This window comes from Manacus candei, unplaced genomic scaffold (genome assembly GCF_025592945.1).
Source record: "Manacus candei isolate 608988 ecotype Guabito, Panama unplaced genomic scaffold, ASM2559294v1 h1tg000035l, whole genome shotgun sequence".
NCBI lineage: Eukaryota > Metazoa > Chordata > Aves > Passeriformes > Pipridae > Manacus > Manacus candei.
In genome coordinates, this window is record NW_026138083.1 from 7,650,185 (window position 1) to 7,858,321 (window position 208,137).

Sequence of the window (208,137 nt, forward strand, 5' to 3'; positions counted from 1 at the left end):
TCCGTTGGCTGCTGCTGTATGCTGTCGGAAAGAACCCTCTAAAACCAAGCTTTTGTCTATAAAAGTCCAAAGTAAATATTTCAGCAGTTTGTAGGTGTCTCCTAACAGGCAGGCAGGTTTTATCTATTCTTTTTGACCCTGTTTGAGCTGTGTGAGTACATTGCCTAAGCAAATCCTTGATGTCCGTGTAACATTAGCTGACTTGATGAAAGATTTGAAGAATCAAGCTGACCTGGATTTTGGGGCCTGATAGAAGGAAAACTCTCTGAAAGAAGTTAGTTACTTTTTTTTTAAGTTAGTTTTAGAGCCGAACATATATGACAATGAAATCTGGTAGTTTCCTGGATACATATTCCCAGCAGCATTGTTGTAAGCAAGGACAGGTATTGTGATGCACTCTTTTCTCTAAGATGTGAAAATGACCATTAGGATATCCTGTAAAGATTCTTCAACTTCTCCACATTGTGATTGGAGCCTGAAATTGCCACTCTGTGATAATGTGAGAGCTCTGAAGTGGCAAAGACTGTGTTAGAGACTGTTCTGAGCAAGCTTCAGCTTCTGGTAAACCTGCTTTCTGCAACCAGTTCCACAATAACTGTGTGTCAGGGGAAAAAAGTGAGGGCACTGCCACAACATGCTAAACTTGCGGAAATTCTTCCAAAGCATCCCACGTGGCATGGCTAAACCTTTTTTGGAGCGATATGTAAGTCTTTATCTGTAGGTCTCTTACTATGGTTTCTGAAGGCAATTTCAAGCCTGACGTGTTTCTTCTGTATTTATTAGTAACGTAAAATGGCACTTTGAATTTTTCTCTTCCTCTTAGGCTGGGGTGTATTCATGTGATCAGGAAGATGTCTGAAATATGAGTAATCAGGAAGATTTCTTGTTTTTATTTTGGCTTACTGCAGCCAAAGACTAAACCCATGTATTTATTCTTCTTCTACTTATTTCCCTCCTACCCCAGGTAAGTGAAAACATCCTGATATTATTCACCTGTTCCATTCCTCTAACAGGAAATATACACTGGAATGAATATTTCTATACAACTTTTTGCCAACTCAGTACATTCAGTGACTGATACATTTGTTTAGAAATAGAAATGACTGGGGCTGTAACTTTTCCAAACATTTCACAGCACTTTTGGAATATTGTGAAAGGGAGAAATTTTAGAAGCTGTCATTTTAATGTGGGGAAATGTTCACCATTGAACTTTAAAATTATGTAAGTGCATTGAAGGAACATTATTCATACCCAGTGCCCTTAAGAGGGTGCTTATTCACCACTGCATTTGTTTTGAACATCATCTGTTATGATAATGTGATTTTAAAATAATCTTCCCCTGCACTAGGTTAACACCTGACTGCAATGTATTTGGGCTAGTTATGGTTACTGACATCAATAGATACAAAGTATACAGCAATATTGCATTAAGAAGGCTTAGTTTTTATAATAGTCCTGTCAATTTATGAGAGTGCCATTTCTACGGAGCAGCAGGTGCAAAGCAGTTCCACACCTCTTAAAAGAAATAGCTTTTCCTTACACAGCTGGATTCTGGTTTGATTTGTTTTTTGGGGTTTTTTTTTTGGCTCTGCCTTTTGCTTTTCTGTGGCAGTCATCAGCTGTAATAAACTTCGATGCTTCTTCCTCTGCAGTTGTTTTCCTTTGAGTTAACTATTGCATAAAGTAGAAGACTCTGAAAGATAAATAACAGCTCTGGTAACCAAATTGGTCTATCGAATGTCTATTTTATTTTTTTTCTAAGACAAGTGTTCAGAAATTATTTTCTATTTTCTTGGAATGGTTCTTTCTGATAAGAAGTTCTGCCATGAAGCACTCCCTTGCAATCATCATGGCAGCTGGATGGACATGCCAATTAATGCTTGTTCTGAAAGAAAATAGGATTTGCCAGCAGATCTCCCGTAGTCCAGACTTAGACCTTGGCATCTCAGTTTTTCTTTCCACACAGAACACTGGAGAATGAGAGTGGTAGGTATAAACTTGGCACCACTGTAATTGGATTATGTCACATGCCACTAGCAGTGATTTCAAAGTAAATACATATGTAAATTTTCTAACACAAATGATCAAGAAGTTTATTTGTTTATTTTAGTCTGTTTGGAACTAAAGGAGAGCTGATTTCCACTCCCCCTTGTTCTACTGTCCTTTTAGATCTGGCATTTTTATGTGGACTTGGAAGGTTGCTTCACTGGAAACAGCTAAACTGTGTCACCAGAGCTGAGGTCTTCAGTGCCAGTTCCAGAAATGACCTGCTTTATTTTTAAAGCCTTCATTTTCCATCTATGATTAATTCCTTTCATCTGAGTCTGAAGGAGTCAGAACATCTCAGTGGCCTGTGCATAAACATTGATTGTGTATAGGCCACAGATTGAATAACCAGATAATCACCTTGCAGATTGAACTCTGTAGCAACATGGAATCTTAGGTGGAAGATATGCAGACTTCATATTGTGAATTTATAAAGGCATCACTGGTTAGCATTTTGTGGTCATAGAGTTGTAAGAGTAAAGGCACTTACTTTGTTACTTCTAGCCAGCAATGAAAGTTGATATTTTTTATTGATACTCCTTCATAATTGAAATTCAGTCTGTATATTTATTTCTTTGCCACATCTAATTTATTCCAGTAGTGTATAAGGGGAATTGGGTTTTTTAATGGCTTTCCATATCTTGTTAGCCTTTGTTTAATATTCATCTACACAGAGACCAGTGATATTAAGAAGTGCATATCTCTAGGATATGATTTAATTTTTGTATCACTAGACAGGATATAGGTTCTGATGCTGGAATAATTAGATTTTTTTTGAGATTATGAAACAGTGCTTTGCATCTTTATCACAAGGTAAAACCGAATCTCATGAAATAAGCACTCCCTGAGGTTAATTGAAGAAGACATTTAATTACTTTACCATAGTCCTGTAGGACTGCTGTGTCTTTTTTTAGACCTTGACCAGGTTTGTACATACTTGGTAACAAAACGTATGAGACCTACTCCTTTTTTTAATTTCAATAAAATTATCTGTTTTAATATATAAACCAAATTATTATATTTATTCTGAAGTGGCAAAGGGGATCTCTTAGTGCATTGCAAACTTCAGAAGAAGTGTTCTAAAGGCTTCAGCACAAAGAAACTTCTGCATTCTTCATCCTTGTATTTTCTTGCTAGGGCTGAGGAAGTCTTGGATCTTCAGGCATTCTGGGTATCCTTGTCTCAAGTCCTTACAGGAGCCACTGGGTGAAAGTAATGTCAGTCACAGGTTTTCTTGATGCACTGAGCTGACACCACTTACTTAACACCTGAGAAATTCCTCCAGTGGCTTACGAAGTTATTGCTGATGTGCTGTAGGAGGTATGTGAACATGAAAGAGCTTGCTTCGATGGGTGGCAGTGGAGACGACAGTTGTTTAGTGGGTTTATTTTATTATTGACTGTTTTAACTGCTTGCATTGAAATGTCCTCTATTGCTTGCACATCGAGATTTTAGAGAGACTGTTTCAGCCATAGAGATCCTGCTGCTCACAAGTTGATTCCTTTGTAAAAGAAGAATAGCCTGGCTGGGTCATATGGGCTCATGATCAATATGAAATGGTACAGGCAGAGGTGCTCCTGAAGAAAGCTGCCGTAATTGCCATTAGCAAGCATGATCTCCTATCTCAAGTCTAACAACTGCTAGATTATCTTCTACATATTTTAGCTGCTTTTATTGTTAAAAGTTGAAAATTGACTTAAATCAATGTCTGGAAAACTCTGGAGTGATACATGTAGCAGTGTAGGCAAATATAACCTTTGAAGACTGTTTATGGTGAAGAGTTCATCAATACAGAACATAAATACATAATGTAATGATACTAATAATGGAGTTGCTCAGACTCCATTGATTACAACTTCATTAAGTGAGATTACTCATTGTGATCTCGGCACTACAAATTAGGTTTTGGTAATTTGACCTATTCTTTATTTTAATTTAGTGAAGTAGAAAAATAAATTACTAGAGCAGAACACTTAATGTTAGAAAAATATTTTTCTTATATTTTGTGGAATGTTTATTTAGAACAACAAAAATTACCCTTATGTCTGTTTACTCAAGATAGGCAAGCTCATCTAAAATATTTTTAAATGTAATGTTTTTTACATTAAAAGCTTCAGGAGTCTTTATTTTTATTTACTTTTGATTCTTTAGTCATAAAAATATCTCTCCCAATCACGGTGTGGGTATTTTTTACAAAGTACATAACAAAAAATATTTTGATGTGATAAATTTCTTGATAATATTCCTTCTGCGTATGTCAGGGAGTTGCAATGCAATCTACTAATCTGCTCTGGAATTATTTCTGAGGAACTCTATGCTTATAGAGATCTGTTTGCACACAGAATCAGAGATGCCAGATCTCTTGTATCAGCAAATGCAAAAGTGGAATTTGCCAGCATTTTATATATATAAAATATATGTATATTCTATATAGAATATATATAGAATATAATAAATTACCTTCAGAATGAATGAAGGGCTTTTGCTTTACATACATACCAAAACTCAAGCAACATATTCCCAGTTTTTAAAAACTTTGTAGTTTGCAGTATAATCCAGAAATGTGGCCAGAATGTCAACATTAGTTAAACAATTCAGTTTATACTACAGTGGGTGGAATAAAGTCTGTGTCCACTTTACATGGGATTTTGTACTGAGTGGTTGTGAAGGAACGTTATAAACGTCATGTTTTGATGTTATGGCAGCTGGACCAGCACCTCATGGGGCTCAGCTTTCTAAAATATATGGATCTCTTATTGCAAATGATGGAGTTAATTTCCAGAGGGCCTCTGGGAACTGCACTGGGGTGATGCATGTGTGGCTTTTTCTTTTGTGTAATCCAAATGTTAACTTCTCTTATGTAGTTCAACTCCTTAAGGGCTTCATCTGATTGGGGTGTTTTGACATGACTCTGAAAGGTTTATTGTAATCATCTTTACAGTGAATTAAAACATGTTGATTAATAGGGTTACCATTAACTCTGAGCAGTGCTTAAAGTGGATCTTGATTCATGGCTTGATTCATGGAAGGCTATTGCACAATTTAGAGCTCAACATAATTCCCTCAAGTTTGAGTGCTAATTTTTAGGCTATTGTGTATCTCACACCACTTAGTAGCATTCCCTATCTCCTTTCCCTGTAAATAAAGAAATTTTGGGGATCACTCCAGCAAACAATTTACACAGGATTCTTCTCCTTCCAAATATTATGCACATTCCCTAATATAACATATATAAATGTAACATGAACTAGATTTTTAGTCTATTACCTGTATAGACAAAACTATCAATCTTCTATTATATAATTGGCTAAACTATACTCGTGACATTTGAAAGCTATAGGAAGAAAACATGGCACAAGGAATGATCTTGAATCTTCTTTTTTCATTCCTCACAGACTCAGTTATTAGATACACAGTCTTGAATAACTTGTAGGAATTTATTTTGTGTGTTTACCTCAACTTGTTTATATGTATCCGTCTGTTGCTATTTTCCCAGAGAGTAGTCAGAAAAGCCATCCTTTCTGAGTGAAAGTAGATCCAGTGTCAGTCATGTGCCCCCATTCTGAGCTGGTCTTTATTTATAGTATTCTCTCTGTTTTTTCATTATATGAACCCCCAGTGTGTCGGCTGCTGAGTATCAAACTGCTGAATTAATAGCAAAACTGTAGCAAAAAAAATACTATCGAAAAGGTGATAAACACCTCCACACAAATTACCCTCAGCACTAATCACTCGGGCTTGGTGAGAAACAGCACACTGAAATGTTTGTGAAATAACCTTACTGTGCCTTCAGCTTTTTTTTAAATAGTCCCCAAACCATGCATAAACATCAGACGCTGTGAAACAGACCTCCCTTGCTAACTGTTTGTAGCTCTAATTAACATAAATGTACACAGCTAGGGAATTTGAATGCCTGCTACTATTATTTGTATTGTTTATAAATACACGTTGTCAGACGTATATCAATAAACCTGTTTCTCATAGCAGATGAAAAGGCAGAAATGTTATACTATGACAGATGTGAAAGTTTTCACTATTATGACTGTTAATTTGTAACAATTAACTGAGCCATTAGATTTCAGGACAAATATATCACTTTTAGCAATAACTGATTGTGTGTCAGCTTACAAACACCAGAATGGAACTTATAGTCTCAAGATGATGCAGAATCTGTCAGCAAATTCATTATTTTTTCACAGATGCAACCCACCAAAAATATAGAGCAATGGTCTTTATTGTATCTTTGTCATTCCTTTTCCTCTTGCAGAAGTACATATTTCACAAGACTTCAGAGAAAGACCATCCTGGCATGTCTTTGAGTGTGTGGATAGGATACTTGCATGGTGTCAAAAGGATGTATGGAAGATGCTTGAATCTCCCTGCCTGGGGCTTGGCCTTGGTGACCAGGCAAAGCTGGCTTCCCTATGTTATAGTAGTGACAATGACTTTGCTTCTAGAGAAGTCTGAGCCAGACACGTTGTACCGAGAGCCATGGAATTTGCAGCATCTCCACTAAGAGCGCTGGCAGTCTGTCACCATACCTTTGTTTATGGTTTCTTTTGCATGTCCTGCAGGTTAGAGGTGGTTCTTTTTGTTTGGGCCCTCAGGTTCCACTCAGGGTTTGTCCATGTTTTGGACTCTGAAATTCTTACCGTCTATCTAGTCTCAGGAAGCTTGATATGAAATCAAGCATTGCATCACCTACAGTGAAACCCCCAAAGGCTACAGTAGCAAGTGAGGATGGACATGCTCAGCGAGTGATGTCTTTAATCATTTGAAGCTGATATAAAGAGCTGTCAAGAGGAGACCATTTTGAATCATTCTGTCATGATTTTTGTTGGTCCAGCAAAACCATAGGGCTCTATCTCTGCAAGCCACCTAGCAGTATTTGTTCACCTGCTTGCCTCTTGCTTACACAGCCATCTCCCAGAACACTTACAAACGCAGGAGACAGTCCCTGCAACAACTAAGCTAGAGAGAAATAGCAGAGTTCTCCTCTAACACCTGAAAAATCCACACAGGGAGAAAAAGCTACTAATCCAGACGCTATGCATCTGCCAGAATTGGAAGTCAAACATAGATTTCTTCTTTTTTGAGGTCAGGCTAATGTCTACTAAAAGATATTATTTCCTTTCTTTTTAGGTTATGTAATGGATTGCATCAACCTGCTCTTATTCTTTCTACCTTACATTATTGAGAGGTCATGAATTAATAGGAATATCCCTACAAAACCATTTATTATGGTTGAGATTTTAAATCGAGATATGGCTGTCAGCAAAATACATATTTTTTAACTTGAAAGCAAGTGGCTGCACCAGCCCCCAGCATTTCAAGGGACAACCTGTATTTGGCTGTTGCATAACAGGACTTCCGACTAAGGTCTAAAATGATGCTCGTGCTTTCCTTACAAGCTAATCAGAACTGCAGCAGACAATGCTTAAAAATGACATTTATTATGACGTTTTGCTAAACAGCAGATGTGGTTTTGCTCAAGCATGTAAATGTCAAGGAGCAGAGCACCTAGCAACCAGTTTGCAAAGATATTTTCAGCATGCAATGAAGGTTCACAGAGTCTGTTGGCAGACGTACTTTTCTTAGTGCTCAATAACTGTCCCACCTGCAGGCTTCAGTAGACAGGCTCTTCCTCGCCTCTTTTTAATTAGTTATTCACTTGAGAAAGTAATGTTGCAACAGGATAGATGTGCTACAACCATATGTTTTCTAGCTATCCCAGATCTCTGAAACCAGTCCAGAGACCTTTAATGCAGGAAGGGTTGTGGACTAACAACCTTTCATTATTAAATCCTTATATCATAAGAGAAAGCCTGATGACTATCCAGTCCATTCTTCTCTCCAAAGGCAGCATTTGTGTCACCCTTGACAAGAGTTTCTTTTGAAAAAAACTTCCTTTGATGGGAATCCTGCCTTTTCTCTGACCATTCAGTTAGAAGAACCATGGTTCTTTTTGATAAGGGAGACCTTTGGTTCTCCTTTTCTTCATAATTAACCTGAATTTTCCTTTATCTAGTCTTAAGCCTCATCATCCCATCTTCTACTTACCATGGGTTTGGAGAACATTAGATTAGAAGAACTGTTCTTGTGGTCTAATACCATAGTCTGCCTCCAACAGCAATCACAGAGGCCTGAGGAGTAAAAGGATAAGTGCATGTGATACTCTCATCTAACAGAAGCACGGTCAGATCCATTTTGGCACACAGGATTTTCTAAGCCTGTTTTACCTTCTCTACTTAGTAACTTGCAGTGAATTGTTCTTCCAAGTTCTCCATTTGATTCTTTCTCTCCCTGTGAAAGTTTTTGGTATTTTTGAATGCTTTTCCATCTTGTCCTCTTTCAGATGATTCTTCTTAGGCTGTAAATTCATTTCATTCTCTCACTGGTCATGTCTTCTAGACTTTTGATCATTTTCCTGTTGATCTATGCCTTTCTTACAGCATACTTATTCCACTGGCCATATTACATTAGCCCAACTTTCACCCGTGCTAATTATGTATCTTCTTTATGTCCCATTTATATCTTATTGATCTCATTACCAAGCTGTGTTTTCTGTGAAATGTGTTCTGTTATCGATGGCATAATCAGGATTTTTGCCTGTGGTTTAAACTGGATTTGTGACTTACTTTTGAAGATGCTTATATTCTTATTAACCTAAATGGGGGCAAAGGCACTCACTCTTTAAATGACTATGTTTGAGATCTGTAACCATGGAGAATATCTATACATCTCCCTTTGCATCTGAGACCCATTCTCATTCTTACTGAGATTGTTGTTAGTGAGCCCTGACAAAGCTTTTAGGAGTCTTAACTTATGCTGAAAATGACCTTTCCTTTTGGACTAGGCAAAAGAGTCTTTTTTTTTTTAGCCACAAATTCCAGACTGTCCCTGCAAGTTTGGAAGGGATTCTCTTCTCTTATGTAAAAAGAAGGGCTGGTGCTTCCCCACCCTGCTATCAAGTAAGTGGTGTGTTCCCCACAGATGGCATGTCCAACTACAAGTGTCTCTATATGATAGGGCACTGAAATGGCATCTTATATTGTGGCTAAAATAGGAGAGAGTAACCTATAAAAACCCACATCCTCTTTGCAATTTTATATATGTAATTGTGGGAAAGAACGCAGAGACCATGAATCCCCAGATGAGAGAATTATTATATGTATAACAATACTTAAATGTCCAACTCCTCCTCAGTTTCCAAAGTTCTATTGAGTAAATACCTGGTAGACTTCCAAATAGACCCTTGAAAATGTCTTTTAGATATGCCACAAGCAATGAGGGCTAATGCTAAAAGTCACACTGGCTCATGGGACACAGGCCAAATAGAGATTTAAAGGTGAAATTCAAATGACTGCAAGATTCAGAGGAAGATGTCATGGTTTGAAAATTACCCCCCTGGGAGCTGGGGGGCCTATAGGTGAGGTGATTGGATTCCAGGGCAGTCTCCCCTGGAGGGTCAATCACTGCTCGTTTTGTTCGCTCCTGTGAAAAATCATATATACACAACCGTTGGAAGTTGTTGGTAATCGGTCTGTCTGGCTGCTGCTGTGGCCTTCTGGTTACCTATCAGCCTGAAGGGCTTTTCCTGGACTGAATTGAGGGAGAAGCTTAAAGGGACTGATAGAAGCATGTAATATTATATATATAGTTGCTTTTAACTTGTACAGTGTAAAATAAGAGTATATACTTCCCTTTTCCCCTATAGAAACTTCTTACCTGAAAGTTTCTCTTTGGTGTTAAGATAAAATTGTGGGAAGGGGTGGGGGAAACCTGAAAACTGGATTTTGGATTTTTGTGATGGCTCAAATCACCACATTTTTGGTGCCATGACTCGGATGTTTGGATTGGCTGCAGGTAGAATCATGAGACTTGTTGAGATAACGAAGAGAAGTTTTCAGACATAACAGACTGTACTATTGTTGAGAGGGTAGAACTTAAGCTGTAATGTAAGTGCTTAATATAGAGTTAAGTTTGTGATAATGTGCTAATGTACAGTAGAAGGAGTTGTATTTCATTTTAGGTTACATGTTAATTGCAGAGTATTGGAATTGTTGTGATATATGATTTTTTGCAGCAATGAGGGGTGGAAGAAAGTCTAACTGAGTCCAAGGGAGCCCAAATCTGTGTGGAACTGCTTCCCCTTTCTCTAGAGGAGCTCTACTCCTTTTCGCAGGAGTATTGGGAAGCAACACAAGTGTGTTGCTCCCAGTAGTGCAATGATGGGAAGGATGGAGTGAGGTAGGTAATAGACAACAGAAAATGGTCTAAGTTCTGGGTGTTATGGTGTGCTCTGTCTTCATCACTGAGACTATGAGAGATGAGAATGAGTCACTGTCATTCATCAAAACCGAGTGTTTTTCAGGACTGGGAGAGTGTTCAGTATCTCCAAGGACAGGTATCTCCCTGAATATCTGTATGACTGAGAAAGCTTTGCTTCTGAGAGCAATGTAGTGAGGTGAAATCACTTAGAGCCAGGTGTCCTTGTTCTGTGTGGCTGCATAATTGTTAGTGGTTTGCTCCCTGTGCTGGTTTAAGGTGACATTTTTGTTTAGAGCTGTGTACAGGTTGTCCGGTCATATGTATCTTGGCATGTGGGGTTTTTTGTTGTTGTTTTTGTTTGTTTAAGAAGGATTGCATTTATGGAACAACGGCAAAAAATCCTGCTTCCTTTTCAACTCCCTTTCTCCCCTTGCCCAACTGAAATCAACAGTCAGGAAACTGGCAGTTTTGCGGGTCCCAGTCCTCAGCAAGTACCATATCCTGGCTCTCAAAGCTGCCCCAGCAGCTGAGAACCTGTCCCATTAGAAACTCTATCAGCACTCCTTTTAATTCAAATCTTATTAGCTTTCATTTGCAGAGAGGTCACCCTGACATGGCAAAGATATGAGCTGTTTTTCAGATGCTGTTCCTGCATAGCCGCTGAGTTGGCCAATGTATCTTTAATTTCCTTTTAGCATCCAACCCAAGAGAACATGCAATAAGCAATTTCCTCAAGCATAGTATCAGTAGAAAATTCATCTTGTTCTGAGCCAGCTACGTGATCTAAGCAGGGGATGGTATGAATTTTGTCTTTGATACTCTGAAACAGAAACTGGAATAGAAAATCATCCTCAGTACTTAGCTGTCTGTGCTTCCCCAGAAGGCATTTCAAGTGATACAACTCATTCCTTATCCTGACATTTTCTTAGAATTGTCTTCTACTGTAGCTATCAGTAGGTTGTTTACTAAGTACTGTGTAGTCTACCAAACCTGTGCAAATATTTTATTTCATGGTAAGGACAGTTCAGAAAACAAAACCAAAGCAGGTAGGTTGGTATTACATTTTGTGTCTTTGGAATCAGCTCCTTCATTATTAATTGACCTCCTTAGCTTCTAATTCTGATCTGCATAAAATCACACCTATTTTTCCAACACTTACTTCACCTATCACTAAATTTCAGTGGTTTTATCTGATTCTTATCTTTACCTCTGTTTTCTCAGTTGTTAGGATTGTTCAAATATCTGTGGTTTCAAAACCGTTTCTCACACTTGTTTCTTTCCATTGATCCTTTTTTAAGGGATGGAAAGCTGTATATGCATTATTTGTGATGTCTTGGATAGGTATTCAAGATTTCTCCCGAGCTAGATTTTTGAACGACCTCCCACTCCACCTACATAATTGTATTTCACAGTTACCATGGAATTTTTTTTGTCTGATACCTGTTACTATTGTATTGCCACACTCTGAGTCCAAATATAGGGCTTGCTTTACTGTAAAGAGTTTGCAGTAACTGCTACTGCAACTTAGCTTTGGATTTTACCTCCTTCATTCATTTCTTTCCCTTCAGGTTGGATCTTTGGGACTAAGATTGCTGCCCAGGTGAGTTCTTGACCCTCATATGTGTCAGGGATGGGAATGCAAGTCATTATGATAAAAAATTAATTCTTACTTTAGTTGAATCTGATTTCTGTTTTTGTAACTGACCAGTGTTCTGTATGTCAGGTCAGTCCCTCTCAGCTGGAATATTTCCATATGGAATGTGTCCATAATGTATAGGATTTTTGGGATAATGAGACTTCATATTAGATCACTGTACTCTTCTACCTCCCATCTTTCTCTTCCCCTATTGGATTCCCCTCTGGGGACAGTTGTTTGGGGATTTTTTGTTGTTTTGTCCTTGCTTGAGGACCCACCTACCTTTGAGTTAGGATGAGTTTCATCATCTTTTCTTGTTTTATACAAATGCACTTTCGTTTTCTTGATAATCAACCTTGAACATTAAAGTCTCCCTCCTTCATGACTCCCCCTGCTCTTGTCATATGCTAGTTCAGATAGAGCCTTGGGTTGCTGTTTTTTAGCAATTTTCTGAAGTCTTGTTTTTCTTCCCAAGGCATTTGGCATTTGCACTAATACAGTGGTTGTAAGTGTGTGTATATGTTGTAGTTTGTCCTTTTCCCTGATGATTTTTGATACAAGCTACATTTGATGGAAATAGCTGAGGAGCTGGACAGCTACAAAGAACATGCTGATGTATTTCCTGCAGAAAGGGAAACCAGCTCACAGTGGATAATTTTGTTCCTTCTTGATCTTCATTCAGGAACACAGGTCATGCTTGCCTATCTAGTGTTCATTGTCTTTTCCCCCGTATTCCATCACTTTCAGGGAACTTATTATTGTCACTTTCTTGAGACATCGTTAGAGTGTTCTCTTTGCTGCTTTCTTCATCCTTGCTCATTAAGAGCCTGACTTGCAGATCCTTCTCTTTTTGGAGAGGGTTTACACGCTGATTTACACATTCTGAAGATGTTCACCAAGCCCACTTATGCAAAGCCTTCATACAGAGAAAGGCGAGCTTAGAAATTATTCTTTAGTCACCTTTAATCTGAATTCAATGTGATTTATTGTCACCATGCTAGAATCAATGATGAATGCAGGGATGTACACTAACTTTTTCAGTTGCACTTGTCCTGTCCCTGGCTTCTACCAGAGGTTTCAGATGTGTTTTGATGTAAAATATGCATATTCATAAGTAGCTTTTTAATCTCAGGCTGGCAAGAGTTGACTTGGTCTTTTTTATTCCAGAAATTTTAAATGCAAATCTTCTCATTCATGGGAATTCTTAGTCCTCAACTGATATAAATTATTTTTTGAGTAATTTTATAGTGACTTGTAAAATGAAGTATCATCAAGCCATACATAGATATATCTTTACTTGTAGCAACTCTAAATGTGTTGTCTTAATTTTTCAACAATGAGTTTCTACTTAAGGGGTTTTTTTTTTACTTTTTTCTTCTTTCTGTGAAGCAATTGACTTGATTTTTTCATTTTTGTTGTATTCTGTGTACATTTCGCAGCCCAGAGGTAAAGTCACTTCCTTCTGTCATATGTCTTTGTAAACTTTTTGTGAGATTCTAATTATTTTTCATGATGGTCTCTGAATGTTGTATATGTTTTTTGAGAAGGGATACCTAAGTTAACCTAGAACTCAGGGTGGGGCAGGCAACTAACTTAGATATATTCCCTCGAGTTTTTATAGTTGGCTTTACATTTTCCTCTCTAACTGCTATCAAGCCAGTTTTATCCAAGTATCTTGGCTGCCCTTGTTTTTTCTGTTCTCTTATTATTTTGGAAATGTCTCCAACTGTTTTAGGAGGAGTTAATGACTTTTCTTCTTCAAAAGAGTATATGAATTCAGAAAATAAATGCAAAAAAAAAATCCAAACCCTGTCTTTGGACTAATTATTTCTGTAGCTGTGGCATCCCTTCAGGACAAAGGAGTACCTACCTGCCAGCAGGATCCTAATCACAGGGGAATGGGGGAGCAATAAGGGGGTTTGTGCTGTTGACAGTTTCCTTTAAACTCAGCTACTATTTTAAGCACAAATATAGAGTGTGTGAAGCACTCTGCTGGTACAAATGCTCTGAGCAGTGGAGTAATTATGTTTTTCTGCTCTTGCAACACAACCAGTTGTGAGCAAACTTGTAAAAGTTTGCTTTTATTCCCAAACAGGAGTACCACATTGCACATATTTTTTTTTTACTACTTCTGGTCTATAGTTCTTCCAAGACTTTTGCTATTAATATCAAACTGGGTAGAGTCTTACCTCTTTTTCTTCCAGAGTTTCTGGAGTTTACTTGGACCAGGACAAAGATACCAGAAGACATAAGTGCCACAGAAATTGTTCAGGAAGCTGAAAAGACGAGGCTTGGGAAGCTTTCAATCCTTTTTCCAATGACCCAAACTATGGACACTTAGTTCAGTTTTTTGACATTTGAGATTTGCACTTCTGCTTGATCTTGCCAGTCATCTTTGAATGTTTTTGCATCTTGTACAGAAAATGTTTTAAGAACATTTTGTAAAATGGTATTGAAAAATTATAAAATTCCAGATTTCATTAAGTCACTGATCAGTATTAAATCAATGACTAATAGTTAAACTTTGTTACAAAATGAACTGTAAGCTTCAGGCAATAATTTACTCATTATTTTGAATATGATAGACTCCGTTAATATGTAGCATACAGTGGTGGAGGGTATTGTTGATTCAAGATCAAAGCTGTCCAATATGAGCTGGCTGGAAACCTGTCACCCTGGTAAGAATCTGTGGGCAGGTTGAGCATTTCGTGCACATCATCATTGATCGTAATTGCCCAAAATTTTGGTGAAATGGTTGAGAGATTAGGAGGTGTGATGGAGAGAATGTACCTCTTTCAACACATCACTGAGTCAAAGCCTGCTCTAGCTGAGGCTGGCAGAATCATTGCCACCAAGTTTCTCTCATCTTTTCTCTTGCCATGTTGAGAAATGTTACAGAGAAGCTTGATCTCCAAGGGGTGGTCATTCTCCTCCTCCTCCCTGATGCGCAGGCATGGGATAGTCTCCACATACTCTTCTGAAATATTTATCTCATTCACCCTGCTCCCATTAGACACATCCAATATTTGCCTTGAATGTCACTACTTGCATTACTATTTTTATGTTATTTGCCTTCCCTGTTCTTGATATTTGCTAAGCTGCTTTTTTAGTAATGTTTTTCATAAGTCTGTGCTCTTGCTGTTCTTACCCTAAGTCTGTATATTATTTGCTGGTTTGCTGAACCGGAACAACCCTGTCTGACTGTAGAGAAGAAGATCTGTGCTGCAGATCTGTGTAGAGTAACAAAAGTGTGCTTCGGGAAAAAAAAAAATAATCTTGATTTTCAAACAAATTCAAATTTGTGGAGTCAACTGTCAAAGAAGACAAACTCAGTTATTTTAAAATGGGTCGTTTTCAGTCTTTATGTCACAAGCTTTGCTCTTCTGGGACATAAAGAAAGTATTTACCATGTAAGATTGTTGTGGGGAGTGTTTTCTCACTGCATGGAGCCCTGTTTGTAGGTGAACAGACAGGGTACTTCATACTTTCAAGAAAGGTTTGAAATTTTTTGTAGTCTACTGAAGTAAGGGCATGGGATTGTGTTTTATAGTGTGGGATGGATTGTTAACAGCTGCAGACCTGTTGATATGTGCTTCCAGTGATGCCTGTTTCTGTTTCCAAGGACAAGGATCCAAGTCAAGCTTCCTTTCAAGAGTGTGGGTCAGATCCTGGACTGATGGAAATGGCTGCATATCAATGGGGAAAACACCTCCACCTGACACAAGGATTTAGATTCAGGGGGTTTGTCACCATTTGGCATTGAAGTAGAGTTACAAGATATATTAAACTCACTGTCTCTCACGTCAAATGCTGGAGGTGGGTGATGCTGCGGGACACAACCTAATTCAAAAGCAGTTCAAGGGGTTTTTTTCTCTTTGGGGTTTGATGATGCTTTCAGAAATTCAGTGTCATAAGGCAAGATTGTTCTTACAACTGTAGTTCCTTAATTGCAGTTAAGATCATAGAATCATAGAATGCTTAGGTTTGGAAAGGACCTTAAAGGTTGTCAAGTTCCAATCCTTCTGCCATGGCCAGGGATGCCATCCACTAGACCAGGTTTCTCAGAGGCCAATCCAAAAACTAAAACCCTGTCCAAGAGAGCTGGCAAAAGGCAAACGTCAAAAGACTACTAAACAAGTGTGTAGCTGTACTGAGAGGTAAATGGAAAGAAACTAATCCATTTTCTAGTGAAAGCTGGGAGTTTGCTGCCTCAGTGCAAACCTTGCAGCGTTTCTGCACTGCATATGACTTTGTGATAGATATTTTTCTTTACTCACCCTATCTCTCTTCATGTTTAATCTTGTTTTGCATTAGATCAGTAAACACTTTTAAGAAGGATGGGATAACTTAGATGACCATTTTTGTTGTGATTTCATCTTAAAATGTCTAGATGTTTTCAGTGCAAAAACATCACAATAGTAAGTATAGTTTCATTGAATTCCAGTTCACATTCTCTGTTCAAACTTTGGAAAACAAATAGAACTGGAATTATTTTAGAGTTCTTGGTTCTTTTTCTATGTTAGAAGCGTTATGTTTGCTATTCCAGACCAGGCCAGAAATTGATCCACCCTGGTAAATTATCTCAACCAGTAGCTACTTGGAAAAAACTCAGGAAAACTGTATGTGAAACAATGTGTGCCTAAAATATCTTTCCATGTGTATTTATTTTTAGCTCTTGATAATCTGCTGAGCATTGTTTTCCATAACGTGTGACTATGGATGGGTCATCCTGATTAATATCCACCAGTGATGAATGAGTTTACTTTCTTCTTCAACCTATTTATAATTTGGCTTCCACAACATTCTGCTGTGCAGAGCTCTGGAATTAAATTAAGCATTGGATAGGGGAGAAAAGGATCTTGTTTGTTTTCAGCAGGCTGCCAAGTTATTTTGAGTACAAGCACAAGAAATATAAGTCTCTCAAATTATTTCACATTTGGTATGAACCTGCCACTTTTTTAACGCTGAAGTTACTCATATAGTTATAAAAGACTCCGAACTGGTGGTTGTTCAGTAGTATCACTAACTAGTGATACTTAAACCTAGGGCCTGCACCCATGCTTTAAATATTTTACTTACTTTTACTAATAATTTGACATTGTAAATGTGCCTATTCTTGTAAAGGAGAGTACTTTGTTTTGGTGACAGAGGGTTCCTGTGCTTTGTTGTGGAGTTCTCAAGGGAGATCTTTAGGACGATAAGTGTGTATCTGAGAATACTTGCACCAAACAGTAAAAAGCAATTGAGAATTTCTAACAAGTCACATCATCCGTTATATAAGCGTCAATGTTCAATTTTGCATCGTCTTTTCCTCTGCCAGTTTTGTCTTCTCTCCTCAGAAATAGCTGCTCTGGCTTAAAAAAAGAAAAACTGGGGAGGCAGAAGGTATCTCCTTTGAGTGCTGTCTGATAGATGGTTCTGTGTGTTTATCTCTAGGGAGTGGTGGCTGACGGTGGAAAACCATCATGTCTCAGGAAAAATTGCATGCAGTGGGTCACTGATGTATTCTTTGTGCACAGCCATTTGATTACAGTTGTTCCTGTAATAGAGTATAATAAGACAGAGAACCCAATTAACAGTCCACCAGGAGCGGTGATGATGGTCTTTGTATATTGCTGGGGTGAACTTATATCAGGATTTAGTTAGGCTACAGGCTACTGCATTTACAGAATATTTTCCCTTGGTGGCAAGAGATGCTGGCTTTGTTCCTTGAAGGAGAGGAAATGATATTAAAACAACAAAAAAAGTATGACTGAAGGTTGCTAGCAGCAGCAGAGGATGGATAGGCTCAATTCAGTTTAATTTTGTTTGACAATTTACTTGATAATTGCAGATATTTTTTCCTAAAACCCAAATGAGTCTATAGAAATAGAACAAGTATGCAACTAACTGAAAAAAGGAAAGCAAAAAAACCAAACCAAATGAAAAACTCCCTAGCAACTTGAGATGATTCAGTTCTGGTTTTTCTAGATACCCTTGAGGTCAGAATGTTCTAGTAAGAACAAAATATTATTTTCTATAAAGATATATATTTTTATATATTTCCCTGAATTCAAGTCTTGATACAATTAGCTCACAGAGATATTTACAATGTTTATCTCCTTCTTTGTAGATATTTTTCAGTCAAGGTTGTATTTGCTAAGCAGGAATTTATTCAGAGCATTGTCTTCCTCAAATAACTTATTTTGTTTCTAGAGAAAACAGACAGGTCTCAGCCCTATCTTAAAAAAATGCAGGTATTAAGGCTGTAAGTTGAAAGTCTAAGTTCTGGGGAAAAAAAGGGTGAATTCTGAAATGCAGCTTTATTTTGATAAAGCTGCTTTTGCAATTTTGAGTTTGAAAAAGTTGGAAACAACGAAAACAGTGTCTTATAATGGGAAATGTTGATGAACTGTAGTTGCAGTAACTACATATATGTGTACAGTCCCTTGTCAGAATAACAGTAATGCAATTAAAGAAAAAATCTACAGTGATCTCTTTTCATGGTGATAAAAGAATCCTTCTGGCTTCATGAATTATGCCCATGGAACCCATGCATGGATTAAAACACCAGAAATGGTAATCTTATCCTTTTCTCATTTTCATGACTTCTGTTTCCTACAGCAATGTCTGATGCAACTGCTTTCTGATCTCTGCCAAAGAGGCTCATTCCCTTTGCCGTACCCCGGAGTGTTCAGCATTGTTCAGTGTGAGCTTTAGTTATGATTATTTTTTTTTTTTGGCAGTCAATTTCCCTTTGTTAAATCCTGAGTGCTTTGGCACTCACAGTCGTTCTGGTGTAATTTATTCGTGTTCACTTGAATAAAAACCCTTGTTCACTTGGTTTCCCTCCATGGAAAGTTAAAAGGTGCTCTCACGAACATGCCCATTACCTTCTGGAATTATGTCCAATAAACTTCCTCTCCCACTGGGACCTCTGGTACAGCCACACCCAGGAGATATTTGTTTTCTTCAGTTTTATTGCTCTCTCGTAAAGCTACTCTGTTTCTGCAGGTAGTACTCTCATTTGGGCTGCAGAAATATTGCTTTTGTTGTCTTTTTTTTACTGAATATCTTTGAAAGCATAATATTTAGCAAAGATTTCTCATCCTCTCTAGCAATATGTAAGTTACTGCTATTGACGTGCAATGGAGCTTCTCTTGGTTTAGAGAGATTTATACACTTAAGTTGTTACAGAACTTTGTTAGATCTTCAACCTAAGGATCCAACCTGTGTTGGATCTGGTCTTTTTACACAAGCCTAAAAGTGAACCACATGTGTCCTTCCTGCGGGATTTGGCAGCTTTGCAGGTTCCCTCCAAAGCCTGTAACTTTGCACAAATACCATAAGCAGTTGCCTTGGTAACAAAACCTCTGAACCTTCATTTAATTTCAGGGGAGCAAAAGGTCGTATGCCCAGTCAGCAGAGTTCTGTCTCAGATACTAAGAATGGGGGGAGAGTTTGTAAGGCCAAAGGTATTTTTATTTTTAAATGTCAAGAAAATTGAAAATCCTGTGAGAAGCAAATAACAAATTTCCTTGTGGATGATAATTGCTGAAGCAAATGCTTTGCTTTCATAAGAGGAGTCAGTTTGCCAGGAAACTACCCTGGCTACACCTGTTGAATCCACATTGTTATCACAGGTGACATTATCAGAAGTGTGGCCAAGGGGACATGCCCTGGTGTTCCTTACAGCACATGGAAAAGACACACAGCCTCAGACATCACCAGCCCAGTGTCGTTCTGGGGAATTATGCTGAGACCAAGGAACAGTCACAAAAATTGGACCAGACTGTTTTAAACAATGCTACTCCACAAAATGTGCTAAACCTACCCCACAGTTCAGCAGGGAGAGGTGTAACCTCACCTCCATAAAGTGTTTTCCTGCCTTCTAGTGATTTTGTGTATCTGATAACAAGCGAGATTTTTAAATCCTGCTTGATTAAACACTGGGCTTAGAAGCTGGGCACACTGCTACTTCACAGAGCAAATAAGGAGACCTCTGTGCTGATGGCGTGATCAAATGGGCATCTCCTTCTTGTTCTGCCATGAAATCCTGGTTGCAACTGTCCCTGTAGGCAGAGAAGCAGCAACCAAATGTGGCAATGGCAAAGACAACTATTAGAGGTTGATCCACAGGGGCTGAGAGCCACCCAGCAGCACTGTGCAAAGAATGAAAAGCCCAGCTCTCTGCCATTCAATTTTAGGCATTTTTCTTAAGTTCTGCTCTAACCCATGTTGTTCTCAGAGGAGATCTAGTAAGAAGTTATTTGAAGGTCATAACTAAGATGTCTATGCACAGACAAACTAGTAAACATTGGAGGAGAAGTGGGAGAGTGCCTCACATGTCTCTTTTCAATCTGCTGACCCAGACTTCCCTGTCTAGCTGAACTAGAGCTCTTCAATTATAGTTCTCCAAAATCCAGAGAGTTTGTGTCTCCTTGCCCAGACAAGAGAAATTGGGAGTAACAGAGGAAAGGACAGACTGACTTGGAGCCATCTGTGTATCAGTGTACACATATTTCATTTGGCCATCAGCTTGATACCGACATAGCCCTTGACCCTTTGACTCTTGGTTCCTGGCTGTGTCTGTTTTTCTGCTTAACAAATGAAAGTGAGTGTGGTTACTGTTTAACCAGAAACTGTTCATCTGACATCATTTCTGATGAGACATTTCTTTCCCTTTATTTTTCTGTATAAACACAGATTTTGAAGAAGGAGACAACTTTAAACTACCTCAAGAGGAGGAGGTTAAGATATGAATAACGATTTGTGCTAAACGACGTCCTCAACAAATAGGATGTTTCTCACCACCTACTAGATCTGTCACCATTACATCATGGGTTGATGGAGTTTGTTGAATCTGGGAAGAAAATTTTATTCAAAAATATTTTGTTATGAAACTGACGGTTTCCTAGGCTATGTTATCCCTGAGGGCTAAATGGTGAGACGGGAAATGATTTTGATGAGACAGCAGCACAGAGGAACTGTTAGTGCAAACTCTTCTACAGGTGACTGCGTACGACTGCATATTCATTCTCCTGATACTGGCTCTTGACTCAACTGTGGCATTCAAAATAGAGAACTGGAAAATTCTGGAACAGAATGGCAACATGGTATAAACACTTAAGATACAGTACCAAGAGAATTGAAAGAAGTCAGCATGTTGTTGTGTTCCTCTTGTCTTGATTAGAAGAAGAGAGGATCAAATGTTCCTGTTTGCTCAGAGACCTGGTTTACTGCCCTACCAGCCGCTTTGCCATCCTTCCTTCTTGATATATTCATGACTGAAGGAGCAAATTTCTCCCACAGAGAGTGTGTACTCTGCTGTGCTCATGAGGATCAGGGAAAGCTCTGCTGGGTCTCAATTGTTCTGTACGTGGAAACAGAAAGCCTCTTGTAATTCCTTCTCTCATACCATGGCTGCAAGTTGTTCTGTGCAAATCCATTATATTCTTGACTGCCTTTGGAGCTCAGTACAATCCTGCCTGTCAGAGTAGGTTATGCCTTTTCCTCTACAACCTGTGTGATCACTCAGGAATGCCTGAGAATGTACAAAGCCCTTCCTGGTATGGACCACATGTGGCTTTGATGAACTTATTCTATTTGAATAAACTTGGGACTTGCTGTAGAAATGTGAAAACTGACATGCTGGATACTTTCACAAAGTCTTAGTAACCTCACTATGCCAACAAAGGAATGAAAAAGAGTCTCAGAGCAACTACTGGGCCCCCTTAACTAAGAAATGAAAAAGCTGTTTGTACAGAGCAGTGCTTTGCAAACCTGTGTAACCAGGTTGAGGTTAAGTGAGAAATATACAAGAAACATCTTCCTGGAGGTGATCATTATAAATAATTCCTTTGGTGCTCTTGTCAAAACAGTCCTATTAGGCAGCTATTGTACAGAAGGGTCACTTTCTGCCCCTTTAACACCTTGAACTATGGGCAGTGCTGCTGCGTTTGGGGCAGTAGAGACCTCTGTAAGGCTAGCTTGATGCCTTATCATTTTTATAAGTTATGTTTTGCAGGTTTTAGATACATGTATTGAATTTTGATTACCATTTTCCTTCATTTGGAAAAATTAGGTATATGGGAGTACAAACAGTATACCTGGCTCTCAAAAAGCAATATCATCTCTATTTTGGTTCAGAGTCACAAGGTTGTTTTTCCCCCTTCTCAATTTTTAGCAGGACAAACTTATATAGCACAAAATTATACTGAAAAAGTATTTTAATTCTCCTTGGAGTATCATGAAGAATTTACATTAACATATGTAGACAGAACTGGAAATAAGAATTATCCAGGAGCATTATCTTTTAATGACTGTTTCTGGTTTTGTCCTGAATTCATTTGCTTAGAATAATAGCTAAAGTCTTATGTGGTACATGGAGAAAGCTTCACTGATGGCTTGGTTAACAAAGGGATAAATAAGTTTGGTTTCATGGAAACTTTATTAGATGGATTTGTTCAGTTTCAAAACAATATTTTGTTTGTTTTTAGCTAGAAATACTTAAGCAGCATTGATGGATAACAAGTTGCCAATGAACTAAAATGAATCATTGGCAGAACAGATGAGTTCACGTGGAACAAAGAAGGAAGATCACTTAACAGTATTATCTCAGGGTATCTCAAGATAATCAGTTATTCATCTTCTAAAATATTCTTCTGCTTTTCAGAGCTGAAAATTTTCAAAGAGGGCAGCAATTTAGGCTGAACACTCATGGTAAAGGCAAGGAACAGAAACCTGTTTTTCTACAGCATGTATTGAAAAGTTTGTGTTGCTTATGAAATATATATACATTTGGTAACGCTGCATTTTTATTGGGGTTTAGTATATTTATAGTCATTTGTTTTCCTTTTCTCTCTGCAGGTAACTTTATGTCTAATGTATGAAATTTAGGTATTCTTTTAAAAGATTTTTGGGGTAAATACCAGATTTCAGAAACTACAAACTGAGCTTTTTCTTTTAATGCTTTTGAGTGCATTTAGGTGGTCTCACAAAACAAATGCTGTCTGTGTGTGCAGCTATAATAAGATCTTCAGTTAGGATTTTCATTGGTCAGATATATTATTTGATGTTCAGAAGAGGAGCTGCAAAGATTGATGTATTTCCATCTCTTTCATCTCACACATAAATCCATTTTTTATTATATGTCCAGCACAGTCCTCAGGTTATTTGATAATGCAGCTGCTGGTGTTTGCTCCATGAAACCAATTGTCTTCTGAAGGTAAGGGCCATGAGGCTCTGTGCTGGATTTTTTTTATACTGTCAGTTTTCCTGTGAAAAAAAGCAGCACACTGACACTCAGGTTCATAAATGTATGCTAGCCAGAGCTTTATGCTATACAGTCATTTGTAAAGAAAAAGTAAGAACAAAACAGACCAGGCAAAGCTCTCCACTAGTAGTGAGTACAGCTCATTCATGTAATGATACCACTTTGAAATGGATGCTTGCTGAAAAATTCATGCTGTGTAACTAGCTGCCATTTCCAAATGTCATAGAATTCTTTGTCCTTAGAGAGGGACAGCAAAGCCTAGATCAGGTTAACTGTAAACTTAATACAGCTTGCTCTCATGATATACTCAGGTTTAGAGTTGAGAGAGAGAATGGATTTTGAATTTGTTAATAGAAAACTGACTTACAATCTTGCAAATGGGTAAATTGTTTAATATACATTTGTATATTTTTCAACCCATGTCTTTTAGTAGGTCTTATTTTTCTCAATAGAGTAATTCACTGCAATAGTGTGGGTACTAAATTTCATCTATAATGTATTGACTTACTCTTTTGTGGCATGTCAAGAAATGAGCCAGATCTAAAAGAGGTGTGTTTAAAAAGTGTAACACAGATACCTTCCCATGATTAACATATTAAACAGAGATGTTCCACCTTCTCTTTGCCTTGACATTCTCAAAAAACTGTTAAGAAGTAACAGTGGCGTATATTTTTAGGTAGATATAAATACAGATGCATGCAATAACCTAATATACATCTTTACTGGTCTTTCTTAATGATTTATCAAATTCTAAGAGATTCCCAATGGCTACATAAGTCAAACTGAGTCATGTTTTCATCTTAGTTTATCAGTAGTAGGAGACAATATTATGTGTGGGCTTGGTCACTGTTTCTATTTCCTGAATAAAGGGTTTTATTAAATAAAAGGGCTTTCTGAGCTGTATTTCCCCTTGGGGAACTGCAGTAGAGGGGTGAAATGTTTCTAAATCCGTTTTGTGATCACTGCAAATTGCTGCCTGGCTGCATTGGACCTGCTTCCACAGACAACATTTGGAGCTAGTCCTTTGCTTCTCTTCATTTCTTCACCTTGTTGAGCCATTTCTGCCTATATTGAAAAAGAAATGAAAAATCCTAGTTTGCAGGAGGATTTTTTGGTTCTTATGTAGGCCTTATTTGGGGAAGAACTTTGTAAGTGGAAAACCTACCTGAAGATCTACCCAGCCCTTCTTGAGAAATTTCTCATAATATTGTTTGAAAAGAGACCCTTTTTGTTTGGAATAGACCAAATCTGATGTTTGGATTGGATAGCTTGTGTTGGAATAGATCTTCCATTTAGACTGAATGTACTTTAAAGAGCTATTTTATAGGCAATTGGGCCTTTTGTTTAAATAAAAAAAGACTCCAAATTGTGCGGTGGGCTTTGACTCCTATTGCCCCTGTCCTGCCCTTAGTCAGGTCTGCTCTGGCCAGCACAGTAAGAAGGGAGAGTTCCTGTGGAATGGCTTTTATTGTGAAGCATGGTGGGAATGTCTTCTCTGACCCAATGTGTGAAGTGGCCTCCCACACAAATATAATTTTGATAACATAAGGCTTATTTATAGCATGCTGCACTTTTTAGTCTTGCTCGGGATCAGGGTGCCAATTTGCAAGCATACAAAGCTTTTTTGTTTAAGTTGATACAGCAGACAAATGTATGGGAAAGGAAACAGGGAGTTAAAATGTCTTTTTCTCCCCATGGACTGAAAGTAAAATGCCGTTGTCCTGATTCCCAGCCTGTGTTTTGCCTTAAGACCTGCTCTTCTGGATTTGGTTCCCTTGAGATACCCCAGATGTCATAAATTTCAGGTATAACCAACTTTCTGCATATCTCCTCCATCCTTTCTTGAGGTGACCAAGGCACACAGGCTATAGGTTATTTGCTTTGTCTCCCATAGAGAGAAATGCACAAGCTTCCCCAAGTGCAAATAGTTCCAGCAACTCCCTAGATATTCCTTCCTGTCCAATATCAGTGTCACTGACTCTGTGGCTTTTCTGCTCATTCTCTAATTCTCTTTAATCATATGGGGCAGTGTGAGCCAGCACTCAGTTTTTTATTTCTTGTTAGCCTTTCCTGCTAGATTTGGATATTTTGAAGTTGTTCAGAGACCTCAAATGTTTTGATGACTCAGAGCAAGGCACGCAATTAAAGTGTAACAAACTTGTTCCTGTGACAGAGGACCTTTCAGTTTGCCCAGCCAGGAACTGTAACTCAAGCAGCACAACAAATTAATATCTCACTGATGGCTTCCCTGGTCTGGGGGCGTATTAACTAAAAGTTGTTGTGCACATCAACAGGAAAACAAGCACACTCTCTTTGAACAGCAGAGAGCTTGCAGAGTTGATGCTGGAGGCTGGTAATTGAAACATAAACACTCAAGTGCAGTCATCTACTCCTGGGAGGAATGTGTATAAGAAGGGAAAGTCAAGTAGCCTTACCCTAACCTAAGGACACTTTAGATGAGATTGGGAATGCTGCAAGAAGCAGTAGAAATGGTACTGCTCAGCATCCTCCCTAAGACAGGAACAGGGCCCAAGGAAAATATTGGTGTTATTTCTTTCCCAAGTAAAGGGAGAGATGACCCTGTATTTAGGGTTTGACAAGATTTGGTTGAACCCAGTATTGACATCTGTGAATTCTCATTCTTGGGATGGTTCAGTAGCTGTGGTGCTATGGAGATAAAAGATGCCTTCTAGATGTTCAGCTCCAAGATAAAGTAGCTCTTTCAACGTCTCTGATTTTTGGGAAAGAACTGCCAGTTCTGGAAGAGATTTGTGCCAAGTTCAAGGATCAAAATGTTTGACTGTTTTCTCGTTGTGGAGAGTTCATTGGTATCAGTACTGATAACTGCCCGTTAGAGAGCAGGGAGTCCGTGAGCCCCAAGGAGCAGTTCTTTTTGGGATCCTTCTGTGCGTTTCCTGTGGTTCCTCAGTATTCTGTCCAGTTTACCTTTCTGTTTCATGGGCTTAATGGGAATGATTTACTTTAGAAATAATGCATGTTGTTATATAGAGGTGAAACATTTCCCCCCTCCCCAACCCCAAACTTCTTTGATCTTTCAATTTTGTGATGAATTTTTTTTTAATTTTTAATTACGTCTGGCCAGCTGTAACCAAAACTAGAGTTCAACTTCTTTCCTCCCCCATTAGACTCTCTACTTTCCTGACTTGGGGGTTTTGTTTTGATGATGCTGTCAAGAGAGTTAAAATGTGGTGTAGCTGATCACAGGTGTCAGGCAGCTGTTATGTGAGTGGGTAACACAAGGACGATTTCCAACTTACTGTAAATAACTGAAAGCTGACAATTTTGCTACTGTTTGGCCCTTGAAAAACTGCTGCCTTCAGACTCTTAATACTGTCTGACAAAAAGGATTGCAAGCACATTCTCCCCCATTAGTGGATGATGAATAAGGTGTCAGGTGAGTTTGTTTACTTGTAAAGCAAAATGAAGGAAAGCAACCCTATAAAAGGAGACTATCTTTCAAGTGGAAGACAGTTGTTGAAGGTGTACCAAGGTGTTATTAATTATTTGCAAAATATTATTTATGCGATCTAGATTTCTGGAAAAAAAAATCTATGAACAATTTCTTTTGTTTATATGGTTTATATTTTGTTTAGATATCGTCCCTCCACCACAAGGCCTACTGTATCTCTACTATAAACAAACATTATGGAATTCACTGTGTCTCAGTCTGTAGAAATTATTTGGTTGTAGGAAAAACTCAAGGAAATATTAAATATGGTGCAGGGAGTGCTTGCTAATGCATGAATTATCTTCTTCCGAAGCTAGATTTATACAACTTTCATATAAGAATTGGAGTTGACCTATCTTTTCATGCAGAAAATGAAACCTTGAGCTCTCTGTAGATTAAACCTATAACGGGTTATATGGTCTGGCTGGTCTGCTATATTATACTATTTTCAAAGCCCAGTCTAGTATTTTAAAATGTGGTCTAATTAAAAGTACAGCCCTACTAGAATAAATATAAAATATGGTTCCCCCCCTCCTTCCAGAAGCTTTTTGTTTTCTTTGGGCACAACAACAGCCTTAATTGTCTACTTTGGTAATTATGTTGAGTTATGTTTTATTTAATGTTAAAAACATTTATTGAATTCTCCCTGAGCTGCATGTGTATCCCTGCATAAGAAATAGATGTTTGTACAAGAACTTAAATTATTTTTGGGCTGCCTGATTGGATCACTGCAATTTTATTAGACCCATTGTATACACAGAGAGATCAGTCTCACTTTCACTGGATGCTGTTTTTAATGCAGTCCAGCAATGAGCATCAGCAACGAGCACATCTGAGAACATTTATTATTACCAGGATAGTTTCAGAGAGCTGTGACTGACAGTTTGGTTGCTGAGTTGATTCCCTGGAGCATTTATATGTTGCCATCCCTTAGCCCAGCCTTGGCGCTGAACCAGGATAGTATTACTATTTCATGAGATAAACCTCTGATAACAAAACATCTCGAATATAGATAAAGTGGCAGAGAAATGAGAGAAGCAGTCTAGGTCAGATCCTCAGCCATCATAAACTGGCCCCACTGGGCCTTGGAGTTGTGCTGTATTTTGACACTGTTCCTTTGAGAGCTTCCCATTGGACAGGTGTAGATGAGGAAAACAATTTTCTGAAACTGTATGCTGCAGATAAAAAAAACTCAAACAAACAAAGAAGAAAAGAGAAAAAACAGCAAAGGCTTCCCCCTGCTTATTTTTAGGCCAGATGCCTGAGAAATTGTCCTGATTTTGGCTGGGGTTTTTCTTTGCAGTGGCTGGTGTGAGGCTGCGTTTTGGATTTGTGCTGAACACAGGGTTGATAATATAGAGATGGTTTTGTTATTGCTGAACAGAGCTTATACACTGCCAAGGCCTTTTCTGCTTCTTGTACTGTGACACTGGTGAGGGGATTGGAGGTGCATGGGGAACTGGGAGGAGACATAGCCAGGACAGCTGAATCCAACTGACCAAAGGGATATCGCATACCATATGACATCATGCTCAGCATATAAAGCTGGGGGAAGAAGGAGAAAGGGAGGTTTGGAGTGATGGTGTTTGTCTTCCCAAGTAACCATTATGTGTGATGAGGCCCTGCTCTTCTGGAGATGGCTGAACACCTGCCTGACCCTGGAAGCAGTCAATTGATTCATTGTTTTGCTTTGCTTGCATGAACAGCTTTTGTTTTCTCCATTAAACTCTATCTCAACCCATGAGTTTTCTAGCTGTTATCCTTTGGATTCAATTCCCCATCCCACCGGTGTGGGAGTGAGTGAGCAGCTATGTGGTACTTGGTTGCTGTCTGGGGTTAAACCATAACAGAAGTCAAGCTGGTTGCTGCTCTTCCCAGATGGAAAATTGCTGTTTGGTGTGGGAAACAGATGTGACTGTACCTCATCTCCTTGATTCTCTCTGAAGCAGCCCTCTAAGGCTCTGTGTCTCTCTCCCAGCCCTTCCTCTTTTCTCTTGCTCTTCAATTCCTGTGACAGAAATATCCTAGCACAGCCAGGCCTCTACAACCTTTCATCACATGATGAGAGGAAATCTAGTTCCAAAGCTGACTGCTTACATAAACTCAGAAATGGCTTTGGGGTCCATTCCAATACTAAAAAAGTACAGCAGGCCCAGTTGAGACAATATATCTAAATCCGTGATGATCCCTACACATCACGGACAGCTCTCCCACTTTCTTGGATCCATTGGCTCCATATGCTTTCCTTTCATAACAGATGTACTTTCATTTATCTTTGAATCAATAATGTGAGCTCAAAAGACAGTAGGAATGATAGGGAGCTGCTTCAGAATATTTGTTCCTTAACTAGGCACTTGTGAAATTTTTATTAGTTGTAGGTACAGTTGAACAGATATCAAAATTTTCTAGCATCCAGGAGATCAATTGTACTTCATTGTGCCAGCACTGAGCTTTACCTGTGCTCATCCAGGCAAAAAGTGAACAAAACCTGCTCTACTTGTCGCTGGAAACTAACTTTAACAGAAACAGCTCTATCCTATCAGAGCACCATTGATAAAGGGCTATGCAGACTAAACCTTATCAAGAAAAATATAATTATTGTAAATATTAATCCATTTCATTCAGAAGCAAGAACCTCTGGTGCTTCGTAACCTTTAGAATAAAATTATTTAAATCTCATGGTGCAGGCTGCACTGGAAGCCAATTTCCAAGCAGACTTTAGCAGTGAAAGAGGCACTCATTTTCCTGCTTTTAATTTAGAGGTTGGGTAACTATAAGAGAAGCAGAAAATGTACCATATTTTACCTTCAATTTTTTTATCCTTTATAATTAAAATACTGCTGGCCGTAGCATATGTTTTCACAACTGCCAAGTAGGCAAAAATGGGATTTTCAGAATTGATTAGATGGACAAGTCATGTTGAAAGGTATATGGGCATATTGCACTGAGAATAAAGTAGGGGCTGAACTTGTACTCAAAATCAAAAGGAGCAAGGCTTTTACTTATATTTGTGCAAAAGAAAATCCTTCTTAATAATATATTCAGTCTTCAAGTCTCTCACAGATCTGGGTGGGTTTTTTCCTTCTACATTGTGGTTTTAAATCTATTTTTCCACAGGAAGACTCCTGTGTTAAAAAAGGGATGCACATTAATTAAGACTGCATCCAGCAAGGGCCTTGGATATGAGAAGTTGGCCTAGCAGCCTTCTGACATGTTCAGTGAAACCCATGTCGTGTAAGGGGTGTGGGGAGATCTTAATGCTTAACAAGGAGCTTTAATTCTAACCCAAATAAGATAATAAGATTTAAAAAGAGGTAGCATGAATTGTGAATCTGTTCCAGAATAAAAATAAAAGAAAAAAAAGCTCTTTTATGGTACTCTTCCTTGGTGGCTACTTTTATTCTGTTGTGGTGAATGCCCTTTTCCTTGCTACCCTACTTAGTTATGTGCATTTTACCTTTACTGACATACCTGCAGGTTTAGGATGAAAACAGTTTGCAGCTGATTAAGGATGGCATGCCTGGTACTTTCTTGCTAATCTCTCTTATTGTGCCCTTCATAAAAATGGCAGTCATGGTATAAATTCTAGTTTAAATCAATGCCTGCAAGTGCAAATCTCTGAAGAGATCTGGAGAAATCTGCTGTGTGCAAGGACTCAAATTGTGTGGCATCAAACATTAAAAGGCTACTGAAATTGTTCACCTTTTTTTCCTTCACACAATGCTTTGAACTTTCTTTTCTAGCATTCCACATGTCATTAACCATTCTCACATGGTGCCTTAATGGTGGTAGGGGCTAAGAGGTGACTGACATGGTCGTTGCTCAGAGCCGTCAGTGGTCCTAGCTCTCACCCAGGAACGTCTTGGACTGTGTCTTGAGCTCTGGAATCAGCTTCCTTCCTTATTCATGGGACCTCTTCTGAGAAAGGTTTCAAAATCAGTGGTAAATTTAGTCTGTTTTGAGATCCTAAACCCAGGTTTAAACACTGAGGGTCAGCATCCTGTCCCATCCCCCTAGATGCTTTTCTTGCTGATTAACATCACAACACGGTGTTTTTAAAGCCTACTCTTTTTTTCTGAACTACCAGAGTGGGAAAGACAAATAAGGAAACTACGACTGAAAGATCACTTAGAAATGAGAAAATAGTGTGTCTCAAGTTAAAAGACTTTACCTGCCCACTGCATCTGTTCCATCTCTGCAGAAGTATGTGCTCTGGTTTCTAAATTAAAATTATTCTCACGAACTATTTCAGAATGTAGACAGCATTTCTGCTTTCACTGATATCTTTGGTCCTCTGGAAAGACAAGCTGCTTGTGAACCTCAATGCATTAGGGACATTGATTCCAGAAAGTACGTGAAATTGTAGCTTTTTTCATGATTGAGAAAAACAAACTGAGAGACAGAAACTCTTTATTTAATGTTTACAACTTTTAGAAATTTTATTGTGGTTTTATAAGGTACATGGCAGAATTTAGTTGTAACTGTGTTAGCTCCATTGTGCAAATACCAAGCCAAATTGCAAACATCTTTAGTCTCCTTTCATTATGTCCTTGGATAAAAGCATCACAGATGCTATCTCAGCCCCAGGAAGAGCCAAGGAATACTGTGTCATTAGCATCTTCAGATATGCCTAAATGCCCTGTTTCTTAGTTTCAGACAGCTGCTTCTGAAACATGTTCTAAAAGCTCTTCAACTACAAAAAGCAGGGAGTGTATCAGGGCAGAGGTAGAGCTTGGGGATCCCTGTAATCTTAAGTAACAAATTAACAAAGTATTAACAGATTACAGTCTACAGCTACACTGGATGAAAGGTATCCTAGGAAGAAACACCTGAGTTTTGGTGTTTGGCTTTTCCCATGGAACAGCATGAGGGAGGGATGACTGTTAGAAGAGGGGCAAAGTATTTCGAAATGGATACTTGCAGATACTCCAGGAAAAATTGGGTCTGAATGGGCTCTTATAAAGTTTTTGTGAGATAGGCAGAGATTCTCTTCGAGAAGAAACTCTGTTCTCCTGAGGACTTTTGTGTGTTTTTCACAAAAAAAAAAAAAAAAAAAAAAGGCCGCTTTCAACTACCATCTTTGAGAAAGCAAACTTGGATTGTACATGCACTGATTTCCTCCTGTAAAAATACAGTCAGAAAGGATGTATCTAACAGCCATCATCTTTTCACAGCTCTGCAGCTGGGAGGACTACCATTTTTCTGTCACTTCACAAAAAAAGCTGTGGTTTCTTTCTGTTTTACGGCAACTTTTGGAAGCCAGGAGCAAATAAGGGTTGAAGAAATAACACAGGCTTATGAGCAGTAAATTTGCAGCTTTATACCTAAGGCAGCTAGTGCCAAATTCTTTTCACATAAGCAGTCCTGCTGGGGAACACCAGATCTGTGTGAAAGCACACTCCAGGGCATAGTCTGCTTTAGAAGTGTTTACTACCAAATAAAAACAGTGCAGAATTGCAATCTCTTCTGCCTCCATTACATCAGTGACATTTCTGTTGACCTCAGCAGAATTTGTAAAGTCTGATGAAGCTGAAGCAGCACCTTTTCTTTTCCTGGAATTAGGTGATTTAGTTCATTTTAAGGGATGGGAGCATCCCCCACCTCAACATTTTCATAGTGCAACAAAGTTTGAATGGAATTCAAGTCACTTCTCAGGAATTTGTGTGATGAATCCAGCAGGTGGATTGAACCTTACTGTGGCTCCATGGAACTGCATGATAAATCAACAACTGTTCACGAGTTGGATTTTTGTTTGCAGAAGCTTAAGGGCATGCTGTGATGGCGCTGCATTCCAGCCTCTCCAGATGTACAGAGACTGCACTAGATATTATTTAGAGCAGATGTTTGGTGCTTTGCAAGATGCTATGTCAAATATTAGAATCAATAGATTTGGAGATGAGCTTTTAGGCTACTGGGTAGCTGTACCAGAGAGAGAAGCTGTTACAGGGAAGCTGCCTGGATGGAGGCAGACAAGGAGGCCATGTGTTTGCAATGACAGATGGATACATCTCGTTCACACATTTGCTCAGCTTTTTAATCTCCCATGGCAGTTTCTTGCAATGGTGGGCTCTGCAAATATTTTAGCCCAATCTGTTCTCTGTGTTTCTTTTTTCAGACCATTTTTCTTTTTTAAATTGTCTTTGGTTTATCAGTCTTTCACTTCTTTGTCTCCTCCACCTTCTTCTGCATTCCCATTGCCCTCCCTTCTTGCTTTTCCCTTCTCTCAGTCTCATACACTCTTTCTTCAGGCCCCTTTTTTTGCCACCCTTTTTTTTACTTCTATGTCTACATTTTCCTGGGCAGCATGCAAGGGTCAACTGGTAGGGTGTAATCATTCTGGCCACACCTAAATGTGAAAGGGGCTGAAGCTCCTTGAGACCTTAAAACAATTTTATCCTTCAGCCCCTTGGCTCTGAGAAAGGAGAAGAACCAGCATGTTTCCTCCTGCGGTAACTGATCCAGGCAGTGTTGTGCAGGCTGGTTCAGAAGAGGAGCTGCAGCTCAGTTCTTTGTCAGGTAGGCACTGAAACCTCCATCCCTTCCCAATGGGGCCCTAAAGGTATAACTAGGACCTGACTTGTCAAATTTGGATCAAGGCCTCACCCAGGAGCACTCAAGTCTCCTGTTCTGTTTTGTAGAGAAGGTCAGGTCAAGACATACCAAGTATTTTGGGATTTTTGCCCTTAGTCGTCCTTGGTCTAAGTAGTCAAAACTGGTAAAGCTTAGTACAAAAGGTACAGGTGTTATTCTGCCAGAGGCATATGTACTACAGAACATACCTTAGGAATGAAGGGCTTGTACATTGTGTTGGAAACTGTTCCTGCCTTTGGGGAGTTTCTGTAGTCTGACAAAGATCAGCTGCCATGTCTGGCATTTTCTCAAACCACAGAACTTGGTTATTATCTATCATGGGCTTGTAATTTATCCATTAGCTACCAAGCCCTGCTGATAGACTTTTCAGAAATCTGTCACCCCTTGATAAAATGCTTCGTCTCAGTCTTTGCCTTTCTTCACACAGCAGATGTTTCAATTGTAATTGGGAAACCCGAAGTTTACCAGATTTTTTACCTATGCACAAGGGAAAATAAAACTCTTATGCAAATTATTTCACGTGTATGTTACTTTGTGGAAAAAAAAAGTCTATGATCCCTGCCTTTTTATTTTCTTTTATTTTAAAAGAAGCCAGGGTACAAAGAATTGTGAGTGTTCTACCAGGTTAGCAATTCCAACCCCTTCTTGCTGAATGCACCATATCACAGCTTTTCCCATAAGCTTTAGCAACCTACATCTTAAAACCTATTTCCCTTCTGTAAGACGTCACTCCTTCAATGCTTTTCTTTTAGTGCTTAATCTTTTAGCTTTCGGTGTAGTCATGCCTGAATGTGGATTATTAATATCTGTTTGTTCTTATAACAATAATGCAACTGGTCTTAAATGTCCCTTCTTTGTCAGTGCTTTCTCCTAGACGTGTGATTCTGTAATTGTGTTTTTCCAGAGTAGCTCTATCCTTTTTCTTCTGTGGTTGATTGGTTAGTTGAAAAAACACAGCTGGACTTTGTAAACTTTGGGCTGACTCGTGGTTCCCATGACTGTCTTCATTGTTGTTTTTTTTTCCTTTTATATCTGCAGCAATCTCAATCTTTCTTGAATTTGAGTGAACAACATTTCTTATGTTATTCCACATATTCCCAGTGCAACTCATCAAATTCTTGACTACAGAGAAACACTCTTTTTGTCAGAAATGTTAGGTAACTAGTAACTACTAAGGACTATCAGCAGAAAGATAACTAATAAATACTTCAATTTCAGATGCTCTTTCACCTTAATCTTGCAACAAACACTGAATTTAAGATGCAATTTAAGATACTATTCCTTCAGATATGTGTGAGTCATTCCTGTGATGTTATATTTATGCCTTCTTTCCAGAAGTCATTCTCCCTCCTTGCATTTGCTTGACTTTACTTTGTACTCTCAATAAAAGACATTCAGATCTGACATCTATGCCAAATTCTCAGAGGTCAAGAAAGCTGCAATAAGCCCATATGTCTGTAGCCGCAAAGCTATCCTTCTCCTGCTGTTGTGAGTGCCAGCTCACATCCCTCTCCTGTTTTGATTTCCTGGTGACCTTTTTTTTCAGTGCTCAGCCCCGTTGAGACTCTCACGAGGGATGCTACAGAAACGAATGGAATTACTTCCTGAGCAGAGAAATGCCAGACCTTAAACAGGCAGCTGGAGAGGCCAGGGGATAAATGAGAATGCTCTGCTCTTGAAAAGGAAAAGCTTATTTCTCTGCCAAAAAGTCAGAATCCCTGTAGACTCCAGTCAGTTGCTTCTGGAGGGAGCAAATGTGGGCCTTTGTATTTCCTCATAATCTTTTATGCAAGCATTTCAATACTGAGTTCCTGATTAAATTAGATATCCCTAATTTATACAAATGTTCCCAAAACCACATGGGTTTTCGTTTTTAAATCTTATTGTCAACCTCATCATGGATATGTGGGTACTTCTCTTAAGATGACTAATATATTAATAGCAACCAATGTTCAGTTTTAAGGTTATTAACAGACTACTTAATTATCCCTCCAGGCTATAATGGGTACACTCAGCCCATGTCCATACAGCAGTGTCAAGCTGTGATAGTCTCCTGTTAACCACAGGTGATTCAATGTGTGATACTGGTCCATTTACAGTGGGCTACTTCAGGAAGAAATGATACTTGCAAGGCAGCAGGAGTGGAAATGAGATGTTAAGCAGTGGCTGGCATTTTCTGGATTGGATGGAAGAGAAGACAAAACCCCTAAAAAACCAAAATAAAAATATCCCTGTACCTATCATGAAGGAGGGGCTGTTTTCTAGCTGTACCCATCAGGGAATCTTTTTCAGTAAAGAAGGGAGAGAAGTAGGACTGTTGTACCAGGACATCAGCGGTGTTTCTTAGGTGAGCAGCACACCCACACTGCCATGTACCTTGGGCTGAGAGAACAGCATACAGCTCTTTCTGCTCCCTCTAAGGGGTTTAGAAGGTGATTTATAGATACTTTCATGAGAGCCAGCATAAGGGAGGTTCACTGATTTTTATCTAAACTGATTCAGTTAAACCATTGAAACTTTTATTTCTTTATTCCCCAGCATGTATTCAAGGCCTTTTGTAGATTAAAGACAATAGCTACCATTAGTGCTAAGCTGCTTTCTTCCCTAGAGCTCAAGTGTTTTGCAAGGGTGAGTGTTATTAATCTGATTGAACAGTTTCATGTGCTCAGTTACAAAGTCTTGAGGCAACTGTTGGAGAATCTGGTGAATGAATCTCAGGTTGTATGAGCTCAGAGAGTGGGGAAAGTTTCCTTGACCCACTTCTGTGAGGCCCTGTCTTGCTCCTCAGAGCTGGAAGATGATTGTGTGCATGTATACTGGATTGAGAGAGTATATAAGGGAGAGTGTAAAGGAAATAAAGGCAGTTTAATATCAGTTCTTGCACTTTTAGAAATTAATTCTGGGGAGTATTGAAAGTGAAAATAACTACTCTTTCCGTTGACTGACTTGTTTTCCTCTACTGAACAGCACTCTATCTTTGCCCTGAAACTGTTTAAAAGGAATTAGAATGTATCTCTCCCCAAACTCAGTGTTGCTGAGTGCTACAATCGTCTCATTCCTAGGATAAAATCTGTTGAACGGAAGCATTGCTGGTCATAGAGCTGTTCTGACCTCTTGATGTTGATCTGAACTCAGGAAAATGTGAAGGTCTTTGCTCCTGACATAACGATGTTCATTTGTGGAAACAGACAAATACAAATCAACTTGCCATATCAGTAAAGCAGACACTACCATCCAAGCCTCCGAGTACGTTTTATTAAAGGGTTTGTCTTGGAAAGGCAGACAAAGTCTAGCAATGGAACTGAGGATGTAGCTGTTAAGATAGCAAATGTGGAGGGATTTCTCGTTCTTATTCAAGGGACTGAATGTTCTCACTAGTTGTCTTGAAACTGTAAATGTGTAAAGATCATGATTTATCTGGTGCTTGAGGTCCTCAGCTGAGAGTGAGGAGTTTTAGGTTCTAGTCTCTTTTCCAAGACCTTGCTGTATTTCTTAACTAGTGACTCCTGAATGTGAAGTACATAATCAGTCTCTTTGCCCAGTCTATGCTTTAGGTGATTACAGGGAGGGGATTTTAGGATTTCATTTCTGGACTTGGTCAAACTTTACCTCCTTGAAGGTTTAAATCTTCTCTAGCATATGGTACTGCTGCACATCAGGTCACAAGCCTCAAACACAGTACTTAAGATTTGGTTACTGGAGTCAGAATGAGATTATGGAAGTTTTCAAATTGAATTGGGGACATATTTTGCTAAGGTTGCTTCAAAATGGAGGTTTGAGGACTTGTATCATTTCTGTGCTTTTGAAAACTTTACTCAGGTTTAGAGATAATACAAATGTTCATGCTCTTTTACTCATGCTGTTAGACTTTTTATCATCAGCTTTCACAGACAGTTCAAGTAAAGAAAAAGAATTGAAAATAACTTTTCAACATGTTTTTCAAATTCCACAGGCCAGTGAGTCAGCCCAGTGGTGCAGTGAATTGGTAAAAAGCCCTGGCTTTACAGCTGTCATGTGACACATGAACATGAGCTATAACCAACTGTGCTGCCCCTGATGGAAACATTTGTGGGAGTGATTCGCGGAAGGGAGAGGGATGTCAGAGGGGGCTGGTGTTGTTTTATAAATGCTTCTGAGTAGGCCAAGGCTTTCAGTTGGAGTAACTGAGCATCTGGTTATGGACTGCATTTATTTCTATAGTAGTAAACAGAAGATCTGAGGCAAAAGTAGAACAAAATCTTGTACTGTATAGATTTGCTGACATGTTGTGCACATTTTGAGCAATGTGGCTGGTGGCACCTCAGTGAAACCTGTGTTTCACCAGCTGTTACAGCATTATCCATACAGTAAAGAGCTCAGAAGAGAGGCACTGAAAGATTTAGAGCAATGCCACCTAGTGATAAAATATAATCTCCTGAAATACATAAGTTTTAGTTTTGTAGGCTTTAAGTTCTTTATTTATTTACTCTTTGGCAATTCCACTTGTTAGCATTAAACTTAGACATAAAAAATGTCCTTGAGGCATAGTTAAGAGATTTTGCTCAGCACCAACTTGGATTTACAGGTATGGCTCATACCCCACTGAGAGTAGTGGGAAGGGCTGATCAGGAGGAGCCCTCTCGCCTCACTTCTCTTCTCCTGTCTTCTATCAGTTAGTGGCTGAATTCTGATACGACTACTTAGCAGGAGGGAGTGCATCTGAAGGAGTGCATTTTTATCCTTTTGTGCTCGATCATGAATCATTTTTCCCCCCCAACAGCTGCTTAAATAAGGTGACCATCTGTTCCATATTTAAAAAAAAAATCATTTATTCAGTGTTGTGCAGTCTATATCAGATGAATATAGGAATGTACTTTGTCCCACATTTCAGCAGTAATCACACAGAGGAGTCTATACGAAGATACAATGATGTGATTTGATAAGATCCATGATTGTTGCAAAGCAAATAGAACATTGCTGGCTTTTCTTTTCCTTTTCCAGTGTTCATTTTTTTGTGTTTTTTTTTTTTTTTTCATATTTCTTTTTATTTTTGTATTTTCTGGTCATACAAACTCAGTATCTACAATGCATTACTGTGACCCTTTAATAGTTAAAATTATTTGGACTGTTCTATATTACATACTTCCATAAGAAGACAGAATAGATGTATTTCCCACTGAGATTATTTTTGTCTTGTGATGCCCTTCATGATGTTGGTGATCCTGCTGCTGCTTAATTTCTTCATGCAAGGTATCAACACCTTTCAAAGGGATGGCTCCTGAGATAACCTCAACAGGATGTGACTAAAAGAACCTGCCAAAACAAATCTTTGGGCAAAACAGCAATGCACAGTTGGGGATTGATTTGCCTTTTCTCTTTGATTTTTTAAAATAGGGGCCCATGGCTCTGCCAAAACCAGTGTCATATATAATAGAAAAGATACATGTAAAGATTTTTTCCTTTCCCATCTAAATTCCTTTGTCTTAAATTTGACACTGTTGCAAATGAAGTGTCACCCTCTCCTCCTTTTGTGGTATTATTGTACTCTCTTCTCTGAACTGAAATTTAAATGGAAAATTTGCTGAATCCCAAGTCCTCCCTTTGGATACTGATGCAACTCTGCTTCTATCAGGATGTAAGGGATGCAAAGAACTAAAAATATAGGGGGAAGTCTCTTGAAAGGCCCCCCACCTTGAAGCCAGCATGGTAATTCTGATGGAAAATAAGTTTTTACTCCTTAAAATCTAATTGTGTACCAAAGTCAAAACAAAACCAAAATGAGACCCAAACTAACCCCCAAAATAAACTAGACTTCAGTTTTGCCATACCAAGATATTTATTGAAAACCTGAATTCTCATCTGCTCCTAGCGGCTTCTTTGTTTTCTACAAGTGACATAAAGATGTAGTCAAACATCAGGTTTTTGCAGTAGTTGAGAAATGAGCTCTTGAGCACAGCCTGCACATGTTTTTGTGATGTTCATTATAGTTATCTCTCAGCAGAAGTAGCAACAGGTAATGCATTTCTTTATGAAGAGAATATGAGAGGAGTTTAGGGGACAAGTGATATGTTTTTCCTAATTATTTATTTGCTCATATTTTTTTCCTTTTTTCTTATATTGTCAGAATTGACTTTTGCAATTATGAATGTATAGTTACTTTTTGGTGATTTTTTTAGGAAGCCCATGATACTGCTTAGTGTGACAATATGCATATATACACGCTTCTTAATAATTTGGAAAAGGACAGCACTTAGAGAAAAGAAGGTGGAGGGAATAGATGTGTTTGTTTTCATGCCAAAAATCCAGACAAAATTATTTCTGCCAGGGGAGAATTACAAAGGACAAGACAGGCTTTGTCATCCATCTCCCACTGAATTTCAACAGGCTTTGTACGGCCTGCCTTTTAGATAATCCTCCATTTTTCTTTACAAAAAGTTGTTTATTGTTGCCCTTTACAGCACAAACACTTCTGAACCTCAAAGTAGAATGAGGTTTCTTTGTGCAAACAGTCTTAGTAATCATTATCTGAGGTATGTGTGAGATGAAGGGAAAAATTCAAGTTTTCATTTCTCCCTATGCCTTTCCCATTGCTGACCTGTCTCTTCTGTGCCAAGTGTGGCCTCCACCAAACATCTTTTTGTGGCACAGCTGGTGACAGAGGGTTGAGCTAGTGGGTGGTGGCAGCCTAATCTTAATCCTGTCATGTTGAGGTGGCTCTCTGGCTCTCCCATTTCCCAAACCAGTATCTGCAGAAGACTGACTGTAGCATCCTCTGAGCTTTGTTCCCCAGTTTTCAGCCTATGCCTGCATCCCAGCTCCAGTGTCTCCCTACCAGGAGTGTGAGAACATCACTGTTAGCAAGGAAAAGGTTTTTAGGCAGGGCCTGGGAATGAGACAGCCAAATATGACAAAACTGAAAAGGTAGCTATGCAGAGATCCTGAAGGAAATGACCCTTAACAGGAGTAAATATCTATTAACTTATAACTGATATTCTGGTGTGATGCTTTAAACTCTTTTGGGGTTTTCTTTTAATTCATGACTATGTGATGGAAAAGTTGCTGGTCTGCAGCCTTTTTCAGAATGGGAGGTGAACTGTAGGGGTGGGAAATTGGTACAAGAAAGAGCACAGACAAACTCACTTCAGTCGTGTACTGAGCACCATAACTCTGGTAATACTTGGCAGCTGAACTATGAGAAAGGTGATCAAAGCAGCCCAGAAGAGATGGCGGAGATCATTTACTTGTCTTTTCCTGTACTTTTCTATGGGATGCAAAGCTTTAATTTACAATAGAATACACAGAAATTTTGTAAGCAGGTTTCACCAAAAGGATATTTATAAAATGAAGTCTTGATATGTTTATTTTCCTATCAGCAAGGGGAACAAAGTTAGAAGTGGAAGAGTTTAATTTATCTTTTGTAAACTTGGTATTTCAAAGATAAACTTGAAAGGAACGTGCATTTATCTGGATATATGGTGCCATATCTCTAATTTATGGAAGCAAACTAATGTCTGTCTGTGGAGAGCTTTCCGCTCAGATAGGAACAGCTTCTTGTTTTATTTTCAGTCTTGCCTTTATAAATTATTTTCTTATGATCATATGTCTTGGTTTTTCTTTAAGCTCAAGTGCTAAAAAAAAATATGGATTTTCTACTGAGTTGTTTTGCTCTTGTTTGGAAGGAAAGCCTAAAATTTTAATACACAGAAATTAAAAAAAATCTGTAAACATATCTTTGTTTCAAACTGATGGTTTCTAACTGCTATGATAAAAAAATATCAAACATTCTGTGAGGAGTATAATATGAAATCTAAAATGAAAAGGACAACAGTAAATACATGATTTTTCAGCATTTTTTAATTACAAATCAAACACCTGTTTTTTACCCCAAAAAGTTGTCATGGAACTGTTAACACCACATATGCATTATGACTGCAATAAACTGCATTTTTGTCTGTCCCATGTTTCAGCCAAATGTTCACTACAAGTGGTCCCCCACCTGTATGTAGTGACCCATTCCTCTCTATCAAAGAGATGAACAGTTACAAGGACTCAGAAAGTTAATTGAACTGCAATTTCTAGAAGCGTTCTCTTCCCCATCTTCCCTCAGCCTTTCTGTAATTAATTTGAAACACAGTTGGGAGCTTCCCGAGGCAAACACTTAGATTTGTTAGTAATTCAGGAAACTTTCATCACCAACGTGGGTGGATTTCTCGGAGACAAATTTCTGGATGTTTTGATGTTTTGTTTTTGAGTTCTACTTTTCAGTCTTTCCTCTGATGCAGGATCTCTGTCCCTAACTTCACATACCCAGTCATTTTCCTTTGGCCCAGTCATGGTCGACAGACATCTTTGTACCTTGGCTTTCTTCCCTTAAGTCTGCTGCTGTTGTTGGGTTTTGGTTTCGTTTTGGTTTTTTTACACTAGTATTTCCAGGTCTTGTTTAGAAGCTTTCTTTCACCCTATAAGAGAAATAACTATGAGAAATAGCTATGGTAACTCATACATCCACCTTTTTATCATTGTGCTCAAATGGTCCAGATGTGTGTTTTATTAAAATCCTCTTTAAGACAGTCATGGCTGGTTGCCAAATCAGCCCAAAGTGGACCAATAGTGGCTGTGCTCTCTCTGAACTCATTTACTGTGGTTTCAGCTTTTCTTTCCTCATACCTGTGCTACTCAGTACCAAAACAAACCAGTTTAAAGCTTGCTCTTATACACTGTCATAAGATGATCCACAGCAAGGCTGGCAGACAGATATACCTTTAGAGTACTTCTGGAATCCTTCTGAAGTGACTTTGATCCTGTAGCTGAAGTAGGACAACTTAGCAGTGAGTTGGTTGGCTCAACTTCCCTAACAGTTCCTGATAGCATTTCACTCTATTCTTTTCATTTTATACATTCAACTACACATGTTCTCCTGTGCTCTTGATGTGTGGAGAATGTAAGTTCTTTATTCTTCTATAGTCTCTTGTTCTTGCTTTTATTCAAATAAGTCTGGTCATTCCCTGTCCTTCTAAACAAGTTTCCCAAACAATACTGCTTCACTTTCTTTCAACTGTGGGCTTTTAAAATACGCATCGAGTTCTTACCATTTGAAATCTCACGCCTTTTTAATTCCATTTCTGTGGCTCAAAATGTAGGTATTGTCTTTGAGCCTGCTTCTAAGTCCACTTAAGGCATGCATGCTCACTTCACAGCTTCAGAAAGATAGGTTTAAGAGAGACTCAGACTTGTGCCAAAGGATGCTCATGTGCTTTGCTCTCTCACAACATGAAATTTAACTATTGCAATATTCTGTTTCCAGCTCTTCAGAACGCTACGGCTCGTGTAATTGCTGGGATGAAAGCAATGTAAATCTTGTACTTGGGACTGACTTCCAAAGCAAGGAAGTGAGTTCTTACAATTTCCTCTGACACACTGGTCTCTTGGCACGGTACCATCCTGTGCAGTCCTCAGAAAAAGAAACATCTCCTGTAAAAGTTAGTACTTTATTGACCTCATAATGAGCACCAATTACTTGTTGTAAAATAACTGTAGTAATTTAATGGTTGCTTAAAAATGTAGCCAGCAATCCATTTGGGAACTGGAATTGTTAAACTAATTTTATATCATTTATTTAAGCACTGTTGTAGTTTTTGACTGGTAAAGCTAGTATTGTTGTTTATTTGTCTTTTGTTAGATAAGCCAAAATTATATGAGTAACCTTGGTCTCTTTTACTGGGCTGACTGATGAAGTTGAAAAAAACGCAGGTTTTTTCGATCCATCATGTTTATGACATTGTTTGTGTCTGGGAGACCCTTAATATCCTGTGACATGTCAGTGAATAAATAGGATACAAAATCAAAATGGCCTTTATGACACAGACTAAAAACTGATTGAATGCTAGGTCCTTAAGTATAATTAAAAACTGGGAATCATTGCTGGAGTTGATTTGATTCTGGAGAAGTTCCAAAGGACTGGGGCCAAAAAATGATCTCTGTAAGATCTTGCTAATCCAGTACATCAATGTAAACTCATTACTGATAAAGTTTGTAGGTTGAAGAAGGAAGACATAAACTATAAAAGAGAGGAGTGCTGGGTGATCTGGATTGTTTGGAGAGCTCCATGGATGTAAATGACATGAATTGTGGTCAAGTACAGTAATATACATCTAGGGACAAAGTTCTTTGGCCATGCAGGGTACAATAACCTGTCCTAGAGAGCAGCAAACCTGAAGAGGGCTCACAGGCAATGAGAGGTGTGTGAGTCAGCATGGACACTCTGCTGCACATCAGGGAGACTGAATGAAATCCTTGGCTGGTGAAACACTGGGTTCCCAGTAAGAATAGAAATGTGATGTAACATCCATTTAACACTGGCCTGACCTCTGCTGAAAAAATACCTGATGCAGCTACAGTTCACAATTCAAGGAGTAAAAAGATTTAATGGGAAAGGTTGAAGGGACAGAAAATATGCCTCACAGAAAGAGACTCAGGGAGTGCTATCCTATATCTTTATAATCACAACATTAAAGCTATCAGCTGGGGATAATAATAGTTCAGTAGTTCCATGAACAAATTCACAATAAAAACAAAACCTAGAAGTCAATGCAGGACCAACTGGTGTTCTAGAGAGAGGTAGAGTTATAGCGTCTTGCAAACGGCTCTAAGCAATCATTGTAACATTTCCCCAGTGGCCGTAATAGATCAGTCTTGATTTTTAACTCAAGATTGGTACATTAAGGAAAAAAAAGGACTACAGACCAGATGCAAGAACTAATACACATAAGCCCTTCAGCTTTCATAAAGCACTGGGTTAGATATCCCAATGGTCCTGTCTGGTCTTAAACTTCCATAGTCATCAACAAAACGACCATTTTTTTTTAAGTGGCCTCTTTGGGTGGAGTTTTCTCTTCTTAATGTTATTCAGATTGGACTTTTTCACCCAGTCTTTTCTAACCTAATCTTTTTCTTTTTATTATTTTTTTAACATCATATAGACAGAGCCATCAAAGCTTATCATGGTGAGGTTTATAAGCTAGAGCCAGTTGGTGCTATCTCCTTGGCAATGTCTCTTTAGTGGTAGCAGCTTGCAGAGCAGTACTGTCAGACGGCAGTCGGGGCTGTCAGAATGTGCACAGCAAATGACTTAGTCACACCCCTCACCCAGGCTTGTGATATGGTCCCAATTTCTGAATGTGTGCAGGATTTTCCTTGCTGGGTTTCTCCATTGCCTTTGTTATTGATGTTCCTCTTTCTATGGACTAGCAACAAAATGGAAAGAGTGTGTCAACCAAGGGAAAACCTCTGGGTGAAGAAAGGCTTACACACACACATACATACATAAATATATATATATATATATGTATATTTACAGATCAGAATTTAAAGTAGAGAAAAAGCCTTTCCCTGATTCTGTTTTATTTTCCTTTAGTTTCTGATCCCAAGGAACACCTGTAGATGGAACCCAGTAGGGCCTTCATTGGCTGTCAAGCAGTTGCCATCAGGTATTACTGGTCCAAGGGTGTCACAGGCCTCAAGTTACCTGGAAATGCACCATGCAGCAGAATGGGAAGGATACTGTAAGGAGAAGTGTTGCTGAGTATTGATGAAAACAAACAGCTTGGCTTAAAGAAATAACATATAAAGTTGTTTTTAATAGCTGTCTGTGCTTAGAACACGCATCTAAAAGCTGGTTTTTATCGACATAATCTCTTAATGAGGCTGCAAAGCTGTTTTCCTTCTCTACTGTGCTATTTCTCATGTTTTACCTTTCCCTCGTGTTTGATTTTTTTTCCAACATCAATCATTCATTTACAGCCCTTCTGTTGATGTAAATGGGCTTTGGATCAGGCTCCAAGTTACCATTTCCCTTCTGTTTGAATAGGGATTTTCTTTCATCCAGAGGAAGAAAATCGATAATTTGCATGACAAACCAATGCTCATTGGGATTCACAATCATGCCATCAGCTTTTCTGTCATTTTCTAAAGCATTTTAGGATAATGGAAGAAGAGTCTCACTTGTGACTTCTGCTGTTTTCCTTTGTTCTCCTCAACTGATTTAGGGTCTGTACTCCCTTTCAGCGTTTGCAGGACAGATTACAGTAAATCTATCTTTCTGTTTGCTTTAAAGGCAGTACTAACTTTCCATGCATTCTGTGCCCTGAGTCTTTCCCAGGGGATCATTCAGGGATCCATCAAAGGATTAACCTTTGGCACGACAAATTAACAGATGTATCTGTAGAAACAAACTAAACTATACCTTGCAGTAAACTTGTATAACCTGTACCATTCCTTTCCACTTGGAGTTTTGCAGATGGCAGGTTATCTACAGAACTGAGCTCCCATCCTTTTTAGGTGCTGCTACCTCTGCAATCCCATCAGTGCACAGAACACTCACAATCCTTGGCTGTCTCAACACAGGGAATGCCCAGGTGCTTTCCTGCCAGTCTTCCCCTGCAAACTCATGTTTGGGGATTGCTCAGGGAGCCTGGACTGCTGTGTGATCCTGTGCAGGCTGGCAGAGCAGGCTGGAGGTCAGTGCAGAGTGGGGAGCCCTGGGCCTGATGCTTTCCCCTGACTTTGTCCTAGGACTGCTTGATCACCTCCCCGTGCTTTGACTTTTGCAAAAAGAGGAATGGGGACCGGTTGCTGATGGCCCTGTGCGCAGCTGGTGTAGGGTTCTGGCTAGAGAGGGCCTTGAGGGGGAAACTCACTGACACTTGTGTTAGCTGAGCTGGAGAGGGTTTGGTGCAAGTGTTTCATTCTCCTGTCCCTACAGCCACCTGTGTAACATTTCCTTCTCTGGGGGTTCTGGCATCACTCAGCAGTCTCCTCTCCTCGCTCCAGCCCCACGGGAAGAGCTGGAGGGGTTGGGGCAGGTCCAGGGCTAGGCTGGAGCTATGGGGGGGGCGAGAGGAGGGGGAGCTATGGGGGGAGCTAGTGCGCGGCGTGCGGTGTAATTGTGGGGGCGCGGCTCTGGCGGGGGAGGACCGAGGCAGGTGGGTGTGAGGTGTGGGTGGGGTGTCGGGGAGACAAGAAGGGGTGTAGCGAGCGCTGTGGGCTGTGCGGGGGAGGGGGAACAGGGCGATCCTCCCCGCTCGTGATTGGCAGCGCAGCGTGTTCCCCCCTCCACCCATCCTTCCGCGGCTGGTGCTGCCCTTCGGCCGCCGCGGAGCGCGGGGCGCGGAGGGCCGGGCTCTCAGCGCTCACACATCGCACCGCCGCTCCCCTCCTGCCTTCCGCCGCTCTCGTTTGTTTTAATTTTAATATTTTTTTTTCTTCCCTCCTCCTTTTCCCCTCCCATCCTTTTGGGCGCTTCCCCGCTTGCCCGCCCGCCCCGGCGGGCTGCCCTCCGCGGGCGCGCAGCGCGGGGCCATGCCGGCGGGGCCGCCGGTGCTGCGGGCTGCCCTCCTCCTCATCCTCGTCCTCCTGCTCTTCCTCGGCGCACCCCCGGCCCGCGGAGCCGTGTACACCAACCATTTCTTGGTGGAGCTGCGCGGCGGGGGCCAGGCAGAGGCCGATCGGGTGGCGGCGGAGCATGGCTTCGGCGGGGTGCGCAAGGTAAGCCCCCCGCGCAGGGGCGGGGCGGCGCGGTGCCCTTCGCGTTGGGATGTCCTCTCGTGGCCATCGCCGGCGCGGTGCTGTCCGCTGCTCACCTGCGGGAAGGGACGGAGCGGGGCGCGTCCGGCTGTCCTCGCGTTAATGCCCGCTTCCCGAGGGGGTTCGAGGAGTAGTGGGTACCAAGCGCTCCTCGGCGGCGGCGCAAGAAGGGTGGCTGTCTTGGACTGGAGAGCAGAGGAGTTTCCCCACATGGTCGACTTACTATGTAAACATCCTGCCATTGAGGAGCTCCCTATCCTGAGGGGCTGGGGCTGCCGCCCAGGGCTTCCTGAGCGTGGCAGGAACTGTTCGGAGAACCTGAGAAAAAAATTAAAGCATGATATCCATGGAGAAGCTTGCACAGAATTTAAATGGAAGATTTCGTAGGGGGGTTGACACTCAAGTTTGCGAGGCTAGTGGCTTCTTAATATCCCTATTATTCTCCTCGGGAAATAGGATGACCTTAGGCTGAAGAAGCTGCTTGGTATTAAGCATGATAAGCAATCAGTGCTTCTCACTATTGAATGTAAGTTGGGAAACTTCGGGTGCCATTGGAGGTTGTTTTCACTCCTGAGGTCCCAGGAAATCAAAGGTAGCCAGAGTGTCAGGGAGTCCTCTCCTGGCTCCTACAAATAGCTCTGCTACAAATCTTTCCCATTCAGATAATAATTAGACCTCTGAGTATGCTAGGGTACAGTCAGACCTGGGGTGAAGACAAGGGTAGAGGCTGATGGAGTGCCCTGGTCAATATAATTCCTGGCAGACTCGGCTTGGAGGAGCACGGAAGGAAAGCGGGCTGTGAGCATTCCTCCTGCTGCTCTTGTTTAGATTTTTTCTTTCCCTAGCAGTTATGCAATGAGAGCCTGATCCTACTTCCAAGGAAATGAATGAGAATAGCATCTGAACTTGGATGAGTGAAATGATTGAAAACCTCGATTTAAAAATAAAAATCAAAAAAGCCTATCAAGTGAGACTCCCTCCCTCGGGTTTGCCTTGTTTCAACTCCAGTGGGAGCTTGTTAGAGAAATGAGGACAAGATCATTGTTGCTGTGTCCACAGCCAACTCCTGCTGCTGATAAGATGCTTTTGTTTTGGGCTCAGAGAGCCTTGTCCTGATAGTGACAGAGCTGGGCTGCTGTTGCCTTTGGGAAAAGATTCATTGTGAGGAGCAGGTTTTGTTACATGAAATTTATATACAGCTTTTCAGTCAACAGTTTTCCCTTTTTATTTCCTCCCTGTTTGTACCCCCTCCTGGGGATATCTGACTGATAAGGCCTTATGAGGAGGGAACGGTACTTTTCTGCGTAGTTCAATTTCTTATGACTTTTGGTAGATGCTATCAGATGATCCTGTGATCTGCATAGGAAAGAGACAGGGGGAGAGAGGATTTTGTAGGATGGAGAAATGCAGCTTCTGGGCTGTCAGAATCCTCTCCCCTCCATCATGCCTCTCCCCAGGATGCCTCGGGCACATTAGGAGACATGTAGCTTCATCATGGAAATCAGCCTTGTAGCTCATCTCAACAGAGAGCTGGAGGGAAGTCCCTTGGGTGTGTGAGAGGAAAGTACCTGCTTTCCAGGACACGCTGGGGGGGTGGAGGTTGGCTGTTTCCCGTGGACACAGGTGGCTCTAGGAAAGAAGCCCTGCAGAGCCATGGCATGCCATGTGTGTGCCTGTGGAGTGGGGCAGCAGGTGGTTGCAGTGGCTTCTGTACCCGGCACATGCTGTCCCAAGAGATTTCTGGGTTATGTCATCCCAGTCCCTGAAAAGCTAGAAAGCCTCCCACCCCCTCCTACACAAATGTGAAAGGAAATAGCACCCTCCTATCTGCAAGGTAGTAATTTTAGGGAAGAGGAAAAGTTGGTGGGGTTTGACATTTTGCTGGCTGTGTCGGAGGATAATTCATGAGAGGCTGACAGCAATCTCTGTTCTGCAGGGGAAACCCATAACGGGGCTTGGGTGGCGGTACTTGGCTGGGAATAAAAGCTTGTGCCATCTACTCCAGTGGCTCTTCAGCTATGGAGAGCTATCTTTTGCTATCATCAGGCTTGTCTGGCATCTCTGCTTACAGTCTGCAGACTCAGCTTTAATGGCAATAACGTTGGTGCAGAAAGTTGAATGTGGCCATGTGTGTGTAGAGAGGCAGAGCTGTTAGTGGCAAACTCTCTGGGGAAAGTACCACATGGAGATATGCTGTCTAATGAAATATTAAAAAAAATACCAGAAAAAACCTCAAATTATACCACAAGGAGATGTGATCTTTTGATACTTCAATGACACATGCTGTTTGGATGATATAATGATTTTTTTATGTAAAACAAATCCAGTTACCTTTGCCCATACTGGAGAAAAGCCATTGTCTGAAAATAATCACCTTTATTTCAGTGCAGGGATTTTCCCAGTAGGAGCACAAGGGCAGATTCGGCCTTTTTTTCTATGTGTGAATTTAAGATGTGTATGAGAAGGATTTCTTTTATACCTGCTATGTATCACAGACCCCTTTTAACATGACTTTATGGGAGCTGATTTTTAAATTACATATTTTTAGTGCACGTTTTTTTCCCCGGTAACAACCAATCTCTGAGCAAGTGCATATTACATTTACTTAATAGCAGATTTCTGCAGAAATACATGAGAAAACATTGCCTTGAAGATTCTTGTTATGAACTATGTGATGTGCTTTTTAATTGATTTTTTTGGCCATGCTTCCTACCATCATTCTGAAACCACTACAAAACTTTAGGTGAGCTAAATGTCTACCTTAAATTCAATGCTTGATGAAGAAGGGCTTGGTGCTTTACATAAACAGGTGCTTATGTTTAGATCTGTGATTCTAATGTGAGTTAGAGTGTCAAAAACACTAGTTAGTTTCTCTTTAACCTTCCCTGAATGCATCCTGAATTCATACCTCTTTGTAACTCTGATTTTGCTCTTTGATTTTTATTTTTTTTAATGTCTGCAATTTGTCAATCTGTTTGTACCTACCAAAATCGATTCTCTGTATTTCTGGTGAAATACTGTGATAAAGCATATTCTTCTCTTAAAATGCTTAGCCTTATTATCTCTGAGCTTTCAGGAGTCATGAGGATGCCCCCCTAGTATTGTGAGAACTGCAAAAGAAACAAGTTTTTTAGCTTTGTTTGGTGTGTTTTCCCTTTTTGTCTGCCTCCTGGCATCGTTACCGCCAGAATACATTTCTTAATGCAGGCTGAAAAAAGCTTCTTTCTGACCTTGCCTGGCAATTCTTAATTAATTTCTAACAAGGAGAGTTGGAAGAAGCATTTAGAAATGCTCCTATTTTGGAGATCAGAGTTTAGGCATCTCTTTCCATTTCATCAGCAGCACTGAGACAATCCACAAAATGCCACAATAGCTAAACAGCTAAATGTTCTGCTTCTGGTAGCATTGAGGTGAAGGGTTTTAAACAATTAGGATTCAATGGCTTCAGATTTTAAAATAAGGACCAAACCAGATTTCAAAGCATGGGGATTTTTATGTTCCCCAAAGCTGATCTGGTTTTTATCTTGATGTATAACCTGATCCCTTTTCCCTCTAAATTTTGGAAGAGCCCACTTCTCTGCATCCAGGCTGGGAGCCTGTGTGGTGGGAGTCGATGTGATATAGAAGGCAAGACCAAGAGGCAGAATAATGACTTTGCAGCCTTAGGAGCTCTTTGCAGGGATCCTGAAAACTTCATCCTGGTATTTATGCACTAAAGCCTTGAAAATCCCCTCCTGTGCAGATCAGCCTGTAAATCTGGAAGTGTTTGCCTAGCTTGGCTATCTAAGGTGCCAGACTATGCTTCTGCATGCCCAGGAATCAGTGTGACAGACAGATGGGATTCTGTGCATGTGGAAAATGCTGGCTGTGGATGTGGGCCTGTTTGTGTTTATAGATGTGTGTATATTATATACATATGTATGTTTCTTGTTCCTTTTCCCTAAATACCCTTGCTTGGAGCAAAGAAGAGTAGAGAAAGGTGAATTCTTAGCCAAGCTCCTGACTGACCCAGTGTGCACAGGTACTAACCAGCCCACTTGCGCATATAGGTGGTGGTCCATACTTCACAGATAAACATGCCTGTGTTACCTTCACGTGTGCTGCTGTCCTAAGTGCTTGTGCAGGTGTTAGTTGTGGCCAGATGAAGGCAGCACAGAGAGTGCAGGAATGCTGAAGCAATGAAGCATCCCGTGCAAAGAGGAGGCAGATTGCTCAGGCCTCCCCACATGAGACCGGCTGGAGTCCAAGGACTTAAGATCAAGCCTCAGACTGCAGTGTTTCTGTGCATTAATACATGTTTAATAATTTATTAGCTTTGTGTTTTATGCTGGTGTAGAAGAAAGTATGTTTGCTTGCAAAAGCATTTCTTTATTACAGAAGCAGAAAAACCTGGTAGACATTGAAGGTACAATGTAAATTTTCTGAGGAACCCAAGAGCTTTAATTTCCTAGATTTCACAGTTGCAATTTTGTATTACTAATACAAAAAAAATGTAAATTACATGCAAATGCTAATTGTGCAGCACTGAGATTTCAAGAGGCATAGCAGCTCACCATAGCAGCAAAAGCTGCAGTTTGCGTGCTAGAGAGAGTCTTAGCTGATGTATTTAAATAAGGGGAAGAAGCAATTAAGTAGCATGAAAAGTTTTATCCTGCTGTGGGCAGGCATGCTGCTGAGTGGTGATGTAGAGCTCCCTTTTCCAGAAAAGCCTTAGAAGAAAGTAACTGGAGAGATACAGAGAGAGCTGCTATCTGCATCTGGAGGGAGCCTTGTCAGCTCCTCACAGGTGGAGTCCAGACATGTCACTGGGCACAGGCTGAAAAGGCCTGTTTGCTCGTATTTACACTCAAAGACAAATATTAGTGAAATTAAAAAAGAGTTTTGCTGTGCTAGAAGTGAATTTGCCTCATATATGGAAATACTGTATTACTTCAAAATGTTGCTTTTTTTGGTTAGAGTTTTTTGATTTTATTCTATTTTGCGTTCTCCCTTGGATGCAGCAAGAGCCCCAGGAGCAAACACTGTAACTGGCTAACTCAGAACCAAAAAAAAAAAAAAAAAAAAAAAAAAAAAAAAAAAAATCTCCTGTTACTTAAATGTAATCACTTAAACATATGAAAGCTGGAACTGTCAAGAAGAAGAAGATGGTAAACCACAGGCTCAAGTACATCCCTAACCTAGTTTCTGTAGAGCTCCTTCTCTACCAGAGACTCAAACCGACTGTTTGTTGGCGGTGAGTGTTCTGTTTGAGCTTTAAAATAATTACCTTGACACATTTTCAAAGCATTTAGTATTTGAGTGTAAAACAAGAAGGTCAGACTCCCCTACCAGAGATCCCTGCTGTAATTGCTCTATTACTGTTTTGAATATGTGGTGTAGTTGTTTCTTGGCAAAACATGCACATTAAACCTTACCTTTCTAGATTTTTGTTTTGTTTCCTGAACTACAGCTCAGTAAACTCAAAGATATGAAATTTTAGCTGTTTATAAAGCTGCCTGCATTTATAATTTTGTTTATTCCATATTGCTTGAACCCACTGGCAAAATAGAACATGTGGTAGAGACCCAGGAACTGCATCACAAGTAATTCTTTTTTCACTTGTTTTTTGTTTGTTTGGTTTTTTTTTCCTGATGCTCAGACCAACTGGGGACGTGCAGTTATTTGTTTTCGTTTACGTTATGTTTAGTTTTGCCAGTGTCAGGGAGAAAACACACAAAGAATGTGTGATCCCAGCACAGCAGAACTGAATATGGTGTGCACTATCCCATCTCCTGCCATCCAGCCCTGAGTGCCTGCCCGATGAAAACTTGTTGTGGTGTGCTATGAAGGCACCTGGGACACCTTTCTGCTCCAAGAAGTAACTCCAGGTCTGAGAGGCTTAAGCAGCTGAGGCATCTGTGCTGGAAGTGGGGATACTGTGGGGTGCCATCTCCTGCCTTCCCAACCTTGCAGAAGCTGCTGGAGCAGAAACAGCTTATCCAGGCTCCTCCTGACCAGAAGCTGCCTGCATGCCACCAGGCCAACAGTTCCAGGACAATATGGCATCAAAGACACTGGAAGTGGCCAGTAGCCCCCTGAGTACTTTCCTAGAGCCCCTGCTCTGGAGGGTGCTTGTGAGGTGGGGGAACCACCAAGCAGAGCAGCTGCAAGTTCTTTGCTGATACTTGGTGAGAGCAAACAGCCTGTTGCCCTGTACTGTGTGTCTTAACCCTGGTGATGCTCCTTTCCCTGGTTTTGTTAAACCTCCTCAAAGTATTGCATGGAGTGACATCAGCTCCCCGGGTTGTTTCTATCCTTTGTGCACTTCTGTGTAAAAGAGTTATGATGGTGTGTGGAGATTGCTGTGTCACGCAATTGAGGTTCAGGATTTGCACCACGAGAGACAGGATTCATATATAGGAAACAAATCTCTGGCTTTGCTTCACTTCAGGTGAAGCCAATTCCTTAGTTATTTCAGACCTGTGCAGTGGAATTTATAGTCAAAGATGTTACTTCAGTATCACCACTAAATAAACAAAGATCATTAGAATAGTCCTGCTGTAAGTCTAGGGTCTCCTTCCTTCTGCCCAGATAGCTTTCTTGCAGATGACTTTCAGGCTGTTTCTGGGGTCTACAACATGCAGATATATTAATTGCCTGTATATGTTTGAACTTTGGGATCCCATATGCTGTGGGTCTGTGTATGGTCCTCCTTAAAGCCCTGAGTAGGCTTTTCAGGTGCTGAAAGCAGTTTGAGGGCCATTTCTGAAAGGCATTATGGATATCTGTAGCTGTTAACCTACCCAGAGTTGAATTTTCCCCCTGATCTTTGGCTGCAGAGCTGTGCGGCAAAAGGATAACTGTTTATGCAATAGTACCCTGCCTTGAAGACTTGGTTTTTGGTATCAGGCCAGATATACAGATCCCATTGTCATGCTGATGACCAGACCCAGATGGCTTAGGTTGCTGAATGAGGGAGAGCAATTTGTTTCTAGTTGGGGAGTTCAAATCCAGATTAAAGCTCTAGACCAAAATAAATTGTCAGTTCACTCCCAGCTGGAAGTGCTTCCATCTGAGATCCTGTGGTATCCTTGGCATTTTTTTATTAGCAGGCAAATGGTCGCAGGGACTGACTACACTGCTAGAGCTTGGCTTCTTCAGAAAAGGACAGAGGTGTTAGAATTTGTGTTATCTTTTTGAAAATCCAACTATTGTGTGGAAGTGGAAGATAGCCTTCTAGCCTTCTCACAAAATAGGACAGATGACAAGATGTAACACCCTACCCACCCTCGGAAAACTTTTACTGCTGTAACTATACTGATGTAGTTAAAATGGGAAAACAAACCCGATTGCAGTGCTGTTACTATCAGTGTAGGAGTTCATGTTCAACTCATTCCAAGACAGAACAATATTAGCAGAAAACTAGATCTTTTAACAGTAAGACCTCGTTGATTTAAAAAAATCTCCCCAAACCAATCCAACAACAGCAACAGAAAAAAAGAGCATCAAACGTCCTGGAATAGTTATACTGGTAGTACTTTACAGTGTAGCTAAGTAGAAGTTTGCATGTGATCCTTTCCCTCATCCATCTGTGGAATTATTCAATTAAAATTAATACATAGAGTTCAAGTTTCAAATGCTTGTAATAAAGTATTTGCAAAGTAGTTGCTGAAGCTATGTAGAATTTATTTGGTAGATAGTTTCAATTAGTAAGTTCTGAGAAATGTCCAGGCTCATGGAAAATTCTGTGAGCTGGAAATCAAGCCAAAGTGCTAAAATGAATGATAAATTCTGCCAGTTCGTATTAAAATATTATAGCCTGGAAACCCTCCTATGTAGTTCCAGTCCATAGCATGGGTGGGTAGTTCTGCGAGAGCTGTAGTGACAAATTCAGGGCTGTTGTTAATGGATGTAAAATTTACCTTTGTCCTGCAATGCTATTCCAGGCGTCAGAAACCCTGTTCTTTTTTTTTTTTCTTTCAACTTTTTCAGATAATTAAATGGGTCAGGTCTCTACAGGATGCTGGCTGCTTGGTGGCTATAAATATTGCAGTGAGCAGCCCAGAGCTTCCATCCATCCCTGGCCTCTGGTGGGAGGAAGCTGAAATGCTCAACTATTTGTCAAAGACAGTCTGGTGTGTTGCTCTTGTAAATCAAGGCGAGCTCTACATTTAACTCTCATAAGTTTATTGAAAAAACAAACCATGTGATACTGAAATGGAGATTTAATTTCAGTTCAGCCTATGCTGTGGGACAGAAAGCACTGTCCCAGAGAGAGCTGAATTCGGTGTGTGCTGTGTGAAATCCTGCGTGGCCACAACAGACAGTTTATCATACAGTGTGAAATGTGTTTTGGTCATGGATTTATGATAGGAGCTCAAAAGTGTAATTCAGCTGAACGCTGGCTGTGTTCAGCAAATAGCAGGAGCTTGGACCTAAAAAGGAAATTATGAGCTTGCCCAGTCTTACCATTTATACACCAGGATTGTAAACAAATTGGGTAGTGAAAGCTCCAGTTTACCCTCTCAAGGAGTGAACAGGGACATAGTGTTCTTTGTCATGTATTACCTACCTTCTCAAACAAAACTTCTGTGTATATGTTACATTCTTAACCACTTTGTCCACAGAAAGCAAATGGAAATAGTGACCTCAGTGTTTACATCAAACCACTCAGCATGTCCCAGATACTCCTGACTGAACTAGATTATTTGCTTACCTGATGAGTAAGATGGGAATATGTCAGAGCTGCTTTCTCCTATAGAACCAAACTGTGAAAACCTGAAACCTAACAAATAAATATTTAAATTTTATTTTATAAGTAGAGAAACTGATACTGTTTCGGATGGTTGTTGGATATCAAACTAGAGCCAAACAGGTGAATCTCTTCCTTGTATGGGTAGTAAAAGAGGTGAAGTATAGCCTCCCCTTGCCCAGTGACAGAGGATCCTTCTTTCTGCGTACTCATTCTTTGTTAGATGCCAGTGAAATGAAGGAGTGTGACTCTGAAATCTGCTCTGTGGGTGAGCACTGTCTTTGTCACCTACTGTGCAACACCAAGTGCAGCAGAAGCTTCTGTTTAAGGTTTTTCACTGCAGCCAAGATACGGTGAATTAGCTATAACCATGACTGGTGGATTCCCATCAGTCCCATGAGGACCTTATGCTTCCCTGTATCAATTAATTTTAGAACTCTTTCAACTGAATTTAGCTATTTAGAAGTTACTCCCAACTGGTTGTAAAGTAGAACTGTCTGTTTAGAATTTGGGTGAAGAAGTGTCAAAAATCAGGACTGGAACACATTTGCAGGTTTGGAGGAATCGGTTAACATTGGTGGAATGATGGCTGTGGATCAGGATCCCATCTGAAATTTTCTCTTTGCAGCATTTCCACCCGTTAATTTTTACATTACTGTTTAAACCCCCAAACTTCACAGGCAAATGTACTTTTCATCTCTTAGCTGTAAAACCATTCAATTTCTCCTACAGTTAAGATATAGTTCAGAGTAAAACCTGGTGTAAGTAATGGCAGAATTTGCCTCTGACCTGGTCTTGTAATAGTGGGGATTAATGTCTGTGACTTCCTCTTAACAGAGTCAAGAAACTTCACAAAAATGAGGAAAACAGCATCATCCCAACATGTCCTCTTTTTCTTGGCTCTGCTGGAAGTGTTTTTCTTAAAGCTTCCTTCCCCTGCTCTTCTCAAGCCTACTATTTTATGTTGTATAAAAAAACCCTGGAGAAACAGTGTGACCCTCCCGTCCTTTAATGTCACAGTTTTGCTTCCAATTGTTACCCATCAGCTTCTTTCCCATAAAGCACATATTTTCCTCCAGGAACTGGCTGCTTCTCTGATAACTGGAAGACTTGTTCAGCGTGATGTAATGGCAGAAACTCCCTGTGAAGCACTTTCTGTCAATTGGCTACTGCTTGGCAGCCTAGCATTAAACAGATATGGAGAGAAAAGGAAAGGATAAGGGTTTTGAGTTGCAAGAGAGCTCAAATCTTCTCTGAGTCTTGGTAAGGGCTAGAATCTTTGCATTAGAGTAATTCACCTTTTCTGTGCCTTCTTGAGTAGCTCTTGTCAGTGAACAACTAATTCTGGTCTGAGCTGCTCTTATAGCACTACTTCATTAGAGTTTGAGTTCCTGACTTTGCTTTTAGGGGCCACATGAGCTGGGCACTTGCACACGTATTTATATTCTACACACTTTGTTATGTGGATGTAGATTTAAAAATAATGCTGACATGCCTTGCAGAAATTCATGTCCTGTCCCTTCTCCATCCGTGAGATATGAGTACCAGTAATTTGTTTCTGGGGCACACTGCATCTTAATTTTTTTTTTTTTTTTAAACAACAGACTTTATCCCATAGCTTTTATCTCAGTGTTTTTGGAGCTCATGCGATACCAGCTTCCTGTGTGACAGTAGTGGTCAACCTGTTTGGTTACGTGTTTAAAAGGAGAGATGGGTTGTAAACCAGGCGTGAGGCAAAGTGGCTCTTGTTAGCAGTGCTAATTGCTGTCAGCAGTATTGATCCGGCTCAGTTAGAAGTATACCATGGTCATTCAAATTTGCAGACTCTAACTGAATCAAGCTGTTTCTTATAGTATGAGTTTTCCTTAAGGCAGCTGTACTGATATGAAGAAGAGATTTCCACCATATATTAATTAAATATATTAAAGTATTTACCAAATATTTGATGCTGAAGAAGTACCTGATTGCACACAGATATATATATAATGGGTATATTTGTAGATATACCCATTAATATGTGTTTACAATGGCACTTGACGTTTTATGGTTATAGTTTTAGAGCACAGTCTATAGTGCTGTACAAACATAAATTAAATGAATCCTATTAATAAATAGAATAAATAAGTACTTATTATAGTGTGCCATTTTACATGGGATGGGACTGAAACAAGAATATTACAGCCCTAGTTGCCTGAGATTCTCCTAATATTAGGAGATACTGGAGTTACCCAGCATCTCTGAAGATGCTGAAACTCACGTTGTGTGAGTTTTAGTCCTGACTGTCCTATAGCAGAGTGCTACCATATGAAGCAACAGTAAGAGGGAAATAGCAAAGAAAACAATCCTGGATTGAATGAACTTGGCAAGAAAGTTATTTGAGGCATGAAAACGTTTACAGAATATTATCACTGAGAGATGCTTTGAAAACACAGCAGAACATCAAAAGAGTGACAGGATACCCTGAGGAGCCCCATTGCACCAAGCAGGAGACAGGCACTTACAGCAAAAGTTTTATTCACCTTTGGTAATAAAATGTGGAACTGGCAAAGCCTCTTTTGGGTAACCATCCTTTTTCCTCCCTTTATTCTTGAAGCATTAGCTGCCACAGACTAAATGAATTATAGTTAATTAACTGGATGAAGTACTGACCGACTTTCTGTGCCTCTGAAGAATGTCTGGAGTCTGATTTCTCTTTGTCTTTTTTTTTCTCCCCTGTTTTTGTTTGTTTGCTTTTTTTGGTTTTTTTTTGGAGGGGGGTGTGGTTGTGGTGATGTTTTTGTTTCAACCGGATGGCAAAATTCTCCCAAATTGTGGAAAAAATTCATTTTCTGTTACACATACCTATCTTAAAGAAATTTAATTGATTCAACTTCTGATGGAATCATATTTACTTCATTATTATAAGTGATGTGTATATTTATCTGTGTGGTTGTGGTTTATCTGTGTCTGTTTGTTTGTGGGGTTGGTATGGAGCCATGTAGTGGAATGAAGGATGCTGTCTCCTTTTCCTTATGGCTAAAAATGACAACGTAACTGATAGATGCTCACAGTGACTTTTCTGGCTGCTGGACTCCGGGATTATTCCTGGTGCCCAGGGCTTGAGTAAGGTGGTCTTCTTTCAGGATACTCAACATTTATATAAGAGGACATAATGATGATTGCTCAGCCTTCATTTCAGGCTGCCAGCCAAACAGTAATAATCACCTACTCCAGGTAGTGACAGTCTGGATTAACCCAGGCAGCCCAATGTAAATGCTGGTGTATAAGCAACAACATTCTCCTTGAAATCTGGGGAGTACCCTGCTTTCATGGTGCATGTGGTAGGATCAATAAGGGGGCTTACAGTTACTAGGGAGTAACAGATAAAACTCTCTGAACTGCACAGATCCATTCACATAAACTAGAATAACTCTCTTAAAAGCCTCAAATGGCTTCTCTAGTTCACTGATAAAACTATCAGCAAATCCACAGTCCTGTCACTGATGACTTATATGACTGTTATGGGCTTGCAGGATGGAGCTCTTCAGTGGCAAACTTAAGTGATACAAATACAGTCAAATGTTACACCTGTGTGATTCGTTCAATTGCAGATCAAATTCCAAATACTGCTAACTTGTAATCAGACCAATGGAGCGGCGTTTTGTAATTGCTTGGAAGCACTGGGTGTGATAATGTAACAACGAAACTGATGAGAAAATGAGAACTAACTATTTAACATCAGAATTGATCTACCTGAACGTGAACAGCTGTACCTTTCTTACAGACTCTGGTGTCAAAGAGCTGCTCCGGAGGCTTAGCTCTGCTTGTATTTTAACATGGCCACCTAAAATAGGTCAAATGAATCATGCTTTGAATGTGCCACTTTTTTTTTTTTTTTTCCCATGAATTCAGATGGATTCCACATGGACAGACTGGTTATGTAAGGATTATAGCAGTCCACAACCGGTTCTGTTTCTTCCATTTACTACTGTGTATTTCCTAAACTCCTCATGTCCAGCTGTTGGGAAGACTGTTTAACCTTGTGGTTGCTGCATGCGAGAGGGACTAGCCAAAAGGCTTTGTTTTATCCTTTTGGATAAAATAAAATCCAAAGGCATACGTTCTACAAAGTCTTTGGAAATCGCTTTTGACTTTATTCTGTTTCTAGAGGAAAAGACATTTTGCTATGGGGGTGAGGGAACCTTTCAGAAACCATTGGAAACTACTTCTGTTTTTTTGAGAAAGACTTAAAAGAACTTTTTAAGCAAGGTTACTGTTTTCTTATAGGATAACCAATACCCTAATTAACAGTAACAGGTGGCCTTGTTATCATGTGTGTTACCATATTTCTGGATTTTATGACTTCTGGATCTCTCTACTTGGTCATGGCCCTTCTTTACTACCACCACCTCTTGCTGATTCCTTTATGAGGTGGTTGGATATTTATATGAAACAGAGCTGAAAACATATCTAAGTGTCTAAGTCAGGCACTTCTGAATTATTTTGTAGGAGAATGCTTCACTGTCTTAATCAGTTGATTTCACAAAGATCATCTGATGATATTTTAATATGAAATGTACATTTTGGGTAATGGCTAACACATCCACCTGCCAGATTTGCCAAGAGAAGCAGCTCAGGTTTTGGTGGAGGCAGCTGAATAACACACGGGTACCATGAGAAATGAGCCAGGGAGACTGAGCCGTGACATGTCGTGACACTCAGACCGGGGCCTGACTATGCCAGCTGTTTAGAGCTTGTGCAGATCCCTGGCTCCACCTGATATCTTTATGCTGAGCTTTCGGAGTAATTATAGGACACTAATGAGAAAGTGTGAAATCCTTGCCTGGGGCTGTGGGGACATGGTGGACTGGATTTCATGTTGGGCGAGCTCTGGCACAGCTTTAGTCCTCTGTGCTATTTCACATTTCTCCACCAATGTTTGAATTAATCCTTTCTTGTTTATGCTTCGTTTTGTGTTATTTTGGTGCCTGGGGCTGCCTGTGTTTCAGGCTGACTCTTCTCTTACATGGCCTTCGTCACTATAGTGAGTGAGTGCTTTTGACTTCAGACTTGGCTCCCATCTGTGTATTCAAAAGTAAAACGATTTCTAATGCTAATTGGGGTGAGGGAAAATGAGAGAAAGAGACTTTAAAAATTCATATTGAATATTTATAAGCATCCTCAGTGCATTTGGTAAAACTCAGATGAAGAGGTTTCTAAAAGGTTTCTAATTTCTGCTCCAAGGCACTTTCTTGTGTTGCAGTGACAACTGAAGGAGTGGGGCCTGTGGGGCCTGTGAAAGCTCCAAATACATTTACTTGTACGAGGTTTAGGTCATATTTTCCATTGGTGTAATTAGTGATCAGTAATGGGATGAAAGAGCTCACCTATGCTGATTTTATGGCTCCTTTTAAAGTCAGGAGTGATGCTTGGGCAGTGCTTGGACTCTGCAGGGGAGAGATGTTTTGCGTTACACTTTTTAAAAAAAAAAACAACTAAATTTTTATTTTAAATTATTTTGGGGATGAGTATTGTGAGGTTTTTTTCCTCAGAGCAGACAAAGAGTTTCTTTAGCATCAGTGTTTGTTTGACCCATCGCATCCATGTCCGCACATTCATACTAAGAAAGGCAAGGAGCCCTGAGGAAAGTCTTTGTCAGCCTGGCTGGATGAGGGCTTTCCATGAACCCCATTCACTGATAGATCCATTTATGCTGATTTTGATGATCAAAGAAGGTGACTCTGAGGTAACTTGCTATAAGTTACCCTTCGCCTGTATTTATAAATGAGTTTATTCAAAAGAAAGTTGTTACAGACATTGGTAACTTGGGAGAGGAACCTTAATAAAAGGTTCAAGTAAGCTGGTTTTAGAATATTATGTTTTTGGGGAGAAATCGTTGGAAATGATGCACAAAAACTGGCACTGTGCTGTAGAGATGTTACATTATGTAAAACAGGCCTGGAAAGACGGGGCAGAGATCATCCCCATTAAAATAGGAGGGGGCAATCCAAGCTGCTCTTAAGCTTTTTGTGGGCACTACAATTTGCTTGTGAGATGTATGTAGATAGAGCCCTGAAGCGAGTCAGTAAAATTTAATGTTAAAGATAAGCCTGGGAACCAAGGTACCTCTTTATTTTCATATTGTATTTGTCACTTCTTAAAACTAGTGCCAGGCTGTGAATGCTGGACCTCTCACTGAGAGCCAGGTAAAATACTGATGCCACTGGCAACTTTATTCAGCTTAGTTTTCCCTTTTAAGCATTTATTGCTGCTTCACAATACTTTTGCAATAGATGGGCTTTTCTGACCAGGTGATGCTGATTGTTTTATAGTTGTTTTCAGTGTTAGCTCTGCCCAAGGTGGCCCTAGTGCTGCAGTTTTAGAATAAAGAACAGTGTCTGAATTTAGTCTTTCTATGGTGTCTTTTCTTTAAATCCCTGCACCACTTTGCAGCTGATATTGTCCTTTGCTTCGTGACAGGCAAAACTACGTCTGGTGCCACTGTGTATATTGTCCAAGGCAAAACCAAGAAAGAAGGACCGTTTGATTTTCTCTGTCAAGTAGACAAGATGGGATGGGAGCCATGTGTGTGCTGCCCCATCCTAGATCAGGTGCTTGTGAGGAACAGGCTACCTTATACCTGATTTTTTCTTTGTGGAGCAGATCAGATCAGTAATTGAGGGCTCAGCAGTGGACTGTAATTTTTGTTCCACTTCCTTCTCCCTGTCAGTATTAGGGAATGGCCTCCCAGAAGCATTGCCCGAGCCTGGCAGGGGAGAATTGTAGCTGCCTGTTCACAGCCCTTTTCCCAGGAGGGGCATCAAGGGAAACACAAAGGAGTTTCTCGCTTCTTTTCCTTGCTGGGGAGAGACTGTCATAGGTAAGGAGAAGAGTACAGAAAGGCTGGGAACCATGAATTTAACTTACTTATTTTTATTTCAACAATAATTACACCTGGACTACTGTGGTGGAGCAGTAGTCTGAGAACAGCTAAGTAATACTTCAGTCAGAGGTATTGGTGCTAAGACTGTGCACAATATGAAGCGTTTCCTGCTTCTTTCTCTCATTTTAATAGAATCATAGAATCGTTAAGATTGAAAAAGACCTTTGAGATTATCAAGTCCATTTTTCTTTCACATAAGCCTCTTCCATTGAAAGAGTTTTTCTTTCCTCCATTTAGTTGAACACTGAATTTTTAAAACGCATTTTCTGGTCCATGTCCTTTCAGGAAGGAGGTTAAACAGATTTCATCTTTACTTCAGAAAGTCTTATTAATAACCATAGGGAGGCTGCAGATCTGAAGAAAAGGAGGAATCAGGTGTATATATGAGGTTTTGCTCTACTTGCTATGTTGTATTTGTGATTCTGGTTTTGCTTGTGTGTATTTTTCCGCAGTAATTCTATACAAATACTGAAAGTGACAAAGTGCCTGTATATGCTGAGAGTCTTGCTTTGTACTGGACTGTGTTTGTACATCAAGGCAATAGTAGACCCTTTTCTAATTCTAAATAATCCTCCTCCCTTGAATATTCAAGTGCTTTCCAGTAATTAGTTATCTTACTTAATTGCTAATTTTTCTCTGAGGGCAGGAAGCGTTGCTTCTGTCTCACAGAAAGAATCTGAGCCACCAGGCTGAGTGCATTGTTGTTCCATGGTACATGCTGAGCCTGCTGCTGCCAGAATAGGAATTTTACTCAGATGCAATTCTAGCTTTACAACGAGAACATTACAGAGTAGCTACTGCTGGTGACACTTCGGAGACTTCATGTACAGGAGCCCTTCTGCTTTCATTTCACTTCGTTACACGCACTGCTCATTTTGCTATTTGTCCTTTTGCTGTAGCACCAAATCAGAGGAGACCTCCCAGGGAAGTTAATAGTGGGAATGTAAACCCTGCTGGGAGCTACCTGCGTCCTGCAGTTTGGTTGCTGCTGAGGAGTTACTACCTTGGTAGCAGGAGTTCATCAGAACTGGAGGCTTCAGTCATTGCTTGCGGTATTCACAGAGCTCAGTGCAAAATCCCCATCAAAGCCTGTGACATTTTTAGGCCTCTGACTTCCCCCATGTGTACATTCATTAATTTTAAGGATTTACTGCAGTGTTGAGATTCTTCCTGCAAATTGCTTGGCTTCTCCTACTAAATATTCACAATCCATGGTGTTTGATCGTGTCATCTTTCAGGTATTGCCTCACTGAGCTGCCTTCCTGTGTGTCCCCACCAGCTTCATTGATCCAGCATGAAAACCACATGAACTGTAAAATATCTGAGTTCCTCAAAGATTACTGGGATAACTGTGGAAAGAGTGAAATAGTCAAACTTATTCATGACTTTGTCCATAAATCTGGTCATCGTTGTACTAAGTGCAATTGCAAGTCAGACTTGAATACATTAGCTTTAAAAGTTTGCTATGTAATATATTGCTTCATTCTGAGAGGCACTGGAAACTAACCCTATACAGAAGATGAACAGCAGATACGTGTTATATATTTCCAAATTGCTGAGACTGTTCCTTAATGTTAGAACATCAAGATCAATATTTGACTGAATTTCATTTGAATGGTTGATGCTGGGATAAAAAGAAAGGAAATAGTCTGGCTTCACTGAGAGAATTAGAGGGGTAATTGGGCCACAGCTTGCGATGGATAGTAATGGTTTGCACGCCAAGATGGATTTCAAGCTGTTACTGATCTGACTATTTAGATGGTGGGTTTCCGTTTTTTTGGTTTTTTTCCTCTTGTATGTTTTTGAGGCATAATGTATCCAATGTGGGGGAAGGGCCAAACTCTGGATTATGGAAATACCTGATTACCCAGTTAGTAAAGATGTCAGATACAAGCTTAAATGTAAATCTGCTTTTTAAAACAATTACCTAAACCCAGAGAGAATTTGAACATTCAGAGCTGTGACTCTGAGGGTATATATGAAGCGGCCACTGCTGTAAGCTTTCATAGCCTTCTTTCTCCTTCTGCCTCAGCTTTTGTGTTCTTCACATATGTATGCAGCTGATGCAAAATATTCTGATTATTTGCCCAGAAAAGGTCTCCATCTCCAGCTGGCTATGCAGATCAGCTCCAAGGAACCACAATGATTTTGATGAAATCTTCTTAACCTTTTACATACACTTAAAAAGGGATCTTTTTATCATAACAGAATACATTAATTTTATTTTTTTTTAAGTTACTTTGCACTGATGTGGTATGTATCATACACAATGGAATTTTAAATGTGAAAATGAAATGCTTTGATTTCAATGATAGTAGATGTTTCAATTAACATAAACAAGGACCTTTTAGGAAAAAAAAAACACAAAATCAAAAACCCCAACTCGCATACTCATGGTTGAAATGTGACCAGATTTTAAATTTTCAGAATTCACTATCTTCCATTTTCACACTGCTTCACACGTTTGCAGAACTGCACCAGATATAATGATACATTGACTGAAACAGGAGACCATTTTGGAGAAGGAAATTTAGATTTGTGTATGCACCTGAATGCAGGAACAGAATCTGTTTTATGACAGCAGGATCCTGCTACCCTTATTCAGCCCAGGTTTTCACAATGATTATTCTGTCTAGACATCAGCCTCAGCACTTCAATAAAGAACTTTGAACTCCTTCTAAGATGTTTACGTTATCATGAAGTATAGATAATAAAAAGGAGAGAAACGGGCTATTACAGCTGTTCTGGAATATCTCTTTTAAGTAGTTATTTTAAATACAGGGTGGTCAAACCTTTGAAGTTGAAATGTTCACAACATCAACATATAATATACCTTTCCAACCGTTTTTTTTCAACTTTTACAAGGAGAAAAATTTTTACATTTTTACTTAGCTTAAAAATGCACAGTTACTTGCTTCAATTTAAACATTCAACCAGAATGTCCCTACTGAGTTGGAATGGGGAAAGAGCTGTAGAATTTGAGATGCAAGTTGAGCTTCCTAATTGACTGCTGGAAGTGGGGTGCTGTTCTCCTAACACCATGTCTTTTAGCCTTCTCAAAGCTAAATGTCTACTACCCTTCCAGTCTTTCTCTGCCAATTCTGAGGAGAGAGGGGAATTTCATAATGGCCATACACCTTACATCCTCAGCACCTGCCTTCAGTGGGGCTGGGAAGTCCTCAGGAGGTGTTTTCTTGCTGCCCAAAAGTCTCGGACATTAAAACTGCACCAGACTGTTCCCACGTGGACACTGAGCTCTCTGTTTTCTTAGTATGCTTTTTATGTTCCATTTCGTGGCATTCAGAAGAAATTCCAAGTATCATATTTTTCTTTGCTTTCTGCCTTATTTGTTGCAGTGTCAGTTTGGGTGCATTATAACAGCTCAGCAAAGGATGCTCTGTGTAATTTCAGATCATTTGCAGTTCATTTTGTTCTTTTATTCTGGTTTTTTTTTCAGAAAATAGGGAATACATCCTGCTGTGATTAGGCTTGCATGTCAGGAATATTGGCACTGTTGATCTTAAACATAAGGTGAAAATAATACTGAGTGTAGACAAGTGAAGTTACACATTGTAAACCTGTAGCAAACAACTTCAGTGCTGCTGGGCACACTTTTCAGAATAACTTAGGAGTGACATTCCTAGAAGGATTTGGGCTCTTTGGCATAGCTCTTTGCAAGTCTTATTATAGATGCCTGAGTCACTTCACAGGTAGTTTTTTTGTCATCCTTACTAACCGCCAGATAGCTCCATGATGTTTTTTTTTTGTTTTTCTCTCTCTTCTTCAGCTCCCTTTTTTAGAATCTGGATACTTCTTTTATCACAATGGCATTCCTAAAGCCAGGAGTAGACGCAGTCTTCAACACAAACTTCGTCTGGAAAAGGACTCCAGGGTAAGTGTTTCCTCATTATATGCAGCTATCATGTTTTCTTTGTGACACAGACCATTTTTTTATGAGATTGGGGTGATGATCAAATTTGTGTTTATGGCTACATTTTTTTCTCCATGCTCATATCAAGCTTGATGGCTGCTGTATGCCCACACCTCCCAAACACCCTCAGCTTTTATTTTTATTTCACTGCTACAAATAGTCCTGTATTCTCTGAGTTGTATCCTCTCTCCAGTAAGACTCAGTGATCTCATAGTCCCCAGGACAACTCTGTGCACCGTGTACTGTGTGGAGAAGCCAGCCAGGGTACATCTCCTGGTTGTCCCCTCCACACATCCTGCTATCCACAGATTATCCATCCTTGGAGTAAATGTTGGCACTTTGCAATGACACTGGAACTTTTTCTCAGGGAATGATGTGCACACCAATTGCTAAAAGACTGTACGCTGTCAAACTTCAGTAGCTCCTTAAGAGGCTCTTGATTGCAGTCTGCAAACAATGTGCTCAGTTTTCAGAAGCATAAACCCCTCAGACAGGAGAAAGAGGCCCCTTTTGTGGAAGGCTATGAGCTGGCAAATTCTTTTTCTTTTATGCAGAGTTTGTACACCAGTTTAATACTGGGCTGGAGTCGGGCCAGGTAGCACAACAAGTATATTTACTGCCCAGAGAAAGTGGATAAGCCTGAGGAATGATATGATGACAGCAAATAGATTATTTTTTAATCCTTCAATAGGATTTAAACTCTCTGCACTGTGAGCAAAAAAGAAGGGGGAACAATTTCATTCCAGACAGAATTCGACTGCCAGTTATTATGTGGTTTTTGGAGCACCTGTGACAATGAAAAACTTGAGTAGGAAGAGACGGAAAATAAGCTAAATAAGATCACGATTGTTGTTGTGACACCAGAGCAAGCAAGGTCTGATGAATTCCCAGCTTCCTGCTTCTGCAGAAATTTCAGGTGGTTCTGGGCCCAGGTCCAGCTGGGATGCCCATGTCTGGTCTCTCCTGAGGCTGAGGGCCATGTAAGTGAAGCACACAGGTTCCAGGTGCTGTCTGCCCCATCACTTTGTCCTGAGATGCTGATAGCTGAGTGTTGGCAGGTTCTTAGGGGGTGCTGCTGGTCTTCCAGTTCTCTAGGGTACCTTTTCCTGGCCCTCTTCTCCAAAGCTGGTACCAGGTACAGATGAGGGGGTTTTGAGGACCCATTCAACCTGCCTTGAATAGAAATTCTTGGGCTTCCGTCATTTTATTTACTAAGCAGAGATCAGAAAGGAAACCACTGAGGAAAGTCTACAGTTGGTAGATACCAAAGCAAATGTCCTGAGAGAGGTATTTCATTTCCTTGAACCACCCAATCTTGTAAAATCATTTCAGAAAAAGCACACAACTGAGTACATTGAAAACTAGTGGCTGAGTACAGTCATTGTGCAGGTGACTCTGTACTTGAAATAAATAGTTCTGTAAGCCTCTGAAAATTTTATAAACACCTGTAATATTTGTATGAATCCACCAATTCTGTCTGCAGCCTGATATTACATGTCTGAGCACTCCTGTACTAATTCCAGACTGGCTCTTGCAATGATTACCTCTAGACTGTGTCTGCTATTAAAAACAGCTTAAATGAGTCTGTCTTCTTGTTCAGAGATGTTCTCTTTTATAGTCATCTGATATTTGCAGTCTCTAGACTCCTGGTTGGCTTCTGTCACATGCAGTGAAATCTCATTTTTGCTGTTAATCTCCACCTCATCCTGGTGCTGCATACCAATGGCTTAGCTCCCTTTGGCTTCTTCCTTTGATCTCAGGGAATAAAGCCCTCTGTTTAAATAACTGAGAATATCTCCTCTGTGAGAAAAAGGATGACCCTGGTGTATTCTGACTTTGTGGGTTACTGTGGAGGATGTAAGGGGGATAAGACAACATTTCATTTTCCACATGTAACATGACATTTTCTCATCTAGCCCTCCTGCTTACTCTGTCCTGTCTTTGAGATCTTATGATACCATATAGACCAGTTGCTTTATGTAATACAGTTTGAGAGCAATTAAAATCATTACTCTTATCTCCCTTTTTCTTTTATATGTGGAGTTTGGAGAAGTCATTAAAATTCCTGTTGTATCTGAGTATAAGTGGAAACATGAGTTGTGTTGACAGTACTTAATTTCAAACTCCAGAAATAATTTCTAAATTTAATGGCAGCTTTCTAGACCATTTACAATCAATTTTACTTAGCAACAAATGTCAGCACTGTCATGGTTAATATGTTAACACATGAAGCCAAGAATAAAATGTTCCTGTTGTCAGGCTATCTAGGAAAAAAACTTCCACCACAGGGCTGTACAAATCAGGAACTGTTATGGTAAATGCTGTAGTTGCTTGGCCCTACCCAAATGTTGTGAGAAAGTGGGCTGCACCTATTCTGTATACTTTTCACTTTTAAGGACATTACAATTCCTAGTTAATTTTAATTATTAGCTGAAAAACAGCACAGATGTTCACTCAATTAATTAATGTTCTTTAATCAAGCAAGTCCCTTAAGGAACCATGTCAGTTTTTCAAGAGTCTGGGGAGATAGATGACAGAGAACTGTGTAAACAGGTTACTGCATCATTTCCATGCTCTGCATGTCTTTTGAAATGCTCAAAAATGCTTTGTTGTGTAAAATTTGCTGCATGTTTTGACCAAAATAATTTGGAGACACACTAAACACATACAGAAGTTGTGTGATAAACATCATTGCTGTCAAGGGGGTGGAAATGGAACATCATTAAGATTCCTTCCTAGAGATCCAGCAAGAGCTAATCTTTGTTCTGAAGAACAGTCTCAAATACAATGGTTTTCACATTATTCAATACATTTGTGTTGCTGAAGCCTGAAGCAGTCCTGGTAGCAGGTGAAGGCACCTGTAATGGTACCACATGGTGTATTGTGCTACTGAACTGTTCAAGAAAAAAGTGTAGGCATGTGAAGCACCTTGGCTTTTTCTGTTAGTACTGTCCTGTCACGATGGCAAATGCCACAGTGAATTGAACTGCTTCAAATGGAGACTGTTTAGTTATTTGAATTACATTCGCTGACATACAGAGAACCTTCCAGGACTTGCTCATGAATGACTCTTTTGCATCAGTTGCAAAGTTTCATGATTTCCAGGTGCATTTCTATTTTGCCATTTTAGCTTATGTACCTTTGGTGCCAAATAAATTCGGGGGAGGGTTCCCTTTAAGATTTTTACATATTTAAGCTGGAGTTCTTAATAAGCTAACACATAACAACAAGATCTCCAACATCCTCCATGTGAAATTGCATTTTTGTCTGCCTTTATCTGTTAATTGCTTCAGCAGAAATGTCTCAGACCAAAAGGTCAGCTGTTGGAGTTGTTTGGCCTTGGGAGATTTCACTTAAGGAGCTGCTGTACTTTGTCCTTGCCATGACCTGTGGGCACAGACAGCTGGGAGCAGGTGACAATAGGGGCAGGGGCTTCGGGTGACATAAAGCCCTGAGGAGCCAGAGTAGGATGGGACCAGACATCAATGTGAAGGTGAAGGGAGAGTAAGTGGGACAGGCTGAAACAAGAGCCCAGAGGCAGAGAGAAGGTTGACTTATTTGGGCATGGAGGAGCCTATATACTGAGTGGGACATGGAGCAGCACAGGGATGGGCTGGAGAGACTGGAAACAGGGCGTTCAAACGTGCTGCCTCCTGAGTGTAGGTCACAACACAACCTGAGAGCAAAGTGATCTTTAGAGTCTACCCTGTGAGCAAGGGGAAATACAGCTTCTGCAAGAGCAAACTCAGTTTTTAATAATGAAAGACAGTGGTATGTTTCATCATGTGATTGCCATGGAAAAGTAAATCAGAAATATAGAGACACTCCATATCGTCTTGTTTGTTCGTACAGTAGAGGCAGGATGGGAAGCAGAAACACTTCCTACTCCACTGTAGCTAAAAGAAAAGAAATCCACAGGATTTGCTACATTTTGATTTTCAAAACTGACTTACATTCTGACCTTCTGTGTTATTAATGCAGCTGTGGCCTCAGCTGTATTATTAACAAACATCTTGAAAACTGGCCACGTAAGTAAAAGGAAAGAAAAAATGCATGGTGGTTATGTTACCTTTCAGAGTAATACTTTTTGTATTGCTGTTGGTGGGTATTTTCTGTTAGTAAATAGTCTTCCACTGAAGGAGCAAGAGTTGAAACATAGTTTGTTCTCTCGAAGATTATTTTGCTTTCTTTCAAGTTTTAGATAAAACCATTTTCTTCCCACACAGTCTCTCTTGTCAGACAGCTGCCAAGATTATCCTACTCAAGAAAGAGGCTTTAATATACAGAGAAGAGCTGAGTCCCATTACTTATATCTGTATGTGAGTGCATCTGTGTTGGTGTTGGGGGAATAAATACATATGTGGAGGAGGGAAGGTGAAATGAAAATCTTCCAGTGAGAGTGAGTGAGTTTGGCACTTAGATGATGACTTCTTTGGCAATAAACATCCCAGTGATGGCAGTTGTTACGCTGCAGAAAGAGAGACTTGGCTGATATCTGTGCTGATACAGGAGTCTGGGGAGGTGGATACAGACTTCTTCCAGGGCTAGTTTGTAGGTGACCATGATTAACAGTATTTATAAACTGCTTGTCTCATAGGACAAGGAAGAAAAGGGGACTGTAAATACAGAGGATCTAAGCTTTTAATTGAATAAATCAAAATCTCCCATATCCTTCGTCACCCGAGATCCTTCACATGCTCCCTTAACACGGCTGGCTTGTTTGTGATGGGACCGTTGCAACCTGTGAAGGCAGAACTGTCCTCTGATGCCAGGCAAGGGGCAACCAAGTGCTGCCAGAGCTTGATAGTTCATCCATGGTCACCTTTAACAGAAAGAGGAATGGATGGCAGCTTGAGAAGAAGGAACACAGCTGCTTAACAAGCAGCAGCCCTTAGTGATGGCAGAGCAATGTAAATCAACTTTCAGTGCCTTTTTCAGCAGCAGTAATGACAGGCTTGAGCTGGGTTAAAGGTGGAAACTTTTGCCTCACTCCCTTAGATGCAGCATAGATTGCCAAAGCGAAAATCTTCCTGATAAGATCAGGAAAACTCAATTTTCCTCAGTTCTTCAGCCAGTGTAGAGTGCAGTGACCTGGGGATACAAGGGATAGGAGCTGTCAGAGCTTTTCTTGCAGCTTTGATCAGACCTCTGTAATTGCTCTGGATGTGTAACTTGTTTCTCTAGCCTTCTGTTACTGGAGACAGGCAACATTCTGTCCCTGGAGCATAGCAATAAGAGCTATTTACAGTTACTTTTATTAAAATGGCAATATTTGTCATTTTTACTCCTTCCCATGCTTCACGTAATGATTTCTCAACTTCCTGACCAGTGCTGGTGACTTTCATTCCCCGGTAAGTTTCTGATCAAAGGTTGGAAGGTATATCAGGGTGCTTCCTCCCTCTGAGAAGAACACTGGTTTGGTTTGCTCCTGAAAGCAAAGGTGCAGCAGGAAAAAAAAGGGCCAGTGCCCTGTTGTAATCATGCTGTTGGCTTCCTTTGTGAGTAGAGGACTTAGTTTCTGTGCAGTTCACCACAGCAGTGACCCCAGAGTCATACAAATCTTCCAACCACTGTAGAGATAAACACAAATGAATGTAATGCCGAAGACTTACCACTCTCAACTCTTCAGGGAGGCTTCAGTTCTCTGCCAGGCAGGGAGTTACGGATGTGTTCTTTAGGATAAAGAGACAGGGGAGAATGGCAGGACAAAAAGCCCTTCATGTTTTCATCTCTTTTTTGTAAATTGCAGATGGTAGAGGTGACTGACTTCCCAGTGAAGTCTATTTAGCATTTTGCTGTAATATCTGCTGTCATGGGCTGGCATGCTGGTAGGATTATGCTCAGGAAAAGTTTGGAGCTGCCATCAATTTTATGAGACTATAGGGCAGCATTACATGAGCATTGGTGTTATCCTTTTGGTAGGAAATGGAACATTAGGTAATAAAAGCTCTGCTTAAGTACCTGTAATAAGTATTGAACAGCCAGGGAAAACTCATTAGGGGAAATGTCTTCTTTGCAATGCTGGAAAAAAACCCCAACCACCCTCAAACCTACACACTGTTCATTGAAGCTGCATTGGCAACCTGTTTACCAAATAGGAACTGAAGAAATTTTTGTCATCAGTCATCCTGAAAAAATGAAGCATGTTGTGCAGAAAACAGACAGTGACTTCCACAAATGGATCCTTGGGTTATTGTTTCTGGTTTAGGTTGTCTTATGCTTTATCCAGTGTATTTGAGGAAGGGTTTCCAAGAGTCTCTTCCAGTTCACAGAGGGAGGCCTCTTCTTGTACTACTAACTTTTTCAGGTTGATACCATCTTGAACTGTATTTGTTTTGCTTTCCCATACAGCTTTGGACCCTTTTTGAAGATTTTGTGTTTCTAATTCATAATGGAGCCAGTTGGCAAGCATTGAAAGGAAAAAAAAGATTATTTTCTTGAGGAAACTCTAACAGCTGTATATCATCTGATAATTGATCTGGTGTATGTCTAATTGCTGAGAGAATTTAATGTTTTAATTTTTTTTTCTTAGTGATATTTAGACCCTTTGCAGATATTGGTGGGTGGTTCTTGAAATGTGCAAGTTCATGAGCACTATTATCTGATAAGATGAAAGAAGCAGCAGAGATTACAGCACAGTGTTAAATAAAAGGTCACTTAGAGTTCAGTTCGTGGGACGGTGGAATTCAAGCTGTGTTTCAGACCTAGAAAGAGAAAGGGTCCTACTGCCAGAAAGGCAGAGATAAGTAATTGTCGGAAACATGCTTCATAGTTATATGAACTGTGTCATTCCAAACAAGAAATCAATAGGGCTGCAAAGAGGAGATTTAAGTGTCTGGTAAGTGAGGAAAAATATTTTCCCACTACTTCGCCATTCTTGCACTGAAGACAGAAGTAAGGGGTTGTTGCTGTGCCTCCGGAGTGCAGAGGATAAACTAGTCCTTAGGTCATGAAATTGTTTGTTTCTGTGATAATGTTGAAAGAAATATGTCAGAAATTCAATGAGTTTGGTTCATGAGTCCAGTATACACATAGCATGGCTGTTGTCACTGCAGATAGTGATTGCTGAATTACCTGTGATTGCTTTTAGAAAACTGAATCTGAGGGAGTCCTATTTCTTGTTGTCCCTGGCCTTTGTAGACTCTGCACCTGCCCAGCAAAGGTTGATGGAGTCTAACTCCTCATGGAAAGCCTGCCCAGCTGTGTTTTGTTTAATTGACCAACAGGGGCTCCAGCTGTAAAGTACTTAGCTGCTCTTTAATTGAGATATCACAATTATTATGTAACAGTCAGTTTCTGTAATACGAATAAAAAGAACTCTCTTTTTGTGATAATAAAAAAATAAAGAGGCCTAGAGTTACTCAGATATTTAAGCTGTCACTTAAGTTGACGCGGTAGTCCGCTTCACTGCAGTGTGAGTGTGTTAAGCATGTGCTGAAGAATTTCAGTTTCTGAGTTTAAATTCCTCATACTAAGTGTGGCATTGCTGGCTTGTATTTGGACTGCATAGGTGTATTGTATTTGTGATGTACAATACAGTTTTGAAGTAAAATATCACAACACTATTAAGTATGCAACATTAAATATTTCAAATAATTTGCTCCTGGAGCAAATGCAAGTATATCCAGCACAATGTAAAAGCTCAGCTTAATTGATCTATTATTTCTATTTGTTGCTAGAAAGACAGGAAGAAAAAACCCCAAGCCATCAACATCAATGTTAAAGAATGTTGGAAATCTTTCATAGCTGTATTATATCAAAAAGCACCATTAGCTGCACACAATAAAATAACAGACTATCAAAACAGCACCAAACTCCAACATACAATGCCTTTTATAAAAATACTGTATAACTGAAATTACAGTGTAAGGTAAAACTATTTCTATTAGAAAAAAATATAAATGAATGTACTGCTGGCTACTGATAAGCAAAGGCAGTGCTGTGCAGATTCTTGCAGAATTTTCCAAAACCAAAAGTAGTGATGGCACTGGAGTCCTGGTGCGACTGGTGGCTGGGGAGTCCACATATTCACTGGTTTTAAGACAAGGTTAGGCAGTGATCACGGCTGAGTTGGATGTGGCCGATTCCTCCCTGCAGCCTTGGGATGGCTCAGGTGACCTCTTGAAGTTGCTTCCTGTCACATACTGCATCATTTTCGTACTGCTGAACGTGACACTTGGGGAAAGGTGGGGTAAGGCAGTAGAATGAGCTTTATCCCTCAAAACCACTTGTTACCACGTGGAAGTTCAGTACTTTTACAAAAACCTGTTGTGACAGCTGACCACATTCAGCCTCTGCTCTGGTGCCTGTGAATTGGCATTAGTTAAGTTTTCTGCTTTATTGTTGATGTCTGTTCTTTTGACTACAGCATCACTTCAGTCTCCCTCTGCCTTTTCCTGTCTCCCTGTTGTTTCCTGCCTGATGAATAGAGTCTCGGTTTTGTGGAGCAGACCTTGATTTTGTTATTTGTCTGTGCAATTTCCAGCCTTGGATCTTCAGAGGGGTCTGTTTAATATTATATTACAATCAGTGGCAGTGCAGAGAGTACATGGTTTGGGGGTTTTTGTTAGTAGGATGTAGAGAAGAATGGACAGTGTAGGCCAGTGGCTTTGAATTAACATGGAACCCAGTGTGATGCAGAAGTTTACTTTGGTTTGAGACTAGTTTGGTTTGGTTTTGAAAAAGGAATGCAGTACTTTGATGAGCTAACAGTCACTGGAGGTCATGAGTGTCTCAGCATTCACTGAATCCAGGAATCCACAGGAGTAGTGTTGATGATAATCATGCCTTTCTGCCTTGGGAAGCCTGAACCAGCTGCAACCCGTGTTGGTGAAAAGAAGGGAAGCCCTCTCTGGGCTGTCACTGGATCCTTGGTGGCCCTTTCCCTTTCTTTTGCCAGGGCTTAGTTCAGGACAGCTGGGGTTGACTTGGAAGAGTCAGTTATGACCTGGGAGCACTTCTGCTTGATGAGGGCAAAATACGTGGGGGTTCAAAAGTGACCAAGTCAACAACATTAGAGCTATGACAGAATTCAGACTGCCAAGTGCAAGTTCATAGAATCATAGAATCAGCTGGGTTGGAAGGGACCTCCGAGATCATCAAGTCCAACCCTTGATCCACTACCGCTGCGGTTACTAGGCCATGGCACTCAGTGCCACATCCAGTCTCTTTAAAAATCTCCAGGGATGGAGAATCCACTACTTCCCTGGGCAGCCCATTCCAATGTCTGATCACCCTTTCTGTAAAGAAGTTCTTTCTAATATCTAACCTAAACCTCCCCTGGCACAACTTGAGACCATGCCCTCTTGTCTTGCTGATCATTGCCTGGGAAAAGAGACCAACCGCCACCTGGCTACAACCTCCTTTCAGGTAGTTGTAGAGAGTGATGAGGTTGAGTTGATGAGAGTGATGAGCCTCCTCTTCTCCAGGCTGAACAGCCCCAGCTCCCTCAGCCTCTCCTCATAGGACTTGTGCTTGAGTCCCTTCACCAGCCTAGTTGCCCTTCTCTGGACCTGCTCCAGGACCTCAGTATCCTTCCTTCGTCTTCAAAGTTACCTTCACTTTCAGTTTAGAAAATGTGTGTCTTCAGATGTACTTTATTCTTTCCAGTACAAGTAAATTTTATGCTAGAAAAGCTTCCTCAGGAACAATGCAAGACATTTTGGAGTTTTCTTTTGGCAAATCTCAAAGCCTAACAGAAAATATAGAGACTGGAAAACTGCCTTTGCATTAAACCCTTTTGAAAGACTGCAAATACATTGTTTGACATATAACAGAAGATTATAGAATTAGTTAATATATTGTACCTGATAGTATATGATGCCCATGTATTTTAGACTGTGAGATGGTAGCTCTAGAGTGAAACAAAATAAATTTATGACAGTTTATTTCTCTTCTTTCTTGTCTTCAGAAAATCAACTGTTAAAACAGTTGACTGGGTTTCTTATGTGTTCAGTGAGATGACCAGAACCCTTTATCGTATATGACATTGACAGTAAATAAATGGGGGTACAGTTAAATCAATAACAACATAAGACTGGAATATTTTTTAGTGTAGTTTTGGGGGCTATCAGAACATGCTGTACAAGGGCTTGTGTTACAGGGCTGTGACTTTAAAAGCCCCATCACCTTTTTGCTGAGAGACTTGAGCTAAAAGAATTGGTGCAACGGCATATGCTACTATATCACACAATAAGTATGTTATGTATTGCATCCATTCAACATACTCTACTGTTTAAAATTTGATGAGTGTTTTCTTTTCTGAACAGCATTTTGGTCTATTGGTTTATTGCAGCCTTTTCCAAAACACGGTTGCTACAAGCGTTCTGTGTTTCCAGATCTTCATAGTGTGTATGCATTATCTTAAGTATAATATTAAGGGTTGGGGGTTTTTTTGCCACCAACTCAATAGCCCAGAAGTCAACAAAGAGTTTTAAATACATCTGAGAAATCATTGCTTGTATGCTTATGTGTTCTGTGAATAGAAAAAGGCGTTTACAAAGTTGTTTGCAGTATTTAGAGACACAGTGGAAATAAATTAAAGGTTTAGATTGAAGTTATCTCTGAGGAGTTGGCTGCAGTAATTGTTTGACGCTGCATTGGAACATGGCTTTTTAGCCAAATGGGTGCCTCTTAATATCTGAGAATAGCCAATGGTAATTAAAATGCTAATACGTTTGTCATGGTTTAGTGAAGTTGAATAAATATTTCTTGGACTTTTGAACTTCCATATTGAGGGAGAGAACAGAACTGGGTAGAACGAAGCACTGTGAAATACCTAAACATCTCCATGGTACATAATTTTCCTAATTAATTGTAGAGTGTAAGTCCCATACATTTATAAATGGACTGTGGTCAATATTACAATTTTGTTTATAAGAAGTGATAGCTGAATGGCCATATTTCTGTGAAGATACAGCTTTATGTTGTATTTTGATAGCCATCCACTGTCTGAGTGCTGGTTAGAAATACACTGTTATTATGTGTAGGTTTAATATTTCTTAAATGTAAATAGTCTGTCTTCATCCTTTTTATCTTTCTTGATACAGAGGAGTACATGTAAGGGATTCATGAGCCTTGCAGATGTGAAGTCTTCACAGAAGAACCAGACCTGGCAGATCAAAATATTATTGTTATGCTCCTGGTCTCACAGCAGTATCACTAAACTGGACTCTAGGTTATGTAACACTGCAGTGCTGTGTTCCACATTAATACCTGGTTCTCTTCTTCTTTGCCAGCTCCTCACACTCCTATCCCTTTTCTTTGGAGGAAGTCCACATGCACTGGATGTATCCTCATCAAGAACCTGAAAAATAGAATAAGCCACTGGGGCATGGAGATGCCCTGTGTTTTGTCTTGGAGTCTGAGAGATCGATTACATTTGTTGCCATCTAACTTGGCTTTGTCATCCAGCAAATGTGATAAATTCAATGCTGAGCCCATCTTCTGTGTTAGGCTGCTGCTTTCCCTGGCACTCAGCCAACCTTGCCCTGCAGAGCTTCTGAATCACTCTTGTCCTCCCTGTGGTTCCACCAAAGTCAGGGCTATTGCGTCTGGAGGCATTTTTCTCCTGGCAAAACAAGGAGGAGCTGTCAGCTCCAGCTACTCTGGGCTTTGGAAAAAACACAGTCTAGTCAGTGACTACACAGTGACTTAAAAATGTGAGATTCCTCATAGGTACCATTATAACTACTCTATTTCTACCTCCAGACAAGCTGAATCTTGTAAAACCTTCATGCATCTACTGGGTCTGCTACCATGGGGCAACAAAGATCTCTGGCAGAGTTTGGGCAAAAATGCTAATTCTCTTAGGTCAGGATATAACTGACCTAATTGTACAGTGCTTGCTCTGTTTTTCTTTCTCAACTGTGATGGTCTCCTGGGAAAACATTCACTGGAATATGTTTTATTTGTTTTGGAACATGAGGTTTTCTTGGAATAATTCCCTTGATTGCTATTGGACTGTTTATTTCCTGAAAAGAGGAAGGGAATCACCCATGTCAACCTTAATTTCCTTGTTTCCAGTTCTAACCATATACATGTCCCATAAATCTCAAGGGTCCTTCCCCAAGTTGTGCAGGGCATGTTATAAGAAAAACTTATGAAAATTTTTTCATTGGACAAACAACAACTAACTAAAATTACTATTTTCCCAAAGAAAAAATATTTTTAAGACTTCAACCCATTATATTTCTGATAATGAATCACAAATAAATAGAATCTACATTTTCATGTTTGATATACTTAATCACAAAAAAATATTTTATAGCATCAAATAATTTTATTTAGGAAAAAAGCGTTTAGCATTTTCAGTTGAAACCTTATAAATTTTGTTTCATGGTCATTTTTGACTGTTTTCTTCAGTGTCATTGTTTCTTTCCAAGTGAACATCCTATTTCTGGATCTCCATAGGTCTGACTCCAGTTTCCACAATGTGAAAAATACGTTTCTTGCAAGGAAAAATAGCTAGTGGAAGACAGCCTCTGAAACAAGGATCTGATGATCAGCCAGGACTCCAGCCTTCTCCTGCTCATAGAAATGGGTATCTAACTGCTCACTTCACTGCTCTTCTTAATTGACTCTAAATGGCTAAGAACAAACTTAAAAGGCAGCAGTGCCACTGTGAGGATTAGAGCTTCTCACAAACAAATCCAGGGGAGCTCCACTCACCCTGCCTTGTTTAAAAGCATTAAAGGAGGCTGAGGTTTTCCTCTGTAAGAGCAGACTTAACATCTTGAACTCTGTTCTGAGGAGGTGATGGGAGCTGAGTCCTCCAAAGGAGGAAGCAGTTTACCCACAGAATATAATTCATTGAAAACTGAAAAAAAACCCCAGTAGTTCACTTGAGATATACAGAAGGTAAGATATAAATAGTATTTTTTTAATTACTTCCTGTAAACTAGCTGGAGAAAAACCTGGAAAAGGCGTTACAAAAATAGAAACGATTGGATTTGGGTAGTCGTCTTTAAGGATGAAAACTTTGTATGCGGTGAGCAACTTGCCATAGCAAGAAAATGCTTTTTGTTTCATTTCAGCGTTACCATATGCAGTCTCAGTGGAATTTGTAGTCTAATGATGAATTGTTTTCACTTTCATGTGTCAGTGAGGTTTTGAAGAAAGTTGGAATGTATGAAAGAAATGCAAATTCCAGATGGACAGGTATGAAAAAGGACATTGCTTTTAGGAGTATGAGTCAATCTGACATCTGCTGGTGTCATGCCATTCATGAACATTTTTGCATAAGGAGAGGATGTATTTCTGAAAGGACAGCTGTTTACATGAGGATGTTGTTTGTCAGAAAAATCTATTCATCGTGGTTTCCTTACTAGCACTGCACTTGAGAAGTGTGTGCAAGGTGAATTACCTACCTGACTTGCAAACACTGAATAATTTAGTGTGAGCCAGAAAGTCAAATAAATCTTCCCAAATACTTTCTGCCTGCCTACAAAATAGAAAACAGTGAGAAAGGGACTGCTTTGATGACTTCATACCTGCAGATCTGCCACTGAAATGATCTGTCTGTTCATCTGAAATAATGTCTGGTCTTTTACAGTATTTAATAAATTAAATATTTAACTAGAGGTTTCAAAGCGTGTTTCAAATATGGATTATGTGTGTTTCACAAGTGCTGGAAATGAAGGGAGGAAGAGGATTTTAAATTTTCCAAAAGGTCAAATGGCAAAGCAGAGCAAAAGTGGAAGTAGATCTGAGATGGCCAATTTACCGTCTGGATGAAAAAAAAAAAAAGAGGTTGGATTATAGTCATTTGTAGTCTTTATAACACCTGGGCAATAAGAAAACTGAGATGAGAACAGTGGGGAAAAAATAAAACCCCAGAGATTAGCACAGATCCTCTGAAGCCCAGAAGACTTAGACAAAGGACAGTAACCTTAAACTGTAATTACTGTTGTCGTTTAGTGTTTCCTCATGCATGATCTGGAGGCTCAGGGGAAATTACTGTGCTAGAGGCTATCTAAGCATAAAATAATAGCAGAATTGTATGGAGTCATTTGCCCTGGGTATAATCCAGTACTAGTGGTCCTGCCTTTGCTCCTGTCCTTGCTTCCCCATGGCTCATTCCAGCTTTCCCCAGGTGCTTCTTCATCCTGGGTAACAGCAGCAGCAGATGGAGAAAACTTCTCTGGCGTTAATAGAGATTTGAGGGAGAAGACTTTGTGCTCAGGAGACTGTAACCTAAGTAACATTTTTTATTTTACTGTTTCATTCTTTGCTGTCCAGTGAACAACTCACTTTTTATATAAACTTTGCACAAGTTATTTGAGTGAACATGTTTCAGTTTATGTATCTAAAATACACAGATGCAGTGTTTCTCAGAAGGTAAAATCCAACAGCCTCTTGCCTTTGTATTTTCAGATGAAAAGAAGCAGGAAGTTGAGGAATTGTGTGTCTTTGTACTTCCTTAGACCAACTTTTTAGACTATACTACTGACCCCAAACTTGTGTTGATCAACTGGGGAAGGTACATCTCTTATTTGTCAGAGAGGTGTATCAGTGATTTCTTAGCAATTAGGGTTGTGTAGGTGTTGCAGGTTTTTATTTTAATATTTGCTCATGGAAACCGGAGCTCTCCTGGGTGTCTGACATTTAGCTCCTTGCAGTTCTCCTGCCCCAGCTACCAGGAGCATCAAGTAGAACACAAGGACACGACATCTTAGCTCCGATCCCAAACTGCAGCAACGCCTCCAGGCCAGGGTTTTGTTATCTTTGAGTGCGTTACACTCAGATGGAGATGGGAAGTAAAATGATAAACAGTTTTTATCCTTTTTGTGAGGTGATTTCAAACCTGTTTTAATATGTTTTGCCTGATTGAAACAGCAGCTGCCTACTCAGCCTGACTAGAGGAGCTAGTGATCTTAATGAAAAACATGATGAATAATTTGCTTGAAGTTTATGTGTGTTTTTTTTGTCAAATCCTGGGTTAAATTGAGAGGGGACATATGAGGGGGGAATAGGAGAGAACTTTATTCAGCTCTGCCTTTGTTTTTTCTTGTGAAGATTAACAGGAAAAGTGGGGTTTTTTTCTTTTCAGCTCTATTTTCCATAAGGACCTCAAATAAGTTTTTCTGAACAACACAGTACATTTCAAGGACTCTGTTTTCATAACAGATCTCAAGAAAGACAAAATAAACATCTGCTTTCTTCATCATTGACCAAACCATGACCTCAGTTACACACTCATGTAAGGTGTGAGGAGCTTATGCTTTCATCCTCTCTGCACTAGGAGGTCTCTAGGTCATGTCCATGTGCCCTTGCTGCTTGAAGTGCCTGAATGTACCAATTTTCAAAGCTCTGCATGCTGCTCTGTCTTGGTAGGGTGCACCTCTTCTGGGCATCCCTGATTACTCCTTCCCCCTCAATATCTTAGTGTCTTTTCCTCACCTAGTAGGTTGTATATTTTGATTTGCTTACTTCTTCAGAAACAGGTGTTCTCCCCTGAAGCAAAGAATAATAATTTGTCCTCACAAGTTCAGCAAGTTCAAACTGGAATTCAACTGGAGGGAGGCTTTTAGCAGTGTTTTTCCTCACAGGGATGGTAGTAAACACAAGAGACAGATGTTTCTCCAATTTGCAGCAGTGAAAATCTGAAGTAATTTCACTGAAATGAACGCAGTAAGTCTGTATTTACCATTGGGCCAGAGGAGGTAGGACCTGGGTCTTTGCATTTCTGGAAAATTGAATCTCAGCCAAGAAGCTTAATACCAAACATACACTGTTGTTCCACTATGGTGGTTCACCTGATTTTTTCTCTGTGGTGTTCCTGAGTTAAGCATTCTGCTTCTTCCATTCTTACTGTTTGTTCTTCTGACACCATTCACACTTTTTTTGTTGCAGGGATAGCTGGTGTTAGGATAGGGAATATGATTGCATTTTAAAAAAGTTCTTTCTAAGCTAGAACATTTCCCTGATTTCATTTGCAATTCAGTCCAGAGTGGCGTGTGGCGATATGAAACAAGAGGGAATAACTTAAACAGAGTTGAACCTTCCTGGAAGAAAAGTGAGGAATGATGAGATGCCCTACATAGTAAAGAGTCTTGCCCGAGACATGCAAGACTATCCCAATCTAGGCATCTGTTTGAACTGCCATAAAATCAATCCTTCTGCTGTAGTAGATTTTCCTAAATCTCCCTTTTTTTACTCTGGGAAGTTCTGGTAATCTCAAGGCACTTCTTCAGAGCTTGCTGTAACACGGGTTAACTCTGGCTTTTTGGAAATATGAGGAGCCCCTAAATGTGCACACTGCAGGCACTGTTAGAGTCAACCAGAGATTCATCACTTCTCATACCAAAGAAATACAGTTTCATGAGGAAAGCTCTTCTGTTACATTTTTGCTCTGTGGAAACCGTAACATGAATTGGGTCTCAAAGTTTGGACACAAAGAGTGATTTTCATGTAATTTGTGCATAATTTTTGATTGCCTGCTGTGAGAATCCTGAGCAAATTATTTCCTTCCATGATTTGCTAAACATTTGTCTCAATGGAAATAAACTAGAAAGGGAAAGAAGTGTATGATGAGGATAGCCGTTTATAGGAATCTATGGAAATCTTCAGTGACAGACTAAACCCTAAATATGCTTTTGCTTTTCTCAGTCCCTTTGGGTACAGGCTCCTTTCAATGCGTGTGAATAGAGAAGTCCCTATTAATATTAATGCAAGTTATGTATGTGCACTGGGAGCAAAATATACCCCAAAGTCTAATTATTTTATGCTAATAACTGAACTGAAAAGATACTTCCTCGTTCCTAGCCAAAAAAAGCAGCAATAGTTCAAAGAATTTGCAACAGGATGATCATTTTATAACTGCATTTAAACCAGCCTGTGCTCTGATCCAGTGGGAACTAGGGAAAATTCTGGTACCAAAATCCCTGCCTAGTGCACATGCAGCTGCAATTAATAATGAGTTTTGTAGTCTTCAGGGCCCACTTTACATTGCTTTAGGCAGTGGATAAATAGAGGGGCTTGTGACAAATCTGAACCACTCAGATGACTTGTTCCCTTGAAATCGAGGCAGAAATCCCTTCGTTTCTAAGACTTTTGAAAAGAATTTTAATTGTGCAGACATGCTTTGCAGAGAGGCTTGGCCAGCAACCAGTGGGACAGGCTGCTGGAAAACATGGGCAGGGATGTAAAAAGCCTCTCTACTAATGGAGGTGCAGAGAAAACCGATAGAGAATACTTAGACCACACTTCCATGCCTTAGAATCACAGAATGGTTTGAGTTGAAAGGGACCTCAAAGATCATCTAGTTCCAACACCCACTAGGCCAGGATGCTCAAAGTCCCATCCAGCCTGGCCTTGAACACTTCCAGGGATGGGGGATGCCGTGTTTCTGTGTTGTCACAGAGAACAGTGTCATCTAGGATAAACTGAGCATGTTAGTACTTGTCTCTGTTTCACGGGTTTTTCCTTCTCTGTGTGCTCTGTTTTGCTGGGACCAGCTCTATGCATCTCTCCCTGCATTGTTGACCCCACCACTGCTCTGTGTTGTCTCCTGCCTACAGTCTCATACCAGATGTGATTCCTTTGCCAAATCGCTCATGACCTGGTGCCCCTGTTGTCAAGAAAAGAGCTGCAGGCTTTGCCTGGGGAAATGTGTGTTCAGTACGTTGCCCAAGCCAAGCGCTGGGCAGCTCAGGAGTTCAGGGGCAGAAGGATGCTTTTTTGCCACATGATAACAGCCAGATTCTGGGATGAGGTGGGGAAAGTGTCCTGATGTGGGTATCTCTGCCCTGGCTGTGCTCTCTGCCATGGTGCTGGGCACCAGGCGAGCTCTGCAACTGCACTCTGCAGGCTCCAAGACTGGAATTGGAAGATAACATTTGAAGATTAAAATTAAGGATTCTGACGTATAGCATTGTCTTGACAAGGATCAAGTTCAGTCCTTTAAAAGTATCAAATTAAAAAGTGATTTGGACAAAGGCCAAAATAATAGGACATCAGCTATTTCTTTCCTTTTCGCAAACCAATCTCTTATTCCCCTTTTTTAATACAGAAATTTTTCTCTAGAAATGACTCTGTTTTGATGCTTCCTGTGTGGCAGATGGCCTGTCCCTGGCAGTTCTACTCTGGTAACCCAGTACTGTACAGCAGTGACACATAACCCTCTGCTGATTTTATTAACATATTTTGTGATGGGGATCCATAAACATCTGAATCAAAGAACTGAAAAAGCATAATTGCAACCTGCACAGCCTGGTCAATATAAATCATCAGTTACTTCCAACTGGGCTGAGAAAGGCAACCATGGGAGCAAGCTCCAGTGTCTTTTCTGTTCATTGTATTTATGGTAATAGAATAAAGAAGTAGCTGTGCTATAAACAGCTACTCCGCTGTTGGGTGCATGAGCAAGTATGTGAATGTGAGCAGCAGCATAATTGCAGTTTTCCCTCTGTCATAAGATTGGCTTCTGTTTTGTGTCTGGCTTCTAGTTATGAAATTTCCTGAGAGAAGACATTGTACAGCCCATGTAATTCCCACTAGACAGCACTTTAGGAAGGTCAGTGGCTCGCAATTCTGTATTCTCATCTCCACTGTGATAGCAACAGAGCTCTGAAGGTGTTAAAAATGGACAAGAAAGGCTCGCTAATATATCACTACCACTCATGTGAACATTGAACTTTTAAGTATTACAGGTGTGAAATATTAGAATAAGCTTAGATTCTTTTGGCAGTTGTTGCTATATCACTCCAGGCAGGCAGCTTTGTAAAAGCAGGCTTTGCTTTTTATTAAAGCTAAATGGGCCTTCTGCAGATGTCATTACCACCTGGCTGGGAGGTGTTGACAGCAGTGAGCAGTAATCCATGCTAGGAACCTATCGGCGTGGTGCAGTGGGGATCTGAGTCAGACTGCAGGAGCTGCTGGAGGAAGAGTATGTGGCTGTTTGTGGTGTCCTCCTCTCCTTATGCAGAGGTGCTCCCTTCCACATTGGCCAAAGCAGATGCCTTTTTGGGAGGTGTTCTCCCCAGTTTCAAACTGCACCATTTGCTTGCAGAGCAGAAGAAACAGGGAAAGGAAAAATTGTATTGAGCAATGACAGTGCAGAAGAGGTTACAAAAGAGAAGATTTGTGTTCTGTAGGGCGCTCACAGCGTTGCAGCCAGGAAAAAGAGATCAAAAGGCACTTATGACTTTCCTGAAACCAGTTTAGAGAAAGCCTAGATTCTGCCTGATGAAGCCAACATTTTCTTCACTGTCACCCCATGACTCCAGGTTTTGAGGACCCAGAGCCAGTTTTAAATAACTCTTTTAATTCAGAATTTCTTAATTTATATTAGATTGATTTTCAACTTGGTTCATGCACTGCCTGTAGGACAGCAGCACTGACATTAGTCTGAGTACCTTTCTTCCTAGACCTATGATACAATTTTTATTCTGAGAAACTGTTCTTTAGCTGAGATTCTGGCAACAATTTTGTGTGAAAATATTTCACTGCCACTGGATCCAGTGGTGTCCATCTGCTCAGAAGGAGCAGAGGTAGCTGAAATAAACTTTTATTTTAAGTCCCACAGCATGAGGGGAGTCCCAAACAGCTCCTGCCATGGTTACCATGACTGAAAACTGTCTTAGGCTTGGGGGGCAGCTCCATAAATATGTTTGGTTTCTTGACTCAGAAGGTATTTAGAAAAAGAGTACAAGTAGAGAGCAAAATAAATTACATGAAGGACATGGCAACTCTTCAATGCGTGTGACATTATGGTGTATTTACTGTAACACACAAAGGGGATAATCCATGCCAGTAATTCCATGAGCAAAAATGCATGTTATATTTTTCCAAGCAGATGTTTCAAGGCGAGTGATGAGCTATTAGGTGACATTTGAGTGGGAAGGAGGCTGTGGGGAATGAAATGGAAGTATGATGAGTTACAGCACAGGACAGAAGGCAGTTTTTAAGTGCAGAATCACTTTGGAGATCAGGGAGTCTATTTTCAGCATATGCTGCAGACTTAGTTTAAAGTCTCATCCTCTGCTGACTCAGTTTCCTAAATGATGATGCAGACCTACATAGGTGTTTTGTGAAGCACTTCCAGTGTGTCCATACAGAGTACGCTTAATGTCTGTAGAGCAAATTGGCATCTTGGGAAAGAAAATATATGAAGTTAGAGGTAAAGCTGCTACAAATGATGCTTTATGACTTCAAATGTGTTTGAGCATTAGCACAAATATTCATGCATTTACAAGAAGTCTCTTCCATGTCAGAGCAAGTCAAGGTACACTTCAATAAAAAGTTTAGTTGTCAGTTGAGTCTTCCCTTAGAAACCAAACTGTGCAGATTTTTCTCCAAGTGATATTTTCTCATGGTCCTCACTTATCTGGAGACTAGCTTTGTGAAATAAATTAGCTTAAAATCAACAGAGTTAGAGGAATCTTTAGCCTGTGAGCACTCCTGTTCTCTTGGGATGTATCAGATATTCATCGCTTGTGTGGAAGCAGCAACTGTACTAATGGAATCTTTTAAAAGGAGGCTTTATAAAGAATGGACTATGTAGTACATATCTCCTTGTAGGACCAGTGAGCTGTTGTGAAGTAGGAGGGAAGTCCTTTGCTGGCCAACTGCCCAGGGGTATAAAAAACAGTCAAAAATGTTACAGAGAGAATAATCAAATCAGAAGATTCAGCGTCATGTGAGCACCTTTCTTCTTTGTGCTGCACAGATATAGCCAAAAGGTTTGCAATCTTAAAGATGAGCTGGGCCTGATTTTCATTTAAACTAAAACCCTTCTATACCACAGAGAGGCTATGAATGTAACTTAGACCTACTTTGATTGTCACCTCAAAGGTTGATGATGGCCTTTGTTATAAGAGAAAATCGCTTCATGAGAAGACTTACTATTGAGAAAGAAGAGGGCAAGGGTTTTTTTCCAACCATGGTGATTTAGGAAAGGCCTGCAGCATGTGGCAGAGGGATGTAAGAGAAGGGAAAACTGACTTGCAGAAACTAATTTTGCAGCTAAGAAGGGAGGATCTGCAGTTGATAATGCCCTACATGCATGAGGCCCAATTTTCTGTCACCAGGCATGCTGTTGTTTATATCCACAATGAGGGGTGGTTATTCTGATTGATTTGGAGAGGCTGATCATTTCTGTGACCCATGTGACTGGTGAGACAGCAAAGTGCAAAATTTACCCACAGGCTGCTGCTATGGTGTCCTTGTGGTTTGCAGGCTCCCGAGATCTACTGGAGAGATGTGGTTATAGCCCATTTCCAGGGAATTTAGTTCTTACAGAGATTCTTGATTTTGTAACTAACTGTTCTTTTTTTCTGCTGTCTTGCAATAAGATGTTGTCTCTTCTGTCGTTATATAGAATAAGAAGCAGGTTTTCATTCCTTTGGAAGTATCTTAAGATTTCAGAAATGCTCCTCCTCTCATGTTGGCTCATCTAAGCAGTGAAAAAAATTGGAAACAGAGTTCCTAGAATAGCCAGTACCTGTGATAGTGTAGATCCTAACATGTCCCTCATGCCAAACTGAGGAGAGAACAGAAGTGTGAAGCTTGTTCTTGAGACAGTGCACTGCATATCAAGATATCCAGGGCTTTTTCTCTGTCTTGGTCTTTCCCCTTAATAAATTCTATCCTAAAGCAAAAAAATGTTGTCAAAGAGGGCATGATCCTGTGAAAATTTCTGGTTTTATCCAATTGGCATTTTTTCCACTGCAGCCCATCCATGCTCAGCATTCATTTTACGTTGCAGTCTGAACAGCTCACTTGCATTTCAAAGTAGAAGCTAGAGGAGGTATTGATTGCTTAGCTGAGCAGGTTGAATATGATCTGCAGCCTCCTCTTACACATTGATTCCTTGTCTCTTTACTCACTGCTTCCTGAATGTCACTGAACTGTGAGAGGCCTGCTAAATGGACAAAAATATTGATTTCTTTTCCCCTTCTTTTATTTTTTGAAAGCTCCTTATTTACCAAGCACTGAAATAATATGAGGAAAACAAAAGGTCACGAAATAAGGCAGAAGCAAGTCAGTTCTTTCATATTCTTTTAAAAACATATAAACCTGGTTGAATCCGGAGTCCTTTAAATTGTGTTTCCATCAAGAAAGTTTAATGCTTGAGTGGAACCTTTGAGCTTAAGCTGTTCAGCTTCATATTTTACTATTGTCTGATTGATGATGAACTTCTGGGGCTGTTTCCTTAATGGCCATACCTCTGGTCTTATGATTTTCCATGAATTTTTGCAGAGAAGTTAATGAGCAGTCCCAGCTATGCTAGGATTTCCTGTGGAATGCAATCAGTAAGTCTTTTGTTAGAGTTTATGATGCATTGTTTGTCCCTGTTCTGTTCACCTGGAAGTGTGATATTTTGCAATACCAAGTCCAGAGAGATAGAGAAATAGTTCAAAGAACACAAGGTGAAGTCAAGTAAAAATGAGAAGACATGCCAAGAAGGATGACTGGAGACAGCATAAGTGTCCAGAGACTTTAGGTTCTGCTGCTGGTCTGTGTAAGCTTAGAAGTGTTTGGGCAGGCAAATGGGGCTGGTTAGAGAAAGTGAAAAATTAGAAGTGGTCCAGAACATTCAAGTGTAATAAGCAAAAAACCCCAGCAGGTCCTTGATATCCAGTGACTCCGTTGCAACTAGTAACAAAACTAAAAAGTAACAACAATGTAGAGGGATGGCTAAAAACAATGATAAAGGGATCTATTTTAAGGGGACATTACTTTTCCTAGAAACCAAAGCAATTCTCATACAGTCTCTGTTTGTCGTTATGAAAATAGCCATTTAAAAGCATATAAACCAAGAGTTATGCAAGTATTTTATGGAAAGAGATTTTTAAATTGAAAAAAAGAATTTCTTCCTCTGTGCTTTGATTAGAAGTGGTGGGGAAGGTTGGGTTGATAAACTTTGAAGTTTCTAAGGGCTTGTGCTTTAACAGCTGCTACGTCTCTGCTGTAGTGGCTCTAAACTGCACCGGCCGAGGAGTGGCAAGATATCCTCGGGCAAGAGTCCCTGTGCAGAACACTCCCCAGGGATTAATGGGTACGGTAGAAGAGGCACTTGAAAGCTCTTATGAATAATCCTCCAGAAACACATATGTTTAGCAAATCATTGCTAGGTGTGGAGAGATCCATGAGAGCCTTTGAAAGTCATTAGCTTGCTTAAGAGGAGCAGTTGTCATTTGATTAGTAAGTATTGGATGGTCAGCGACACTCACAAGGCCCCTGACATCTGTGCTCATTCTTTCTAGGCCATGAAACAGGCTCAGAAAGATTGAACTCAAGTAGATGGATCCAACCATGTCACAACAAAAGGCATCAATTTTCTGTGTTGCATTGGCTGGATGGAGTTGAGCAACTTCACCACCTCAGGTTATAGAAGTGAGCTGTCTCCTTTGCCATTTCAAAGTGCTTCAGTTTTGCTTGGTTTATCTGACTTTAGTTACAGTTCAAGTAGTTCTGTACTTTATTTTTGCTAGTGAGGAGCTTCAATGTTTTTCCTTTCATTTTGTGGTGGAGAGTCACACAAAACTCAGTTACTTTGTGGCTTTAACAAAAATGTAGAATGTGAGATAGGTGATACTCTCTGACATTGTATTTCCCTAATATGTACATCTTTTCTGAGGATGGAGTGAATAGTAAAATTAAATGCCTTTTTGTTTACTTAGGAAGAAATCAGAGATGAAAAAGACACGCTCATTAACTCTTCATGAGGTTTAGAAGCAGGGGGATGTCATTTTTGGATAATACCCCAAAAAGCTGCTGTATGCACCTGCTATCCCATTCTCATTACTTTTTAAAGAGTTGGCTGTGCATATGACTGGCTCACTTTAACTTCTTTGCCTCTCTCTTTTGTTGCCACCATGTTTCTTTGGATATCAGAAATTAATGATATCAAAAGTCAGGACAGGTTTCTGCTACCTGAAGGTGGTTTCTTTGATGATGTCTTTGTGCATCTGGACACACTGTTTCAAACCACCTTCAAGGGATGTTGGTCTTCAGTTCAATTTTTGGGGCCTAAGTCTAACCACCAGCCTGACTTCTCCAAAAATACAGGCTATGGGTTTCTAACTTCTTACTTCACTTTCAGGAACAGACCTGTGTTGATCCTGAGACTTTAGAGAATAAAGAACTGTGACTTCCTTTGTTTGATCAACTCATGGCTATATGTTTGGGGTTTTTTTTAAGAAGACAGACATGCCTACTAGATGTCATCAGTTGGGACTGCCTTCTTCCTCTGGAATTTGGCCCAAATTCTCCTGTTCTGAAGTTCTTGATTTCTGAGGTTGGGGTTGTGTGTACTGTTCCACTTTTGTACTTTTGTACACCCACTGGTATAATTTAGTAAATCTGTCATTTATGTTCAGTATAACAGAGTCATTTAACTGCAGGAGCTCACCAGTACAATTAACCCTGTTCCATCAAAATGAGGAGCTGATTATCTTGGCATTCATGGGAGCAGGGAGCACAGTTACAGTGCTGTGGTTTCTGGCCCTCCCAGAGCAGTATTGCAGTCAATTGATTATTTTGCTAATTTGTTCTGCATTGGTATCCTGCTGGTTTATTATCCTCCGAGTGACTTCATGCACCATGCATAAGTACAAGTATATTAAAAATCAATACTTGAACCTTTTTTTTCTTGTAAAGATCTTATCATCCATGGGCTACATACTTACTACACAGCTAGTAACTTTTTCATGATTTAGTCCTATGCTAATAAAGTAGATGCTCGGATTCTGATCTCTACTTCATCCTCTATCCTAATGAAAAAGGAATAATTAATTAAGAATGAAATAAACAAAAGGCTGTTACTGTAGATAAATAAGCCTAATTTTGAGATGGTAAAATTCATGGTATTTTAGTAAGAAAATCTTGTTGCTTCACTAGGCTCTAATAAGTATCATGCTTCACGGGCTTGAATCATTTAGAGACTGTTATCAGAAACCTGAGTCTTATGAATGCTGTTTTTCCTGCTCCAGTTAGAGAAACAAGTATTTAAAAGATGTCATGAGGTTATATGGTGCATGGGATTGAGGGCTGGATTCCAGGTCTGAACTCCATACAAGTAGGTGGGATTATGACTGTTACAAGGAGTGAATCTTTTCCAATACTTTTCTAGTGTTGGACATGCAGAGGTGTTGTCTCTTGTATGTGTTGCTGAAGCATTTTACCTCCAATGTGGTACTTAAATGCATTTTGGTTACTGATGTCATGGGGAGGCCTACGTTTCTTTAAGAAGAAAAACAAGAAATAGAAGCAGAATCAGATGCATCCCTCTCCTGATCTAGACTAGATATGAAAGCATGAGTTCTCAGCTCTGGAAAAAATATTGCTTTTCTAATATAGATACCCAGTTGGTGAGAAGACTGGGATTTTACTGAGTCAGCTGTCTGCAGCAGTAAATGAGCAGTTTTCTGCTCAGATCATTGGATTTGCATTATCATTTTCCAGGTTTGTTCTTTGGGGATTTTTTTTCTGGAATGTATGGATGTTACATGCTCTTGGGATTATTGCTTTCTGTACACATCTTCATGAGGAGAAGTGTAAGTTCTTACCTCGTGCTGGCCAAGATCTTCCTACAAGGCAACTGAATGAGGCAATTTGATGTGAGAAACTACCAGGACCTTACCCAAACCTTTCAATTTATTTCATGACAAAAATGCTTAATTTTTTCTGGATTTGATTGTATGATTTGGATTTGATTTGTCATTTGCAAATGTGATGAAAACCCCCTTGTTTCTATGGTGGAAAAAGAGGACCCGTAATTTCTGAGGCTGTTATATCTGTGGATGGTAACATCCTATATGCCCTTTCTCTGACTGAAACATTCAGAAAACAGCCTGCTGAGTTGTTTCAGTTCAGAGAAGGTTATACCTCTTTGAGGGATATATTTCCTTGTCTGAGGAACTTATAGTATAATGTAATATAATAGAAAAGTAAATTATATTTTGTTGTGAAGATGGAACAAATCAGACAAATGAGATGATCCTGAAGAGGGAAACCAGCCCATGCTATTTCTGCAAATTGCTCCCCCTCTTTCCTCCAGGTTGTCTTAAAGACAAGTCAGGGTTCCGCAACACTGCTTTTTAATTAGTAGAAATCCTTTTGTACTAAACCCTAATTCAGTGCCTTAATGCAGCAGGTCCTGCAGAGCCAGCAGACTCGTGTGGGAGCACGAATACATGAAATCTTTTTCCCTGGCATCCCTCTGAATGAAGGCTGGCTTCTGTTCCTAGTTATCTTCTGTGGTGACAGCTCGAGGTTTGCAGTGGCAAGCAGGGAGGCAGGGGTGGGAAGGGAGGGAGGGAGGCATAATGACAAGTGATTGCTCTGTTGTCTCCATGGCATCACTGAGCCTTATCTTAGAGGTATCAAGCACTTTCTTTGCTCTGTACAGCTACCTGGCGCCACTAAGTACACAAAGTGTGGCTCCTGCTTCGTCACTTAGTCACTCTTCCAAACTTATTTTATGTTAGTTTTTTTCTTTACTTTCAATCTGCTACACTTTTAATGAACTTTTATATGTGAACACACATACAAAAGAAAGCACTTACCAATTCAATATTTTACTGTTTGCTATCTTTAGTTAAGAAGTTATAATTCATACAAGTAGATTGTTAGAAAGGTTTGACTTTTCAGGGCACAGTGTGCCCCTTCCTGCTCTCTATGAATTGGTATTAGGTTTTTGGGGTTATAATGAAGCAATACAGCTCTGAGGAAAATAGCTTTCAGCCCCCGTCAGTTAGATCCCAGTTTAATCTCTACCTTAGACACCTCACTGAGCACTGTCTTTTGAGGCTCCTGCTTTAATTAATGGAGACAGAAAGACACGTCCAAGAATGACTCAACTGACCTAAGATCTGATTTAGCCTTTGGATGAATTTCTCCTCTGTTGATTTTGACTGACACTGTATATATGAGTTGCTGTGGCACAGTAATGTAACTCCTGGGTACGCATTTTTAATCTGAAATGCCAAAGCCACAGAGGTAGAAAAGGTTCTCCGAGTTATTAGATTTATTTAATAACCATGCATTCTTTTCAAGAACATGCCTAAGGAAATGTTAGGGGGCTTACTGCCTTCTTACTGCACCTCAAGGTGTACTCAGTTTATGGTTTTAAGCACTCCTCTTTGATCAAGAAGGCTTTTTGTTTTTTAAATTAAATGCTGGGACTCTTCATGCTACCTTGTTTTCAGATGTTAGGCTGAAGAGTACAAAATGAGTATGCCAAACTTGACAGCACTTTTGCAAGGTCTGTATGTTAGTACATGTTACAACTCCAATTACAACCATTCAGTAGTCTCCTCTAGAAATGCTCTTTTGCATGGGTACAAGTAAGGTGAGTATGGCATTTGAAGCTCCTGTCTCCAAAGATATTTGTGTGTCTGACTTTTTTTCTACAGTGCTTGCTTAAATGTTTTATGGATTTGCTGTGCATAAAGCAAATGATTTCTAAAAAAACTATGGCTACTTGTGTTTCATAATCTGTATTTTTGTATCTTACAAAAGAGCCAGTTTGATCAGTTTAGTGGCTTTCTTGCCATGTAGTTTTTCTTGCCAGTGTATTTATTTATCACTTTTATATTGCAAGGATAATCCCTGAAAGAAGGTCACTTTCAAGGCACATTTTTGAGAACCTCAGGAGTATGATGAAAGTGCACACCACCAGATTTTTTTCTCCTAGCAAACCTCTTTGGCAGGAAAGGCTATCTAATGCTTTGATAATGCCCTGGAGAAAAATTTTTAAAAAGTAAAAATGCGGTTGAGACCTGCATCCTCATTTTACCAAATGTCTGCAGCTTGGAACTGTGGCATATTTGGAATTAGTTAAATAATTTTAGGTTCTGGCAATGAAAAATAAAAGTATGGCAAGAAAATTGATGATGATAATGATGCCTGGATAGGGGCTTGCTCTTACACTGATTGTTTGGTGTCTAAAACATGCTCATGTTGTAGCTTTCCTTCAGATAAGACACTCTGAGTGTCCCTTTCCCTCATAGCTGGCAGTAGTCCTGAAGTTCTCTACCTCTTTGTGAATTTTGACTGAAATCAATCGCCAGTTCAGAAGTTGCAAAGGAATGACACAGACACAAATAGCGTGATTTCATAACCCTTATCTCTCATGAAAGAAAGATTAAAAAAGCTTCATGGTCAAGAATGTTGAGCTAAAGATGTAAAAATTAACTCTTCCAGGTGAGGAAAGCTGTGCAACAGGAGGGCTTCAGCAGAAGGAAGAGAGGATATAGAGATATCAATGACATTGACATCAACATGAACGACCCTTTATTTACAAAGCAATGGTACCTGGTAAGTTTTGAAAGAAAATCACACTGATCATACCTAAATAATTGTCATTCAAGCCAATCTGTGCTGCTGCAATGTTTTACAAGAGTTCTTTCCACCTACACCACGAGAACTTGGGAATGGATCCAAGCCTCTGTTGTGTTGTTTTTAATTGTACCCCTTTTATACTGGGAAGACCCAGCATGTTTTAAGAGCTAAATTTCATTTCAGTCAATGGAAAGGTCCTTAGAAGGCTTGAAAGAGAACTGTATGGATGTCCTGTGGGCATTCCTGGTGTGCTGATGTGATCCCTAAAACTGCATATGAATCATATCTTTGATCTGATGCCAGGTAAAATATTGTTATGGATAGAACAAAAAGTTCTGGTATCTTGGCTAGCAAAAGTTTAGGGTTTTATTTTCTTATGGAAATTTGAATATTAATTGATTTTCTTCTGTCAGACTCAGAACAGCTGAAAAATGATGAATTTTGTCATCATTTGTCATCAAGCTAATGTCAAAAGAAATTAATATTTTTCTAAATTGTTTCATTTTTAATGTGTCATATTTTATAGAGAGAAGTCTTTAGTCTTAAAGGATAAATCATATTTTTATGTGAAAGTAAAGAAATTTCTATGAGTATTAAAATGATTTTTCTATTTAAAAAGTTGATAAAGTAATTCTGGTCGGTTTTAATGTTGCAATCTATTTATGATACTTAAAAAATGCAGTACTGCCTCATTAACTTTAGAATGGTCTTTTTGCTTAAGAGCAATGTTTCTTATTCTCTTTTCTCTTAATCCATTTCTTACGTTTTATGAATCCATCCAGTATAGCTGTGGGTTTTTTTCGTAAGGCAAGAGTTTTCAGATGCATGGGGGCACATTAGCATGGATGGGATTTCATCCTTGATGAGTTGATAAAATAATGTGTGGATTTTTTTTCTGGTACTTCATCAAAATATTGCAGTGATAAAAAATAACAAAAATTTAGGAAGCTATGTAGTAGATCCTTGCTTTCAAGAGAAAAGGATTTCCTGCTCGTAAGTAAGTTCTCTGTAAAATCCATTGGTGTAACTTTTTTCTGGATTGACCCACTGGCTTGACATGCTTAAGCAGAAAAGTCTTTTTTGGAGTCCAAAAGATTCAGTCTTTAACCAAATCTTATAAACCACAAAAAATTGGATTTACCCAGTATTGGTTTTTTTAGGGTTTTTTACAGTTACATTGTTGCAGTAGATATGATTATGTACAGATGTGCACCCCAAAACAAATGGGATATATTTTCCGTACCAAAGGTACATGCAAAGACATAAAGAAAAATTCCGTTGCTGTGGGAATATGTCAGTCAAGTAAAAAAAGCTATTTTTCTTTTTCACTGATGTTATTAGATTAACACTGGTCAAGCAGATGGGACGCCTGGACTTGACCTTAATGTAGCTGAAGCATGGGAGCTGGGATACACAGGGAAGGGAGTAACCATAGGAATTATGGATGATGGTAAGTGAAGACTGAGTGCTAATTTAATATTTTTAAGTAGCTTTTTTTCATGTAGTCAAAGTCAAAAAAAATATTAAAAAGTAATACTAGATTGCTTATAGTGGTGAGACTATTAGCCTCCATAAAGACTTTGAGATCTTCAGGGAAAATATGATATAGAAAGACTTCACTAGGGATACCGAGGCATGGATATCCAAATATTAAAAGTAGTTTGCAATATCACTCAGATATCTTCCAGGGCAAACTGTAATGGCCCTTGAGCCAAAGTAAAAACTCCCCTTAACTTCTGTAGGCACTGACTAGGGGATGTAATTGCTCTGCAAAAAATACTTAGGAAAATGTTTTCTGGGTTACATTATTCTCAAAGTCATACTTGACAGCTGAAATAATTAAACACTTTCATGCTGAATGTCAATGAAGATCTGCATACTAAATATATTACTAATTTGAGGCTAAGTTCAGGAAAGATGAACATAAAAGTTACAGTTGAAGTTATAGTTGTTCTACTTATGGGTTCCTTGCTGAAGTACAGGAATTCTGTGCAGTCTCTCAACACTTTTCTTTGGAATAAATTTTGAATATTTTCCTTTTATGAAGAAAGAATGATATTAAAAATAAATAACTAAAATATTTGAATCCACGTATGTTTTCTAGGGTCAACTGAGATCTGTCCTCACTTACTTCTGTTCCTCGTTTGCTTACTCCTAAGACAAGGTTTTTGTGGAAATAAGAAAGTAAACTGGATACTAGGAAGAAATTCTTTATTGTGTGGGTGGTGAGATACTGGAACAGGTTACCCAGGGAGGTTGTGGGTGCCCCAACCCTGGAAGTGTTCAAGGCTAGGTTGGATAAGGCCTTGAGCAACCTGGTCTGTATATTGATGAAAGATCAATCTCGTGGGAGAGATGATCTCTAATGTGTCACAATTTCATTGATCCCAGAGAGGCGGGACTTGGCTTTCAGATTATGACTGTGATGGGAATGATGGCAAACTATTCAAGCTTCAGGTCAAATTAAGCCGAATGCCCATCAGATACAGCTTTTAGAGAAAGCTTTGCCTTATAATTTGTTTCCAGTAACTCCAGAAAAGACGGCCTGAATAACAGGATTCTTCACTGAGGCTTTTGTTGCTCATTTACCATTTGGATCAGTAAGGTACAAGGGTCTCTTCATAGAAATCTAGTGCTAAGGACACTACAAAATTGGAGATAATCTCTCATCAGAATAACCATGATGATATGGCATTCTCATTGCAAATAGAATAGAGCTTATAATGGTGTTGTGGTTGGAGAGACACAACAGAGAAATAATGAAAATGTAATATGGGATTGCTGGCCATTTCTTTGTATGTTTTAACTGGATATGTAATAGCTCAGGTTATCCCATTTGAATGTAGATCTGCTGCTTCTGTTATACCTTCCACTAGGATTTGTACATTTGCCATTAGAATGAGTATATTCCACACCAGTGCCCTGTTACAGTCTTTGCCATGATCATTTTCCTATGGTTGCAAGGGAATCTTGTCCTGAAATCATCTGAAAATTTTTTTTGAAAGTTGTAACCGTTGGTTTCTGTTCTGTCATTGTCTTATTGCAGGAATTGATTATCTGCATCCAGATCTTGCATCAAATTACGTAAGTAAACGCTGACCTTTTCTGTAAAGTGTGGATTTTCTTATTATTATAGTCCCTCTGCTACAAAATTTTAAATAGTGAGTAGACCAGCAGTGTACAGCTGAACTTCTGATCTTACAATGATGAATTTCCCATTGAAAGAAGCAGACTGAAAATGGGACTACCTATGCAAGGAATGGCAAGGTGACAAGGCTCTTTGTGAGGAATGACAGTGCTACATCACATTGCATGAGCTACAGCTTGCAATATTGGATTTGGGACAGAATGAGTAACCTGTGAATTGGCTCTAAATCCTACTATTAAGATGCAGAATGCTGCTGTCACTTGGAGGGCCATGGAGCTGTGGGATGTGGCAAGGCTTTTAAAAGCCTACAGGAACAGTTTAATTCCTTACTAACAGGTGTTTTGATCCAGTGCTTCAAAGCACACGCAGGGCAGATTGTGTGTTCTCAGCACATACTGTGCCAGTTTATTGTTCCTCAAGCCTCAGATTTCATACCTTTGGACTAGAGATTTTCATATTTCTTAACTCTTCCAGGCTCTCTCCAACCCCCTGTTGATGCTGGCACTCCTATCTCCAGGTGCCTACAAGGGCTCCCAGCACCCATGGGCTGCTCTGGCACTGTGCTTGTGCCAATTCCTTGGGTCATGGGCAACAAGAGGCTCCTTGCCAGGGGAGTTGGAGTGTCTCTGCTTGAGGTCTTGCTTTTCTCCTACAGTCAGTGTCTTCCTGAGGGAAGCCCAGGCTGCTTCAGCTGAGCAATGCAGTTTAGTTTGCAATTGCAACTAAATGAAAAAAAAGAACAAAGACAGCTGGAGATTTTGATACAAATATGAGCCATTCAGATAGAACAGCTCCAAAATCAGAAAGGCTGTTATTTTTACATACTTGCAGATTGGAAACTAATACACAGAATGAAAACCTATTTGTTGTTGCAAGTAGCAAAGCACATTTGGTAGATAATAAATGGCTATAGAAGGTGTTTGTGTTGCACAAGGATTCCGGAAAACAACTGACCACAGAGTGCAGATTAGCCAGTTTCACTCCTTATGAACTGGCTTAATAACTTGATGATAGCTAATTAAACCCTATGCCCCGACTGCAAAATTCTCTCCCAAGAGAAATAATTCAGTAGGATGTTCCCAGAAGGATGTTCCCATAAAGTGATAGAAATAAAGAAGATTGTAAAAGACAGCCTTTTTCTTTGCAAGAATTGTGCTCTGTATATGTTCTAGAATGTGATGTGGGCACAGCACATGCTCTACACTCACTTTTCAGCAGCAGGCATAGACAGAGAATGTGGGAATATTATTTTTCCAAAAATCATATTTCTAATAAACAAGCAAAAAGTCTGTACAGCGTATGTAATGTAACAGTTCTGTTGTTAACAGTGGATTTAGGATTATGCCCAGAAACCAAGAATAGATTTCGCTGTAATACAGTATTTTCTCTTTAAATTCCAAAAATATTTTCTGTTTGATGGATTCAATTTGTCAGGCTTGGCAGAAATGTATTGTTTTTAGAGTGGCATTAGTGAGTGTTCTGGAAATGAATGGAAAATGACACAGAGAATGACTGTGCACAGACATGATGGTAGAAATCATGAAATAATGGAGCTAGAGAGAAATCTGAGGATTGAGAAAAGAGATATTGGGTTGCAAATTGAAGAAGAAAAGCTGTCTGGGCATGGGGACAGCAAACTTTTAATGGCAGTCATGAAAGACTTGTGAGGAGACTGACCTTGAGATGAGAATCTGAAACGGTTTGTGTAGGATTGACTTTGTCCAAGCAAGGAGAGGTTCTGTAGTGGAGCAGTGATCAGGCTGTGGAGGGATACAAGAAGATTGTCTGGCCAATACAAGTTGCAGAATTAGGCAACAAGGATAAGACAGTCATTAAAGGAGCAGCAGAAACTCCGCATGAAAGATCACAGTCTTAAAGGAGATAACACCCCAATGCTTTTAATACAGAAATACAAAAATACGAGCTGTCACATGAAATCTCTGGTTCCAGGCTGTCACAGCACTGTGTCTGAGAGGTGGCTGAAAGTTGACTCCTTCTCCTGCTGCTAAAACCTGCCAGCCCCTCCCTCACCCAAGCACAGCACAGCAGTTGTGGGGTTTGGTTCACCTGTGCTTTGCCTCTCGCCAAGAGGCTGCACAGGCCTCCTTGAATCCCAGGATATCCTGCTCTGGCAGCATCTGCTGTCTCTCAGAGGCCACAGGGCCCTTTTTTCCCAGTAGGCAGTAATTTGGGCATGAACTGAAGACAAGGACTTAAATTCAGCTGAAGGAAGCATCAGTTTAGATGTAAAAATGGAATGAAACCAGTCTCTTAAGGAACGAGCTGTTACCTCGCTTCTGGCTGGCACAATTGCAATCACTTTTGTATGACTCCTGTACCACATGTTTGCTGTTTCACAACATCTGCACTTCTCTGAAGTTATATTGTTTATTTTTTTAGGAAATTAAAAGCTTGTAACTTATATTATCAAGTGTGTAAGTGCCTGCGTACCCTGGTAATGTCTGTACATCTTGCTTGGAAAATCGGGAGCAATTAGAGAGTCTCTCAAAAGTGGTGGTTTTGGCAGTTGAGCATTTTCAAGTATAAAAACTTGGCATTGGTTAGTCAGTTTAATTTGGCTTTTACAATTTTGACTTTTGGGGTTTCTTCCATGAATAGTTTAATGGGGGTTAGCACTTAGATGAAATGGAGTGTCAGGGAAGGAAAAGGTCTTTCTGAAGAAAAAGCCAATTTGTATTTTTTCCTAAAACTGCTGAACCTGTCATATGGAGTGCACTTCTATCCGTATTTTTCTTTGCAGTTTTTGAGCTTTACTGCTTGAATCATCCATTTCTGGTTTTAATGCACTTTATATACATGGAAAGGAATGTGCCTGCTCACAGTCAGGATGCACTGCTCTTCCAGCACCACCTCCCAGCTTGCTGCAGTATATCTACTTGCTTTTCTGGGATATGGGGGCTATGGCAAAGCTGGAATTTTCCATTCTGCACTGTGAATGCAGAGAGACTCGTTGTCAAACAATCTATATTTTCTTCCAAGCCTTGGAAACCCTGCAGAGGTTCAACCTTCAGGAAATTATTTTTTTCCCCATAAAGAGAGTCCTTCATTATGAACTGTTAATTAGAAAGCTGGAGCCTAATGTACTCTATGGTTTTCTTTCAACTCAGAATGTACATATAAAGCCAGCAATTTTCAGGGCTGACTTCTCCAAGATACAGCATCTGAGTGAGAAAGAAAGTGAAGTTACAAGGGCTGCATATGAGGTATGTCTAATAAAAGAAGAAAACAGCAGCCGTGGGGGATGGACATTACAAATTTCAGTACATTGTTTTAAAGAAAAAACCTAAGAGAGCAAACAGAGATTTTTTTCATGTTTACAGAAACATAAGCTGAGCTCTCTCTCATATCAGTTTGTACTGTGGTATTTTATACTTAGCCACTGTCTGCTGGTGAAGGTCAGTGTAGCAGCATTATCCCACTTAGAGCAGCAGGGAGCTGATCATCTCCTGTAAGTGGGTTTGTCCCTGATTAGCAGTAGTGAGGAAAATCAGGATCCCACCAAGAGACTCGGGCCAGGAGTAGAAAATTGCCGGTTTCAGTGTCTGAACTCTGCCTGAAGCTGAAAGCCTGTTTCAAAAAACCTAGGGAGGGAAAGAGAACAAACACTGTAGGAAAACCAGAGGCAACCGTGTGAGTAGGTAACGTTTTCACAAAGTATCAGTAAATGTAGGATGAGAATCATGCAGCAATTCTTAGTAATAGATAGTAATTGAAGATACTCAAATAAGAAAGAAGATTTTGAAATCTGTGAAGTTACACAGATGTAACATTCACAAACTAGTGCGCAGTCATCTGAGCAGCTCTTCATTGCTGGCCTTACCCAAACTTCCTGTCTTTTCTTCTCTGTACCATGGATCATTATGGTGCAACCTTATCTTCCAAGGTCACTGCCAACTGTCATTCAAGCCATCCATGGGAAAGGCCCTATGAGGGAAGACTTTTTGGATTTACCCCAGGGTTAATTGATGTTTTCTGTAATCTACCATTTCTTGTTCAGATGTGAACAGCAGATGGTCTTACCTGTCTTCTCTTTACATTTTGTTGACATCTCCAAACACTCCATACACTTCGTTGAGCCTCTCTCTCACAGGTTTTGGTAAATTGTCACCAGCTAATATGATAACAGCTCCCCCTAGCTTGCTGAGAGGCAAGTGAGAGCATATTTTTGGAATAATTATCACATAAGCAGTGAAGCAGGGAAATGTTCTACTTCTGTTGCGAGCGGCATTTGCCATTGTTTGCTAGAGGAACAAAAACATCGTTGAATAATCTTTTCAGCCACAAAAGAAATAAGAAATAGTACAGGCAATAAATTATATGCTGCAATATGTGCAGCAAAGCATAGTGACAGCACAAAGGATCTTCTTTCTTTTAGAAAATCTGTTTTTCCTTCATTAGCATGAATTTCTGAGTATGCTTTGGACTCCCTGCATGCCACCAAAAGGACCAGCAAACTGTTCATTGCCTGATCACAGTGATTCACCAGAACAAACCATCAATATCTCTACTAAAATCACTGGGACCTAGTTGTGGGGTTTTGTGAGTTGACAGAGCTCCACTGACATCTATTGAACCATGTGCTGCTTTGACCCTGATGATCACCCCAAAATCCCAGCTGATGTAATTGCCTGAGTCAAACAGAGTTCACGTGTAAATGGTGGGGAGAAAAATGTTACCCTTCCAAATCTAATATTTGTTGGAAATACTCTGAAGACCTTGAAAAGCTCCCAGTGTCTCTGCATGGTCATTAATGTCAACCCAGGGGATCCACAGGGATCGCAGAGCCAAACCATAGCAGAGTCAGGGAATGATTCCACTTGTCTTCATGAGACCCCATTCCTACAGTAGGATTTTCAAAAGACCCTGAGACACTTACACTGCCATTTCCTACTGCATTTCAAAGGCTTATTGAGCACATGCACTAGACACTAAATTTCAATAAACCCTTACTGCTAATAAATCAAATGTATTTATTTTATGGGCAAACTGTGTGCTGCCCATCGTTGCTAGTGCCTAGTTTTAATTGTAATGTTGAAATAGCACTTATTATCAAAAAATAAAGAACAGAATAAACTTGTTTCAGGTTTTTCAGCACATCACTAATTAGATTTTGGGTTGGCTGGTTTCATTTGTGTTTTTTGGTGTTGCTTTGGAGTTGAGTTTTTGCTAACTGGTCTCTAAAATAAAAACACTTTATAACAATTAAAAATTATCAACCAAAACCTGGGATAAATTCATAATACGTCCTGCTAGCACTAAAAATGCAGTAAGAACACTGATGGATGGATGCTGTTGCAAGCAGATTGTGGCAGAAATTTCATGAAGAAATTGCTGAGACAGAATGAAGGAGAGATGATTTGTGTCACAGAGCTGTGTTTGCAGCTGAAAACTGGATTTCTCTCACTGAAAGATGTTATGCAATGGCTCTGCTAGAGCCCATTTTGAGAGATCTGGACTCTGAATGCTTGACAAGTTCTGGGGCTTGGTGCTTAGCACGATCCATGCTGGAGCTGCCACGGCTCCACTGATGTGGGCCTCTCCAGAAGGATCGACTGATTTACAGTGGCCGTAAAATATCCTCAAAACACAGCTCCTTTGGATTAAGAAGATACTAACACATTGTAAGTGTATTTGCCTGAGATTATTTTCAGAGCACTGAATGCTGGCAAAAAGTTTCCAGCTTTATTATATATTAGAACCACCTGAAAGGGATAATCTTCAAGTTAAATGCACTCCTGATGTGTAAGCAACATGAGATGGTTCCAAAGACACTCCTTTTGCAAACTAACAACCACTCATTGTCCACAGCATTTATTTTTCTCTGTAATCAATGTACTTAATTAATCAGCTGCACACTGAGAAAGTGCAAGGTGGCTAATTGCTTTAATCATTAAGCACTGGTATTAATTTTCACTTAAGGCATCATCTGTGGAAAGTAAATTAAGATTGTTGAAATGAGAAATGCACAGGGATGGAAGAGAGTAGTGGATATTTCTACATCAGTTCTGGCTGATGCTTTTGCAACTGGCTTGTGCTTCTCTCCAGGGTCTCTCCAAGTAAGTCTTTTGGAAATATTTTCTTCTTTTATTTAGGCAGGAAAAGCAGAGGAAAGATGTTGGTCTTCACTGTTTGCCGTGGAGGGAGCTGGCGTTGCTTCGATTGTTTGTTTGTTTGTTTTTTTTCTAATTGTCTGCCTTTCTGCAGACCAATTAGCTTTTGGAACTGGCCAGAAATCTTCCATTAGAACAGCAGTTTTGCTAGTAAAGATGAGTGGTTTATAAAATTAAAGAGTCCACTGGAAAATTGAAGTGAAATATTTTTGTTTTGGATCAGTTCAACCTAATTTTAAATGTTTGACTTCTAGAACATGCTGAAATAAAACAGCAGCAAAAAAATCCCACTCTGATGCATGGTCCACTTGGGAGAACAAGGTCAGACACACAGTCCCCTGGAGGCAATGCACACCATGGAATTTTAAAACCAAGTTCAGCAAATTGAAGGAAAGAGCTTTTATTTCCCCAAAGTGAAAATAATACATTTTGGGTTGAAAATGCTAAAAAAAAGGGAAGATTTTTCCATTTGAAAGCTCTTATTTTCTGTTTTTCTAAGAATAGTTATTTTAACTTCTCATAGTATGTGGAAATCTATGAATGTCCATCAGTATTCAAATGGAACTTAATTAAAATTTATACTGTAGTTACATTTTGGCTACCGAGATATCACCAGGGAAGTCTAAATTGGTGCATGTGGGGAATTGTAGTCCCTCAGAAAGCTTCATCAAAATCTGATGAGTGTTAGAGAGAGATTTTTGGGCCCAGTGATGATTTAGGCAAGGAGAGTTGCAAACCCACTGTTACCTAGTGGGCATGCAACTGGTTTTACAAGGAGAGTTTTGGCCAAGCCCTCTGGATAAGCCAAACTTGCAAAGCAAAAGAGGAGAGGAGAGCAGGGATGCTCAAGGAGTCCCCTTTCTCCTGCGAAACCATAATGACCTAAATACAGTAGATAAAGATGCAGATGATCTGCAATACTTTAAACATCTATCTTTCACTGAACTTGTAAATTAATTAGGTTAATTTGAAATTAATGTAATCTTTTCTGTCCTGGCACTTCATCTTGGCATGGTTGTTTGCTTTGCATTGTTTGATTTTAGTTGTAATTATTTTCTCCATATTAATACTTTACTTCTTGGTAGCTATGTAGGTAGTTAAGATATTTTTAAACACCTACCCTATTTCGGATTGCTCTGATTTAAATATAATTTTCTTAATTTCTGTTGCATTCCCAACAGAAGCAATAAGCATAAGAAACATCTCTTACCAGGGAACAAAATGGCAGCGCACAATGTCTAATAAAATTTTGGCCACACTGAAGTCACTGATAGTTTTTCTGTACAGTTCAGAGAAATCTGAAATTTGGCAGATACTACAAGTAACAGGTTTGTAATATTTCTTCTGCTGTGTATTCCTTTTTTTTTTTTTTAATCATCACAGTAAGAGGCATCAGCTTCAATAGAGCAAATAATGATACCAAGAGCTGTGGAAACATGACTACCTGGGATAACATGTTTTGCTGTAGAACAGGAGCTTGTATGCAATGAAATTTTGGCTGCTTCCAGTACTATGTAGCTACTGTTTGGTGAAATTTAAATGGATGTGGTAGCGCAGACCGCAGTCACATGTCCCCTCTGTTTTCCTTACTTGTAAGCATTGATGTAGATTGGGGATTGTTGGAAATGTTTTGCAGGCAGGTTGTGTTCTGAATTTTATTAAATGAGGTGAATCTCTCTTTGAATATGTACCGAGGAGAGCACAAAGATTGTGCTGTGTTCAGGGACTTCATAATTTCAATGCTGGCACATGTTTTTTAGAATTGCTTCTTATGAGAAACTAAATCACTTTAATTCAGTGGCACTTAACTCAGTTGCAGAATTAGTCAACCATGATACCCTGTCTGACTGATGTAATTATGAACTTTTCTGTCAGTCAGCTAATGATACCTAGGATATTTCTTGAATTTACACATTGAGTAAATTATTGTAAAAACATTCACTGTGATTAAATATACTAATCTTTAGGAGAAAAATCTGGAATGATCATGTACTATTTAAAAGCATAAATACCTGCAGAATATACTATCTGTGGATTTCCATGAGAACATTCTGAAGATCCCACCTTCTCTTCCTGTAATTTTGGATTTAGCTGTCCATTGGTTTGGCTGATTCCACATGGAATAAGCAATGCAAACTTTTTAATTAATGCAAAGGCATATAAATTGGTGCATTAAAATCCCTGAGAGCCCAGCATGTCTTAACAGATATTCACATAATTAATACTCCCCTGGCATGCTCACAAACCATGCTAATGAGGTCAGCGTGCATCTGGAATAAAGCAGAATAGATCCTCAAGACCTTTTAACTCTGAGGCTTATAAATCAACCTGTGTTTGGTTTCTGTGACAGAAGAAATGTAGATAATAAGTTTGCATTATGTTTTTGAGTCTCTTCTCTGAAATTTTCACCTCCTTTTGGTTCACCTAAAATGTCACTTTTGTGTCCATTCATCTTCTTCAATATTTATGCAATTTAGGTGGAACACGAGCTGTGCAGTTATTAAGTTTCTTCTCTTGTTAGCTGAGAAACCTTTCACAAGAAGGAAAACATTCAACTGCTTTTCTGTCTCATCTGTTCTCACTTCTAGTTCCTATGCATCACCAGATTAGTTCTCCCTGTCCTCCCCTCTCCATAACCACTGCAAACCAGGTCTCTCTGTTGTAGCTAAACTCCCAAACCACCTAAGCCACGTTGATTTGCAAAGCCACAGTTTGTCAGTTCCATAACAAAGACTGGTGTTACCTCTGAAGGTGGTCACCCTTAACAACCTGCCAGGTTTGTTTTATGAATGCCATTACAACCACGGGCCCAGCATTCCTGCACTTAGCTGTGAGCATTGCTGACAACTGATCAGTTTTAACGAATCTGTGATGCCAATACCTGCTAACGACACACCACAGCAGAGTGTTGGCTCTCCCAGCCCAAGTGACTACTCTTTGCCCAGACTATGTCATGCTAAATGACTGGGCTTGAATGACTGCTGAGTTTGTATTGCAGGCTCTGAGCTATTGATTTTCTTACAATAATGGAAAAAAATTCTCCCTTATCCCCAACATGCCACTTAAGAGACCTTTATGCTGTGATCTGAATCTTGCTGTGCTTGGTGGGAGAGCCCATGGCAGATATTGGTAGATGTTAGATTGGGATCATTGACAGAAGCAGGAGTTTTTAGCTCCCCTTCTCTTCCCACTCATCGCTCCAAGAGGCTGTAAGTGCTGGCTGCCATCAAAACTCTGCAAAGACAACCTTTACTGCAGCTCAGCACCCAGCACATATTTGATGTACTGACAGACTTGTCAGCTATTTCTTATAGGAATATAACTAAGAATAATGGACCTGAACCTTATTTCTCTGCTGCCAGCTTTATAACTCTATTACTCTCTCAACTTCAGTAGGTCACACCAATACATAATCAGAGTATCTGAAAGGGGAGAAAAAATCCATGTATTGGAAAGGGAATGCGGGCCAGGTTTTTATTAAAAACAGAACACTAAAGCTAGGTGAAATTAGTGTTCACAGTATTTTTCAGTGAAAGTCATTGCACAGTTTGTATTTCCTACTATGGTAAAATAATCCAGTGGCCCATAAATCTCTAGCCACTCATATGCCAGTTTCCCCTCCCCCCCTTAATTAAAGAAATCAAGGAGTTCATTCCATAATCTGAAGCTTTAAAGCTTTAAACTTACTGCTTGCCTTGAAAATATTTTAACAGTTACTACTTGCTTAATTTATTTGTGTTTTACTAATTTTATTGTTTTAGCCAAATAACTCCCTGTAAACATATCTCCTGGTATTTTGTGGTTACAGCTTAGGGATTCTTCTGCATCTCCTCTGAAAATTAAGGATTGTTTGGCTGAGCAGAAATAGGTTTCAGTGTTCTGTAGGTTAACTTGCCTTCAGAGCTTTGGCTCTGAGTAATTAACAACTGGCGATGTGCTTCAGGTTTTCTCCACATCAACCTGAAAACTGTGGAGCAGCCTAAGAATGCCAAGAGGTGAATCATGAAGCAGTGTCTCTATTATAAACACAAGTTCATTTGGCTGCTTGCTTTTTAATAAAGTGTCATGCCGCCCTCAGTTTCTTACCTGTTTCCCTACATCAGATAAAGATGCAGGGGAGAGGAAATGAAAGGTTTTTCAATAAGCTAGTTTTATTTGTAAAAATTGATTAGAAAAAAAATTCTCCACCTCTTAAAAATTCTGCCCAACCTAAATTTTCTCTGAGTCTTTGTGATTCCTTTTTATTTTTGGTCCTCTTTAACTATATACCTCTGAGCCAAGCGTTAGCAAACAACCACAGGTTTAGATGGCATTTAGCTGGATGCATTTGGACTCTCATTTTGTTCACTGGAAAAACATTCAACAATCCTGGTACCTAAGAATGGAATTGCTAATTTCTTCTGTTCTTTGGAGCTGGAAAATGTTTGTGCTTAGTGTGCTATACAGCACTGCTGTACTGCCCATCTGCTTTATCCCCATGTGAAATAAAAAGCGTGTTTAGCTGCAACCTTTCTTTTTGAAGATGCTTATGTGCTGAAGAGCACCAGCCAGCAGTGTAACTCGTGTTGGTTCTGTGAATTTGTCTGCAGGGGAAGTAGGAAGGAAATTAGTGGGGAAAAGGTAAAATAAGTGATTCCGTGACATTGCAGTGTGAAGTGGTATTGTAGAAGGATCATCAGTTACTTGACAAAGAAATCTGTTTAATGTAGAAAAGAAAACAATTCGAGATTATCTTAGTGAAACTATTTTTCTTCATAACTAACTGTAGCTTTAAATGCTACCTTAATGAAGATAAATGTTAATGTGAGACTCCATGTTTTTTCCAACTACCTTTTTTGTTTGTTTGTTTTTAAAACTAAGCAGTGAAAAACTTTCAGCCTTGCAAAATAAGTTAGATCAGAGATGGGACAGCCAACATGTCTTCCTATAAATTCAGAAGCTGGATTATTAGAATTCTTACTGCTTGTTATCTCAACTATTTTTACTGGTCTAAATAATAAGTAATCACCTCTTTGTTGTTTGCAGTCAATTTATCGTCTTTTGTCTGTAATTCTACTAGTTTTGGCCTAATCCCAGATGCTTGGTGAGTGTTGAAGGAATTGAAGGAAGAACTTTTTCAGTGATAACTACAAAACGAAATCGCCATTGTGGTCTGCTCTGTACTTGTTCGTTCTGTGGGCAAGCAGAGCCTCTAGTGAATACCTGAAACTGGAATACCAGAAGGGCTTATGGGCACTTCAGGTATTATTCTGGGCCAAGCACACTATTCCATCCATTTCAAGTGATGCTCTGATGTATTATTCGATGGCTGTTTTGAAAAGGAGAATAGCAGACAAGTGTGCTGCTGTCTTATTCATTATTCAAGATCTGGCTGGTGTTGTCTGGCTCAGTATTTTTACTTGTAGGATGTACCTGTACGAACTGTAATTTTTGTTTCTGGAGAGAGATGGCAAAACTCACCAACTGTGAATTTGCTCTTGAAGGTTAATATTTTCGAACACAACTTTGTATATATTCTCTGTGTTGACAAGGTCTTGAATACAGCTCTGAATTTGCTGAATAGTAATATAGGACATATCCATTAGTTCATGTAGAGGCACAATTTACGAAATTGCAGATTTTTTTCTTTTTCATTTCCATTTAAAACCCCCCACAAACCAAACCAGAATATAACAGTGTGCTTCCCATGGCAGAGAGGAGAGGGCTTACTGTATGACAGGTGACTGAGCAGCAGTGCCTCTGTTTTTCATTAATGACCTTTAAGGCTTATAGCACCTCTCCTAGGCTAAATATCATGTTGACTCCTTTTTCGCCTCCTGGTGAGCATATTCCATTTTCTTAAGGTTGTGTGTACAAAACTGAATTTCATTTTTCCACCACATGACATTGGGAGTTATTTTAATACAGTTTCTCCGAGATGTTCTATGTTGTAATTTGAGCCCGGGGGTTTGCTCACTCTTTGGAACAGTAAAGAAATCAAACAAGCGAAAGGTATCTTCTACCTGAGATCTCTAAAGATTTGTAGTTGCCTAAGAGGGTAAGACCAGATGTCATCTCTGTTAAAAATGTTTCTCTTCTTTGAAAAGATACAAATCTCTGGGCTAAATTCGCCAGTGCTTTAACGTCATGAGTAGAATCAGACTGTGACCAGTGGGATGTGTGTCTTTAATTGTATCCTGGATTAAGTAGCATGTGGGCATAGATATATTCCTCGAGTTACAGAGAAAAAGAGAAGTATATGTGAATTACGCTACAGAGGCCTGTAAAGTCATATAAAAATTTATGGGCTTGCTGCATTATTCAAGGTATATAATTTTATTACAGAGCTGAGCAACACATGGGACAACTGATTTACTGTTATAGTCATATTTTACAAAATGAATGTTTTCCACAGAAGATTTTACTGCATATATTTTAAAAAGTACAGGGCAATTTTTGGAAAATTCTGGTCTAATCTTGTTTTTAAGGAAAGCAGAATTTTATACACAGGCAAAAGTTTAATCATTTGTGCCATGGTATACAAGCTGTTACTTAATAAATGATTGAAAGGGTCTCATCATGTGATCCAGTACTCTTCTGTTAGCATTTTATTTGGCATAGAGGCTAGAAAGCAGAAATAGAGATATGCCTTAAAAAGCAATACCATTCCTCTCTGTAATAGCTTTTTTTATTATGTAATAGGTGTTTTTCGTAAGTAATTGTGTATATATGGTGACTGATAAACATCAGGTTCAAATCACTTTGCAACAATGAGCTGGTTTTAATTGAACACCAGGGATAGGACTCATCTTGTTCTAACACTGAGTCCTTAATGACTAAGCTAAGACTAGATGCCAGTCTGTGGTCGGTGTCCAAGATTGGTGGCTTGAGTCCTCCCTGGAGGAAAAGATCTGGCAACTACCTTAGATATTGAAAACCAAGTGAAAGACACTTCAAGTCCAAGAGAAGGAACTGCCAGTAGGTTAGTTTGGCATTAAAACTGGACACTGAATCACCTGAGTGGAAAAGCAAAGTGTTTTCATTTCAGTGTGTTGTTGCAGATTCTCATCTGCACTGCTTTTGATTGCAACCTCCCAGGGTCCTACCCTGATTAATTCTCCATGTTAGCGATAAATTCTCTCTTGCTGCCTGCTGGGGACTCCAGCCTGTGGAGGAGAATGGCAGACCACAGATTTTAATAATTCACTTCCCAAAACACAAGATGAAATATTTTAGCTATCCACCGAAGCAGTTTCCTTTTTGGTGCAGTGTTGAAACTGATTTAATTTCTCACTTATGGTTAAAAAATAAAATAAAAAATTAACAAAGGCTGAGACATATATTTGTGGATTTGATCTTTAAATTAGGAACTTAAAGCAGCCCATTTGTACTTGTCTCTGATGTTTCATTACCCATTTTACTGCTTTCATAGTGTGGGTGGAATATTCCTCACTGTCTTTTCTCAAAGACCATAATGAAGATAAATTGTGCAGTCAGTAGTTGTTTTCTTTCAAGAATTCTTCTTAATTTTGCCCTTTGTGGATGGTTCCTGCAACATTAGGTATCTTTTTCCTTTGAGTGCAGTAATCCAAAATGAAGCGAATGAGAGGATGTGGGAGATGCTGCACAACTTTGTTCATAGCCTGCCTGAAGTCACCTTTCCATAAGCTGGTATTGGGTTACATGGGATATACAGCAGGGCTGCAATCTGCTGTAGGGTGTCTGAATCATTCAGGCTGGAATCCCTTTGTCTGTCACTACTATGGCACAGCTAGAAGGGCTTTCCATCCATAATTTTTGTACAAGGGAATTCTAGAGTCAGGAGTGGTTGGATAGCAAGTGCGAGGTGCTCACATGTCTGGTGATGTCCTGAAAACTCAGCCTCACCAGACCCCCTTTGGTCTTAGGCTACGTAAGTAAGACTGCATTTTTTCCAGATGGGAAAATAAAACACAGCTGACCTGTGACTGAGTTTAAATTTTCATTTGTACAATATTTTTAGAATGAAGGCAGTTCTGAGTGAATATGAAGCTGGCAATATATTGAAATAATTACATTTAGTACTGAGTTAGGTCATACCTAAAAGATATGATCAGAAATCACTGGAACTAAGCTTTGTTATTTGCAGTCTGAATAGTTTCCAGGCCTTGTCTATTCCAAGGAAGTAATGCAAGAAAATTTCTTTAATTTGTGATTGAAATGCATTTCTCTCCAAAGGTTGCCAGGGTAGGCTCTATGACAGAGTAGGTTTTATCTGCTAATTAAATTACTCAGAGAGAGTCACCATTTCTCTTTTGACTTTACCATAGGATGTGGTTCTCCAGTTTGTCCTACTGGAATAGATACTGTATTAGTAATAAAGACTAAGACTGGATCTTCTGTTGACAAGCTCATTTCTTTTAAATGCCATGGTGTTATTGTTTACTTTGGCTGAACCCCCGGTGTCCACGAAGACTCTGCCCAACCACCCCTCCAGAGGGAGAAAGGAGGAGGGAAGGGGGGAAAGGAAAAAAAAACTCGCAAAACTGAGGCTGCTGAGAAAGGCGGTTTTATATTTACACAGAAAAGAAAAAGAGAACTATAAGCACTATACACATAGGGAAAACTAACAATAAAGACTACTTCCCCATGAAAGGTGTTTTCCTCCTCCGAATACTGCCGTCTATCCCGTGCAACTGTCCCGGAAGAGAAGAAGGAAGTTGTTTCCTTCTCGTCTCTTTATATCTGAGCTGCCGTAACATGGTATGGAATAGCTTATTGGTAAAATATATATCAGGTGACCTATCCTAGTTCCGTTTCCCTCCCAGGAAGGGTTACAAACCCACTACAATCTCCACCCCTTATTCCATACCATTTTACATCACACTACGTCCCATATTCTCCTATATCCCATGCTTATACAGGTCTTGTCTTCTACGGTTGTCTTATCGTTGAGCACTAGCATCAGCTTAGTTTGGGTCTTTATTGTCTGGTGACTTATTTCCTGCAGCATACAACTCAGAATATGAATTAGTTTTTTCCCAAGGTTAAATCTCCTTGAGGCACACACTGGGTTTCTCATTATCCACCAAGTATATCCTGGTCCTTGAGCAAAAACAATCCCACAAATGGGTTTGCCTTTGCTCAAGGGAGGGTTAACCCAAACTGCTTTACCTAACATACCTCTGAAGTGAATTACTGGGACTTTATCTCCATCCACAGTGTGAAGGGACTCTGACTGGGCAGGGCCAGCTTGATTGATGGAGCATCTAGTGTTGACTTTGCTACATGCTGATCCCAATTCTTGAAAGTCCCCCTACCCAATGCCTTCAGAGTAGTTTTCAACAGTCCATTACACTGCTCAACTTTTCCAGCTGCTCGTGCATGATATGGGATGTGATATACTCATTCAATGCCATGCTCCCTTGCCGAGGTGGTAACTAAACTGTTTTTGAAATGAGTCCCATTGTCTGACTCAATGCGCTCTGGGGTGCCGTGTCGCCACAGTACTTGCTTTTCAAGACCCAGAATGGTATTTTGGGCAGTTGCATGAGGCACTGGATAAGTCTCTAACCATCCAGTGGTTGCTTCCACCATGGTGAGCACATAGTGTTTACCTTGGCGAGTCTGTGGCATTGTGGTATAATCAACCTGCCAGGCCTCCCAATATCTATACTCATCCCAACCTACATGGGCATCTACATGGCGGACTCTCACAGTCAGCTTCTCAACTCGAGTGGCAATGTCTTGCCACAAATCAGCAGCCCAGATGGGTTTTACTCTACACATCCAATTAGTCTTCTTCCATCAATCCAATCACCTCTACAGAGCATTGGCTATCATCCACAAGTCAGTGCAGAGGCAAAGCCTTGGCCATTTCTCTCATTCAGCAATGTCCAGGGCCAATTGAACATCTTTCAGTTCTGTGAATTGACACCTTCTCCTTCAGTAGCTTCTGCCACTTGTCGGGTGGGACTCCAGACAGCTGCTTTCCACTTCCAGTTCTTCCCTACAATACGGCAAGAACCATAAGTGAAGAGGGCATAATGTGTTTCTCCTTCAGGTAACTGATTGTATGGTGGAGCTTCCTCAGCCCGATCCACTTGTTCTTCTTCCTCCTCATCTGCCAGACTGAAGTTTCCACCTTCAGGCCAATCTCTAGAATTCCAGGGCGATTCGAGTTTCCGATTCAGGCACATGGTATAATCAAAGCAATCCACTTACTCCATGTAGCATCAGCAGCATGATGTGTAGAGGGCACTTTTCCCTTGAACATCCAGCTCAGCACCGGTAGTCGGGGTGCCAGGAGAAGCTGTGCTTCTGTGCCAATCACCTCTGAGGCTGCTTGTATTCCTTCATAAGCCACTAGGATTTCCTTCTCCATGGGGGTGTAGTTGGCTTCAGATCCTCTGTAGCTTTGGCTCCAGAAACCAAGTGGTCGGCCTCGCGTCTCACTAGGCAGCTTTTGCCAGAGGCTCCAGGAGGGACCATTATCCCCGACTGCAGAATAAAGTACATTTTTCACGTTTGGTTCTGTCCTGACTGGTCCAAGGGCCACGGCATGTGCAATCTCCTGCTTAATCTGTTTAAAGGCTTGCTGTTGTTCAGGACCCCATTGGAAATCATTCTTCTTACAGGTCACTGAGTAAAGAGGGCTCACAATTTGGCTGTACTCAGGAATATGCATCCTCCAAAAACCTATGGCCCCTAGGAAAACTTGTGTTTCCTTCTTGTTAGTCGGTGGAGCCATCACTATGATCTTATTGATGACTTCTGTTGGAATCCGACAATGTCCGTCTTGCCATTTCACCCCTAGGAATTGAATCTCTTTGTCAGGGCCCTTGACCTTACTCTTTTTGATGGCAAAACCAGCTTTGAGAAGAATCTGGATGATTTCCTTTCCTTTTTCAAAAGCTTCCTCTGCTGTGTCCCCCCATACAATAATGTCATAAATGTATTGTATGTGTTCTGGAGCCTCACCCTTCTCTAGTGTAGCCTGAATCAGTCCATGGCAGCTGATGGGACTGTGTTTCCACCCCTGGAGCAGTGGGTTCCAGGTGTACTGCACTCCCCTTCACATAAAAGCAAACTGTGGCCCACACTCTGCTGCTAAGGGGATGGAGAAGAACGCATTTGCAATATCAGTGGTGGCGTACCACTTCATTGTCTTGGACTCCAGTTCGTACTGGAGCTCCAAAATGTCTGGTGCAGCGGCACTCAATGGCGGGGTAACTTCATTCAAGCCACGATAGTCCACAGTTAGTCTCCATCCTCCATCAGATTTATGTACAGGCCAGATGGGGCTATTGAAGGGTGAGTGGGTCTTGCTGACCACCCCTTGGCTCTCCAGCTCTCGGATCATCTTATGGATGGGAATTGCAGAATCTCGGTTCGTTCGGTATTGTCATCTATGTACTGTTGTAGTGACCATTGGCACTTGTTGATCTCTGATGTGCAACAATCCCACAATGGAAGGATCTTCTGGGAGGCCAGGCAGGGTAGATAATTGTTTAAATTTCTCTGTAACCACTGTAGCTACACCAAAAGCCCATCGATACCCCTTTGGATCTTTGAAGTATCCTCTTCTGAGGTAATCAATGCCAAGGATGCAAGGGGCCTCTGGACCAGTCGCAATGGGATGCTTTTCCCATTTGTCCCCCATTAAACTCACTTCAGCCTCTAGCACTGATAATTCTTGACATCCTCCTGTCACTCCAGAAATCCAGATGGGCTCTGTGCTTTTATGCCTTGATGGCATCAAGGTGCACTGTGCACCAGTGTCTACTAAAGCTCGATATCTGCAGATCCGACGTGCCAGGCCATTGAATCTGCGCAGTCCAGTAAACCCTATCGTCCCTTTCCTTCTCCTGGCTGAAGGCAGGGCCCCTCTATTGTTCCTGATCAGAGTATTCACTGTCTGACCTTTGCATTGCCCAATCAGAGGTCCCCTCATCAGGATCACAGGAATTTATCTCAGTCTTTTTGTGTCTCAAAGGTTGCTGATTTCTTTCCAGGGCCTCTGCATCAACTGCATGGGCGACTTTCTTACTAGCTTTCTTCCCTCTTAATTCTCGTAGCCGGGCTTCTCGTCTCTTTATATCTGAGCTGATGTAACTTAGTGTGGAATAGCTTATTGGTAAAATATACATCAAGTGACCTATCCTAGTTCCATTTCCCTCCCAGGGAGGGTTACAACCCCCCCCCGACATGGATGAAGCCTGGCCCCTTGCACAAGTCCTTTTCACTGCCTGGATGCTGTAGAATCCAGACTTCCTCTGTTGCATTAAGATGGGATACCCAGGCACACTGGTGAGGCCCAAAGTCTTCTAGCTCAGGATCCTGCCTCCAGCAGCAGCCAGTGCTGGATGCTTGGGGAGCAGCATGATCACCCAGTCAGAGGCTGTGCCTCCCTAGCTTTTGGCATTCTGGTTTATGGACTCCTGGAGAAGGAGAAATTGCAGCCTAATGCTCCATCCACATTTACCTAACCAAATTTTATTTCATTCAGGCTTTTAACCTCTGTGTTGCTGGGCAGCAGTGAATTTTGTAACTCATTACATGTTCTGTAGGAAACTACTTATTTTGTGCTGCTTCTAAGTCTCCCCTCTGGTAATTTCAATAGATTCCTATTAGCCTTAGTATTATGAGGAGTAGTCAATAATAACTCCCTGTCCACCTTCTCTGTACTCTAATGATTTATAGACAACTGTCAAATTCCCCTTTTTTCCCTGGCTGAAAAGTCGTGTTCTGTTTACTCTTAGCTCATGCAAACCTATGCCATTCAAAGTGCTGTATAAGCAGTTGTGATAATTAAAAGAGGTAAATTAATCAGACACCTGGACACATAGAAGGACTGAAGATTTGTGGCTCTAGCTGACAAGATTGGAAGGCATCTTCAGGCTGAAAATCAAGGTCTTAGTGAAAGATAGGGAGGGATCAAGAAGGATCTCAAAAAGGGATTCAGCTGTGAGCTGGAGGAGAGCATCAAGCCATGTGAGAGCCATTCTGTTCCATCAAAATGCTGAAAAATATTTGTTGTCTGTGCTGAATATAAGCAACCAGGCTTTCTGAAATGAGCATCCAAAAAACCCAGCTCTACAGTAACTTAAAAGATACTTAGTTTTACCCTACAAGTATCAAGGACAATGCTGTCCCTTGTTCATTCTTTTTGGGGGTTAGGGATTTTGAATCTAAACCCCAAACACTTGGGTGCTACCAATGGACTGTCTATTCCTGTACCACAGGAACTGAGAATCAGCTGAAGGGGAATGTTTTTAGGAGCAAAGCTATTCATACACGAGTCTCAAATTATCTTCAACAGCATGCTCAGCCAAATCTTAAAAGGAATACAAGTACACATTAATTAAGAATTAACATAATTCTGTTCCTTGAGTATGGTGATTATTAAAATGTAAACTCAGTGAACATACACTTGAGAGGGAGCTGCCAAATATTTTTAAAGCCTAATTTTCAGTCACCCTTTATTTATTTTTTGATTAAGAGAGAAGAAAGAAGATGGCACTTGACTTTCTGAAACTTTCCATTTACTTCTTAGATATAGCATCAAAAAGCTCCTGAGTGTCCTTAGCTGCTGATAGGGCAAATCAGGAATGATTTAGATTTACATGGAAAGCACAGACATGGGATGACATTTTGAAAAGCACCCAAAAGGCACATTTGTGAAGCTGTTCACAAGCTAAAGGACCAAGAAAATATGCAAGGGGATTTTCAGGCGTATGTGCTGACCATTAATGCAGCTTTCACAGTTGAACTTTGAGAAATTTACATTCTTAGGCATTGAAATGCTTTTAGAAATCTGGCTGTTGTAGTACCACAAATGAGTTTTTAAAAAATAATTCTATTTCAGAAGACCTATGTGTCTGGTCACTTCCAACACTGTCTGGAAAATACGATTAAACCTTTGCTTTGCCACACCAAGGTTAACACCTGAATACTCTTGTAAGTGTTGATGAAAAGTACCTCAGCAGTGACCTGAGCTCTCACACCACCCTACAATTAGCCACACTGTTTTGAAATACCAGTGGTCTGCAGGAGGCTTGGCTCTCCAGAAAGCATCTTTTCCCAGACTTGCTGGTGTGGGAAATGGGAAGTGGCACAACAGGGACTGGTTTCTGTTCAGATGCGTCTTGCAGAATGAAGAGAATGAAGTTTGCCGATGATTGTCAGCTTCCCCTTCAGTTTGTGTTTCACTTTCCCCTGTGTGTCTGGTTTTCATCTGACTTTCTGAACTTCTTTGTGTTTTGCAGAATGCCAAAGCCAGCTACGACTTCAGCAGTAATGACCCCTACCCCTACCCCCGCTACACAGATGACTGGTTTAACAGGTAAGTGGATTTTAGGCAGGCTTGCCCTTCACTTTGGTTTGCTTAAGAAATTCTGAGTATTTGATGACATTTGTGAAATGGCTGTTTTCTGCTAAATTCAGCGGTCACCAGAACAGACACTGCAGTCTCACTATTGCTTGAAAATTAGAGGTTACTTATGACTTCATTTTTTTAGGTAACCTCTAAATAGCACTGAACAGCCATTTTATAGTTTATAAATGAAGTTGTTGCTTCAGAAGAGTGTATTTTTAGATTGTTTGAATAGGTGAAAGCTACATACCTTTTTGTCAGCTGTCCTAGGACATTCCAGTAAACCAAACTGTATAAACTGGTTTCCCATCAACTGTGTCTGAGGAAGTATTACTGCCAGCTAATTTTAAAGGCAAGTAAGCTGGAGAGACTAAAGATTTTTTTGGGGGGGGAAAAGTCTTTTCATCTCATTGTAGGCTAAGAAGGTAGAAAAGCAGCATGGTACAGAACGACCAGTTTAAAAACAATTAGATTTTAAGTTCTGAATCATGTATTTTCACCTTGATTTAAGGGCAACGTACAAGAGTAACATTTTTCTAGCTACTGGAGAAGTTCAAGTCCACATACAGTGACTGGAAAGCTGCTCTGTTTTGTTTATAAACTTGGAATCAACAGTGCAGCTGTGCTTGTTGTGTTAATTGTCCTGAATACATAGTGAATGCCCAAGACCCATTCCTTCTTCAATATGTTCTGAACTTGGCTCTGAACTTAGCCAGTTTTCAGCAGGAGAAGGACTGGTCCTCAAGGTATGGTGTAAATAAGAATGGCCCAAAAGAGAAGACTTCAGATTTTAGAAAGTGTGACTTTTTTGGTTTCCCTAAACTTTTTTTCTTTCCCACATGGCATAGAAACATGTGACAGATTTTACAAAACATGTGTATCCCAAGTTCTGCATTTGTCCCATGGAAAAGCCCTTTCTGACAGCTCCTAGCAAGACATTAGTAGAGTCAAGGGTGCAGAGTCCAAGGTACTCCCACAAGGTGTGATTATAACCTGGTGATCTCAGCATACAGCACCTCTGGATCTGCCCTGAGGTCTCAGCAGGTTCCAACTTGGATTTTCAAAAAATTGTTTCAGGACTTTTTCAATGAAATTTCCAAATGTCTTCTAGGCAGATGTTGCCAGTATTTATGTAACAGCGGTGCTGAGGATTTGAAAACTTTTCAAGGTTTCAGGGCTCAGTCTTAGTGCTTATCAAAAAAATATTTCAGGCCTATTTGTTGTGGTTGGGATGACTGACTGGTCTTTGAGTTTTGGAGGGGGTTTTTTGTTTTTATTTCTTAAGAAGTCAATTGTAGTTCTGTCAGAGTGCCACAACGAAGAAGTACCTGTGCTTCCACCTCAAACAGAGGCCTCCTGGAATGGATCAAACAGATTTAGCAGCTGTGATGTCCTTCTTTGTAGTCCTGTCATTTTTCAGCTAAAGCAAGATCCCAAAGAGATTTCTCCTTCATTTTGGGGAAGGACATCTAACATTTTTAAAGTAGTATGAATCCAATTGGTGAAAGGAAAGTCAGAGAAGAACTAGGGCTCTAATTTGTGAAGGTCTACTGCCTTTCTGGCTTTATTTATGCAAAGGATCATTATAGGAGAAAGATATCACTTAGCTCTGGAGAGGAGGAAAATTAAATTTAGTTTTAGTGGGTAATGGTGGCTTCTGTCGTTTTCAATGTGGAACTGCATACAACTGTGTTCTGCCAAGCCCCATTAACACTGATTGTGCTGCTGTCAAGTATTTTATAGTGGGGTCCAGTCTGCAGTCCTCGCCTGTTCTTCAAAGTGGCCCTGGAGGGAGAGTTACCTCCTAAAGCCTCTTCAAACAGACCTCAGGCATCCTGAATGTGGCAGAGGTCATGGTCTCTGGTCCTAGGTGCCTCTGGCTAATTTCAGACACTTAAGTGAAAAAGTAAATGGTCACTTTTGACCCAGTCTGTGGTAATTAAGAACATAATTCTGGTTTTCATAGAACTGCAATACTTTCTTCTGTATCTGGAGGGAATGGGGAGCTCAAGTCAGCAAGTCAGGAGGAGGAGAGCAATGGAGAAATTGCTCTGCGGATGTACTTTACTATTCTTTTGAGAAAAAAAAATTGGTACCTAGAGTGTATAGTATTCTTTGCCAGTGAACCTCTGTGATGATGGGACTCCCTACCCCTGGTAGTGTTCAAGGCCAGGTTGGATGGGACCCCGAGGAGCCTGATATAGTGGGTGGCATCTCTGCTTGTGGCAGGGAGATTGGAACTAGATGATCTTTAAGGTCATTTCCAACCCAAACCATTCTGTGATTCTGTGAACCTTGAGTTTTCTTTCATGAGACGGGGAATTTTCTGCCTTGCAAGGTAAATCGTGGGAGCAACACATGCAGTAAAGCATCCATTTCCTGCCTTCACAATATAAGAAAGCTTTAAGATGAAAGATTTCTTGTTTTCTCCAGATTAAGATGCAAACCAACACACTGTATTCAGCTGTTCAGGAGTAGTTGTGACTGTTTTTCTCTGCATATTTCTTTGCTTATACAGTTAATTGAGTTGATGTATTCCTATATAAGCTATTACCATGACTTCTGACTTCTGAATTGTTGTTACTGGTAGGTTACAACTGTCTGCTCTGACAGTCTGTCCATATGTGTAGCTCTACAAGTGCATCTGGATAGGGAGTGATTACACAGAAAAGCTATTCAGAGAAACCTGCAATAAAGGCTCCATTTTGCTCTGTTTGCAGTCAGTGATGCACCTCCCATTGAATTTAATGCATACAGGAGAATCAGACTCAAAACAGGATAGCATGATATCCCTTTTTCCTTGAAGAATGCGTTTCTCTGTGAGCAATTCAAGTGATTTGTGGAACAAGAAGCAGAGGACTGATCACCCAGGGGCTTTTGTGAGGTGCCAGCTGCATGTGCAAAGTGTCATTAGACTTTAATTAAAAATGGGAGGTTTTGCATGGAGTATTTCATTAATCACAGCTGCTCTGCTTGTAAGCACAGATTCCCCTTCCACTTGGTGCTTTTTAAGGCTGCTGGAAGCACTTTGGCCTTTCCGTCTAACAGCCAGTGGCCTATGAAACCAAGCTAGGTGGATTTTAGAAGGGCAGAGTGTGGTGCCTCAGAGAGGGAATTGTAGTCAGGCAGTTCAGCTGCTGCTACAGGCAGAGGCATATGGGTGGCTGGGCAGCCAAGGGATTTATTTCCATGCTTACTGTACTCACTGCTTGGCTGTGTTCAGACCCACAGCTTGGGGACCAAGCCAGGAGAGGGGACACTGGGACAGAGCTGTGTTTGAGCCTGAGGAGCAGTGAAAAAACCGGAATTAAGCCCTGTTCCCAAAAACAGAGGCAGCCCCACAACACTCAAAGTGATTTTTAGGAACCACTTTGGGAACTACCTGTGATTTTGAACACCCTCTCTTCCTGAACCACATTCAGTACCTTGGCATTTTCCACGTTGTACAGTGTGGAGGTACCAATAGGGATCAGTGATAGCTTGGCCTTTCTGTACAGCCCTCTGATTTCTTGTTGTGAGCATGCAGAAGGCACAGCTTGGGCTCCCCATCTCAGAGCACTGAGATTACAAATAACTGATCCAAATAACCAGTAATTATTTCCACTCCTGTGGCCTTTGTATATTCTCTCACTCAGATAAGAGTTAGCAGGGCTAAATATATTCACTATCTTGGAGATCCCATATTCTTCAGAGGTAAAAATGTCGTTTACTAGTTAAGGATCCAAAGCAAAGTAGAGGAACACTTTCCCTTCTGCAAACACTCAAATGCTTAGAGGCTGATAATGTCATGTGAATAAAAAGGGGATGTCATTTGCTTCACAAAAGTGTCCCTGTGAGCTCTGCATATTTAACTGCTGCCCAGTGCAAGCAGCTAAAATGATCAAGATACTCAGATGGTCCCAGCTCTTGAGACTGCAGCTCTGCAGCTGAAGTTAGGATGGATAGGTCCTGTCCTTTGCTGTCTGCAGAAGCATTTCAGAGCAGATAAAAAAGGACCTCAATGAAAATATGTGCCACCTCTGACACTTTCAAAAAACACATTGATAGAAGGGCACACACAATAGCATTAGCAGTAGGTTTTAGAAACAAAAGTAGTTTTTAAAGACAAAACAGAGTGAAATTTTCATGACTTGTATGGGTACCTTACTTAAATGCAGAAGGCAAAACTGTTTTTCAGTTGAATCCCCTTCTCCCATCTTATTTTTTCATGAATGTTCATGCAAAATGTTTTCATTTATATAACATTTATGGAAAACTTTCTCCACGTACTAACATATGACTTGCTCGTCTTGCTAATATGTGGTTTACTTTCGAAGTAACTTGTTCAAAAGTGAAAATATTCTTCATTGTCTTCTATCCCCTTGTTTCAACCATGAGAATAATAGGGAAGAAGTCAACACTGTAGAGAAAGGGTGTGATTTGTGCTCATGACATGGATCACTTCATAGAAACCACAATGGGTTTATCAATGATACATGAACAGCAAATAGTGCTAAGTTGGAAAAGTCTGCTATTTGCCATTAATAATTCAACCAAATGCATTTCCACTCATTCATATGTGGTTATTTTTTTTTCTCTAGTTAGCAGCATGATATTGAAACCCCGAGCTGCTGGAACAGACCTGCTTGCAGTCTCCATCATAAGGGCCACAGTGATAGGGAGGCCAGGCGAGGGAGAGGACCTTTTTGTAAAACCTTTTCACAAGAGAAGTCCTAATACAGTTTTTCTATCTGTGAGAGAAAGAGCTCACCTGCCAACGTCACTGATTTTTTGCACCCCAGCATCAGTCAAGCCAATTTTTAACAAAGCCATTTATTCTACTCTGTGGCTTATAGCTACCCCACAGGTGACTAGATAATGAATGCCTAGCACAGTGTGTTTTTTTCACACTTCCTTGAACAAGGGCATGAGGAAAAACATGCTTGATTGCTGAAAGAAATTTGTGCAGCAGCTGAATAACAAATGTATGTTACTGTTCTCACTGCCCCCTTTGAAAAAGCGACATACATGAGATCTTCAGTCTTTTGTCATCATTCACTGTGTACGTTCAAGACTGGTCATTTGCTTTCATGGAAGTACCTTTAAAAATATATTCTTCCAAGTACTGCATGAAATGTTGTTGCTTCTCACCCCTTTACTAATTTTACTCTCACCTTTGCTAGAGGTGCTTAAAGGGAAAGAGAGAGAAAAAAGATGATTAAAACTTAATTCTGCTGCCTCCCAGCGTGGTCCATCTGATAGTCAGAATAGCCTTTACAATACAGCACTGTTAATTGCTTGAATCCTTAACTTGCTATAGGAGCAATGCCAATTTTAATGCACAGAATAGAATGCATGAGCAGTAGGATGGATTCATATTGATTCAACATCTTAAACTTAAAAAAAGCCTGGCAGCAGCACAGGTTTCAACAGTTTTCCTGCTGTGCTATTTTTTTAAAACTAGGTTGTGTTGTCCATGTTTATCTTGTCTGCAGTTTAATTTCTGTGATGAATTAGGAGAAAGGAAAATGCAGTTTGCCTTCCTGCAGGACTGTCTGAGAGTCCCTGCCTGTTAAAGGGTCTCTGTTAAGGGCTGCAAAGCACTTCAGAGACACCAGGTGTTTTTGAAATGCTATATGTCAGCCCAAACCTAGACCTCTGTGTCAGAGCAGAGACATTTCCCATTTGAGCAGAAAGAAGTAGCACCATGAGCTGACAGCTGGAGCACCTTGACAGCTCCTCCGGGAATTAGGCACTGGGGTAGAGGCATGCATGTGCTCTCAGGTCTGACAGCTTTGGGCCTGGTCAGCCAGGCCACAGCTCTGCTGTTGAGAAGTGCAGTGACCATTTTGGCTCTCTTCTGCTATTCCAGCTTGGTATTGCACCCACCTCTTCCCTTAGCATTTCTTTTGTGGGCAGGGATGTGCTCCTTGCACATGTTCAAATAGCAAAAAGTCAATCAGCCTTTGTTCTGCAGGGTTGAAAGTAATGAGTGTCATGCTGTCAAGCCACAAAAATAAAGGAATTAATATTGATCTTATGTTTACACTGTTCTGTCAGGGGCCTGTTTCCTAATGACTAATATTTGGTAATGAGGCAGAACCTCTCTGACAGAGTTAAAAAGAAATGGTCTGAATAACTTTGCAACAAAATGCAGTGTTAGTATGCAGAGGGGAAGTTGGATACCTCCTGCTTCAGGAAGGAATGAGGTCATCCAGGTATCCAAGTACAGCACTCAACAGTTTGCCATGGAATGGTTTTCCTCTGCAGCACTGAGAGCTGACTGAGGAAAAACAAGCTCTTGATGATCCAGCTCAATTCAGCACATGCATTAGCTGGGATTCATGTGGGTCTCTCTGTCTTCCCTTTCACAGCCATGGGACAAGGTGTGCAGGAGAGGTGTCTGCTGCTGCCAACAACAACATCTGCGGCGTGGGAGTCGCCTACAACTCTAAGGTTGCAGGTATGGTAGCAATTTGAGGGATAAATGGTCACTGTGCCTCAGGCAGAACTTCTCCTGCAGAGCCAGGGAGCATTGCCCAGGACAGGACTACGGGTTGGCACCGGGCCATGTATTTATTACTTTTCACAGAAGCTGAGGAGAGGAATTTCTCCATGGCTTTGCCTTTTCAATCAAAGGCCTCTTTAATAGCCTCTTTAATAACTTTGCAAAGGAACAGCTCTGCTCCTTCATATGCCAGTTCCTGTTCATGCGCTGATTTTCAGTGCTTCTTCCCTGCGTAGCTGCAGAATCATTTCTGGCAAATCTCATTTTGCAGAAGGTAAAGTATAAATTCCTGCTACACTCAGAAACTATTTGAAAAGGCAAATCTCATGCTGGTCTTACTCTTTAGGCTCTCACAGGGCAGGGCCTGCAGAGCTGTAAATCTCTTTGGTCGTTGGTTTCCGCTGTTTTAACAGTGATGCAAAATGGTAGGAGCAGATGCAGAGGATGAACTGGGTAGTACCCAGCATTCACACTTCGTGTGTGTTGGGTGTTTTTACTTCTAACGGGCTCTTTTCAGTCAGATAGACTGAACACAGTGCTTGGAGTGAGTTAGGCTCTTGGACACCATGTGTTTAGTTTAGTTTAAACTGAAGAAATCCAGTTTTCCTACAGTTCCATGTTGAGAAACGAGCCACAGCAAGCAGAAATAGATGCTTATGAATTTCACTTAAATTCCCCTGATCCACACCAGGACACCAGTGTGGATGCAGCTGTTGCTTCCTGGGGATGGTTCACAACATGTGTGCATGGACAGCTCTACTCTGCTTGGCCAGTCCCTGTTTCACTGCAGTGTCAGAAGAATCTGGGGAAGGCTACATTTTGTCTGTCACCTACACAATCAAAAGCTGAATCTCCACTGTAGAAGGGCACCAAGCAATGTTTGCTGAGCTGTTACCCAAGAAGTATCACTGAGAGTTAGTAACTGGCCAGCCGTGTCTCGTGCATGTCTCCTTTCTTCAGTAATGGTAACATTCCCTTCAGGGATGGACATTCCACAAAATTTGCATTCTGGCAATAGCTACTGTTAGAGGAATGTGAATTGGTGCATGGGATTTTGGCTGGACCTTGTCTGGGTTATTCATCTAACTCTACAACTTCAAGATGGATGCTTAAAAATAAAGAAGTGAAGACTTTTTCTGGTGACCAACAGCCTACAAATAATCTTCTCTACTTCCCCACTTCATAGCAAAATCCCCACAGGATTTTGGAAGTGCCAGCCAACCTTCCCTGCCTGAGAACAGTGTGCACCTGTAGCACCACCGTGTGGTACATGGGGATGTGGAAGTCCATGCAAGTTGAGAGTCTGCTGCTGTCATGGTTCAGGGTCCATGTTTGCAAGTGGAACTGGAAGTTGGTAGCCAAGGATCTGGAGTGTCACTTGTTTTTCTTCTTGTACCTCTTTTTTGCTCTGAAGATGGCTTGGCTTTTCCTGTTGTTTCCTTATCTCCCCAGGGTCAATAATTAATTCTGTGGTTTCAGTGCAGATCTGCATTTTACAAGTACATGAAGGGATTTCTCAATCATTGAATTTGACTTCGTCATTTCTAGCTTGAAATAGTAGATCAGGAATATGCAGCTTTGGTCTGGTTTCTATTTGAATATTATACCACTTTTTTCCAGCCTCATATTTGGCATATGGGGTTTATACTGAACATAGTAAAACCACTGGTTCCTGAATCAGGGTCCTCACGACCATTCACTCTGTTTGGCTCTGTGCTACTGATTTCTGTCCCATCTGTGTCCTAAACCACTGGGAAAAACTGAACTTCCACTCAGGGCTACAAATGAAAGTTGGAATGAATCCCTGGTTACTCAGGTCTCACCCAGAGGCCACCGGCCGGTTGGCTCTCAGTGAATCTGTCCTATGTGTGGGGCATGATGGATGTAAGGGCTTGCGCTGCTGTCTGTCACACTCTGGCTTGCTTATAGCCAACGCTTTGAGGTTTTATGAAGTTGACATGTCCTAAGATTGTATCATTTAAACTCTTAACTCCTACTGCAGTGTAGGTTAAAGGAAGCAGGTTTTAGTTTGCTTTTTTCCTCCAAATACTGACCATATTTTGCTATTGCATCTGCATGTTGACACAATGGTATTTTTCCAGGAAATTGCGGTGTAGTGTGTTTCTCTCCTCTGATTAAATTCTGGAGAGCCACCAAAATAAATAGAAAAATTACTTGAAAAACTAATGACCTGTCAACACAAAACTGAGCATTAATTCGATGAGGGTGGCCTTAGTCTTTTTCCCTAGTTGTTACAAAATACTACTTTACATACCATTAATATTATTTAAATGCTACACATTTCTGAGACTGCTGAATACGAGTATTTTTTAAGTGTTCTCCAATAGTAGATGGAAAATACTGTGTAATGAGAAAGCTAACAATAAAGTACTTTCTCTTTCTGGGCCACGCTGCCTTGCTGTGGCTGGGTGTTCAATACTGACATCCTGCTGGGTAAGCACACCCTGGTGAAATGGGAATGGTGAGTGTGGAATTACTGAGTGATTGAAATTGCCAGTGAATTAAAATACTTGTATTACCAGGGACCTTCTGCAGGTGCTGAGATTTTATCCTGTGCTGGGTAATGCATAATTCATGTTTATGTTGATTAAATCTACAGGTATTCGAATGCTTGACCAGCCATTTATGACAGACATTATTGAGGCTTCCTCCATCAGTCATATGCCTCAAGTCATAGATATATATAGTGCCAGCTGGGGGCCAACTGATAATGGGAAGACTGTGGATGGACCTAGAGAGCTAACACTGCAAGCCATGGCAGATGGTGTGAACAAGGTAACAGTCTTATTAATAATCTGGGTACTGGGGCAGAATGGTGTGTACGGGCTCACACTGAAACCAGTGACTTGGGAACACAGTGCAGTTGTGTAAATTATTCCAACCTTCAGCATATTCCATTGTTAATTGGAATATGCTGCAATTGCAATATGCTACTCTCTGCAATATTTTGGTAATATTTTGGCATTGCTTTTATTGTATAGTCTCAGTATACTGTGTTTATCTCTAGTCTGCTTACATATGCTTTTCATATGCCAACACAGTCAACAAGGAAGAACTTGATCCTGTAAATATTCCCCATGTTGAAACATGCCAGCTGTGCTGATGCCACATGGTCTGTTTTGGTGTGTTACCAATTTAATTATTGTTTTGGATTTAGAATGTCTTTCAGGTCACTCATATAAGGTCATTATTATAGCTTGATTCAACTGCAGCTGTTTAGATGTTCACGGAGTAGTATCATTTCCCAGTAGCAGGAGCCTCCTTGTTTATTCCCACCTTTCCACCTTCTTCTAGGAGCAGTCTGTGGTCTTTGTAAAAGACATTCAATATTGTCCTGTAATCTCTTTAGCCTGTACACTATTAGAAGGTTGGGAACATGGGTGCCAGAACTCAAAAAAAAAGCAAATCAGCCCAAAACAAACCAACCAACCTAGCATGGCTTTGTCTGCATCTCTTCAGTGTCATGCAGCCAGATCAACCACAGCTGCTCCTGGTAATGTAGGGAATGAGCCTCCTCCCCTTGGTTGATTATAGATGGCTTTCCATATTGACAAGATCTGAAATTCCCCAGAACATCTGGGGTGGTTTTGTGTGGGAGCTCCACAATTACTCAGTTTTCCATCCAAACTATTTCGTCCTCTTAGTCGTGCCAGTTTCTCCCACTCTTCATCACCACCTTGTTATGAGCAGCACATTCAGTTTACCCTGTTTTGTAACATGATAATTAAATCTACTGCTGTGGTAAGTAGTGAAGCTTCTAAAGCTTTCTCAAATCCTGAACCCCAAATGTTTTGCCTATAACAGATTGATTATAGTTATCCTCATGCTCCTGCCATAAAATTAGCAATATACTGCAATAACACAGGAAGACTTATCACAAATTCCTCCTGAGTCTGCTCAGTTTTATAGTATAAACTCTACAAACCTCTGATGAGTTCAGAGTCCCTCTGAAGTCATCTTACACAAGCTGTGTTTCTTCTTGTAACCTTCTTTCGTTTATCTAGTGTTTCTGTAAAGATGCCCTTATATACTTTGGTCTTGAGGAGGATCTTTCTTAGGTATGTGGCAGTTTTAGCAACACCTTAATGTCTTAGTTACTTGGTCTTTCTTCCACTAATGTTGGTTGGAGCAGACATAAATACTGAAAATAGAAAAATTCCCATATAATTTTTGTGTTGATCTCTTCCCATGCAGAACTTGTCTAAAAGTAGCAGAAAAGGCACAAATAATCCTGGCAGAGGAATGCAAACTGAACTGGATAGAGTTATTTTACCCTCCAAGAGAAGCAGATTTTAAATTGTAGTCATGGGGGTTTTTATAGTTTGGTGTGTAAAAGATCTTTCAATTAACTTGCTGTCGTGTTACCTTATGCTTTAGTTTGTGGAGTTACACTGGAATTAACCTCTTGGAATGTTACATATTGGAGAAGGGATTTTTCTCTTCTGTTTTATTGCCTGGTTGTAGTCCCATACCTGGAGTGCTGGGCATATTACTTTTTTAATTGCCTTGCCCTCAGGAGTGTCTGTGATTCCCTTCAAGAAATAATTTGCAATATTAATATCAGAAGGAGCCCTAAGGTCACTTGGGTTGAAGGCTTGGGAAGGAGAGGGAACAGTGACAGTGAGCTGTGCTCTGGCATGACTTGCTCTCATACCTTATCAGAGACATAAAATCAACAGGAGAGCCTGCATTAAGAAAGCAGTTCTGTCAGCCATTGCAGAATTAGGAGGAATGGTACTGGATTCTACCCAAGAAAAATGCTGTTTTCCAGGGAAAATTACACTTCATCTTGTAGTGGCAGTAACCCAGCGAACTCCTGGCAATACCTGCACAAAAGAAGAGACAGCCCCACCCCAAATAACTCACTTTGCGTTGTGATCATAGCTCTAACTACCCTTATTTTGTTCATTACATTTCCTGTCATAGAGTGATTTTTTTGGGAATGGTTTGTTCTGATCTCCTTTTGTGGAGTGCCAGATTTTCTAGAGATACCTCAAGCTGTCAGTGGATGCTGGGTAATCTCCGCGGTGCTTTGAAAAACACACTACAGACTTCCCTGCGTGCAAACGAAGACTAACAAGCCTTTGATATAATATTCTTTTGCCTAGTTTAGGTCTATAATATATGCATCAAATTCTCTATTGACTGTACAAATGTAAATCTAATTTATGATCATTTTTCAAAGTAACCCTCCTGCTTATTAAAAAGGATCTTTTATAAACAGAGACAAATAAATGTAGGAATTCTTCTTATCAGCCTAGAGCTGATTCTCACCAGAGTGATGGTTCACGAATTAATGATGAAGCTGAAATATTGGCAGGGAGGAAGCAACATGCTGAGAATAAAAATATGTTCTTAAACTAAAAGCAATGCTTCCAAATGTCCTAGAAGGCAATGTAAGATCTCTTTCATGGAGCAAGATTAATATCCTTGCTGCTAATGCAAAACTAAAAATCAGTAAGTAGCAATGATACAAAATTCTCACAGGGAAGATGCAGTTAACTGAGCTGACAAACACAGATAACATTTACCTTGTTGCCACCACACTTGGGTGAAACTCACTGAAAAGAGTTTAATCCTTCCCCCAAGCTCCATTGCACTGTCATGTCCTTTAGATGTCCTCCTTCCAGAGCTGCTGAGATGTGGGGGTAACTGGTCAACTGATAACAACAAGATGATGAAAACTGCAGAAACTGTGGAACTTCTTGTTAATAAGTCTGTTTTTGTGGCTTGAAGCCAGGCAGTCATAACTATGTGGACTAAGGCTGACATATCTTTTATATCTGATTTATCTTCTTCTAGTTGAAGATGTCCCTGCTTATTGTAAGGTGGGTTAGACTAGTTGACCTTTAAGGTCTCTACCAACCCAAACTATTATCTGATTCTATTTTCTTACGTTTCCGCTTCCATTACCTGTTCTTGGCATGTGTTAAGCTCATCCTTGCCTTCTGTCTTAATCATGCCTTCCCTTCAGTGCCCTGTTTGCGTGGAAGGTAAATAGCATGAATAGAGGCAGCACTAAAATAGAATAATTAGGGAGAGCAAAATCTGTCCATCACACTGGCAACTCCTTTATGGGCTCTTAATAACTGCATTTCTAAGGCTGAACACAAAAGGGATGGTGTGTGCATGAACTTGGTGTCAGCATAACACATGTAATCAGAAGGTCTTGGGAAAGGGACTCAAGCTGCTTTTTGTTAATAAGACACAATCGAGTTTTTGAGTGCAGTCTTCCTTCACTGTGCTATCTCATGGTTTTAGTTCAGGGACAAGAGTCAGCAGCTTGACTGAATCCCTGAGTAGTGGTAGTTGCACTACAAAGACGAATGAGCTCACAGCTGAATTGAGGTGCTTGAGAACAGGGATTAAAAGAGCTTCTTACACACAAACGTCCACAAGAGTTTGACAATTACTGGCACTGGTCTGATACAGATGAACACCCTCACCTAATGCACATTTCAGCTGCTAGAAAAGATGTATTTGAGATGTAATCGGAAAGGACCTAATACCTAATACAATATGTTTAAAGTTGTAGTTTTTAAATACTAGGTTGAAACTTGTGAGTACCCAGTACCTGCCTAATGAGGGGGCCTTGCACTCATTGTATGTATAGTTTGACTGGAGAAAGCAATACTGTGTAGTTTACATATCCCTTGTCTGAGCTGTGCTTACCCGCTTTGGGGCAGGACATCTTCGAGAGGGAGGTAGGGATGGTAGATGGAAATCCTGTGATAGCACATCTCTCTTAAATAGAGACTTTTTGATTGTTGGTACTTTGCATCCAGAATTGTATCAGCAGTCATCTTAAACAGGAAAAGGCTACTTAGGTCAAGAAGTAATTCCACTCATGTTTTATGGTACATCCTGTCTTTAATTGCAGTGTGTCCAGTAAACATTTCTTACTTGCCATTTTGCGAGTCCAGCTCTTTCCAACTTCAGTTATTGGAATTTAGGGCAATAAAAAGAAGTAATGAGCTAAGCTGGTTTCTATCTATTGAATTTTTATGATGTAGGCTTTTATATTACTAGGTTGTGAGGGATTGCTCACGGACAGAATTAATTCCTTGAGACTTCACTGGCTTAGCCAGAATATATAAGACATGATCCATTCGTGCTTGTGCTGGTGAAAACATTATTGCTTCCATAATATGATTCTACCTAAGAAAATGCTGCCCAAGTACAAATTGCCAGGAGAACAGTATTTCAAATTTATAGTCTCATCATGGCTTTGTAATTGGGCTGACCAATGAAAGAAGAAAGGACATTGTTAAAAGTAAAGGGAAATATTTCTTATTTGCCTCCCTCTAAGGGCACAGACATTTTGTATTTTATTGTACTCTAAAATATGCTGAAGATGGCACGTTAATGAAGTACATGCAGTTAGATATCTCTAACATCGTTTTATTTGCTCAACAGCCAAATGAGGACATGGAAATTAGTTTATGATCTGGCGACCATCTGATTACTCCATTTCTGAGTGAGCCCAACAAGCTTCTTTATAACTTGGGAGCCCTTTACCATTATATTGCCATTGTGTCTGAAATATGCATTATAATTCCATGCCTTGTCTTATTTATGTAAGATAAAGTCAAACCTTATTAAAACCCCACATGAGTATGTTGTGTCTTCTTTGAATTCTGAACCCAGTTCATCTGACAAGGATGTTTTCAGGCTTTTGTAAAACAGCATGACCAGCTTTTCCAGCCTGGTGACAGGATACGTGACTTATGACTGAGTACATGACCCAGGTTTGGAGATCAGTCTGCAGCAGTTTGCTCTCCTGCTACAGCTCAAGGAATGGATATGTGCCTCTTAGGACAGGTTGGGGGCAAATCTCATCCCCCACTGACATCTGTTGTGATACTGGCATCCTCAGGGATGCCTTGGTCAGCTGAGGACCTTGGCTGTTGCGGGTTTGGGCTTTGTATGGGCCTGTGACAGGGTTAAATATTGCCCTTCACAAAAACTCAAATGACTGTCACATAAACAGCAGAATGCTGCTGCATCAATAGGTTGGGCCAATGTGGCAATATTTGTAAGCTCCAAATATAAATATTTTCTTCATTGACATGTTTTCTACTGTTTTCTAAGGTGGCAAGACAATAATGTAGCCTCTACAAAAATGTAGATTTTGCTGTCTCACTCTGACTCCAGGAGTGTTTTTTTTGCCTAATCTCTGTGCCACAACTCAGCAGACATGCTTTAGTCTCCCAGCAAGGCTGATTCTATAATTTGGGAACCTTTGTACAGTGCTGGCAGAGGCACAGGTGAAGCTGTGAGGACAGAGTTCACCACACCACTTGGGAGCACTTGGGTGGGGGAACCAGCTTTGTCACTGGTAGAAAGTAAATTGGGTGTTTAGTCTACTTCTCAAGGACCGTTTAGCCCAGAAATACTAAGAGGATGAGGTGGATTTTTTTCAAATATTATTGATACCAGAATTAGGCCTGTGGAATTGTTGGACTAGAGTAAATACATTATTACTTGTGGTATGCAGCCCAGCATCCAACAAAAAAGAATGGCTAATTAAAAGGCTTTGCCTCAGCATTTTTAAAGTTCCCTCCTCATTTCTCTGCTAGACTGAAACCCAGTTGAAACCTAATGCTTCCCCTCTTCACCAAAAGTGTAATTTTCCATTCATTTCTCTTGGCCAAGAGAAGTCCATCCAATTTCAACAACAATTTAGATGTAGAAAATGGCTCAAGCATTATTTTTAGCCAAAGGAGGTATTGACAATTACACAATTAATTAAGGGTTGGTGGATGTGAGTTCAGTACTCTTCTGTGATGAAGTCTAAAATAAGTTACATAAAGCCTTTTGTTAGGGTTTACGAATTATAGGCTTAGGCTTTTTGAGAATCTCATTTGCAGCAGTCTTTTGGACTTGGGTGATTATTACTTGACCCAAATAGTTTCAGAAATCTGTTAGGAGGAACTGCAGCCAGTTATTGAAGACAGCAAAATGTGAAAGGGACAAAAACAGGAGAAGCATGACTGAAACATGGTTCTAAGTGACAGTTATCCTCTGCATAGCAGCCAAGCGTTGAGCTGAGTTCTTGCTCCTGCCAAAACAACCTCTCCTCCTCCACTGAATGCCAGAAGGTTAGACAGGACAGCCCAGAAGGGACACAGCCTTCAGCAGTGGTGAATTTGAGGAGGATAACCCAGCTGCTATTTCTTCAGAGCTGAACTCTATGACTTGTGGCTGTGCTAGGCAGACCAGGCATCCTGGGCTTTTCTGGGGACACAGTTCAGCAGCTCTGGGTTTCAGAAGGGACTGGATATGGGAGAAGTGCTAAGGCATTCAGCTCAGCTGTCACCCTGGACCTGTGTGGTGGCAAACTTTGGCTATCCAAATATGTTTCCTGCTTAAAACTCTGGTAGACAGAGGTGAAGTTGAGATTGCTTGGCTGGTCTCAGGCAGATTTTGCTTTAGGTTTTGACAGTGCCCAAGAAATCAGTATAGGAAAGGAGCAAAGGGATCCAGGAAGTCACAGGCTACCAAATTGCTCTGGGCAAATCAGCCTAGCAGCTGGAGGAGCCAGGAGAGCGAGGGCTCGTGTCAGGGATGCAGGAACATGCAGGCAGGCTCCAGAAAAAACTGGGAGTGTAAAAAATGAGCAGCAGTTCAGGGATACCAAGGACTCGCTGACTCCAGCTGGCTCCAGTAGTCAGACTGATGGTGCACAGGAGGTGTGGGGAGACCAAGGCAGAGCAAGATCTCTGTGTCATCTCCTGGAAGTCTTGGGACCCCCATATAATGCTCCCCGTCAGGTCATGACAGCAGGAAAATGGTCCCACAGCTCTTGCAGTCTGTCCTTGTCTTGGTGTGTCCCAGCCTGGGGACACGATGGCGATTTGTGTTGCCTGCCTGGGCTGCAAACTACACTTTCTGCAATAATGAGCAATCTGTACTGAAGGATGCAGTTTTTGATTGCAAAACATGTAAGGATTTTCAAATAATTCAGTCATGAAGAGAAGGGAATGCTCTTTTCAGAGGAAAATACAGTCAAAATTAACAGGGGATGGAAACTAACTGAGTCCTATTCCTAAGTCAGTAGAACCCATGACAAATATATGAAGAAGCTGTAGAATTTTTTGCTTTTCCTAGAAAACCAGCCTATCTCTTACCATAGCAGGCAAAATGGTAATAAATTGCTATTAAATTATATAGAAGGTGCCGAAACACTTTTGTTTTTTTAGGAGGAAGAATCACAAAATAGCTATCCTATGCCATGCAAAAAGAAAGATGCTTATAAAATAATATGTGCTTTGAATTTGTTACAGAAAGCAGTTTTCAGTTTTTTAATTTTTCATGTTTTTTTCAAATGTGCTCCATCTGCATTTGCTTCCATAGAAGTAGTCCATAAACATCAGCAAACCATTTGGACATCCTTATCCTGAAATGTCACTGCACCTAAAAAAATACCTCCTCACAGTCAGGTGCTGCTCTTTTTCCTTCTTATCCTGCTCCCACCTGCCTGCTGGTGTCCTGATTCTGTCTTTCCCTGGTACTTGGCTTTTCAGGGCAGGAGTCTGTTCTTTATTTTATTGTTTGAAAACTGTTAATCATGATCTGTGAATGAAGGATTAGGCCAAAGCCAAAGGGCACAAGAAACATGCTGTAGGAGCCATTGCAGAGCCCATGTCATGTTAGAGACCTGGCTGTTATTCACGTGGGAGCTTGCCAGCCTTGCCGGGAAAGTTTAGGGAAGCTGGAGGAGATTTATTTGTCAAATACCACCCATTTTTCTCTGGAAAGTGTGATCCAGCAGTTAAAACTTTGGGAAACACTGTCTCAGGCACTAGCCCAGCAAGCATGATGAATGAACACCAGTAATAAGGGGGAAAAAATAGTTCAAGATATGCCTCAAGTTACATAAAGTGAAATAGACTGTAGTCCCCTGCCAGCTCACTTTTGCAAGGCAGTTCAGTAAAGCAGTCTTTCTGGATGTCTTAGGGATATTGTTTGCTGGTAGCGCAACAACCCACAAGGGACACTGGAAATAGAAAACCTGCTGTTTTCTTGAAGAGAGCTTCTCAGGAGCTGTCTGTGAGTTACTAAGCATGCAGCGTTGCCCAAGATTTAATTCTGGTTTAGCCTGAATTGAGAGGTGGGCCTCTCTGGGGCTAAATGCACCAAGATTAATTTTCAGCTCTGAGTGAGATACACCTTCAGGTGTCTCAGAACAGCGAGTACCAGGCTGTGCATCACTTTTGAGGGAAATGAGCAGATTTCCACAGGATTCTGAAGGAAAGATACTCTAAAATGTACCTTACTGTCTTGCTGGTGTTCTCTCTCCTTCATGACTGTTACTTCAGGATCCCCCTGGTGTTTATAGTCTATGTTACTACTGTCTTCTCCAGTCCTATTTTTGGTCCAAATGTACAGCAGCCTGAGTGACACGTCTGAAGTTTTTTAGGTTCACATAAGGTTGAGATGCAAATAGAAGCTTTCAGTTTGCTTTAAATATGACACTTAGTTGACCCAAATGGGTTTCATTTATTTTGCATAGAATGATTTGGGTTGAAAGGGACCGTGAAGGCCATCTAGTTTCAACCCCTTGCCCTGTCTGGGAGCAGGGATGCCACCCTCTAGATCAGGACTAGATCAGTTTAGACTGCTACCATCCAGAGAACTGAAAAGTCACTTCCCCTGAAGCCATATATTTCTGCCTGAGGACACTGTGCAAACTGTCTCGCTACTGCAGGTCTGGCTGTGGGACATACAAGCAGTATCACTGCAAATAAGGCACTTGGGCTGCTAACAGTTTATTCTAGTAGTGTTTGCTCCTATTTTCAGTCCTGGCTAGGAAGGAAAGGCGATTGAAATTAGAGTATTAAGAAGTGAATTATGGGTTTTAACACTAAGCTGCACTTGTGCATGTGTCTGTCATGAAAGTGATGTCTTGAGGCCATTCTCAAGTTACAGTAATTTTGTGCATAAAACCTGCCCCAGAGTTTCAGTTCCTCTGTGACTTCTCCCTGTTCCACACTGGCAATCTGCTACACCCTTTTTCTGCCATTTCACCACAAATCCCATCCATGGGGTAAAATACTCGGCAGCACAGAACAATCCTGCTGAGCAGAGCTAAGTCTGTTTCTCTGTGCTGGACACTGCAGAGGTTAACTTTTTGTTAGCAACTTGGATGAATTTATCACATGAAACTGAAGTGGTTTGCTCCATAGAAAAGCAGTGGAAGGAAAAGGTTATTTAAGAACGGATCTATACATGCCAAATTCTTACTCCTGCCACCAGCAGCTACCTGCCTTCTGCACTGGACTGCTGCTTGTTTTTTTGGGACAGAGGCTGTCCAAAGCAGGAAGATGATTGCAAAGTGGTGTGGTGGTGTACATGGGCATGGTTGTGGCAAGCTTGGGATGTAGCCTCTGAAGACAGTTCAAAGGCTGGGTTTGGGCCCTGTAGGTTAATGCCAGTCAGAGCACAAGGTGGGATATGGAAAAAGTCAAAGGGAAAAAAAAGGCATAACTGGTCTTGTTATGCTGATTTTTTTTCTTTTTTAATAAATTGCTGGAAGGATTTTGTTCCTAAAGGATATATTTTTGCAACAGTATCATCCTCCCTTGAAGCTCAAATGACTGATCTCAGGTCTTCGTGGGAGTTCTTAGATGGATTTCATTGAGCTTTTTCATAGTCATTATCTTTATTATAAAAATCTGTGTCCTGAGATGTTATATATCCCAGTGGCAGCAAACCTGCTGCGCAATTCAGTGGATTATAATGCAACTTATTAACGTGCTTGAAATAATGAGGTTGCTCTGTTCAGTGGGGTGCGATAAAAAATAGAAGCTGCTGCTGGGAACTCAGATTTGATTTAAAATCCTGAGAGAAAAGGTTCCCTATTAAAATACTGTTGCAGGTTACTAAGCTTATATATTCTTTAGCTTCCATTCCATGCTGGGCAATCAGGAGGCCAGAAGAAATTTTTTAATCTTCTGCCCAGTGCATATAAACAGCATGTTAAATTCAGGCCTTGCACCCTTGTGGTGCTCTTGGAAGTAAACGTTGGATTATATTGGACTAAACACAGAGAGAAATGGTGGCTGTGCTGGAATCAGTGGGAGATCTGAGCTTTGGGTTCAATAGCCCTGATCTTTCCCCATGTGTTGGGGTTCTCAGGTCTGACTCTTCCAGACAGCTTCTACCTCTTTCTGAGAATGAGATTAGAGGCAGCTGAGTTGATCCCTTCCCACCTGCTGCCTATTTGGAAGTTCTGGAGAGGATACAGATTTCTTTCCTTTAACTAATGGGAAGCCTTTATAGCTGCCCTTCAGCTTCAGTCTCTCCCGTCCATCTCAGTGTAATTGCTGGACCATCTTTAGATTATTTATATGGTCTTGTAACTTTATTTGCTCCTTAAAAGTAGAAGCTGGTTTGTCAGAAAAAACAGCTTTGGGGGAGGGGAAATCTATTGAGAGAAAAAGGTGCCAGTAGAGCTTTTTAGCCATTGCCTGAACCTAATTGGATCTTACAAACCCAGCCTGTGAGATGACCTGTATCCCTTTTAAAGAAACACTTTCCTCATAGCACTTAGACCTTGACATAAATGCTAATGAATCTATAAAATGTCTTAGTGCCTGGCACAGAAGCCTTCAGGGCATGAAGCAAACCAGGAGATAAATGGAAGTACTCTGTGTACACAAGGCTGCAGAACTGGCTGTGGCTGCCAGTTACCTGGATTTAATAACCTGCATAAATCCGTGTATTTTCAGCTTAGGGTTGATGTATATTTTCATTGGGCCAGTTTTCTCCTTTACAGACACACAGCTTTACAATGACATGTGCAGTTTAGTGTAGCTTGGCAGTTTGACTCAAGAGGGTCGATTTTCCCCTTTCACAGGGCCGAGGTGGCAAAGGTAGCATCTATGTCTGGGCCTCTGGAGATGGGGGCAGCTATGACGACTGTAACTGCGATGGTTATGCCTCAAGCATGTGGACAATCTCCATCAACTCTGCCATAAATGATGGAAGGACAGCTCTGTACGATGAAAGCTGCTCTTCAACCTTGGCCTCCACCTTTAGTAATGGCAGGAAGAGAAATCCAGAGGCTGGTGTGGTGAGTCCCGATACTACTGTGCCGTTGCTGCTGTCTCTGTGCACTCCCGTGACCTATTACAACTCTGTGTGCTTTGGAGCAGCAGATGGTTCTTTGTTGAGATGCATGTTTTGTCATCTGCATTATATGATGGTGCCAAAACTGTCAGCTGAAGAGAGGTGGGATTAATACTGAGAACAGCAATGATCTTCCATCTCTTAGACCTTCAAAGGAAAGTCGGTGCTTTCCTTTGTTCGAAACCAGATTTAGAAGTTCAATTCTCCTCTTCCCAGAGGACAGTGTGACAAAAGGTCTCTGTAAAAATCTAAATTGAAAGTGTTAACATCTGAGATCATGTTTACTTGTACTGGCAGACTTCTGCTGTACAAGCAGCACAGAACAGAAAGACATTTAGTCACTCTAGAGGACATATGGGGGTTCAGATCACCCAGAGCCTCCCATTGAGCAGTGCCCCCTGCAGGGCCATACCTACAGCTGGAAGACAGGCAGTTTCTGTTCCAGTGTATTTGGGATTCTCTTCCACCATAGTGGTCAGTGCTCTTCAGCACCTTCAGACTAGCCAAGACATAGTCCAGTTCACAGGGTGGAAAATTCAGGTGGTGTAACTTAAGGTTAGTTTTTGCCAAAAGCTGTTATACATTTTCCATGGCCCTGTCTCAAACCCCAGAGACATATTATACAATCCTAAATGCCCATATGTGGTAGCAGACAGAGAATTATTGGTTTCTGTCTTGATATCAGCTCTGTGTCACCTTTCTAATTGTTGCCATAAAATGTATTTCTAAGGTTTTCTTCTAGTCTCTTCTAGTGTCTAATCTGCATAGAAAACAGCAGCCTGGTACTACTGTTGGTTCTGGAGTTGCACAAGTGTTAGAAAGCTCAATACTGTTAACAATTCTAGTTTCAAATCCTTCTGATCAACACAAAGGAATTTAAGGCCTCTGGTTAAAATCTGTTTTGTAAGAAATAAATGCCATCTGTATGAATTCATGAGTGATAATGAACATTGGTTTACTACCTCATGACTTGCTCTTGCATTCACACCCTCTGTAACCATGTCTCACTGTGGTTTGAAATCGATACACTGTTCTAAAGAAAAAAAGGGATTGTGGGCTCAAACACACAGTCTAAAGAGCAAGGGCACAAACACTGCTTTCTGCATTTTTCTGAGTCTGTAGCTGCAAGGAATGTGGAATAGCTGGTTTCATTAATTACATCTAATGTCATTGCAGGCTACGACGGATTTGTATGGCAACTGCACCCTGCGCCACTCGGGCACATCTGCAGCTGCCCCCGAAGCAGCCGGAGTGTTCGCCCTGGCCCTGGAGGCAAAGTACGCTGTTGGAAAATTCCTTGGGAGCTCTAGGGAAGAGAGGGCCTGTGGTTTGTTTAATGGTGTTCATCATTTCACTTGGCTGGCTGTGGCGCAGGGCTGGAATGAGCGGGGCTGGAATGAGCGGCTCACGAGCTGCCTGTTGCAGTAGTGATGTGTGTGGTGACTTACAGATGGAGCAACAGTCTTGCCAAAGCTGTATGGCAGATACATTTTGGCTGGCTGGCTCTCTCTCTGTGTCCTTGTCATCCACTGCTTCCAGGGACTTGTCTTCTCTTGCACTGTTTGGAGATTATTTCGTTTCTCCACATGTCCTGTGTGAAATGCCCAGCCCACAAAACATAAGAACGAGCCTATAGTATCAGACAGGAGTTCATCTGGTACTGTCTGCAATGAGAGATTCTTAGGGAGGGGACAACCAACAGGGATTAAGAGTGATCTTTCAACAAGAGCTTTGGTGGTTTGGAGAGAAAGCAGTCAGACTATCCTGTTTAATAGCCACAGGCAGACTGGTCTTCTGTAAATTTGCCTAACTCTTTTCCAAGTTGTCTGTATTTGGCACCTGTGTCATCAAGTGACAGTCAGTTCCACGATATTTTTTGGCAGTAGTGGTGGTGAATGTTTTTTTTTGTTTTCTCAACCCATCGCTGCTTCTATGTTACCTAATTGCTCTGTTATGTGAAGGAATAAATATCCATTGTCAGTTTACCATCTCCATGCTATTCACAAAACTGGAGCCCTCTCATATATTTCAGAATAATTATCTTCTTCCCCATTGATTAAGAAAAGTGTTCCTTACAATAACTTATGCCATCCTTTTACTTTGTGTTAAATTATTTCATGAAGTGAGGCAACATTTGCTCAGTTTTGCAGCTTCAGTTGCTGTGACCGTGGCATGAAGTGAGCACTGTGTACATAGTTTCCTTCAACAGAGCAAAATAATGAAGATTTGGCAGAGGAGGCCAAGTTTACACCATTAACAGAGCAATGATTGTTATGCTTAGAGCATGACTTGGGCCAAATCTCATTTTTCAATTTTATACTCATAAAACACATGTCAAGTGTTTAACTTTGGATGATCATTCCTCCTATTATCAAACTCATTCAGTGGGACAGCCACTATGTAATAAATTAATATAGCCATAAAAATATAAAGGTTTAATGAATTTTCTGACCACTGCATGTTTAAACTGGACTGGAACCTAAATATCCCAGTAATGATTATTATTCCTTTTCATATGAGTTATCCCTAAAGACTGGAATTACTCTGCCAACTTATCATGAATAGGAATTAGACTGCCCTTGGCTGGTACTAGAGTTTGCTGAGAAGGCAGCAGGGGAGAGAAGGAGCTGTCATTGTCTCCTATCTCCTTCCAGTCTGGCTCTGTTAAATGGTACTGTACAGAACTACCCTGGATGAGCTGCACTAGCCTTCCTGGGAATGGCTGACAATCTCCCATGCAAACTGTTCTTGCCTGCAATATGTCTGTCAGCTCATACACGACACACGTCTGACACGTCTCTCAAACCAGACCAATCTTTGAAATGGAAAGTACAGCTTTAAGATATGTAGCAAGCTCTTAAAAGATTTCAATAAGAATGATGAAAGTGATATCTGCTTTTCAGCTCTCTTGTGTCACCTTGGGGAAATGAGAGTAATTGGCTATTCTGGTGTACATTCAACACGCACACATGCTTATTACTTGGGGCACAGAAAACTGAAAAGCAGATCCTTTTAGGTTGATGGTTTGAATCAGACATATTGTGATGTTGAAAGAGTTCATCATAAACCAACTGGAATAGCTTTAGTTATGTAGAATTAGAATGTCAGTTCTAAAGCTTCCAGAATAATAACTTATAAGTGCCCTTCCTGTCATAATCACTGAACATCCAGGAAGACAAGAGCTGCTGATGAAAAATGACCATTGAATATAGGCAAATGTTACTTGACTGCATCCATCCATGCTAGTATATCATGGGTGACAAACCTCTGCCATCCCTTATAATGCAAACCTTCAGCCACCCACAGCCTACATACCTATATTCACAGAACCCTGATACTACTAGCACCTGGATCATTAGAGCTTATCAGTTTCATCAGACTGGGTCTCCTCAGGGTGAATCTTGGAAGCTCCATGGGAAAAGCAGGAGTAGCAAGCAAGACAAAGAGGGCAAGATTTAAGAGGAAGGTTAGGTGAAATTTTCTCATCATCTTTTTATATTTCTGTCAGAATCTGGTATAAAATCCTACTCATTTTATTAGGTTAAAAATTGAATGGTGGATCTATAATGTACAGTTAAAACCAGTTATTTTTAAGAAGTGAGACAATCAGAAATGATTTTGCAATTTTGGGAAACATATTTTGGAGAAGTACTATACAATTAAAACCTATTCTTGTTCCCACTGAAATCAACAGCAGCTTTGTTATTGATATGTGTATAGATACCATTTCAATGTTATTCATAGAAGCAAATTTACGAAGTGGCTTACTCAAACACACAGTCTTTCCCTGATATCTGCTTGGAAATACTGTACTGTGTGTTTTCCATGTTCTTCCACAGCTTGGATCTGACATGGAGGGACATGCAGCATCTGACAGTGCTCACCTCCAAGAGGAACCAGCTCCACGACGAGGTTCATCGGTGGCGTAGGAACGGCGTTGGGCTGGAGTTCAACCATTTGTTTGGTTATGGTGTCCTGGATGCAGGAGCAATGGTCAAGATGGCAAAAGACTGGAAGACTGTCCCAGAGAGATTCCATTGTGTCGGGGGGTCAATACAGGAACCTGAGTAAGTGAATAGTCTGGTGTACGTGTTTGGCTTCTTCCAGGCATTTAGGAGACCGCACGTGTGCAATTACATTGGCAAAGACATAGCCTGAGGAAGCCTAATGTTACCAGTAATAAATTGAGAAAACATTTTTTCATCAACAGTAGTTGATAAAACTACATGATCTTTCAGTTCCTGGTTTGCTTTAGGAGTACATTCTACAGCACATCTGTATCCTTGTTGCTAGTGCCAGTAGTGTAATAGCAACATCCATTTCTCCTGGGTGCTCACAGGTATGTTTGTGCTAAAGTTTCTGTGAATAAAGAGCCTGTCCCCGAGTGAAAATCTGGGAGGTTGCCACTGTAAATTACATAAACTGCTGCCACATGAAATATCTGTCAGCCAGGTCATATCTCATTGTGACATTTCCCAGCAGACAGTTTTATGTCCAGAAGACTGAAACAATCATCTACAGGTACCAGTGATTCAGTTTGAACACTACAGCATTTAATTGTGCCTAGTTTATGCTCTCCAAGTCTCTAATTGCAGGCTAGATAGTCAGATTATTTTCTGATTTACCTTCATGTACTAAAGTGACTGATTCAACAAGTGAATGAATTAATACTAATTGACTACAACAGCTGTAGTTTAAGTAATTGAAATACTAACCTAATAATGGCCAGTTTATGTCTATACCATTTGAAATTGGACTTTTCAGTGCTGTTTTTGAAGGCATCATTATTCTACTGGGAAAAAGAAAACAAACCAGTATGCCACCTTGGCACATAGCTCAGCCAGGCAAAGAGTGAGTTTGACCCCAACTTTCCAGATGGGTTTGTATTTGCATGATCCAAGATTCTGCAGCTGAGTTTTAATTTATCTGGCCTATGCATGCTCACAGGTTAAAAAAAAAAAAAAGTAAGAGAGCTAATTTTGAGCTATCTCTAGTTTATTAATAATTAAATGCAGACAAATAATCTCATTTATCTTAGTGCAGCTCCATTTATTGAAATGGGGATCATCCTAGAGGAGGAGAGAACATTTCTTTCTGTGGGCTGTCTGGGTGCCCCCTCCCTCCCACTACTTGCCTGAGAAATCTATATGTTAATAGCACTGCAGTAATATTTATGTCCCCTAGTGAAAATGTCACTGACAGGAGATAATAAGCATCACAAAGTACAACATTTACATTTTTAGGATTTCATTATGAAAAAAGCTCAGCATCTACGGAAATTCCTTGGAAATGAAAACTACACTGCACCGCTGCCATGGATAATTGGGTTATTTTTTTAGTTTGGTCTTGCTGGATTAATATTTTCTATATATGCTCTATATGTTTATTTAAGTATGGATATTTGTATACACGAAATACATGTTCAATGTAGATGTATGTAGGTGAGTAGCTGATACAGAGGTGTTTTAGACAAAAGGCCGGGAAATAATTGACAGCCTAGAATAACACAGTGTGCTGTAAGCAATCAGTATATAAAGTAAAAACACTTGTTAGCAATAGGAACTTTTCCTGATGAGGGATCTGGCTGGTTTAGGGAAACACAAAGATTGATTTAGGACATCATAGTCCATTAGCTGAGGAACAGGAGCACATGCAAGTGTGATTCTGGAAGGAGGTTAGCTCCCCTATACATCTCTAACTGGGTACTACACCATGTAAAAGTGAATACATTTTATGTATATATATATTTATAAGTTGGGCAGTGGCACACTGTGAGGCTGTGGAAAATCCACCTTCTCTTCCGCTCCTTTGTGCAGGCTTTTTCCACCACCCCCGGTTCTTTTTGTTTCTTTGGGAAAATTCACCTGGACTACAGTAATTAGTCTAGCGAAGCAGAGAGTGTTGGATCCTAATTAATAGGAAAGGAGGAAACAGAGCAAGCCTTTTCTCCTGTGTTTCAGAGAACTGAGATAACTTTTGCACTGCAGCACTTGAGAAGGTGCAGAGAAAAGCTGTCTGCAGCTGTCAGGCTGATTGCAGAGAGATGAAGTGGGACCACACCGCTCTTCTTTCTTTGGGTTTTGTTGTTGATGGGTAGAAAAGACTCACACTGTGGTGTTCCTCCTCATTTACTGGAGGAGATAAAACTTATCACAGCTCTGGGAACAAAGCAGTGTTTCACAGAGCTTTGTCCACTGTGTGAGAAGACTGTGAGACAACATGAATTTAGATGGAGTTGAGATTGATGCTTCCCAGGCAGAGAAACTTGAAGCACATGGCAACTGTGAAATTATGATCCTTCACCTCTGGCTGCATATAGTGCGTTTTTCTTGTGCTTTGGCACACAAAGTAAATACCTCAAGGGTGTTATAATTAGATGCTCAAAGATTTTTGCCGTACAATACTTATGTTATACCAGCTTCTGCTCCAGGGCATCCATAATAGTCAGAACAACACAGATTTTTCAGTTTTAGGTAAGTGTTTAAATGCCCTGAGGACTTGAATCTGAATGACTTTTTACTCTGCAAGTACTCCCAAGAAGGCTCTCTATGAAAGGGGGACAGAGACTGGCCTGAGCCAATTAGTGATGTACTAAGCCATAATACCTGGAGTTCCTCTCAAGAAGGAAAGAATTCCTGGAAGCAAGGCTTGAATGAAATGCTTTCACTGGTCTCTAAAGAATGCAGTATTTTATTAGCAGAGGGAAAAAGCTGGTGCTCATTTCTTTTGAAAAGAAGGTGTTCTTTACTGGTCAACACCCTTCCAAAAGGCTCTGGAAGACAATGGTAATGACAAGGTAACCAGAGTCTTTTGTGACTTAGTCTCACTTTTAATGATTGCAGTAATTCTTGTCTTTCAGTTATTTCCTTTAGACAGAGAACATCATCACACTGCTCACAAAACACTGATGGTAAAGACACAGAGCATTTTTACATCTCCTATGTATTTTGCCAGCCAGTTTCTGGAGGTTGTGGGTAATTGCCAGTTGCATCCTGACCCCAAAGGGTTTAGAAGGCACTTGATCGCCCCAGCTCCTGGGCCAGACAGCACTTTGTCAACTCAGTAAACACATGTGACTACTTTCCCTGCTGTATGTGCTCTCGTACAGGAGCCATTCTGAGATGGAAGTCTTAATTGAAAAGTATTTTTCAAATGAGCTGATGCCGGGATCCCTTGTTTGTGCTGGTTTCCAAAGCAGAACAAGGATGTAGGCTTTAATGTGACTGCACTGAAATTCTGTGTCACTGGCTCCTTCAGCGCCAGACAGCCATTTGCTGCTGTCATTTAAGAGACTGTCTGACATGACTGACTGCTCCTGGTTCTTCTACTGAATATACACATTGTTATGCAATTACTCAATATAGGAGTGTTAAGTAAAGCCATTTATTTAACCTTAATAGTTCTTAAAGAGCAGTAGGTCCTTCTCAATTGTGTTGCTTCTCTCTTTATGTAGGTGTACATTTTGTATTTATTTTCAAATTAAGGTTTTGGTATCATTTTCTAAAGAGAGAATGTTTCCTTTCTGGCTAAGTTTGCAACTATTATTTCCTTACTTTTCCATGTATTAATAAGAAAAGTATTATGGGGTTTTCCTTTGAGGCGCCAGTAATTTTAGCATAAGCCATTTTATGCCGTGTATGTCCTTTTAATTTGCTTAATTGTCCTTTTGACCCACAGAAAGATACCACCAAGTGGCAAGCTGGTTCTCACGTTGACAACTGATGCATGTGAGGGGAAGGAAAACTTCGTGAGATACCTTGAGCACGTCCAGGCAGTTATAACTGTGAATTCTACCCGGCGGGGAGACCTCAACATCAACATGACCTCACCCATGGGAACAAAGTCCATCTTGCTTAGCCGGCGGCCCAGGGATGACGACTCCAAGGTGGGTTTTGACAAATGGCCTTTCATGACCACACACACTTGGGGGGAAGACCCCCGAGGCACCTGGGCTCTGGAGATCGGGTTTGTGGGCAGCCAGCCCCAGAGGGGTGCGCTGAAGGAGTGGACACTGATGCTGCATGGGACTCAGAGCGCACCGTACATAGACCAAATAGTAAAAGATTATCAGTCCAAACTGGCCATGTCCAAGAAGGAAGAGCTGGAAGAAGAATTGGATGAAGCAGTGGAGAGAAGCCTGAAGAGTATACTGAGCAAGAACTAGTGCTGTTCTGCATGATGGTGTCTTTCCTTCCCCAGACCCCTCTACTCACCTTTCTACTATCCAAACCTCTGTGTTAGACATATTACAATGATCGTCTCTGTAGCCAAATTATCACCCTTTCTTGATTTTAAAGTCTTATATCTCGTCAATAACTACTTTATTTGCCACTGAAGCAATCCGTTTTTTACTCTAAACCACAAATGTACTGTCTCCCAACGGATACTGTGTACAGTTTGTGACTGTAAATGATTTTTTCTTTTGTGTCATACAAATAGGTAATAACCTGCAAAGAAATTGACGGCTTTTATGTTCATATTTTTGTGGTAAACGTTGTTTGTATTTAAAAAAAAATAATGAATTTTAACATTGGCAGTTGGTGGTAATGGGCACATTTTTAAAAATTACTGTGAGAGAGGGAATCACAAAGAGGTTGTCTGGATAGGTCTTTAAATGTCTAACAGCTCCTTCAGCATCACTGATATCCATGGGACTTTCCCCATTGGGTTCAACCAAAGTAGCACTAGACCCTACAAAAAGAAATAATCCAGAGATGAGGAAAATTCACCAGTCCAACTTGCAGAAATCCAATTATTTTGTTTTCTCTAATAATACACTTGTACGACATACATGCTAACACTTCAGCCACAGGATGGGTCAACATGCCATAAGGAAGGCGAAGTGATGCCAAAGCCAGGTGATGGGGGGGAAAATGCTTTGCAAACTGGGTCAGGGCATTCTAGAAGCACAAGTTACAGTTTTGGTGGAGGTTCTTCATTTGGTTGGTTGGTTGGTTTTTTTGGTGGGTGTGGTTTTTTTGGTTTTTTTCTTTTTTAACTTTGGCAATTTGAATCAATTTACCATCTTTCAGCTGAACAAGCACATAGGGATGAGCTGTAGGATTTCTGGCAACTTGTGTGCAGAAGTGCATGTGGTGGTCTCTCTACTGAGATATACTCCAGCAGCATAAGATGAGGCTGTGTCAGCATTACCAACCACAGACCCCTATTTTCTGGGGTTTACAATGTGGCTGCCAATAAATTGCTGTGGGAGAAATGTGAAGCATGCAGTTTCAGTCCCAATGCAATATTTAATTCAAATTTCATTTTTAAAAAATATTTATTGGTTTTATGTTAGACATATTTTTCTCTTTAAATATATCTGTATAAGTTATTAATGCGTAGCGCAAAGTTTGCCTTCTTGGGAGATAAAATATAGTGTGTTTGGGAAGATTTGTTGGCAGTCGTCGCTCTTTCCTGTTTGAAGAGTCCCACCTTGACTTTTTATACAGGAGTTAAAGTCAGTCTCTCTCGCCCTCAGAGTATTACTGCAAAATGTAACATCCTCCTTGGTGGGAATTACTCATGGTAGCAACCACTACATGTTTCCAAGTGTGAGACCCCAAATTTAGTATTTGAATAATAAAGAGTCTTGATTCTGCAAATATTTAGGCACTTACGATAAAGGCCCCCAGTGGACCTACTCAAGTAGGTAAGTTTAAGCAGGCATTTCAGATCTTTGCCGGACCCAAGATCTACTTTGTAGCAGTGACAGGTTTTAGAATTTTATTATGTATTTTTAATATGCAGAGTATTAATTTAAAATGTTTTAATAAGAGTTGTCCTGATAGAAACTCATTCAGTAAGTAAATATTTATCTAACAAAACATAACCCAAAGGTTTTTGGGTGGACACATTCCACTTAGGAATGTATAATCTGTGCTGTTAATTTGAGTGAATATCCATCTTTTATTTTTCCATAAGAGGTCTGTTCTTTCCTTTACAAATCCAAATGAAAAATAAACAGCTCAACCTACTAAAAGTCTCTGTGAATTACACTCTAAAGGCAAGCCAAGGAGCCTTGCACTACTCACAGGTTCCTCATTGTGTGCAACAGTCCCAAAGGAAGAATTTACCATATAAATATATATATTTATGCATATACCTGCTTGACTAATTGCATATGACACACCTGTGGCATCTCTCTCTCTCTGTATATATATATATTACATACAATATGTATATTCAGAGTATGTTACATATATTTGCTTAAAAATATATATAGAATTACATATGGTATGTAATGTATAATACATATATATACACATCACAACCTTTTGTGTGTATGTGATCAAAGAAAGAGGTTACTGAAAGATTTTTAAGGACTTCTAAAATGTGGAAAAAGTTTTGGAGTAAGAAAAGTCCATGTGGTATTCTTAAATGAACATGTACCTGACTTTCCATTGCATTAATGTAATTTTCCAGTTCTCTGTTCAATTATTAAATATCTTATAAAGCAGCAAAATAACTAGATGGTTGTTCATATTTTCATAATGCTGACATAATTTATTAAGTGAACGATCATGATAATGAGAGATATACAGAAATGGTGAGTTTTGATATAAGTATATATAAAAAACTATGTGTATATACAATACAAAGATCTACTTCAAATTCTTTAGGATTTTTGCTTCAAGGGATCACTGAAAAATATGTCCAGTTAAGACTGGGTTTTTACGGTATTGCTGATGAAAAATAAAGTTAATTTGTTAGTATTTATAATAAAGGAGAAAATAAAGCTCATGATGCAAAATAGGTGAACACTGTTTAACTAAAGTGATGATGTTTTATAATATGAGTAAAATAAAGAGCTGTTGTAAACTGGCAGGTCCTATCATCGTTGCCTATCTGAAGGTACATGGGAGATAATGCTGCTCTAAGTGGGATGACTTCCTTCTCCTCTGCTTTTTACACTGATAAAAAATACAGAAAAAATAAAGATGATCCTCCAAAAGAGTTGATAGCAACAAGTGAAGAGTAAGGAGCTTTATGTTAACTCTGATAATCTAGGAAGATTCAGGTTGCAGGCTGGGAAGAGCTGTGGGTGTTAGTGGTTCAAATCTGTTAGCTCCAAGGGCAGCTCTGCAGAGGCAGCAGCAGTGCAGGAGCTGAACACGTTTGGGAAGAGGATGCTCAGGAATAGAAACAATGACAGTTTTGCACTGCAGTCCATAAGCAACTCTGGCCCTAAAGAAATGCTACAGCAAGTTGATTTTTTTTCTTCCTCTGCTGTTTAGAGCACACTAAAAGCCCTGTTTTCCTCCCTGTCTCCCACCCAGACTTTTTGGGTACTTTTCAGCTCATGTGTTCCCATGGCAGAAGGTGCATTTCATTTTATAATTTCTTACCGTATCTGCAGCAATAGATGATTACAGGAAACCTCCTGATCTAGCTCTGGGTGCCTCAGAGGCAAGAATGTGCCTGTAATAATTTGAGTTTCATCCCAGTCTCTGGTGAATAGATGCTCACAAGTATTTCACCATTAGACTTTAGCATTTAAATGCTTCATTGAGAATCTGCATTTAATGCAGAGGTTAGCCCATAAATCATGAGATTTCCAATACCTTTATATATATTTCATACATATATATATATACAGTATGTCTATATTGTGTGTGTGTATATATATATATTCTATACCTTCGGCATGGTCATTCTGAACCAGAGTTCAGTTCTGAACTACTAATGGATTTCCATATAATTTTCATGCAAATCTACAGAAAGGTGCCCATCATCTGCAGCCTTATGGGGCAACTACCATGTCTGTGAAAGGCAGGTCAGAGATTGTAGCAGAATTTAGCCCTCAGCTCTTCCTGGTCCTTGACCTCTAGTGATGTTGGTGTGTGTGATGCAGCTCAGCACCATCTTGGTTCATGTTTTGCAGCTCAGGTTGCTGCCAGGCAGTGCAAGTATGTGACTCCTACAGCAACAGGTGCCATCAAACCAAGTTTAGGACCAGTTCTTACATTGCACAGCTGCTGAGCAAGGGTTACAGGCATCAGAAACCAGGTCTGTGTCATCAGCAAAGAGCAGTGACACCAGAACACAAAAGAGATGAAGGTGGTGAGGATATTCACACACAGGACACATAGCCCAGACTCTCTTGACTTGTTGCCTCATTTTCATTGACTGAGGCTTTTTTTTTGTATTCTGAGTATTGTGTACACTGTTTTGCAGTGCAATCAGATGGACTGGGAGAGGGGGAAGAATATCCAATTCTGTCTAAGTACTTCCTGAATCTGTTTACACCCTGTTTTGTGACAGATTAAACAAACTGCCTATTGCTGCAGTTGAGGTGGGGTTTTTTGGTTGTTTTGGGTGGGGTTTTTTTGTTTGTTTCCCTTGCAGTAGTCAAACCCTGCTTTCAGCAGCAGTTATTCTGAGCAGTTACTCCCAGCTCACCAGAGCACAGCCTGCATATGCATTGATAAATTCCTTCTCTGCAGTTATTTACGCTGTTAATAAATTAAACTGAAAAGCAACACACTCTAGTAAGACATGTCTGGCATAAACTCCCACAGCATTTCAATAAAACAGCACCGACAAAATATCCTGAATAACTTTGTGACTGTGAGGGTCAGCTGTCCCTGTTTCTAAGAAGAAGGTGCCACTTTACCACAGAAAACAGTCACAGCAGATGAGATGCTACACTTGTGCTGGAACCCATGGATGAAAAAACTCAACATACTATTGAAGGAAAGTCTTGAGTGCTGTGAGAAGGATCCTGCAGCTCAGGCTTGTCAGCTCAAATGGCTTTTAGTCCCTTCCTTCACAGCTGCTAGGAGTTAACAGCCAGAAGGAAAAGGCACAAAAATGGTGAAAGCTGAAACAAAAACTTTGAGAACTGGGATGGGAAAAGAATGTGTAGAGCCTAATGTAGTAAAGCACTTCAGTAAGTACTGGTGGGATCATTTGTGTGCCTGGAGTCAAGCTGATGCCTAAATGGTGCATGAGCACATTAAGTAGAGCTCAGTATTTGCACACACACAAGTGAAGGGTTTCTTTTCCCTGGTTTTGATTTGGTTTTTTAGTTTAGGAGGTTATTTTTCCTGAGTTGAAGGTTTCTGGAAGCTGCAAGAGTCTCTTGCAAGTGTTGCTTATTCCAGCAATCCTATGGAACTCCATGGGACTGCAAGAGACTGGGTTGTGACAGGATCCTGTGGCAGTATTGAACTCTACAAGTCCAAGGAAATACTTTACAAGTAAATATCAAAACACACAGTCTTTGGCTGCAGTCCACTCGAAAGCTCGTTGGCAACCACAAATACCTTAGTTGAGTTGGTGAAGGACAAATAATGCCTTTAGTAGCTTTTATAAGGGTGATCTCCCACTTCAGTGGAATTTCAAGTTTTATTCTGAGATCTCCAGTAAGAGCTTATTTCAAACACAAAGAGTTCTTCTTTAGATCCAAAATGAAAGGTCTGCCAAGCTCATTGCTATTTAGAGACTGTAACTGGGAGAGATTTGCAATTATTATTGCAATTGCAATTATTTAACAGGTATCCAGCCCTTCTCCTGGAAAACTCCTGCACACCTCAGGTGATGTTTACGAGTAGGGACTAACAGTCAATGGTAAAGGCAACACAAACCCACAGTGGGTATCTTCGGTAGAAGGCAAAACTTTTATTAAATGAACCAGATGTCACAAGTTAACGTTTGCAGCTGTGTCAGAGATGGGGAATTGTATGGTGGTTATAGGAGCAGTAGAGGAATATGCAAATTTGTCCCGGATACTGTGGAAAGCCAGGCAGCTCTGTCATAATAGTTACTTGCAGTGTGTCCTAATCATGAAAATCAGTTGCATAGGATGTACCCTGGAGCGTGCTAATGGTCATTGCACCAAAGGTGAGCCTACATCAGACAGAATTGTCATCAAGGTTTCAATCTGTTCCATACCAAACAGCAAAAATCTCACTACTGTATCATTCGGTCAGGAAAAAAAAACAAACATTCATATAATAACTATGCCAGACAAGTTGACTATCAAGGGGTTGTGTGTCACTTAAGAGCCTTTGTCTCCTGGTTTCTTCTTGCTTGTCTTCTCTATCATTGTCTCAACAATCATCGCTGTCTCTTCATATGTTTGAATTCTGTCATCTGAAAACTTCTCGATGGACTCTACCACCTCCACCTTCTCGTAGCTCATAGAGCCAGGCAAGGCTGCTTCCCTGAACAAAAGGCCTTGCTTGTCTTCTCGCTCATAATCTGTCTCTCGAAGGAGTCCTGGCTCGGTTGGGCTTATCAGACCAGGGGAAGGAACTGTCTCAGGCTCAGAGATGTCCGGATACTTTGTGATTTGCTCGATTTTTCCTCTTGTTTTTTTGCCCCATTCAAGCACCTCTTCTCTCTCTTCCTCTCTCTGTTTATCTGGGATTTCAAACCCTTCTCTCCTTTCACAGATATCTGCTTTCTCTTTTTCTGATGGTTCGGCAGGTTCTGGCAGCTCCGGTATGGGCTCCACCTCCCCACCATTCATCACCTTCCCGTTGCCAGTGGAAACTGTGATCCCTCCTGCAGCAGGGATAGAGGGGGCCAAGATGCATGGTTCTTCATAGCCTTCCTCCCCTGTCACCAGCACGTAACGCCCTTTGGGAGGGGCTTCAGGCTTAGCCTCTGGTTTCTTGTGGACTCTTATTTTCTCTCTCACAATGTTACACAATTTATCAAAGGCTTTACTTATCTGGGCTCCGTCAGGTACATCCTCTGGGCCCATTTCTTTTTCATCAAATTCTGAACCTTCCTGCCCAGGTTCACACCTGACTGAGCCTTCATGTCTGTACTCCATCTGATCTTGGTCAAAACCTTCCAGAGTTCTTTCATACATTCTTTCAGGTGAGTGACTGTCAGTTTTATCTTTTGACATCAGCTCCTTTTTCCTGGCAATTTTCTTTGTCAGTGCTTTTTGTCTGGGCTTTACACTGGCAATGTCTTGCATGGCTTGGGTGATATCTAGAGAAAAATCAAAACAAAGCAGACAACAGTGCTCAAAGACGGTCGCTGCAAATGCTAGAGCTGCTTCTCACCCTCACTGCTGCAGGTGGAGAGCCTTTGTGTCTAAGAGGCGCTAAAAGTGAGCCAGACACCTCCACTCATGGCAATTTGGGGTATTGGCAGATTCTGAGAGGCATGTCAGGAGGGAGTAGCCAGCAGCTGGTGGGCACAGAGCTGGGAATTACAGTAACACGGAGACAGACAGGTATTAACATGCTTTCCCTAAGGCAGCTGTTTTGTCCCATGTCACAGGTACAGTAAAACACATGAAATGCCCTGCTTACCACACAAGGAAGAAGCAGAGGTGTTGCTAGAAACAGGCCAAATCCTTAGCAGGTATGAAACAGCACTTTGCAGGATGGTAGTTATCTACAACTGCTGAGGATTTGGCCTCAGGCATTGTGGACCCATTTCATATAAAACTGCCACAGTTCACACAGCGGTTAGAAAAATTGCAGCTGCACTCCAGAAAAAAACCGTCATTTGATGTTTTGTCTCCATTCTCAAGGCAGTGTGTTATTAGTAACACCCCAGTGAGCCTTGGATTTAAGTCATACCAAACGTTAGTGCCTACTGCACCTTTCTATAAATCAAGTTCTCTCTTTGTCAAGAGCAGTCTTGCTTGTTTAGTCCCTGACCGTTTCCTTGTCACCAGGTTTACAAGGATCATAATTCTAACAAGTCATTATAAAACATGGAAGGAAAACAGATTCCAAAAAGAGTCCTCTGCCTGCCTGTGGCACTCAGCATGCCTTGGTGCTCTTTGCACGCCACTAAAGTGCAAACAAACAGTTCACAAGTCAGCACAAAACCTGCAGCTCTTTCCATAGTTTCAGGTGCCTTTTGACTTTACTCTCTCGATTGCCCTAAGTAGTAAATTACAGAAATTAGCAAAGAAACACTTTTGCTTGTGGTTTTGGCCTTTGACAGCTTGTCCCAAAGCCAGCTGAGGTAAGCTGAAATGGTTGCATTTACTTAGCAAGCCTGGAGTTAGGCTGTCACAGCTGGTGGGTCATATGGAAGACAAATGGACAAACTTAAAATACAATGGTGCTGCTTGTGACAGACACAGGAAGACATCACAGGTTTACCTCTTCCCCTCGAAACTTGGGGCTGGGCAGGTCTGTAGATCTGTGTGAAGAGTGTGACTGGAGTTCCTGCTATAGCAGAATTTAACCTGTGGAGAAGACACACATGAATCAGATCTCTCCCCATAATTTTCAGTGAAAGCAAGTGAAATTGTGCAAATCGAAGTACAGAGGTTAAAGACGTATTTCTGAAAAATCAACATAGCCATAGCACCTTCAGCAGAGTGAGGCTGGCCACCCAGAGGAGAAAGGGGATGCTCCATAAGGTAAAGTACAACAGTAATTATAACCTATAGCAACAGCTTTGTAATTTAACATGGTATTTTGAAAAGATGGGAAGATTTTAGATGGGCAAACAGTCAATCCAAGACTACCAGACATCAGCCATAAATTCATTTTTACCATGCTGACTGGTAAAATAGAAAATTTGGTAGCCCTTACAAAGCAACTTGCATATGCCTGACTCAAGAAGAGTGAGATAAAAATGGAGCAGTCTTCCTTGGAAAACATTTGAGGAGTCAGCAGTATTAAGGGTTAAAAAATTAAAACAAAGAGACTGGCCTATTGCAAACCAGGTACTATATCTTTGGCCTTTTCTGTCTGCTGTGCCAGAATTTGAGATATTTTGGCCTATCAGAGGATATACACCTGTGTCAATATGCAAGAGATGCCCATTTTGATTTTTGGTGCTTAGAATTACCCTGTTGAGATACTTCTATCCAGAACTCAGTGTCCAAAATGAGACCCTGAAAATGGATGAAATTAGTCAGTGTCCCTCCCCTGCATCTTCAGGACAACCTGGAGCAGCAGTTTGGGTGCTCAGGGGTCTGGCTCTGCTGCTGAAAACCCAGCTCCTTTTCTCATGTGCAGCCGATGGTTGGCGTTAGAGGGAGGCAGAGTTCCTCCATAGGTTTAAACACAACCCAAATCCCAGCCAATTTCTCATATTCTCCCCTTTTTACCCTTTGCCTGATGAATGGCTTTGCTGTGAAAGGGTGCTTTGCTTTACAGGATATTTGCCCTGTCTGCACCCTCCAGAATCAACATGCCTGTAACACCCAGCAAGTGTTACCAACACTTGGGCTGAGTAGAGGGTGTTCAAATTGTTTTTGTGTGCTCCTGACCTCTGGGCACTGATGCCAGGACAGCATGTGGAAAGCAGAATGAATGGACAAGAGAAGCTCCAAATGTCTCTGACCATTTCCTTGGAAGAAGCTTGATGAGATTTTGCATCTATTTAGATTTCTGTCCCCAGACATCTACCAGTCAAAGGTGTGAAAAGGCCATAGCTTTGGGTGGATCACATGTCCTTAAACATACACTTTTCAAAAGAAATGAAAGAGATCACTGGCCCCTTTGGGAGTGTTCAGAAATCCAGCCTTACCGGCTGTCCTCGTTCTCGATGATCCGCTTGTACCGCTCCAGCTCGTTCTCCAGGGACTGCTGGTAGATCACCAGCTGGCGGCAGTCGGTCGTGTACTTCTCCAAGATCCTCTCAGCCTCCTCTATTCCCTTCCTAAGGTTTTCAATCTGCTCATTGTAAAGCTGAATTTCATCATCATAACTCTCCTGGGTGTTTTTAATTGCTTGCTCCAGCATGGTTGTCTGGTGAATAAAATTGGTGGGTGAAAGAAGCAGCTTTGAAACATTCACCATCCCCATACTTTAAAGGTAATTAAAGGCAAGTCATGTTTTATTACAATGTGATATTGCACTGCTGAAACACAGCAGCAATTTCACTACATTTGTTCAGTGACTCAAAAACAAGACCTCCTCCTGCTGCCTCCTTTTCTGTCCCAAGGTTTCTGTTCCACAATAAGCATGATGAGATCAGCACGGACTAGAGAATAGCTGTGTGATGTCTCCCTCCTCATGCACACGAGGCTGGCTGATGCCTCACTGTGTGACCTGCAGTACCCCGTGCCCTTCCTTGGCAGAGCAGGCAGTGTCTTACCGGGACAGCAAAAGTGCTTAGCCGGGAAGATGTTCCAAGGAAAAACCTATTCTTCCTTCGCTGTGGTCCGCAGACCAAGCAAATAAGACCAAAGGTCTTATTTTAAATAAACAGATCGTCTTTTGAATTCAGTTCCCCAGCTTTTTTACTTTGGCGATAAAACCAACAAGCACATCAGCCAGGAGGTGGCGATAGGCACCTTCCAAAATCAAGGAGCAAGAGTTACAGGTGGGATATTTCACGTTGAAATTCTGCTCTCACTTTCTTCTGCTATTTTCAGCTATTTATTACAGTTCTTTTATCACTTTTGCCCCCCCCCCCCCCCCCCCATTTCAAAGAGCTTTTAAAGAGATGTACTCACAAAAAGCTAATGGGGCAATAAGTGACTAATGGGTTCTTTAATAACAGATTTATTTCTATTTGTTTCAGGCAAAGGGTTTTTTAAAATCCTTTTAAGAGCCTAAATTTAGGAGCTAGGTCCCTTGGCATTAGTTTTGTTCTACTGCAGAGTACAAGCGGACAAAGTCCCTTTACAGTTCAGTGCTCACAAGGTGGGGTCCACAACCACTCAGCAACAGAGCTCTCAGGTCCAGAAAGAGGAAAGCAAAGGACCTTGATGACATCTCAGTCATCAGATCCAGCCTTCACCATGACAAGCAACACTGTCACTGACCTCCACTCATAAAGGTATTTCACTCTTTTAATCTCAAGGCACAAGAATGAATCAGTTAATAAACTCTTTCTAAACAGGATGTGATGATTTGATTTTGAAAGCTGGACGATTAATTCCCCAAAGGGTGCCGGAAGGATGATTTTCTCCTGTTTTTTTCTATATTGATTTATAATCTCACTTATCTCTATATTGATTCTTGCCCTTCCCAGAGCACATGTGACCTTTCCACCAGAGCATCAGACATGAGGAAGAGACTAAGGAAAAGACCTGGGGGTAGCACTGTCCACACCAACTCTAAGGAAAGAAGTTATGCTCAGGAAGTTAGGAGCTGCTGCTATGGCTGTCCAAAGGAGTCCAAAATCCCACAAAAAAAGATGTTTTATGCCAGTATTTCACTCCTCTCACCCGGATGGACAACTAGTCAAAGTCTTGGCCAGATATTTTCTGCAAGTCAGGAACTGGCAAAAAGCAGATGATTATGGTCCAAGCACAGGAGAGGCGCAGATCCTTTCTTAGTGCTTAGAGTGACAAGGATAACTGCAGGATGCCAAATGTAGCTCAACAACTATCTCAGTTTTGATTACCAAATCTGTCCAGTCCTCTCACAGCAAGCTTATCATTGGATGGGGCAGTGATAGAAAGGATTGGGCAGAGCCTTGAAGATCCCCCACGGATTTATGGAGCCAATTTCCAGCCAGAGTTCAGCAAGTGAGAGTCACTAGAGCCCTTGGGACTTTTCCATCCACACTTCCTGCTGGCTCTGTCCTACAGGAATCTAGTTGCACTGGAGAAACATTCTCTCACCAGCAACTCTGATAACCAAAGACAGCTTCATTGCACCTATGCTACCCTACAGCCCTCCCTGGCCATCTTAAACTTGACAATTTGGACCACTGAGAGAATGAGAATGAAACAGCTGAAGGAAAACATGGAAATCTGAAAGGAAAACACACTTCCAGGTCAACCGAGTTCACAAGACCCTGTTAGAGGCCACTCAGACTTTACCATGTGACCATAAAAAGAACAATTCATGAGCATCATGGTTGTGTTTATAGTCAGTGATGGCAGTACCTCTGTCTGCAGCTTGTATTTCTGGGCCTGTAGCTGGCAGAGGATGCTCTTGTATTCCTCCAGCTGGCTCTGCAGAACAGGGATCCTCCTCTCTGCTATCACTTTTTCCTGGTTAGAAGAAAATAACGTGTGTACAGGAAAGTATGTTTCACTCTTTTAAAAAGAGCCAAAAGAAATTCCACTACTGGAAATAAACTGTAAAGACAAACAGAAAATTACAAAAGATAGATAAAAAGATAGGTATTGAACCTCGAGTCAACTTTTGTGGCACGGCTTTAAGAATAAAGATGTCACATGGCAGGGCTGTAACAGTACAGCTTACGTTGAAATTAGACCCTGTAGATACAGCTCTTCACACTTTCTTCCAACTAATACGTGTTCTTGGCATAGCCAGTCATATTGGTGTGAATCACCGAATTTTCATCTAGTCTGTATCAATTTATTTGATTTACAAGTTTTCACCACCTCTCACCCCTTCAGGGCAAGATTTACTTTCTCTTCAAATATTCATTTATCCTGCAGCTCCTCCTCAGAGAGGAAGCACAACTACATCAACTGCCTTAGAACTGCACTTTTTGGGGGCTAATACATATGCTGGAGTGCACCTGACCAGATGCAATCTCTCTTTCCAGATCGATAGAGTTTTTCAAAGCTACAGGTAATTTTTTTCTCTCATATTCAGTACTTATGCATAGTTGTGACAGTTTTCACTTAACCTTGGAATGGGAGTTAAAGGATCTAGGACACTTTAGGAGTAAACTTCATCTCTTTCTTACTTTGAGTAGTATTTACCAACTGCAATACTTGCCTCACATATGCCAGTGGTTATGGGGGACACGCGAGGGGTTGTCTGGATGATCTGCTGCAAAACATTGACATAGGTCTGGATTTCCATGAGGTTCTGTGGTGAAGTAAAAACCATTTTCATCAGAAAATGCCACAGTAAGGTGCTCCCCCTCTAGGGATTATTTCTAGATATTTACTTCTTTCAGCATATAAAGGTCCAGTTCATGTTCAGATCTGATTTTGCAGCGTGATTTTAGACCTGATTTTGAGGGCATGAGTGCTAACAGTTTCATCATGCTGAGGATACATTACTGGCATTTTAGCTAAGTGACTATACAGTTCATAGTCTTTTTAAAGATTCCATGAGTTCTGATTTCACAGGAGATTTTCAAAATGAGAACCACAAATACCTTTGCACATGGTCTGAAAAAGTGAGTCTCTTCTTTCAAAAGCAGCAAAGATGGGGCAGTGGCCTGATCTCAAGCCTCACAGCATTCCCAGGAAAAGGAGGCTGCACTGGAATCATACAGCCACAGGCTTATGCCTGTTGATTAACTGGGATGCTCTCGCCTAGAAAATTGGGTGATGAAAGCAACAGCTTTCTTAGTGTGAAATATAAGACAGCTTGTCCAGCACTTTGGGTTGAACCATGATAGCAGGTTAACAAATTCAAGACATTGCTGCAGCTGTGGGCACTGGACCCTGAGGGAGTTTGTTTGGATACTGGCAACCATCCAGCTGTTGTGCCCACTGAAAATAAAAGGTTCTACATGTACCCACCAAAGCACAACTAGGATTTGCTTTAATTTGCCACCATTTGATCCCAGAGAAAGGCAAGGCTTCACATCTATCTCTAGAAGGAAGAGTGAAGAAAGATGGCAAATTCAGCCAGTTACCTTCTTGTATCTGTCCTTTGTGGCATTAATATCATCCTGCAGGAACTGGGACTCTATCTGCAGCTCCAGGTTGCACAGCAGTGCTTCATCAGCTTCCTACAATGCAGAGACACGTGTCATGGTCAGCACATGTGGCTGGAGTGCCAAAATCACAGCAGCCATGTAGGCATAATGCAAGCCATCAGCCTGTATGGAATAGTGAAACCTACTGGGAGATACAGAAGTATCATGAAAACAGCAATAAAGAGGCATCTTATTCACAATGTTCTGCACAAATATGATTAATGATACAGTTTGGTGCTGGCACTGTCAAAATATGTTTACCATATGCTTTTATGAATGCTGGAAGCCAAGTGGTAGACACTATGAAATACCAGTTTGATGCTAAAAGCTTGGAATGGTGCATAAGTGTTAAACAAATGACATCAGCAGACTAAGGCATTGATTCCTCTAGTATTTATGACAAGATCTGAGGTATCCTGATGCCTTTTTAATATTCCCAGTAAATAAATCCTTATAAAATCCCATGATGGTCCAAAGTATTTGCACTCTGTTTGGTGTGTTGTCAAGTGCCACAAATACACAAATTTGGAGCCATTTCTGGAAATAAAATGACAGATGACCAGGTCTAGAAAAGAATCATCTTGCTGCAGAAGTTTCTAATACATTGGGATTTGCAAGGACAAAAGTTCATAATATCTAATTAATTCAGAGCACAAGCTGTATGACTACCAATCACAATCTCAGAGATGAGTGGCACTGGTATTTAAACCCAGTGACATCTCCATTTCTGTTTAAAGGCCTAATTTAGATTTTTCCTGTCATGTTATTTAATACAAATCCTTGAATACAGAGTAATTTCCATGATACTTGGCAATATATTTTACAAATATGTAAGTGCGAATAATAAGTTTTATTTTCCTACTTAATGCATGAATTCTTGGTTAGGTTTATCATGAGCTAAGATTGTAAAATATCACTTTTGAGGAAGTATCTTAAAAGTTGTCAGCTGGATCTTCCCTGCAACTCCAAAAAACTTTTAAGTTCCTCAACCAGTTCGCAATTTGCTTCAAGAAAGTCTTGATTTACGCATTTAACTCAAAGTGGAAAAAATAATAATAACATAAAAAGAATTTAAAGGTGTGTTTCAAATTGCCTATGTGCCATTACTAGCTGTAAAAATATCTTAGCGAGTGGATCAGGGGTTGCAAGTAAACCACTGAGATCTGTGAGTGCAGCATATGACTGGTAGCAGGGGATTTTTCTTTTTTGCACGTGCACAGCACGAGCTATTCCAAAAATGTGTCGATGCTAGCTGTCCCATTGTGCTGCTGAGCCTCCCGGGCAGAGAACTCTCCAGCCGGCTCTGCTTTGTGAGCCAGTGGCTAATTCAGACACATCCAGCCCAGCACATTCGGAGCCAGCCATCAGGAATGCCCGATGCTTTTCTGCACTCCTCTGCCTTCCTATTGAGAGGCAGATCAGTAGGACAATGGCCATGCTGGGAGGTTTGGGGGGGGAGCCAATAAAAGCCCCCAGATGATACCGATAAGCAAATATTTCTGCATGTGATAAACAAAAGCCGCGTTTGACTTTCCAAATGGGAAAAATACTTTAAGAGGGAAAAATATTTTTGCTCTTATTCTGCACTTTCAGAGAGCCCAGCTTCACTGATGAAGCTGCATGTCAGAACAGTGCAGCGGCTACATGTTTTCTTCTGAATTTTGCAGTTTGCTATTCACTCAACTTCTGAAAAACCATTCTGCTTTAGATGTTGATTCCAGAACACTGATCCATGTGCTGAAGCAGCATTTTCATTTATCTTGGGAGAGAAATCCCTTGGATCTCTCCAGAATGAGTGTTTGCTATTTTTCCAACCTGATTCTCCATCTGTTGGATAAAGCATAGGTTTACACCTGCACATGCATATTTCAGGCTACATCTTGGGCACTGTAGAGAAAACCACCACTTGGTGCTCCAGTGCAAGGAGTTGTTGCAACAGGGGCAGCCCAGGAAAATCCTAGGATAGAACCCCCACCCCGTCTCTCAAGATTTTTTGAACTGTACCTGGGACTTGAATCAATTCACTTTTCTTTAGCCACAGATTAGCTGAGAGGAACTGTGAAGACCTACCAGCTACACCAACCTTTAACAAAGGATTTGCCTCCACAAATACTTTTAAGGGCTTGCCGGGTTTCCAAGAGCCCTGTTAGTACACTGGAAAATAGCACCAATGCTATTGGACATTAGGACGTCTAGAGCTCACTGTAGATAGAAATGATAAAATGCACTTTGTCTTTTTTTAATATAAAACATGCATATCATTGATATGACAGTGCTCAAACAGAACAGCTCCTGTCATTTATAGTGAGGAAATAAAATAATAGCCTCTATTTAATCCACTTGTAATTGTTTCCCAATGCAGAAAATGAAAGGTAATCTGTGAAAAATAGAACTGTGAAAAGACATAATACTACTTTCTTCACTCAGATGACAGCTAGCAACAAGAAAGGATGAATCAGGCTTTCTCAGTTTCACAGACCTGGTCTGGAAACTTCCAAAAGAAGTTAGCCAACTTTTATCTTTTCTCTGAGCATCACTATTATTATATTTAATTATATGATGTTATTGTTATTACTATTATTTCTTTTCCATGGTATTAGTTCAAAAAAGTACAGTTTTTACCTAAGGGGAAGCTGAGGATCTGTCTAAGGAAGGGCTGATCATATCCTGCAAGGAACTGAGGAGTTTTGAGACACACCAGATTTCAAAACCTGGACTCAATCAGCAATTTTTCACGCCATGATATCAGTACTAAAAGTATTTTAATACAGCAGCTGAATTTTAAAAGGTTTTTAGCAACAAACACATTTTCTCCAGTCACATTTTGGACTCTCAGATATGTGTATTGGCTGCACAGTATGACTAATAAATGGACTTTTCCTACCTGTGTTCATTCAGAGAGATTATTTTCCAAGTGAAAGCATGTTAAAAGAATTAAGAAGAGCTATTAAAGGCACCTAAAAATATTCCAGATCTTCAGCAAAGGTGAATTTGTGACACTTATGTCAGCTACAGGTCCTGAAATGAGTGCAAGGGCTAGTTGCTGATGCTCTAAAAGGAGTGTTAAACAGTAGATCCTCCCAGTCTTCGGTCTCACTGAAAAATTAATGAAGTCCTGAGCACAGCTGAGTCTGTGGGCGGCACATGCTACAGGACCAAAATCAGCAGGACTGTGCAAAGTAGGAATTACACAGTGCCTACACACACATCGAGGTTCTGACACTTGCACAAGACCTGGGGAGGGGGATGAAAGGGAAGGAGAACTTTTCATCAGGGCGTAATGACAAGAAATGTCTTGCTCTGACATTTTATCTTCCCACTGCTTCTTGAAAGCAGCTTGCTGTAGTAAATGCAGCCGAAGGAAAAAAATTATAGAGACCTTTCCCTTGCCATTTTCTCAGGCTTACCTTATTAAGGCGCTCAAGGGTTTCTTTTAACCTCTGCTGATATTCACGTTCATTTCTATACCTGCAAATAGAGAAAAGGAGATAAAAGTCAGTGGTTCATCCTTCTGTGAACTGCATTTTCATCTGCACTGTCATGCACAAGATATACTTCTCACTAAAGGAGGATATGAACCTTGAAGAGACCCAAAAGATTTATTTATACATTAGCATTAATTGTTTTTTAGTCCTGGATGCTGAGACTCATTTCAGAACTGATTAACTGCTTGTCTTCTATTAACATTACAGAATACAATGAAAAGTCACACATTTGCTATCACGTTTTTACTTGGAACTCCCAAGAACAGATTATTTACAATAAAAGCATATTCCATTGGCATTGGACTACAGTGACAGCCGTTCATCAGTGGTTACTACATGAGGATTTGCTACACTGGCACATTAGCATTTCATTACATTGTCTCTGGTTTTCTGTCCTACCTGCTGTTGTTCAATAAGCATTTTCATGACAGACACATTAAACACAAAGGTTGCAATTTCATATGTTGACTGTGTATGAATAATGTTGCATTAGGATGCTTTGATGCAACAAGCTTTGTGTCCTCTTTAATGACAATTCGTATTTTAGTTTAGTCAAAATCACATGTGAGCCTTAGTAAGGACAGCATTTATCCTCTATTCTTATGCATTTACAAAATGTCCACAAGTGCATGTTCCTGTGCTGAGTGAACCTTGGATGTATATTGTGTTTATCTTTGGTTTGAGGAAACAGCACATACTCTTTAAGAATTAGGGTTCTGTCTTTGTATGTTAGATAGAATTATCTTTTAGTAAGTCCTTTTGGTCCCAGAGTACAAATCTTCCTAATTGTTGATTATTGTTGTTTATTCCTCTCCTAAATAATCTGCATATAAAATGTTTAGTAATAAATGTGGTTTAATGAGATTCCATAAAAAAAAAGACCAAACCAAACGAAAAAAACCCACATCATTAAAAACACAACAACAAAATAAAATATAATCACCCAGAAGCGTCTTTATAGTACAAGGCAATGAACCTTTGCCATCAGTACTGAACAAGTGTTTCATCAAACTCCAACAACTGCCACTGACAAAGTACAGAAATACAGCCTATTCCTGTTTATCCCTTTACTTTCCCTAAAACAATAGAGATGCAGAGTTATAAAAAGCTGTCATTTTCTTACTTGCTACCAGAAACCCTCAGAGTGGGTGACAAGTGATCTTTGGTGGTGACTCTCACTCATTTGCAGTACAAGCAGCGGTCATCAACACAAGCGCGAACCACGGTTGAAATTCAGAATTGAACATAAGCCCTCGTCTCTCTTCTGAAATCATTGATTTGGCCCAGATGTGCCGTTGGTATCTAAAGGATTTGTTTGTGTCAACAGGGAACTTGACAGGTCCTGGACTGAACACGGCAAGGATCAAATTTAAATGATGGTGTCAACCTTGGTTCCTTTTGTCTCCCAAAGGTTGAACAACCAATGTTATCATCATCTCTTTCAACATGTACTGGAAAGCTGAAGGGATGATGTCACTCATGAACTGACTAGGACCACAAAGGAAGAACTTGGCAGAACAAAGAAATAGACTTGGTGCTTTGGTTTCCCAACTTTCCCTTCTTCTGAAATCCCATAATATTAGCAGGGGGTGCTGGTCTGTTTTCAATTCTTACCATGAGCAGCAAAGAAACACATGAAAATGCTGAGGTTTCATTTCATTATCACTCCTACAAATTGCTGATAAATCTAAAACAATGTCTTTTTTTGCCAAATAGTATTAACACCAAGTTCACTTCCCAGGATACAACAAGAATATGCAGTGAGACTGCCTTTGTTTCTGTTGCTTGACAAGTAGCTCATCTCCAACCAGTTTTCTATTTATCTCATGAAATTTTTGTGTGCAACTGACAGTAAACACTTCACTAACTTAGATACTTTCTGACAACCGAGAAAGGAGGAAGCAGATTGTGGCAGCTTGTGAAAATCAAATACACAGCTACAAAAAAAGGCTGGTTTTACACTCCCAGTAATATACAACCATCTGATGGAGTCAGGGTCTAAACGACAGCCCTAAAGTCATTCAAACCTGCTCAGATCTGCCTCATTGCTAGATCGTCACTCAGAAATTCTTTCAATGACTAAAGTATTCAGCTACATTTTCCTTCACTCTCAGATAACCAAAATACCTGCTGTGCCACACAGCCATAAGTCCACCTGGCAGTCTTGAAAGAGTTAGTATTGTGTGATTATCCTTTGAAGGAGGATCGCTTTTAAGTGATGTTCAGTCTACTCCAGAAGCTACTCAGTGCAAAAGGGTTAAGGACCTCTTTGAAATGCTTTAGAGACCTCAGGACACTTCTGTGCCTACTGAAACATATCTGTGTAAGTGCAATTGCTGACAAATTAGAACCCTGTTATGCTTCAAAGCTAATTTCAGTGTTCAAGTAATTGGTTGGACTTGTTGAAAAGTTTTTTTTAGATGGTTGCTGGTCAGACTTTCCTGGAGCTTAAGAGGCATGAAGTTAATTTGCTTCATTACAAAAACAAACAGACAAACAAACACTAAACCTCTTGCCTAGTCAAGTAGCTTTAGGTCTGCAACAAACCTTTTTGGACTGTTTAAAAAAAAAAAGGGATGTTAATTTTTTTGCATAAGGGGAAAGTAATGGAGTAGAGGGGGCTGCCAAGCTGAAAGCAAGCAAATGAGAGGATTAAAGGTTTCTGTCACCTCTGTTTTTGGACCTTGCCTCTGCTGCAGTGCAAGGGCTTGCTCCTCTCCAAAGAGAAAACAGTCACAATCCATCCAAGCAGTACTCAATGGCCAGATAACCAATTTGGTGTCAAACCTGAGCCTTTTATATGGTGTTTCTCTGTTGAACCCTACCAAACTCTTCCAGCAATATATGAAGCCTCTTGGCTACTATTTCTCTCCTTTTTCCTTGCCCTGAGCACTTCACTAACCTTCTCTCAACAGAGATAGCAGCAATTTAAGTGCCAAAGAGAGCACAGACTACAAAACACTGGTCCCACAAGGATGAGGCACTGGCCAATAGTGTTTGTGGTTCATACCCTGAAGGCTCAGATGAGCCCCATGAGGGCTGTGGTCTGCTGATTTATGAGCGGGTGGCTACCTGTGTTATCAAGAAGACACTATGGAGTGGCTGACAGCCACAGGGCAAGCTTGCAGTGGTCCAAGGAGGGGGCGGAGGACAGACAGAACCTCCTCATTTCAGATGCAGCAGGATAAAGTCCTTCCTATCATTAGAGAAGCAGCAGCAGTGTAGAGACAATCCTTGCAGACAGGGTTGGAAGGCAGTTTTGCCAGTGGAGTCCCCATATCCCAGATATCATGTTTTCCTGCTTCTTTTTTTTGTTTTCTGTCACAAGTACTGGGTTTCTACTTTGGCCACACAGGGTGTCAGGCTCATCAGAGCATCCTCACGCAGCACAGCTTGGAGAACATACTGCCAATTTCCATGGCTAGCAACTTCCAGGGAATCATACTGCATGTGCAAAACCCACTAGATTAGCAGTGAATGAACTTTTAAATGAAACAATTGATTAGCAAGACTTTTAGTTTCTGAAGTTAATTAATCCTGCTCTGTCAAGGCTGCTAAAAATCTGGATTTCAGCATCTTTCCTACTATCATGGAGAGAGAAATACACTTTCCCACAGCCAGATGCAATGTTGCTATAACAATGATGGTCAATAAAATTAGCATAATTAGAAAAGTCTAATTATGCTAATTTTATTGAAATGCATCCAAATAGTTACTAGCAATGCTTCTTTTTTTTGCAATTTCAAGAGAAAGAATTCTCCCCAATACAGAATCTGAATTATTCACGTTAATGTGAAAAGCTATGAATGTGACTACAGAGAATTTAAAAATAAATTTTAACATAAGGTCTACTTTTTAATGGTTCATGTACATTTAATTGTAAAGACCCAGTAGTCTCAGGTCCTGCTGTGTTTAAATGTAGCTTTAAAAGGCCTATTTATATAAATGTAGCTTTAAAAGGTCTATCTATAAAAATGTAGCTTTAAGAGGTTTACTTATATCTATAAATCTATTTCCCAGATTGCAAAGGTGAGTGAAAGAATGGGTTGCAAGAGGTAAAATTCTTTGCATTAGTGAAGGACACAGACATTTGTCAATTAATTGAATGACAATGCTCCACTCTAAGAGATATTATTAATCCCAGTGTGCCAAAAGTAGATGCTTTATGGTTCAAAATGAAGCAAGAAACCCATAGTGCCTGTTGACGACTGAGTGCAGACTCAGGGAGGAGGGTAGGTCTTCAGCACAGGAATGCTTCTGGTTTCGGTAGATCCTAATATGGCACAGAGAATTTTTCCTCCCATATTTTGTTTAGAGAGCTTTATTTATACCTGTCAGTAGCTGAAATCGGAGCCATCAGGATGGTAGAGCACTGGTCTTGTTTTAACACCTGAAACTCAAAACCCAATCAATTTTTGTCAGATGCTGAAGAAGCTTTCATGTCTGTCTTCCAGTCAAATTCAGCAGCTCCCAAAAGGAAAAAATAAACCCAAAATTCTCTTCTTAGTATAAACTGAAGGCAATTTGGTCAAAAAGCAGCCCCTGCCCTTCCATTGTAATGGCCTTATGTATCTTTGCAATTTTTGGCTTAGATATGGTCAAAGTTTCATTTTTATGTTTAAAAGTTTTATTTTGTTTACAGCTGCTGAGTGAATATTCCAGGACATGGGATGGACAAAACATTCCCATTTTCTCTAGGAAGTCATTAACTACCCCTGTAGCAGATCTTAAATATTACTTTTTAAAGCACAGCCCTTTCCGTGTGTGTTTCCCACCCTGTGGATGTTTCCCACCCTTTCAATGCCCTGTATTCTTCCCCATCTTTGTACAGCTTGCATAAAGCAGCTCTAATAAAACTAAATTATCTTTGTGTCACATCACTAATCCTGCACAGTTTGCACAGATTTTTAACTAATATGCAGCTAGACACTTAAGTACCAAGTTTAGTCAAAATCTCATGGACACCATATAATAAAAACGTATGAGCAAGTACCAGAGTTGACAGCTAAATTATAGCATTGGCTCATAGCTGAATTTACTGCTCATAAATATTGGAATACAAAGCTGCCTAATTAGGTGCTTATTACTCGCTGGCACTGAGTTAAGGCATCTTGGACATCTGACCATTGGCAGCAATAAAGCTGAGTGCACATGGATGGGCTATTCTCTGCTGTCAAGGGAGAAAGTGAGATCAGGACTTGGCATTTCTATAGCTGTGCTGTAGCTCACAGCCCCCACGACCAGTTCACATGGCAGCATACTGAATTGGGTGCCAAATTTTCAAGGGTGAATTAGCCAGATAGACATTTTGGGGGGTAAAAAGAAACACTGACCAATAAGTAACAAGAGGATTAGACCCTTCTCTCCTGTAAGCAGCCCTTTTATGAGCAATTCTCACCAACTCTCACATAATTAATCAAGTATTGGGCCAAAACTGCCCGTTGCTGAAGGGAAGGGGCTAGAGGTGTTTGAAGTCATTCATCTGCCCCAGCCCTTGATGCTCCTGCTCTTTGATTTATGGTGCCACTGAGGTTCAAAAGGTGGAATTAGGGGAAGCCTATTCTTACAGCTATTGCTCTAGTGGCATGATGTGGCAATGAAGGATGCAAGGAAGAAGAGGAGGGCAAATTTCAACATACCAAGAAAAGAAATGTGTCTACATTCTTTTCATCTCACATCTGTACTGGTTGGCACAGCCAGGTCCAGGTGCCTCACAACCCCTGTAAATAAGAGTTTCTCAGACAGATTCTGCACATTTCGGGAGGTGTTTGGGGTCATGCAGCTCTGTGCTGCTCACACACAAGACTTGCTTTGAGACATCTGTTTTTCAACTGGGTTATTTCCTCTTTGCAGTTAAGAACAAAATGCTTCTAAAACTAATGAACGATAGCAACCAACGTGTGTCACAGTGAGGACCTGCCACTGTGGAATGGAGAGGGCAATTGTCCCTCTAGTAGCAGATGGACCATGAAATGCAAAACTGGAGCTCCTTGACACCTTACTTTTCACCATGGCATCTGTAAGTGTAAAAGACCCTTCTGGAAGATGTTACTGCAAGGAGATTAGGGTTTTTCACTTAAGGAAGATTTCCCGCCTGGAAAAAGGCATCTTTCCCAGAGACAGTTGTAGATGTTTTCTCCTCCTGCATTCCAGTGGAGCTGACTCCCTGGTACAAGAAAAGAGAAGCTCTTGCAGACATGTCTGAAGGCTCCACAGCAGGGGGGCCAGGGAATCATAAAAGCCCTGAGAACAACAAGTGGGTGTCTCTTTCTTAGGCCCAGTGCAGATTTATGCTGAGATTTTAAGTGTTCTCGAATTTGGAAATAAATTCTCCTCTATCCTTCCACTGCCTGGTACTTTAGGGGTACCTGTGTGCATTTGACCCTTACAACATCCCTATCTACAAGCCTGATACACATGGAGAGGCATCACAAATACACAAGCAGCAGCCCAGTAACACCAAAACCGTCCTTATCACAAAGAGTAGCCACAGAAATGACGCCACCCACCTTCCACCCATCCCAAACCTTACTTGTTGCGATACTCATCGAGCATGCGCTGGGCATCCTTCTCCTCCCGCTCCAGCTTGGCTCTGTCTGAGGCCAGCTCCCGCATCCGCTGCCGGTTGAACTCGATCTGCCCGGCGAATGCTTCGTCCAGGCCCACCAGCTCATCCATGCGCTGGAAGGTCTCCAGCTGCTTACGCAGGATGGTGTTGCGCTGCTCCAGCACACGCGCCCGGTTGATGTAGCTGGCGAAGCGCTCGTTGAGCTCCTGCAGGTTCTCCAGGCCCCGGGCTTGGGCCAAACTGTCAAATTCAGGGGAGCCTCGCAGCTCATCATAGGCATCCGACCGCTCATACTTCTCCTTGCGCACCTCGCGGAGGAAGCTGCTCCTGTACATGGCTTCAGAGGGGTTGCACGGTGCCGGGTTCCCCTCTTGTGTGCCTGCCTGTCTCTCCAGTTTGGATCTGAATTGTGTCTGGGGGGTTTGGGGAGGAAGAACTGAACATAATCACCCCCCCAGATGATTAGGGTTTGTCTCCAGGGCGGTTTGTGGCACTAAAGGCATCGTCTGCAGCAGTGAACTAAATAAATCCCAAAGGCCCCGCCTTGGAGCTGCCCATCCAGGCGTCAGCAGTTCAGAGGAGCAGTGGGCATGGGAGGGTGAGGGGCTTTTCTTTTCAAGTGTTGCAATTGCATACGGCCAGAATAAAAGAGAGCAACGTCCAGCTTTCACCCGGCGGATTAAAGCATTATCCATGGACAACAAAACAAGCACTTTGCAGTTTCAGAGGCTGAGCTCAAAGCCTTTCATGGCTGTGCTGTGGGGTAGAGCTTTGTCCCATGGTGGTGTCCCCAGGGCTGTGTGCAGAGGCCTTCTGCTGAGCCAGGATTATGGTGCAAGTGGATGGTAGGGCTTGATTTTTTGTTATTTGACAGTTTTGTGATCATTTAGGATGATGGGATGGGTGTATAAAAGTTAATATGACTCCTGCTCCAAGGACAAGATTTAGTCGTTTGGTTCTCACTTCATGTCAGGCTTTTCTGCAGGTTAATTCTACCTGACACAAGAGGCACCAAGGCAGCAGTGGCACTAAATACTTAACAGGCTTAACAAGGCCTCATTAGGAGGCCAGTTTCCTCGGGACTAGACAGAAGCCATCTCCTCTCCTGACTTGGTGGACATACCATATTATCCCATGGGGACCCGCCATCCTTCCTTCCTTCCTTCACTCCTACCATAATTGAGTTCTGTGTGCTGACATTCCCTGAGACGCTTTAATTATTCTGGAAATCATGGATGTACCTCCTCTAGTACTTTTTTTTCCTCCAGTCTTTCCTTTTGAAAAATCCTGTTTCTTGGGCCTGTTCTTCCAGAAGCACATCTACTCGCCCAGCCAAAAAGCACAACATCAAGACAGTCCAATGTTGAGATCTCTGTTAATAATTCCTACAGGTCACTTTCATTTTTTTAATGAACATATGTTTAATGACTATCTAAATCACACATGTTGGAAGCTCGACAGAGAGCAGCCTCACTGATGGCAAGTGCAGAGGTGAAGAAAGAATCTGGTGCTCAGATGAGTCTATGATTTGGGTTCTGTGTTATTGAATCCAAATCAAAAGGAAAAAAAATCCATTAAAAGTTTTTTTCGTCTTTCTTATTCTGCTTCAGATTATCTGGAAGTGCAATGGGGAAGCATCAAACGATCTTTCAGAATATCAAAGTAGGCAGCACACACACACTGTGCAGCTCCACAGACTGCCTCAGAACTACATAAATGGCAAAACAGGGGTAGAGCTTTCAGAAATGTTTGGGATCTTTATCAGACGTGAAACCTCTAGTCTCCATGTTGCACGAACACATCAGCATTTGCAGCTCTTTGGCTGGACCAGCCTGCCCAGCCCAACAATGTAGCTGAGCTTTTTACAAAGTTAGTCTTCCAGAAGAGATCAGAAGGTAGATTCTGCTGGACTGTGGGCAGTGTATTTTCATGGCAAGAGGTTTTTTGGCTTCAAACAGCCTTTCAGTACAATAATAGCCTGTGTGAGTGCTATTCCATCCCTCTCTCTGAGGTTGGAAGCAGCACTGACTCCATGCTGACCACGCACCTTAACTCCTTAGGTAATTACAGGAAAATTTCTGTACAGGCCTCTCAGTGACCCACCATGTCCCTAAACAGAGTGGTCTGTCTGCAGGGGAACACTTGCAGTCCCAATTTTTGTTATTAAAATTTAGCCCATGCTTTGTACTAGGAAAATCTGGGTTTGCTATAGCATGTTTTGCTATTACATGCATGTCTCTAAGGTGGGATATCTGATTCCAAGACCTCACATTTGGCAGTTTCCTCTGTTGACTTACTATACACACAGCTTTACCAGGACCAGGCTCTGTGTTACTGACTTTTTGAGATGGAGGTGGCTTAAGGAGACAGCTCCTGACCATTCAAATCATAGAATCTTAGAATTTTTAAGGTTGGTAAAGACCTCCAGGATCATCAATTCAACCATCAACACAGCACTGCCATATTCGCCACTAAACCATGTCCCCAAGTGTCACATCTGCACATTTTTGAACAGTTCCAGGGATGGTGACACCACCACTTCCCCAGGCACCCTGTTCCAATGCTTGATAATCCTTTCAGCAAAAAATTTTTTCCTAATATCCAATCTAAACCTCCCTTGGCAAAACTTAAGGCCATTTTCTCTCCTTGGGAGAAGAGACCGACACCCACCTCACTACAACCTCTTCTCAGGAAGTTGTAGAGTGTGATAAAGTCTTCCCCGAGCCTCCTTTTCTCCAGGATAAACATCCCCAGCTTCCTCAGCTTTCCTCATCAGACTCATGATCCAGACCCTTCACCATCTTCATTGCCTTTCTCTGGACACACTCCAGCACCTCAGTGTCCTTCTTGTAGTGAGGAGCCCCAAACTGAACACAAATAAAGCAAAACAGGATGAGACAGCCTGAAAGAAAAAACAATTTGGAACAGATTGCAGCTGCTATTCTTTTAAAAAAGAGAAAATCAAAAACACCACAGAAAAATCAATCTGGTCCTGTCACGCACTGAGTTATTTGGTTCATCTAATGGACCACCAAGGTGAATTTCCTACAAAGGGATCCTGCCCACTGTTTCCTATTTAGAGGGGGCTCAAACACCAAACAGTGAAAGGTTATCTATATACACATTAATGAAGTGCCTGACAAACTGCTTGAAAGTTTTTTAAATTTAAATCAATGATTGTGTACACTAGAACATTTCTATACAAAAAAATGTAACCTTTTTATCTTAATGCCTTCAGTATAAACAAGAAGGAACATACAGAAACAATTTGCATTTTTCCCTTTTTGTCCCCAGAATATGTGTGACTTATTCTTCCAATAACAGAATCGGAAGGTTGGTTCTTTGCTGTTTAAATGCACATACATCACCATCACCCCAGAATGTGTATTTACCTGGTGCTGCACAGCTCAATAAATCCATGGTACAAGACGGTTTGTTTCTTCTTTAATTGCTTGTATTTCTATAAACTCTATAAACTATAAATTAAAAACCACAATCCAAATTAACATTATCTTTCTGGTACAAACAAGTCCAGCCTTAGTTGTGATTCAGCCAGATTGTGATGGCCATGGCTGCAAGACAGTTCTTGGGCTCCTGTACTCTCCTTACCCAGGGGACTTCCAGCTCTGCTCCTTTTGTCACAGGGAAAACCCTTTCTACATCAGTGGGTTGAGACAGGGTAAGAGCCAAAATATATCCCCTCAGGCAGTCTGCTCAGGGTTTTCACATCAATCCTCCAAGCTCAGTGTTTTCTCAGTAATAACATGACAGCTTGTTGGTACAACTATATAAAATGATCACATCTACCAGTACAGCCAGCTGAGGCACTCAGTTCATCTTTGTTGTCTTTTCCAGTTATTTTGTTTTATTCAGAGCCTAGTACTGCAGCCCAAAGTCTCCTCTTCCTGTAGTCCAGAACAAAACTTCAGAGCAGGGCATACTAATGAAATATGTCACCAGTGGTTCATGGCAAGATCTCATCGGATAGAAATGGAGGTTATTCTTCATTTTGAAAACCGATGCTCAAGAGCCACGTCCAAGTACATCACATCACGTGGCTAAAAAGAGCTGCTGTGAGGCATTCAAAGCAGAACTTCTTTGTGAAAATGATCAATGAGAAAGATGGAGTAGATTCAAGGAGGGCTCAAAGGACATATATTCAAATATGGAAGAGTTCAGCACACAGATAAAGGGTTTTGATTTTTTTTTCTTTTCCATGAAGACAGTGAATAGGACAAGATATAATGAGTTTAAACAGATCAATACAGGATATTAACAAAATACAAGAAAAACAGTCTAATTGTTCCTCTAATGAAGCATAGGAAATAAAATATTGCAAAATCTCAGGCACCGAAGCACTTTAAAGATCAGGCTAAGCAAACATCATCCAGGACTAAGGGATATTTGATTAATCCTCCTTTAGGAAGGAGAATAGTTGATGACTATCAGGACACTAAGGGGGGGGAACCTTACTGGTCTCTTAGTGCCCCAACAATGATTTCTGAGGTCTCTCCCAGTCCTGTGAGATAAATATTCTCCCATTTTCTAAGAACACTTGCATTCAGTCTCTCTATTTGCCTTAGAAATTTTTAGCTGATGGGTGGCATCCATGCTGTGCATCACAGCTGGATGCTGACTTGTACCCTGTTTTTTGGACTTTTCCCCTAGAGATATTCTTAGCCCCATCAGTCAGGGTCCAAAGGTGAATTTTAGTGATAATGTTACAAAGCTTTTAACAAAATAAATTATTTGGTACCACCAGAGGGCTGTAGTCCTACAGCAGGAACAGGCTGTGGATTGGAGATTCAGCACCATGTGCACCAGTCCCTGACCAGCGATTCTTGCAGAGAATTTACTCTGAGGTATGAAACAAGCTGGGTTTTGTCCTAGTTGTGATAGTGGATGTGCTGCAATAAGCTGTTGCTTCTGCTCAAGGGGATCAAACCCTGCAACAGTCAAGGGGTGAGCAAGAGTCTTCCAAGGGTTATGAATAGGCTGATGTAAATGTATCTGTGTATCTGCTGCATTGCTCAGGACACATCTCCCTCCACACCAGCTCAAACAAACACCCCAAAGTAACAGCAGCCCTGGGATAGATGCTTTGCTAAGCTCCCACCAGGCCAGCAGAAAGTCTGCTGCACAGATCTGGTGCTCAGCTGTGCTCTTCAGAGAGCTAGGCATGGTTTCAGGAATCAGATTAATTTTCTGTAGGGATCATAAAGAAAATCAAATAGCAGTAAATTTGTGCCTGTTTTGTCCTAGCAAGTCTGTGGTAGTAAGTAACTAAGTTTCCCAATTACAGTGTTAGGTAGACAAGTTTTACCAAGTTAAGCTGAGAGGTTTTTTCCCTTCATTTTGGCTGTGAACCAGAAGAAATGCCACTCTGAAAGATGCTCTTTCAGTTATAGGATCAGATGTGAAAAGTCGGTAAATCCTCGGGATTTTCTTTTCAATTTTCTACTTTCTTTTTAGTCTAACCACCTGGAATTTTTTCTTTCCCTTTCTGAATAATGTACAAAGCAGCAAGGGACAACATATCAAAAATAAATGAGGTATCTGACAGATGACAGTTGGTTTAGACCTCAGACCTCCTGGAAAAAAGGTGGAACTGAGGAAAGTGAGAAGAAAGTTTGAGCTAAATGCAGATAACACTCCTTTGAGCATTCAACATCCCTTTACTTGGGGCACAGGACGGCCCCTTATCCATACACTTCATTATTTAATACTATTGATTATTTGGAAGAACAGAACATTTTGGACATACTCTCTTATGTCTGCATGTTGTCACCCTGAAACCACTGAAAACTGCAATACTTATTTAGTCTTTGTGGAAATAACATTGGTAAGAACTTGACTCAGAAGCTTAAAGTACTGTGACTATTTTCTTGGTACTTCAAACCACAAAAAAATTTATTTGGACAATTCCTTTTTTTTGAGGGGAAAAACATTGTAATTGATATAAAAATTCTATAGGACTAATAATATATTTCACAGCATAAAAGAGAGAAAATAAAGACAGTTTTGTCACTGATGAGTTCACAATATGTGAAAAAAAAAAGACATAGCGTGCCTCATAAACCACATGGTTTTTCCTTACACCCAGGAAAAAAGAGCAGGAAGCTTTGTTTTCTGAGAGGGTGCTTGATTTCCTGGGGGCAGGAAGAAAGTGAAAAGACAGCTGAACTGAATCTGGACTCCACCTGAACCCTGCAGGCAATAATCTGAATTCCTGTAACAAAACAAGGAAAACAGGAGCCAGAGGAGATGTGAAATAAAAACACCCCAAAGGAATGAAGTAACAGAATTGAGGAAGGGAGACAAGAAAAGCCTAAAAATGGGGTCAAAAGGATAAATTTTAATTTGGGCTGGTATAGAACAGCTGTCTGCACATGCCAAGTTGTTTGGGTAACGCTACTAACGGTGATACAGAGGAAGAGCTGGTGGCATCTCAGCAGTGGAGGTGGTAGGAGGTCCAGCATGGCAAACAGGGCCAGGAGCCTCCAGCAGATTGGGGAGAGAGGAGGAGGATGACTAGAACAACCACTCCTCTCCTGTCTCTGCCCCAGGGGTGGTTCAGTGTCTTGGGAACTAAAGATGACTGCTTTCAGCTGCCTTCACAGAGGAAGAGGAGGAGGAAGAGGAGTGGAACCACAGGCCACACACACTCCAGCACATACAAATCTGAAAAGCTGACTCTGGTCCTCACAGCTACCAAAGTCAGCCAGGTTAAACTGGCATTCAGAGATGATGAGCCCTTCCTGCCCTCACAGACCAAAAAACGGAGCGAGAAGGTAGCCAGAAACCGGTCTCTTTCCTCCCCAGCAGCACCAGAGTGCACACAGCACCTCTTCCCTGTCTCTGATGCCGACAGCTGTTCTTGCCTTTTGCTGCCCAGAAATCCAGTCAAAACCCACACAACTGGCAAATGATGATGTTTTTCCTAACAGCATCCACACAGGGGTGTTTGCTCGCCTTGGGGAGGTACTGTCAGACACGTCTCAACAATGTCTCATCACGATGCTGGAGCTGAATACAAAACGCCAAAATGAAATGAAATCTTACACACACTCTGCACAGAGAAGAAGTTCTAAACACATGCTATTTATTTTTCTTCCCCTCTGTCCCTCCTTGAATATTTAGCAGAGAACTGCTAAAATCCTGCCTTAAGTTCTCAGAAGTTAATAAAACTAGATAAGATGCTTGAATTCTCTCCAGTAGCAGACATATAACAAAAGGTACTGAGCAGGACTGATTTTTCCTGGATCACATCTCCAGTGCAGTGTCACAGGAGTGAAGCAGATAGGTTCTAATTCAAAAAGCAATTTTAAAACCCGTCCTGTCTTTCTGGAAAATCACTCTGCTCTTACAGCTGCCAAAGGCAGGTCTAGCAACAAACTGAAACCTAGAGAGAGAGAAGTAAACAACAAAGAGGTTTTTGGCTTGAGGAAACAGAATTCACCGGTTGCAACAAAAACGATCAATCAGAGAAGAGTTTTTTTAAAAAAAAAAAAAATCACATCAGGCACACAAATTAGTGTTTTCTTCTACTCTTGCCCTAATTTCACCAAAACAGAAAGTGGAAATGGTACAGTATGTAAGACATGCAAAGGATAAATTAAGAAGTTCTGAATAAAGAAGAGCTGAAAAAAAATTATCTCCCTTTCTGTTTGTATTGCTTTTCATCTCCGCCTGCCATGAATCCCATTAAACATGAAACATAAAGCACTTTTTTAGTACTCCTTCACTAAAAGTTCAGGAAACAAAAAGATAATGTCTGTGATTGGATTAGAAGACTTAAACAGTATTTTTTAGAAATAAAACCCTCGCTATTGTTGAATAAACAATACATCTGTTCACTGCCATCGACACTGGTTGCAATAGTACAGCAATCAGCTTGATATTGTTGCTATGGAGTAAGACTGGGTAAAGGACACACAGATTACAAATATAGAAAGAAATTAGGTTGATACATATAGGGGAAAACATTAGCTATCACTATAAATCCAAAGTTTTCCACATTACAAAGCCATTTGCAGAGTCTCTTGTTCATCTCTCTGATTTCCCACATCAGGGAGAAGTTGGTCATTAATCACTGACATTCATAGGTATTGAAGTAAAAATCAGAGTCCTGTTTCTTCCAAGCCTGTTTCTGACTGGTTCCTGCTGAGAGCAGATTGCCATGAAGGGCTTGGGTGGCCATTTCAGATTTTTGGGGAATAACGACAATTCTTGTTTGACTAGTCTCTGAGTATTTGAAGAACAAGCTCCCGGAAACACCAAGTGTTTTTTAGGTTTTCCAGCCTCTCCTTCCTCCCAACAGCTTATAAGGCCTTTCTGGCAGCTGAATCACTGGTATAGAGCTTTTTTGGAACCCCCAAGCATCCACAGAGATGTGAAAACACCCACCCTGTAGGTTCACAGGTCTTCACAAAGGCAGCATAGCAGAAGTAGACCAAAACATGGTCTACCCCCACCCTCAGCTGCTCTGTGCCGCTCTGCAGAACTACCATCACTCTTCTCCAATGCAGAGAAGGGGTCACTCCTGGATTTTACCATTGCATTCACTTCTGAACTGTGCAGGTATTTGGAAGCAAGATGGTAAAGAGCAGCTTATCCAAAGGTTACTTCATTACTCTGCCCAGTGATTGCTGCTGATTATCATCTCAGAAATAAATGGCCAGGGTTTTTTATTTGGGTCTTAGTATAGCCTGTTATGAATCATCTAGTTAAACACCTCACTGTCTCTCTGACTAAAATGCACTTCAAAGCTCCTGTACTTTGCAAAGTGGTTGTTGGAAAACTTAGAAGGGGCACTTGTGACGTGAAGCACACATCTACACTTGTCTCTAGCTTCAGAACAGTGCTGGAAAATACCTCTTCAAGGACATGATCCTAATTAGCCTTTTAATTGATCTGCTTATACCAGTGTTGCTGTGACCTGAGTCATAGGAGATTTTCTTGCTGGTCCCCTTGTCTGTCATCACGCCTCCAGTTTTGATTGCATCTAAATATCACCAGCAAAAAACAAGGTAGTGGTCTGAGGTGGCTATCAGTTGGATAAAGCTTCTGAAATGAACTCAAAATCAGAAAAAATAAAATCTTCCCAGCAGCGAGAAACACTACAGTTTTCTTTCCTTTTTGAGATCCCCTATACAGATGAAATGACAAAGGTTATTTTCTATAAGAAAATAACAATAAAAAACAGGGCATCCCTTCAGGATCATAGATGTGAAAAAGTCTAGATTATTAGAATTAATATTTCTCTAATTGGGTTTATCAAGGTGACGGTCACATTGTGAAAACATACTCAAATCACAGTTCCACTGTTGAGACAAATAATTACTTGTTTACCCAGTTAGATTGCTCTGTGAATATTTAATAATTAGAAATCTTCCAGAACACAAAAAATGCCCAATTTTGTTAAAAAAAATAACTTACTTGTGTCATAATAAACCATCAAGCTTAAGGCTACAAATGCAGAGTTGGTTGTCTTTATAAAGTTAATAAGGTGCACAGAAACGCTCACATAGACCATTATCATTCCAAAAGACTGCTACCAACTTTTCAGCACAAAAAAGATCAGATCATTATGCAAATAAATCCGAGGGTGCTGGCAGCTGGTGAGGGACCAGTTGCCTCTTGAATTAATGTGAAAGACACTGGTATTGATTTTAACACAGACAATGTCTCTGATCCTCAGTCCTCTGGGATTTGGCAGTGAAAAAAAAGCCAAAATGCCAAGATCCTACAGCTTAAATATATGACACAGACTGAAATGGAGGAAGAGAGAAGAAATGCCAAGATCTCCATCAAGCAGAAGGGCCACACTGTCCTGTCTGCCCTCACCTTTGTGACCCCTGAAGCAAAGAGGACTTTGAGGTGCCATCACATGAGGCAATGCTCCTAATGCCATGGTCTTTGCTTTTGAAAGTACAAAAAGCATCCCTCAGCATCCACTGCAGAACTACCCAATAGCCTCCTGTATTGATTCTGCCTGAAAGCCAAGTATTTTTCATGGACTAAAATTTTGGGTCTCAGGTTACTTCTTGAAGGACACGAAATAACTGCACCCTGAACCATGCTAGCATTTACAGGAGTCTAGTACCTGACAAAAGGAAACCAGTCATAATTTACTCTGAATTCATTGCATCAGCCTTTAGATAAGATTTCCTAAACACTCAAGGCGAATTCTCCAAGTGTGGTCATGCAGAATTAATTTGGGGTCACTGCTTGATCCCCCAAACATAGTATTATTTTGTGACTCCCTAATGCAAATAGAAAGCTGTTTGTTACTGCGCAGTCAACTGTGTGATTTGAAGGAGGTGCATTAGGGACATATGGATCCCCAGTGCTAGCTGGAAAAAAGGAGACCAAGTACCCTGTAATGAGACGAATTTCAAGATTAATTCCCCTTTTCTCCATGATGCCACAAATTCTCTCTGATGCCTGGCAGGTTGAGTCAAGGAATTAGGAAGGATCTGCCAGGAAAATATGAATCTCATTTGTGGAGAGAAAATGGAGTTGAGGGAGATGATAGAGAAAAGCTGCCTTTAAATCTCCTGGTGGGTCTCAGGCACGTGGAACAGCTCTTGCCCTGTTGTAGTCCTTAGCTGTGGCTACCACTGGTTGCAGCTCCCTAAGGAAGGACCTGGTCCAGCAGTGCTGGAATTTGCAGCCCATGATGCTCCTTTTGCTAAACCCTGGTCCTGGTTGTCACTGCTGTATCATGTTGTCCTTGGGAGCAGAGGAGGGGAACACTTCATATCACTTGTCTGCATTTCCCTAATACCACGGGGCTCCTGCTTTACATCAGAACAGACTGTGCCCAAGTTACATGTTCCCAGTTGTCTTGAGGTGTCTGGACCAATTTATCCTTTCATCATCACTTATTTTTAGCATATCCTCTCCACCTCATCCATGTGCTCTTTGCTTTCAGACCACAGTAGTTTGACACTATCTGGTGATCTCTCAAATTCAACCTTCTTCTGGCTCAGGGCTGGGCTTGCTGGTTTTGTATGCAAAATTCCACATGTATTTTTGCTGCAGTTACTTCAATCAGCTTTGCCATTTTCACATCCACTGCAGTGCTAGAACTTCACAGCTTGTCACACAAACTATAACCCCATTCTCTGAATTCTACTCCTTTTTTACTCTCAGGATTACTATCAGTTTTTATGTGCAAGCCATTTAATGTGAAAAATTACTTCTTGCTGTAAAATAATTTGTATAAAAGTATGGATACCATCTTTAGAAAGGACAAAATTTACCGGCATTGTTTTACTGTAAATCTCACAAGTCATTAGGAGTCAGGTAAAGATGTACAATTTTCCTTCCAGTGTCCCATGCAATTTATTTCATGGATTCACTGAAAGTTCAAAAACTAACAGGGATCAGATTGAATTGAACTGCTGAACTTCATTAATCTTATTCCATCTATCACTACAAAGCTTTTTTTTTTTCCTAGTTTCCAGACAGAGTGAGGGAAATGTGAAAAACTTCAGACCAATTTTCCAGAATGTGCATATAATATCACAGAATGGATAGTGGGAGTTTCACTGGTACTTTCTGTGACCCACCTCCCATGTTCCTGGCACTATTAAGAGGTTTGCAAAAACCAAACCAAACAAAAATGGAATAAATCTTTTCCCTTAGCTTTCTGTCTAGATGAGCTTGTAACACTTAGTAAAGATTAGTGGCTGAAATGTTCTTCAGTCATAGTTCACTTATGCAAAGTTGCAGTTCTGAGAGTGAATTTCACATTTCCAATGACAAAATGAAGGGCCAAACCAAAGCCTGTAAGAAAAGAAAGTCCCACTATACAGCACAGCCAGATACTCACTCGCAGGACACTGTTTTTCAGTAGTGTCCTTGCTTAAAAAAAGAAGAAAGTCCCAATAAACACAGAGACTGCTTATTTCCCAGTCAATTCCTGATCTCGAAGCATCCCCTACAGTATAAAAGCTGTTAAATGATCAACTCTGATTTTCATACATAATTGACAGTTCACACTTTTTCTCCTTAAATGGTTTCCTTTAGTTTAGAACCCAGTGCTTAAGGCAAAATTGTGCCAGGGTTGGAGGCTCATCAAAAGGAATTAATTTTGAAAGAAGTGATTGTTATGTTGCTTCCTGCAGTCATTTAATGTTGACCTTTGTTGTGGCCATTTCCTGTTTAAGTAAAGTGTTATTTACCTCCTCCCTGTGAAAGGTTTGCACAGAGCTGGAGTATCACAATCATTCTAAATGGCATCTCGAGGCATTTTTATAACAACCTCCCCTTTTATGCCTTTTAATCTTAAATGGTTTACAAATGTTAAAAACCTGAACATAACAAAATATCAAAAGAAATAACTCTAAATTATTACTGCAATTGTGCACAAAAAGACTACTTGCCCACAGCTATGTTTAATTCTCTATTTACATTCAGCTTGCTACAAGGCGATGTCAGATAACATAAATTAACTTCACTCCAGGATGGCAAATGTGCCTGAACCATACACAGAGATTTCATATGAGCTGTCTCCGTTCTGGGTTTGGCAGAATGTGATAAAGTTTTACCCTGCAAGGGATAATACAAGGAAAGAGATCAGTGTCTATGTTTTGGCAGCGAGAGCATTGTCGCTGGTATCTCCAGTTTCCTGGAGGAAATCATCCATGTGAACACTGGACAAAGCTGTGTCCCTTCATGATGCTTCAGGGTCATCAGTGTGGGAAGCAGCCATCCAGGTCACCCCTGCCTGGGTCAGCTCTTATAGGCAGCTTATAGTCCTGCATTTTTTTTTAAATAGTGCATAGATACCCTCTGCAGGTCACTTTATAAGCCACAGGCCTGTTTTCTGTTAGAATTACCTAAATGAAGCAGTTTTACAAACACCAACAGCAATTTCAGCACAGTCCTTGAAACAAAAAATTGAGAAAAGGGAAATAAAAAATAAGAAATAAAACACAATATATGCAGAACTTACCACTGCCTTTACTAGGAGCAAAGTTTCCTGTTCTCCACCATAAAGCAAGTCAATCCCAAGGCATGCCAAGGTTTAGCTGATGGTTTTCTGTAAAGACAAAGGGAAATATTATCCTTGTGCAAAAAAGAAAAAGTCAATATGAGGCATCTTTCATATCTTACAGCTGTTTCCTTGCACTCTGTGGAAGAGCTGGTGCCCTTTCTGTTAACCTGTAGCCTAAAATGGCTCATGCACGCTGGGAGATCTTATTTTTAATGTTTTTCCTGTCCAAAATATCTAATAAATATCCCTGTATGCATCTGGTAGCTGCACTGACAGCCACCCCTAGTAATATTTTACAGCACAAGACCAAAGTGTGTTTTGGAGTCACTGAGGCCCAAAGCTTAATGATACAGAGCTGGAGGGCTGTATAAGGCAGAAAGAGGTAAAGCCCATCCTGCTGTCACTTGGGAGTGACCTGTCCCTCCAACCATCTCCTGTCCTTGTTAAAAGTAAAACTGTTCAGCATTCCATCCACTCCAGCAATCTCTGGGTTTCACTGTTTCCTTCACTTTGCTGTTTCCAGCACGCACAAAACAGCAGCATTTCAGGTAATTGCAAGGTTTTATGCTCTCCCACTGAGAGGCCACAGCCTGATGCACTCAAAATAAGCAACACACCCACACCAGCAGATCCTTTTCCCTTTCCCTTGATTTATCAGCTGCTTCTGAAGCAGAGGTCACGCAAGTGAAATGGTGGGTCTGAGTCCCTCTGGCCACAAATATGTAGCATTTCCTACAGATATATAATGTTATTGATGACATCAGCGTCTGCAGGGTCTCTTTGCTCAGACATATAAATCAAGGAGATTTCCTTAAAAGTTTTTGCACAGTCCCAGAGTTTCCCCTTGAGTATCCCATAATGTTCCTAGTAATCTTCTTTCCCTTCTATCAGTTACGAAGTCCAGGATGAACCCCTTTGAGGCTATGCCTTTTAGTTTCAGTAGCCATCAACTAATGGCTGAAGGATTTTAGTCTCAGATACTGTGCCCTTTATCCCTAGCCTGTCTAGTTTATGTTGTTGTGTTTGTTTATCACTTTCCCTATTGCTTATTATTCCCTTTGTACTTATAATATTCAGCATCAGAGAGCATAAATGGAGCAGGTGCACTCACATCTTTCCACATACCATTGGAAAAGGGAGGGGAAAAAGCACCTCGGAGCAGATAGGAGGAAAACCAGTTTTTCAAAAGTCAGAGAGATTTGCAGTGCTAAACATGCATCCCCAAAAACCTCTTCTACTTTTCAGTCCTTAAGTTTTATCACTCGCAGGACAACAAGCACTTGAGCCTACCTGGTCCTTGTGGTAAACAGCCCCGAAAGCTACCAGATTTTATTTGCTTTTAAGCAATTTTAGGTTGCCACTATGTTGCCCTCAAGGCTTGAGGCAGAAATTACTTGAGCTTATTATCTGTTCCCCTCCCTGTTGAGAAAATACTTTTTATTGCTTTCTGTGAAAACTACACCAGTATTTAAGCCTTCGCTTTTGGCAGCATCTCTCTGATATCACAAGTATCTCTTTATTGAAATCTCTTTTTGACAGCAGAGAACTCTCTTCTCTTGGTGCTTTGCTCCCTCAGGTGAAACGGAGGTAAGGATTTTTATTTGGAGCTGTGTTTTCCAGCCACATTTATACTCTCACAATCCATGACAGGAAGAAAGAGAAACAAAAGCTTCTATGGAGGTGCTGGAGCTTGTCTTTGAGGGCACACGTGAAACCCTCCTCAGGCAGCTCTTCTACAAAAGAAACTGTTTCACAGCCTTTCCATAAAAACAAATAATTTTTTTTCTTCTTTTTTTTTTTCCTTCACCAATCTCTATGACTACTATAATGATGACTTTCTTTTCCAGGCACAAACCCCAAATCACAACAAATTCAAGTGACTGAAAACAAGTAATAGTTACCAAAAATAAAAAGCCTTTGGCCCCATAAATTCAGAATTGCAAGCCAATAAACACCTCGCTTAATCCTTCCTTTTCTCTTATAAATATCAGTGAGGACCTCATATAATGATTCCTTTCATAAGTCAGAAGTTTTCTCCCCTCCTCTTTCAACTAAAGAACCAAGGACACTGCATCAAACATAGTAACTTTGTGAAGTAAAGTTACACCACTGGTTCAGTAGACACAAATGAGATCACCTACATATATTTTTAGGGGTAAAAATCAGTGAGTTTGCTTCATATCCTGTTCTTTCAGAATAAAACTTTTTACTACTTGGTCTAAGGTTTGACAAAGACATAGCTTGTTTCTCTTAGACTAGCACAGTTCAGATCCCTACCACCATCAGTGAATGGACATCAAAGGGGTTTCATTCTTCCTCTCATGTCTGTTTGATGAAAAGGCTGAACACACTGCAATTAGAAAAGCCATTGCAAGCAAAGTCTTATGAAGTAGAAAAGTGTTACCATGACTCCAAACTTCATTAACAAAGCCAATAGATGTAGGTTTCTCAGAAATCCTATTTGTCCAAAATATTTTCATGCCTATCTTGATTCATTCCAAGTACACGTTCCTTTAGCAACTGAGCCTTTATTTCTGTTTCCTGATGATTGGCATCATCTAAAAATGCAGATGACCACAACAGCTTTGATTTTTCTTCTGTGATGATGTGTCCTCTTATCACTGCTTTTAAAATTATTTGGTTTTAATTTATTTCACTTATTTAATTTAATTCTATTTACTTAGAAATGTCATTTCATCAAACATGCTCCAAGTTAATTAGGTTTGCTGAGACAGTCTTAGCTTCACTGTTGGACCCTCTTTTTCCTATTAACAATGACTCCACTGGATTGTTCTGCAGTGATTAATCTCCTCAGTGTTCTCATTCTGAATGTGCATTTTGTATGTACTTCTCTAGGTCCATTTAGGACAAAATTTAGAATTGTGAGAAGCTACAGGAATAGACTAAAAAAAAAGAAGTGCAAATAAAGATTCTACATTTAGTTTGCAATAATCATCTACCCTAGTGTGAGATGAGGCATAATTAGCTGGTTGACAGTTCTGCAGAAATGGATTGATGATAATGACAGGAAATGAGCAATATCCTTCAGTTTTTCCAAAAGATAAACATCAGATGGGGACATGATGCATGAGCATTAGATGTTCCGAGCAGCAAGGGGGAACCACACACAGTTTCCATATGTGAAAATGGTTTCTGTATAGAAAAGAAATACGTGTTCTCTGTGCCATCTTTAGGGATGATACCCATAACAGGGGCAGGACATTCAAGCACTCACATGAAATGCAAGCAGCTTATTGCCTGGCCTGACATGCATCTCACGTAATGGGCATCAAGGTTCCAGAAAGGTTAAACACCATAAGTAGGCAGGAGCTAGTTAGTAACTAAACCTCCAAAAAGAAAAATGAGAAAGAATAGCTTAAATTGCTCAGTGTATATAAAATGGAAAATTAAAAAAAAAAAAAATCCTCTTCCTCCTGACAATGAATATACCAAAAAAGAATGATGAATTGCTGAAGAAAAATCATACAAGAATTCCTCCTGGAAATAACTTCATCTTCAAGACACTTTCAAAACAGCTGCTGCAATGACAGAAAAGCAAGTAGGAAGGATACTCGAAGTTGTAAGTAATTTGACATTAACATGTAGAAAAGAAAATACTGACTGGTTCTAAAAAAAGATGCTCCCATCTATAACAGATCTGGATCTGATAGTTTGATATGGGTTCGGGTATCTGCCTACCTCACCTCCTTCCTTCCCAGCCTTCAGATTCAGTCAGTTTTCCCCTCAACCCTCTCAAAGTAATCCAGAATATTCTCCTGTTTGTTACTTTGTCTTTTCTCCTGAGTTTAGTTACATTTATGCTTTCTATTTGTAATTTACTTCTTATTCCTACAAGATCTGTTGACACTGATAATTAAAATGGTGGTTTCTCAAGAAGCCCAGATAACTGAGATGCAATTCACTTGAAATTGCATGTGTCCCACAATACCATTTCATAATAAATTGCTTCCACTGCCTTTAATCATATTCATACAAATCCAGTGAGACCTACAGTGCCTTGGCTAGAACAACAGAATTGTGGACTGAATTGCAGTTTCAAGATCCAAATCACTGGTACCTACATCACGCTGAAAAGCACAACTGACATCTTGTATCTTAACATAAGTCTCTAAAGGGCTGCAGGTAACAAGCTGATTTCACTCTCCAAATTGGGACAACAATGCCAAGGAGATATTAAGGAATGCTTGATATCAGTAAGAATTTAGAAATAAAGTTGTAGCTTCACATCTTGTCATTGAGGTGCAGAAAACCAAGACTGTTTCAAAATTTTGTGAGTTGACATGAAGAATTTGTATCAGTTTGGCCTGGCTCTCTTGCCAAGTTTAAGCTGTCCCCTTCCCCTTCCCGTTCTTTCAAGTGAGGAAAAAAAAAACCAAACCACAGAAAAACTGAAAGATGCCCAAATGAAATGGGATTATATAAAAAATATATATTTACATATATTTACAATTATATATACAATTGGAATATATTGTATACACAATAGGGAGCTCCCAAGGGAAAAAAAAAAAAAAAGGAAAAGGGAGGGGGAAACAGGACTAAAAAAAAACCAAACAAAACAAATACCCTCCAAATATACACCACTAATAGAGAGTTAGTGAACAAATGAAAAAAAACGAATTAAATATTTCCCTGAACAAGACAGTAGAACTGTGTGGAGCACCAACCAACTCCCCATGCCTCTCAGAGGGACCAGAAATAACAGCAGGTCTAAGCAGGCAGGCCTCAGTTCACACAAGCAAAGACTTTCTGCAGAGAGACCTGTCGTCTTCAGCCACCAGAAGAGAGAAGAGAGCGAGTTCTCTTATTGTGCGTTATTTATATGTTGTGTTACGCTAAAGGATGATATGGAATACTTCCTTAGTTTTCTGACCTTGTTGCTAAGGAAGGCCTAAAAAATCCAAAAGCCAACCCACTACAGAATTCCATTCATCACTGTGCATTAGATGAGACAACACCACCAGAGACACCAGAAGAATAACTATTTCAATCTCTGCCTTGCACAACAAATTGCTCTGGGTTGCAGTTGAGTGCTCTGCACCTCCAATTTGATTAACAGTGTCCCAAGCCAGGCACCCAAAAGCCATTCATAATTGCATTACAATTCATTATAGATTTAATTCTATACACAGAGGAGAAGCTAAGTTGGACAGACACCTTCTCAGATTGTCTCAGTAATAACCCATTCTTTTTCATCAATAGATCTCGAAGTGCTCAAGGACTCCATGAGCTTTCGACTCAGCTATCCCAGCACAGCATAGGGGCTTCCCAACTAGAGAAGGCCTGTAAAATTTCAATGCTTTTCATTTTATATAAAGTAAAAAAAAAAAAATAAAAAAATTGAAAGTTCAGTAAAAATATTGGCTTCAAACAACTTAGATTTTTTTTTTTTGCTCAAATTTTAGAGCTCTACACTGCAAATTGTACCCCAAATTCTAATAAACTTCAACCAAACCGTAAGTAAAACCAACTAGAGTGTTATACTGCAAAATACTTGCAACTTTCATAGAATATCCAATTTGATAAAACTGGAAGGGACCAACAAGGATCATCAAGTCCAGCTCCTGACCTTGCACAGTACAGCCCCAAATCTAACACAGGAATCTTACCAGTCAAACTACACTAAGTATATTCTGTAATAAGTTCTCAAGCTCTGCTTTTCTTCTCAGTGCCTTCCCTTTCTCATTTGGATATTTACCATATTTGAGTTTTTGCTCATAAATGAGCAAAAGTTGACAAACCAGCCACTGGCTTCTCTTTCTCTTCTGCAGAAGCATTGGCAGGTATCTTTGACACCAACCTTTCTCCAAAAGGAGCCTCTCTCAAAAAGAATCTGTCCCAAACCAACAACAGCTCATTCTTTCTTCTTAATACTTGCATTGGACATTTATACTATGGCCTCTCTGACTACCAGTCTTATGGTCTACCAACCTTATCTGTCTCTCTCCACTGCAGGAGCCAGAGGTGGAGCACAGAAGCTGAAAGCTTCTTGTGAGGAGCAGATAATCAAGAGGAGTAGCTAAAGCCCCTCAGAGCAGCCTTCTTGAATTACATGTGACACAGCATCATGGGAAACCCTCATACTAAAACCCATTTTCTATGCAGGTATCCACATGACTCAGCACACCATCCCTTCCTCCAGCTCTTATAGTGATACTGTGTTTTTGGGATCAGCCCACAAGTTCTGCCAGTCAGGTAGTGCTTATCCAACTGCTGCCAACACTTAGATTTCTAAACACAGTGCTAAACAAAATATATTTCCAGAGCACTGAACTTGAACACTGAACTCCTAATAATTATGGCAGAAGTCAGCTGGAGCTGTCAGACATTCAACAGTTCCGAAAATTCAAGTTGCTAATTACAGAGTCAGAAGCCTAAGAGCAGATGTCCATCTGCTGCTGAACATCCAAGCTGCTGCTTTACGTATTCTGACACCACCAGCCTGTGCTCAGCTAAAACACCACACTCACAGCATGTGGTTACTATACCCCTTCATGACATCCAAAATTATTCATGCATTTCATTCAGAATGTCTTTGAGATTTATATTTTTCTCCCTTTTGTTTCATCAAATATTTGATGGGGACAAGAGTTGTGAGAAGCATTTGCTTTCACAACTCCCTATCCTCCTTTGGAAAGTCTCTGTTTAATTTCTGCTTCATGTTTATTATTGCAATATTAAGAGTCAAGAGCCTTAGGATTTGGATAAACAGCCAGGGGTAGGTTTGCTTATTTATAGTTAAGTGTTTCTCAAGGACAGGAGTGGGAACTACAGGTGCTGCTGCAACAGGAACTACAAACACTAATAGTTTCGAAAGCTCAATATTTTAAATCGGCTTGTGTACAGCCTGTTTCTTCTACTGCCAAGAAATCAGTAGGAAGCCTTGCAGTGAATTTGCTCCTTAGAGAGGACATGGTGGAGAGTGAACTATTAACACTTATAAGTCACCCATTGCATGGACATGCACATATATAGTAAGAATATCTGGGCAAATGTGTGGTGACTCACCCCACGCTGAAGCAAACAAAGCTCAAGTGCAGCTGCTCCAAGGCCAGCCTACATAAGTCTCTAAGTCCAGCAGGCCGGACTCCTGCTCATCATGCCTTCCTAGAGGAGACCAGCAGGTCCAAAATAACACATTCCCTGTCATAACTGTCAAATATGAGGCTGCTTTCAGACCTGTGTCTGTCAGTGACATTCATTAATATGTCATTGCTCGGACTCTCACCTTGCTAATACTGTGCATTGCTCACTGTGCTAACACTGTGTGGTAGACAAAGTTTTACATACAGCCTAATGTAACCCGTGTTTGGTATTCCTCTCTAAGGTATGCAACAAAGCTTTGCCTCAGCAGTGGCACTGGCAAAAAAATATACTCCTTAATGAGGGAGGCATTTCTGGGTTTGTGCCGGACCAATGCAGCCTTATTGATGTTTCATGATGACTTCACTAAAGCTGTCTGACCAGATTCGTGTTCCTTGATTTTCACGCTTCTGGACATGAGCCCCATCACTGGTACAGCAAAGACAAGATGCTAGCAGAGGCAATTCTCCAGTTGCATGGCTGGCTGGCATCAGCAAAGGGTCTGGTTCCTCACTTAACAGATGTCATTTAGTATTAGGTGATTGACAGAGTTTGTGATTTTTTCTTTCCCCTGACAGCACTGCTCCTATTACAGTTTGTGTGGCCTCTGCAGAGAGGTCTGTTCTTGTCTGCATTTGTTTCTGCATCAAGCATTTGTGAGCACAGAATCCCGTTAAATTCTGCTTTTAGCTAAACCCAATTTTCATATCATTCATTAATGTTGCTACAGTACCATCTTGAACTATTCAGACATCTCTCGAATGCTGCCCACTACATAAAGTGTGACTGCAAGGTCATTTGTAATGATTCCAAAAAATCCAGTATGAAGAACTGCTTAGAGACTTTTTTTCTTTAAGCAGCAAGGTATTTGTTTGTTCAACGTTGGGAGCAAGCCAGCTTGTGTTGGACAAACTTGCTCAACTTGAAGTGCAAAAGCAAGCTATTTTATACACTTTAGATACATGGTTACATCATTTAACATACATATTAATATGTAGGCTGGTCTCTGGGTGGAGTCTTTCCAGACATGCGCAGTCTTCTACTGTGGGGGTCTTCTCCTCAAGCCTTCATCCCTCTGGTGGTCGCCACGGACGTCTTCCTCAATTTGACCTCTTCAGTGAGGTGACCTGAATTCTTCAAGCTTGCAAAGTCCTGGCTCTGGGTCTTCTATATCTTATTCAAATGTCTAGTTTACCTAATTTATTACTGTGTGTGTACTACTCCTATTCTTTCTATAATAAGGCCTTTGGTCCAGTGAGCAGAACAGAACATAATATTAACCAGTGCTCCTAAAATGTTCTTCTAGCAAAACAGGTATTGGGGTTTCCTAGCAGGCCAAGATATTTCAGTTAACTCTTTTAGACCTGGCTCCTGTTTCAGTAAAGAGAAGCAAAAAAAAAAAAAAAGAAATTAATACCTTTAACTAAGCCTCCCGTAAGTGGGGTTCTTCTGGGGGTTTGAGTTTGTTTGTTTTTAAGTTCTGAACCAAGATCCACAGTTGAGTGCCTCAGACGGAAGGACACCTTCCTTCCCCAGGTGCTACCTGTATTTTGTGGGTTTGCCCACTGTTCCTCCTAAGACAGCAGCCACACACAGCCTGTGCACCACCGCCATAGGAAAGCACATCTCTACTGGTAAATTTTCATTTTCTCTAAAAACGAAAAATTGGGGTGTGCTTTTCACATTAGCCTCCATGGTTCTTTTTGGTTGACATAAGTAGACTATTTCATTTTAGTCTTCATACTGACATGAAAATGCAGCTCAGAAAACACTAAAAGCTGTCATATACCACAGCATTAAGAAATAAACTAGAAAGTCATTGTTGCACCAATCGCTTCATCTTTAAATCAGCTCTAGGAGGAGCTCATTAGAATTGCATTACTAATAAACTAGCTAAGACAAATGCCTTCTCTTTAATTTCCTTGAATGTAGCCATTGCCTGAGAAGCTTGTAACAACAGACCTGCAGTATGGTTAACCCACAGCAAATAACTACAGCATTTCAACTTCACTCTACATGTGCTCAGCCTAGTATGAGCAAACAGCATCCTCTAACACTCAGAGATCATACTCTGACAGAGAGAGAAAAGGAACAGAGTTAAAGGTCAAAACAAGGTGGGTTAGTCCAGAATTAAGGACACTGATCAAGGAAAAGCACAGGAGGCTTTGTGTTAAGAAATAATTGGACACAAGAGTCCAACAAACAAACAACTTTTCCTTCTTGAAGGACAGAACTTGTTCTTTGTTTCTCATGCCCCGTCTTTTCAAGGTTGTAAAAAAGACAGGAATTTTAATTTGCAGATGCCTCATACCAGTTCTTTTCTCCAAGCATTGCAGATCAGCACTTGCAGATCCCCAGATTCTGAATCTTTTAGTTCTGTCAGACCGTACATATATTTTATTTATTACTTTAGAAGAATAGAGCGTGTGTGGTTCAGATATAATTATACGCTGCACATTTACCTATAAAAGTGAATTGCAAATGACCTAAGTTTCACTTTAAGTGTAAGTTGGGACCAGATCTCTGTTGTGCAGATGGGTACACTGAGACGGCATAGAAAAAAAATTCTGCTCTGTCACAAACACTAAAAACAAAACTCATCAACAACCCCCACACAAAAGGACCTCTGGAAATTATACAGGTTGTCCAATTTCCCCTTAATTAAAGTTAGTGCAGATTCCTTTAATGAAATAAGATAAAACAGGGCTTATCAGTAAACCCAGTACTAAAATCCTGTGTTGTTGAAGCTGAGCTGTTTGTTGCCCAACATGCTGGATCACAAGGCAGTTATCTGGGTAATGACACACTATGAGCATCACCACGGGATTCCAGATATGTTACCAAAAGATAACAGCGCACAAATCACAAGCCATTAATTTATGCAGTTCTCTTTGATGCACATTATTAAATACTTACAAGGCAGGTAGAAGACTTATCAGAAAAAACAAGCCCCTTTCTTTCCCCACTACCAAGCTGAAGCCTTACTATGTTCACCAGTGAGTTACTACCAGGCAGAAAGATCACCTTCATGCTGACATGCAGAAACCTTGAACAGAAGAAAAAGAAGTTCTGCCCCCAAGAACAAAAAGAAAAATAACTTACAGTGTCAGCTGGCCTGTAATCCATCCAGGAGACAAGACTGGAACAGTTCCTGCACAGCTCAGCTCAAAAAAGGCTCTAGGTGCCCTTGGCTGAGCTAATTAAGGCTGTGGATATGGCAGGTGAGGCTGCTCAGGGTAAAGAAGCCACAGGTGAGCTTGGGGCTCTGGCTGGCTCTTGCAGCTGCTGCTCCAGGAAGCCTGAGGCAGCAGGTGCAATTATAGACAGGTGGCAGAGACTCAGTGGTGAAGGGCTGTCAGCTGGCCCTGGTGTTAGGGAAAAGCATGCTATGCTCTGGTGACAGGAGGTTTTTGGGTTTAACTCTGAACCTGGGATGCAGGGTTGTGACTTTTTGTCTGGCTGGCTAATTCAGAAAAATACCTCTCCAAGTGGCATCAGTGACTGCATGGACCCAGCCAGTCTCCAGACTCATATGAGGCCTCTGCTTAAATGTGGCGGCTCTTTGCCGACACCCGGAGTTCTCTGTACACTGGGAAGCAAAGTTGCTTTATTTATAAACAGGATTCCTATTTAGCTTACAAAATACTGTGACTCTTACAGTGCTTTCCCATTGAGCTTTCCAACTATGTGATGCTGAGCATTAGGTAGTTCCTCAGCCTCACTGATTCATTTATCTCAGTGAGTGTACCATCTTGTTCCTGGAACAAGGTGTTATGAGAGAAGTTATGGTTGCAGAGAAGATGTTCTATAATGTGTGCATAGTTCCAATATACTGCTTTTTTGGTGTGAGTGTCTTACATAAACCTGTCTTTAAATGTCCCTTCCTGTGTGTGTGGAGAAATAGAGCGAAGGGAAAACTTCTCTGGGCTTAATGCCAAGTTTTACGTAAATAGATGAAGGGAAAACAATTGACAAATAGCCAATACTCTTGAGCTGAATAAGGAGAATGGCAACAGCACAAAAGTAACATTTCCTTTCTGGCAGATCCCTTGATTAAAGAAGCCTTGTCTTTTGTCTCCCTGAATCAAACAGCTCACTCTGAATGCTGCCACGTATTCGACCCCGGCTCCCCATAGCCTGTTCCTAACACCCTGAAGATCACATAGTGTTTGTGACTTTTCCTGGAGCACTGTGTGCTTAAGCACTTGAGAACTGACACATGCTGTGTGCACCATGATAGACAGCGAGTCTTAGAGAGGGACTGACCCTGGCATGGAGGCCGAATGACTCAAGCTGCCTTTTTTCGTGGCAGTTTCTCGTTACTGCTATAAGAGAACAAAGGTAAATGGAACAGACAGCCCTCAGGGCTATCTTCTGCTCAGTTAGCAGCTCCTGCTCTACCAATGACCTGGCTGCAGTTGGCAGAAGGGAAGCAGTGCCCAGAAGTGTTCATTTCTAGTATACATGCCATCATATTGCATAAAAGGAGTTTAATACCACGATGGATTTAAAAATACACATATCTTCTGCCTTTAAAAAGTTACATTAACAAAAATAGGGAATCAGCCATCTTCTGCTGTGTGTTTGTATGATACTTGGTAGGTTCAGGTTGTAAACTCAGCAAAGATCCCAAAGCACTGTGCTAAATGAACAAGGAACACTGACTTCAGGGAAGTCAGAGTCTCCCAATAGTGTTGAAGGAGAGAAATGACTCATATTCTCCATACACTCTCAGATGAGTGGCTTTGCACCATGACCACTCTTTCTCTCACCAGTGAGTCAAGGATGAAACCACAACCAGTATTTTTTTGCAATGGAAGTGGCAAGAGAGTTTGCGGAAGCAAACACAACAACTTAGAATGAGACTATTAGGAACAAATAGGTGTTCTTGCAAAATTTGTAGTGTGGTTACATTTGCTGTGGGAAGTGACAAGTTCCTGGTTGTTCAGTTGTCAGTTACAGAGAGGTGCAGTTTGCCCAGAAACAAAGGGATTTATCAGCAGCAAAGGATCAGTAACCTCTATCTTGAAAATGCTGGGGACCCTTCCCTGAGTTACCATGGAATGGAGGACACATTGTGGGCATGTTGGGAAGGCTGTAACCCTGGAGTACCTCAGCCAGTGGGGAAACGGGGAGGGACCCGCATTTCGGGCAAGGGGATAAAAGAGGCTGCAACTTCTATCAAGGAGAGAGACCTCATTGGGGTTTGTCCATTGAACTCTTCCTTTTATTTGAATGAAAGTTTTAGTTAGCTCCTCTGTCTCTTGAATATTTTTTGAGGCTCTTAATAAAACAGATTTTTTTTTTTCAGAACAAGACTGTCAAATTACAGGATTTTTCCATTGAAACGACTGTTATTTGGAGTTTCGTAACTGCTGTGATAAGGTTGGCAACGGACGGAGAGGGGCAGGAAGTTTTGGAGCCAATGAGACCCTCATAAATATCCTCCCTGTAATTGAGGCTGATGAAAGAGAATGCAGGAGACACTGATTCTACAGCAAAGACAAACCAGCTCCTATAGTCCCCTCTCCTCAAGTCTCAGCTTCTGCTTTCCATCCTTTCCTCTGGGCTTGGTTCCAGTATGATTTTGCTCTGTTTTCCCCAGAAGGAAACCCAGCTTAGGGTCCTCTTGTCCATTCCTACCTGCAGTCAAGGCTAACCAGTACTGCCCCAGATACCTGCATGGCGGTCCTCAGCCCACCCGCAGGCCCCCACAGTATGCGATGTCCTTTTTTACCAAGCAGGGAGTGAAGCAGATGTAGGGTAACACCAAATAAGAGAAAATTGTCTTGCAGCATAAGACTGGAGAGGGCTGTGCACAGCTGAGAGGGGACTGCAACCCCTGCTATGGGAGCTGGGCCCTGCACCTGGGGGTGGGAGCACAGCCCAGAGCTCTTCCCAGTAAACCACAAATAGGGTGATATTACATTCAAACTGTAATAAGTGTGTCATTTCTTCAACACAGTGCTATCTTGGTTTATAGTATTGTTAGCAAACCCTCTGAATGCGGGTTAAAATCACTCAGATGAAAAATGACCTCATCTGGTCCAAACACAGGCAACTAATAATCAAGGGAGTTTTTAGGACCAGGGAAATGACTTTTATGAAGATGATGGTTTAAGTTTAAGAAAAAGCTGGTAACAGGGGTGCCTGAGATCAGAACCTCGCTTTCAGCTTGCTGTGTGACTGCAGGTGCATGAGTTGCAGTGATCTGATAACACCACATTTCCATGAAATGAAACTTGCCATGGATACAGCACAGCACCACTTTGCCCAGCAGCATTCATAAACAGGAGTCAATAACTGGAACTTTTGCAAAAATATTTTGAGAGGTTAGGAATAAGGCTTAATTCTTCTTTTACGGAAATTAAATGGAAAGCAACTCTGTTATGTTAATGGGTAGGATCAATACATTTGCTTCTATTGATCAATTTATTATTTGTAATGCCACATATGATGGAATTAAACCTGGATAATTTCAGCAACATTTTAAAAGATCCCAAACAAAATGTTGGTTTAGAAAGCAAAGTTCTAATACTCATGTAGTTTATCTGTTTTACCAAAGGCTAAACCATTCTCCCAAATGTTTCATAAGGATATTTCTTTTGCTTTTAGCCCAGGACTAAGTATACTGTTTTCCTACTAAACTCAATGTTAGAGCTCCAGGATGAATTTCTCATAACTGCATTCTTAAGGATGTATCTTGTGAAAAGGAAGAATGAACATATTATTTACCTAGCAATTCTGCAGCACATTCATCAAGGCAAAGCAGCAGCTTGCTTCCCCACTTCCAGCATTCTGAGAGGCAGGTTGCCCTGCCTGGGCTCTAGTGGGACGTTATCTGTAATAAAGAGCTTTCAACTGCTGGGCAGACAAAATGCCTCACTGCCAGACAGCTGCTAATTACCATCGTTTTAGCCTAATTTGCTCCTCCCCTCCGCCGCCCTCCCCCATGCAGGGTAGCTGTCTGCTATTTGGCTGCTTGCAGCGGCGTTAATTGTACTTGCCTCCCATTAAAGCTGCTGTCATTCAGTGTCACCACTGTTACTGGGTTAAACCAGGTGTTTCCAGAAGATGAGCCACCCCTGAATTACCCTTGAGCATTTTTTACTCCAGCTGATCCATAATGTGCAGAGTAAAATGCTTGAGGAATTTTTTTCTCTGAGCCACCTCCTGGGAGAAGTCCAGCTATGTGGCACTGTCAGGCTGGGCTATGTCTCTGGATCTGAGGTGCTGCTGTCTGAGCCTTTTTCCCAGGGCTATGTTAGGATCCAAAAGGCTCTCACTGCAGACTTAACAAGCTCATGATGCATCAGAGGTGCTGGATTGGTGCCAGGGTATGCCTTTTCATTAACAGACAAACTCTGACCACTGCTATCCTGACCATAACAGAGCATCACTGTTCCTTGCAGCAAAAATAATTTCAGAGTATGACAGATAAAGTATTTTGATAGTCAGGAGCTCAGAGGCCCTTTCAGAAGTATAGCAATACTGCCAGAATAAAGGAGCAGCAGAAGAGTTCCCACTAGGAACACCTCATCCTTCTTACTCAGAAGCTGATCCACAAACTTTAATCTGTGTTATAACTACCCTTGCTTTTGGAGGAAGAGTTTTTTGGGGAGCATTTTACAGAGGAAGCATGTTGTGATGAACCTCTGTAGAATCTTGCTGGTAGACTAAAATCCTCCAAATGGGCGGGTAAAAAGCTCTCATCTTGCACAGCCATGCACTCTGAACATACCACTATACTTTCATCTCAATTTGCCTTGACTTAATTTTTCAGCCTTCAAAGTTTCTCTTTCAGTGAAAGCCATGTTCATGTCCAATCAACTACATATATTTCTGAAAACAAATTTTTTTGAGGAAATTTAGTCAAAGTTCAGATTTTTAAAACAAGTGGAATGAGACAACCGAATGTTATCAAAATAAAATAAGGTTTCAACAGCAACCTGGAGTTTCTTAAGTAGTTTATACTGTTAATCTTTTGCAATGAGCAGACACACTTTCTCAATACCAAAGCTGAGCAGTAGAAAGCTGTAGTGAATGTATGCAACAGACTGCAGTTGAAATTGTCAGTGCAGGCCCTGGTTGGAGCAGGGGAAGTCAGCAGAAATTTTGGCATTGATTTTAATAGATCTCGGTGGTCGACTTTAACATTTCATAGAATTATAAAATTATGGAATATGTTGAGTTGGGAGGGAACCATCAGAATCATTGAGTCCAACTCCTGGCCCTGCATAGGACAGCTCCAACAATCCCACCATGTGCCTGAGAGCATTGTCCAGATGCTTCTGTGAACTCAGACAGGCTTTGTGCTGTGACCGCTCCCCTGGGCAGCCTGTTCCAGTGCTCAACTACCCTCTGGGCGAAAAACCTTTTCCACCTTGTGGCCTCTGAGCTTTTTGTAGGGAGCGAAGCAATTCTGAAAACTGTAGGAATAAGCTAAGTTCCTGTAAGTGCCTGCTTGGCCATTGGCTTCCAAGCTCATGCACTTTCCCAGGCAGCAAGAGCACGTCTGGAAAGTTAAGCCACTGCAGCCCCCCCTGCTCCCCAATTTGTCTGAAAGGATGAACTTTCCAAGTAGACTCTAGTTTGATGAAAACAACTATTTCAGGGCTGAAACTCCCTGGTAAGATACAAAGGGTGGCATCCTGCTGCCCTGGGCTGGGGTTTGCTTCCCTACAGCATTGCAGACAGGGAGCAGTTACCTCTGGCTATGGAACAAGCTGGGAAAAAGCAGCAAAGAGAGGCCAAAGGCTGCAGTGAAGCTAGTCAGGAGGGAAACTCCACTCAGAGATGAGTAACTGGCTTGCTCAATATGAAATTAATTTTTATACTCTTTTTGTTTTACAGCAGGAAACAAGTAGCTCACTGCTTACACGCAGGGCAGCTCCTGGTAGAATTGCTATGAAATGGGATAAAAACTATGACCAGAATGAACAGTTTCTGAGTACGCATCCTCCATCACATACGGGAAAAAATATTCCCACAGCAGTAGAAATAGGAGAGAGGGAGAGAGAGATGTGGCTTTCAATTAATTTTGTCGAATTCCTTTCCCATATCCCCATTGTGTTTGTTTCCTTTCCCAATCCTCGCGTCTTTCCTGACATCAGAAAGTCAACCCAAGCTGTGGAGATCCCTGGATCCCTTCTGCACATCACATAAATAAAACATCTCACACACCTAAATCATCTTATCTTCTGCATTGTGGACAACTGCCCTCAGCTAAACGTGTTGCACAGAAGCTGTAAAACCAGTGGCAGAGAGAGGTCAGGACACATTTGCAGAGAAATAAAACCCCATCATTATGAAATATGCTCATATTGCTTTTAGCTACAAAAAAAAATCCATGATGTAAATCTACTGAAACAGCCATGAGACCTGAAGATCTCTCCATCCTGCCATGACAAGTATGTACAGCCATTTCCTAGGAGGCTCCAACAAAATGCAGAATCCAATATCCATGGATCTCTTCTACCAAAAAAAAAAAAAAAAAAGACTCCTACTGACTGCAAAAGGCTCAAAAACAATCTTAGCAAAATCTCCTTCTGATAAAACTCGGGGGTCAGTGGGGCAGTGAGAGGAGAAATATGTTGACTTAGGAATGGCAAAATCATCATGACTGGGCTTCGCAAACGAAGATTTGGGAAGGCTCTATCCACATTTGTTACAGGCACACTGGTGGCTTATGAGGCCAGTACGAGACAGACATATCCGATTGCAAAAGGTACAGCAGAAAGACTCCTTAGATGGTGTATTCTGCAAGACACGGTTCTTTCTGCGTTACCTTTTCTCCTCAAGGGTGATCCTGCGTTTGTTCTCGAAGGAGACAGCTGCGTTGTAGATGGTGTGTCTCCAGGCCTCCCGATTGGAGGCCAGAGTGGACCAGTTATGGTGATCAATATGGCCAAGGCTGAGATGTTGTTTCAGGGAGTCCTTGTGTCTTCTCTTCGGGGCTCCTCTCTTGTGGCAGCCAGTGGCAAGTTCACCATAAAGCAAGATCTTAGGGAGGGGGTGGTTGGTCCTTCATCCTGGAGACGTGCCCTGCCCAGAGCAGCTGTGTTATCAGCAACATGGCCTCAATACTTGTGACTGCTGCTTGCTCTAGAACAGATGCATTGGTCACAAAATCTGTCCAGTGGAAGCGTTCCAGGAGATGCAGGTGGTGGCGGTGGATGACCCATGATTCGGAATCATATAAGAGAGTCGACAACACTCTGGCTCTGTAAACACTGATCTTGGTGCTTTTCTTCAGGTGTTTATTACGCCATACTCTTTTGTGGAGTTTTCCAAAAGCACTATATGCCTTAGCTAACCTGTTGTCTATCTCTCCGTCGATCTTACCATCTGAGGAGATGAGGCTACCCAGGTAATTAAACTGCTGGACTGATTTGAGTTCTAATTGACCAATGGTGATATGGGGATGATGGGGGACTTCCTGAGGTGCAGGTTGATGGAGGACCTCTGTCTTCTTTAAGCTGACTTCCAGCCCAAAGAGCTCAGCAGCCTCAGCAAAGCAGGATGTTAAACGCTGCAGAGCTGCTTCTGTGTGGGCGACAAGGGCAGCGTCATCAGCATAGAGCAGCCCCTGGACAAGATGGTTTAAGGTCTTGGTGTGGGCCTTCAGCTGCCTTAGATTGAATAGACTTCCATCAGTACAGTATCGAATGTAGATCCCGTCCTGATCATCGAGGTCTGCCATGGCCCTTTGGAGCATCCTGCTGAAAAAGACTGTTCCTAGTGCCCTCTGAGACCTCTGTGGCAGATCCTGTGACATTCATTGCACAGAAACACCTCCCCAAACATCAAAAAAAGCCACAAAGAAAGATGATACTTTTTTTACCTGGTGTGTGAAGTGTGCTGAAAAGAGTCCCCAGGTACCAGGAGGAGAATTTCCAACATGCTTTGCAAGCCCTGTTGCCAGTCTGATGCACCTATTCCTTCCTGTGCTTACCACCCTATGCAAGCAGCTATTTTGTGTTGGTGACAGCCACTAAGTGACTGTCTGTGTGAAGGAAAATATTACTTCATCTAGGAGATGTAGAATCTGCCTGAGAACAGAAGAACAGCAAAGTGTTGGGAGGATTTAGAAGATGACACAGAGATTAAATACCAGGGCAATTATCCTCTGGAAAATAAATTACGATATCATTTTCATATACTATCAAATTACGACAGATAAACAGACTATCTAAAGAAAAAGATCTTTTAATTTAAAAAAAAAAAAAGGTTTGCCTCCGGGGAGGACCAGCCAGCTAGTATTTTGTATTTCTAATACATTTGTCACTAATGTTTTCCTTTGAAGCTTTCACTTCACCATTGTCAACAAAATTACTATCACCATTCAGTACATGTAACACACCTCTCATAGAGCCATCCTGGACAGACAAAAGTGACTGTCATGCTTCAAACATCTGTCCCTGCAAAAGGAGTCCCTCTGGAAATTTTTATATGATTGGAAGGTAACACTTGAAACAGTCTGGGCACAGCTTGGTTCCCCATCATGAGGTACACCAGTAGCTTTTGAAAGCACTTACATGAGCAAGCCTTTCATATTTTAATAAGCAGGTGCAAAAAGAAAGAATTAAAACTTCCCATTTTATTGAGACATATCAAATTGTGTGTTTCAGAGGATGCATGAAACAGTCATAAGGCTTCAAATTACAGCTTTGGGAAATTAATTTCCAAGGTGGTTGAAAAGGAGCTCCATATGTCTGGCTTTGCTTGTGAGAAGTCTGTTATATGCCTTTTTCCCCCCTCATTATCCCAGTACTTCCTAGAGATCTATGTTCGCTAGCCTTTTCTCTACTCTGTAGAAGTCTTGTGAGGAGAACTGACATCTTATTCGGTGCAACAGGTTCTATTCCACGGACACAGATATTAAGTATTTTGATAATGTAAGTGCTAAACAACAATACTGATATTTCTTTGATATTAAGTATATACCTGGGGATCTGAAAGGCAGAGGATAATGTAATACTCTTGCTTTCTCTTCCCCTTTCCCTGAAAATTGCCTTTATCTTAGTGAACACTGGACCGATTTTCAGCCATTTCAAATAAATGGGATCAGAATATGTGGTCTGTTGTTTGTAGAAGGTGGTAGCTGTCAGCAGGTGTATTTTCACATCTGCTCCTGGTTAAATATCATAACTTACACTAGAATGGCTTCTGTAAAGGTGTACAGCATGGGCAGATTGCATTTGCTATTTTAAAAAGACAGTGGAAAAATCAGATGTCAGTTGAAACACCAGCTAATAAGAAATACAAAGGAGTAATTTTTTGTTCTGTTTTGCTTTTATAAGGGGTTTAGAGGTACAGATAGGTACAGAGAAGTACACAGAGGAAATTAGGAGAAGCTGTCATGACAGGCTCTTTTAGTGCCTTTTAAGTCAAAATGCTTATTGATTTCAACAAGGAATTATCGTGCTTAGAAGGATTTGTGTGCTAAATGAACAGGTCTAATGTCATAGAGTCATGTTGTGTTGTTTCAGCTATAAATCCACAGCTGCATGATCAAAACATGTGGCAAGTGGTATCAGGCAGACCTGAAGGCATAGGAGCTTGCCTTGCTAGTCGGGAAGTTAAGCTGTTTTATCTATGCCCAGGGCTCACTCTTTGATAATTGCTTGGCAGTACTATCTGATCTGCTGGAAGATACTATTTTTAAGGCAGAGTATTTTCAGTAGCTGCAGCCATCCAAGGAGAGAGAGTGAGGAAAGCCAAGTGAAATTCAATTTTTCACAGTGAGGAAGGAAATGAAGTTGCAATTTCTTATTTCCAAGTGAGTTTTTTACCATGCCTTGTGAGGCTGCAGGCTCACTGCCATTAGGACCAGTCAGACAAACTGGAGCCTCTCCCACAGGTTCTTTTGGAGAACGAACACTGAGGTGAGGGCAGCTGTGTCATCCAGTGGCACAGGTCAGATTTGTAAAGCCACACAGTGTAAAAACAAATAGAGTCATCCCAAAGCTGAAGCTTGAATGGGGGCACCAGCTTCCTGTGGGAGGTGCTCTCTGAATTACACAGACCAAATTATTGATCTGTGTCCTGTGCTTTAATGAATGTGCTTCATATTTTGTTCTACTCCTGTCCTCAGATTCTGTCAACAGAAAAAGCATTACTGATGTTCTCCAGAGAGACAGGCTGTGAGTGCTTCGACCATGAGAGCAAATTAGGTAAAGAAAAGGACTCACTGGGCAACAGTCTGTTACTGTCTCCACTACAAAGACCAAGAGCTGGCAGAAAACAGTGAGAACAGGTATTTTGTGAGACTTCCCGCCACCTCCAGTAAATTTTTGGCTGAGTCACACCTTGGTTGTATCATGTCACCAATTAAAACTGTTGAAAATGTTAAAACAAGTATTAGCAATCCTTGAAGGCCTGGAGGTTTTTCCAGGCAGTTTGAATCAATGTATTCTGACTTCCCTGGAAAGGAAAATGTGGACTCTCTCCTACCTTGGAGGATAGCATTCACTGTTCATTTAATTTTTGGAGCAGCAGATCGTACATGTTTTGTGGCTGAGTTTTTGTTTCTGGTTTATTCGTTTTCATATAATATGGCTGCAAGGAGTACAGGATGCCCTTGCCAGAACTGCAGTGTAACCTTTACAGCCTTTCCTGAGAAAGTAATGATGATTTTGAACTTTTTTTATAGTCTCTTTGCTAATGTAACTGTGCTGCTGATGGTGCTGTGCTTCTGTGTTACTCATAGTTTCACTAAAAGCCTTTCTGGTATCTGGTTAGTTGCAGCCTACCTGAAATCTGATTACAGCACACATCAGAGCAAGAGTGTTCATTGTGTGTTGCTGAGTCTACCTCCTTTCATTATTAGTCACCCAGGTATCCTTTTTCCAAAATGAAACAGAAATGCCTTTGAGTAACACATATGAGCCATTTCAATGCACTCATAGTGTTTTGATGCGTCGTCTATTGAACACGCCCCACTTCTTTCAGCTAATTCATGCCCGACTCTAAATTTAATCTAAAAATACATATAATTATACAGATCAAGAATGTGCAGGGTCTTCACATGGTGTAAAGCAGCTTCAAAAGACTGAAGGGATGCACCTACCTGTGAACTGCTGTTGTCTGGAACAGATATCCTGTCTCTCCAACATGACTACTTTGATGAGACTCCCTTAATAAGCTGCAACCTACACCAGCATCTACCATCAGATGTACAGCAAGAATTTAACACTCTGAGGACCTGGTAGCTGATATCTAGTCTGTGACTTCTTTAGGCAGCCTGCAAACAAGCATATAGACCATGACAACAGTGGCACCAGCAGGAATCTGTTAACGAGTGACAGTGAGACACGTCTACCCTGCTCTTTCACTGCCACTGGTTTCAGGGCAGGGAAAGAGAGGGTTTTTGTGCGCTAATAGAAACCAATATGTTATAAGACACAGCCATATGAAAGAAATATTATGTTGTCCTGCTTTGCAAATATTTGATTCCATTCTGAAAAATGGACCAGCTTCAACAAGAGAGTATGTGATGGCCAACCCTGCAGAGCAGCCTGTGTACTATGGCAGCTTTCTGAATTTGTCTGCCCTCTCCTATTAGGGCAGCTGGCACTCATCAGCAGGTGAATTTACCTTGTGTTTCCCCCATAAGGAAGACATTACAATACTTTTTGCATGCTTTTCTCCTTATTTACTTATTTCGTACAGCTGTCCCCTGCCATCTAATCAAAAGGGCTTAAATCCTTGCCTTATAGGTACCTGCTGGCTAGATAGTTCTGTACTACTCCAGCACTCCTCATTTTTCTCTTAGAAGCTTAGATTTTCACCCTTCATCCTCTCTGTTTCACTGCTCCAACTTCCTTTTCCAAATGTCACTCAGCCTTTTCCCTTACCTATCTGTTCTCCCAAGTAACTGACCTTTGATTTGTAGAGATGAACTGTAAGTTTTATCTGGCAGTTACATGGGAAGAGTTGCTTTTGGAAACCAATCACATTCACATTACACTGGTTTCCCCAGGCTTTTTGTTTGGATGACCACATAAATTCAAACAGTCAGGGTACTAGTGAAGTCAACCACTTAGCAGAAGCACTGCAAAAGATTTTGATAGTTATAAACTGCTTTAAAGATTTTTTTCCCCTTACAATTTTTATCAAAACAGCAGAGCATATCTTTGGAACATGCCTAGCGAAAACAGAACACATTTTTAACGTTCCTGATTTTGATCTAGTGAATTCCAACACTTCCAAAAAGATTTATAATGGAAAGGACTATTTCCTCTGGTCCTGGAAACAGTTATCAATATGGTTTGTGTTCATAAAGCACCAGATGTAAGATTCTTGACACACTGTCATTCTTCATGTGAAAAATTAAAGCTTAAGAAAGTGCAGTAATATCTGCAAGAATGTGAATCCTGATCCTATGATTTAATACTCAAATTACACTTTTCTGCTCCTCCACTCCATATGCTTAGTCTGTGTGCATGATAACCCTCATGGATGTGGTTAGAGCCAATATGCAATGAATGAGTGAAAGAATTAATCAATTAATCAATCAATAATCAATGAACACTTGACCACCAGGAGAAGAAAGGTCCTTTACAGCTTCAAAGTTATTTTTCATCTCACAAACTCAATACACTTTATGGACCCCCCCAAATATAGCACAGAGACAGGAGAAAGAATAAAAACATTACACACAAAATAATCTCTAGGCAGTCTAAAACCAGCCATGAATGAAAATAAACACCACTACTAATTTAAACTTCCTACAGGATGCAGTTTTGAGGGGTATATTTTAGTTGTTGCTTTGTTTCATATCATAACCTTTTGATAAACACTCTGTGTTTTTTAAAAAGGCACCTGGGTAATCTGAACAGTGTCAGTACATGGTAGCTGATACTTCTTAAGTCATTTTGGCCCTTCTACTTGGTCTGTACAAATCCTGCTGATGCAAAGTGAGCAGCTCACAATAATCTACCAGGGACCTCTGCCATTGAGCTGCAAGAGTGTGAACAAAATCGCTCTCTTAAGTAAGTAATGGGGCTTGAGCCATTACAAACAAATAATTGGGCTCAGGGTTCTTGCGTTTCTCTTCTCAGCATGTACTACCAGTTGGTTGTCCTGTGAGAGGGATTTAGGATGGGTTCTGTAATGACACTGAAAGTGAACATTAACAATTAATGCAATTCATTATCACGCTGTTTTAAAATGAGTGCAAATTGGTTTTTGAAGGGGATCCAAGACAATCTGAGTTAGAGTAACTGCTAACAGCAATTTACCTCTTTGTGGTGCTTAGCATTTACTGAAATAAAAATGCAGTATTCTAAAATTTATGAGAATTGACTTCAATGTTTTAATGAACTTTTCAGAAAGTGCAAATGTCTTGAATAATCTGCTTAGACTGGAATTCTGACAGCATAACTGGCATTCAGGAGACACATTTTATTCCAAGATAGTTATTAAAGTGCATCAAGGCCATTTGAAAGACCTAAACAAAAGTGTGTAATTCATTATGAGTAAACATATAAAAATCTGGTATTATGAAGTGTTTCTCAGCTATCAGGAGCTTTACTGTTCTTATATGGAATCAAAAGCACTCACAAGTTCTGACTACCTATTTACAACCTCACAATCAATTAGTGCATCATTATTGGTTAATGTAAGAGTTACAGGAAAGCAGTGGTAAGGAAAAATAAATACAAGCAGGAAATACACAATTATTGAGAGTCCCCAACTTGCTAATGGCTATTTCTAATTAAATATAAATGGATGAGGATTGTCTGGCTCTAATCCTCTTGTCAGGTCACCATGGGGTAACAAAATGATGGATCACTTCACGCAGGCAAACAGTTTTTCATGTAAGAAAGAAGCCAGATGATCTTATTTGGATTCTGCTGAAGCAAAGGATCTAAAGTGAGTTTGAGAGATAAAGTCAAGAGATGTGAACCTAAACCCCAGGCACGCTTTATACCCTCGCAGATAAAGCAGGGCTTCAGGAACTATGCAAAGAGCCACATCAGAAAATCATCATGCTGTCATCATGCTAAGAGGGTCACAACTCTCCATCAAGTAGAGTCATTAATACAATGGATTATACTGTGGATTAATATAATGAATTATACTGTTTGCACTTAGACATTTTGGTAGATTTGGATTTGAAAATACACAAATGAACCTCTTGTTCCCGCTGTTCCATGAGTGATCCACAAGGTGCAGAGGTTTGCCATGTGTAGTCAGAATTTATTTAAAACAGGATATGTTGACCAGCAGGGACCGAGCTCTATCCAGAACAGAACAGTATGTAGAGAAAGACAGTTCAGCAACACACGTCAACAGTTGACAAGGTGAGCACAAATATTTTTCCATCCTACATCAAATTTGAAACTGAATAAACAAACTTGTTTTCTCATGGAAACAGACTTTAAGTAAATGTCCTGTATGCTGTTCTTGCTAATGAAAGCAATATTAAAAAACCACCAAATTTAAAGCTTTTATAGTCTCTAGTAAAACACAGTCATTTCAAATCTGGTCAGTGTC

At 40.6% G+C, this 208,137-nt stretch overlaps 2 protein-coding genes across 2 annotated transcripts; one reads left to right on the forward strand and one right to left on the reverse strand.

Moving 5' to 3' along the window:
• The first annotated feature begins 46,324 nt into the window (after positions 1–46,324).
• Positions 46,325–149,777, forward strand: PCSK2 (proprotein convertase subtilisin/kexin type 2). The gene is made up of 12 exons (XM_051792684.1): positions 46,325–46,788; positions 66,268–66,372; positions 94,561–94,674; positions 96,040–96,148; positions 97,745–97,782; positions 118,203–118,279; positions 124,663–124,751; positions 127,417–127,592; positions 138,679–138,894; positions 140,127–140,227; positions 142,790–143,017; positions 146,628–149,777. The coding sequence occupies exons 1-12, from the start codon at positions 46,603–46,605 to the stop codon at positions 147,112–147,114; spliced, it is 1,926 nt and encodes a 641-aa protein (XP_051648644.1). The 5' UTR covers positions 46,325–46,602; the 3' UTR covers positions 147,115–149,777.
• Positions 149,778–152,557: 2,780 nt separating this feature from the next.
• On the reverse strand, positions 152,558–171,089 carry BFSP1 (beaded filament structural protein 1). Its single transcript, XM_051792679.1, has 8 exons — positions 170,490–171,089; positions 163,880–163,940; positions 160,410–160,505; positions 159,536–159,628; positions 158,728–158,835; positions 156,414–156,634; positions 155,033–155,118; positions 152,558–153,899 (listed from the first exon to the last, which is right to left on the reverse strand). The coding sequence occupies exons 1-8, from the start codon at positions 170,858–170,860 to the stop codon at positions 152,953–152,955; spliced, it is 1,983 nt and encodes a 660-aa protein (XP_051648639.1). The 5' UTR covers positions 170,861–171,089; the 3' UTR covers positions 152,558–152,952.
• Positions 171,090–208,137: the final 37,048 nt, after the last annotated feature.

Bases quoted from the DNA above. Each gene is read 5' to 3' on its own strand.
- BFSP1 (XM_051792679.1), bottom strand. From the start codon at position 170,860: ATGTACAGGAGCAGCTTCCTCCGCGAGGTGCGCAAGGAGAAGTATGAG. The intron at 163,941-170,489 runs GTAAGGTTTGGG...CTCTATTTGCAG, and splicing joins CTCGATGAGTATCGCAACAA to GTATAGAAATGAACGTGAAT. The intron at 155,119-156,413 runs GTAAGGCTGGAT...TCTTCTCCACAG, and splicing joins ATCGAGAACGAGGACAGCCG to GTTAAATTCTGCTATAGCAG.
- PCSK2 (XM_051792684.1), top strand. From the start codon at position 46,603: ATGCCGGCGGGGCCGCCGGTGCTGCGGGCTGCCCTCCTCCTCATCCTC. The intron at 46,789-66,267 runs GTAAGCCCCCCG...TCTCTTCTTCAG, and splicing joins GCTTCGGCGGGGTGCGCAAG to CTCCCTTTTTTAGAATCTGG. The intron at 138,895-140,126 runs GTGAGTCCCGAT...ATGTCATTGCAG, and splicing joins GAAATCCAGAGGCTGGTGTG to GCTACGACGGATTTGTATGG.